The 288358-nt window shown below is 44.2% G+C and overlaps 1 protein-coding gene across 1 annotated transcript; it reads right to left on the reverse strand.

Moving 5' to 3' along the window:
• Nucleotides 1-38743: 38743 nt before the first annotated feature.
• Nucleotides 38744-197016, reverse strand: WRNIP1 (WRN helicase interacting protein 1). The gene is made up of 7 exons (XM_077269771.1): nt 196030-197016; nt 150726-150917; nt 139798-140030; nt 111475-111680; nt 51727-51882; nt 51318-51397; nt 38744-43304 (listed from the first exon to the last, which is right to left on the reverse strand). Exons 1-7 carry the CDS (start codon nt 196627-196629, stop codon nt 43044-43046), a joined length of 1728 nt encoding a protein of 575 aa, XP_077125886.1. The 5' UTR covers nt 196630-197016; the 3' UTR covers nt 38744-43043.
• Nucleotides 197017-288358: the final 91342 nt, after the last annotated feature.

Here is a 288358-nt window from a genome sequence, read left to right on the forward strand (position 1 = left end):
GTGGATTTCACCTGCGGATTCCTATTATGGAGCAGGTGTAAAACGCTGCGAAATCCGCACAAAGAATTGACATGCTGCGGAAAATACAACGCAGTGTTTCCGCACTGTATTTTCTGCACCATGGGCACAGCGGATTTGGTTTTCCATAGGTTTACGTGGTACTGTAAACGTGATGGAAAACTGCTATGAATCCGCAGTGACCAATCCGCTGCGGATCCGCAGCCAAATCTGCACCATGTGCACATAGCCTAATTCTAACCCTAATTCCAGCCCTATCCCTAAGTGCAGCCCTATCCCTAAGTGCAGCCCTATCCCTAAGTGCAGCCCTATCCCTAAGTGCATCCCTAAGTGCATCCCTAAGTGCATCCCTAAGTGCATCCCTAAGTGCATCCCTAAGTGCAACCCTATCCCTAAGTGCAACCCTATCCCTAAGTGTATCCCTAAGTGCAACCCTAAGTGCAACCCTAAGTGCATCCCTAAGTGCAACCCTAAGTGCATCCCTAAGTGCAACCCTATCCCTAAGTGCAACCCTAAGTGCAACCCTAAGTGCAACCCTAAGTGCAACCCTAAGTGCATCCCTAAGTGCAACCCTATCCCTAAGTGCAACCCTATCCCTAAGTGCATCCCTAAGTGCATCCCTAAGTGCAACCCTAAGTGCATCCCTAAGTGCAACCCTATCCCTAAGTGCAACCCTATCCCTAAGTGCAACCCTATCCCTAAGTGCAACCCTATCCCTAAGTGCATCCCTAAGTGCAACCCTAAGTGCAACCCTAAGTGCAACCCTATCCCTAAGTGCATCCCTAAGTGCATCCCTAAGTGCATCCCTAAGTGCAACCCTAAGTGCAACCCTAAGTGCAACCCTATCCCTAAGTGCATCCCTAAGTGCATCCCTAAGTGCAACCCTAAGTGCATCCCTAAGTGCAACCCTATCCCTAAGTGCATCCCTAAGTGCATCCCTAAGTGCAACCCTAAGTGCATCCCTAAGTGCATCCCTAAGTGCATCCCTAAGTGCATCCCTAAGTGCAACCCTAAGTGCAACCCTATCCCTAAGTGCAACCCTATCCCTAAGTGCAACCCTAAGTGCAACCCTAAGTGCAACCCTAAGTGCATCCCTAAGTGCAACCCTAGCCCTAAGTGCAACCCTAGCCCTAAGTGCAACCCTAAGTACAACCCTACCCCTAACCCTACCCCTACCCCTAACTCTAATGGAAAAACAAAAATAATTATATTTTCTGTATTTTATTATTGTCCCTACCTATGGGGGTGATAAAGGGGGGGAGCTATTTACTATTTTTTTTATTTTGATCGCTGTGATAGAACTTATCACAGCGACCAAAATGTGCAGGAACGAATCTGCCGGCTGGCAGATTTGGCAGATTCGGCGGGCGCACTGCGCATGCGCCCGCCATTTTCCAAGATGGCGGCGCCCATGAAGAAGACGGCCGGACACCGGGAGGGACATCGGAGCTAGGTAAGTATGGGGGGGTGGGATCGGAACACGGGGGGGGGGACCGGAGGACCTGGGGAGCGGACAGGAGGACCGGGGGAGCCGACAGGAGGGAGGAGGGGAGCGGAACGGAGATCGGGGCAAAAAGGACGACTGGGGAGGCGATCGGTGGGGTGGGGGCAGATCGGGGTCTCCAGCCATGGCAGATGCTATTGCAGCATCGGCCATGGCTGGATTGTAATATTTCACCATTTTCATAGGTGAAATATTACAAATCGCTCTGATTGGCAGTTTCACTTTCAACAGCCAATCAGAGCGATCGTAGCCACGGGGGGGGGGGGGGGGGGGGGGTGAAGCCACCCCCCCTGGGCTGAAGTACCACTCCCCCTGTCTCTGCAGATCGGGTAAAATGGGAGTTAACCCTTTCACCCGATCTGCAGGGACGCGATCATTCTGTGACACAGCATATGCGTCACAGGTCGGATTGGCACCGACTTTCATGACGCATACGCTGTGTCACAGGTCGGGAAGGGGTTAAATAAATACAAAAAATTAAATAAATTCTGTAAAAAGCAAATCAAGGCAGCAAAACTTGAGACAGAGAGACTCATTGTCAGAGAGAGTAAAAATAATCCCAAAATATTCTTTAACTACATAAATAGTAAGAAACTAAAAAATGAAAGTGTTGGCCCCCTTAAAAATAGTCTGGGTGAAATGGTGGATGAGGATGAGGAAAAAGCCAATCTGCTAAACGACTTTCAGTATTTACAAAAGAAAATCCCATGGCAGACAATATGATCAGTGATAACAAAAATTCCCCATTAAGTGTCACCTGCTTAACCCAGCAGGAAGTACGGCGGTGTCTAAAAATCACTAAAATTGACAAATCTCCGGGCCCGGATGGGTAACACCCCCGAGTACTGCAGGAGTTAAGTACAGTCACTGATAGACCATTATTTTTAATCGTTAAAGAGTCCATAATAACAGGGTCTGTACCACAGGACTGGCGTATAGCAAATGTGGTGCCAATATTCAAAAAGGGGACAAAAACTGAACTCGGTAATTATAGGCCAGTAAGCTTAACCTTTACTGTGGGTAAAATTCTGGAGGGTTTTCTAAGAGATGCTATACTGGAGTATCTGAAGAGGAATAACCTCATGACCCAGTATCAGCACGGGTTTACTAGGGACCGTTCATGTCAGACTAATTTGATCAGCTTCTACGAAGAGGTAAGTTCCGGACTGGACCAAGGGAACCCAGTGGACATAGTGTATATGGATTTTTCAAAAGCTTTTGATACTGTGCCACACAAGAGGTTGATACATAAAATGAGAATAATGGGGGTAGGGGAAAATATGTGTAAGTGGGTTGAGAGCTGGCTCAGGGATAGGAAACAAAGGGTGGTTATTAATGGAGCACACTCGGACTGGCTCACAGTTAGCATTGGAGTACCACAGGGGTCAGTATTGGGCCCTCTTCTTTTTAACATATTTATTAATGACCTTGTAGGGGGAATTCAGAGTACAATTTCAAAATTTGCAGATGACACTAAACTCTGCAGGGTAATCAATACGGGGAGGACAATTTTATATTACAGGATGATTTATGTAAACTAGAAGCTTGGGCTGATAAATGGCAAATGAGCTTTAATGGGGATAAATGTAAGGTCATGTACTTGGGTAGAAGTAATAAGATGTATAACTATGTGCTTAATTCTAAAACTTTGGGCAAAATCGTCAATGAAAAAGACCTGGGTGTATGGGTGGATGACAAACTCATATTCAGTGGCCAGTGTCAGGCAGCTGCTACAAAGGCAAATAAAATAATGGGATGCATTAAAAGAGGCATAGATGCTCATGAGGAGGACATTATTTTACCTCTATACAAGTCACTAGTTCGACCACACTTAGAATACTGGTGCACAGTTCTGGTCTTCGGTGTATAAGAAAGACATAGCTGAACTAGAGCAGGTGCAGAGAAGAGCGACCTAGGTTATTAGAGGACTGGGGGGTCTGCAATACCAAGATAGATTATTACACTTGGGGCTATTTAGTTTGGAAAAACGAAGACTAAGGGGTGATCTTATTTTAATGTATAAATATATGAGGGGACAGTACAAAGACCTTTCTGATGATCTTTTTAATCATAGACCTGAGACAGGGACAAGGGGGCATCCTCTGCGTCTGGAGGAAAGAAGGTTTAAGCATAATAACAGACGCGGATTCTTTACAGTAAGAGCAGTGAGACTATGGAACTCTCTGCCGTATGATGTTGTAATGAGTGATTCATTACTTAAATTTAAGAGGGGACTGGATACCTTTTTGGAAAAGTATAATGTTACAGGGTATATACACTAGATTCCTTGATAGGGCGTTGATCCAGGGAACTAGTCTGATTGCCGTATGTGGAGTCGGGAAGGAATTTTTTTCCCCAATGTGGAGCTTACTCTTTGCGACATGGGTTTTTTTTGCCTTCCTCTGGATTAACATGTTAGGGCATGTTAGGTTAGGCTAGAACTAGATGGACTTATAGTCTTCCTTCAACCTTAACTATGTAACTATGTAACATTTATATCTCTTTTTATGTTTTGGTGCTTTTGCACAATAAAAACTATTTTATAGAGAAAAAGTATTATTTTTGCATCGCTTTATTTTGTGAGCTATAACTTTTTTATTTTTTTTGCTGACAGAGCTGAGTGGAGGCTTGTTTTTTGTGGGACAAGATGTTTTCAGAAATACCATTTTTATTTAAATTCATCTTTTGTATCACATTTTATTCTACTTTTTATTTGGCAGTATGATAAAAAAGCATAGTTTTTTGCCACGTTTTTAATTTATTTTTTTACGGTGTTCACTGAAGGGGTTAACTAGTGAGAAAGTTTTATAGGTCCAGTTGTTCCAAACGTGACACTACCAAATATGTGTACTTTTAGAAAAAAATGTTATGCGTAAGTAAATGTATTTATTGGATTAATATTTTCCCTTTTTTTTGTTACTTTGTGACTTAAAAAAATATATTTTTACAATTTTTATTAACTTTTTTACATTGTCCCAGGATGGGACATCAACTGTATAGTGACAGATCACTGATCTAATACTCTGCAATGCTACAGCATTGCAGAGCAGCATCTGACATCCAGGGAGGAGGTGTGTCAGCTCACGCTCTGAGCATGAGCTGACAAGCCCCCACCCCTGGATGACCCCAGGGTCACCATGGAGACCATCGGCATAACACGATCGCATTGCATTGTGCCAATAGGAACACAGAGGGAGCTTCCTCCCTCTGTGATAACCCCGTGATGTTGATGTAACTATTGACAGCGGCATCACAGGGGGTTAAACGCCCACGATCGGTACATGTACCAATAGTGAGCGTCGCTGCAGGGTGCCAGTTCTCACATAGAGCCGGCACCCGCACTTGATTGTGACAGCGCTCAGCGAGCGTGAGTCTGCGCAATCACAGCGCCGTACATATATGTCGGTTTGCAGGAATGCAGCTCTCGTGGCACCACATATATACATGTCAGGAAGAGGTTAAAGAGGAGATTTTTGAAAGGCTTGAAAACAGGCCTTGGCAATTGATTTATGATTTTGTAATTAAACTTCTAGCAGTGGCCCAAGAAGGGGTAATTTTACAATCCAATTTGAGAACAATAACTTCTTCATGTTCAAAACAGTAGACTGGTTTTGTTTCCACAAAAAAAGGGTATAATGTTTGGATGACTAAAAAAACTGTCTAATGATTTTGTGATTAGCAAATCAGTGGCAGAACCCAAAGAATAGATAATTTTTCAATCCTAGTTGAGAAACAATAACTACTTCACTTCCAAAACAGTACATCTCCCCAATTAAACGGATAATTGTTGGATGTAACACTTCTTCATTTAGCAAAGTATTACGCTCTTGAAACTCCTCAAACGGGGAAACAGTTGTAGCCATCTGAAAATGCTACGGCCTATATAATTTGCACTGCCTATGTACAAACAACAGCAAGGTATGTATCTGTTCAGACAAAGGATAATTTTTGGAACATTTATACACCATAAGAAGCCTTCCATGTCTAAAACTGCTGTGTGTGGCTAAAAAGGCTACTGATTAACACCATTCGCAACATGCTAATTTATCTGGTGGGTACGCTGAGTTTTGTGTGCATATTTTTTCCATAGTTTTGCATTAGATGCGGAAAATCCCACAAAGTAAAAAATGCACATGTGCATTTAGTGGGTTTCCACAGCGGAACTGCATTAAATTGTATGTAATCTGCACATGATGATATCAAAGTTTTGTCAAAGCCAAATACCAGGAAGTATAAAAAACAAAGCATCTTTATTTAAAACACTAGACTGTGGCCCGATTCTAACGCATCGGGTATTCTAGAATATGCATGTCCCCGTAGTATATGGACAATGATGATTCCAGAATTTGCGGCAGACTGTGCCCGTCGCTGATTGGTCGAGGCAACCTTTATGACATCATCGTCGCCATGGCAACAATTATGACATCTACGTCGATACTGTGCCCGTCTCTGATTGGTCGAGGCCGCCATGGCAACCATTTATGACATGATCGTCGCCATGCTGTGCCTGGCGGCCTCAACCAATCAGAGACCAGGGATTTCCAGGACAGACAGACAGAAAGACAGACAGACAGACGGAAAAACCCTTAGACAATTATATATATAGATGATATTGCAAAAAAAGACAAAAAACGCCTTGGAAAAAATGCTAGAAAAATTCCATCTACAAAAAACACACTCAAAAACTCAATGAAAAATCACAAATAACCTAATTTACTTAATAGATGCAGAACTCGTGCAGAAAATCTGCAACATAAAAACTGACCTAAAGCTCATTGTGAGAAAATAGCCTTTAGCTTGTTTCAATTCTTTTATATATTAATACTACAAGTGAGGATAAAAACTTTGCAATATGCTTTATTAATGAAATATCCCTCAGATTTCTCTTGTCTTCATTGAAGCAGATTTGAACAGTGAATTCAGACTTGCAGTTCACTTAGGGACATGTACATCACATGAGACACTGGGAGCATATACATTACAAGAGGGTTTGGGGAATAAACATCACAAGAGTTTCCAGGGCATGTACATCACAAACATGGCTGGAAGATCAACATCACAGGAGACTCTGGGGCATATACATCAAAAGAGACACTGGGGCATATATATTACAGGAGGGTTTGGGGAATATACATCACATGAGTTGCCAGGGCATATACATCACAGAAGATGCTGGGTAATATGTATTTCAAGTGTGGCTGGGATATAAACATCACAGGAACCTAGAGTTGTATAGGGGAAGGAGTGTGTCGACTTCACTCACCTCTGGGGAGGGTAGAAAATGATCCACCAGGGATGGGTTCTCTAGCGCCACCACTTACTCCAGGTCAGTCAGAACTGCACCGAGGGCAAATAGTCGCCGGAAAGGATTCCCTTATAGGTACGAGTTATTGAGGTGCTCCCAGTGAGGGTAGATATATATCACCAGTCCAGGCTGGATATATATACCTCCCGGCTGTCACTGTCAGAGTTCCTCACTAACATAGTACGGCATGCTGCCACCAGTTCCTCGTTAGATATAAGCCCCGTCCAACAACAGGCTTATATCAGTTCAGAAACTAATTTCGGGTAGCGTATATTAACCAACTGAGCATGCGGATGTGGGGATTCGAGAATCGAGATAAAAGAGCAGCCCAAGATTAATTTTATATTTAATCGCCGAAAGGTGCACTAGAAGATACAGGTATATATATATATATATATATATATATATATATATATATATATATATATATATATATATATATACATATATATATATATACATATATATATATATATACAAGAGCAATATACAAGTATAGTCAGGAGTGTAGTACAAGGGCAGGATACAGATAGATTACAATTACCATGTTATGTAGCATGTGACCACAGGAGGTGCTAAAGAATCACAGGTCCAAATATTTGTTACATAATTATCTGGCCACGTCAGCTAACAGGCCTCCTGTCAGTAGAAGAATCTCAGTCCAAAATGAAGAGCTGCCTATTACTGTATCCCCTAGGCTGCACCAACCCCTGGGCTGAGAGCATGGTTTTCCGGCTAAACCATGGATGCCCTTAACTTTCCACCAGAAGCTCTAAATGAGACGGCAGTGCCACTGGGTTCTGCTGGATTTTATCTGTATTTAATTCCTGGTAGCTATCCTTTAAAACTCAATAACACAGTTCTAGGTGTGGCTGCAGTGAATATGCTTGTGGGGGAAAGAATGCAGATTCTGATTATGTGCACGGCTAGGTTCAGAGATATTGCATTGTTTTATTATAGGTCATTGCCTAGATTAAATATCTCAGATCCTGGTGCTGTTGAGTTGGGGATCTGCAGTGCCAATATGTCTGAGTCCAACAAAGGAAGCCAGTTGGCTGGTAATTGCACAAGAGTTCACACCCCTGTGATAGTTGCTAGACTTGGTGCTGGGGGCACAGGGCCCATGGCCCCCCATGGAGAGAGTTTCAAATGCCTATTTGCTTGAGTTAATTAAAAAAAGACATTGGTCTGCCTTGTCCAAGGAAGTGCCTTCACTGGATAATGAGGTCCCATTGTTCGATGTGTATTTGACTTCCCTTTGTTGGGCTGATTTTGGAACAAGTGTTTTGGGCCAAACTGTATCGGATAAGGAATTACATCAGATATCAAAATATCAATTTGATATCATTTTTCCATATCTCACAGGAGCATATACATCACAGGAGGGGCTGAGGCATGTGTATCACAGGAAACACTGGGTTATATATACCACAAAAGGGGTCGAGGCTGCCATCGGTTGGACTGGAGCACAGAACATTTTGACTCCACCTACAAAGTACATCGTGATGCAGGTATGTTATGACGTAATACTTTATTGCATCCACTGCAGCACTCAGCAGTGAAAGCTGCATGCACATGCTTGCAGTGTCAGGAGCAATTAAAGGGCCACTGGCTCGATCACTGAAATCCCCAGACTGAGCACTGGGGTCCCCCAGGAGCTTGCCCGGGGAACGGAGAGGACATCACAGGCCATAAACGGTCAGTGGCCCGGAGGGTCCCCACCCCTGCTTGAATAATTACCATGTATACCATCTATGAACAGAATATCTACATAAGTTAACTTTTAAAACTACTGGACCTGACATAATTATGCATCATGTTTGATTAAAGTAAAAAATAAAAGCACAATCATATATTTCCAGGCCATATTCTTTATAAAACTCCTGTAGAGTATTATGTCAACAAAATAGGTCAGGCACATATATTCAAGTGGTTGTATAGGTACACAGCCTTCTGTTCTGTATAAACATCTATGACTCAAAATTGGGAAAATAAACTTAATATAGTCAGTCTATAGAATCTTCACTAGGACACGATTATTTCAAACCATTGTCTGCTTTCAGACGTTGTCACGATTCACACCGTGACTGTCAACAGTATGTCACAATCGGGGTGACCTTTGGCCAGCCCACGGCTATTTGTGCAGGGGGCTTATCTTAGTTATCCCTCCACTGCTCCAATGTGATGAAAACACAAACAAGGCTATTAACCTCTCAATTTACAGCAGGGGCTTATTTTAGTTATCCCACTGCTCTGCAATATAACATGAACTGCAGGGATTTATGCATATCCCTCTTTACAGTTCTGCTTGAAAACTTGAAGCTCTCTGGCACCCCCCTTACCCTCAGGCCAGATTAGGTACTGCACCTAGGGAAATTAGTCACCAGATAGGCTGCCTGCTATGTACTGGCTATTGGGCACGCTGCAGCGAGGGCAATATAACTACTCCCACTCAGGCAGGAACAATAATTATCAACGCCGCGGTCGCTACAACTCCCAAAAGCGCAGGACAAGGTATGCCACCACCAGCTTCAATTAACGGGTCCGAAGCTAACCCAAAACAGTAGCATAATTCCCTTCAGAAGACTTGGGGTACATTTTAGAGCAGGAGAACGAAGCTAGTATTTTAAATATTTTACTCCATAAAGATCAGGCAGTGTTTATAAAAAGGTATATAATAAAGATGTTACAATATGAGACAAAGTATGTATGTACAGAGCAATTATAAAATAATATAGATTAAAGAAGAAAGATAAAACTCACATGTGCTCAGATCATTGCAGGAAAAACCATGCTGGTAGGCGGAGCCAAATATCCCAGTGCATCAGGAGGTCTGGACAGGAACAGCTCCTCAGGCAAGACTGAATGATGGGTGAAGTGCAGAAACTTATAACTGCAGCCTTGTGACATCACTAAAGGGTTTGAGTTACCATCGCCCTCCCCTCTCCTCAGCTGTAGTTTTTTCCAACAATTCTTATAACTCTCATATCTTCGCTCGAGAATCTGGCAGAGTCATAACACACACTCCATCCATCTTGTATTAAAATTAGCTTTCTATTGGTACCAAATTCATCCTAGTTGTTCCACATGGTTCTGGAGAAATCCGCACTTTGTACTTGTTGTGTTTAGCTGCTCGTACGTAGTGTTGGACAGATCTACCGATGGAAGTTAGCAATATATACTTATTATTTTTCTAGCCCAAATCGGTGGCCAAATATCAAAGGGTATGTGTCCACGTTTAGGAAACGCTGCGTTTTTGCCGCAGCGTTGAGCCGCAGCGTCAAAAATGCAGCGTCCAGATGTTACAGCATAGTGGAGGGGATTTAATTAAATCCCGTCTCCACTGTGCATTAAAAAACGCATGCGGAATTCCCGCAAAAATGCACATGCGGTGCGTTTTTTCAAAACGCAGCATGTTGCTACAATGAGCAAAACACGCAAGAACACCGCAGGTGACCTGCCAGTGACCTCACGTGCAGTTTTGGTCAGGATTTTATGCAGGTAAAATCCTGACCAAAGCCTGAACGTGGACACATACCCTTACTATAATAGAACAAAGAACCTCATGTCTTGAGAGGAATATCAGACCAGTTTCAGCTGGAGGGAGATTTGTGCAGCTACAAGCGCAACAAAAATTCCTGGCTTGGAGGAAGGGCAGAGCATAGAGGAATAGGTGCACACACAGCAGAAGCATAGAGAGAAGGGGGGTCGGAGCCCACAGTGGTGTGCTAGCAGAGAATGTGAAAAATCCTGCTCCACTTTATACATTATCGTGACATTGATGTATTGCCCAAAATAACACTTCACCTGACTGTCCAATCACAGCATGCTACGGTCAGGATAGGACGCGAAAGGAAAGAGGCAATGTCGTCATATAAAGGAGCAATCAGGGGGTGCGTGTTGATGGAGCTCAAACATAGGTATACTGAAAACTTTATTTGCCTATTCAAGGACTCATCCTCATCTTTATTTTTGCCTCATCCAAGAGACAGCCTATTACCAATTTTTGATTGAAGCTATGGTATTTTATGGGAGACTGTGTTTTTGTTCCTTTTGCTACTTTTGTCTCATAGTATCAAATATAGGTAATCTGCTATATTTATTTATAGGAAGTATTGCATGGTTATTAACCCCGGTCATTGATCTATTTTATTCCATCACCTCTCTTCACCTTTGACCAGTGACTAGGTTTTTTTTTTGCATATGTAGTATTAAAAAGGTAATTATGGTGATGTAATACACTATGCTTTTTTTATGCTTTCTGCAGTCTGTGGAATCTATTGAGGACAGATGAGGTTAGGCGATTGCTTCATTTCTGCACGCCTATACTAGAATGTATTTTAAAATGTTTGTAATAATGTCTTGAGGTGTTCTTCTTGTTGTTTAATAAAATTTATATGATGATCCCAACAGTTTATATATACTATTTTTTTCTTCAATTGTATTTGCCTATTTTGGTGACAAAAAAAAGTCCAATTATATGGGGAAACCCATTTAGTGTTATTGTTGCAAAGCAGTGCTGATGGGTTAGAGAAAACCGAACAACAATAACAGATGGCTTCAAATTAAGTACAATAATCCATATCAGAAGGAATGAAGGCACAGGCACTAGGTGTCAGAAAGTCTGCTGATGGAGCCAAAAGGATACTGTGCAGATAAATGAGACCACAGATGAGCATTACCAGAGACAACTCCTGTTTATAAAGTATCAAATGTACGTTTAAATTCCTTTCATTTTTTTCCCATTTTCTGTCCTAAAATGACCTATCTGCTGGGCCATAACATCCTCAGAGCTAAGGGTAACACAATAGAAGTGCTTCTTTGAAACATAAACCATTCTTCCATGTATAAGTAAGTTCCCGAGACTCTAAATTAAAACTAGATAGGAAATTTCTTCAAATGTCAGATGATGAATATTTCATCAATGCAAAAACATAATGCCAAACATCAGGTACTCAGGACTGTTATATGAATGAATGTGCTATCTGCAGGGGTGGTATTAACAGCCTTATAGTACTGTATTTTAAGATAAAAAATGCAAAAAGATGATGCTGCGCTTACGGGTGGGTTCATATAAAAAGGCAAGGAGTGTGAACAAATTAATATAATGGATAGTCACGCACTTGCCAAGTGGTTCTTGACGGCCCCCTTGTTCAGGGGATTACCTCGTCTTTTTCCTGACTCAAACACAAGTTATGGGTGCCCAAGGTCCACCCAGACCAGTGTTTCTCAACTCCAGTCCTCAAGACCTACCAACAGGTCACGTTTCCAGGATTTCCTTAGCATTGCACAGGTGATAATTTCAGCACCTGCTCAAGCATTAATTCCATCGCCTATGCAATACTAAGGAAATCCTGAAAACATGACCTGTTGTGGGGTCTTGAGGACTGGAGTTGAGAAACACTGACCTAGACGGATGCAGCTGTGAAGTATGGTACATCTGCCAATAACCACTAGGACGGACAGTGAATAAAACAGGCTATTTGTGTGCAGTGATTCCTCAAGAGTATAATGGTAGTGGTGGAAGGGGGGAATCACTAACCCACTGGTACGTAAAACATGGGAAGCACATGCGGCCAATGCCTTACCTGTGATGAGTCGGGTAGTGTGCGGTGCAGTCGCATTCGAATTGGGTGCAAGTTTGTTCAGCTCCAGCAGTTGCCGGGAGTTGAGGAGCTGCGAGGGGCCGGGAGATGATGCGCTTAGCAACCCTTCCAAGTTTGTTCCTGTTCAAGAATACTCGAACACCTTTCTCATTTTTGACACATTAGTCACCAAAGCCATTAGGAAACCATACAAAAAGAAAACAAAATTTACATAGCACAACCTAACACCACAAGAAAGAAAAGCCTTAACCCCTTAGTGACAGAGCCAATTTGGTACTTAATGACCTAGCCAATTTTTACCATTCTGACCACTGTCACTTTAAGAGGTTATAACTCTGGAACGCTTTATCGGATCCCGCTGATTCTGAGATTGTTTTTTCGTGACATATTGTACTTCAAGTTAGTGGTAACATTTCTTTGATATTACTTGCGATTATTTATGAAAAAAACGGAAATATGGCGAAAATTTTTAAACTTTTGCAATTTTCAAACTTTGTATTTTTATGCCCTTAAATCAGAGAGATATGTCACGAAAAATAGTTAATAAATAACATTTCCCACATGTCTACGTTACATCAGCACTATTTTGGAAACAAAATTCTTTTTTGTTAGGGAGTTATAAGGGTTAAAAGTTGACCAGCAATTTCTCATTTTTACAACACCATGTTTTTTTTTTAGGGACCACATCACTTTTGAAGTCATTTTGAGGGGTCTATATGATAGAAAATAACCAAGTGTGACACCATTCTAAAAACTGCACCCCTCAAGCGGCTCAAAACCACATTTAAGAAGTTTATTAACCCTTTACATACTTCACAGGAACTGAAACAATGTGGAAGAAAAAAATGAACATTTAACTTTTTTTTGCAAACATTTTACTTCAGAACCATTTTTTTTAATTTTTACAAGTGTAAAAACAGAAATTTAACCACAAATTTTGTTGTGCAATTTCTCCTGAGTATGCCGATACCCCATATGTGGAGGTAAACCACTGTTTGGGCGCACCGCAGAGCTTGGAAGAGAAGGAGTGCCGTTTGACTGTTTCAATGCAGAATTGGCTGGAATTGAGATCGGACGCCATGTCGCGTTTGGAGAGCCCCTAATGTGCCTAAACAGTGGAAAACTCCCACAAGTGACACCATTTTGGAAACTAGACCCCTTAAGGAACTTATCTAGATGTGTGGTGAGCACTTTGAAACCCCAAGTGCTTCACAGAAGTTTATAACGTAGAGCCGTGAAAATAAAAAATCGCATTTGTTTTCACAAAAATGATTTTTTCGCCCACAAATTCTTATTTTCACAAGGGTAACAGGAGAAATTGCACAACAACTTTTGTGGTCTAATTTTTCCTGAGTACGTCGATACCCCATATGTGGAGGTAAACCACTGTTTGGGCGCACCGCAGAGCTTGGAAGTGAAGGAGCACCGTTTGACTTTTTCAATGCAGAATTGGCTGGAATTGAGATCGGATGCCATGTCGCGTTTGGAGAGCCCCTGATGTGCCTAAACAGTGGAAACCCCCCACAAGTGATACCATTTTGGAAACTAGACCCCTTAAGGAACTTACAGTGGGGCAAAAAAGTATTTAGTCAGTCAGCAATAGTGCAAGTTCCACCACTTAAAAAGATGAGAGGCGTCTGTAATTTACATCATAGGTAGACCTCAACTATGGGAGACAAACTGAGAAAAAAAAATCCAGAAATTCACATTGTCTGTTTTTTTATCATTTTATTTGCATTTTATGGTGGAAAATAAGTATTTGGTCAGAAACAAACAATCAAGATTTCTGGCTCTCACAGACCTGTAACTTCTTCTTTAACCCCTTCATGACCCAGCCTATTTTGGCCTTAATGACCTTGCCGTTTTTTGCAATTCTGACCAGTGTCCCTTTATGAGGTAATAACTCAGGAACGCTTCAACGGATCCTAGCGATTCTGAGATTGTTTTTTTCGTGACATATTGGGCTTCATGTTAGTGGTAAATTTAGGTCGATAATTTCTGAGTTTATTTGTGAAAAAAACAGAAATTTGGCAAAAATTTTGAAAATTTCGCAATTTTCACATTTTTAATTTTTATTCTGTTAAACTAGAGAGTTATGTGACACAAAACAGTTAATAAATAACATTTCCCACATGTCTACTTTACATCAGCACAATTTTGGAAATAAATTTTTTTTTTTTGCTAGGAAGTTATAAGGGTTAAAATTTGACCAGTGATTTCTCATTTTTACAACAAAATTTACAAAACCATTTTTTTTAAGGGACCACCTCACATTTGAAGTCAGTTTGAGGGTTCTATATGGCTGAAAATACCCAAAATTGACACCATTCTAAAAACTGCACCCATCAAGGTGCTCAAAACCACATTCAAGAAGTTTATTAACCCTTCAGGTGTTTCACAGCAGCAGAAGCAACATGGAAGTAAAAAATGAACATTTAACTTTAGTCACAAAAATTATCTTTTAGTGAAATTTTTTTTATTTTCCCAAGGGTAAAAGGAGAAACTGGACCACTATCGTTGTTGTCCAATTTGTCCTGAGTACGCTGATACCTCATATGTGGGGGTAAACCACTGTTTGGGCGCACGGCAGGGCTCGGAAGGGAAGGAGCGCCAATTGACTTTTTCAATGAAAAATTGGCTCCAATCTTTAGCGGACACCATGTCGCGTTTGGAGAGCCCCCGTGTGCCTAAACATTGGAGCTCCCCCAGAAGTGACCCCATTTTGGAAACTAGACCCCCCAAGGAACTTATCTAGAAGCATAGTGAGCACTTTAAACCCCCAGGTGCATCACAAATTGATCCGTAAAAATGAAACAGTACTTTTTTTTCACAAAAAATTATTTTAGCCTCAGTTTTTTCATTTTCACATGGGCAACAGGATAAAATGGATCCTAAAATTTGTTGGACAATTTCTCCTGAGTACACCGATACCTCACATGTGGGGGTAAACCACTGTTTGGGCACATGGTAAGGCTCGGAAGGGAAGGAGCGCCATTTGACTTTTTGAATGAAAAATTATCTCCATCGCTAGCAGACACCATGTCACGTTTGGAGAGCCCCTGTGTGCCTAAACATTGGAGCTCCCCCACAAGTGACCCCATTTTGGAAACTAGACCCCCCAAGGAACTTATCTAGAAGCATAGTGAGCACTTTAAACTCTCAGGTGCTTCACAAATTGATCCGTAAAAATGAAAAAGTACTTTTTTTTCACACAAAATTTCTTTTAGCCTCAATTTTTTCATTTTCACATGGGCAACAGGATAAAATGGATCCTAAAATTTGTTGGGCAATTTCTCCTGAGTACGCCGATACCTCATATGTGGGGGTAAACCACTGTTTGGGTGCACGGCAAGGCTCGGAAGGGGAGGCGTGCCATTTGACTTTTTGAATGGAAAATTAGCTCCAATCGTTAGCGGACACCATGTCGCGTTTGGAGAGCCCCTGTGTGCCTAAACATTGGAGCTCCCCTACAAGTGACCCCATTTTGGAAACTAGACCCCCCAAGGAACTCATCTAGATGCATAGTGAGCACTTATAACCCCCAGGTGCTTCACAGAAGTTTATAACGCAGAGCCGTCAAAATAAAAAATAATTTTTCTTTCCTCAAAAATGATTTTTAGCCCAGAATTTTTTATTTTCCCAAGGGTAACAGGAGAAATTGGACCCCAAATGTTGTTGTCCAGTTTGTCCTGAGTACGATGATGCCCCATATGTGGGGGTAAACCACTGTTTGGGCGCACCGCAGGGCTCGGAAGGAAAGGCACGCCATTTGGCTTTTTGAATGGAAAATTAGCTCCAATCATTAGCGGACACCATGTCGCGTTTGGAGAGCCCCTGTGTGCCTAAACATTGGAGCTCCCGCACAAGTGACCCCATTTTGGAAACTAGACCTCCCAATGAACTAATCTAGATGTGTGTTGAGCACTTTGAACCCCCAAGTGCTTCACAGAAGTTTATAACGCAGAGCCATGAAAATAAAAAATAATTTTTCTGTTCTCAAAAATGATTTTTTTAGCCCACAATTTTTTATTTTCCCAAGGGTAACAGGAGAAATTGGACCCCAAAAGTTGTTGTCCAGTTTCTCCTGAGTACGCTGATACCCCATATGTGGGGGTAAACCACTGTTTTGGCACACGTCGGGGTTTGGAAGGGAAGTAGTGACGTTTTGAAATGCAGACTTTGATGGAATGCCCTGCGGGCATCAGGTTGCGTTTGCAGAGCCCCTGATGTGCCTAAACAGTAGGAACTCCCCACAAGTGACGCCATTTTGGAAACTAGACCCCCAAGGGAACTTATCTAGATGTGTGGTGAGCACTTTGAACCCCCAAGTGCTTCACAGAAGTTTATAACGCAGAGCCGTGAAAATAATAAATGTGTTTCCTTTCCTCAAAAATATTTTTTTAGCCCAGAATTTTTTATTTTTGCAAGGGTAACAGGAGAAATTTGACCCCAAAAGTTGTTGTCCAGTTTCTCCTGAGTACGCTGATACCCCATATGTGGGGGTAAACCACTGTTTGGGCACATGCCGGGGCTCAGAAGGGAAGTAGTGACGTTTTGGAATGCAGACTTTGATGGAATGGTCTGCGGGCATCATGTTACGTTTGCAGAGCCCCTGATATGCCTAAACAGTAGAAACCCCCCACAATTGACCATATTTTGGAAACTAGTTCCCCAAGGAACTTAGCTAGATGTGTGGTGAGCACGTTCAACCCCCAAGAGCTTCACAGAAGTTTACAACGCAGAGCCGTGAAAATAAAAAATCATTTTTCTTTCCTCAAAAAGATGTTTTAGCAAGCAATTTTTTTTTTCACAAGGGTAACAGGAGAAATTGGGCCCCAATATTTGTTGCCCAGTTTGTTGTGAGTGTGCTGGTACCCCATATGTGGGGGTAAACCACTGTTTGGGCGCACGTCAGGGCTCGGAAGGGAAGTAGTGACATTTGAAATGCAGACTTTGATGGAATGGTCTGCGGGCATCACGTTGCATTTGCAGAGCCCCTGATGTGCCTAAATAGTAGAAACACCCCACAAGTGACCCCATTTTGGAAACTAGACCCCCGAAGGAACTTATCTAGATGTGTGGTGAGCACTTTCAACCCCCAAGTGCTTCACAGAAGTTAATAACGCAGAGCCGTGAAAATAAAAAATAATTGTTCTTTCCTCAAAAATTATGTTTTAGCAAGTAATTTTTTATTTTTGCAAGGGTAATAGGAGAAATTGGACCCCAACAGTTGTTGCCCAGTTTGTCCTGAGTACGCTGGTACCCCAAATGTGAGGGTAAACCACTGTTTGGGCGCACGTCGGGGCTTGGAAGGGAGGGAGCACCATTTGACTTTTTGAACGCAAGATTGGCTGGAATCAATGGTGGCGCCATGTTGCGTTTGGAGACCCCTGATGTGCCTAAACAGTGGAAACCCCTCAATTCTAACTTCAACACTAACCCCAACACACCCCTAATCCTAATCCCAACTGTAGCCATAACCCTAATCACAACCCTAACCCCAACACACCCCTAACCACAACCCTAACCCCAACACACCCGTAACCCTAATTCCAACCCTAACCCTAACCCTAATCCCAACCCTAACCACAACTGTAACCCCAACACACCCCTAACCCTATCCATAACCCTAACCACAAGCCTAATCTTAACCCTATTTCCAACCCTAGCCCTAATTCCAACCCTAACCCTAAGGCTATGTGCCCACGTTGCGGATTCGTGAGATTTTTCCGCACGATTTTTGAAAAATCTGCAGGTAAAAGGCACTGCGTTTTACCTGTGGATTTACAGCAGATTTCCAGTGTTTTTTTGTGCGGATTTCACCTGCGGATTCCTATTGAGGAACAGGTGTAAAACGCTGCAGAATCCGCACAAAGAATTGACATGCTGCGGAAAATACAACGCAGCGTTTCTGCACAGAATTTTCCGCACCATGGGCACAGCGGATTTGGTTTTCCATAGGTGTACATGGTACTGTAAACCTGATGGAAAACTGCTACGAATTCGCAGCGGCCAATCCGCTGCGGATCCGCGGCCAATCTGCTGCGGATCCGCAGCCAAATCCGCACTGTGTGCACATGCCATAACCCTAACCCTAACCCTACCCCTAGTTCTAACCCTAGTTCTAACCCTAACCCTAGTGGAAAAAGAAAAAAAAAATATTTTCTTTATTTTATTATTGTCCCTACCTATGGGGGTGATAAAGGGGGGGTTTATTTATAATTTTTTTATTTTGATCGCTGTGATAGAACCTACCACAGCGATCAAAATGTACTTTGTAATGAATCTGCTGGCCGGCAGATTCGGCGGGCGCACTGCGCATGCGCCCGCCATTTTGGAAGGGAGAAGACGGACCGACTTTGGGAGGATCGGTAAATATGAGGGGGTGGCGGGGGGTGGATAGGAGCACGGGGGGGGGGGGATCAGGGGACGGGGGGAGCGGACAGGAGCATGGGGGAGCGGACAGGGGGACGGAGGGGGGTACCGGACAGAACGGAGGACTGGGGAGGAGATCGGGGGCGGTGGCAGAACATGATTTCCAGCAATGGCAGATGCTATTGCAGCATCGGCCATGGCTGGATTGCAATATTTCACCATTTTCATAGGTGAAATATTGCAAATTGCTCTGATTGGCTGTTGCACTTTCAACAGCCAATCAGAGCGATCGTAGCCACGTGGGGGCAAAGCCACCCCCCCTGGGCTGAAGTACAACTCCCCCTCTCCCTGCAGATTGGGTAAAATAGGAGTTAACCCTTTCACCCGATCTGCAGGGACGCGATCATTCCATGACGCCACATAGGCGTCATGGGTCGGATTGGCACCGACTTTCATGACGCCTACGTGGCGTCAAAGGTCGGGAAGGGGTTAAGAGTCTCCTCTTTCCTCCACTCATTACCTGTAGTAATGGCACCTGTTTAAACTTGTTATCAGTATAAAAAGACACCTGTGCACACCCTCAAACAGTCTGACTCCAAACTCCACTATGGTGAAGACCAAAGAGCTGTCAAAGGACACCAGAAACAAAATTGTAGCCCTGCACCAGGCTGGGAAGACTGAATCTGCAATAGCCAACCAGCTTGGAGTGAAGAAATCAACAGTGGGAGCAATAATTAGAAAATGGAAGACATACAAGACCACAGATAATCTCCCTCGATCTGGGGCTCCACGCAAAATCCCACCCCGTGGGGTCAGAATGATCACAAGAACGGTGAGCAAAAATCCCAGAACCACGCGGGGGGACCTAGTGAATGAACTGCAGAGAGCTGGGACCAATGTAACAAGGCCTACCATAAGTAACACACTACGCCACCATGGACTCAGATCCTGCAGTGCCAGACGTGTCCCACTGCTTAAGCCAGTACATGTCCGGGCCCGTCTGAAGTTTGCTAGAGAGCATTTGGATAATCCAGAGGAGTTTTGGGAGAATGTCCTATGGTCTGATGAAACCAAACTGGAACTGTTTGGTAGAAACACAACTTGTCGTGTTTGGAGGAAAAAGAATACTGAGTTGCATCCACCAAACACCATACCTACTGTAAAGCATGGTGGTGGAAACATCATGCTTTGGGGCTGTTTCTCTGCAAAGGGGCCAGGACGACTGATCCGGGTACATGAAAGAATGAATGGGGCCATGTATCGTGAGATTTTGAGTGCAAACCTCCTTCCATCAGCAAGGGCATTGAAGTTGAAACGTGGCTGGGTCTTTCAACATGACAATGATCCAAAGCACACCGCCAGGGCAACGAAGGAGTGGCTTCATAAGAAGCATTTCAAGGTCCTGGAGTGGCCTAGCCAGTCTCCAGATCTCAACCCTATAGAAAACCTTTGGAGGGAGTTGAAAGTCCGTGTTGCCAAGCGAAAAGCCAAAAACATCACTGCTCTAGAGGAGATCTGCATGGAGGAATGGGCCAAAATACCAACAACAGTGTGTGGCAACCTTGTGAAGACTTACAGAAAACGTTTGACCTCTGTCATTGCCAACAAAGGATATATTACAAAGTATTGAGATGAAATTTTGTTTCTGACCAAATACTTATTTTCCACCATAAAATGCAAATAAAATGATAAAAAAACAGACAATGTGAATTTCTGGATTTTTTTTTCTCAGTTTGTCTCCCATAGTTGAGGTCTACCTATGATGTAAATTACAGACGCCTCTCATCTTTTTAAGTGGTGAAACTTGCACTATTGCTGACTGACTAAATACTTTTTTACCCCACTGTATCTAGATGTGTGGTGAGCACCTTGAACCCCCAAGTGCTTCACAGAAATTTATAACGTAGAGCCGTGAAAATAAAAAAAATCGCATTTTTTCTACAAAAATGATCTTTTTGCCCCCAAGTTTTTATTTTCACAAGGGTAACAAGAGAAATTGGACGCCAATATTTGTTCTCCAATTTGTCCTGAGTATGCTGGAACCCCATATGTGGGGGTAAACCACTGTTTGGGCACACGGCAGAGCTCGGAAGAGAAGGAGCGCCATTTTGGAATTCAGACTTTGATAGAATTGTCTGTGGGTGTTATGTTGCGTTTGCAGAGCCCCTGATGTACCTAAACAGTAGAAAACCCACACAAGTGACCAAATTTTGGAAACTAGACCCCCTAAGGAACTTATCTAGATATGTGGTGAGAACTTTGAATGCTCAAGTGCTTCACAGAAGTTTATAATGCAGAGTAGTGAAAATAAAAAATTTTTTTTTCCCACAAAAAAGATTTTTAGCCCCCAAGTTTTTATTTTCACAAGGGTAACAGGAGAAATTGGACCCCAAAAGTTGTTGTCCAATTTATCCTGAGTACGCTGATGCCCCATATGTGGGGGTAAACCACTGTTTGGGCTCACGGCAGAGCTCAGAAGGGAGGGAGCACCATTTGACTTTTTTAGCGCAAAATTGGCTGTCGTGTTTGGAGACCCCCTGATGTACCTAAACAGTGGAAACCCCCCAATTCTAACTCCAACCCTAACTCCAACACACCCCTAACCCTAACCTCAACCCGATCCATAATCCTAATCACAACCCTAACGATAATCACAACCCTAACCCCAAAACAGCCCTAATCTCAACCCTAACCATAACCCTAATCAAAACCCTAAATCCAACACACCCCTAACCCTAATCTCAACCCTAACCTCAAACCTAACCCTAATCCCAATACACCCCTAACCCTAACCCTAATCCCAACCCTAATCCCAAACGTAACCCTAATCCCAACCCTAATCCCAAACGTAACCCTAATACCAACCCTAATCCAAACCCTAACCCTAATCCCAACTCTAACCCTAACTTTAGCCCCAACCCTAACTTTAGCCCCAACCCTAACATAACTTTAGCCCCAACCCTAACCCTAATTTTAGCCCCAACCCTAGCCCTAACTTTAGCCCCAACCCTAACCCTAAATTTAACCCTAACCCTAACTTTAGCCCTAACCCTAAGGCTACTTTCACACTTGCGTCGTGTGGCATCCGTCGCAATCCGTCGTTTTGGACAAAAAACGGATCCTGCAAATGTGCCCACAGGATGCCTTTTTTGCCCATAGACTTGTATTACCGACGGATGGCCACATGTCGCGTCCATCGTGCACTGGATCCGTTGTGTTTTGGTGGACAATCGTCACAAAAAAAGTTCAATGTAACCTTTTTTTTTGTACGTCGCGTCCTCCATTTCCGCGCATGCGTGGCCGTAACTCTGCCCCCTCTGTTATGATCCTTTAATGGCAGAGGATCACAAATAGACCAGCAAGTGATTTAACTTAGGACAAGCTCTAGGGAGATGGTAACTGGACTGATCGCAAACCTGAACCTATCCAACACAACTAGAGGTAGCCGGTGAACGTGCCTAAAAAATTCCTAGACGTCTCGAGCCAGCCTGAGGAACTAGCTACCCCTAAAGAGAAAGAAAGACCTCGCTTGCCTCCAGAGAAATAATCCCCAAAGATATAGAAGCCCCCAACAAATATTAACGGTGAAGTAAGAGGAAGGCACACACATAGGGATGAAATCAGATTCAGCAAAAGAGGCCCACTAGGACTAGAAAGCAGAAAATAGAGCAGGGGTCTATGCGATCAATAAAAAACCCTTACAAAATATCCATCCTGAGATTTCAAGAACCCACGCACCAACTAACGGTGTGTGGGGAGAAACTCAGTCCACTAGAGCAACCAGCAAGCGAGGAAATCACATTTTAGCAAGCTGGACAAGAAAACATGATAAGCACTGCTGATCAAAAATGAGCAAACAAAACTTAGCTTGTCTTGGATGGACTGGGAGCAAGGTAGTCAGAAGGAATCTGAGTAGCACTGATTACATTGACAGCCGGCAACAAGTGAAAGTAAAACAGAGCTATATAGGCACCTCCCAGAGGATAACGAGACAGCTGACCAGCAAGATAACAAATAAGGCCACCAGGGGGAGCCCAAAGCAAAAGTCAAACCATACCACCTGTGACCACAAGAGGGAACCTGAAAACAGAGTTCACAACAGTACCCCCCCCTTGAGGAGGGGTCACCGAACCCTCATGAACACCCCCAGGGCGATCAGGATGAGCCACATGGAAGGCACAAACCAAATCGGCCGCATGAACATCAGAGGAGACAACCCAGGAATTATCCTCCTGACCATAGCCCTTCCACTTAACCAAATACTGGAGCCTCCGTCTAGAAATACGAGAATCCAAGATCTTCTCCACCACGTATTCCAATTCTCCCTCAACCAGCACCGGGGCAGGAGGCTCAACAGGAGGAACCACAGGCACCACATACCTCCGCAACAACGAGCGATGGAACACATTATGAATAGCAAATGATGCCGGGAGGTCCAGACGAAATGACACAGGGCCAAGGACTTCCAGAATCTTATAAGGACCGATAAACCGAGGCTTGAACTTAGGAGAGGAGACCTTCATAGGAACGAAGCGAGAAGACAACCACACCAAGTCCCCAACGCGAAGTCGGGGACCCACACAGCGACGGCGGTTGGCAAAGAGCTGAGCCTTCTCTTGTGACAGCTTCAAATTGTCCACCACATGATTCCAAATCTGATACAACCTATCCACCACAACATCCACTCCAGGACAGTCAGAAGGCTCCACCTGACCCGAGGAAAAACGAGGATGAAACCCCGAATTACAAAAAAAAGGAGAAACCAAAGTAGCAGAACTAGCTCGATTAATAAGGGCAAACTCGGCCAACGGCAAAAAAGTAACCCAGTCATCCTGATCAGCAGAAACAAAACATCTTAAATAAGTCTCCAAGGTCTGATTAGTTCGCTCGGTTTGGCCATTCGTCTGAGGATGGAAGGCCGACGAAAAAGACAAATTAATGCCCATCTTAGCACAAAAGGTCCGCCAAAATCTAGTCACAAACTGGGATCCTCTGTCAGAAACAATGTTCTCAGGAATCCCGTGCAAACGAACCACATTTTGAAAAAACAGTGGACCCAACTCGGAGGAGGAAGGCAACTTAGGCAAGGGCACCAAATGGACCATCTTAGAAAAACGATCACACACCACCCAGATGACAGACATTCTCTGAGAGACAGGGAGATCTGAAATAAAATCCATGGAAATGTACGTCCAAGGCCTCTTCGGGACAGGCAAAGGTAACAGCAAACCACTGGCACGAGAACAGCAAGGCTTAGCCCGAACACAAATTCCACAAGACTGCACAAAGGAACGCACATCCCGCGACAAGGAAGGCCACCAAAAAGACCTGGCCACCAAGTCTCTGGTACCAAATATTCCAGGATGGCCCGCCAACACCGAAGAATGAACCTCGGAGATGACTCTGTTGGTCCATCTATCCGGGACAAACAGTCTCTCCGGTGGACAGCGGTCAGGTCTATCCGCCTGAAACTCCTGCAGCACTCGTCGCAAATCTGGGTAGATGGCAGACAAAATCACCCCTTCTCTAAGGATGCCAGCCGGCTCAGAATCTCCAGGGGAGTCAGGCACAAAACTCCTAGAAAGAGCATCAGCCTTCACATTCTTCGAACCAGGCAGGTACGAGACCACAAAATCAAAACGAGAGAAAAACAACGACCAACGAGCCTGTCTGGGATTCAGCCGCTTGGCCGACTTGAGATAGATCAAATTCTTGTGATCAGTCAAGACCACCACACGATGCTTAGCTCCCTCGAGCCAATGTCGCCACTCCTCAAATGCCCACTTCATAGCCAACAGCTCCCGATTACCGACATCATAATTCCGCTCGGCAGGCGAAAACTTCCTTGAAAAGAAAGCACATGGCTTCATCACAGAGCCATCAGAGCTTCTCTGCGACAAAACAGCCCCCGCTCCAATCTCGGAAGCATCAACCTCAACCTGGAAGGGAAGTGAGACATCTGGCTGACATAAGACCGGAGCCGAAGAAAACCGACGCTTCAGCTCCCGAAAGGCCTCCACAGCCGCAGAAGACCAATTAGTCACATCAGAACCTTTCTTGGTCAAATCCGTCAAAGGCTTAACAACACCAGAAAAATTAGCTATGAAGCGACGGTAAAAATTAGCAAAACCCAAGAACTTCTGAAGACTCTTAACAGATGTAGGCTGCGTCCAGTCATGAATAGTCTGAACCTTGACTGGGTCCATCTCAATAGTAGAAGGAGAAAAAATGAAACCCAAAAAAGAAATCTTCTGGACTCCAAAAAGACATTTTGAGCCCTTCACAAATAAAGCATTGGCACGCAGGACCTGAAAGACCATCCTGACCTGCCTAACATGAGACTCCCAATCATCCGGAAAAAAGAGAATATCATCCAGATACACAATCATAAACTTATCCAGATATTCACGGAAGATGTCGTGCATAAAGGACTGAAAGACTGAAGGAGCATTAGAAAGTCCAAAAGGCATCACCAAGTACTCAAAATGGCCTTCAGGCGTATTAAATGCAGTTTTCCATTCATCACCCTGTTTTATACGCACCAGGTTATACGCACCACGAAGATCTATCTTGGTGAACCAACTAGACCCCCTAATGCGAGCAAACAAATCAGTTAACAATGGCAAAGGATACTGGAATTTGACCGTGATTTTATTCAAAAGACGATAATCAATACAAGGTCTCAGGGAACCATCCTTCTTAGCCACAAAAAAGAATCCTGCACCAAGAGGGGATGAGGACGGGCGAATATGTCCCTTCTCCAAAGACTCCTTTATATAACTCCGCATGGCAGCATGCTCCGGCACTGATAAATTGAAAAGCCGTCCCTTAGGAAACTTACTACCAGGAATCAAATCTATAGCACAATCACAATCCCTATGAGGAGGTAGAGAATTGAGTTTGGGCTCCTCAAATACATCCTGGTAGTCTGAGAAAAACGTAGGGACTTCAGAAGGAGTGGACGAAGCAATTGACACCACAGGAGCGTCACCATGAATTCCCTGACAACCCCAACTTGACACAGACATTGCTTTCCAATCCAGGACTGGATTATGAGTCTGCAACCATGGTAAACCCAACACGACAACATCATGCAAATTATGCAGTACAAAAAAACGAATCACCTCCTGATGAACAGGAGTCATGCACATGGTCACCTGTGTCCAGTACTGAGGTTTATTCGTAGCCAATGGTGTAGCATCAATTCCCCTTAGTGGAATAGGGAATTATAAAGGCTCCAAATCAAAACCACAGCACCTGGCAAATGACCAATCCATAAGACTCAGGGCAGCACCTGAATCTACAAAAGCATTAACCGGGTAAGATGACAGGGAACAAATCAGGGTAACAGACAAAATGAACTTAGGCTGTAAAGTACCAATGGTGACAGATTTATCAACCTTTTTTTTACGCTTAGAGCATGCTGAGATAACATGAGCTGAGTCACCACAGTAAAAGCACAACCCATTTTGCCGTCTATAATCCTGCCGTTCACTTCTGGTCAGAATTCTATCACATTGCATAGATTCAGGTGTCTGTTCAGAAGACACCGCCAAATGGTGCACAGGTTTGCGCTCCCGCAAACGCCGATCAATCTGAATGGCCAGAGTCATTGACTCATTCAGACCTGCAGGTGTAAGGAACCCCACCATAACATTCTTAATGGCTTCAGAAAGACCTTCTCTGAAGTTTGCAGCCAGGGCACACTCATTCCACTGAGTAAGCACCGACCATTTCCGAAATTTCTGACAGTACACCTCTGCTTCATCTTGCCCCTGCGAGAGGGCCAATAACGCTTTTTCAGCCTGGTTCTCAAGATTAGGTTCCTCATAGAGCAATCCAAGGGCCAGAAAAAACGCATCCACACTGAACAATGCAGGATCCCCTGGCGCCAATGCGAAGGCCCAATCTTGAGGGTCACCACGCAAAAAAGAAATGATTATTCTAACTTGCTAAACGGAATCACCAGAGGAACAAGGTTTCAAAGAAAGAAACAATTTACAATTAATCTTAGAATTCAGGAACCTAGATCTATCTCCAGAAAACAACTCCGGAATAGGTATTCTAGGCTCAGACATAGGACTGTGAACAACAAAATCCTGAATACTTTGAACCCTAGCAGCAAGATGATCCAGACTGGAAGCCAAGCTCTGGACATCCATATCAGCAGCTGAACTCAGAGCCACACCAAGATTAAGAGGAGGAGGGAAACTAGCCACAGCAGCTAGACACACGGCAACAAAAAAAAAATAAAAATTCTCAAGGCTTCTTTTCTCCTGCTTCTGCCATGCAATTAACACTTTGTTGGCCGGCTGTACTGTTATGATCCTTTAATGGCAGAGGATCACAAATAGACCAGCAAGTGATTTAACTTAGGACAAGCTCTAGGGAGATGGTAACTGGACTGATCGCAAACCTGAACCTATCCAACACAACTAGAGGTAGCCGGTGAACGTGCCTAAAAAATTCCTAGACGTCTCGAGCCAGCCTGAGGAACTAGCTACCCCTAAAGAGAAAGAAAGACCTCGCTTGCCTCCAGTGAAATAATCCCCAAAGATATAGAAGCCCCCAACAAATATTAACGGTGAAGTAAGAGGAAGGCACACACATAGGGATGAAATCAGATTCAGCAAAAGAGGCCCACTAGGACTAGAAAGCAGAAAATAGAGCAGGGGTCTATGCGATCAATAAAAAACCCTTACAAAATATCCATCCTGAGATTTCAAGAACCCACGCACCAACTAACGGTGTGTGGGGAGAAACTCAGTCCACTAGAGCAACCAGCAAGCGAGGAAATCACATTTTAGCAAGCTGGACAAGAAAACATGATAAACACTGCTGATCAAAAATGAGCAAACAAAACTTAGCTTGTCTTGGATGGACTGGGAGCAAGGTAGTCAGAAGGAATCTGAGTAGCACTGATTACATTGACAGCCGGCAACAAGTGAAAGTAAAACAGAGCTATATAGGCACCTCCCAGAGGATAACGAGACAGCTGACCAGCAGGATAACAAATAAGGCCACCAGGGGGAGCCCAAAGCAAAAGTCAAACCATACCACCTGTGACCACAAGAGGGAGCCTGAAAACAGAGTTCACAACACCCCTCCTCCCCAGGACAAAGACTGGGCAGCGGATGCGTTGAAAAACTGCATCCGCTGCCCACGATGTGCACAATTTTCACAACGTGCGTCGGTACGTCGGGCCGACGCATTGCGACCTCCCCGTACTGACGCAAGTGTGAAAGAAGCCTAAGGCTACTTTCACACTAGCGTCGTACTCGGCCCATCGCAGTGTGTCGGGCCGACGTACCGACGGTAGCGTTGCAAGCGCCGCACAACGAGTGCAGCGGATGCTGTTTTTTCAACGCATCCGCTGCCCCATTGTGAGGTGCGGGGAGGCAGGGGCGGAGTTCCGGCCGCGCATGCGCGGTCGGAAATGGCGGACACGTCGTACAAAAAAAGTTACATGTAGCGTTTTTTGTGCCGACGGTCCGCCAAAGCACGACGCATCCGTCGCACGACGGATGCGACGTGTGGCAATCCATCGCAATGTGTCGCTAATGCAAGTCAAAGGAGAAAAAACGCATCCTGCAAGCACTTTTGCAGGATGCGTTTTTTCTCCAAAGACGCATTGGGACGGAAGCCAAAAAACACTAGTGTGAAAATAGCCTAACCCTAAATTTAGCCCCAACCCTAACCCTAATTTTAGCCCCAACTCGTCTCTCCTGCCGGCCGGCAGATGGCAGCAGATGGCGGGCGCACTGGGCATGCACCCGCCATTTTCTTTCCCGAGGAAGAAGCCAGCCGGCAAGATGAGATGCAGGAGGACCCACGGACACCGGGTGAGTATGATAGGGTCCCCGAATCCCCCTATTTCTCTGTCCTATGATGTGCGATCACATCAGAAAACAGAGAATTAGATTGCTTTTTTTTTTTTGCGGTCGCCGGTAAACAGTTAATTACCGGCGATCGCAAAACAAGGGTCGGTAAAAACCGACCCCGATCATGTTCTTTGGGGTCTCTGCTACCCCCGGCAGCCAAGACCCCAAAGATCTTCCGGGTGCTGGGCGGCGGGCGCACTGCGCATGCGCCCGCCATTTTTTCCCGGGAAAAAAAGATGGCGGCGCCCATCGGGAGTCACGAGGAGCACCGGGGGAGATAGGTGAGTATTGGGGGGCTATTGGGGGCAATCGGGGACCCTATTTCTCTGTCCTCCGATGTGCGATCACATCGGAGGACAGAGAAATTAAATGGCAAATCGCGTTTTTTTTTGTTGCGACCGCCGGTAAACGGTTAATTACCGGCGATCGCAACTCGGGGGTCGGTAAAAACCCCCCGAATCATGTTCTCTGGGGTCTCGGCTACCCTCGGCAACTGAGACCCCAGAGAAAATCCGACTCTGGGGGGCGCTTTTCACTTTTTCCACAGCGCCGTTAATTAACGGCGCTGTGGTTTAAATACCCTTAGCGGACGCCGTTAAAAGACGTATCGGCGGTCGTTAAGGGGTTAAGGGACTTACAAGTAAACAATGAGATCATTGTCTGACCAGCAGACAAAGGTGGGGGTATTGTAGTACTAAGTCGCTCCATGTATTGGGAGGAGTCTCACAGACTTCTCAGCGATAAAATCACATACAAAAAGCTAAAGAGTGATCCAACTACATAGCTCGTCAAGAAGTTAAACATCCTATGCTTCAAGGGTAAATTTATGGACATTCTAAGCAAGAAAAAATTTGATTTCTTAATGAATTGTACCTTTAGCTTAGCAGTGTTCTATCACATCCCTGTTATGGACCTGGTGGTTAGGAGCACCTGGAATGACCTGATAGACAAACTGCAAAAATAGAGCGAGCTCTGGGAAGTGGGAGCTCTGCTGACCGCAGCCCTAATCCTATTATCACAAACACTAGAATTAGCCGTGGATCGTGCCTGACTCTGCCTAGACGACTCTTCACAGCCTGAGAGGTAACTACCCCTAAAGAGAAATATAGCCTCACCTTGCCTCAGAGAAATTCCCCAAAGGGGAAGGACAGCCCCCCACATATATTAACTGTGAGTTAAGAGGAAGGCACAAACACAGGAATGAGACAGGTTTCAGCAAAGGAGGCCAGACTGACTAAATAGACAGAAGATAGATAAAGGGATCTTTGCGGTCAGCACAAAAAACTACAAAAAGCCACGCAGAGTGAGCAAAAAACCACCGCACCGACTCATGGTGCGGTAGGTGCCACTCTGTAACCCAGAGCTTCCAGCTAGCGGGACAATATCATGATAGCCAGCTGGACAGAACTTAGCAGGTACTCAAATATATTCAGCACACAAATGAACAACAAAATGAGCTTAGCAGGGACTTAGCTTCTGTTGAAGTAGACAGGTCATCAGGAGATCCAAGTGAGATCTGAACCAGTACTGATACATTGACAGCTGGCATCAAGTAACGATCTGAGCAGAGTTAAATAGAGGAACCAGCCCAGTCCTAAACGATGCAGCTGAGGAAGCCACTTCCAGACCAGCAGCTCCACTTTCAGCCACCAGAGGGAACCCATGGACAGAACCCACAGAAATACCATTCCTGACCACAGGAGGGAGTCCGAGAACAGAGTTCACAACACATCCCCAAGTTGCATAAAAATTTAACGTGCCCCCCCGGGAGACCAATCATCTCAGGTATTAACAGACTCACGGCAAATCTATTAAAGTATGTTGACATTCATCTGCAGAAATGTATGTCTCTAATACTGGCATACCTCAAAGACACAGGTCATGTCCTACAGATTTTAGAACAGGTCAACTGGAAATCCAACTACATTTTAGGCACGTTGGACATCAAATCACTATATACGGTAATTAATCAAAAGAAAGGTTGCCAAGTGGCAGGCTACTACCTCAATTTATTAGGAACCTATACAGCAACCCAGGTTGAATTTATCCAAGAATGCATCCAGTTCATCCTGCAGCATTATTTTTTGTACAAGGATCAGTTCTTCTTGCAAAAGTGGAGTACAGCTATGGGAATCCGGTTCACTCCCAGCTATGCAAACGTGCACATAGCCATGTGGGAGGAGTCATATGTACAAAAAGCCGGGCATCTGCATACAGGTTTGGCTCTATTTATCGATGACGTCTTATTCAACTGGGAAGGCACTCATAAGGATTTGATTTGTTCCTATCAGTCTTAACACAAACCATTTTGGCCTTGAGTTCACTCCTGTAATTAATGCCACAAGTATTAATTTCTTAGATCTGAACATCTATGTGGAGGAAAATCAGCTATGCACCAGGTGCCATCGGAAAGAGGTGGACTCAAACAGTTTTATCCACATAACCAGCTGCCACCTTCCTGTGTGGCTCACGAACATTCCCAATTCACAAGAATCAGACGTAACTGCACCAATATGGAGGACTACCATAAGGATTCATAAAACTTAATACAGCAGTTCCTGGACAAAGGCTATCTGAGACCCTTACTCGAACAGGCAAAACTCGATATAGAAGCCTTATCAAGGAATACGCTGGTGCATAATGTAAAATATGTATCTTCAAAACCTTTGGACATCCAGGACCAGATATGACAATTGCCCTTCATTACCCAGTTCCATGCAGGTTACAAACAATTCAAAAAGATCATGAGGAAATATTGGGCTGTCCTACAAAGGGATAAAATAGTGTGTTTACACCTGCTGGCCTTCCCAAAATTTGTATACAGAAAAGCCCAATCACTAGGCAACCTCATAGCCCCGACCACAGAATTGGCCATTAGTAATAAGACCAATTTAATCAAAACACCCATGAGATCTAATATGAGATTTGCACCTTGCGGCAGTTGCTATGGCTGTATAAACACTTCTTTCAAAAAAAATTCGGCAAACAACATTTACTAACTCCAGCGGTGCAAAAGAATTTAAGATCAATGAGAATATTTCCTGTTTCTCCACAGGGGTTATTTATTTCATTGAATGCCCTTGCAAAAAACTATATGTAGGGTGCACAAAACGTAGACTTTTGGTACGGATAAAAGAACATCTAAAGAACATAAATAAAGGGTATACAGGGCACCCGCTTTCATGGCACTTCAAAGAAAAACATAATAAATCCACTAAAGAAGTGTCATTTAAGGGCATACAAGTGGTCCGCCATAACACTAGAGGGGGAGATTTTATTAAATGTATGTCCAGGGTTGAATTTTTACCCTAGATTCATTGGCCCCAAAAGGCCTAAACCAGGAACTGGAGATGTTCGCCTTCTAAATACACCAATTAGTGGTAATGAATACCTCAATGAGTGAACATAAATACATTTATGAGTAATAAGATGGACCTTTTAAATATTGAAATATTTATATATATTTTTACCATTTGTATCCTCTTGTAAACTTATATGCAAAAGACGGGCTTCACACGAAACCGTAAGGTGGTGTGTGTGGTCTTGCACAGTTTTATGCTTTTAGAGCCTTAATATATGCCCAGTACCACAAGGTTTTAGTCGCAGTCTTTATTTACATTTTTCACTCATTAATGAGTGATGTTTTAGACACGTTGACTCATGCACTATGCGTCAGGTCTTTCAATAAGTGTGTTATAAATAAAGGAGAGTTTATATGTATGTATATATATATATATATATATATATATATATATATATATATATATATATATATATATATATATATATATATTCATTCACTAAAATGACCCTTCCCCCCCCCCACTCGGTCACTTCGTCCTATTTTGGATATTGCTTTCAGTCTCAAGCATACGTCATTAATCATTAACAACACATTATCCATTAATTGAGACATTCATCCAAACACCAGATCAATCATTTTCACTATATGAGCAGTCTTGACATTTATACCATCCTTCCTTAAAAGTAATGAGTGCATCCCAAGATTTTTACAAATAAGATATAATTCTTGCAGCAGGTTTGGAATTTAGCACCTTATGCCCATACATAAAGTTATACAAAAAGTGGTATATTAATATTACCAATACATATCATTGTGAGTGGCAAACAAATGAATCTGTGGAGGCTATAATTCTATGCAAAGCCAATATGTTGAAATATGGGTCCATATATATCTAAATGCTGGTGTAGCCGGGGTAGGTCGAGAGGTGGAGCACATGCACTTATATAGTAGGGATTCTCCGGTGGGCAATAACCCTGACAACGAAGAACAAAGTTCTTCGAAACGTGTTGGTTTGCCAGTTTGATCCCAGCGCCGCTCTGTACTCAGTGTGACGTCACATGTGGCCAGGGCCTCTTTTTTCCCTGCATTGTATCCAGAGACACCACTGGCCGAGGCTTCCCTAGCTCTACTAAGCGCATCATCTCCCAGCCCCTTAACTCCCGGCAACCACTAGAGCTGAACAAACTTGCACCCAATTCGAACGCGACCGCACCACACGCTACCCGACTCATCACAGGTAAGGCAGTGACCACATGTGCTTCCCACATTTTACATACCAGTGGGTTAGTGATTCCCCTCTGCCACCGCTACCATTATACTCTTGAGGAATCACTGCACACAAATAACCTGTTTTATTCACGGTCAGTCCTAGTGATTATTGGCAGCTATACTTCACTGCGCATCCTTAACATTTGGTTTTGGTATCAACTGCACCCATCTAGGTGGACCTTGGGTACCCATTACTTGTATTAGAGTCAAGAATAAGACAAGGTAACCCATTGAACAAGGGGGCTATCAAGAACCACTTGGCCAGTGAATGACCACCCGTTATACTGATTTGTTCACATGCCTTGCCTTTTCCTATGAACCCACCCTTAAGCACGGCATCATCTTTTTGCATTTTTTAACTTCCTAGTTGGCAGATCTGGCACCATTTCTGTCTTGATTCCAGCAGCTAAGGACTGTTTTTTGGGGGCCTGAGTGCCAGTGTGTTCAATTTAACTTTGTATTTTAAGGTACATTCTCCAAAGAGGGGATAAGTTGTTTTTTTTATTAGCATTTAAGGAAATCTGTCACCCCCAGGATGTATATGACCTACTAATATGGGCATACAGGTAATAGAAATGTTACACTAGTCCTGCCTGTATGCCTCATATTAAGGTCTTGTTGAGAAATGATATATTCTGTCTTTATGTAAATGATTTCTTTGGGTGTGCGGAAGCTGGAAGAAATCCCTGCCTCCTGTCTTCATTATAATACTACCCCTCCCATGCACATCAGTTATGGCTCCAGAATCCTGCGCCCTGCACTCCCTCAAAAATCCATACCTTTTTCTCTTCTATGGGCATTCAATTAAGGGATCTTCTGAGCAGGCGACGTCTGCTCCAGTGACCTCCGATGTGCGCGAAAAAAGGGTGCTCTCCCCTCTTCCTCCCTGCATAGTCATCGATATGTACAAATTGTTCCTAGCTATGACTATGCAGGGAGTAAGTGGGGAGAGCACCTTATCATGCAAGCCGAAAGGTTAGTGACTCGCCGGCGCTTAAGATCCCTAAATGCACTGCCCATAAAAGGGAAGAGGTATGGATTTTTGAGGGAGTGCAGGATTCCAGGGCCATAATTGACGTGCATGGCAGGGAGATAGTATTACAAGGAAGACAGGAGGCAGGGATTTCTTCCACGCACCACACGCCCCAGAGACTGGATGAAATCATTACCATTCAGAAAGAATATAACATTTCTCAAGAAGACCGTTAATATGAGTTATACAGGTAGGACTAGTTTAACATGTCTATTACCTTATGCCCAAATGAATAGGTTACATACGTCCTAGGGGTGACAGATTCCCTTTAACACTCATTATATTACTATACACTCATGCATTCGAGGGAATAAAGGGAAAATATTTAATTAGTTACATTATGAGTAGTTTACTAATATACATTAAATCATTTAGCTTTAATACAAAACAGAAAACCTTTACTTGAAATGAGTTTTCAGGTTTGATGATCCTTTTCCATATTGCAGATCTTTAATGGGTATATCAGTGACTTTGTGAAAAACTAAAAATATGCCCAAGTGCTAACAAGCAGGTAGTTTCTACCCACCTGCCTGTTGCGCCAAGCACCTTTCTTCCTTCGCAAAGAAAGGTCACAGACCGCTCCTGCAGGGGATTCAGCTGCTTATTCTGATGTCACGTCAACAGAGCGGCTATTTCTTTTCCACTCCGCTCTGTTGACAGAGGGACTTTGACGTCATTCTGATTAACAGCCGGATTCCTGCGGCCTGAGGGAGCCATCAGGGGGGATTAACAACGAAACACACATCTGGGTGGGGTGCCACACTGCCTGGGGTCCCCCAATTATCTTACTGCAGTGAGTATAGTTTATACTGGCACCGTACCATATGTCACCTATTTCTACAATCACTGTGCATTGTATATACTTTCGTTATTTAATCTACTATATACCTAAATCATATTCAATATCATTGATACACAATGCAGTATACAGTGGGGAAAATAAGTATTTGATTCACTGCCGATTTTGCAATTTTACCACCTACAAAGAACGGCGAAGTCTGTAATTTGTTTCGTAGGTACACTTCAACTGTGACAGAATCTAAAAAAAAAATCCAAAGAATCACATAGTATGATTTTTACTTAAGTAATTTGAATTTTATTGCATAAAATAAGTATTTGATACAAGAGAAAAACAGAGCTTAATGTTTAATACAGAAACCTTTGCATTTACAGAGTCAGATATTTCCTGTAGTTCTTGAGCAAGTTTGCATACACTGCAGCATGGATTTTGGCCCACTCCTCCATACAGATCTTTCAGAATTCTGAGCGGTCTCTGGACAACATTAAGTTTCAGCTTCCTCTAAAGATTTTTTATTGAGTTCAGGTCTGGAGACTGGCTAGGCCACACCAGGACCTTGAAATGCTTCTTACTGAGCCACGATTTAGTTGCCCTATGTGATTCAGGTCACTGTCATGCTGGAAGACCCAGCTTCAATGCTCTTACTGAGGGAAGGTTGTTAGCCAAAATCTGATACATCCATCCTCCCTTAAATATGGTGCAGTTGTCCTGTCCCCTTTGCAGAAAAGTATTCCCAAAGTATGTTTCCTCCACCATGCTTCACGGTTGGGATGGTGTTCTTGGGGTTGTACTCATCTTCCTCCATACACGGCAAATGGATTTGATACCAAAAAGTTCTATGTTTGTTTCATTTGACTAAATGACCTTCTCCCATTCGTTCTCTGGATCATCCAGACTGTCAATGATGAACTTCAAATGGTCCAGGATATGTGCTGTCGTGAGCAGGGGGACCTTACGATCACTGCAGGATTTTGATCCATGGTTGTGTAGTGTCTTATTAAAGGTAATCTTTGAGACTGTGGTTCCATCTTTCTTCATGTCATTGACCAGGCCCTCCCGTGTAGTTCTGGACCGAATCCTGACCTCTCTTAGAATCATCTTAACCCACGAGACGAGACCTTGCATGGAGTCCAAGACCAAGCAACAGTGACTCATCTTACGCGTCTTCCATTTTGTAATAATTACACCAACAGTTGTTGCCTATTGTACTGTAGCCCATCCCAGCCTTATATAGGTCTACAATTTGTGTGGACATGTGTCTTTTATACAGGTAATGAATGCAGAGTAGGAGGGCTTCTAAGGCTGTGTGCACACGTTCTGGATTTTTCGCATTTTTTTCGCAATAAAAACGCTTAAAAAAACCGCATACATATGCATTCCATCATTTATAATGCATTCCGCAATTTTTGTGCATATTGTTGTGAATTCCATTTCCGGGCTCCCTCCTGTGGTCATGAGTGGTACTGTGTGAGTTCTGTTCTTGGGCTCCCTCTGGTGGCCTTTAGCGATATGGCTGGTCTGTATCTGGGTTCCAGCTGCCTGGTTTTCTGCAACTCTGGCTCCTATTTAACTCCACCTGGACCTTTACTTTTTGCCAGCTGTCGTTGTATTCAGTACTGGTTTGATCTCTCTTGGACTTCCCTTGTGACCTGTCTCCTCCTGGAGAAGCTAAGTCTTGCTTGTTCATGTTTGCTCATTGTTTCCCTGAAAATGTTTCTCACTATATGATGAGTTCAGTCCAGCTTGCTTATATGTGATTTTCTTGCTTGCTGGAAGCTCTGGGGTGCAGAGTGCGCCCCTCACATCGTGAGTCGGTGTGGGGGTTCTTGTATTCTCTGCGTGGATAATTTTTGATAGCATTTTGTACTGACCGCACAGATTCCTTGCTATCTTCTGACTATTTAGTATTAGCGGGCCTCATTTGCTCAAACCTGTTTCATTTCTACGTTTGTGTTTTCCCCTTCACTCACCGTTATTATTTGTGGGGGGCTGTCTAAACTTTGGGGTTTTCTCTGAAGCAAGTGAGGCTTTGCTTCTTCTCTAGGGGTAGCTAGTTTCTCAGGCTGTGAAGAGGCATCTAGGTTTTTAGGAAACGCTCCATGGCTGCCTTTAGTGTGTGTGGATAGGATCAGGGTTGCGGTCAATAAAGTTCCCACATCCCCAGAGCTAGTCCGATATTCTGGTTTACTTATCAGGTCAGTTTGGTTATCCTTACCACCAGGATCATAACAGCATATGTTGCCTTTTTTTCCACGAAAAAAAAAAATGCAGCATGTTCATTAATTTTGCGGATTTCGCACTATAGTATTGCATCCAAGAACCTCCGGGGAAAAACGCAAAAAATCTGCAAAAAAAAAACGCACAAAAAAACGCATGCGGATTTCTTGCAGAAAATGTCCGGTTTTGTTCAGGAAATTTCTGCAAGAAATCCTGACGTGTGCACATAGCCTTAAAGAAAAAACAGGTCTGGGAGAGCAAGAATTCTTGCTGGTTGGTAGATTATCAAATACTTCATGCAATAAAATACAATTTAATTATTTAAAATTCATATGTGATTTTCTGTTTTTTGTTTAGATTCTGTATCTCACAGTTGAAGTGTACCTATGATAAAAATGTCAGACCTCTCTGTTCTTTGTAGGTGTGAAAAAAAAATCAGAAGTGTATCACATACTTGTTTCCCCCACTGTATGTTTTACTTTCACCACATTCTCACAACCCAGTATGTGTTTTACTATATCTTACCATATTTTAGTATTGTGCATAATTGTATTATCTAATTTGCCCGAATCATATGTATTGGTATCCACAACACAGTATATATGTCTTTATATCAGGTTGACATGTTGTATGACCCCTTATTTTTTATGTTGAAAATATTTTAATCCCTTCACGACATGTGCCGTACTAGTACTGGGCATATTGTGTCTCCCCCTTTGATGTGGGCTCCCACGATGAGCCCACCTCAAAGCCGGGACATGTCAGCTGTTTTGCACAGCTGATATGTGCCCGCAATAGCGGCGGATGGAATTGCGATCCACCCGCCGCTATTAACTAGTTAAATGCAGCTGTCGCACTCTGACAGTGGCATTTAAATAGCGCGTCACGTGATCGGGGGTCAGCGATGCATTGACATGACAAGACCTCTATGTTTGTTGATGCCAGGTTGCTGCGAGCGCCACCCAGTGGTCGGTGCTCATAGCACAGCAGCAATTCTACTACATAGGAGTGATCTGAGCATCGCACCTATGTAGCAGAGCCGATCAGGCTGTGCCAGCTTCTAGCCTCCCAAGGAGGCTTTAGAAGCAATGCAAAAGTAAAAAAAAAAGTTTTAAAAAATATGAATAAAATTAAAAAAATATATAAAAGTTTAAATCACCCCCCTTTCGCCCCATTCAAAATAAAACAAAAAAAAATCAAACCTGCACATATTTTTATCGCAGAGTTCAGAATCGCCCGATCTATCAATAAAAAAAAAACAAACGTTAACCTGATCGCTAAACGCCGTAGCGAGAAAAAAAATTCAAAACGCCAGAAGTACGTTTCTAACCATCACTTTATGAGGAATTAACTCTGGAACACTTCAATGTAGCTCACTGATTCTGATTCATTGATTTTTTCGTTGCAAGCTGTAAGTCACATTAGTTGGAAATTTTGGTTGATATAATTTGCGTTTATAACATTTTTTTTAATTTCACAACTTTCAACATTTTCATTTTTACACCCTTAAATCAGTCATACAACACAAAATAGTTAATAAATACCATTTCCCACATCTACTTTACATTACCATCATTTTTTTGTTAGAACGTTAAAAGTTTATCAACAATTTTCTACTTTTACAAGAAAATGTACAAAACCAGTTTATTGGGACCCTAGCATTTTTGAAGTTACTTTGAGGAGTTGTATGACAGAAAATACCCAAAAGTGACACCATCTTAAAAACTGTGCTCAAAACTACATTCAAGAAGTACCGGTATATTCCTCCTTGAGATGCATCACATGAATTAAAACAATGTGGAAAGAAAAAATGAAAATTTAACTTTTTCCAACAAAAATACTGCTTTAGCCCCAATTTTTTAATTTTCACAAGAACAAGAGAAAATGGACAATACAATTTGTTGTCAAGTTTCTCCTGAGTATAAGGATACTACCTATTGTTTGGATGCATGGCAGGGTTCAAAACAGAAGAAAGGAGCATGACTTTTTGAGTGCAAAATTAGCTGGCATTGATAGCAGGCGCCATGCTGCGTTTGCAGAGACCCTGATGTGCTTAAACAGTGGAAACCCCAAGTAACCCTATACCCGTCAAGGAATTTATATAGGGGTGTGGTGAGAACCTTAAACCCACAAGGGCTTCCCAGAATTTTCATAACATTGAGCCATGAAAATGAAAAAAATGCTTTACCTTAAAATTGTTGCTTTAGCTCCAAATTTTTCATTTTCACAAGGGTAACATGAGAAAATGGACTGTACAATTTCCTATGTAATTTCTCCTGATACACCAGATATGGTGGAAAACTACTGTTTGGGCGCACGACAGGTCTCAGAATGGAAGGAGCACTATTTGACTTTTGGAGTGCAAAATTGGCTGGAAAGATAGTGGACTCCATGTCGTGTTTGCAGAGCCTCTGATGTGCCTAAACAGTGGCAACCCCCCATAAGTGACCCCATTTTTAAAACTACACACCTCAAGATATTGTGTGCTCTCGTTTAGGCAAATGGCAGGCTTGGTAGAGCAGGAGCACTATTTGATTTTTTTGAGTGCAAAATTGGCCGGAATAGATTGCGAATGCCATGTCACATTTGGAGAGCCGCCAAGGATACAAAACAGCAGTAATCCCCATACATGACCCCACTTAGTAAACTATACTGCTCAAAGAATTCCTATACGATTTAGTGAGCATTTGAAACCCACAGGTAGTTCACAGAATTGTATACCATTGGGCTGTGAAAATGAAAAGTTCCATTTTTTTTCCACTAAAATGTTGTTTTAGCCCCAAGTTTTAAATTTTTGGGCTGAAAGGTGGTGGCCTTATCTCATATGAGACAAACCTGGTGACAGGTGCACTTTAAGGGTTTAAAATCCAACTCACTTATATTGTACCATGTTGCAAAATGTCAGAACAAAGTGAGCAAACATGCTACATTAGAACCCAGCCTTAATTCGTTTTGCCCCCTTGTTTTGTAGATTTTTTTTTTAAACTTTACAGTTTACAATAATGAAAAAAAATACAATTTTAATAGCAAAAAGAGCATTTTACAGATGTAGCAGCAACTCTTCAAAAGAGTTGGGAAGTTTCCATTTGCTGCCAACAGCTGGGCAAAAATTAATGCAGACAGACAGATTGGAGAAAATCCTAAGTAACCAAACAACTGACAGAATGCTGGGAGCACATATTCTGGGATCAGGTGCCGGTGAGATATAATTAATGAAGCCACACTTGCCATGGAATATGGCACCTCCTATGAAGATGTAGCCACAGTATGCCATGCCCATCCAACAGTATCAGAAGCCTTCAGAGAAGCAAACGTAGCTGCGTCGTTTAGAAAAGCCATTAATTTTTTAGCAGCTGAAGAAAACAGTTGTGTGCATATAGGTTTCTTATAAGGGTCAGAGGCAGGTGATTAAATATTGGTCAATGTTTCATATTCTGTCCAATGAGCGCATGTCAAATCTAAATATTTAACAATGTTTGGAAATAGAAATGTACATGACTAAGGCCCGTGTACAAAGCACTTAATATAAATGTTGGTTTATCCAGAGAACCTGATACATTATTCTGGAAGCCATGTCTAAGGTGATTGTTTGATGCAAAAGATCTGTGAATTAGTTGCCTCTATCTGTCTAATGGAGATAAAATCATATTTCAAAAGCAAAAAAAAGGCAATTACAGTAAGTAAATCAGAACACTCATAATTGTATGTTTATTAATGAATAGAAAGAACCAAAAACTAAATGACTAGTATTGTAATTGGATGAAAATTAAAATAAAAACTGTATTTACCTGTTGAATTTATGTATGTTCCAAATCAGAAATGTGTATTATCTTAATGTACTGACAAGCAGCAGATTTGCTCTAGAAGTAGCATGTAATTGGAATAGGTTTTACAGCAATCAATTCACCTACTGCAGAAATAATCCCATTGGGATATATAGAATTAAGTACCAATAGTGATGAGCTAACGTGCTCGGGTAAGGTCTTATCTGAGCGTGCTCGTGTTCTAACCGATTGTCTTCAGCGTACTAAAAAAAAACAAAAAACTTTGACTCCTACTGGCTGTTCGACAGCCGCAACACACGCAGAGACTGTTTGTTTAATAATCCCTGCATGTGTTGCGACTGTCCAACAGTCGTGAGACATGCAGGAACAGGGACTCAAACATATTTTCGAGCACACTGAAGTCACTCAGGTAGCACCCGTGCATACTCGGATCACACCTTATCTGTGCATGTTCACTCATCATTAATTACCAATTCTCACTATTTGCTTTTAATCTATAGCTCATGAACTGTCTGCAAGATTCTTTAAATATCACAAACATCTTGATGTGAAATACAATTTTCTGGCATGTATAAGGTAAAATGAGAGGATAGTTTCCATTAAACAAAATATAAAATGCAGTTTTATCATATTTTCTCATTTACTTAAATTTAAATATTTATTCTAAGTATTATTCATATAGTGAGCCTATAAACTACTTGAGGATGTGTGTACATACACAGTAAAAGCGTTTCTGGTAACATTTGACATCACTTCTGATAGAACTTTTGCGTGAATGGTGTAGTGCTATAGGGACTTGTAATACCAGGCATAGCAAATAATAAATATATAGTGCTAAGCCTGATAAACGGGGGAAACAGAGCCAGATTCCTATCTAATATTGATGGCCCATCTTAAAGATTTTCTTATCTCAAAAAAAAATCTAGTTTTATTAAAAAATAAAAAATGTATTTATATGTATGTGCTCACTTATTTTAGAATCGGACTGCTTTGAAAGTTTGTTTTATGTACCTATTTCACAATGGAAGCATGTGGCCAGCTTGTGGATGACATACCTTCTCAGTGATCATTCTGCTCCACGCATACTTCTAATAAGATTGTCAGCCCTCGTGGGCAGGGTCTTCTCTCCTCCCGTACCAGTTGTGACTTGTATTATTGAAGATTACTGTACTTGTTTTTATTATGTATACCCCTCCTCACATGTAAAGCGCCATGGAATAAATGGCGCTATAATAATAAACAATAATAATAAACATGCGCAGGCAGACACCAGAAATGTGCTGCTTCTGGGAATATAGTGTTTCTTTATTAGTTGAGAGAGGTCTACAGGCGCCATGCATATCGGAACACTTCCTGCTCACTCTCCTCGCTAAAAAGCGAGATCACTCTACTTTACTAGAAGACTGCTCACTCCACCAGTGGTATGGAAATTATTACAGTTTTCCCTGCCGCTCTGAAGTTTGTCTATCATTATAACAGTGATCTTTCCCATGAGCAGAACATTTCACTCTGATCATACCATAGAACAGAATGACTATGATGGAGAGTGAAACTGATGACTGCATGGGAAAAAAAAATCTAAAAAAGCAGTAGGTCTTACATCCTTGTGAGCTGCGTGCACATTCACTCCACGACACTGAACACTGTTGAGCAGAGAGACCACAATGCTGTGGAGTGAAGCATGTCAAGAAGTGACAGGAACTTTTTACTGATAGTTGTATTAGCATACCACTTGCATTAGCAGCACTTACTATAATCTTTTAATTACTTAAGTTTAGAATTTGGTTCTTTTTTACCTGTAATATACTAAAATAAAAAAGGAGGCTTTTTTTTATTATGTTAGGTACTATTTTAGGATAGGTAAAACATATTACATTTTACAGATTGGAAATGTAAAATAACACAAAAGGCCAATTTCACAGAACAAACAGTATGCAGAATCCTGTTTCAAACAAATGTAATTCCTTTCACTTCTGGAGGCAGATAATCTTGACAGACTGGTTCACGAAACATGGGGTTATATTTGTAGTTTTTCCCATAACCTAAATTTTTCATTAACTTTGTTGGTGCATTCCGCAGGTGCAGGGGGACTGATGGTAAAGGCCCCTTATAGTTTTTTAAGTGTTCTTTCACTTTGCTGTATGCACCATATACTGCAATTGATTTTGGGGCATGTGCCAAATACATGACACACTGAGCCAGTATTACCTGTAAATTAAACAAAAAAAGATCGAATTCATCAGCAATTAGCTCATTAGTAGGCAAATACTACACACTTTACTAACAACTACACAGCAGAGTTTTCTATTGTGAGTACAGAAGCATATTAAAAAGTAAGAAACATATTTAGAATTGAGAGTCCTTAGTGGTTGATACCTTTTAATGGCTAACTGAAAAGATGGTAACAAATTGGTTAAATTTCGATTTCTAAATATTTTTTTGGCTCACAAGGTACAAAGATATATAAAACTTTCTTGCATTAAAAAGTAAAGCTCTTTTCAGTTCTGCATATTCCTGCAATGGGCTGTAAAGCTCCAGCAGTAGATAAAGCCCAAAGGTCAGTCTCCTAAGAATCCACAGCCAGCAGGACTACCAGTCTCTAATATCCTCCCATTCATTACAAGAGAATACAGATACCCAGGCTTTGACTAAGGACCCCTCCACACGTCAGTGTTTTCACACACGCACACCCATTATAATCTATAGGGTGGTGCACCTGTCTGTTTGACCCATACGCAGACATGTGTTTTTTCCAGCAGCACGCAATAAGTCCCACACACGTAGGACAAAGTGTGACATCCGTGTGAGACACACCAGATGTTTAGGAGTTAAAGATGTGTAAATAGATAGACATAAGTTAAGGTACCGTTACACTAAACGACTTACCAACGATCACGACCAGCGATACGACCTGGCCGTGATCGTTGGTAAGTCGTTGTGTGGTCGCTAAGTTGGTTACTAAGTGCAGGGCCGCGCTTAGTAACCCGATATTTACCCTGGTTAACATTGTAAAAGTAAAAAAAAAAAACACTACATACTCACATTCCGATGTCTGTCACGTCCCCCGCCGTCAGCTTCCCGCACTGACTGTGTCAGCGCCGGCCGCAAAGCAGAGCACAACGGTGACGTCACCGCTGTGCTCTGCTTTACGGCTGGTGCTGATAGTCAGTGCAGGGAAGCTGACGGCGGGGGACGTGACAGACATCGGAATGTGAGTATGTACTGTTTTTTTATTTTTTTACTTTTACAATGGTAACCAGGGTAAATATCGGGTTACTAAGCGCGTCCCTGCGCTTAGTAACCCGATATTTACCCTGGTTACAAGTGAACACATCGCTGGATCGGCGTCACACACGCCGATCCAGCGATAACAGCGGGTGATCAGCGACCAAAAAAGGTCCTGATCATTCCCTACGACCAACGATCTCCCAGCAGGGGCCTGATCGTTGGTCGCTGTCACACATAACGAGATCGTTAAGCGGGATCGTTGCTACGTCACCAAAAGCCTGACGTTGCAACGATATCGTTAACGAAATCGTTATGTGTGAAGGTACCTTTAAGATAAACATCCGTGAAATATATAATTAGTACTGTGCATGTGTAGTTCCTGGTACTTGTATTAACCCCTTAGTGATCAGGCCAAAATTTGTTAAATCTGAATATTGACAATTTATGCGGTAATAACTCAAGAACTCTTCAACAAATCCCAGTGATTTTGAGATTGCTTTTTCGTGGCACATTATCATTTATGATAATGGTAAATTTAGGTCGATTATGTTTTATGTTTATTTATAAAAAAGTATCAGCAATTTGCCAAAAATGTAAAAAAATATGCAATTTTCAAACTTTGAAAGATTATCCCTTTAACCCAGATAGTCATACCTTAATAAATAACATTTTCCACATGCCTACTTTACATCAGAATCATTATTTTGCTAGCATTTTAGGAGGTTAAAAATGTAGCAGTAATTTTTCATTTTTTTTTCCAAGGAGATTTACAAAATTTGTTTTTAGAAGGAACCTATTCAGGTTTGAAGTGACTCTGGGGGTCCTATATTTTAGAAAACCTCCAAAAGTGATACCGTTTTAAAAACAGTACCTCAACCCCCCCCCGACATATTGAAAACTGCTGTCAAGCAGCTTATTTATCCTTCAGGTGATTTTCAGGAATTAATGCAAAGTGGAATGACAGGAATGAAGAAGTGTATTTTTACCACCTAAATGCTGGTAACCGAACAGGCCGCAATAGCTGGCAGACTCTAAGGCCTCTATCTGGCAGTGAATTGTCATCACAAACATCGGGACCACACGATCATGATCTCAGGGTGCCGATGGGGATGAAGAGAAGGCTGTCACACTCTGCTAACCATTTACATGATGTTGTCATTATTGACAGCAGCATCTAAGGGGTTAAACAGATATTTAGGGTATGTGCACACGTTGCAGATTTTTCCGCACAGAATCCGCATATCTTGGCAGAAAACGTAGGCCAAAGTGGTTGCGGATTTAATGCGGAATTGATGCGGATTTCTGGTACAACCCCTGGCAAAAATTATGGAATCACCGTCTTTGGAGGATGTTCATTCAGTTGTTTAATTTTGAAGAAAAAATGCAGATCACAGACATGGCACAAAACTACAATAATTTCAAATGGCAACTTTCCGGCTTTAAGAAACCCTAAAAGAAATCAAGAAAAAAAAATGTGGTAGTCAGTAATGGTTACTTTTTTAAACCAAGCATAGGGGAAAAATCATGGAGTCAACCACTGTTTGGGTGCACGGCAAGGCTCGGAAGAGAAGGAGCGCCATTTGACTTTTTGAATGGAAAATTAGCTCCAATCGTTAGCGGACACCATGTCGCGTTTGGAGAGCTACTGTGTGCCTAAACATTGGAGCTCCCCCACAAGTGACCCCATTTTGGAAACTACACCTCCCAAGGAACTAATCTAGATGTGCGGTGAGCACTTTGAACCCCCAAGTGCTTCACAGAAGTTTACAACGCAGAGCCGTGAAAATAAAAAATCATTTTTCTTTCCTTAAAAATGATGTTTTAGCAAGCAATTTTTTATTTTCCCAAGGGTAACGGGAGAAATTGGACCCCAAAAGTTGTTGTCCAGTTTCTCCTGAGTACGCTGATACCCCATATGTGGGGGTAAACCACTGGGCACAAGTCGGGGCTTGGAAGGGAGGTAATGACATTTTGAAATGCAGGCTTTGATGGAGTGGTCTGCGTGCGTCACATTCCATTTGCAGAGCCCCTGATGTGCCTAAACAGTAGAAACCCCCCACAAGTGACCCCATTTTGGAAACTAGACCCCTCAAGAAACGTATCTAGATATGTGGTGAGCACTTTGAACCCCCAAGTGCTTCACAGAAGTTTACAATGCAGAGCCGTGAAAATAAAAAATCATTTTTCTTTCCTCAAAAATGATGTTTTAGCAAGCAATGTTTTATTTTCGCAAGGGTAACAGGAGAAATTGGACCCCAATAATTGTTTCCCAGTTTGTCCTGAGTATGCTGGTACCCCATATGTGGGGGTAAACCACTGTTTGGGCACACGTCGGGGCTCGGAAGGGAGGGAGCACTATTTGACTTTTTGAACGCAAGATTGGCTGGAATCAATGGTGGTGCCACATTGCGTTTGGAGACCCCTGATGTGCCTAAACAGTGGAAACCCCTCAATTCTAACTCCAACACTAACCCCAACACACTCCTAACCCTAATCCCAACCCTAACCCCAACACACCCCTAACCCTAATCCCAACTCTAGCCATAACCCTAATCACAACCCAACTCCAACACACCCCTAACCACAACCCTAACCCTAATCCCAACCCTAACCCTAATCCCAACCCTAACCCCAACCCTAACCACAACTTTAACCCCAACACACCCCTAACCCTAACCATAACCCTAACCACAAGCCTATTCTTAATCCTATTTCCAACCCTAGCCCTTATTCCAACCCTAACTCTAATTCCAAGCCTAACCCTAAGGCTATGTGCCCACGTTGTGGATTCGTGTGAGATTTTTCCGCACCATTTTTGAAAAATCCGCAGGTAAAAGGCACTGCGTTTTACCTGCGGATTTCCAGTGTTTTTTATGCGGATTTCACCTGCGGATTCCTATTGAGGAACAGCTGTAAAACGCTGCGAAATCCGCACAAAGAATTGACATGCTGCGGAAAATACAGCGCAGCATTTCCGCACGGTATTTTCCGCACCATGGGCACAGCGGATTTGGTTTTCCATAGGTTTACATGGTACTGTAAACCTGATGGAACACTGCTACGAATCCGCAGCGGCCAATCCGCTGCGGATCCGCAGCCAAATCCGCACCGTGTGCACATAGCCTAATTCTAACGCTAACCCTAGTTCTAACCCTAACCCTACCCCTAACTCTACCCCTAACCCTAGTTCTAACCCTAGTGGAAAAAAAAAAATATTTTCTTTATTTTATTATTGTCCCTACCTATGGGGGTGATAAAGGGGGGGGGTCATTTACTATTTTTTTATTTTGATCACTGTGATAAGTTTATCACAGTGCTCAAAATGTACATGGAACGAATCTGCCGGCCGGCAGATTCGGCGGGCGCACTGCGCATGCGCCCGCCATTTTGGAAGATGGCGGCGCCCAGGGAGAAGACGGACCGACTTCGGGAGGCTTGGTAAGTATGAGGGGGTGGTGGATCGAAGCACAGGGGGGGTGGATTGGAGGATGGGGGGAGCGGACAGGAGCACGGGGGAGCGGACAGGGGGACGGAGGGGGGTACCGGACAGAACAGAGGACTGGGGAGGAGATCGGGGGCAGAACATGATTTCCAGCCATGGCAGATGCTATTGCAGCATCGGCCATGGCTGGTTTGCAATATTTCACCATTTTCATAGGTGAAATATTGCAAATTGCTCTGATTGGCTGTTGAAAGTGCAACAGCCAATCAGAGCGATCGTAGCCACGTTAGGGCAAAGCCACCCTCCCTGGGCTGAAGTACAACTCCCCCTCTCCCTGCAGATCGGGTGAAATAGGAGTTAACCCCTTCACCCGATCTGCAGGGACGCGATCATTCCATGACGCCACATAGGCGTCATGGGTCGGATTGGCACCGACTTTCATGACGCCTACGTGGCGTCAAAGGTCGGGAAGGGGTTAATGAGTGTCAAACAGTACTTGTCATGAATCTGGCTCTAACTTTCTCTGATTGCTGTTGCCAGATCAGCTTTGCAGGTTGGAGCCTTGTCATGGACCATTTTCTTCAACTTCCACCAAAGATTTTCAATTGGATTGAGATCCGGACTATTTGCAGGCCATGACATTGACCTTATGTGTCTTTTTTCACAGTTTTTGTTCTATGGCAGGATGCATAATCATCTTGAAAAATGATTTAATCCCCAAACATCCTTTCAATTGATGGGATAAGATAAGTGTCCAAAATATCAACATAAACTTGTGCATTTATTGAAGATGTAATGACAGCCATCTCCCCAGTGCCTTTACCTGACATGCAGCCTCATATCATCAATGACTGTGGTAATTTGCATGTTCTCTTCAGGCAGTCATCTTTATAAATCTCATTGGAACGGCACCAAACAAAAGTTCCAGCATCATCACCTTGCCCAATGCAGATTCGCGATTCATCACTGAATATGACTTTCATCCAGTCATCCACAGTCAATGATTGCTTTTCCTTAGCCCATTGTAACTTTGTTTTTTTCTGTTTAGGTGTTAATGATGGCTTTCGTTTAGCTTTTCTGTATATAAATCCCATTTCCTTTAGGCGGTTCCTTACAGTTCGGTCACAGACGTTGACTCCAGTTTCCACCCATTCGTTCCTCATTTGTTTTGCTGTGCACTTCCTGTTTTGGAGACATATTGCTTTAAGTTTCCGGTCTTGATGCTTTGGATGTCTTCCCTGGTCTACCAGTATGTTTGCCTTTAACAACCTTCCCATGTTTGTATTTGGTCCACAGTTTAGACACAGCTGACTGTGAACAACCAACGTCTTTTGCAACATTGCGTGATGATTTACCCTCTTTTAAGAGTTTGATAATTCTCTCCTTTGTTTCAATTGACATCTCTCCTGTTGGAGACATGATTCATGTCAGTCCACTTGGCGCAACAGCTCTCCAAGGTGTGGTCACTCTTTTTTAGATGCAGACTAACGAGCAGATCTAATTTGATGCAGGTGTTAGTTTTGGTTATGAAAATTTACAGGGTGATTCCATAACTTTTTCCTCTGAATTGAGTGATTCCATAATTTTTCCCCTATGCTTGGTTAAAAAAAAAGTAACCATTACTGACTACCACATTTTTTGTTCTTGATTTCTTTTAGTCTTTCTTAAAGCCAGAAAGTTGCCATTTGACATGACTTTAGTTCTGTGCCATGTCTGCGATCTGCTTTTTTTTCTACAAAATTAAACAACTGAATGAACATCCTCCAAGGCCAGTGATTCCATAATTTTTGCCAGGGGTTGTAGATTACTTGCGGATTGTCTTACGTTTTTTGATGTGCGGATTTGCCTTACTCAATGTATAGGTAATGGGTGCAGAAACGCTGCATTTCCGCACAAAGAATTGACATGCTGAGGAAAATAAACCGCTGTCTTTGTGCACGGAATTTTCCGCAGCATGTTAACAGCGGTTTTTGTTTTCCATAGGTTTACATGGTACTGTACACCGCATGGAAAACTGCTGCGGATCCGCAGGTCCAAATCCGCTGCAGATCCAAATAATATCAGCCCGCAGTGGTCTGCTTTACCTTTGCTGGTTATCAAAAACAGGAGGGAGCCAAAACATTTTTTTCATTTATTAGCTTAATACATCTACACTAAATTACTCATGCAAAGCAATACTAATATAGCTCATTGATATCTATCTACTCCACATATATTTAATCTACCAACTATTTAGCCCATATCTATAATTTATCAGTTTATCCATCTCTCTATATATTTGCACATCTTTAACACCTATACAGCTGTCATCTATTTTCTATATTCTATTACAGTATGTGTCACACTGAGGAGAACACTGACGACGTACGGATGACACACGAATGACAAACACGGACAACTCCAGTACTGGAAAAATCAGTGTGGAGGTAGTAATTTTTTTTCAAATAAACTTTTTTTTTGTGTCTGTGTCTTTTAATTTTTGATCACTGGGTTAGTAATTGGCGGGTGCGATAGAAACATCTCCATTACTAACCCCCAAGGCTTGATGCCAGCTGTTATTTTTAACAAATCACAGCTGACTTCAACCCCAACTACCATTAAACCAATTGCCAATATTAGGACCTGTGAAGAAGGCCTAATGCAGGAGATTTACAGTTCATTATGTCATGTTTATGCTGCTGAAGCTCATTATGTTAAAGTTTATAGTAAATTATTGCAGCATATGATTTTCTGGTTTTATTTCTAACTTACCATCAAGGCTATATTACGAAGGATGAACTGTGAAAACAGAGCTCAACATCCATGGATATGGCTCTTAGGACCAGGTTCTGAATATTTATTTAGAAACTTTTTATCCTTCTTCTCCGACAGGGAGCTAATGGCATGTAATACTTGGTCAAACAGGATGACTCGAAGAGGGGAATCTACTTTTTAGTTACAGTATGAAGCCATGGGCCCTAAATCTTGTAGATAGGGGTGCTCAAAGAAATGTTTAAATCTTTAATACAATCATGATAGTTACAGGTATTATCTGTTAAAGGGAAGCCCAGCATGCAACTTACATGAATGTAAGTGTGCATACAGGTATTAAATAATCCACAGTTGTACAATAACATTCATATACACTACCTACTGTACAATGGACTGCAGACGCCATGAAATGCACCTTTACTGCTGTGGTATTATTTAATCCATATTACGTCAATGTTAGATTGCAAACACGTGTGGAAAATACTTGAATTTATGCCAGAGAAAACTGTCTACAGCTCCCAGAAGAGCCATGGGCATTAATAAGCTATCAAAATGCGGATAACTACAAACCACACAATTATGTTCTAATTATACTTTAGATATTTGCACTTTTGGACAAGAATGTTAAATTATCATGTCGTATGTAGAACATCACCCATTTTTTTCGTTTAAGTTCTTAAAACTAAGTGGCTGGCCTTTCGCAGAAATTAAAAGCACATTCTGTCACTTGACATTACTCTAACACTTGTAGCCGCAGATAACAGAGAAAGCTCTTGATAAGCAAAGAGAAAGTGCCTTACATCACATTCCGGCATTCCAATAAAATGGCAGGCCTGGTAAGCCGATACTGCCTGGGGTAGAGCCAGAGGATCCGCTAGCCCTTTGGAAAAACATATAGACCACATATAAAATCTTAACATAAAAAAACAAACAAGAAATCTGTGTTTTATACAATACACATTAAAAAGGGCTTTTTATCAAATTTTTACTTAGTGAAAAGTTTTATAACTTTTCAAATACAATTTTGTGTTTTATTACATTTAATTTTAATGTTCAGTGTTTTCACTGTCATTGAATAAGAACTTTCTTGTTTATGTACAGAGGCAGACATCAGCCTAATATTGTTGAAATAAAAAAAATATCAATTCTATTATCCCAAATAACTAATACTTTGCTTCCATTGTCACACAGATGACATATAAAACATACCTATATCTTCACTTGCAAATCTAACAAGACGCCTGGCCACATAAAGTGGGTCCTCTCCACCTTCAAGCATTCGCCCAAGCCAATATAGTGAAGCATTCTGATCTGATCCACGCATAGACTTGTGTAGAGCAGAAATGCAGTTATAATGTTCTTCTCCTACAATGAGAAGAGAGAGGATGTTACTCGTAAATAGAAGTCACAGACTCAAGCAAAAGGTAGAAATGATCCACACACTTCATCCTAGAGAGTAGCTTAATGTAAACATGGAGGCTATGGAAACTCCAGTGGGCACTCTGCATTTACTATTAATATGATTACCATTGGCACAAAATGTGCAGTTCTGCACCAGAGAAATGTCCGCAGTTTAAATGCAAAAAATGTAAACTATCACATGTGAACTGCGGTTTCCCAATGGCAAAGTTATTTATCAGAGCAGATGAAAATATTAAACATTATCTAACGATCATAAGCTAAACCTGTTTTATTGCATGCCAAAATAGTAGAGTATTTTAAAAGGCCAGTGGGAAACACATTTATACATGGAAGTAGTGGTATGGCCGAATAGGTGCTTGTGCTCCAATAAAAATGGCACTAGAGTTCTAGGCCTCCTCTTCTCTGAAGTGGCTATTTGCACCTTCTTTGTAGAGATCGGATGTGCCAGTCATGAGTAATATAGGATATAAACAATATGCAAACAAGGCTAGGTGTGCACTTGGGGCGTGTCATTAAACTTGAACGGCTTCTTTCAAATGCACATCAAGCCTGATTTGCATATAGCTTCGATTCTAGATTTCACATGATTGCCACTTGGATTTCTATGAAGAAAGTATCTGATAGTTTCCCTTTAAAGTGCCAGTACAGGATCATGATGTGAATCGATTCAAAGTAATTTGATATTAAATTTGTGAATAACACATTGCAGGAGACTGCATCAGCCACAGGAAGCCCACATGACCTCAGGGTTTCTGTGGATATATATATATATATATATATATATATATATATATATATATATATATATATATATATATATATATATATATATATATATATTTTATACACATACACACTAACAGTGGCATGTAAACGTTTGTTCACCCCTGGTCCAAATTACTGTTATTATGAACATATAACATATTATGTTATGCAAGTTGAAGATGAAATGATCTCTAAAGGGGCTAAAGTTAAAGATGGCACATTTCCTTTGCATTTTAGGAAAAAGTAATATAAATATTTTATAATCTTTTACATTTTAAAAATTCGCAAAAGGAAAACGGGCCAATGCAAAAGTTTGGGCACCCTTGGAGATTTGTGTGCTCAGATAACTTTGACCAAGGTTTCAGCCCTTAATTAGCTTGTTAGGCTGTGTGCCCACGTTGCGCTTTTACCACAGCAGAAACGCTTAAAAAACACATTCCCATGCAATCCTGTGGGATTCCGCAGTTGCTGTGCCCATGCTGCAGATTTTCCCGCTGCGGAATCGCATAGCAGTAAAATCCGCAGCATGTTCACTATTTCTGCAGAATCGCGGCGATTCCGCCTCCATAGGATTGCATTCTAACGCTCACTTTACGCATGTGGCTATGCCCACCATGTGTAAAGTGAGCGATTCATGTGCGGATGGTACCCAGAGTCTGGAGAAGAGGAGACTCTCCTCCAGGCCCTGGGTACCATTTTCCTATTTAAAAAAAAAAAAAAAGAATGAAAATAAAAAAATAGGGATATACTTACCTTCTGGTAGCCCCTGGAGTCCTCCCAGCTCTCAGCGGTGCACGCGGCGGCTTCCGTTCCCATGGATGCATTGCGCGAATCACTTGAGATGACGTCGCGGTCACGCTACCGTGACATCACAAAGGTCCTTTGCGCAAAGCATCCCTGGGAACGGAACGTACCGGGAGCGCTGCTGAGCAGATCGGGGGAGGCCGAAAGGTGAGAATAACCATGTTTTTTATTTTTTTAATTATTTTTAACATTCTATCTTTTACTATTGATGCTGCATAGGCAGCATCAATAGTAAAAAGTTGGTCACACTTGTGAAGCATTATGCTTGACAAGTGTGACCAACCTGTCCATCACTTTTCCGAGGAATGCTTAAAATCTTCAAAACACACTTGTGTTTTGCGCGAAAATGCATGTGAATTCCGCACGCGCTTTACCTGCGGCAGGGAGTTATGGAAATGCTGTGGACATTTCCGCATTTCTGAAACGTGGGCACATAGCCTTAGGGTTATTACTTGTTCACCATCATTGTCAGGAAAGGCCAGGTGATGCAAATTTTCCAGCTTTATAAAAATCCTGCCTCCTTTCCTAAGCAGCTGCCTAGCATTATGAAAATGGTGGAGGCCCACAAAGCAGGAGAAGGCTATAAAAAGCATTTTCAACTTGCCCTTTCCTCAGTTGGAAATGTAATTAAAAAATAGCAGTTAACAGTGGAGGTAAAGAAACAGTCTGGAAGACCAAGCTACATTTCAGTGAGAGCTGCTTGTAGGATTGCTAGAGAGGCCAATCAGAACCCCCAGTCAACTGCAAAAGACCTTCAGAAAGACTTCGCAGACTCTGGACTTGTACATTGTTCTACTGTTCAGAGACGCCAGCAGAAATATGGCCTTCATGGAAGAGTCTTTAGAAGAAAACCTCTCCTGCATCCTCACCATAAAATGCAGCATCAGAAGTATGCAAACGAATATCTAAACAAGCCTGATGCATTTTAGAAACAAATCTTGTGGACTGATGAGGTTAAAATAGAACACTTTGGCCACAATGATCAGAGGTATGTTTGGAGAAAAAAGGGCACAAAATTTCAGGAACAGAACATCTGGCCAACCATTAACCCCTTCATGACCTTGGGATTTTCTGTTTTTCTGTGTTCGTTTTTCGCTCCCCTCCTTCCCAGAGCCGTAACTTTTTCCGTCAATATGGCCATGTGAGGGCTTATTTTTTGCGAAACAAGTTGTACTTTTGAACTACATCATTGGTTTTAGCATGTCGTGTACTAGAAAACAGGAAACAAAATTCCAAGTGTGGTGAAATTGCAAACAAAAAGTGCAATTCCACACAGGTTTTTTGTTTGGCTTTTATGCTAGGTTCACCAAATGCTAAAACTGACCTGTCATTATGATTCTCCAGGTCATTACAAGTTCATAGACACCTAACAGGTCTAGGTTATTTTTTATCTAAGTGGTGAAAAAAAATTCCAAACTTTGCTAAAAAAAAAACCAAAAACAAAAAACAACAAATTGCGCCATTTTACGATGCCCATGATCTGGGGTCGGTAGAAGGCTTATGTTTTGCGTGCCGAGCTGGCGTTTTTAATGATACCATTTTGGTACAGATATGTTCTTTTGATCGCCGGTTATTGCATTTTAATGCAATGTCGCGCCGACAAAAAAAACGTAATTCTGGTGTTTCTAATTTTTTTCTCGCTACGCCGTTTAGTGATCAGGTTAATCCTTTTTTTTTTATTGATAGATCAGGCGATTCTGAACGCGGTGATACCAAATATGTGTAGGTTTCATTTTTTTTTATTGATTTATTTTGAATGGGGCGAAAGGGGTGTGATTTAAACTTTTATTTTTTTTTATTTTTTTCACATATTTTGTAACTTTTTTTTTTTTTTTTTTAACTTTTGCCATGCTTCAATAGCCTCCATAGGAAGCGAGAAGCGGGCACAACTCGATTGCCTCTGCTACATAGCAGCGATCATTAGATTGCTGCTATGCAGCAGAAATGCAGGTGTGCTATGAGCGCCGACCACAGGGTGGCGCTCACAGCTAGCCGGGATCAGTAACCATAGAGGTCTTAAGGACCTCTATGGTTACTATGCAGAAGCATCGCTGACCCCCGATCATGTGAAGGGGGTCAGCGATACGCTCATTTCCGGCCGGATGGCCGGAAGCAATGGTTAAATGCCGCTGTCAGCGTTTGACAGCGGCATTTAACTAGTTAATAGCGGCGGGTGAATCGCGATTTCACCCGCCGCAATTGCGGGCACATGTCAGCTGTTCAAAACAGCTGACGTGTCCCGGCTTTGATGCAGGCTCACCGCCGGAGCCCGCATCAAAGCAGGGTTCTGACCTCGGGACCTCGGACGTACTAATCCATCCGAGGTCAGAAAGGGGTTAAGCATGGGGGTGGATCAATCATGCTTTGGGGTTGTGTGGCAGCCAATGACACAGGAAACATTTCACGGGTAGAGGTAAGAATGGATTCACTGAAAAAGCTGAAGTTGAAAAGAAGAAGGCTTTTACAAAAGGATATCACCCTAAACACGTCAAAATCCACAACAGACACCCTCAAAAGGCCCAAGCTGAAGGTTTTACAATGGCCCTCACAGTCCCTCTGATCGGAACATTGTAAATCTGTGGCTAGAATCCAAAATGGCAGTACATGCAAGACGACCCATGAATCTCTCAGAACTGGAAGAATTCTCCAAGGAAGAATGGATGAAAATCTCTCAAAACAAGAATTGAAAGACTCTTGTCTGGCTACAAAAAGCGTTTACAAGCTGTGATACTTGTAAAAAGGGGTGCTACTAGATACTAAAACATAGAGGGTGCCTAAACCTTTCCATAAGCCCATTTTCCTTTTTTGTAATTTTTAAAATGTAATAGATGAAAATACTGTACATATATGTTTGCCTAAAAATACAAAAGGAAATGTTCATCTTTAATAACTTTAGGCCTTTTACAGATCATTTCATCTTCAACTTGCTTAACCCCTTCCCGACCCATGACGCCTATGTGGCGTCATGGAATGATCGCATCCCTGCAGATCGGGTGAAAGGGTTAACTCCTATTTTACCTGATCTGCAGGGAGAGGGGAGTTGTACTTCAGCCTAGGGGGGGTGGCTTTGCCCCCACGTGGCTACGATCGCTCTGATTGGCTGTTGAAAGTGCAACAGCCAATCAGAGCAATTTGCAATATTTCACCTATGAAAATGGTGAAATATTGCAATCCAGCCATGGCCGATGCTGCAATAGCATCTGCCATGGCTGGAAATCATGTTCTGGCCCCCCCCACCGCCCCCGATCTCCTCCCCAGTCCTCCGTTCTGTCCGGTACCCCCCTCCGTCCCCCTGTTCGCTCCCCCGTGCTCCTGTCCGCTCCCCCCGTCCTTCGATCCCCCCCCTGTGCTCCGATCCACCCCCCCACCACCCCCTCATACTTACCGTGCCTCCCGAAGTCGGTCCGTCTTCTCCCTGGGCACCGCCATCTTCCAAGATGGCGGGCGCATGCTCAGTGCGCCCGCCGAATCTGCCGGCTGGCAGATTCGTTACAAGTACATTTTGATCGCTGTGGTAGGTTCTATCACAGCGATCAAAATAAAAAAAAATAATAAATAAACCCCCCCCTTTATCACCCCCATAGGTAGGGACAATAATAAAATAAAGAAAATATTTTTTTTTCTTTTTCCACTAGGGTTAGGGTTAGAACTAGGGTTAGAACTAGGGGTAGGGTTAGGGTTAGGGTTATGGCATGTGCACACAGTGCGGATTTGGCTGCGGATCCGCAGCGGATTGGCCGCGGATCCGCAGCGGATTGGCCGCGGATCCGCAGCGGATTGGCCGCTGCGAATTCGTAGCAGTTTTACATCAGGTTTACAGTACCATGTACACCTATGGAAAACCAAATCCGCTGTGCCCATGGTGCGGAAAATTCCGTGCAGAAACGCTGCGTTGTATTTTCCGCAGCATGTCAATTCTTTGTGCAGATTCCGCAGCGTTTTACACCTGTTCCTCAATAGGAATCCGCAGGTGAAATCCGCACAAAAAAAACACTGGAAATCTGCTGTAAATCCGCAGGTAAAACGCAGTGCCTTTTACCTGCAGATTTTTCAAAAATCGTGCGGAAAAATCTCACACGAATCCGCAACGTGGGCACATAGCCTTAGGGTTAGGGTTGGAATTAGAGTTAGGGTTGGAATTAGGGCTAGGGTTGGAAATAGGGTTAAGATTAGGCTTGTGGTTAGGGTTACGGATAGGGTTAGGGGTGTGTTGGGGTTACAGTTGTGGTTAGGGTTGGGATTAGGGTTAGGGTTGGGATTAGGATTGGAATTAGGGTTACGGGTGTGTTGGGGTTAGGGTTGTGGTTAGGGGTGTGTTGGGGTTAGGGTTGTGATTAGGGTTATGGCTACAGTTGGGATTAGGATTAGGGGTGTGTTGGGGTTAGTGTTGAAGTTAGAATTGAGGGGTTTCCACTGTTTAGGCACATCAGGGGTCTCCAAACGCAACATGGCGCCACCATTGATTCCAGCCAATCTTGCGTTCAAAAAGTCAAATGGTGCTCCCTCCCTTCCAAGCCCCGACGTGCGCCCAAACAGTGGTTTACCCCCACATTTGGGGTACCAGCGTACTCAGGACAAACTGGGCAACAACTGTTGGGGTCCAATTTCTCCTGATACCCTTGCAAAAATAAAAAATTACTTGCTAAAACATAATTTTTGAGGAAAGAACAATTATTTTTTATTTTCACGGCTCTGCGTTATTAACTTCTGTGAAGCACTTGGGGGTTGAACGTGCTCACCACACATCTAGATAAGTTCCTTGGGGGGTCTAGTTTCCAAAATGGGGTCACTTGTGGGGTGTTTCTACTGTTTAGGCACATCAGGGGCTCTGCAAATGCAATGTGACGCCCGCAGACAATTCCATCAAAGTCTGCATTTCAAATGTCACTACTTCCCTTCCGAGCCCTGTCGTGTGCCCAAACAGTGGTTTACCCCCACATATGGGGTATCAGCGTACTCACAACAAACTGGGCAACAAATATTGGGGTCCAATTTCTCCTGTTACCCTTGTGAAAATAAAAAATTGCTTGCTAAAACATCTTTTCTGAGGAAAGAAAAATGATTTTTTATTTTCACGGCTCTGCATTGTAAACGTCTGTGAAGCACTTGGGGGTTGAACTTGCTCACCACACATCTAGATAAGTTCCTTGGGGGGTCTAGTTTCCAAAATGGGGTCACTTGTGGGGGGTTTCTACTGTTTAGGCATATCAGGGGCTCTGCAAACGTAACATGATGCCCGCAGACCATTCCATCAAAGTCTGCATTTCAAAACGTCACTACTTCCCTTCCGAGCCCCGGCATGTGCCCAAACAGTGGTTTACCCCCACATATGGGGTATCAGCGTACTCAGGAGAAACTGGACAACAACTTTTGGGGTCCAATTTCTCCTGTTACCCTTGCAAAAATAAAAAATTCTGGGCTAAAAAAATATTTTTGAGGAAAGGAAACACATTTATTAATTTCACGGCTCTGCGTTATAAACTTCTGTGAAGCACTTGGGGGTTCAAAGTGCTCACCACACATCTAGATAAGTTCCCTTGGGGGTCTAGTTTCCAAAATGGAGTCACTTGTGGGGAGTTCCTACTGTTTAAGCACATCAGGGGCTCTGCAAACGCAACCTGATGCCCGCAGAGCATTCCATCAAAGTCTGCATTTTAAAACGTCACTACTTCCCTTCCAAACCCCGACGTGTGCCAAAACAGTGGTTTACCCCCACATATGGGGTATCAGCGTACTCAGGAGAAACTGGACAACAACTTTTGGGGTCCAATTTCTCCTGTTACCCTTGGGAAAATAAAAAATTGTGGGCTAAAAAATCATTTTTGAGAAAAGAAAAATTATTTTTTATTTTCATGGCTCTGCGTTATAAACTTCTGTGAAGCACTTGGGGGTTCAAAGTGCTCACCACACATCTAGATTAGTTCCTTCGGAGGTCTAGTTTCCAAAATGGGGTCACTTGTGCGGGAGCTCCAATGTTTAGGCACACTGGGGCTCTCCAAACGCGACATGGTGTCCGCTAATGATTGGAGCTAATTTTCCATTCAAAAAGCCAAATGGCGTGCCTTCCCTTCCGAGCCCTGCGGTGCGCCCAAACAGTGGTTTACCCCCACATATGGGGTATCATTGTACTCAGGACAAACTGGACAACAACATTTGGGGTCCAATTTCTCCTATTACCCTTGGGAAAATAAAAAATTCTGGGCTAAAAATCATTTTTGAGGAAAGAAAAATTATTTTTTATTTTCACGGCTCTGCGTTATAAACTTCTGTAAAGCACCTGGGGGTTATAAGTGCTCACTATGCATCTAGATAAGTTCCTTGGGGGGTCTAGTTTCCAAAATGGGGTCACTTGTAGGGGAGCTCCAATGTTTAGGCACACAGGGGCTCTCCAAACGCGACATGGTGTCCGCTAATGATTGGAGCTAATTTTCCATTCAAAAAGTCAAATGGCACGCCTCCCCTTCCGAGCCTTGCCGTGCACCCAAACAGTGGTTTACCCCCACATATGAGGTATCGGCGTACTCAGGAGAAATTGCCCAACAAATTTTAGGATCCATTTTATCCTGTTGCCCATGTGAAAATGAAAAAATTGAGGCTAAAAGAAATTTTGTGTGAAAAAAAAGTACTTTTTCATTTTTACGGATCAATTTGTGAAGCACCTGAGAGTTTAAAGTGCTCACTATGCTTCTAGATAAGTTCCTTGGGGGGTCTAGTTTCCAAAATGGGGTCACTTGTGGGGGAGCTCCAATGTTTAGGCACACAGGGGCTCTCCAAACGTGACATGGTGTCTGCTAGCGATGGAGATAATTTTTCATTGAAAAAGTCAAATGGCGCTCCTTCCCTTCCGAGCCCTGCCGTGCGCCCAAACAGTGGTTTACCCCCACATATGAGGTATCAGCGTACTCAGGACAAATTGGACAACAACGTTCGTGGTCCAGTTTCTCCTTTTACCCTTGGGAAAATAAAAAAAATTTCGCTAAAATATCATTTTTGTGACTAAAAAGTTAAATGTTCATTTTTTACTTCCATGTTGCTTCTGCTGCTGTGAAACACCTGAAGGGTTAATAAACTTCTTGAATGTGGTTTTGAGCACCTTGAGGGGTGCAGTTTTTAGAATGGTGTCACTTTGGGGTATTTTCAGCCATATAGAACCCTCAAACGGACTTCAAATGTGAGGTGGTCCCTAAAAAAAATGGTTTTGTAAATTTTGTTGTAAAAATGAGAAATCACTGGTCAAATTTTAACCCTTATAACTTCCTAGCAAAAAAAAAATTTGTTTCCAAAATTGTGCTGATGTAAAGTAGACATGTGGGAAATGTTATTTATTAACTATTTTGTGTCACATAACTCTCTAGTTTAACAGAATAAAAATTCAAAATGTGAAAATTGCAAAATTTTCAAAATTTTTGCCAAATTTCCATTTTTTTCACAAATAAACTCAGAAATTATCGACCTAAATTTACCACTAACATGAAGCCCAATATGTCACAAAAAAACAATCTCAGAATCGCTAGGATCCGTTGAAGCGTTCCTGAGTTATTACCTCATAAAGGGACACTGGTCAGAATTGCAAAAACCGGCAAGGTCATGAAGGGGTTAAAGGGAGGGTGCCGTGATTTTAGTTTTTGTATTAATAATTATTGATTATACAATCAATTATTTTTAATACAAAAGTAAATGTACCTCTTTCATACTTTTTTATTTATTCACTTTTACATTCACCACTGGAGTCCGCCATTTTCATTAGTGTGGGTGTAAGTGTCTGGGCACGACACTTGCACAGCTCACTTACGGCAGCCATGGACATAGGAGCCAACCGTCGGGCTCCGACCGCATCTCCTGCCTCTCAGCTGTGACTTGGCCACGCCCACTGAGCTGCCACATCACAGCTGTGAGAGGAGATCGCAGCCATTTTGTTTATTTCCCTCTGCCATCGCACACATAGCTCAGTGCGTGCGATGGCAGGAGCTGCCAGGGAGAAGCTGCTGCCGAGGGTCCAGGGTAAATATCTGCAGCGAGGAGCTGTGATTGCAGCCTGTACTTAGTATTACATTACAGGCTGCAATCACTGCCGACCTGTTCAGAGCAGAGCAGGGAGATCGTCACACTGCCCTGCCCTGAACATGACTCAGCACTTCCTGGGAGAGGACGGAAGGTAAGTACAGCGTTTTTATTTTCTTATGCATCTACCACTGCTACCAGCCCCTATATACCACCTAGCACTGCCTGCCTGCCTCTGTATACCACTGCCTGCCTGCCTCTGTATACCACTGCCTGCCTCTGTATACCACTGTCTGCCTGCCTCTGTATACCACTGTCTGCCTGCCTCTGTATACCACTGCTACCTGCCTGCCTGCCTCTGTATACCACTGCCTGCCTGCCTCTGTATACCACTGCCTGCCTGCCTCTGTATACCACTGCCTGCCTGCCTCTGTATACCACTGCCTGCCTCTGTATACCACTGCTACCTGCCTGCCTCTGTATACCACTGCTACCTGCCTGCCTCTGTATACCACTGCTACCTGCCTGCCTCTGTATACCACTGTCTGCCTGCCTCTGTGTACCACTGTCTGCCTGCCTCTGTATACCACTGCCTGCCTGCCTCTGTATACCACTGTCTGCCTCTGTATACCACTGCCTGCCTCTGTATACCACTGCTACCTGCCTGCCTGCCTCTGTATACCACTGCCTGCCTGCCTCTGTATACCACTGCTACCTGCCTGCCTCTGTATACCACTGTCTGCCTGCCTCTGTATACCACTGCTACCTGCCTGCCTCTGTATACCACTGCCTGCCTCTGTATACCACTGTCTGCCTGCCTCTGTATACCACTGCCTGCCTGCCTCTGTATACCACTGCCTGCCTGCCTCTGTATACCACTGCCTGCCTCTGTATACCACTGCCTGCCTGCCTCTGTATACCACTGCCTGCCTGCCTCTGTATACCACTGCCTGCCTGCCTCTGTATACCACTGCCTGCCTGCCTCTGTATACCACTACCTGCCTGCCTCTGTATACCACTGTCTGCCTGCCTCTGTATACCACTGCTACCTGCCTGCCTCTGTGTACCACTGTCTGCCTGCCTCTGTATACCACTGCCTGCCTGCCTCTGTATACCACTGCTACCTGCCTGCCTGCCTCTGTATACCACTGCCTGCCTCTGTATACCACTGTCTGCCTGCCTCTGTATACCACTGCCTGCCTCTGTATACCACTGTCTGCCTGCCTCTGTATACCACTGCCTGCCTGCCTGCCTCTGTATACCACTGCTACCTGCCTGCCTCTGTATACCACTGCCTGCCTCTGTATACCACTGTCTGCCTGCCTCTGTATACCACTGTCTGCCTGCCTCTGTATACCACTGCCTGCCTGCCTCTGTATACCACTGCCTGCCTGCCTCTGTATACCACTGCCTGCCTGCCTCTGTATACCACTGCCTGCCTGCCTCTGTATACCACTGCCTGCCTGCCTCTGTATACCACTGCCTGCCTGCCTCTGTATACCACTGCCTGCCTGCCTCTGTATACCACTGCCTGCCTGCCTCTGTATACCACTGCCTGCCTGCCTCTGTACACCACTATCTGCCTCTATATACCACTGCTACCTGCCTGTATATACACCTACCACTGCTACCTCTGTCCTGGGTAGCTAATCCTGTCCCGTGTACTGTGTCCTCAGCAGTCAGTATCACACAGGACAGGATTAGATACACGGCTCAGCAGTCGGTATCACATAGGACAGGATTAGGTACACGGCTCAGCAGTCGGTATCACACAGGACAGGATTAGATACACGGCTCAGCAGTCGGTATCACACAGGACAGGATTAGATACACGGCTCAGCAGTCGGTATCACACAGGACAGGATTAGATACACGGCTCAGTAGTCGGTATCACATAGGACAGGATTAGGTACACGGCTCAGCAGTCGGTATCACACAGGACAGGATTAGATACACGGCTCAGCAGTCGGTATCACACAGGACAGGATTAGATACACGGCTCAGTAGTCGGTATCACACAGGACAGGATTAGATACACGGCTCAGCAGTCAGTATCTAATCCTCTCCTATGCACTCCTCTCCCCCCCGCGTGTCTTTCCTCAATGTGGTTTATTATTTTTGTTGTGGGAGATGAGGGAGTCGAGGATTATGCGTTCGGTATGGTTTAAAAAAGATTAATAAAGGACTTTATTCTGGCAGAGTCTTTATTTACAATACAACTATAGGATTAGTAATGGATGGGTGCCTTATAGACGCCTCTCCATTACTAAGCCGTGGGCTTGATGTCACCGGACAATATGGAGGTGACATTAACCCCACAAATATGAACCCCACTTGCTACCGCTACAGGGTAAGTGGAAATTGCCAGGCAAAGCACCAGAAAAGGCGCATGTAAAAGGTGGCTGAGAGCTGATGTTTTTAGCCTGGGGGGGACAGTATCCATGGCCCCTTCCTAGGCTATTAATGTCAGCCCGCAGCTGTCTGCATAATATTTGATGGTTATTAATTATAAGGGGGCCCCACGTCTTTTTTTGGGGGGTGTCCCCCATTTTAATAGCCAGTAAAGGCTATAAGTATACAGTTGCGAGCGTGTGAGTGTGAGCACACCCTCCCACCCACAGACCAGTACACTGCTGTCCTGAAATACTGTGCTCCTGTCACCCTGCTCCTTCCACCATACGTCTCTCACCTCCCTAGAGCAGCACAATACCATATGGATCACGTATAATGCCGATATATATATATATATATATATATATATATATATATATATATATATATATATATATATATATCACATATACTCCCATAAAGACCACCCATTATGCCGGGATATTATAATATATATATAATATCACACATTATGCCGCCAAGTATTGTGTGATCTATGTGACGGTATTATATGTGATCTATATGGCAATATTATGTTTGATCAGTGTTGTGGAATGATGTAAAAACTATATGACGGTGGTATATGAGAACTATATTGTGGGATTATGTGTGACCTATGTGGAAGTACTAGGTAAGAATTATATGGCGGTATTATTTGTGATCTATATGGTGGTATGTGAGAACTGTATGACAGTATTGTGTGATCTATTTGATAGTATTGTGTGTGATGTATATGGTGGTATTATGTGTGATCTATATGGTGGCATTATGTGAGAACACTATGGCAGTATTATCTTCAGAAACCATTCTATGGTGGTTCTGGCTGAGCACCTGCACGTGGGTCTGGGGTAATAGAGGGGGCAGCATGACCTTCAGTTAGGTGCAGTCAGGGCTAGTGAGGCAGCTGAAGAGAGGGGTCTCATTTTTATCGTTACTATATGGCTACATTTCCTTCCCAGCGTCACCCCGTACTTCGCCTGACGTCTCACTTTCACACATCGCCAGGACAGGATGGAGAAGACAGGATCTGAGGAGGGGAATGGGGTCTGCATGCAAAGTCTGGATCAGAACAGGCCATCAATCCACAGAAATGTTTCCTGGATTTCTGTGGAGCAGACGGTCCATCCATGTGTATAAAAGACAGCGTTCTATGAACAATCCCTGTCTGCTCTGCGCACTGAACATGGTGCCCCCCCCATAGACCAGCACACTGCTCTCCTGAAATACTCTGCGCTGCTGTCACCCTGCTCCCTCCACCACATATCTCCCAGAATCCTTGCTGCCTGCCATCCTCGGTGACTGTCTACTTGTCAGTATAAGGCTGCCGTCACACATTCAGTATTTGGTCAGTATTTTACCTCAGTATTTGTAAGCCAAAACCAGGAGTGGGTGATAACTGCAGAAGTGGTGCATATGTTTCTATTATACTTTTCCTCTAATAGTTCCACTCCTGGTTTTGGCTTACAAATACTGATGTAAAATACTGACCAAATACTGCTAGTGTGACGGCAGCCTTACTCTGCAGTCACCAACAAAATGGCTGCTCACTGGGTTCCTGAATATCATCCTCTTATCCCTTAGCAAACACCTAGAAGGGAAGGAGAGGAGACATCACACACGTCAGCAGACTCCACCCATAATTACTGCAGTGCAGTAATGTGAGCTAGTTGTACACTAGGTTTTTCTGAAATTTCAGCAGCTGCACCCCCTAGTGTTTAAAAGTGAAAATTCCAAAACTTTTCAAATAATTTTTCATATTTTACTAAATTATAAACAAATGAAAATATTTTTTAAGAAAATTTAAACATTAATTCTTTACATTTTTACAATTGCTGTAAAAATTTTTTTTTTATGGCACCTTCCCTTTAACCCCTTCATGACCCAGCCTATTTTGGCCTTAATGACCTTGCCATTTTTTGCAATTCTGACCAGTGTCCCTTTATGAGGTAATGACTCAGGAACGCTTCAACGGATCCTACCGATTCTGAGATTGTTTTTTCGTGACATATTGGGCTTCATGTTAGTGGTAAATTTAGGTCAATAATTTCTGAGTTTATTTGTGAAAAAAACGGAAATTTGGCGAAAATTTTGAAAATTTCGCAATTTTCACATTTTGAATTTTTATTCTGTTAAACCAGAGAGTTATGTGACACAAAATAGTTAATAAATAACATTTCCCACATGTCTACTTTACATCAGCACAATTTTGGAAACAAATTTTTTTTTTGCTAGGAAGTTATAAGGGTTAAAATTTGACCAGTGATTTCTCATTTTTACAACAAAATTTACAAAACCATTTTTTTTAGGGACCACCTCACATTTGAAGTCAGTTTGAGGGTTCTATATGGCTGAAAATACCCAAAAGTGACACCATTCTAAAAACTGCACCCCTCAAGGTGCTCAAAACCACATTTAAGAAGTTTATTAACCCTTCAGGTGTTTCACAGCAGCAGAAGCAACAAGGAGGGGAAAAATTAACATTTAACTTTTTAGTCACAAAAATGATCTTTTCGCAACAATTTTTTTATTTTCCCAAGGGTAAAAGGAGAAACTGGACCACGAATGTTGTTGTCCAATTTGTCCTGAGTACGCTGATACCTCATATGTGGGGGTAAACCACTGTTTGGGCGCACGGCAGGGCTCGGAAGGGAAGGAGCGCCATTTGACTTTTTGAATGAAAAATTGGCTCCAATCTTTAGCGGACACCATGTCGCGTTTGGAGAGCCCCTGTGTGCCTAAACATTGGAACTCCCCCACAAGTGACCCCATTTCGGAAACTAGACCTCCCAAGGAACTAATCTAGATGTGTGGTGAGCACTTTGAACCCTCAAGTGCTTCACAGAAGTTTATAACGCAGAGCCATGAAAATAAAAAATTATTTTTCTTTCCTGAAAAATGATTTTTTAACCCACAATTTTTTATTTTCCCAAGGGTAACAGGAGAAATTGGACCCCAAAAGTTGTTGTGCAGTTTCTCCTGAGTACGCTGATACCCCATATGTGGGGGTAAACCACTGTTTTGGCACACGTCGGGGAGCGGAAGTGAAGTAGTGACGTTTTGAAATGCAGACTTTAATGGAATGCTCTGCGGGCGTCACATTGCGTTTGCAGAGCCCCTGATGTGCCTAAACAGTAGGAACTCCCCACAATTGACCCCACTTTGGAAACTAGACCCCCAAGGGAACTTATCTAGATGTGTGGTGAGCACTTTGAACCCCCAAGTGCTTCACAGAAGTTTATAACGCAGAGCCGTGAAAATAAAAAATGTGTTTTCTTTCCTCAAAAATATTTTTTTAGCCCAGAATTTTTTAATTTTCCCAAGGGTAACAGGAAAAATTTGACCCCAAAGGTTGTTGTCCAGTTTCTCCTGAGTACGCTGATACCCCATATGTGGGGGTAAACCACTGTTTGGGCACATGGCGGGGCTCGGAAGGGAAGTAGTGACGATTTGGAATGCAGACTTTGATGGAATGGTCTGCGGGAATCATATTACGTTTGCAGAGCCCCTGATGTGCCTAAACAGTAGAAACCCCCCACAAGTGACCCCATTTTGGAAACTAGACCCCCCAAGGAACTTATCTAGATGTGTGGTGAGCACGTTCAACCCCCAAGTGCTTCACAGAAGTTTACAACGCAGAGCCGTGAAAATAAAAAATAATTTTTCTTTCCTCAATAAAGATGTTTTAGCAAGCAATTGTTTATTTTCACAAGGGTAACAGGAGAAATTGGACCCCAATATTTGTTGCCCAGTTTGTTGTGAGTACGCTGATACCTCATATGTGGGGGTAAACCACTGTTTGGGCGCACGTCAGGGCTCGGAAGGGAAGTAGTGACATTTGAAATGCAGACTTTGATGGAATGGTCTGCGGGCGTCACGTTGCATTTGCAGAGCCCCTGATGTGCCTAAACAGTAGAAACACCCCACAAGTGACCCCATTTTGGAAACTAAACCCCAAAAGGATCTTATCTAGATGTGTGGTGAGCACTTTCAACCCCCAAGTGTTTCACATAAGTTTATAACGTAGAGCCGTGAAAATAAAAAATAATTGTTCTTTCCTCAAAATTATGTTTTAGCAAGTAATTTTTTATTTTTGCAAGGGTAACAGGAGAAATTGGACCCCAATAGTTGTTGCCCAGTTTGTCCTGAGTACGCTGGTATCCCATATGTGGGGGTAAACCACTGTTTGGGCGCACGTCGGGGCTTGGAAGGGAGGGCGCACCATTTGACTTTTTGAACGCAAGATTGGCTGGAATCAATGGTGGCGCCATGTTGCGTTTGGAGACCCCTGATGTGCCTAAACAGTGGAAACCCCTCAATTCTAACTTCAACACTAACCCCAACACACCCCTAACCCTAATCCCAACTGTAGCCATAACCCTAATCACAACCCTAACCCCAACAAACCCCTAACCACAACCCTAACCCCAACACACCCGTAACCCTAAATCCAACCCTAATCCTAACCCTAATCCCAACCCTACCCACAACTGTATCCCCAACACAACCCTAACCCTATCCTTAACCCTAACCACAAGCCTAATCTTAACCCTATTTCCAACCCTAGCCCTAATTCCAACCCTAAGGGTACCGTCTCACATAACGATTTACCAACGATCACGACCAGCGATACGACCTGGCCGTGATCGTTGGAAAGTCATTGTGTGGTCGCTGGGGAGCTGTCACACAGACCGCTCTCCAGCGACCAACGATGCCAAGGTCCCGGGTAACCAGGGTAAACATCGGGTTACTAAGCGCAGGGCCGCGCTTAGTAACCCGATGTTTACCGTGGTTACCAGCGTAAAAGTAAAAAAAAACAAACCGTACATACTCACATTTCGGTGTCCTTCAGGTCCCTTGCCGTCTGCTTCCCGCTCTGACTGAGTGCCGCCGTACAGTGAGAGCAGAGCGCAGCGGTGACGTCACTGCTGTGCTGTGCTCTCACTTTCCGGCCGGCAGACAGTCAGAGCCGGAAGCAGACGGCAAGGGACCTGAAGGACACCGAAATGTGAGTATGTACGTTTTTGTTTTTTTTTTACTTTTACGCTGGTAACCACGGTAAACATCGGGTTACTAAGCGCGGCCCTGCGCTTAGTAACCCGATGTTTACCCTGGTTACAAGTGAACGCATCGCTGGATAGCTGTCACACACAACGATCCAGCGATGACAGCGGGAGATCCAGCGACGAAAGAAAGTTCCAAACGATCTGCTACGACGTACGATTCTCAGCAGGGTCCCTGATCGCTGCTGCGTGTCAGACACAGCGATATCGTATGGATATCGCTGGAACGTCAGGGATCGTACCATCGTAGCGATCAAAGTGCCACTGTGAGACGGTACACTAACTCTAATTCCAACCCTAACCCTAAGGCTATGTGCCCACTTTGCGGATTCGTGTGATATTTTTCCGCACCATTTTTGAAAAATCCGCAGGTAAAAGGCACTGCGTTTTACCTACGGATTTACAGCGGATTTACAGTGTTTTTTGTGCGGATTTCACCTGCGGATTCCTATTGAGGAACAGGTGTAAAATGCTGCGGAATCCGCACAAAATTGACATGCTGCGGAAAATACACAGCGTTTCCGCACGGTATTTTCGGCACCATGGGCACAGCGGATTTGGTTTTCCATAGGTGTACATGGTACTGTAAACCTGATGGAAAACTGCTACGAATTCGCAGCGGCCAATCCGCTGCGGATCCGCGGCAATCCGCTGCGGATTCGCAGCCAAATCCGCACTGTGTGCACATGCCCTAACCCTACCCCTAACCCTACCCCTAATTCTAACCCTAATTCTAACCCTAGTTCTAACCCTAACCCTAGCAGAAAAAAAAAATATATATATTTTATTTATTTTTATTATTGTCCCTATGGGGGTGATAAAGGGGGGTAATTTACTATTTTTTTTATTTTGATCACTGTGATAGGCTATATCGCAGTGATCAAAATACATCTGAAATGAATCTGCCAGCTGGCAGATTCGGCGGGCGCAGTGCGCATGCGCCCGCCATATTGGAAGATGGCGGCGCCCACGGAGAAGCCGGACGGACACCGGGAGGCCCGGTAAGTATGTAGGGGGGTGATAGGATCACGGGGGGGGGGGGGGGACCGGAGCACAGGGAGGGGGCACCGGAGCACGGGGGGAGCGGACAGGAGGACGGAGGAGCGGACAGGACGACTTAGGGGGGCGGACCACGTAACGGATCACTGGGGGGGCGATCGGTGGGGTGGGGTGGGGGCAGATTAGGTTTTCCAGCCATTGCCGATGATATTGCAGCATCGGCCATGGCTGGATTGTAATATTTCACCGTTTTTTTGGGTGAAATATTACAAATCGCTCTGATTGGCAGTTTCACTTTCAACAGCCAATCAGAGCGATCGTAGCCACGAGGGGGTGAAGCCACCCCCCCTGGGCTGAAGCACCACTCCCCCTGTCTCTGCAGATCGGGTGAAATTGGAGTTAACCCTTTCACCCGATCTGCAGGAGCGCGATCCCTCCATGACGCATACGCTGCGTCACAGGTCGGATTGGCACTGACTTTCATGACGCAGCGTATGCGTCAAAGGTCGGGAATTCCCGACCTTTGACGCATACGCTGCGTCATGAAAGTCTGTGCCAATCCGACCTATGACGCAGCGTATGCGTCATGGAATGATCGCGTCCCTGCAGATCGGGTGAAAGGGTTAACTCCCATTTTACCCGATCTGCAGAGACAGGGGGAGTGGTGCTTCAGCCCAGGGGGGGTGGCTTCACCCCCCCGTGGCTACGATCGCTCTGATTGGCTGTTGAAAGTGAAACTGCCAATCAGAGCGATTTGTAATATTTCACCTAAAAAACTGCTGAAATATTACAATCCAGCCATGGCCGATGCTGCAATATCATCGGCCATGGCTGGAAATACTTAAGTGACCCCCCCCACACCCACCGATCGCCCCCCCAGTCCTCCGTTATGGGGTCCGGTCCCCTCCGTCCGCCTGCCGGCTCCCCCGTCCTCCTGTCCGCTCCCTCCTTGTTTGTATTCAACCCCCCTGTGGTCCGATCACCCCCCCGTGCTCCAATCCACCCCCCCACCACAGCTTCATACTTACCGATCCTCCCGGTGTCCGTACATCTCCTCGCTGGGCGCCGCCATCTTCCAATATGGCGGGCGCATGCTCAGTGCGCCCGCCGAATCTGCCAGCCGGCAGATTCCTTACAAGTACATTTTGATCGCTGTGGTAGGTTCTATCACAGCGATCAAAATAAAAAAAATAATAAATAACCCCCCTCCTTTATCACCCCCATAGGTAGGGACAATAATAAAAAAGAAAATATATATATATTTTTTTTCCGTTTTCCACTAGGGTTAGGGTTAGAACTAGGGGTAGGGTTAGGGGTAGGGTTAGGATTACGGGTAGGGTTAGGGTTAGGGTTAGGGTTATGGCATGTGCGGATTTGGCTGCGGATCCGCAGCGGATTGGCTGCGGATCCGCAGCGGATTGGCCGCGGATCCGCAGCGGATTTGGCTGCGGATCTGCAGCGGATTTGGCTGCGGATCCGCAGCGGATTGGCCGCTGCGAATTCGTTGCAGTTTTCCATCAGGTTTACAGTACCATGTACACCTATGGAAAACCAAATCCGCTGTGCCCATGGTGCGGAAAATTCCGTGCAGAAACGCTGCGTTGTATTTTCCGCAGCATGTCAGTTCTTTGTGCGGATTCCGCAGCGTTTTACACCTGTTCCTCAATAGGAATCCGCAGGTGAAATCCGCACAAAAAAACACTGGAAATCTGCTGTAAATCTGCAGGTAAAACGCAGTGCCTTTTACCTGCAGATTTTTCAAAAATCGTGCGGAAAAATCTCACACGAATCCGCAACGTGGGCACATAGCCTTAGGGTTAGGGTTGGAATTAGAGTTAGGGTTGGAAATAGGGCTAGGGTTGGAAATAGGGTTAAGATTAGGCTTGTGGTTAGGGTTACGGATAGGGTTAGGGGTGTGTTGGGGTTACAGTTGTGGTTAGGGTTGGGATTAGGGTTAGGGTTGGGATTAGGGTTAGGATTAGGGTTAGGGTTGGAATTAGGGTTACGGGTGTGTTGCGGTTAGGGTTGTGATTAGGGTTATGGCTACGGTTGGGATTAGGATTAGGGGTGTGTTGGGGTTAGTGTTGAAGTTAGAATTGAGGGGTTTCCACTGTTTAGGCACATCAGGGGTCTCCAAACGCAACATGGCGCCACCATTGATTCCAGCCAATCTTGCGTTCAAAAAGTCAAATGGTGCTCCCTCCCTTCCAAGCCCCAACGTGCGCCCAAACAGTGGTTTACCCCCACATTTGGGGTACCAGAGTACTCAGGACAAACTGGGCAACAACTGTTGGGGTCCAATTTCTCCTGCTACCCTTGCAAAAATAAAAAATTACTTGCTAAAACATAATTTTTGAGGAAAGAACAATTATTTTTTATTTTCAGGGCTCTGCGTTATAAACTTATGTGAAGCACTTGGGGGTTGAAAGTGCTCACCACACATCTAGATAAGTTCCATCGGGGGTCTAGTTTCCAAAATGGGGTCACTTGTGGGGTGTTTCTACTGTTTAGGCACATCAGGGGCTCTGCAAATGCAACGTGATGCCCGCAGACCATTCCATCAAAGTCTGCATTTCAAATGTCACCACTTCCCTTCCGAGCCCTGAAATGCGCCCAAACAGTGGTTTACCCCCACATATGGGGTACCAGCACACTCACAACAAACTGGGCAACAAATATTGGGGTCCAATTTCTCCTGTTACCCTTGTGAAAATAAAAAATTGCTTGCTAAAACATCTTTTTTGAGGAAAGAAAAATGATTTTTTATTTTCACGGCTCTGCGTTGTAAACTTCTGTGAAGCACTTGGGGGTTGAATGTGCTCACCACACATCTAGATAAGTTCCTTGGGGGGTCTAGTTTCCAAAATGGGGTCAATTGTGGGGGGTTTCTACTGTTTAGGCATATCAGGGGCTCTGCAAACGTAACATGATGCCCGCAGACCATTCCATCAAAGTCTGCATTCCAAAACGTCACTACTTCCCTTCCGAGCCCCGGCATATGCCCAAACAGTGGTTTACCCCCACATATGGGGTATCAGCGTACTCAGGAGAAACTGGACAACAACTTTTGGGGTCCAATTTCTCCTGTTACCCTTAGGAAAATAAAAAATTCTGGGCTAAAAAATCATTTTTGAGAAAAGAAAAATATTTTTTTATTTTCATGGCTCTGCGTTATAAACTTCTGTGAAGCACTTGGGGGTTCAAAGTGCTCACCACACATCTAGATTAGTTCCTTGGGAGGTCTAGTTTCCAAAATGGGGTCACTTGTGCGGGAGCTCCAATGTTTAGGCACACAGGGGCTCTCCAAACGTGACATGGTGTCCGCTAATGATTGGAGCTAATTTTCCATTCAAAAAGCCAAATGGCGTGCCTTCCCTTCCGAGCCATGCCGTGCGCCCAAACAGTGGTTTACCCCCACATATGGGGTATCATCGTACTCAGGACAAACTGGACAACAACATTTGGGGTCCAATTTCTCCTATTACCCTTGGGAAAATAAAAAATTCTGGGCTAAAAATCATTTTTGGGGAAAGAAAAATTATTTTTTATTTTCACGGCTCTGCGTTATAAACTTCTGTGAAGCACCTGGGGGTTATAAGTGCTCACTATGCATCTAGATAAGTTCCTTGGGGGGTCTAGTTTCCAAAATGGGTCACTTGTGCGGGAGCTCCAATGTTTAGGCACACAGGGGCTCTCCAAACGCGACATGGTGTCCGCTAACGATTGGAGCTAATTTTCCATTCAAAAAGTCAAATGGCACGCCTCCCCTTCCGAGCCTTGCCGTGCACCCAAACAGTGGTTTACCCCCACATATGAGGTATCGGCGTACTCAGGAGAAATTGCCCAACAAATTTTAGGATCCATTTTATCCTGTTGCCCATGTGAAAATGAAAGAATTGAGGCTAAAAGAAATTTTGTGTGAAAAAAAAGTCCTTTTTCATTTTTGCGGATCAATTTGTGAAGTACCTGGGGGTTTAAAGTGCTCACTATGCCTCTAGATAAGTTCCTTGGGGGGTCTAGTTTCCAAAATGGGGTCACTTGTGGAGGAGCTCCAATGTTTAGGCACACAGGGGCTTTCCAAACGCGACATGGTGTCCGCTAACGATGGAGATAATTTTTCATTCAAAAAGTCAAATGGCGCTCCTTCCCTTCCGAGCCTTACCATGTGCCCAAACAGTGGTTTACCCCCACATATGAGGTATCAGCGTACTCAGGACAAATTGGACAACAACGTCCATGGTCCAGTTTCTCCTTTTACCCTTGGGAAAATAAAAAAATTGTTGCGAAAAGATCATTTTTGTGACTAAAAAGTTAAATGTTCATTTTTTCCTTCCATGTTGCTTCTGCTGCTGTGAAACACCTGAAGGGTTAATAAACTTCTTGAATGTGGTTTTGAGCACCTTGAGGGGTGCAGTTTTTAGAATGGTGTCACTTTTGGGTATTTTCAGCCATATAGAACCCTCAAACTGACTTCAAATGTGAGGTGGTCCCTAAAAAAAATGGTTTTGTAAATTTTGTTGTAAAAATGAGAAATCACTGGTCAAATTTTAACCCTTATAACTTCCTAGCAAAAAAAAAATTTGTTTCCAAAATTGTGCTGATGTAAAGTAGACATGTGGGAAATGTTATTTATTAACTATTTTGTGTCACATAACTCTCTGGTTTAACAGAATAAAAATTCAAAATGTGAAAATTGCGAAATTTTCAAAATTTTCGCCAAATTTCCGTTTTTTTCACAAATAAACTCAGAAATTATCGACCTAAATTTACCACTAACATGAAGCCCAATATGTCACGAAAAAACAATCTCAGAATCGCTAGGATCCGTTGAAGCGTTCCGGAGTTATTACCTCATAAAGGGACACTGGTCAGAATTGCAAAAAACGGCAAGGTCATTAAGGCCAAAATAGGCTGGGTCATGAAGGGGTTAAAGGGAACCTGTCACCCTCAAAATCGAAGGTGACCTAAGCCCACCAGCATCAGGGGCTTATCTACAGCATTCTGTAATGCTGTAGATAAGCCCCCAATGTATCCTGAAAGATGAGAAAAAGAGGTTAGATTATACTCAACCAGGGGCGGTCCCTGTCCGGTTCTGGTCCGATGGGCGTCGCGGTCCGGGGCCTCCCATCTTCTTACGATGACGTCCTCTTCTTGTCTTCACGCTGCGGCTCCGGCGCAGGCGTACTTTGTCTGCCCTGTTGAGGGCAGAGCAAAGTACTGCAGTGCGCAGGTGCCGGGAAAGGTCAGATATCTTTCAGGATACATCGGGGGCATTACAGAATGCTGTAGATGAGCCCCTGATGCTGGTGGGTTTAGCTCACCTTCGATTTTGGGGGTGACAGGGTCCCTTAACTGTTCATAATAACAGTAATGTTGACTAGGAGTGCCTAAACGTTTATATGCAACTGTTTATTAGTCGTCTCTCAGAAATGCTGTTGTTTCTTTAATGATCCTATATGTGCTAAGCATCTCAGCCACTCATTCATCAAGATTAATGTGTCCCCTAAGAAAGGAAACTGTACCGGAGTGTCTTGTGCTCTAAGGCTACTTTCACACTTGGGTCGGTACAGGTCCGTCGCTGTGCGTCGGGCCGACATACCGACGCACGTTGTGAAACTTGTGCCCGACGTGGGCAGCAGATGCAGTTTTTGAACGCATCCGCTGCACATTCTGAAGTCTGGGGAGGAGGTGGCGGAGTTTTGGCCACGCATGCGCAGTCGAAAACGGCAGACACGACGGACAAAAAATGTTCACTTGAACATTTTTTCGAGCCGACGGCCTGCCAAAACACGACAGATCCGTTGCACGACGGATACGACGTGTGGCCATCCGTCGCTAATACAAGTTTATGGGCAAAAAACGGATCGTGCGGGCACATTTGCAGGATCCGTTTTTTGCCCAAAACGCCGGATTGCGACGAATTGCTAAAAACGCAAGTGTGAAAGTAGCCTAACTCAAATTTTTGAAATAGCTGAGATTCATCATATCACCAATGCTTTTTAAAAATGCTAAAAAATATTCCCCTTGTTAAAGTTGCCCTCCAAGCCATCTTGTTCAACAGGAGACTGGGCAACTTTAAGGGTGCGTGTCCACGGTCCGTAATGAATGCGCTTTGGACGGAGCAGAAAACCCGCTCCGCCCGAAGCGCCGCCCCCTTCTGTGCGCGCAGTGATTCCGGATGTGTTCATTGCACAGATCCAGAATCTCTGCACCCCATACATAGGACCCTGTTATTTACCTTGCGGCGACGGAGCGTCGCTGCAAGGTAAACAGACATGCTGTGTTCTAAAAAGACGCATGGCATGTCTGGAAAGGCCGCCGGATGCGTGTTCGCACGCATAATGGAGACGGGATTTAATAAAATCCCCTCCACTATGCTGTAACATCTGGACTCTGCAGATTGAACGCTGCGGCAGTATGCAGCGTTCAATCCGCATGTAATCCGGCATGTGGAAACATACCATAACAATGGAGATATTTTTTAGCCATTTTTAAAAAGCATTAGTCATACTGTTCTCAGTCCATTTATACAGAACACAAGAAACATATTTTGTCACTATACTTGTAAAGCACGCACAGTGTTGCAACACTTTACGTCTATGATGAATCTCAGCTAATGCTAAAATTTGAGTTCGAGCACATGACACTCTGGTACAGTTTCCTTTCTTAGGGGACACATTAATCTTGATGAATGAGTGCCTGAGATGCTTAGCACATATAGGATCATTAAAAAAACAGCTGCACTGCTGAGAGACAACTAATAAACAAAACACATGATACAAATACAAAAGAGTGGCTGCTTTTCAGCGTATTTGTCCTTGGAAGAATACCCACAAATATTACATGTACTTACCATGCATGCTGCTTTTAAGAACTGTTATTGTATACTGTATAAACTAAAGTACTGAGCCAAGAAACTAAAACAATAAGCATGCAAAGAAAACAATCAATTCCTCTATACATAGTGTACAAGCTTTGCATTTTGAGGTGCTGCAGCTCTTTACGTAGTCAGTTACATGGAATAAATTATGTGTAACATGCTACATACCTCCTCCTCTGTCCAAAGCAGAGGGCTTGGCAACATCTGAAAACACACAGAGCTTTAAATTGACCTAAACGTGAGGTTCATGCTTGAGGACACAAGGGTGACCTATTGACTCCAAGAACCTGCCCTTATTTTTGGGTACCGATTTTTGGTTGTGCTGATTTTTGGACAGCGGCAAAGCTCCTGACACTTGCAAGGTTGGCTTCTGACTGAACCAACTAGTAAGGAGTTTCAAGCAAGTAGGGGATTTTGAGCTGCAGGCAGGGTATGCAATCTAGGAGCAGCATCGGCTCATGCAGTAGTCCATTGGCTCCGAGGTCAATGGACAATTGGTTGATATATGACCGGGAAACGACACTTCCAACTGACAATGTGACCAGGTCTGCCCCTTGAACCCGGCTCTGACTCCTCCTGGGACTTTGGGAGCCCGTTAAGACATGATCTTAGGCCCCTCCTCTTGCCTTCTGGCCTCCTCTATCCCTCACTGATGAACTCCGGTTCCCTTGACTGCTCAGAGAGGTCTCCGCAGCCAAGTATCTTTCCATCAGGCTTACAAGCCAAGTATATTTCCGAGGTGAGCCCACCTCAAAGCCCCGACATGTCAGCTGTTATCAACAGCTGACATGTGGCCGCAAGCGGAATCGCGATCCTCCCGCGCCCATTAACTAGTTAAATGCAGCTGTCAAACTCTGACAGCGACATTTAACAAGCGTCGCCGGCCACACGGGCGGAAGCGCTCGCACCACTGTCCCCCGTCACATGATCGATGGTCATCGGTGCATTGCCATCACAAGCAGAGGTCTCCTTGAAACCTCTATGGTTGTTGATGGCAGATTGCTGAGCGCCACCCTGTGGTCGGCACTCATAGCAAGCCTGTAAGTCTGCTACATAGAGGTGATCTGTTCTTCACCTCTATGTAGCAGAGGCGATCATATAGTGCATGCTTCTAGCCTCCTATGGAGGCTATTGAAGCATGCTAAAAAAAAAAAAGTGTTCAACCCCTTTCTGACCTCGGACGGGATAGTACGTCCGAGGTCAGAAGCCCCGCTTTGATGCGGGCTCCGGTGGTGAGCCCGCATCAAAGCTGGGACATGTCAGCTGTTTTGAACAGCTGACATGTGCCCGTAATAGGCGTGGGCAGAATCGCGATCTGCCCGTGCCTATTAACTAGGTAAATGCCGCTGTCAAACGCAGACAGCGGCATTTAACTACTGCTTCCAGCCGGGCGGCCGGAAATGATCGCATCGCCGACCCCCGTCACATGATCGGAGGTCGGCGATGCTTCAGCAGTGTGACTAGAGGTCCTTGAGACCTCTATGGTTACTGATTCCCGGCAGCTGTGAGCGCCACCCTGTGGTCGGCGCTCACAGCACACCTGCATTTCTGCAACATAGCAGCGAACATCAGATCGCTGCTATGTAGCAGAACCAATCGTGTTGTGCCTGATTCTTTTTTTTAGAAAAAAATAAAAAATATATAAAAGTTTAAATCACCCCCCTTTCGCCCCAATCAAAATAAATCAATAATAAAAAAATCAAACCTATTTGGTATCGCCGCGTTCAGAATCGCCAGATCTATCAATAAAAAAAAAAGCATTAACCTGATCGCTAAACGGAGTAGCGAGAAAAAAATTTGAAACACCAGAATTATGTTTTTTTGGTCGCCGTGACATTGCATTAAAATGCAATAACGGGCGATCAAAAGAATGTATCTACACCAAAATGCTATCATTAAAAACACCAGCTCGGCACGCAAGAAATAAGCCCTCAACCGACCCTAGATCATGAAAAATGGAGACGCTATGGGTATCGGAAAATGGTGTGATTTTTTTTTTTTTTTTTTTTTAAGCAAAGTTTGGAATTTTTTTTTCACCACTTAGATAAAAAATAACCTAGTCATGTTAGTTGTCTATGAACTCGTACTGACCTGAAGAATCATAATGGCAGGTCAGTTTTAGCATTTAGTGAACCTAGCAAAAAAGCCAAACAAAAAACAAGTGTGGGATTACACTTTTTTTTGCAATTTCACTGCACTTGGAATTTTTTTTCCCGTTTTCTAGTACACGACATGCTAAAACCAATGATGTCGTTCAAAAGTACAACTTCGTCCCGCAAAAATAAGCCCTCACATGGCCAAATTGGCAGAAAAATAAAAAAGTTACGGCTCTGGGAAGGAGGGGAGCAAAAAACGAACACGGAAAAACGGAAAATCCCAAGGTCATGAAGGGGTTAAAAATATAAAAAAAACTAAAAAAAATATAAAAGTTCAAATCACCCCCCTTTCGTCCCAATCAAAATAAAACACATATTTGGTATCACCGCGTTCAGAATCGCCCGACCTATCAATAAAAAAAAAAAGGATCGCTAAATAGCATAGCCGGAAAATAATCTAAATGCCAAAATTATGTTTTTTGGTCGCCGCGACATTGCATTAAAATGCAATAACGGGCGATCAAAAAAGTATCTGCACAAAAGAGGTATAATTAAAAAAGTTAGCTCGACCTGCAAAAAATTAAGCCCTCACCCAACTCCAGATCTCGAAAAATGGAGACGCTACGGGTATCGAAAAAGCTGCGCAATTTTTTATTATTTTTAGCAAATTTTGGAAATTTTTTTTTACCACTTAGATAAAAAAGAACCTAGACATGTTTGGAGTCTATGAACTCGTAATTACCTGGAGAATCATAATGGCGGGTCAGTTTTAGCATTTAGTGAACCTAGCAAAAAAGCCAAACAAAAAACAAGTGTGGGATTGCATATGTTTTGCAATTTCATCGCACTTAGAATTTTTTTCTCGTTTTCTGTTACACGACATGGTAAAACCAATGGTATTGTTCAAAAGTACAACTCGTCCCGCAAAAAATAAGCCCTTAGATGGCCATATTGACAGAAAAATAAAAAAGTTATGGCTCTGGAAAGAAGGGGAGAGAAAAACGAAAATGAAAAAAGTGCTGGGGGTTAAGGGGTTAAAAGAGGTTCTCCACCCCAATGAATTATTTATAACCCACATTCAAAAAAGGGTAATACCTTATTAAACTGTCGGTGCTTTTGTGCCAATATTTCTCCTGCTGGTCCCAGTTCACCCAACTCAAGCAATGTTGCGCAAACACTAATGTTGTGGCTGTGACGTCAGTATTGTCAACATGCTGTCATTGTTAGAGCACAATAAAAAGGGCCAACAAGGGACCATGGTAACCGTGGCAAAGGAGCAGCAGGGGATTAATACATTTGATCTTTCCTACTGCCAGGACTAATTGAGATTGGGCAGACTGTTAGGGTATGTGCACACGTTGCGGATTTCTTGCAGAAAATTCCTGAAGAAAACCGGAAATTTTCTGCAAGAAATCCGCATTTTTTTTTTTGCGTTTTTTTTCCGTTTTTTTCGCGTTTTTTTAGCATTCTGCAAGCGTAATTAGCTTGCAGAATGCTAAAGTTTTCCCTGCGATCTGTAGCATCGCTTGGAAAACTGACTGACAGGTTGGTCACACTTGTCAAACATAGCGTTTGACAAGTGTGACCAACTTTTTACTATAGATGCTGCCTATGCAGCATCTATAGTAAAAGATAGAATGTTTAAAAATAATAAAAAAAATAAAAAAATGCTTATACTCACCCAGACATCTCACCGGCGTCCGTTCCGTATAGCTGGTCTGTGCGCACAGGACCTCCCGTGACGTCACGGTCACGTGAGCGGTCACATGACCGCTCACGACCAATCACAGGACAGTGACGTCATTCGGCGAGGTCCTTCAGCGCACACCAGGTACAGAAACCGAACGGCAGCGTGCGAGGAGGCGGCAAGACATCGAGGGTGAGTATAGGACTGTTTATTATTTTATTTCTTATTTTTTGACCACTTATATGGTGCCCAGTGCGTGGAGGAGAGTCTCCTCTCCTCCACCCTGGGTACCAACCGCATATAATCTGCTTACTTCCCGCATGGTGTGCACAGCCCCGTGCGGGAAGTAAGCAGATCAATGGACCCCTAGGTGTGCGGAATCCCTGCAATTCCGCATTTTTAATGAACATGTTGCTTTTTTTTCCGCTATGCGATTTTTTCGCGGAAAAAATCGCAACATTTGCACCAAAAATGCGGAATACCCTGTAAATAATAGGAGGCTTATGTAAGCGTTTTTTTTCGCGTTTTTATCACGTTTTTATAGCGAAAAAACGCGAAAAAAACGCTAACAATCCTGAACGTGTGCACATGGCCTTAGAAGGAGTACCAGTCTTGCATCAGACACAACATTCAATAGACCTATAGACATGACTAGGGCTGTGGAGTTTGAGTCGAGGAGTCAGTGTCTATTTTGGTGTAGTCGGAGTCTATATAAAATGGGCAGACTTCAAAAATATATAATAAATTGGGCACAGTAGTCCAATGCAGTATATGCTGTAAATTTCTTCGTAAGAATTTGGGAAAGTTATGAAATGACCTATAAATGTCTGTTCTGTTCCTGATCTAAGGATGTCGCCTTTTAGTTGAGATGAATCTGTGCTGCACTTTATGTACATGCTCAGTAGTGAGGCAGTGCTGTGGGGTCGGAGGTTTGGCTTACTGACTCCACAGCCCTGGATATGACATCATCGTCTGTGCTGTTTGTCAGAAACAGCAGTTAGGGTATGTGCACACGTCAGGATTTTGTCAGCATTTTTCATCAGGTTTTGTAGCCAAAACCAGGAGTGGAACAATTAGAGGAAAAGTATAATAGAAACATATGCACCACTTCTCTGCATTTAGCACCCACTCCTGGTTTTGGCTACAAAACCTGATGAAAAATCCTGACAAAATCCTGACGTGTGCACATACCCTAAAGCAGAACTAAATTACCCCTTAGCTCCTCACATCTCCAGCTTTGATTGCTATTAGATGAGATTTGTAAAACCAATGACACTAACCATTTCATTTTCCTATTTATTCACTTTTATAAGCTTTCCACATTAAGTATGATGGAAAACTTTAATCTAAATGTAAAACCTTAGTAGCCTATCTCTTATGGATAAGCATTGTAGCGTTAAAGATATTGAATGAAAACTATTTTTATCATACATTCCCACAGAAGAGCCCACTGGTATGTCCTCATTATCATCACAATGTGCTGGTCCTGTAGGCTGGTGGTCAAGTTTTCAACTTGTAGATTAAGGCTACTTTCACACTAGCGTTAACTGCATTACGTCTCAAAACGTCTTTTTTCCGAAAAAACGCATCCTGCAAAAGTGTTTGCAGGATGCGTTTTTTCCCCTGAGGGTATGTTTCCACGTTCAGGAAACGCTGCGTTTTTGACGCTGCGTTTTTCCGCAGCGTCAAAAACGCAGCGTCCCGATGTTACAGCATAGTGGAGGGGATTTCATGAAATCCAGACTCCACTATGCGTTAAAAAACGCATGCGTTTTTTGCCGCGAAAACGCATGCGTGGTGCGTTTTTTCGAAACGCAGCATGTTGCTACTATGAGCAAAACACGCAGGTACACCGCAGGTGACCTGCCAGTGACCTCAGGTGCAGTTTTGGTCAGGGTTTTACCTGCATAAAATCCTGACCAAGGCCTGAAGCAAAACTGAACGTGGAAACATACCCATAGACTTGTATTGGCGACGTATTGCGACGGATTGGCATACGTCGTGTACGTCGTACGACGGATGCGTCGAAATTTGGCCACACGTCGTCGGCAAAAAACGTTGATTGTAACGTTTTTTGTCTCCACCTAAAAACCGTGTCGCGACGCATCCTGCGGCATGCGTCGTTGGCTACAATGGAAGCCTATGAGCGACGGATGCGTCGGGACACGTCGTACGACGCAATGCAGCGCTGCAATACGTTTTTTTTACACTGAGCATGCTCCGAAGCTGGATTTTGTTGCCAATTGGCCAGACACCCCCAAATCTATATAAACCTGGCCTGGGCCTTCAACCCCACATATGCCAGCAAGACCCAGAGAGAAGACTGCCAGCCACAAGACCCCAGCCAGCCACGTATTTAAGTGCCACGTATTTAAGTGCCACGTATATAAGTGCCACGTATTTAAGTGCCACGTATTTAAGTGCCACGTATTTACGTGCCACGTATATAAGTGCCACATATATAAGTGCCACGTATTTACGTGCCACGGTATTTCAGTGCCACGTATAACCACGTAGTTATAGTATTTATAGTACGTGGCACTTAAATACGTGGCACTGAAATACGTGGCACTATGACTGTCAGAAAATGTTCATTAAACGGTTAGGGGTGAGGTTAGGGGTAGGGTTAGGATCCCTTTATCATCATCCGTAGTTCATTAATCGGATGTATCCAGAGTCGCCTCCGTCTCCGTTGCTGCAGAAGCATCCTCCGTTTTTCCGCTGCCGCCTCCTTCTCCCGCACTATGATATCCAGGCGATTCGTCTCAAAGATAACGTCGGTAACCAAACTAGCAATGCTCACAAGAACACCTTCCATCGCTGCCACAAAACTAAAACCCTCAAAGATGGGCTGTAAAAACAGTAACTATATAGTTTTCCATATTTTCCAGTAGCCAATCAAATTTGGGAGCCTCCCATTTTAAAAACGGATCCGTCGGAAAAACGGATGCAACGGATGGTAAAAACGGATGCAACGTATGCAACGCATCCAGTATTTTCGACGGAAACATTTAGCGGATTTGCGACGGATCCGTCGAAATGCTGTATGCGTGGCATACTTTTGTCACCGTTTTTCACTTTTTTGACGCATCCGTTTTTTCGGCAAAAAAGACGTTTTGAGACGGTTTGCAGTTAACGCTAGTGTGAAAGTAGCCTAAGACTGTAACAATAAACCCAGGCAGCTGCACACATTGTGCCAGGGCTGCGGGCGTCATGATGTCTCTTCTCTGGTAATGTTGAACTTTTCCAGAGGAAGAAAAAAGGTCCTGGACTGGCTTGCTATTGTATAAAATGAAATTCACATTACTCGGTTACTTAAAGACTCCAATCCCAAAGTTACCCAAGTAGTTCCTCTAAAAGTCAAAACAACAGAAATGAAGACATTATGCCTTTTTTTAAAATGAATAATCTAGTGACATCGGTTGTACAGTGGTTGAAACCTGTCACAATTAGCCGCAGCAGAAAGCCACTACATTACTGACTATATTTTCTCTGGTCACATTACAGCAAAGAAGCAGCTAACTGTGGCTTTACCTGAAGACAACAACTAAAACAGGGATTTATCAATGAATAAAAAAAATATTCAGGGGAAATTAACCCCTTAGTGACGGAGCCAAATTTTTTAAATCTGACCAGTGTCACTTTATGTGGTAATAACTCTGGAACGCTACAACAAATCCCAGTGATTTTGAGATTGTTTTTTCGTGACACATTAGGGTATGTGTCCACGTTCAGGATTGCATCAGGATTTGGTCAGGATTTTTCATCAGTATTTGTAAGCCAAAACCAGGAGTGGAACAATTAGAGGAAAAGTATAACAGAAACATATGCACCACTTCTGCATTTATCACCCACTCCTGGTTTTGGCTTACAAATACTGATGAAAAATCCTGACCAAATCCTGATGCAATCCTGAACGTGGACACATACCCTTATACTTTTTGATAATGGTAAATTTGTCGATATGTTTTGAGTTTATTTATAAAAAATATCAGAAATTTGAGAAAAATGTAAAAAATTTAGCAATTTTCAAACTTTGAATGATTATCCCTTTAATCCAGATGGTCATACCACAGCAAAACATTAATAAAAAAACATTTCCCACATGTCTGCTTTACATCAGCACCATTTGTAAAATATTATTTTATTTTGTTAGCATTTTAGGAGGTTTAAAAATGTAGCAGTAATTTTTCATTTTTTCAAGGAAATTTACAAAAGTTATTTTTTAGGGACCTATCCATGTTTGAAGTAACTTTAGGGGTCCCATATATTGGGAAAACCCCAAAAGTGCTACCATTTTAAAAAAAGCACCCCCTGACATATTGAAAACTGCTGTCAGGTAGTTTATTAACCCTTCAGGTGATTTTCAGGAATTAGTGCAAAGTGGCATGACAGAAATGAAACTGTGTATTTTTACCACCTAAATGCCTCTAACTTCTGAACAGATTACTAAAACAGTCAGACTTTAAGGCCTCTATTTGGTCATGAATTGCCATCGCAAACATCAGGACCACAAAATCATGATCTGAGGGCACCAATTGGGATAAAGAGGAAGTCCCCACACTCTGTTAACCATTTATGACAGTGTTCCAGCAGGACAAAGACCCAAAGCATACATCGAGATTGACAAAGAAATGGTTCAAGGAGAATGAAGTAGAGGTGCTGGATAGGCCCACACCTCTTCCCCCCCCCCCCCACAGTCCCCAGACCTCAACCCAATCAAACACTTAAAGTTGAAGAAAAATCTGTATTCACACCTAAGTGAGTTGACCAGTAAGCACCAACTTTGGGAATGTGTAGAAGGGACCTGGGACCAGACGTCAGTAGGGACAGGTTTGAATCTGATTGAAAGAATACCCAGAAGGATTCAGACAATGTTGAGAGCCAAAAGGTAGATTTACAAAATAGTAACAAAATAATACAAATTAAAATCTAGAAACTTAGGAACAATGCAGTGACATGACAAGAATCTGCATTCTTAATCATATGCTAAATAGTTGCAAGTGAAATTTATGTATGAGATAGCCAAGACCAAGATGATCTAATATATAATTGCCTAGAATACTACTTCCTGCAATTTGTGCCAACTTCCTGTCCGGAGCTAATGTCCGGAGATAATGTCCGGAGATAAGTGACATCACCAGTGTCCTACACCCAGGCAGAGCACAGTGGCCCCAGGCAGCATATGGGGCCCAAGGCAGAGCACAGGGGCCCCAGGCAGAGCACAGTGGCCCCAGGCAGAGCACAGGGGCCCCAGGCAGAGCACAGGGGCCCCAGGCAGCATATGGGGCCCCAGGCAGAGCACAGTGGCCCCAGGCAGAACATGGGGCCCCAGGCAGAGCACAGGGGCCCCAGGCAGAGCACAGGGGCCCCAGGCAGCATATGGGGCCCCAGGCAGAGCACAGTGGCCCCAGGCAGAGCACAGGGGCCCCAGGCAGCATATGGGGCCCCAGGCAGAGCACAGTGGTCCCAGGCAGAGCACAGGGGCCCCAGGCAGCATATGGGGCCCCAGGCAGAGCACAGTGGCCCCAGGCAGAGCACAGGGGCCCCAGGCAGAGCACAGTGGCCCCAGGCAGAACATGGGGCCCCAGGCAGAGCACAGTGGCCCCAGGCAGAATATGGGGCCCCAGGCAGAGCACAGTGGTCCCAGGCAGAGCACAGGGGCCCCAGGCAGCATATGGGGCCCCAGGCAGAGCACAGTGGCCCCAGGCAGAACATGGGGCCCCAGGCAGAGCACAGGGGCCCCAGGCAGAGCACAGTGGCCTCAGGCAGAACATGGGGCCCCAGGCAGAGCACAGTGGCCCCAGGCAGAGCACAGGGGCCCCAGGCAGCATATGGGGCCCCAGGCAGAGCACAGTGGCCCCAGGCAGAGCACAGGGGCCCCAGGCAGCATATGGGGCCCCAGTTAGAGCACAGTGGCCCCAGGCAGAGCACAGGGGCCCCAGGCAGAGCACAGTGGCCCCAGGCAGAACATGGGGCCCCAGGCAGAACATGTGGGGCCCCAGGCAGAGCACAGGGGCCCCAGGCAGCATATGGGGCCCCAGGCAGAGCACAGTGGCCCCAGGCAGAGCACAGGGGCCCCAGGCAGCATATGGGGCCCCAGGCAGAGCACAGTGGCCCCAGGCAGAACATGGGGCCCCAGGCAGAGCACAGGGGCCCCAGGCAGAGCACAGGGGCCCCAGGCAGAGCACAGGGGCCCCAGGCAGCATATGGGGCCCCAGGCAGAGCACAGTGGCCCCAGGCAGAGCACAGGGGCCCCAGGCAGCATATGGGGCCCCAGGCAGAGCACAGTGGCCCCAGGCAGAGCACAGGGGCCCCAGGCAGCATATGGGGCCCCAGTTAGAGCACAGTGGCCCCAGGCAGAGCACAGGGGCCCCAGGCAGCATATGGGGCCCCAGTTAGAGCACAGTGGCCCCAGGCAGAACATGTGGGGCCCCAGGCAGAGCACAGTGGCCCCAGGCAGAACATGGGGCCCCAGGCAGAGCACAGGGGCCCCAGGCAGAGCACAGGGGCCCCAGGCAGCATATGGGGCCCCAGGCAGAGTACAGGGGCCCCAGGCAGAGCACAGTGGCCCCAGGCAGAGCACAGGGGCCCCAGGCAGCATATGGGGCCCCAGGCAGAGCACAGTGGTCCCAGGCAGAGCACAGGGGCCCCAGGCAGCATATGGGGCCCCAGGCAGAGCACAGGGGCCCCAGGCAGAGCACAGGGGCCCCAGGCAGCATATGGGGCCCCAGTTAGAGCACAGTGGCCCCAGGCAGAGCACAGGGGCCCCAGGCAGCATATGGGGCCCCAGTTAGAGCACAGTGGCCCCAGGCAGAGCACAGGGGCCCCAGGCAGCATATGGGGCCCCAGTTAGAGCACAGTGGCCCCAGGCAGAGCACAGGGGCCCCAGGCAGCATATGGGGCCCCAGTTAGAGCACAGTGGCCCCAGGCAGAACATGGGGCCCCAGGCAGAGCACAGGGGCCCCAGGCAGAGCACAAGGGCCCCAGGCAGCATATGGGGCCCCAGGCAGAGCACAGGGGCCCCAGGCAGCATATGGGGCCCCAGGCAGAGCACAGTGGCCCCAGGCAGAGCACAGGGGCCCCAGGCAGCATATGGGGCCCCAGGCAGAGCACAGTGGTCCCAGGCAGAGCACAGGGGCCCCAGGCAGCATATGGGGCCCCAGGCAGAGCACAGTGGCCCCAGGCAGAACATGGGGCCCCAGGCAGAGCACAGGGGCCCCAGTCAGAGCACAGTGGCCCCAGGCAGAGCACAGGGGCCCCAGGCAGAGCACAAGGGCCCCAGGCAGCGTATGGGGCCCCAGGCAGAGCACAGTGGCCCCAGGCAGAACATGGGGCCCCATGCAGAGCACAGGGGCCTCAGGCAGCATATGGGGCCCCAGGCAGAGCACAGTGGCCCCAGGCAGAGCACAGGGGCCCCAGGCAGCATATGGGGCCCCAGTTAGAGCACAGTGGACCCAGGCAGAGCACAGGGGCCCCAGGCAGCATATGGGGCCCCAGTTAGAGCACAGTGGCCCCAGGCAGAACATGGGGCCCCAGGCAGAGCACAGGGGCCCCAGGCAGCACACGGGGCCCCAGGCAGAGCATAGGGGCCCCAGGCAGCATATGGGGCCCCAGGCAGAGCACAGGGGCCCCAGGCAGCATATGGGGCCCCAGGCAGAGCACAGTGGCCCCAGGCAGCATATGGGGCCCCAGGCAGAGCACAGTGGCCCCAGGCAGAGCACAGGGGCCCCAGGTAGCATATGGGGCCCCAGTTAGAGCACAGTGGCCCCAGGCAGAGCACAGGGGCCCCAGGCAGCATATGGGGCCCCAGTTAGAGCTCAGTGGCCCCAGGCAGAACATGTGGGGCCCCAGGCAGAGCACAGTGGCCCCAGGCAGAACACAGGGGCCCCAGGCAGAGCACAGGGGCCCCAGGCAGAGCACAGGGGCCCCAGGCAGCATATGGGGCCCCAGGCAGAGCACAGGGGCCCCAGGTAGCATATGGGGCCCCAGTTAGAGCACAGTGGCCCCAGGCAGAACATGGGGCCCCAGGCAGAACACGGGGCCCCAGGCAGAGCACAGGGGCCCCAGGCAGCATATGGGGCCCCAGACAGAGCACAGGGGCCTCAGGCAGCATATGGGGCCCCAGGCAGAGCACAGGGGCCCCAGGCAGAGCACAGGGGCCCCAGGCAGCATATGGGGCCCCAGGCAGAGCACAGTGGCCCCAGACAGAGCACAGGGGCCCCAGGCAGCATATGGGGCCCCAGTTAGAGCACAGTGGCCCCAGGCAGAGCACAGGGGTCCCAGGCAGCATATGGGCAGGGGCCCCAGGCAGCATATGGGGCCCCAGGCAGAGCACATGGGCCCCAGGCAGCATATGGGGCCCCAGGCAGAGCACAGTGGCCCCAGGCAGAGCACAGGGGCCCCAGGCAGCATATGGGGCCCCAGTTAGAGCACAGTGGCCCCAGGCAGAGCACAGGGGCCCCAGGCAGCATATGGGGCCCCAGTTAGAGCACAGTGGCCCCAGGCAGAGCACAGGGGCCCCAGGCAGCATATGGGGCCCCAGTTAGAGCACAGTGGCCCCAGGCAGAGCACAGGGGCCCCAGGCAGCACACGGGGCCCCAGGCAGAGCACAGGGGCCCCAGGCAGCATATGGGGCCCCAGGCAGAGCACAGAGGCCCCAGGCAGCATATGGGGCCCCAGGCAGAGCACAGGGGCCCCAGGCAGAGCACAGGGGCCCCAGGCAGAGCACAGGGGCCCCAGGCAGCATATGGGGCCCCAGGCAGAGCACAGGGGCCCCAGGCAGCATATGGGGCCCCAGTTAGAGCACAGTGGCCCCAGGCAGAGCACAGGGGCCCCAGGCAGCATATGGGGCCCCAGTTAGAGCACAGTGGCCCCAGGCAGAACATGTGGGGCTCCAGGCAGAGCACAGTGGCTCCAGGCAGAACATGGGGCCCCAGGCAGAGCACAGGGGCCCCAGGCAGCATATGGGGCCCCAGGCAGAGCACAGGGGCCCCAGGCAGCATATGGGGCCCCAGGCAGAGCACAGTGGTCCCAGGCAGAGCACAGGGGCCCCAGGCAGCATATGGGGCCCCAGGCAGAGCACAGTGGTCCCAGGCAGAGCACAGGGGCCCCAGGCAGCATATGGGGCCCCAGGCAGAGCACAGTGGCCCCAGGCAGAACATGGGGCCCCAGGCAGAGCACAGGGGCCCCAGGCAGCATATGGGGCCCCAGGCAGAGCACAGTGGCCCCAGGCAGAGCACAGGGGCCCCAGGCAGATATATGGATTCTAGACTCCCGATTCTTTAGAATCGGGCTGCCATCTAGTTGTCTATAAAAAATGATGGTAGTCTCAAGTTCAAAGCAGTAGTGGATGGTGAGATATGGAGCCCGAAAGTTAAAAGTTCAACTTTGTGTGAGAACTTTCCCACGCAGCGGTGTCGCAAGTGATAGCACCGGAGCTAATGAACTCCGGTGAACTCTCATGGCGGCGCAGTGATACACCTCGGGAACAATTACCTCCTGTCAATGTATTGCCAGAGGCCGTTTAGAGCTGTGACTGCTTGTTTTACATGCGAGATTGCCGTGGTACACTCGTTATTGTGGACTACGTCAGACAGGATAGTATTATATGTTGGTTTATTATTTTATGTTTGCTGCAGGAGACGAGGGCATTGGGGATTAGGCGTTCAGTAAGTATGGTTAATAGTGATGAGCGAATATACTCGTTGCTCGGGTTTTCCCAAGCACGCTCGGGTGGTCTCCGAGTATTTGTGACTGCTTGGAGATTTAGTTTTCCTTGCCGCAGCTGCATGATTCACGGCTATTAGACAGCTTGATTACATGTGGGTATTCCCTAGCAAACAGGCAACCCCCACATGTACTCAGGCTGGCTAGCAGCTGTAAATCATGCAGCTGTGTCAACATAAACTAAATCTCCGAGTACTTACAAATACCCGGAGACCACCCGAGCGTGCTCGGGAAAACCTGAGCAACGAGTATATTCGCTCATCACTAATGGTTAATTAAGATTCAATAAAGGAGTCTGTATAATTATTTCAAATAAAGGACTTTATTCTGGCTGTGTCTTTATTTACCATATAACTATAGGATTAGTAATGGATTGGTGTCTTGTAGACACCTCTCCATTACTAAAGGCATGGGCTTGATGTCACCTGACAATACAAAAGTGACATCAACCCCACAAATATGAACCCACTTGCCACCGCTACAGGGCAAGTGGGAAAAGCGAGGGCAAGTGCCAGAATTAGCACATCTATAAGATGCCCCATTTCTGGGGCGGTTGAGAGCTGATGTTTTTAGCCTGGGGGTGCCAATACCATGGCCCCTTCCCAGGGTATTAATATCAGCCCGCAGCCGTCGGCTTTCCCTCTGCTGGTATTAAAATTATGTGGGAGCCCAAAATGTTAAAATGTGATTCTTTAATTTTCAAACAACTTCCAAATGCTCCTCTGGCACTATATTGCAGATTGTTGATGAGCAACTGTTGAATAAAGATCAGCGAAAGCATTAACACGATGGTTAAAAATAATGACCACCAATGGCAAAGTAAACATTTTCCCTACTTCTGGATATGATGTCACTTATGAAAAACAGTAGGGGTCATTTTCAGTATCAGTAAAATTGTTTCCATAAAGGCATGAACATGCCGGCACACTCTTGTATTACATAGTTAAGGGAAATTGTTTAAAGGCAGATTTACAGCTACCTCTGCACAGGAAAAGCATCTGTCACCTTTGCTATGTTCTTAAAGATGTATGGGAAGCATAAGGGGGCATAATTAAGATCAGTTACCAAGAACAAGCCTTGTGTCCTTAGCAGTCCTTTGTGTTATGGGAAGGATAAGTTTAACAATCTTCACACAACTGTATTTTTGGTCCGAGTGCTGTCGGTGAAAAAAAAAGAAAACGAGAGCACTAGGATCGATGTTATTCAATGGGGCAGTGCAGATGAAAGTTTTTTTCATTGACCGATTCTGCAAGTAAAAATTAAAAAAATGCAGCATGCACTAATTTCAAAAATCAAATGAGACTCACCTATACAATCTATGGGTGAGGAGAAAAATTGAATACCATAAGGAGCCACAGTATAGTATCCGACTTTTACAAATAAATTGCAAATCTGTAGCATAATAAACTGTGAATGGTCTTGAACTGCTTAATTAAAATAAATAAATGATAGCATGAGAATGACAAGTGAGAAAAAAAGTCCCACGATTTTTTATGTTTGCATGAACCTACCCAAGGGTATATCTTGTACATATGGAATTATGGAAATAATAATGGACATAATTATACAGAAAAAAAGTAAAATCTGTTATCAGTGGGTCTTTACGTGTGCTAGATTATTAAATATTCTAACTTAGATGTCAAAGAAATTGAAAAATAAATACATGTTATGTATACATAAATTAAGGGTTTCTAATAAATTGAAAGGGAATCTGTCACCTACTTTTTCGTATATAAGCTGAGGCCACCGCCATCAGGGGCTTATCTACAGCATTCTGTAACATTAGCACCGCTCTGGGTTGTAAACTATTTAACCCCTTGAGATGGATTACAGCGTGGGACTTGACTGTATGGCAGACAGGTATGGGATATTGTTGCTTTTTTATTTTGGAATTTTTTTTTTTTTTTACAGGAGAACGAAGGCTTCGCTTGGATTGAGAGTGCAACAAAGATGTTAAACCTGTGTGTTTAATTATTTCATTAAAACACTTTATTCTTAATGTGTGTATTTGTAACCATTTCATACTATTGGATTAATAATGGATAGGTGTCTTATTGACACCTCTCCATTATTAATCAGGCTTAATGTCACCTTACAATAGCAAGGTGACATTAATCCCTCATTACCTCATATGCCAATGCTACAGGGCAGTGGGAAGAAAGAGGCTAAGTGCTGGAATAAGCACATCTTACAGATGTACCTTTTCTGGGGTGGCAGGGGGCAGATATTTTAGTCGGGGGGGGGGGGGGCAATAACCATGGTCCCTCTATAGTCTATTAATATCTGCCCTCAGTCACTGGCTTTCCCTCTCTGGAGGAAAAGTTTTTTCCGTGAATAAATCCTTTGATTTAACACCTACAGCTCCCAAATTTTACTCACACACACTACTAACATTATTAGAGAGTGACATCTAAAAATCTAGCTGTTCTGCAATGGTTTACTGTATGTAAGCCATGTTTCATATCCTGTCAGGTTCGATAATGATTTTACAGAACCCGACCATTGAATTATCGGCTATTCTGCTATCTGGCTCCGTATGAAAAAAAAAAAAAATATATATATATATATATATATATATACACACCCATATATTTGCACTCTCTTGGCATTCTCTTGATGAGCTTCAAAAGGTAGTCACCGGGAATGATCTTCCATCAATCTTGAAGGAGTTCCCAGAGATGGTTACAATTTTCATAGTCATGAAAATATAGAAAAATCTTTAAATGAGAAGGTGTGTCTAAACTTTTGGTCTGTACTATATATATATACACACACACACACACACACACAAACTGTACATATGGTTTCAAGAATATTTGAGGCCGTGTGAGGATCCGTTATATGTCCATTTCGCAAGCCGGCGAGAAAATCTCGGCATACGGATGCTAGTGTAACATCCCAGGTTCCTGGTTGTTATAGTGGCATTGCTTTCCTCACAGGGAGAGTGATGTCACGCCTGGAAGCGAGGAAGGATCCCTTTTATCAGGTAATCACAAGCATGCAACAGTTTGTGGGTGGCTCCCCTATATATATATTCTGGCTTGGAGAGAAAGTTAGGTAGTCGGTCAGAGAGACAAAGGAGAAGGGACGAGAGGGGCCGTGCAGCAGCTCCTGGCATGAGACATAAAAGATAGCAGAATAAGCTGTTGAGAGCATGTAGGGGAAGCGAAGCACAGAAAAGTGAAGAACTGGGGGGGGGGGGGGGTAGCTGCGACTGAGCTACCCCCTATTGACGGCAGATTCCGGTAGCCAGAACACCGGGGTTGTGAAGGATTCTACGTCTCACAGCAGAAACAGGCATGACAGCTGGACTACAAGTCACCTGTCCACCACTGAAACCTGAGGACACAGTAGCGCATACAGCCCGGGTCGTAATAGAGACCCTGTAAAAAGGCTCGAGCTACCTGTCATACGGGTAGTGTCCTACCAACCTTGAGGACAGAGAGAACGTGAGGACCTTGTGAGTGGCTTAAGGCAGCAAGGGACTACACCACAGTGCTAGAGGTAAGGCTTCCAACTCCATCTGGTAAGGAGACTCCCAACTCGCTTCCTAGCCGGCCGGACCACACCTGCATCCGTGATCTGGTACCCTGGACTGTGGCTGCCTGAATTACATAGTAAAAAGGTAAAGAGGCTGCAAACCCTGTGTCCTCCATTTCTTGCTAGATCATTCACCATCTCTATCTATACACCGGAAGCCCTGGGGACCCAGCTTCACCTGCTGCCACATCATCACCCCAGAGGCCCCCTTTAAGCAGCATCGGTCATCCCTGACTGAATAATACATGTGGCGTCACGAACACAAACTTTATTCAAACCCCTTTAAAGACCTTTCCCTTTAAGGCTACTTTCACACTAGCGTTAACTGCAATACGTCGCAAATGCGTCGTTTTGCCGAAAATACGCATCCAGCAAAAGTTCTTGCTGGATACGTTTTTTCGTCATAGACTAACATTAGCGACGCATTGCCAAACGTCGCGTCCGTTTTGCGACGCTTGGGCGTGTGGTAGCGGACCGTCGGGAGAAAAAAACGTTACATGTAACGTTTTTTGCTCACGACGGTCCGCTTTTTCCGACCGCGCATGCGCGGCCGGAACTCCGCCCCCACCTCCCCGCACTTCCCCGCACCTCACAATGGGGCAGCGGATGCATTGGAAAAATACATCCGCTGCCCCCGTTGTGCGGCGGAGACCACGCTAGCGTCGGGAACGTCGGCCCGACGCACTGCGACGGGTCTTTCCCGACGCTAGTGTGAAAGTAGCCTTACTTGGGCGCCGAGGGCCATGGACTGGGTCGCCGCCGCCGTGACACATCCCCTTTAAGTACTGGACCCGGTACCGAGTATTGCACGGCCCTGGTAGGCCTTCCACTTACATGCGATAAAATCGCATCCTCGCACAGCACACGGATGACATTCGGATCACTGTTCATGAAACATTTGTGCGATTCTTGTCTGTGAAAAACGGACCGATTTTTTATACGTTGTATGTGACGCCGGCCTAATAGCGTTAACGGGTTCACTCTGACAAGTTGCAGATTAGCAAATGTCAGATTACCATAATTTATCTCTATTTTCAATTTCAAATGTAAAAGTGACTTTAACAAGTAACCCATTGAATGATAAGGAAATAATTTTTTAAGTAGCCTTCCAGTATTTTTTTTAGTTCATCCTGTCACTAGTCCCCTAATATTTATAATGCAGCAAGTTTTACCTTAGGCCTCTTTCACATTTCCGTCGGTACGGGGCCGTCGCAAACCATCGGCCCGACGTACGTTGTGCAAATAGTGCACAACGTGGGCAGCGGATGCAGTCTTACGACGCTTCCGCTGCCCATTATGAATTCCGGGGAGGAGGGGGCGGAGTTCCAGCCGCGCATGCGTGGTCTGAAATAGCGGTTCCGATGGACGAAAAAACTTTACATTGAACATTTTTTCGCCACTACGGGCCGCAAAATCACGACGCATCCGTTGCATGGCGGATGCGACGTGTGGCCATACGTCGCTAATGCAAGTCTATGGAGAAAAAACGCATCCTGCGGGCAACTTTGCAGGATGCGTTTTTTCTCCAAAAGGACGCATTGCGACGTTGGCCAAACCAGCTCTTTACACCTCATTAAAATGTAGGCGATCACAGTTTAGCCTCCATGACTATAAATTTATAATGTATTTGTTTATTTTAGAGACAATAAAAGGAAAAGATAATCTTAGTATCCTCTCATGATGCAAAGATGGTGCTGTCCATTAGATGCTTTACTGATGCATCATGGGATTGAAAGCAGAGCACAGAAGATTAAAATGCTGGATGAAAGAGGAACCTGCTCCTACGAATGTAAATCAACATAATATACTATAGAACAATATGACTTTCCCAATTTAGTGTACAAGTACATAGCCAGGTGTACCCGAATTTGCTGTAGTGTCTGGCCAATTGGCATATATAAATAGGTTTTTCTATTCCTAATTTGTCATTCTATAGCCACCAAGCAATCAGTCAGCAGTTTACAAGAAAGTGGTAAATAAATATAACTTTATATAATGGAATATGCCATTTACTTACAATCAGATGTGAGTTTAACGGGGTTGTCCGGCCTTAGGCTGCTAGTCTGCAGTCACTCTATGTGACTCCAGACTTGTGAATCCTACCATCATGCGCACTGCTGGATGGGGGGGACATGTGACCACAACTATGTGATTTGCATACTTCCAGCCAAGTTCTGGCTACACTCGCTCAATACACTTACATTGAGAGAGACTCACGGGTGTCAAATGTTCAGAAATTCCAGGACAAGCCGTAAAAATAAGGCACTTTTTTTTGCCTTGTCCGTAAAAAAAAATTAAAGGTGTTCATTTTATTTTTTTGTGAGGAAACTTGCAAATTATTTTGACTGTAATTATCATCATTTTACAGTGAATACAGCAAATGTTTACACAGCAGAATTATGGGCTGTAGACATGCATGACATAATCATATTGAGTTATTGTGGTTTTCCAATGTGTCTGTCTGTAAAAAATTGTCTGTTTTTGTTTGGGATTTTATAGAATACTAAGAAGTAGACTTGAGTTAAATATACTATATTTTAATTATAACTTTCATTGTTAGCAGAAATTGCATTATCTACTATTTTTCAAGTCATATGGCTTCGATATTTTGTGCATTTTTCTTTATCCTTTTTGTAAAACTATTTTGAAAAATGTACCGTAAATAAAATTTCATAAAAAAAAAATAGATTATCCGTTCGTGATTTTTTGATAAGCGTTCTAGAAAAAAAATAAGTAAGGTTGACAAATCATATACTTAAGGTCATGCGGCTAATGCTCCTGGAACCGTAGAATCCTCACAGCATGCAAGATATGAGGACTGACACAGAGACTGCAAACTTGACTTGTAGCTTAAGGCTATGTGCACACGTTGCAGATTATTTGCGTGTTTTTAGCGTTTTTGCGCTATACCGCAAATAATCTGCATACATTAAGCATCCCATCATTTAGAATGGAATCCGCAATTTCTGTGCACATGATGTGCGTTTTTCTGCATGAAAACCACATTGCAAAAAAATAATGAACCTGTTCATTATTTTTGCGTTTTTTTCACGGATTTCCCACTGTCTAATGCATTGGGAAAATCCGCGCAAAAACCGCGTCAAAACCGCGCAAAAAACGCATGCGGATTTCATGCGGAAATCTGACAGAAATGTCCGGATTTCAACAGAAATTTTCTGCATGTATTCCTGAACGTGTGCACGTAGCCTTAGGCTGTGCGCACACAGTGCCTTTTTGCATTGTTTTTTCTGTGCGGAAATGGGCCAAACAGCTAAGGAATCCTTATGCAAGCTAATTCAATGACAATCCTGTAGTGTTGTGCACACGGTCAGTAATTTTCCTTGAGTATGTAGGCCGTGTGCACACGATGCGGATTTAGTGAGGATCTGCAACGTTTTTTTCCACGCAAAAACGCTGCAGATCCGCACTGTGATTTACAGTACAATGTAAATCAATGTAAAAAAAAAAAAGAAGCTGTGCAGATGGTGAAGAAAAATCAGTGTGGAATTGCAGCGGATTTCAAAGAAGTGCATGTCACTTCTTTTGCGCGGATCTGCAGCATTTCTGCACCCCTCCATAAAAATCCGCAGTGGCAAAAACCGCAGAAAATCCGCATCAATTCGCATAAAAAAAAGCACAAAACCGGCATAAAAACCGCGGCTGCGGATTCTGCCAGGAGATGCGGATTTTGTGCAGAAAATTCTGCACCTCTTTTCCTACGTGTGCACATAGCCTAAAAGTGCTGTTTTTCTGCAGCATGTCAGTGCTTTGTGAGTTTCTTCAGCGTTTTTCACCCATTGACTTCAACTGAGTCAAATTCGCAGCAAAAATGCAAGTATAAAAATGTTTACGGATTTGCTGAGTTTTTGTATGCATTTTACCGGCTTCCTATGGCGTTTCCCACGCTGTCATCTGTGTGACAGCTTGGGAAACACCGGCACGGTCGTTTTTATCGGCGGTAACGCCGCCGCTGGTAAGACGATCGGTCAGGGTGCTGCGGGGTCATGCTGCCAGATGTCGGCGTTGCCCCGCAGCTGTGCCTGTGACCCGCAGTAAAAAGCTTACCGAAGGTCAGCAGGCGTGGGCTACGTCTGCTGTCACTGATAACAATGACAGCAGGTGCCACTGATGGGAGACGTAGTATCATCAGCCTGTGCTCGCACGTAAAAAAAAAAAAAAGTTAAATTATTACATACACATTCAAATAAAAAAAATATATACAGTATTATACTCACCTAACACCAAATCCCCGATGATCTCGTCTCTTAGAAAAAATGTAAAATAATAAACCAACATAAACTCACTAGTGATGAGCAAAGAGCATTGTTGCTCGGGTCTCCCCGTGCATGCTCGGGTGATCTCCGAGTATTTGTTAGTGCTTGGAGATTTTTTTTTTAATCAGATAAATTTTTATTAAGGAAAATCAATGATAACAAATGACATCAAGCTGTTATTCACAGATAATCATATATTTTATGAACATAACTCCCCCCCCTTTTCCCTCCCTATCCCCCCCCTTCGAGACCCCTTTAATGCTTTCCCAAATTCCCATCCGATATTCCTTCCCCAATTCAAATACAGTTGTATAGTATGAACATCATCTATAACATTATGCATCCTCCCCACAATTCTAATTCCATTCTATCCATGGCTGCCAAATCTTTTGAAATACATCTAGTTTATTTCTCTTAGTATAGATACTTTTTTCCAATAAAATTATATGGTCCGCCTGCGTAACAAAGTCTCTTCTAGTCAGAGGCTCCTCCCTGATCCAGAACCGATCTATCAATTTCCTTGCTATGAATAACAGTCTAGCAATCGCCAGTTTAACCATAGATACCGCTGCTATTTCTTCCACATAACCTAATATACAGACCAAAGGGTCTCTGGGAATGACACACCTATATACCAATTCAATCTGATTCAATACAACTGTCCAGAAGGCAGACAATCTAGGGCAGTGCCACAGCATGTGTAACAAGTCTGCCTGTTCCTGCGAACATCGTGGACACTCGGAATCAGACCTCAAACCCATCTTGAACAGTCTATTAGGAGTTCTGTAGGCTCTATGAATCACATATAATTGAGACATCCTCCCAGGTTCGCTCATAGAGATCTTAGTCACATATTCTAAAATAGATTCCCATCTATCATCATTTAACTCTCCCAATTCAGCTTAGTGCTCGGAGATTTAGTTTTCCTCGCCTCAGCTGCATGATTGATGGTTGCTGGACAGCTTGAATACATGTGGGAATTCACTAACAAACGGGCATTCCTCACATGTATTCAGCCTGTCTAGCACCCGTAAATCACACAGGTGCGTCAACAAAAACGAAATCTCCAAGCACTAACAAATACTCGGGAGACCACCCGAGCGTGCTCGGGAAATCCCGAGCAACAAGTATACTCGCTCATCACTAATACTCACCTGTCCACCGTAGTCCATATAATCCCGCGTATCCCATGGCGTTCTCATGCGTAGAACAGTCACATCATGTGATGTGACTGCTCTATCCGGCGATACACTGACAGGAGGTAATCGCTCTTGCAGTGTATACTACTGAGCTGCCGTGAGAGAGTTCACCAGAGTTCATCAGCTGATCAGCTCCGGTGCTCTCACTTACAGCAGTAGTGTCGTAAGGGAGATCGCCGGAGCTGATCAGCTGCTGAACACCGGTGAACTTTCTCACGGCAGCTCAGTATTATACAATGCGGGAGCGATTACCTCCTATCAGTGTATCGCCGGCTGTCTTTGAGAGCAGTCATATCAGTGACTGCTCTCAAAGTCATGAGGATCGTTGTGGGACATAATGGATTATCTTCTTTGCGGACAGGTGAGGAATATTGTGGGGTTTTTTTGTTTCTGCTGCAGGAGACGTTGGCTTCTGTGGATTGGGCGATCAGGGAGTATGAAAATACATAGAGAAAAAAAGTTAAGCACCATAGAAAATTTTATTAACCCCTTTCTGCCAGCTGACGGAATAGTACGTCAGCTGGCAGATCCCCAGCTTTGAGGTGGGCTCCGGCGGTGAGCCCACCTCAAAGCCACGACTTGTCAGCGGCTTTGTACAGCTGAAATGTGCGCGCAATGAGCGTGAGCGGAATCGCGATCCGCCCGCGCCCATTAACTAGTTAAATGCCGCCGTCAAGCGCTGACAGCGGCATTTAACTAGCACTCTCGGCCACGCGGCCGGAAGTGCTCGCACCGCTGACCCCCGTCACATGATCGGGGGTCATTGGTGCATTGCCATAACAACCAGAGGTCTCCTTGAGACCGCTATGGTTGTTGATGGCCGATTGCTTTGAGCGCCACCCTGTGGTTGGCGTTCAAAGCACACCTGCATTTCTGCTACATAGAGGTGATCTGTGCTTCACCTCTATGTAGCAGAGCCGATCGTGTAGTGCATGCTTCTAGCCTCCTATGAAGGCTATTGAAGCATGTCAAAATTAATAAAAAGTGTTTAAAAATATATAAAAAATAAAAAAGTATATAAAAGTTCAAATCACCCTCCTTTCGCCCCAATCAAAATAAACCAATAAAAAACCCCAAACCTACACATATTTGGTATTCCCGTGTTCAGAATCGCCCGATCTATCAATAAAAACAAAGGATTAACCTGATCGCTAAATGGTGTAGCGAGAAAAAAAATCAGAACGCCAAAATTACGTTTTTTTGGTCGCCGCGACATTGCATTAAAATGCAATAATGGGTGATCAAAACAACGTATCTACACCAAAATGGTATCATTAAAAACACCAGCTCGGCACGCAAAAAATAAGCCCTCACCCGACCCCAGATCATGAAAAATGGAGATGCTACGGGTATCGGAAAATGGCACAATTTTTTTTTTTCAAGCAAACTTTGGAATTTTTTTTTTACCACTTAGATAAAAGAGAACCTATACATGTTTGGTGTCTATGAACTCGCAATGACGACCTGGAGAATCATAATGGCAGGTTAGTTTTAGCATTTGGTGAACCTAGCAAAAAAGCTAAACAAAAAACAAGTGTGAGATTGCACTTTTTTGCACTTGGAAATTTTTTCCTGTTTTCTGTTACACGGCATGGTAAAACCAATGGAATCGTTCAAAAGTACATCTCGTCCCGCAAAAAATAAGCCCTCACATGGCCATATTGATGGAAAAATAAAAAAGTTATGGCTCTGGGAAGGAGGGGAGCGAAAAACGAAAAAAGCTCCGGGGGTGAAGGGGTTAAATACACAATAAAAATACCATAAAGATAAAATGAAAAGGATTACAGAGGCTGCAACAACCGTAACCAGAGAAAGGGAGGCTAAAATCACATGTAATGTATCCAAATAGGGCTCAACCACACGTCCACAAGTATAACTGATATAATAGATTACTGACACAAAAAAGTGCATATAGTGCAAAAAGCTGCCATAAATAGAGTGCAAAAAAACAGCAGTAAATAATAATTGAAATCACTTACATTAGTATACAGGATATAGTGATGGTGCTCCCACCGCCCCAACGCACGTTTCGTTATGTAACTTCCTCAGGAGTGGCCTGAGGAAGGCGCCTCATTACTGTGGCTTAGTAATGAGGGTGTCGGGCTGACACCTTTTCATTACTAAGGGACCTGTCACACAGACAGCTCTCTCCAGCGACCAACGATCAGGGGAACGACTTCGGCATCGTTGAAACTGTCTTCAACGATGCCGAAGTCCCCCTGCAGCACCCGGGTAACCAGGGTAAACATCGGGTTACTAAGCGCAGGGCCGCGCTTAGTAACCCGATGTTTACCCTGGTTACCAAAAAAAAAAAAACAGTACATACTCGCCTTCTGATGTCCGTCAGGTCCCTTGCCGTCTGCTTCCTGCTCTGACTGAGTGCCGCCGTACAGTGAGAGCAGAGCGCAGCGTTGACGTCACTGCTGTGCTGTGCTCTCACTGTACGGCGGCACTCAGTCAGAGCAGAAAGCAGACGGCAAGGGACCTGACGGACACCGAAAGGTGAGTATGTACTGTTTGTTTTTTTTACATTTACGCTGGTAACCAGGGTAAACATCGGGTTACTAAGCGCGGCCCTGCGCTTAGTAACCCGATGTTTACCCTGGTTAGCAGTGAAGACATCGCTGGATCGGTGTCACACACACCGATTCAGCGATGTCAGCGGGACCTCAACGACCAAAAAAAGGTCCAGGCCATTCCGACACGACCAGCGATCTCACAGCAGGGGCCTGGTCGCTGGTACGTGTCACACATAGCGAGATCGCTACTGAGGTCGCTGTTGCATCACAAAACTTGTGACTCAGCAGCGATCTCGCTAGCGATCTCGCTATGTGAGACGGGGCCTTAAGCCTAGGGCTAGGTGTCAATGACAGCTGCTGACACTATGCCCTAATCCCATTACTCTGATGCCACTGCATCAGCATAAAAAAGGTGGTGCTGAACCAAGAAATTCAATCACAAAACTTTTTTATAAATAACAAAAACGCATGCAAAAATGTGTGTTTTTGCTGCAGCATTTTTCCTGCCAAAAGATGCAGAAAACTTGCAGAAATTTCTGCAAACAAATACTCAATATGCACACATAGCCTAAGGCTGGAAAACCTCTAAGTGTTATTTCCATATCAAAAACTGGAATGAAAAGAAGTATATATAATGAAATAACTAAGTAATAAATCATATACAGCACAATCTGCACCAACAAACAGTAATAATACACATTACCAAAGATACAGTGGGTCTACTTTATCAGCAATATTAAAAAAAAAAATCTGTCTTTGTTGCCTTTAGCAACCAGAGAGATATCAGTCCAGCTAAGGTAAAATGAAAAGTACACTGCAATTGTTTTTTGGACAACAAAAACAGGCTTGAATGTAAAAAGTTTTGATAAAGCTGACTTGCAGAAGATACAGAAATGCCAACACACCCAGTAAGGCTACGTTCACATTTGCGGCCAGCGCCGCAGCGGCGCCGCATGCGTCATGCGCCCCTATAGTTAACATGGGGGCGCATGGACATGCGGCGCACTTGCGTTTTGCGCCGCATGCGTCGCTGCGGCGCCCGCGTCGGGGCGCAGAGGACGCAGCAAGTTGCATTTTTGCTGCGTCCAAATTCAATGAAAAAAACGACGCATGCGGCGCAAAACGCAGCGTTGTGCATGCGTTTTGCTGCGTTTTTGTTTGCGTTGTGCGCTGCGGCGCCGACGCTGCGGCGCACAACGCAAATGTGAACGTAGCCTAAGTGCTGGGCGCAGACATACAGTGCTAACAGACATTCTGCACTACATGAAGATGGCTTTGGCTTCTTCTGACATGCTGTAATAAATATGAGTTTTAGTTCCAAAAGATGTGGTGCGACGAAGGAATTTTGTTGTATATTGTGATATGTTCGCACAGCAGCGAGTGTCAAAGTGCCATGTTCTTCAAATAGATCATCAACAAAAAAATCCTGTAACACAATCCATTTTGTAGTAAGACAAGTTTGACTCTTGAGATTTTGCTTTGCTTTGGGACTATGCATATCTCAGTGTTGAACTGACACCCAGCTGTGCCAGGAAGAATGGAAGATACAATGATTTTTCTGTAGGAAAATCTTGTCTTTCAATAGCATTCAACTCATGTCTATAGCATGAACTACAACAGCAATGATAAAAATCTGGATTTCAAACATTTATGTGCAATTTAGGATTGTAGATATATATATAATTAAGTTACTTAATAAAAAATATGCTTGATATAGCAATGCTAAATATGAATGGTTTTAAAGTGAATCTATCAGTAGGATCATATAGTTCATGGGAAGCCGAATAAAATTATACCTTGACTTCTACAATTTGATGTCTTTTCTAAAAAAATCTGTTTTTCTTAAATGTAAATGAGCTGTTCAGGACTATGAGCAGGACACAGTTCTCCATGAGATTCTGCCTCCAGAGCTTATTTTTAATAAAAGAGGGAGTTCCCAGTGTGAGATAAGTAACTAACACAGAAAAGGAGAACTTAAAGGGAATCTGTCACCCCCAAAAATCGTATATGAGCTAAGGCCACCGGCATCAGGGGTTATCTACAGCATGCTGTAGATAAGCCCCCGATGTATCCTGAAAGAGGAGAAAAACAGGTTATATTATACTCAATGGGCGTCGCAGTCCTGGTCCGGCGCCTCCTATCTTCATACGATGACGTCCTCTTCTTGTCTTCCTACCGCGGCTCCGGCGCAGGCGTACTTTGTCTGCCCTGTTGAGGGCAGAGTGAAGTACTGCAGTGCTCCTGCGCCGGAAAAGGTCAGAGAGGACCAGCACCTGCGCACTGCAGTACTTTGCTCTGCCCTCAACAGGGCAGACAAAGTACGCCTGCGCCGGAGGCGCGGTAGGAAGACAAGAAGAGGACGTCATCGCATGAAGATAGGAGGCGCCGGACCCGGACTGCGACGCCCATCGGACCCGGACTGCAGCGGGACCACCCCTGGGTGAGTATAATATAACCTGTTTTTCTTACCTTTCAGGATACATCGGGGGCTTATCTACAGCATTATAGAATGCTGCAGCCCCTGATGCCGGTGGCCTTAGCTCATATACGATTTTTGGGGGTGACAGATTCCCTTTAAGTTCTCCTTTTCTGTGTTAGTTACTTGTCTCACACTGGGAACTCCCTCTGGATACCGCGTAGTCCTCGTGCCTCCTTCCCTCCTGTTTGTCGGACTGACCTGCCATCTAACACTGGCCTGTACATACATATACATGTATATATATATATTCCCTATTTAAACCACTACAATTTGATACAAACTACCTAATCTCTACTGGGGTTCTGCCATTTATACCATCTCCGCTAATTTTTAGCACGCTGATGAAGGTCCATTGTAGACCGAAACGTTTGTGACTACTGTATGTATATTAAACAAACCCCTTTGCATCACATTTATTGGAGTGTGCTAGTTGTTAATATCCCTCCATGCATGTGCTGTGACAGTGACACAGCCGCAACACATGCAGCTGCAATCAGCATGAGCGCTTCATGTATCAGAGTTCCCTCTGCAGCTTATTCGGCAAGTACTATAGCTTGCCGAATAAGCAGGGAACCGAAGAAATTCACTCAACTCTAGTCAGAACCTCCCTTCAAAATTGGATTATGGCGTATTCACCGATGGGTCTATAAACTATAATAGTACCAACAGAGCAAACGTGAGCTCTGACGTGCATAATTTTCGGGTGTATACATCTGCTGGAGGTGGAGACCTAGACGTAGTAGACTGCGTCTGGCAGTCCGCCTCCAATATATGTATAGGCCCAAAAATGATGAACATCAGAAAACAAGTTTGCTCTGCCAGCACCATTAGGGTATGTGTCCACGTTCAGGATTGCATCAGGATTTGGTCAGGATTTTTCATCAGTATTTGTAAGCCAAAACCAGGAGTGGAACAATTAGAGGAAAAGTATAATAGAAACATATGCTCCACTTTTGCATTTAGCACCCACTCCTGGTTTTGGCTTACAAATACTGATGAAAAATCCTGACCAAATCCTGATGCAATCCTGAACGTGGACACATACCCTTACAGTCTATGGCTCCGTCGGCACATATGTCCAAACCCCGTTTTGCATGGAGGGGGGTCGTGCACAACAACCCATGTGTAGACAGTATTAGGAAGTGATAACTGCGGTTCCTCCTATGAACCTATCGATCCTGTGAAGGCAGGATGTTGGGACTTAGCGGGAACTATCAGGTCCTAGGAGACCCGTTTAGCACTGCTATGCTTCCAGGAATTTGAATTTGTCCTGTACACCTGGGGTTAATATACCAGAGCAAGTTAAAAAGAAAATCAAGTATTAAAAAAAAGTATTTACATGTGGAACTGCTTTCAAAAGCCTTTTAAACCATATAGTAGGCACAGTATGTGAAAGAAATAAAAAATACCGTAATTATATAAATGAATAAAAAGTGGGAAAAAACCCTACAAAAAAGTTGCTGCATATCCAAATTGCTGTTACTAGCCTTGCTCACAAAAAAAATTAATAAATAAAAAAAAATGTCCGATATATAAAAATAATTTTTATGGAAAGGGGAACAAATTGTAAAATGCATTTCAGTGCTCCTTTGTGGTTATGAAAAAAAAAAAAAAAATGTGAAAAAAGACATTTTCTTTATTTTTGGAGCAAATGTGTATATACCTCGGCTCATTGCACATGACATACGTGTTCCGAGCTCAGATCCTACAAGAGTATGCACAGCATTTCAAAGACGTCTGCCTTGACGTCAACAGACTGGAGTCATCAACCAAAGGGAATGGGCGTTTTTTTTCAAAACATGACTGTGACCCAGCCAGGATGCTGAACTGACCCCCATGGCTCAGAATAGCAGTTTTACATAGACACAATTGTACTTAGGCTTCCTTTACACTTATCATGATTTTAGCGGCCCGTTTTTGCGGACCTTTTTTGCATGCTGTATCGCCGTAATTTTCCCGTTCTGATGAAAAAATGGGAGGCAAAAATCTTGCGGATCGACGTTTTTCTGGATTAGAATAGTAGGAAAAAGTAGGGACCAAAAAAAATGGTGATCAGCAAAAACGGAATTCATGGTGCACTGAAAAAACAAGCTTCCGTTGTTTTTGCGGCCCCAGTGATTTTCAATGGGGCCCATGTCCGTAAAGCTACTTTCACACTTCTGTCTTTAGAGCTCCGTCGCAATCCGTCATTTTGGGATAAAAACGGAACCTGCAAATGTGCTTGCAGGATGCGTTTTTTTTCCATAGACTTGTATTAGCGACGGATTGCCACACATCGCATCCGTCATGCGACGGATGCGTCGTGTTTTGGCGGACCGTCGAACAAGAAAATGTTCCATGTAACGTTTTTTTTGTGCGTCACAGCCGAAACGCCGCCCCCTCCTACCCGGACTGCAGAATGGGCAGCGGATGCGTTGAAAAACTGCATCCGCTGCCCACGTCGTGCAGTTATTTCACAACGTCTGTCGGTACGTCGGCGCGACGCATTGCGACGGGCCCGTACCGACGGAAATGTGAAAGTAGCCTAAGGCCTCTTTCACACTAGCATCGTGCACTGCACGTCGCTATGCGTCGTTTTGCAGAAAAAACGCATCCTGCAAAAGTGGTTGCAGGATGCGTTTTTTTCTCCAGAGACTTTTATTAGCGACGCAGTGCGACGCATTGCCACACGTCGCAACCGTCGTGCGACGGTTGCGTCGGACCGTCGCCACCAAAAAACGTTGCATGTAATGTTTTTTGGTGGCGACTGTCCGACGCAACTGTCACACGACGGTTGCGACGTGTGGCAATGCGTCGCTAATAAAAGTTTTTTCTGCAAAACGACGCATAGCGACGTGCAGTGCACGACGCTAGTGTGAAAGAGGCCTAACAATTCCAAATTCTTTTTTAACTCTCTTCTTGACTGCATCCATCACCTGATCCAGAACGTTCAGACCACCATCCTCCAATTACTGTCCATTCCAGTCCCTGGCAATTTCAGCAAGCTTACATTTTAGTAGCTGCAAATTTCAATAAAATTTTAGTAGCTGCAAATTTCAATAATTCATTCCGCACGGATCTAAACATCATAACACTTAAAGTAGACTTACCGATATACTAAACCTACCAAGAGGCTACTTTCACACATCAAGTTTTTGCTGTCAGGCACAATCCATCGAATGTTGAAAAAAACGGATCTGTCGCAGATTGTGATAAACTGATGTGATGGATCTGAGTATCATATCCCGATAATTGGATTAAAAAAAAAATTGGAGCATGCTCAGTTAAAAAAAAAACGGAATCTGGTGCCGGGATCCATCATTTTCCGGATCCGGCGCTTCCGGCTCCCATAGGCTTCCATTCTAGCAAAAAGCCGGAAACACCGGATCCGGCGCTTCCGGCTTTTTCGCCGGAGACAAAAAACATTACTGCGTGTGATTTTTCCAGAAGCCGGAATTGAAATTTTATCCGGAAAAAAAACCCAGAAGGAACGGTAGGCCATGCGGCGCAATCCGGCGCCAATACAAGTCAATGAGAAAAAAACGGATCAGGCTTTTGATTTCACCGGTTCTGGTTTTTCAAAAAATTTGTCGGCAGGGCCGGCGTCAGCACCCGGCGTACCTGGGCAAGCGCCGGGCCCCTGTGAGGCAGGGGGGCCCGCCCGCCACTAGCGCCGACTCCCCCGCTGCATTGAACTATACCGGCGTCTGCCGGTAAAGTTCAAAGCAAATAATGGAGGAGAGAGCATCACCTGACGCTCCCTCTCCCATCATTCCCCACTCTGCCTGTGAGGCCGGCGTCACACTTGGCGTAAGACAATACGCCACGTATTATACGTCCGTACTACGGCCGTAATACGGAGAAATGTTCCCAAAATATTGATCCGTAGTCAGGGTGTGTCAGCGTATTTTGCACATGGCATCCTCCGTATGTATTCCGTATGGCATCCGTACTGCGAGATTTTCGCGCAGGCTTGCAAAACCGACATCTAATGGATTTATGTGCTCAAATGTTCGGGAAAACATATATACAGTATATATATATATACATATATATATATATATATGTCATTGAGACACATATATATATATATTCTGTATTTAGATTTCATTCAGCGCGATATCTGTGAAAAGCCGGTAATTCAATTGCCGGCTTTTCATTTCTCCTGCACAAACCCGACAGGATATGAGACATGGTTTACATACAGTAAACCATCTCATATCCCCTTTTTTTTTGCATATTCCACACTACTAATGTTAGTAGTGTGTATGTGCAAAATTTGGGCGCTGTAGCTGCTAAAATAAAGGGTTAAATGGCGGAAAAAATTGGTGTGGGCTCCCGCGCAATTTTCTCCGCCAGAATGGTAAAGCCAGTGACTGAGGGCAGATATTAATAGCCAGGAGAGGGTCCATGGTTATTGCCCCCCCGTGGCTAAAAACATCTGCCTGCAGCCACCCCAGAAAAGGCACATCTGGAAGATGTGCCTATTCTGGCACTTGGCCACTCTCTTCCCACTCCCGTGTAGGGGTGGGATATGGGGTAATGAAGGGTTAATGCCACCTTGCTATTGTAAGGTGACATTAAGCCAGATTAATAATGGAGAGGCGACAATTATGACACCTATCCATTATTAATCCAATTGTTTGAAAGGGTTAAAAAACACACACACACATGATTTAAAAGTATTTTAATGAAATAAACACAGCGGTTGTTTTAATAATTTATTGCTCTCTCAATCCATTTCCAGGCCCTCGCTTGACAAAATAATAAACGCACAAGATACATACCCTCAGCTGAACCGTCACGTCCCACGATGTAATCCATCTGAAGGGGTTAAAATAATTTACAAGCAGGAGCCCTGCTAATGCAGCTGTGCTCGTGCTTGTAATTCCCCGGTGAATGAATGAAATGTAGGTCATTGACCTACATTTCTTTCAGTCGCGGTGATGCGCCCCCTGGTGGATGTCCTCATATGACCTGGAGCGTGGGAAAAAGTTCCCAGGCTGCAGTTCATGAGAACATCCAGCAGGGGCGCATCACCGCGACTCAATGTAAGTACAGATCCAGCTTTCCTTTCAGCACCCGGGGGATTACAGGCACGAGCGAGTGGTTTATCGCAGCTCGTGCCTGTAATATTAGTTAACCTCTTCAGATGGATTACATCGTGGGAAGTGATCGGACATCAGAAGGTATGTATCTTGTGCGTTTATTATTTTGCCAAGCGAGGGCCTGGAAATGGATTGAGAGAGCAATAAATTATTACAACAACCACTGTGTTTATTTCATTAAACTACTTTGTAATCATGTGTGTGTGTGTTTTTAAACCCTTTCCTACAATTGGATTAATAATGGATAGGTGTCATAATTGACGCCTCTCCATTATTAATCTGGCTTAATGTCACCTTCCAATAGCAAGGTGGCATTAACCCTTCATTACCGCATATCCCACCCCTACAGGGAGTGGGAAGAGAGTGGCCAAGTGCCAGAATAGGCGCATCTTCCAGATGTGCCTTTTCTGGGGTGGCTGGGGGCAGATGTTTTTAGCCACGGGGGGGTCAATAACCATGGACCCTCTCCTGGCTATTAATATCTGCCCTCAGTCACTGGCTTTACCATTCTGGCGGAGAAAATTGCGCGGGAGCCCACTCCAATTTTTTCCGCCATTTAACCCTTTATTTTAGCAGCTACAGCGCTGAAATTTTGCACATACACACTACTAACATTAGCAGTGTGGAATATGCAAAAAAAAAGGGGATATGAGATGGTTTACTGTATGTAAACCATGTCTCATATCCTGTCGGGTTTGTGCAGGAGAAATGAAAAGCCGGCAATTGAATTACCGACTTTTCACTAACACCGCTGCGTATTTCTTGCAAGTCACACTGCTGGTCCGTGTGGAATACGTATTTTTCTCGCCCCCATAGACTTTCATTGGCGAATTTTTTGCGCAATACGCTGACAAACGCAGCATGCTGCGATTTTGTACGGCCGTAGAAAGCCGTATAATACTGAACCGTAATATACGGCTAATAGGAGCAGCCCTATTGAGAATAATTGTGCCGTTTATTTTGCGAGTTTTACGGACGTAATTTCTGCGCTCTTACGTCCGTAAAACTCGCTAGTGTGAGGCCGGCCTGACACTGCGGGTGTGCGATGACGTCATCGCGCACTTGCCTTGCGTCAGGCAGTGCAGCGGCAGCCGCCGAGACCGGAGCAGGGCGGGCACGTTGATTTGTGAGGAGTGTGGGGTTTTTTTTTGTTTTACTGTAACAGTGAGTACTGGACTATGGGGCCATTCTTGGGAGGAGGGGGCCTGTGCTATATACTACATGGCTGTTCTATATATTACGTAGGCTGTGTTATATAATATGTGGCTGTGCTATACACCAGGGCATTCCTCGAGGGCCTGAAACCATGCGCGTTTTCAAGATTTCCTTCTCATTGCACAAAGTGCTGGAATCATTCTGTGCAGGTGATTAAATTATCACCCGTGCAATACAAGGAAATTCTGAAAACATGACCTGTTTGCAGCCCTTGAGGAATGCAGTTTGACACCCCTGCTATACACTATATGGGCTGTTATATGCTATGTGGGCTGTGCTATATACTACGTGGCTGTGTTATATGCTACGTGGGCTGTTATATACTACATGGCTGTGTTATATGCTACGTGGGCTGTTATATACTACATGGCTGTGTTATATGCTACGTGGCTGTGTTATATACTACATGGGCTGTGTTATATACTGCATGGCTGTGTTATATGCGATCATAAATCGTGGTATGTGTTAAAGGGGGCCCACTGAGACTCTTTCGCCCGGGGCCCTCAAAAACCTGGAACCGGCCCTGTTTGTCGGTTTGGACCAGAGGGAAAAAACCTGATGTGTGAAATTAGCCTTAGAGAGGATACACTTAAACCCAGTGACAAGTTTATATGAATAGCTAAAAAGCATATTCTATCAAGCTGCAGCTGTAACACAGATCCGTCTGTTCATAAACCAGATAAGGACATGTTCAGCTCTTCATACTTGCTAAGCTGAGTGTCATATCTAAATTGCCGACGTGAACACCAGTAACAGGAGAACATGCCTAATCACAGAACCCTAATAAGAAAAGTTGTTGTGTATGCTCACCAGCTCGATCATAGAGAATATGGGAGCGCTGCAGGCCCTCCTTAATGTGCTCCTCCTTTATAATCATTCCTTGTAGTTGTGAATCTGGTCCTGCAGCAAGTTGAGATTGAACAGACAACTGCAAGCCATTCAGTCCTGTTCTGGCATCCCCGTCACAAAGATGTGCTAAAGTTGTTAACGCTTTAGCCTCTATATACATTTGACATCTAAAACAAAGAAATCACAGAAAAAGTCAGGAACTAGTATTTATAACAGAAATAAGTAGTAGAAAAAATGTTCAGTGAAAACATAAATGTACAGTTTGGGTGCTATCCTACTTGAAGCACCTCTCCGTTTTTTTTTTTATTGCACAGCTGAAGTGGTGCTCTAAAAGTAATTCCCCTGCCCCACACTCATATGCTGCCACCTTCATCGTTCTCCATCATCGCTCTCTTTGCTCTCTCTGGTGAAAAGTGACCTACTAGCAACTCCAGGGTTTCACTTGAATTGAGAGCTTGTGATGTAGCTTTCAGACTTCCAGAAGATTAGAAGCTGCTCTCACAAAATGGCGCCACTGGACCAGAGCGGTGCCAAAAAAAACGGTGAAGACGCTGGAGGGTGAGTTTTCTGACCAAGGGCAGGGGAATTACCTTTATAGCACCACTCCAGATATGAAAAAAAAACACTAGAGTGGTGCTTAATGAAATGCATGCAGTGCCTACAGGATACATTAACACATTATGACAGTGGTTCCAAACTTTCTTCCCTTGGGATCCATATTCAGGTCGGAGAAATGGACACAACCCCCAATATATGCAAAGAAACATGCAAACAATGATGAATCATTAAAGGGTTATTAGTGGTCGCTAGAGCTATTTTGCTTATTCAAGGTTTATGTGGGTCACAGGGTCAATATCTATTCTTCCTTTTAGGCTAGCGAGCAGGACCCTCACTTCTATTGGTATCTGTTGAATTACGATACTGTGCTATGCCTTTATTGTCTGTATAAGTCCCCTCTGAAATGTAAAGTGCTGCGGAATATGTTGGAGCTACATAAATTAAAATTATTTTAATTGTTAGAGTATGTTTCCACATTCCGCAAAGGCAGCACTTTGGACGCAGCAGACACCCGCTCCGTCCAAAGCGCTGCCGGCTTCTGTACGCACGGCGATTCTGCATGTGTTCATTGAACACATGCAGAATCACTGCATCCAATACATAGGACGGTGCTATTTATCTTGGGGAGACTGAGCGTCTCCGCAAGATAAATAAACATGCTGCAGTCTATAAAGACGCTCCACATGTGCGTATACACAGGTCTGCCACCTGCGTCTTTGAACGCATAAAATCCCATCCACTATACTGTAACATCTGGCTGCTGCGGATTGGATGCTGCAGCTGAACGCAGCGTCCAATCCGTAGCAAGTACTGCAAGTGGAAACATATCCTTATTAATAGCTCTGTGTACAGCCACATGTGCTTGTCCACATACCGAACGAGTGCTGGAGTTGTCTGCTATAACCAGTCTGGCTTGTATATCAGACCACACTGTGCATGCTGCGATTTTTTTTTCATAGAACATAGACTTGCATTTGACAGTACACGGACCGAAAAGAAACCTACCACAAGGCTGAATTCAGACATCTGTATATCACGATCCAAGTATGGATGGACTGAACAGTGTTTTCTGAATTGACCGCTGGTCTCCTAACCTAAGCTTAACATCCAACTGTTGAGATCAGGTCAGGAGATCAGCGGTATAATCCTCCGCTCTTGCCTTATCTCCTAAGTTAGCCTTAAGTCTGTTCTCCTCCCCCACCCAGGGAGGGGGGGGGGGGGGGCGCAACAGTGCACCGTAGTACACCAACCCGACAACAACCCGACAAACAAGGCAACACAAACAAGGGTTAACAGAAAACTCCAGGCATCCAAAATAATCACTCACATGTAACAGAGGAATGCACCGGGGTGTGAAGGTAGGGGAATAAACAAAAACAGAGAAGGATATGGAATTACCACACTTACAAACCAAGCAACAGTCACTAAACTCCTTTAACTCTCCTTCTCATATGTGCTCCTCTGCCACTGTTAGCCATGTAGTAAATAAAAGAGCCCAGATTATAAAGGGGAAGGGAGTGGCTAAGCGAGCACAGCTGTGAGCACAGGGATTTCCAACATGGCCGATTAACCCCTGTTCTGCCAGAAGAAATAAACACATTTAAAATGAAGTAGAAGTGCTTCTTCTCTGCGCCGCAGTAGGAGCAATCAGACGCTGCGGTCTTCTGGCTCCAGACTGTTGCAGTAACACCGTGACACATACTTGGACCACATTTTACGGACATCTGAATAACCCTGGTTAATGAAACATTTAAGTGTGACAAACATGCAAAAAAAATAGGAAATCAGGAAAGAGGCAAACACTTTTGTACACAACTGTACATACATATTTTTGCCTAAAATACACAGGAGATGTGTCATCTTTAACTTTAGACCTTGTAGAGATAATTTCATCTTCAACTTGCTTAACTGTTCACAACAACAGTAATTTTGACCAGGGGTGCAAAAACTTTTACATACCACTGTTCAAAGGCAAGTATATTTTTTGACCTGGAGTGCCAAGAGGATAGTCATACTGATACCCAAGAGAAAAGGTGGAGTACACATTATAGTAGCATTGGCTCACAAGTCAAACATTCCTTTCTAACATCCTAAATAAATGAAAGGATGTTTGAAAAAGATGTTGCTGTAAAGTAGACAGGTGGAAATTATTAACTTTTTAGAGTGGTATAGGGCATAAAAAAGTAAATTTCAGATATTGTCATAAATGCAAAACACTTTACCTAAATTTACCACTAACAAAAGTACAATGTGTCATGAAAAAAAATAATTTAAGATTCACTGGGATATGTCTAAGGCTGGTTTCACATTTGCGGTTGTGTCCGCAGCGTTTCTGACGCATACATCCACATGCGTCTTGATTTTCTATCTTTAACATTGTAGACGCAGATGCATGCGTTCACCCGCATTTGCTTATGCATGCGTTTTTTTGCAGTGTGCGGCGGGGCGCGGCTAACGCGCCAGGAAAGGTCAGAGAGGCCCGGCACCTGCGCACTGCAGTACTTTGCTCTGCCCTCAACAGGGCAGACAAAGTATGCCTGCGCCAGAGCGTGAATACAAGAAGAGGACGTCATCGTAAGAAGATGGGAGGCCCCGGACCGGACTGCGACACCCATCGGACCAGAACCGGACCGGGACCGCCCCTGGGTGAGTATAATCTAACCTCTTTTTCTCATCTTTCAGGATACATCGGGGGCTTATCTACAGCATTACAGAATGCTGTAAATAAGCCCCTGATGCTGGTGGGCTTAGCTCATCTTCGATTTTGGGGGTCACAGGTTCCCTTTAAATACATCATTTTATTGCCGATTTCAGTTACAGGGGAAATGCAGCCATCTAACTGCACAGCTAATATACAGTAGGTTTGCCTAGATTGAGCAGCTCTTGCAGTTTCCCAGCAATCACATGATCACTGGGAAGAAAAGAGAAAGCTGTTGCCGCTTTCTGAATTTCCTACATAGCGCTCTTTGAGCACAATTTACACAACAATTTGGAACATAGAGACAGTAATAATCTATCTCTACCTTCTCTATAGTGTGTCTGACAGCTGGCTCCCCAACTGCATGCAGCTGCTGAGTTAGCAAGGACATTCTGAAACAGCAGGATTCAAAGTAGAGATCTTATTTTTGCTGTTAACCATTTAAATGCCGCTCACTATCAGTGGCATTAAAATAGCATGGATATACCACTTAAACAACAAAAAAAAATGGAACAAAAATTCTAAGTAAGTTTGGTATCACCACAATCATACTGACCTGGAGAATAAAGCTGCCAGGTCATATTTACCATACAACGAACGCCATAAAAATAAAAGCCAAAAGGCAGAAAAGCATTTTTTCCCTACCATTTCAAGAATCTTTTTTCTGGTTTTTCAGTAGCTTACATGGTAAAATGGATAGTTTTTTTTTCAAAATTGATGTGCAGAAGACCAGCACATATATGACTATGTTGATATAAAAATAAAATAGTTATGACTCTTGGAGCAGGAAGTAAAAAAACTGAAAGTGAAAACATGAAAATGGGCTGCGGAGGCAAGGTGCTAATACATAAACAGTGTGTAGACCAATTGTTAGTTTTCACTATCAATTAAAAAAATTATTAATCCACAAATCTACAGGGCAAGATGACTATTCAGTGATAACTTGGCAGCTCAAGAAAAGCCTCTGGTTGGTTTGATAAACAGTATATAAAGTCACAAGGAATTCTGCATGTAAAGTGCTTAATCTAGCATGAGTGCTAATGCCAGGTGGCAGTCTGCTTTCATGTGCATACTATAGTACTATTGGGAAACGGACAAGTTCGGAGAGGAAACATACTTAAGCAATGCCTTTTCTTAACCACAACATAAAGAACATCTAGTGGATGGAAAGTCTCTCATGTGCGTCACAGAAGATAGAATGAAATACCAACTATAACCACAGTCTGCCTTGTTACCGACAGGAGAATCTAAAAGTAGCAGTCAACAGATTAATTAGAAAATACCAAAAAGTGTCGGCTAGAGATGGTGTATTACATGACCTGACTGCAACAACACTATAAAGCATTACAATTTAATGTTCTTATTTTCAGTCTTCATTTGTGGAAGTTTTATTACATTAAAATTATGTATAGACTAGAGCAATAGGTCATGTTCAGATGTCCGTTGCTCATACAGACTGGCTGTGGATCTCCTGACCCAAACTCAACAACGTCATTGTCATAGAAGAGGCTACTGAGTTCAGTCAGGAGAAAACACCAAAGAATAAACAGGCAAAGGTTCTTACCTGTCCAGGCCTCAAATCAAATGCACTATCATGGTGCAGCGGGCCCAAGTAAAGATGATCGCCACCTTTACTTGGGCCCGCTGCACCATGATAGTGCATTTGGTTTGAGGCCTGGACAGGTAAGCACCTTTGCCTGTTTATTCTGTGGTGTTTTCTCTAGAATAGTGGAGGTTTTTCCCTCCTGTTGTGAGTTCAGAGTCAGGACAGAAGTCAGTCTGAATGCATAAGGGAGCACCATGTCACAAGGCAAATGTGGAAATTAGCGTATTTTTCGGACTAGAAGACAAACTTTTTTCCTCCAAAATTTTGGAGGAAAATGGGGGGTGCTTCTTAATAGTTCGGATGTGCATGCTGTGGATGGGTGAGCTGCAGCGGCGGACAAGCGGGTCACAGGAGGCAGGTGTTAGCTGCTGCGGCCAACACTGTGCCCACTGTTAAAGAAAATGAATATTCACTGCTCCCCATGCCCATAATCCCCCTCCTACCTCTTTGCACTGAAGCCAGCACCAAGAGGTGGGCGAGACTATGGGCATGGGGAGCAGAGTGAATATTAATTTTCTTTAATAGCAGCACACTGTTAGCTGCAGCCACTGGGTTCCTGCAGCGGCTGGACGAGCACATGCGCCTGCTATTAAAAAGAATGAATATTCACTACTCCCCTTGCCCATGGGAATGGAGAGCAGTGAATATTCATTCTCTAATAGTGAGCACTTGATCGCCCAGCTGCTGCAGGAAGCTGGCGACTGCGGATAACAGTGTATCAGTGAGCCCGCTATTAAAAAAAATTAATAGGCATTGCTCCCCATGCCCATAGTCTTGCCCACTTCTTGGCGCCAGCTTCAGTGCAACAAGGTGGGAGGCACTATGGGTGAGAACACGTGATCGCACAACCGATACAGGAAGCTGGCAGCTGCGGTTAACAGTATGCTTGCTATTAAAGAGAAATGAATATTCACTGCTCTCCACTACCATAGACCAGGGCATGGAGAAGTGAGTACTCTGCCAACTGACCTCGGCGTCTAAGCAGAACATGACGTTACTGCAATGCCCTTCTTACAAGCTGAAATCAGCTGCTGCATCAAAACAGGATGCTGTGAGGGAGCAGAGGGAAGATAAGTAGAATGGTTTATTTTTTTGCGTGCAGCGTGATGGGGGCCATGTATATACTAGGATGGGGATCATACATATCAAGACGGGGAGAGCATGTATACCTGGCTTGGGGACATATACATACCAGGATGGGGTATATTACCCCTATAACTGTGTAAATGGCAGATCCCCCCCCCCATAACAGTGCATCATGACCACAATTTTGCTTCAATCCCATTGAGCAACGGTGGTCAATTCTCATAAACCAAATGGACAAACAAAAACACAGAAATTGTGATGAGCTTCAAGCTCTGACTAGACAAAAATGTCATCAGTCAGGATTTGGCCCAGAAGCTGATATCCAGCATGACAGGGTGAATTGCAGAAGTCTTGACAGAAAAAGGAAAACACTATAAATACTTTACATAAACTTGATGTATCTGTCATAAAATCTCATTGCACTTCAGTAAGCATAGAACCATATGACAAAGATCTAAAAACAATGAAGCAGCAAATTTTGTGAAAACCAAAATCAGTGTCATTCTCATAACTTTTGGCCACGACTGCACACACTGAAGACAACATCAGTATTAGGATGTCTGCATGTGACCAGATCCAGTCCCCTAAAAATGGCAGCTCACAAATGATGTTTTGACTCCTGAGTCACTAGCAACGATATCTAACAGGACATCATCATTTAATGCAAAATCAAGGCAGTCCCATAAAAATAGGACCAATTTCACAACAAAGAAATTGCACTCACATTGGAAAACTGACAAAGTGCAAAAGACAGTTGGATGCGAGGAGTGCTAGTTTAGTAAGCTAGCTAGAGGACTGACCACCTTTAAGAAACACAATAATTAACTTTTCAAGTTACCTGACAGAACAGTACAGTCCAAAGAATAAGAAATATAAATATATCAATTACAAGTCAAGTATATAATTAAAGTTAGCCTAAAATTTGAAAGAAAGAAAAAACAGAAACCAAAATTATGGGTGAACTGAAAGCTTGATTACCTGTTGTTACATTCCTAATTAAATACATACATTTCCAAAAGCCATGCAAACAGAAGTAAAGACTCAATTCCGCATTAGTTTTTGCAGGCATTAAAGTTGTCATTTTCTACAATACGAATCTCAGAATCACCATTCATCATGTCTGAAGGAACTCAACTGTTACGTGGCTCATGCTGCTGGAAATGGAGGGCTTGAATGACACTGAAAGCACATAAAGATTTACAGGAAAACAGACAACTCCCAGAACTAGCCCTGTATAATTTCAACAGCATGACCCATTCCTTCAGGTATCATATCTTACATTACTCTAAGCACTAAGTATCAACCCTCAACAAAAGTAGGGCTGTGGATATAGTAAGCCATAGTAAGTCCGACTCCTTATGAATAGCCAGTCATTTGTAATTTATAAGAAACTTACTATAGAAAAATGGTAATATTGTCGTATGACGATTTGTTTGTTTGATTTGGTCTTCCTCTCTGACACATTGCACAGGAGCTGTAGGGGCAGCTGACTGCCCCTGCTGATAACTATGCTGCAAGTATAAAGGAGGTATGGTACCGACAGCCAAGACACTTGCCATTTATTTTGGAAAAAAATATTCTAAGGAAATGTGTGATGCAGTAAAAGTGCTGGCCTGTCTATCTATTGGCAGATGTGCCTCCAGTACTGGGTGGGGGTGATGCGCCATGTGCCGTCGCATAGGTTGCATGCCCCTAAAATTTATTTATTTATTATAGCACCACTGATTCCATGGTGCTGTACATGAGAAGAGGTTACATACAAAATACAGATATCACTTACAGTAAATATACTAACCACGATAGACTGGTACCGAGGGAAGAGGACCCTGCCCTTACATTCTACAGGATGATGGGAAATGAGACAGTAGGTTGCGGGTTGCAGCAGTTCCAGTGGTATTTAGGTGGCAGGTCATTGAAGGCTGAAATATTTCTTGAAAAGATGGGTTTTCAGGTTCCGTCTAAAGGATCCCCAATGTGGTGGGTAATTGGACGTATTGGGGCACAGAATTACAAAGGATGGGGGATAATCGCGAAAACTCTTGGCTGCGATTGGGTGGAAAATGAATAAGTGTGGAGGAGAGAAGGATGTCTTGGGAGGACCAGAGATTAAGCGAGGGAAGATATCGGGAGATTAGTTCGGAGGAGATAGGTAGTGGATGGCTTTGTAGGTTAGGCTTCTTTCACACTTCCGTCAGTACGGGGCCGTCACGAAGTACCAACGGAAGTGTGTGAAATTTTGAGTGACGTGAGCAGCGGACGCAGTTTTTCAACGAGTCCGCTGTCCAATGTAAAGTCCCAGGGAGGAGTGGGAGATTTCCGGCTGGGCATGCGCATTAAAAAATGCAGGATAGGACGTACGAAAAAACGTTCCCTTGAACGTTTTTTCGATACGACAGCCCTCCAAATACCAACGCATCCAGTGCAAGACATATGGAACGTGTGTTCATACGTCGCGATGCGTCGGTAATACAAGTCTATGTGAAAAAAACGCATCCTGTGGACACCTTTGCACAATATAGCATATTGTGACTTGAAAATTCAAACCTGCATTTCCACAGAATTAGCTGAAATTTCTGAGCAACTAAACCTGTTCACCACCATTGTCTAAGCATGCCTGGTCAGGCTATGAGTGCCTGCATAAAAGGGTATAAAGCTAAATTATTCTTTTTCACGGTCTGACTGTCTCTAAGAAAAAAAATGCAGCAAATACTACTATTTTTATCCCAGTCTTGGATGAGACTCACATATTCAAGTGTATGGGTGTGAGTAAAAAAAAAAAAAAAAAAATGATCTGACAAAGACCATCAGACTGACAACCAATTTTTACAGATAGAGTCCTAATATAAACATAGGAAATGGCATGTGATCATGTACATGGCTTTAACCGCTTCGCGTCGCAGCCCTTTTTCATTTTTGTGTTTCCCCTTATTTCTCTCCTTCTTCCCAGAGACATTTTCCAGTCAATATGGCCTTATGAGGGCTTATTTTTTGGGGGACAAGTTGAACTTTTGAATGACACCATTGGTTTTACCCCATCTTGCACTCAAACGGGAAAATAAATCCAAGTAGCGACAGGCACAGTCCGGCCTCGAATTGGCCCCTCCCTACTCCCCTCCAGTCAGTGCCCCCTCCATACTCCTCTCAAGTCAGCGCCCACATAGCGTTAACGGACTGCGTTACACCACGGCACAACGCAGTGTAATGCAGCCCATTAACGCTGTTATAAACCCTGTAAGTGTGACCAACTTTTTACTATTGATGCTGCCTATGCAGCATCAATAGTAAAAGCATATGTTAAAAATAGTAATAAAAAAAAAATCATTATATTCTCACCTTCCGCGCAAGCCTTTCCCGCTCTTCGCGACGCTCCGATCCCAAGAATGCATTACGGTAATGACCCCAGATGACGGAGCGGTCTTGTGAGACCGCTACATCATCACGGGTTATTGCCGCAAAGCATCACTGGGACCGGAGCGTCGCGAGGATCAACGCTAAACGCCTGGGCTGGATCCGGAGGCCGCCGAAAGGTGAGTATATAACTATTTTTTATTTTAATTCTTTTTTTAACAGGGATATGGTGCCCACATTGCTATATACTAAGTGGGCTGTGTTATATACTGCGTGGGCTGTGTTATATACTGCGTGGGCTGTGTTATATACTACGTGGGCTGTGTTATATACTACGTGGGCTGTGTTATATACTACGTGGCTGTGCTATATAGTACGTGGGCTCTGTTATATTCTGCATGGACTGTGCTATATACTACGTGGCTGTGTTATATACTGCGTGGGCTGTGCTACATATTGCGTGGGCTGTGCGATTTACTACGTAGGCTGTGCTATATACTACGTGGCTGTGCTATATACTACGTGGCTGTGCTATATACTGCGTGGCTGTGCAACATACTACGTGGCTGTGCAACATACTACGTGGCTGTGCTATATACTACATACATATTCTAGAATACCCGATGCGCTAGAATCGGGCCACCAACTAGTATGTATGTGTGTGTGTGTATATACACTCACTGGCCACTTTATTAGGTACACCTGTCCAACTTCTTGTTAACACTTAATTTCTAATCAGCCAATCACATGGCGGCAACTCAGTGCATTTAGGCATGTAGACATGGTCAAGACAATCTCCTGCAGTTCAAACCGAGCATCAGTATGGGGAAGAAAGGTGATTTGAGTGCCTTTGAACGTGGCATGGTTGTTGGTGCCAGAAGGGCTGGTCTGAGTATTTCAGAAACTGCTGATCTACTGGGATTTTCACGCACAACCATCTCTAGGGTTTACAGAGAATGGTCCGAAAAAGAAAAAAAATCCAGTGAGCGGCAGTTCTGTGGGCGGAAATGCCTTGTTGATGCCAGAGGTCAGAGGAGAATGGGCAGACTGGTTCGAGCTGATAGAAAGGCAACAGTGACTCAAATCGCCACCCGTTACAACCAAGGTAGGCCTAAGAGCATCTCTGAACGCACAGTGCGTCGAACTTTGAGGCAGATGGGCTACAGCAGCAGAAGACCACACCGGGTACCACTCCTTTCAGCTAAGAACAGGAAACTGAGGCTACAATTTGTACAAGCTCATCGAAATTGGACAGTAGAAGATTGGAAAAACGTTGCTTGGTCTGATGAGTCTCGATTTCTGCTGCGACATTCGGATGGTAGGGTCAGAATTTGGCGTAAACAACATGAAAGCATGGATCCATCCTGCCTTGTATGGAGCATCTTTGGGATGTGCAGCCGACAAATCTGCGGCAACTGTGTGATGCCATCATGTCAATATGGACCAAAATCTCTGAGGAATGCTTCCAGCACGAAGAATTGAGGCAGTTCTGAAGGCAAAAGGGGGTCCAACCCGTTACTAGCATGGTGTACCTAATAAAGTGGCCGGTGAGTGTATATATATATACATATATTTTTTTTTTACTTTTCACATGTATGACTAGAAGCTGCGATAATCCGAAAGCCTCTGTGTGTAGCAGAAATGCTCACTTGCTATGAGCGCCGACCGCTGGGAGGTACATGTACGGCACATGTCGTGAATTGGTTAATGTATGAAAACGGATCACACACCTACAGCACATGAAGATCACATGGATGTAAAAAACAGACACGGATGGCACATGGATGAAAATCTTATGAAAATTATAAAAATTATATTTTCTGTTTTCTCAATGAAACTCAGTTGATTTTTCACACACTCGTCTGCAGGTACCCTATGGCTGATTTTCCAACATTTGCGGTTTGATTTCAGACAGCGATGATGACTGAAGTCAACAATCTCATATATGCCTGTGAGACTGGTACATTCGGGACAGAAGACTGATGCCCATCCAAAAATGTGAGTACATATATGGACTGTGAAACCTGGCCAAAAGAATGCAGGCTAGAAGTTTCCAGCTCTTGCAATCATTACTCTGTTCATGTTAGTGGAAAACATTTTCAGAAGAACATTTAAACCGCATAGTCTCATGCATTTTTATGAATATGTATTCCACTATTGTGACAATTATTGCAATGTCCCGCCACTGCTTAAAGGGAATCTATCACCAGGATTTACCTCCTCAAAAAAAAACTATATATGCATTTAACTCTTTTAAAAGCACAAGCCCAGCAATACCATTACTTGTCCAGTCCATTCCGGTTACCAAGAATTCGGCTTTGAACCAATATGCAAATGAGGCTAAAAATCGACTTGCATATCTGAAGCATCTGACACTCCAGCTCTAGTCCCTGCTACTGTGTGACATCAGGTAAAGGCCTCATCAAGCAAGCAGGAGAGGGCAGCACTGGGTAGGGAATAGAGCTGGAGTGACAAAGGCTTCCGATTCATAGTTCTTCAACCTCATTTTCAAATCAACACACTGATTTCTCAGATAGACTTGCCATCTAAAACGGTATTGCTGGACTTCTTTGAAAAATGTACATGCGCATATAGTTTGGGATGTCAATTTCTGCTGACAAGATTCCCAGCAGGCAGGGTTGAGAAAGAGTGGCGAAACGTAGCAGGTTCCGCTATTGGACGCATATATGAAGCTTCAATGATCATCTGGACAATACTACAGTCGATGGATTTTTGGACAGTTCTTCAAAAAATATATTATTCAACTGTAAGCACTTTACCATTTGTATGAGATGTCCTTACAAAAAACACTAAAATTGCAAAGTTACACTTCAGTCTAACTAATCAGAATATTGATTTATAGGTGTTAAATGTGTTTGCATGGACATTAGTGCAGTAAGCTCCTTTCCGTGTAGCTATATTTATTTCAAAACGTTAGGCAATAAAAATGAATTCAATAAACAGTCTGCACTATATATCCAAGTGCAACTCATTTTTCTATTTGAATGTTTTCTACAAGTAAATATTAGAAGTTGCCAGGGTTCTAGTGGAAGGAGATCTTGGCAACAGTGTGTCTTGTCTCTAAAATAACACTGCACACATCAATCTCTGAGGGCTAGCCTGTGAACTTTGCACTTTGTTCTTCTGCTACAGAACGGTTTATCTTCATGTTATCAGGAAAGATCAAATATAAGCAGGAAATACGGTTTATGATTTAGGTATTTAATTTATATTTTGTTTTATGACATATTTAAAGAGGACCTATCATTAATACGATATGACCAAATTTGCTCTTATTTTATTTCCGCTGCTACTCCAAGTATTCAACTTTTTTCAGCCTAGTACATGACACATCACTGGAATAAGGATCTTTGCCTCTACATTATGCTGCTCTCAAATTAGGTGGCATAAACCTGGTGACAGATTCCCTTTAACGACCAGGGGTATTTCAGCTTTTGAATTTCTGTTTTTTGCTCCTCTTCTTCCCAGAGTCATAACTTTTTTATTTTTCGGTCAATATGGCCACGTGAGGGCTTGTTTTTTGTGGGACAAGTTGTACTTTTGAAAAACACCATTGGTTTTACCATATCGTATACTGGAAAACAGGAAAAAAAACTGTGTGTGGTTAAATTGCAATAAAAAGTGCAATTCCACAGTTTGTTGGGGTTTTTTTTAACCATGTTCACTAAATGCAAAAAATTGATATGCCATTATGATTCTCCAGGTCATTACGAGTTCACAGAAACCAAGCATGTCTAGGTTATTTTTCATTTAAGTGATGAAAAAAAAATATCCAAAATTAGTTTGAATAAAAAAAGTGCACTCTTTCGAGACCTGTAGCGTCTCCAGTTTTCGTCATCTGCGGCTGACGTTTAGATTGATACTATTTTGGTGCAGATACAATATTTTGATTGCAGTTATAGCATTTTATTACAATGTAGCGATGACCAAAAACGTTATTCTGACATTTTGAAATTTTTTCTCATTAAGCCATTTACCGATTGGGTTAATTCTTTTTTATATATTGATAGATCGGGCAATTCTAAACGTGGCGATTCAAAATATGTGTGTATTTGATTTATTTTTACTGCTTTATTTTGAATGGGATGAAAAAGGGGGTGATTTGAACTATAATATATTTAGATTGTAATATTTTTTAATACTTTTTTTTACTTTTTGCATGCTTTAATAGTCTCCATGGGAGACTAGAAGCTGCAGTACTTTGATCGCTTCTGCTACACAGAAGAAATGCTCACTTGCTATGAGCGCCGGGGTGACACTCACAGCAATCTGGCAATGACAACTATATAGGTCTGCTGCAGACCTCTGGTTGTCATGCCCATTGTTGACCCACAATCATGTGACAGGGTCACCAAATGGTATCTATGATGTGCTTCCAGTAAGCGCAAGTTAAATGCCACTGTTAGAGATGGATAGCAGCTTTTAACTACACTGTGTGCAGAATTATTAGGCAAGTTGTATTTTTGATCACATGATACTTTTTATACATGTTGTCCTACTCCAAGCTGTTCATGCTTGAGAGCCAACTACCAATTAATTAAATCAGGTGATGTGCATCTCTGTAGTGAGGAGGGGTGTTGTCTAATGACATCAACACCCTATAGAAGGCGTGCTTAATTATTAGGCAACTTCCTTTCCTTTGGCAAAATGGGTCAGTAGAGAGATTTGACGGCCTCTGAAAAGTCCAAAATTGTGAGATGTCTTGAAGAGGGATGCAGCAGTCTTGAAATTACCACCTTTGAGGTGTGAACACCGAACAATCAAGCGTTTCATGGCAAATAGCCAACATGGTCGCAAACGTGTTGGGCAAAAAAGGCGCAAAATAACTGCCCATGAATTGAGGAAAATCAAGCGTAAAGCTGCCAAGATGCCATTTGCCACCAGTTTTGCCATATTTCAGAGCTATAGAAAACCAGCTAGAATATTGAAAGGATATATTAAATTGAATAACCAGAAAAAACGTACTATCCTTTAAAACGATATTTTATTACTATTAGCTTATCTAAAATTCCAATAAATAAAACTCAAAAGATAGCCAAATCTAAAAATAACCCACTCCAACTTCCAAAAATATTAAGGTTTGATATTTATGAGTCTTTTGGGTTGATTGAGAACATAGTTGTTGATCAATAATAAAAATAATCCTCTAAAATACAACTTGCCTAATAATTATGCACACAGTGTAGTTAGCAGATGCGGATTGATCGCGAGCCTGCATCAAACAGAAGGAGTCCGATATGGGCGTACTATTACGCCAAACGTCGGAAAGGGGTTAAAAGGGTTTCTTGATTTTAGGAAAATCCATGTCCCATGGCTGAAGTCTGGGTCCAGTGCGGAGTCTATGCCGCTGCTCCTGTTTGCAGCACTGACGTCACATCAATAGCACTGCACCAGTCAGTGAGCTCAGAGGCTCTGAGTGGCTTCTGCCATCAACCACAGCAGAGATGCTGAGCTCAGTTACTAGCAGAGGTGCTGCCTACATGACGTCAGCACTGAAAACAATAACAGACACTGGGAGCAGCGGCGGAGACGGAGTGCCGGACCCAGGGAGGGCGAGAAAAAGAAAAGAAAAAACAGCTGGGGGACAGATCCAAAACTGGAAAACCTCTTAAAACGCTCCTTTCAAGCCACATACAGCAGCTGGAAAAAGTATTGAACAGGTCACCAATTTTCCAATGTCCAATTTTTTTAGTTCCTTACTAGTGATGAGCGAATATACTCGTTACTCGAGATTTCTCGAGCATACTCGGGGTCCTCCAAGTATTTTTTAGTGCTCGGAGTTTTAGTTTTTCTTGCCGCAGCTAAATGATTTACATCTGATCGCCAGCATAAGTACATGTGGGGGTTGCCTGGTTGCTAGGGAATCCCCACATGTACTTATGCTGGCTATCAGATGTAAATCATGCAGCTGTGGCAAGAAAAACTAAAACTCCGAGCACTAAAAAATAGGACCCCCGAGCGTGCTTGAGAAATCTCGAGTAACGAGTATATTAGCTCATTACTATTCCTTACATAAATTTGCACTTTATTTTCTTTCTCTGAAACCAATTGAGAGAGTTTTCTTGGCTGTGTGCTTGGGATCATTGTCTTGCTGAAACATCCACCCTCATTAAATTTTTATCATCCTGGTAGATGGCAGATTTTTTTTTAAAGAATATCTTGATACATTTGTTCATTCATCCTTCCTTCAATCATATGCAGTTTGCCAGTGCCATATGATAAAATAACAACCCAAGACCATGATGTTCCCACCTCAAAACTACACTGTTGGTATGGCATTCTTGGGGTGACATGCATCTTTTGGCCTCCAAACATGATGTGTATTATGACATTCAAAGAGTTCAATTTTGATCTCATCTGACCAGACAGTATTCTCCACGTATTTTACAGGCTGGTCAAATGTTGTTGATCAAACTTTAAAAGCACGTAAACATTTTTGTTCAGCAATGGAGTCTTGCGTGGTGAACTTGCATACTGGCTATGGAGGTTGAGTGCATTACGAGTTTTCTTTGTAACAATTGTAGCTGCTGGTTCCAGTTCTTTCTGTAGCTCTCCACAGGTGGTCCTTGGCTGCTATCTTGCTGGGAGCATCTACTTGTGGCTTGTTTATGGTGAAATGATGTTCTTTCCACTTCCCGACCATGGCCCATCAGTGCTCACTGGAACCTTCAGTGGTTTAGTAATTCTTCTATAACCAATGCCATCAGTCTGTTTTGCAAAGGTCTTGATAGCTCACTGGTTTTAGCCATCATGATTTTTTTCTTGTGTAGCACTTTGGTAATGAGACACCTTTTTATAGGTCATCAGTTGAATCACTTGACATTATTTTTCACTAAGTGGCAGGATTGATTTCTAATTACTGATAGATTTCAGCTGGTGTCATGACTTTCCATGGCTTTTTTTTTTTTGCACCTCTCTTCATGTGTTCTACACCAGAGGTGTCAAACTGCATTCCTCGAGGGCCGCCAACAGGTCATGTTTTCAGCATTTCCTTGTATTGCACAGGAGATAATTTAATCACCTGCACAGAATGATTCCAGCACCTTCTGGAATGCTAAGGAAATCCTGAAAACATGACCTGTTGGCGGCCCTCGAGGAATGAAGTTTGACACCTCTGCTCTACACTTTATCCGTATGTCATTTCTCATTATTGCACATAGTTTATGTACATCTATGGTTTGATTTCTTTGCATGTGTGGACTAGATAGGTTGTTACAAACATTTTGTGAGAATTTCGTGTTAATAGCACATTTAGAAATGTTTACTTAGAAAACTGGTCATGTGTTCAATATTTACAGTATTTCACTCCCTGTCTTTTTATATGCTTTGAATAATAATTTTAAGTAAAAATGCAAGGTCAGACTACATAGTTTTATGTTGTGTGTTGTCACAAAATGACAGGACAGTTCTATTGAAAAAGTTTTGCAAACAGGTTTTAGTTTTTATTCTAGTAGCAATGTTAACCCCTTCCCGACATGTGACACAGCACATGCGTCATGAAAGTCGGTGCCAATCCGACCTGTGGCGCATATGCTGTGTCACAGAATGATCGCGTCCCTGCAGGCCGGGTGAAAGGGTTAACTCCAATTTCACCCGACCTACAGGGACAGGGGGAGTGGTACTTCAGCCCAGGAGGGGGTGGCTTCGCCCCCCCCCCCCCCCCCGTGGCTACGATCGCTCTGATTGGCTGTTGAAAATGAAACAGCCAATCAGAGCAATCTGTAATACTTCACCTATGAAAATTGGTGAAATATTACAATCCAGCCATGGCCGATGCTGCAATAGCATCTGCCATGGCTGGACACCCCGATCTGCCCCCCCCCCCCCCACCGCCACCGATCTCCTCCTCTCCGTCCTGTCATGTCCCATGCTCCCCTCCATCCTCCTGTCTGCTCCCCCCGTGCTCCGATCCCCCCTGCCCCCGTGCTCCGATCGCACCCCCCCATACTTACCGAGTTCCGATGTCCCTCCCGGTGTCCTCGGTCTTCTCCATGGGCGCCGGCCTCTTCTAAAATGGGGGGCGCATGCGCAGTGCGCCCGCCGAATCTACCCGGCCGGCAGATTCTTTCCAGGTACATTTTGATCGCTGTGATAGGTTCTATCACAGCGATCAAAATAAAAAAAATAGTAAATAAACCCCCCCTTTATCACCCCCATAGGTAGGGACAATAATAAAATACAGAAATTATATTTATTTTTGTTTTTCCATTAGGGTTAGGGTTGCACTTAGGGTTAGGGTTGCACTTAGGGATAGGGTTGCACTTAGGGATAGGGTTGCACTTAGGGATAGGGTTGCACTTAGGGATAGGGTTGCACTTAGGGATAGGGTTGCACTTAGGGATAGGGTTGCACTTAGGGATAGGGTTGCACTTAGGGTTAGAATTAGGGTTAGGGTTACAATTAGGGCTAGGGTTGGAATTAGGGTTAGAATTAAGCTATGTGCACATGGTGCGGATTTGGCTGCGGATCTGCAGCGGATTGGTCGCTGTGGATTCGTAGGAGTTTTCCATCACGTTTACAGTACCACGTAAACCTATGGAAAACCAAATCCGCTGTGCCCATGGTGTGAAAATACAGCGCGGAAACGCTGCATTGTATTTTCCGCAGCATGTCAATTCTTTGTGCGGATTCCGCAGCATTTTACACCTGCTCCATAATAGGAATCTGCAGGTGAAATCCACACAAAAAACACTGGAAATCCGCGGTAAATCCGAAGAAGCGCAGTGGGTTTTACCTGCAGATTTTTCAAAAACGGTGCGAAAAATCCGCACACAAATCCGCAACGTGGGCACATAGCCTTCGGGTTAGGGTTGGAAGTAGAGTTAGTGTTGGAATTAGGGTTAAGACTAGGGTTAGGGGTGTGTTGGGGTTAGGGTTGTGATTAGGGTTAGGGGTGTGTTGGGGTTAGTGTTGGGAGTTAGAATTGAGGGGTTTCCACTGTTTAGACACATCAGGGGGTCTCCAAACGCGACATGGCGCCACCATTAATTCCAACCAATCTTGCGTTGAAAAAGTGAAATGGTGCTCTCTCCCTTCCGAGTCCCGACGTGTGAACAAACAGTGGTTTACCCCCACATATGGGGTACCAGCGTACTCAGGAGAAACTGGACAACAACTTTTGGGGTCCAATTTCTCCTGTAACCCTTGGTAAAATAAAAAATTGCGGGCTAAAAAATTATTTGAGGAAAGAAAAATTGTTTTTTATTTTCACAGTATGCGTTATAAACTTTTGTGAAGCACTTGGGGGTTCAAAGTGTGCTCACCACACATCTAGATAAGTTCCTTTGGGGGTCTAGTTTCCAAAATGGGGTCACTTGTGGGCGGTTTCTACTGTTTAGGCACATCAGGGGCTCTGCAAACGCAACGTAACGCTCGCAGAGCTTTCCATCAAAGTGTGCATTTCAAAAAGTCACTACTTCCCTTCCGAACCCCGACGTGTGCCCAAACAATGCTTTACCCCCACATATGGGGTATCAGCGTACTCAGGAGAACCTGGACAACAGCTTTAGGGGTACAATTTCTCCTGTTACCCTTGGTAAAATAAAAAATTGTGGGCTAAAAAATCATTTTTGATAAAATAAAAATTATTTTTTATTTTCATGGCTCTGCGTTATAAACTTGTGTGAAGCACTTGGGGGTTCATAGTGCTCCCCACACATCTAGATTAGTTCCTTGGGAGGTCTAGTTTCCAAAATGGGGTCACTTGTGGGGGAGCTCCAATGTTTAGGCACACAGGGGCTCTCCAAATGAGACATGGTGTCCGCTAATGATTGGAGCTAATTTTCCATGCAAAAAGCCAAATGGCGTGCCTTCCCTTCCGAGCCCTGACATGCGCCCAAACAGTGGTTTACCCCTACATATGGAGTATCAGCGTACTCAGGACAAACTGGACAACAACATTTGGAGTCCAATTTCTCCTGTTACCCTTGGGAAAATAAAAACTTCCGGGCTAAAAAATCATTTTTGAGGAAAGAAAAATTATTTTTTATTTTCACGGCTCTGCGTTATAAACTTCTGTGAAGCACCTGGTGCTCACTCATCATAGTGCTCACTATGCATCTAGATAAGTTCCTTGGGCAGTCTAGTTTCCAAAATGGGGTCACTTGTGGGGGAGCTCCAATGTTTAGGCACACAGGGGCTCTCCAAACCCGACATGGTGTCCGCTAACGATTGGAGCTAATTTTCCATTCAAAAAGTCAAATGGCGCGCCTTCCCTTCCGAGCCTTGCCGTGCGCCCAAACAGTGGTTTACCCCCACATGTGAGGTATCGGCGTACTCAGGAGAAATTGCCCAACAAATTTTAGCATCCATTTTATCATGTTGCCCATGTGAAAATGAAAAAATTGAGGCTAAAATAATTTTTTTGTGAAAAAAAAGTACTTTTTTCATTTTTACGGATCAATTTGTGAAGCACCTGGGGTATTAAAGTGCTCAATATGCATCTAGATAGGTTCTTTGGGTGGTCTAGTTTCCAAAATGGGGTAACTTGTGGGGGAGCTCCAATGTTTAGGCACACAGGGGCTCTCCAAACGCGACATGGTGTCCGCTAAAGATTGGAGCCAATTTTTCATTCAAAAAGTCAAATGGCGCTCCTTCCCTTCCAAGCCCTGCCGTGCGCCCAAACAGTGGTTTACCCCACATATGAGGTATCAGCGTACTCAGGACAAATTGGACAACAATGTTCGTGGTCCAGTTTCTCCTTTTACCCTTGGGAAAATAAAAAATTGGTCCTAAAAGATCATTTTTGTGACTAAAAAGTTAAATGTTCATTTTTTCCTTCCATGTTGCTTCTCCTGCTGTGAAACACCTGAAGGGTTAATAAACTTCTTGAATGTGGTTTTGAGCACCTTGAGGGGTGCAGTTTTTAGAATGGTGTCACTTTTGGGTATTTTCAGCCATATAGACCCCTCAAACGGACTTCAAATGTGAGGTGGTCCCTAAAAAAAATGGTTTTGTAAATTTTGTTGTAAAAATGAGAAATCACTGGTCAAATTTTAACCCTTATAACTTCCTAGCAAAAAAAAAATTTTGTTTCCAAAATCGTGCTGATGTAAAGTAGACATGTGGGAAATGTTATTTATTAACTATTTTGTGTCACATAACTCTCTGGTTTAACAGAATAAAAATTAAAAATGTGAATATTGCGAAATTTTCAAAATTTTCGCCAAATTTCCGTTTTTTTCACAAATAGACGCAGAAATTATCGACCTAAATTTACCACTAACATGAAGCCCAATATGTCACGAAAAAACAATCTCAGAACCGCTAGGATCCGTTGAAGCGTTCCTGAGTTATTACCTCATAAAGGGACACTGGTCAGAATTGCAAAAAAATGGCCAGGTCATTAAGGTCAAAATAGGCTGGGTCATGAAGGGGTTAAGATTATAAAATAATCCTTATTCCTATCACTACTTAAGTATTTACACATTACATCATGGCTTTATATGCTTTCCACAATTCAAACCCTTTGCTCTCAGGTGACTACAGGATAAAAGATGCTACGATCAGGGTGCAGCACAAAATGTGACAACACCGCAATTATTCTTAAGCCAAACATATATTCTGTAGGCCCATGGACATGAGCTACTGTTCATATTATTCTGAACATTGACTCTTGTTGTAGATTGAATTGATGTTTGATGAATTGTTGTGGTTTACCCATTGAATCAGCCCCTACAGCTGATTACATTATTAATGTTTGCTAATATGTTGATTAACCATTGTATCAGTTCCTGCAGCTTGTTGTCCTGCAAATATTGAAGGAAAATCTATGCAGGTTAGGGTACCGTCACACAGTGGCATTTTTATCGCTACGACGGCACGATTCGTGACGTTCTAGCGATATCGTTACGATCTCGCAGTGTCTGACATGCTACTGCGATCAGACACCCTGCTGAGAATCGTACGTCGTAGCAGATCGTTTGAAACTTTCTTTCGTCGCTGGATCTCCCGTTGTCATCGCTGGATCGTTGTGTGTGACAGCGATCCAGCGATGCGTTCGCTTGTAACCAGGGTAAACATCGGGTTACTAAGCGCAGGGCCGCGCTTAGTAACCCGATGTTTACCCTGGTTACCAGCGTAAAAGTAAAAAAAAACAAACCGTACATACTCACCATCTGATGTCCGTCAGGTCCTTTGCCGTCTGCTTCCCGCTCTGACTGTCTGCCGGCCGGAAAGTGAGAGCAGATCACAGCGGTGACGTCACCGCTGTGCTGTGCTCTCACTGTACGGCGGCGCTCAGTCAGAGCAGGAAGCAGACGGCAAGGGACCTGACGGACATCAGATGGTGAGTATGTACGTTTTTTTTTTTTTTACTTTTACGCTGGTAACCAGGGTAAACATCGGGTTACTAAGCGCGGCCCTGCGCTTAGTAACCCGATGTTTACCCTGGTTACCAGCGAACCTCGGCATCGTTGGTCGCTGGAGAGCGGTCTGTGTGACAGCTCCCCAGCGACCACACAACGACTTACCAACGATCACGGCCAGGTCGTATCGCAGGTCGTGATCGTTGGTAAATCGTATAGTGAGACGGTACCCTTAGTTGAACACTTGAACAATTAGAGATAACCTCCCTCCACCTTCCCCAAACCTGTGGATAATGGCATGAATGAGAGGTGTGAGCTATAAAAAGGGGGATCTGCCTCTGTTTCCAGTCAGACTCTATGTGACAGTAGCTGAGGCACCATGGCTCCAATTGGAGGAATATAGATTTGACACTCTCAGGATATCAGCTTAAGGGGCCACATCATCGGCTGGAGGAATACAGATCTGCTCCATTGACCATCACTGAACCCTCAAAGATGTTTGGAGAATCCAGGTCACCGGACCACATACCTCACTGTACTCTGTCAGCTTCCTAAGCTTGACACTACCTCCTCTCTGTGGGTGCCAGCCAAACGCAGGGTGCTACTGGTTGGGGTAATAAATGCTGGATGCCCCGAAGTCGCAGTGACACTAATCCCAGCAGGCCAGAGGAAGGGTGAGACTCTGTCATTTGTATCTTATGTACTTGCTGGGACAGTACTATATGTGATTGTCTGTTGGTGGTTCAATAAAGTGCTGCCACACTAAGATACGCTCAACCCTATGTTGTAGTAGTATTCTACCCATAGGGAAGGAGTGCGGGTGTTCAGTGGGATGAGCCCTGGTCCATGTGCGTTTTTTCCAAAGACAGCCAGGGCAGCAGATGAGAGCACCCACTGAACATCATGTCTCCATACCATACTTTTTCACTACCCTCTAACCAGTGAAAAAAGGAAAACAGAAAAGATTACAAAAAAAAGCCTTACCACCCCCCATACACATTAGACTAACGTCAGCTGACCCTGCTGATATCAACAAGCTTAACCAACTGTCTAATGTGCATTGGGGTCTCCAGATTCTCACCGACAGGTGACGATGGGGGTGATATGGATTATCCAATTTTGGACTGTCAATCCTATTGTTCTCGCCAATATAATCTACTGCAAGGAGTCTAGCAGCAGTTCTCTTATAGAGAACACAGGATTGCCCGACAGAGAGCGCACTTATGTGGATGGGAGATTCAAAAGAGAAAGCTGCTGGCTGACTAACTGGCAGAACCATCAATGACTAACCGCTGTCTAAGTAGATTTATGAAGCAGCTGCCTATTGAAAAAATCATTTGATGTATCATGAATTATTAGTTACAGCAACCCTTAATTATTGCTACGGAGATATAATCCTATCAACTAACCACATTCCAATCACACGTATTATTTACTAATAATCTCTGCTTGCTTTGTGTCTCCTCCTGTGAAGATTTTTTTTCTAAGGCTATGTGCACACTTTGCGGGTTTTCCCGTGGATCCGCGGCGATTTTGATGCTGCGGGTCCGCAGCAGTTTCCATAGCGTTTACATTAACATGTAAACCCTATGGAAACCGCAAACCGCTGTGCACATGCTGCAGGAAAAACCGCGCAGAAACGCAGCGGTTTACAACCGGCAGCATGTCACTTCTTTGTGCAGAATCACTGCGATTCTGCACCCATAGAAATGCATTGATCCGCTTACTTCCCGCATGGGGCTGTGCCCACGTTGCGGGAAGTAAGCGGATAATGTGCGGGTGGTACCCGGGGTGGAGGAGAGGAGACTCTCCTCCAGGCACTGGGAACCATATTTGTGTGTAAAAAAAAGAATTAAAATAAAAAATCATGTTATACTCACCTCTCAGCGCTGCACGTGAGCGCGGCCGATCGTGCTGGACGTACTATTCCGTCCTTGGGAAGTAGGGCCCACCCCACATGGACGGAATAGTACGTCCAATGACAGAAAGGGGTTAAGTGTTCCCTTTATTTTTTTTGAGCAGTGTATATAATAAATTGAGTCCAGTAGTTCAATGCAGGATGTACTGTAAACTTTTCCAAATTCTTATGGAAAAATTATGAATGTCCTATAAATGTCTGTTCTGTTCTTGATCTAAGGATCTTGGCTTTTAGTTGAGATGAATCTGTGTTGCACTTTATGAACATGCTCCATAGTGAGACAGTGCTGTGGAGTCGAGTCATGAAGTAATGGAAATTGAGGAGTCGGAGGTTAAGCTTACTGACTTCCACAGCCCTGAGACACCTTAAGCAGGTATCAAATATCACATACGGTACTTTAATCATGAGAAAACACTCCTCATCACCTAGGGAATAACTTAAGTCAAAGGGGAATAAAACCAAGGTGTTCAAAGCTTATCTAATTTTTGAGGACAATGTACACTGCTTAAAGAAATAAAGCCCGCAGACCCCCGGACAGCCCCGCAGACCCCCGGACAGCCCCACAGACCCCGCACAGAGCCCCTCCAATCCCGCACACACAGACACAAAGACCCCACCTGCACACACAGACACACCCACAGTCACCGCCCACACACTTCCCTCCTCCCGGGCCACAGCGTTTCTCTCGCACCCACAACCGCAGCAAAACTGCAGATCTTTTTTACATCTGCGGGTTTGCTGGGGATTGGCCTGACACAATAGAAGTTAATGAGTGCAGAAACGCTGCAGTTCCGCACAAAGAATTGACATGCTACGGGAAAAAAAAGCTGCAAATCCGCACGTTTTTTTCCGCAGCATGTGCATAGCGGTTTTTGTTTTCCATAGGTTTACATGGTATTGTGCACCGCATGAAAAACAGGGCCAAATCCAATGCGGATCCGCAGCCAAATTCGCAACGTGTGCACATACTCTTAGAGTGAACAGATCCTACGTAGTTATGTATCATACACATATACTGCAGGTGTAGGCAGGCATAGGATGAATGAAAATGCAGAATGGATTTGAATAAGGGTCTCTAGGCCCAGACACACCACACAGAGTGGAATTATTTTTAGCACAGTGGAATGACAACTCCTAAGAACAGAATCTGTACTCTGGGACTAGGGATGAGTGAACCGAACCTGGAGAAGTTAACTGGGCCCAGAGACCTTTGTTGAAATCCATTCTGCATTTTCTTTGCTGCCTGTGTTGTGCTCTACTGTATTTCAATGGAGCCCATGGAAGTCAAGGACTATCACCAGGTGGCTCATTATTTCCAGGTGTACAATGATTGTTTAATAAACTGAAGTTATGGTTGTTATTAGACCTCCTTAATAAACTGTTCTTAATAAACTTGAGGGTAATTTTCAGTGTGGGCAATTTTCGCTGACATTCTTCTGTGCTGCAGAGCATCTCACCTATAATTCTATATTGTTCTCATGCCATTTGCAGCTATAACAGCTTTCTATCTTCTAGTAAGGTTTTCTTCAAGATTTAGGAGTAAGTCTGTGAGAATTTTTGCACAGCAGAAAGCGAAGAGACACCATCTGCGCTACAAACAAGGCATGTTACTTGTGCTTCAAATTGTGTGCTATGTGGCAAATAGACAACTATGTTAACAGGCTAAAATGATTGATATGCTAAGCACTGGCACATGCAAAGAGACGGAAGAAATTCAAAGGGCTGAGGAAATCCCTTCTTGTACACACAGTAATGTGATAGGTTTGCATTCAATAACATTCTGTGCTTCCGAAGTTTCCACATGCACTTGCTTCCCTTATTGAAATTGATGCTTGGAAGCGAGGAAAAACAATCAGTCAGTATTACATAGGACTTGTCATACCTGCAGAGGGACCAGGTAGACAGATTGTAGAAGATCAGGCAGAAAACTCAAAAAAAAAAAAGAAAGAAAGGAAATTGGTGGAAAATATAAGTGTTGATGAGACCATTGCATATACAAATAATTCCCTAAGATCGCATTCACATGATAGAGCTGTGAGAGTTTTTCCCATTTTGTCATATTAGTTTTGCTTTAGTATTTATTCCAACAGTGTTGGAAACTGGGAGAACGCACAGTTTGCCTTAGAATCTTATACATGAATGTATTCCTAAAAGGTTTCTTTAATAAAGTGCAATTGGCATAATAGAAAAACACATGTAAAAATTGTTATTTGTATGTTATTTTATGTTTTATAGTTACATACAGTACAATACAATATTGGATTGGCAGCATACGTTTTTCGTACAGAAAATGTAAAAAGAAAAAATATCTGCATTTCTACTACTGTTTTAAATGCAGATTTTCTTGTGAATTATGCTGAAAACTCAGCACTAATTTCATCCCTTCTTCTTAAAAAGTGTTGAAATTCACAACAAATTTCCTAAGAAATGAGCATGTTTTTCATTATATAAAATTTTGCATGCTTGCCTTTGTCTGTAAAGTCTCAATCACTTGCCTTGTACAGATATGCTGCAGATTTTCACCTAAATTCCTTAAAGGGGTTCTTGGGTCCTTTGCTGAAACTCCGCATTAACTCTGTGTTACTCTATGTGACTGTAGCCCTCTAAATCCTCACAGCCTAAACACCGCACAGGAGGTCACGTGACTGCAATTTGCATACATGCAATCACGTGCTGTCGAGACATACTCTGCCTCACTTATGTGAACGTGTGGGCATACCCTAACTCCAAACCAACAAAAAAAGGGCTCACCAGAAGATCAACTTTTAAAGTGTCCCAGCCAGAGTCCGGACCTGAATCAAATTAAAAATCTGTGGGTGACCTGAAAAGGGCACTATTCATAGGTGATGCCCTCATAATCGGACAGATTTGGAGCGCTACTGCAAGGAAAAGTGGGCTAATATTGCAATTATCGATGTGCCATGCTGATAAATTCCTACCCAAAAACACTGAATGCTGCCATAAATTCAAAGGATACTTCATCAAAGTGTTAGTTTAAGGGTTTGCATATTTGTGCAACCATATTATTTTAATTTTTTTTTCACCAGAACATTTCAGTTTATATTTCAATTGAATTGTAAAAGTATAGGCACGATTTAGGCTATGTGCACACGTTGCGGTTTTTACCGCGGAACCGCAGAGTTTCTGCAGCTGCGGGTCCGCAGCAGTTTCCATTGCGTTTACAGTTACATGTAAACCTATGGAAACCGCAATCCGCTGTGCACATGCTGTGGGAAAAACCGCGCAGAAACGCAGCGGTTTACAACCCGCAGCATGTCACTTCTTTGTGCAGAATCGCGGCGATTCTGCACACATAGGAATGCATTGATCATGTGCAGATGATACCCGGGGTGGAGGAGAGGAGACTCTCCTCCAGGCCCTGGGAACCATATTTGTGTAAAAAAAAAAAAAGAAATAAAATAAAAAATAATGATATACTCACCTCTCAGCGCTGCACGCGGCCGTCCGGTCGCAGAGTTGCTGTGTGAGCAGGGCCTGCGATGATGTCGCGGTCACATGACCGTGACGTCACGAAGGCCCTTCCCGCACAGCATCTTTGGAACCGGACCGCCACAGGCAGCGCCGAGGAGATCGGGACGTCAGAGTGTGAGTATATAACCATTTTTTAATTATTTTTAACATTACTATTGATGCTGCATATTGCTGCATATGCAGCATCAATAGTAGGAGTAAACCCGCAGCGGAAACCGCAAGACAAACCGCGATAAATTTGCAGGAATAACCGCAGCGGTTACTGCAGCGGTTTTGCCCTGCAGATTTATCAAATCCGCTGCGGGAGAACCCGCAGAGGACCCTCCCTATGTGTGCACATAGCCTTAAGGTGGAAAAAAGTTACGAAATGATTCTTCTTGGTATGATTTATTTTTACATTACAAAAACCTGGCATTTTAACAGGGATCTGTAAAGAGTGTGTGTGTATTTATATATATTTATGGAAGCCAAAAGACTATCAATAACCAGAACTGTCTTCACTATGGGTGGTTGGATCACCATCTAGGCTGTATTGAAATGCATAAATCAACCACACTTTCAATATTGATATGAAATCAAAGAGACAAGGCCATAGGTTTCCGGAATTACTTTGTAATTGACCAAAGGGTTTCATACATATAAAATAACAAACGCAGCTATTGTCACCCATCGTAAGTCCATCGCTGCCTATCTGCTATTGCTTTTTAGGCTGCTACTTCAGGGAAGACCTAATTACAGCACACGTGACCCCTGCAGCCAGTCACTGAGCATGTAGACAGAAAAAGACACTGCTCTGTGTTTGGCTAGAGTGATGATGTGCACTGTAGTCATGAGGCGACTGCAGCAGCCTGTCAACCAAGACTGCAGTAGCACCAGAAAGGAAGCAATGGGACTGCGGCTGGTGAGTATAGCAGCGTTTTATTTTCCAAGTCTACAATCCTACAGGCAGATCTACTTTAATACCAGACACACTTTTTAGTGGTGGTTAATTAAGTATCTTTTAGTAAGTTAACAAACATTCAAAAACTTTCTTGTTCATTTGATTGTGCAGGTTGCAAAACTTTGAGATGAACACATTTTTGAGGCTTATCAATTTATTTAAATAGCAGAAGGGACACTAACATGTGTACACTTTTAGTCTGCTGCAACAAGTTGCTACTCAACATTCCCCCTCCCATTCCACCTCCCCTTTTTGGCCACTTGACAAGACCTATTTTGTGTACCAATGCCTGTCTGTTGCTCTATCACTTACTCTGAGGTATCACTGCTACTTCCCTCAGGCTGTTCGTTCTCCTGCAGAACCTGGATGCCCAAGGAGTGCACAGCTCGCCTTAAGATAATCTCCATCGCTTCCACTGAGAGCTTCTCCAGAACAATAACTCTGCAGCGGCTCAACAACGCATTGTTCACCTGGAAAGAGGGATTTTCTGTCGTTGCTCCAATAAGAGTGATTGTTCCACACTCAACGTGTGGCAAAAAAGTGTCCTGGGTATGGGAGGGAAACAAAAAGAACATCTCAAATATCCTGAGTAAGTACCTACATCTCAACAATCAATCTGCACAGAATAAGTGAGGAAATTGTTGTCAATAGGGTACATATATTTGCAATTTATTTTAGTCAGTGGGATTCTATATTGTTATATATATATATATATATATATATATATATATATATATATATATATATATATATATATATATATATATATCAGTGGTGCTACAGGTTGCACCCATTCCAAGATGGATTAGAATTATGCTAAAATCTGCAGGCTTGACATTACAATCTTAAGTGGCTGAGTGACAGCTTCCATTCTTGTCTTCTAAAGTATCAGATTGTGTATCCACCAGAATACAGGCGCTTCTTTCACCCTATGATAATCTTACACTTTATTTTAGTAAATTTGATAGTGTGTCAAGATCATGCCCTCTGACTGAAGTATACTACTGCAGATGATATTATAATTATTATTGTTACTAATATAATAATATAATGTGTTTTATTTTATTAGCTTTTGTTACATATCCAAGAGGCTGCAACAATTAATATTGTAAAATGGATTTTCATATACATAGATCATTTTCTTTATTAAGATGTGTCACAGTAATATGGATCATACTCCGATCTCCTCAAAACAAAACAATTGCAATAAATATTTTAAATCATCTGTTATTAACGGCTGTAGGTTTATCACGGATTCTGGAGTACAGGTTGACCCAAGTGTAGTATATTAAACTAACCTGCTGGGTTCACATTGCGTCTTTGGCATCCGTTGGACAGACTACGTTACACCGCAGCATAACGCTGTGTAACGCAGTCCGTTAACGCCGCCATTAAGTCCTATGGCGGACGCATCGCTAGCGTACGCCCACAATGGGCGTGTGCTAGCGATGTGCCGTCGTTGAGTGACGGACCCTGGGACGCGGGCTGCAGCGTTTCCGGGTCCGTCACTGCTAGCGCAGATAGAGCATCTGCTAGCTCTATGTGCGCTAGCGCGCTGACATATCGGCACTTGCGTTAACAGCAGCCAGCGCATGTGTTGAACGGGCTGCTGTTAACGCAATGTGAACCCGGCCTAAGGTTGAAAGTTATACAGGGTTATTATCATCCATAGGATGGTTGCTATGCACAGCACATGCCATAAATGTCTGATAGATGTGGGTCTCACCTCTGGAACCCAGATCTATTTTCAGACCAGGGCCCCATCGCATTCTTTACAATATGGAGAGCTGGATGCACATGTGTGACTCTCTCCATACATTCAAAGGGGAGCTCCAAAAACTGCCAAGCCCATGGCCATCTCTCAATTCTGGACAGCGCTTCATGAGGTCAATTTTTCAAGACAAATTCAGGTGCCATCTGACCCTTGTGGCATATCCTGTGCATATGTTATAAATATGGCAAGATCAACCATTAATCTTTATTGTTATTGTTGTTTATTGTTATACTGGCATGTTAACCCCTTAAAGACCACCGATACGCCTTTTAACGGTGGCAGTTAACCCCTTTCTGACCTCGGACGGGATAGTACGTCTGAGGTCAGATACCCCGCTTTGATGCAGGGCTCCGGCGGTGAGCCCGCATCAATTTTGAACAGCTGACATGTGCCCGCAATAGCGGCGGGTGAAATCGCAATTCACCCGCCGCTATTAACTAGTTAAATGCCGCTGTCAAACGCTGACAGCGGCATTTAACCGGCGCTTACGGACGGGAATGAGCACATCGCTGACCCCCGTCACATGATCGGGGGTCAGCGATGCTTCTGTATAGTAACCATAGAGGTCCTTGAGACCTCTATGGTTACTGATCCCCGGTAGCTGTGAGCGCCACCCTGTGGTCGGCGCTCATAGCACACCTGCATTTCTGCTGCATAGCAGCGATCTGATGATCGCTGCTACGGTATGTAGCAGAGCCGATCGCGTTGTGCCAGCTTCTAGCTTCCTAAGGAGGCTACTGAAGCATGGCAAAAGTAAAAAAAAAAAAGTGTAAAAAATGTGAAAAAAAAAATACCGTATATAAAAGTTTAAATCACCCCCTTTCGCCCCATTCAAAATAAATCAATAAAAAAATAAATCAAACATACATATATTTGGTATCGCCGCGTTCAGAATCGCCCGATCTATCAATAAAAAAAAAAGCAATAACCTGATCGCTAAACAGCGTAATGAGAAAAAAATTCAAAACGCCAGAATTACGTTTTTTTGGTCACCGCGACATTGCATTAAAATGCAATAACGGGCGATGAAAAGAAGGTATCTGCACCGAAATGGTATCATTAAAAACGCCAGCTCGGCACGCAAAAAATAAGCCCTCAACCGACTCCAGATCATGAAAAATGGAGACGCTACGGGTATGGGAAATTGGCGCAATTTTCTTTTCTTTTTTAGCAAAGTTTGGAATTTTTTTTTCACCACTTAGATAAAAAATAATCTAGTCATGTTAGGTGTCTATGAACTCGTAAAGACCTGGAGAATCATGATGGCAGATCAGTTTTAGCATTTAGTGAACCTAGCAAAAAAGCCAAACAAAAAACAAGAGTGGGACAGCACTTTTTTTGCAATTTCACCCCACTTGGAATTTTTTTCCCGTTTTCTTGTACATGACATGCTAAAACCAATGATGTCGTTCAAAAGTACAACTTGTTTCGCAAAAAATAAGCCCTCACATGGCCATATTGACGGAAAAATAAAAAAGTTATGGCTCTGGGAAGGAGGGGAGCGAAAAACGAACACGGGAAAAAAGGAAAATCCCAAGGTCATGAAGGGGTTAAGGGTACTTATGCCTCAGCACCGCTTTTTAATGGCGCTGAAAAAGAAGGGTATAGCTCCCCCCAGAGTCGGAATTTCTCCGGGGTCTCGGCTACCGGGGGTAGCTGAGACCCCAGGGAACATGCTTCGGGTCATTTTTTACCAACCCCAGTGTTGCGATCGTCGTTATTAACGGAATAACGATGACTGCAAGAAAAAGAAAAAAGTCTGATTTCCCATTTAATTTCTCTCTCCTCTGATGTGATCGCACATAAGAGGAGAGAGAAATAGGGTCCTCCGATCACCCCCCAGTACCTCCGGTGTCCCTGCAACCCGCCATGAAGTCCCCCGGGCCGCCGGCGTTTTCTCCCAGGAGAAAATGGCGGGCGCATGAGCAGTGTGCTCGCTGAGATCTGATGGCCGGCACCCGGCAACAATAGGAAATTTTTCCTATTCGTTCATTTTGATCACATTTTGATCACAGTGATCAAAATATATAAAAAAAAAAAATAGTAAATCAAACCCCTCCTTATCACCCCTTTAGTTAGTTAACCCCCTTTCTGCATGGAACGGAATAGTACGACCCCGGCGGTGAGCCCGCATCAAAGCCGGGACATGTCAGCTGTTTTGAACAACAGACATGTGCCCGTAATAGGGATCCGCTGCGCCTATTAACTAGATAAATGCTGCTGTCAAACTGACAGCGGCATTTAACCCTAGAATGCATGACCATAAAAATCTACACTTTCAGGCCGGCGTCACACTCGGCGTAAGACAATACGGTCCGTATTTTACGGCCGTAATACGGAGAAATGTTCCCAAAATAGTGATCCGTAGGCAGGGTGGGTCAGCGTATTTTGCGCATGGCATCCTCCGTATGTAATCCGTATGGCATCCGTACTGCGATATTTTCTTGCAGGCTTGCAAAACCGACATCTAATGGATTTATGTGCTCAAATGTTCGGTAAAACATATATACAGTATATGTATATATATATATATATATGTCATTGAGACACATATATATATATTCTGTATTTATATTTACTTCAGCGTGATATCTGTGAAAAGCCGGTAATTCAATTGCCGGCTTTTCATTTCCCCTGCACAAACCCGACAGGATATGAGACATGGTTTACATACAGTAAACCATCTCATATCCCCATTTTTTTGCATAATCCACACTACTAATGTTAGTAGTGTGTGTATGCAAAATTTGGGTGCTGTAGCTGCTAAAATAAAGGGTTAAATGGCGGGAAAAATTGGCGTGGGCTCCCGCGCAATTTTCTCCGCCAGAGTGGTAAAGCCAGTGACTGACGGCAGATATTAATAGCCAGGAGAGGGTCCATGGTTATTGGCCCCCCCCGTGGCCACAAACATCTGCCCCCAGCCACCCCAGAAAAGGCACATCTGGAAGATGCGCCTATTCTGGCACTTGGCCACTCTCTTCCCACTCCCTGTAGTGGTGGGATATGCGGTAATGAAGGTTTAATGCCACCTTGCTATTGGAAGGTGACATTAAGCCAGTTTAATAATGGAGAGGCGTCAATTATGACACCTATCCATTATTAATCCAATTGTAGGAAAGGGTTTAAAAACACACACACACGATTACAAAGTAGTTTAATGAAATAAACACAGCGGTTGTTGTAATATTTTATTGCTCTCTCAATCCATTTGCAGACCCTCGCTTGGCAAAATAATAAACGCACTAATAGCCTAGGAAAGGGGCCATGGATATTTGCCCCCCCCCTGGCTACAAATAGAAGCCCACAGCCGCATCTTTTACATGCGCCTTTTCTGGGGCGGCTGTGGGCTTCTATTTGTAGCCAGGGGGGGGGGGGCAAATATCCATGGCCCCTTTCCTAGGCTATGAATATAAGCCCACAGCTGTCTGCGTAGCCTTTCTGGCCTAAAAATATAGGGGGACCCCTAACACTTTTTTGGGGGGGCTCTCCCTATATTTGAGAGCCAGAAAGGCTACGCAGACAGCTGTGGGATTAATATTCATGGCCTGGGAACAGCCATGGGTATTTTAACCCCTTCCCAGGCCAAAAATATTGGCCCACAGCTGTCTGCCTAGCCTTTCTGGCCTAAAAATATAGGGGGACCCTACGCAATTTTTTTTTCGGGCCCCCCTGTAGTTTAGAGCCATAAAGGCTACGCAGACATCTGTGGGCTAATATTCCTAGCCTGGGAACAGCCATGGGTATTTTAACCCCTTCCCAGGCCACAAATATTGGCCCACAGCTGTCTGCTTAACCTTTCTGGCCTAAAGATACAGGAGGACCCTATGTCATTTTTTTTTTGGGGTCCCCCTATATATTTATTTAACCTTTTAATAGGATTAATAATGGATAGGTGTCTTATTGACGCCTCTCCATTATTAACCGGGCTTAATGCCACCTTACAATAGCAAGGTGGTATTAACCCCTCATTACCCCATATCCCACCACTACTTGGGAGTGGGAAGAGAGGTGTTAAGTGCCGGAATTGGCGCATCTCATTTTGACGTTTTCACAGGGTTGGACAAGGAAATGACATCATGTGTTTTTTGTTTTTTTCCCACTGCAGTTCAAGCTTTATTTGTGTCAAAGACACAGACAATCTTCAGGGAAAAACGCATCAAAAACCGCACTAAAAACCGCATCAAAAAACGCACCAAAAACCGCACCTGCGTTTTCTGCCAAGATCTGCGGTTTTTAGTGCAGAAAAATCCGCAGGAAAATCTGCAACGTGTGCACATAGCCTAAGGGCAATATAAGCATACAGTTCCTCTTTTGTTATATTTTTACATGTTTTTTTTTATCTGCCTGAAGCGATACGTTTTCCTTCTAAGTTAGTACTCAAAACTACCTCATCTACAATATCATTTGAAAAAAAATTACAGAAAACATCTCTTGTAGTCACATGTAAACCTAGTACGGGCCTAAAAGGCCCCAGGTATGTCAATATGGGGTATTCCCAAAAAAGAGTTGTTATACTGAAATGCCTGTAACATAAAAATATATGAACAACTGGAAATTACTAACAACTATATACCTGAGGAATACCTAGAGTTTCAGAATTCTAACTAAAGTAATCTTGCAGAAAATGGAAATCAATTAACCTAGCGGGCCTGCGAGGCCCCTGGTATGCGTTCTAGGGCTAACAAGCGCTTCCGGCCATCCGGCCGGAAATGCGCGCACCGGTGACCCCCGTTACATGATTGGGGGTCATCGGCGCATCAGCATGACAACCAGAGGTCTCCTGCAGACCTCTATGGTTGTTGATGCCCGATTGCTATGAGCACCACCCTGTGGTCGGCACTCATAGCAATGCGGTAATTCTACTACATAGGAGTGATCTGAGCATCGCCTCTATGTAGCAGAGGCAATCGATTTATGGCAGCTTCTAGCCTCCCATGGAGGCTATTGAAGCATGCCATAATTTAAAAAAAAAAGTTTTTAAAAATATGAAAAAAATTAAAAAAATAAAGTTTAAATCGCCCCCCTTTCTCCCAATTCAAAATAAAAAACCAAACCTACACATATTTGGTATCGCCGTGTTCAGAATAGCCCGATCAATTAAAAAAAAAAAAAATTAACTTGATCGCTAAACGACGTAGCAAGAAAAAAAAAGTAAAAATGCCAGAATTACGGTTTTTTTGGTCGCCGCAACATTGCATTAAAATGCAATAACGGGTGATCAAAAGAACGTATCTACACAAAAATGGTATCATTAAAAACATCAGCTTGGCACGCAAAAAACAATCCCAGATCACGAAAAATGGAGATGCTACGGGTAACAGAAAATTGTGCAATTATTATTTTTTTTTTTTTTAGCAAAGTTTGGAATATTTTTTCACCACTTACATAAAAAAAAAAGAACAGACATGTTTGGTGTCTATGTACTCGCAATGACCTGGAGAATCATAATGGCAGGTCAGTTTTAGCATTTAGTTAACCTAGCAAAAAAGCCAAACAAAATACAAGTGTGGGATTGCACTTTTTTTTGCAATTTCACCACACTTGGGATTTTTTTTTCCCATTTTCTAGTACACGAAATGGTAAAACCAATGGTGTCGTTCAAAAGTACAACTTGTCCTGCAAAAAATAAGCCCTCTCATGGCCATATGGACGGAAAAAAAAAAGCTATGGCTCTGGGAAGGAGGAAAGCGAAAAAACGAAAACGCAAAACCAAAAAAAGCTCCGGTCATTAAGGGGTTACAAATAATACAATAAAAAAAGGATTTCCATTTTTCTATTAGGGTTAGGGATGGGGCTAGAGTCAGGGTTAGTGTTGTGGTTAGAACTGGGGGGTTCCACTGATTAGGTACAGCAGGGGGTCTCCAAACGCGACATGGCGCCACCATCGATTCCAGCCAATGTTGCATTCAAAAAGTAAAATGGTGCTCCCTCCATTCTGAGCCCTGACGTGCGCCAAAACAGTGGCTTTCCCCCACAAACGGGTTATAAGCATATTCAGGAGAAATTGTACAACAAATTTTCTCGTCCATTTTCTCCTCATACCCTTGTGAAAACAAAAAAAAAATGGTTTCAAAGTAAATTTGTTGTGAAAAAAGTAAAATGTTCATTTTTTCCTTCCACATTGCTTTACTCCTCGTGAAGCACCTGAAGGGTTAATAAACTTCTTGAATGTGGTTTTGTGCACCTTGAGGGGTGCAGTTATTAGAGTGGTGTCACTTTTGTGTATTTTCTGCTATATTGACCCCCCCAAAGTCACTTCAAATGTGAGGTGGTTCCTAAAAAAAATTGTTTTGTAAATTTTGTTGGAAAAATGAGAAATCGCTGGTCAACTTTTAATCTTTATAACATCTTAACAGAAAAAAATATATATGTTTCCAAAATTTTGCTGATGTAAAGTCGACATGTGGGAAATGTTATTTATTAACCATTTTGTGTGGCACCACTCTCTGATTTAAGGGTACAAAAATTAAAACGCTGAAAATTGCAAAATTTTCAACATTTTTGCCAAATTTCCTTCTTTTTTTATAAATAACAGCAAGTTATAGCGAATAAATTTTACCACTAACATGAAATACAATATGTCACGAAAAAACAGTCTCAGAATCAGCGGGATACGTTGAAGCATTTCAGAGTTATAACCTCATAAAGTGACAGTGGTCAGAATTGTAAAAATTGGCTCGGCCACCAAGTACCAAATTGGCTTTGTCACTAAGGGGTTAACTCTTCTGCACTGCTTAGTATATATTAAGTGAGATTTTTTCTTAAAGGGAACCTGACAGCTGATACATGCTATCAAATGAATGGAAATTTCTGATATTTCTGATATTCTTCCTGCAGCCGCTCGCTTCCAGTCTCCGCTAACTATACAGTGAGCACATTGTAAACACTCCCAGACACATTGATTGACAGCCTGCTCTGCAGCGTTTGTGTGCAACATACAACCTGTGAGCAGGTTTTCAGTCAAGGAGCTGAGTGAGTGTTAACAGTGCATTCACAGTCAACATAGTGATAACAGTCATAACCCTTGCACCAACCTGACGACTGAAAGCGAGGGGCTGCAGGGAGACTATAACTTAATTGTCTACCGGTAGCTGCACTTTCTGCAACACAGAGTAACAAGGTTAAAACACTATTTACTTGCTAATTATCACAATATCATTATTTAGAGCTTCCCTTCTAGAGATGTATTTCCATCCACTGTCCCCCTTAATGGGGTTGTCCACTACTAGGGCAATATAAGCCTATACTCACCTCCCGTGCCGATGCCGTTCCTGATGTGCCAGCACTTGCGCTCCAGGGGCTCCAGTGCAGTTGTTGTGACGCCGGCACCCAATCTTCGCTGGCGTCACTGTCTCTGCTTTCGGATAAATCAAACATGAAGCTGAAGTCTGGGCTGCAGCTACAGCCCTAACTTCCTCTACCTGCTCAATTTGATACGAGACGGGGATACTGACACCAGCGCTGATTGGGCGCCGGCGTCACAAAAACAGCATGGGAGCCCCGGAACGAGTGCCGACACCACAGTAACGGCGTTGGCATGGGAGGTGAGTATAAGCTTTATTATTTTATTGGGGCCAAGAAAGGGGTATGAGAAGAAGCTGTCTTAGTAGTAGACAACTTCTTTAAAATAAAACCACTTTTGCAAATAATGCTAACTGCAGTTCCTTTAAAGCTGGTTTAAAGTGAACCTGCCATAACGATTTTGCTAAGTAAACTACGGGCATTGTCATGTTGGCATTGTAACACTAATTAAAATGATACCTGGAGTGAAGAAATCAGTCTTGTGATTCTTGTACCAGTTAGGGTATGTGTCCACGTTCAGGATTGCATCAGGATTTGGTCAGGATTTTACATCAGTATTTGTAAGCCAAAACCAGGAGTGGAACAAGTAGAGGAAAAGTATAACAGAAACATATGCACCACTTCTGCATTTATCACCCACTCCTGGTTTTGGCTTACAAATACTGATGTAAAATCCTGACCAAATCCTGATGCAATCCTGAACGTGGACACATACCCTTAAAAGTATTCAGTTAATGAGATGTTCATGCTCTGGGACGGGACAGTGGGCAGAGTCTTATCTTGGTGCTCTAGGACAGAGAAACCAAGAAGAGACCTACCCACTGGCCCGCCCCAAAGCACAACTACAACTGTTGTTGCAGTTCTCAGCAGCATTATGGCCATAGCCTTAAAGGGAACCTGTCACCCCGTTTTTTGAAGATGAGCTAAAAAAAGCGTTAAATAGGGGCAGAGCTGGGCATTACATTAGTGTCTTTGTGTGCCTTTATTACCCACCTATGCTGCTGAAATACCTTTGTAAAGTCGCCGTTTTCTGCTGTCACTCACGCTGGTCAGGTCCTATGGGCGGGGTGACAGCGCTGTTTCTCCCCCAGATCATGCTCATCATTCCGTTGGTGGCGTAGTGGTGTGCACATGTCCAACAGAGAATATCCACTGCCCAGGAGATGAAAAAGAGCGCGATCTGCGCTATTCAGCCGTTTACCGGTGGGCACGGCCATCTTTCTGTGGCCGCGCGTGCGCAGATGGAGCGCTCTGCTGCCCGGGGCTTCAGGAAAATGGCCACTGCGATCTCCATCTGCGCACGCGCGGAATCCCGCAGCCATTTTTCTGAAGCCCCGGACAGCAGAGCGCTCCATCTGCGCACGCGCGGCCACAGGAAAGATGGCAGCGCCCACCGGTAAACGGCTGAATAGCGCAGATCGCGCTCTTTTTCATCTCCTGGGCAGTGGATATTCTCTGTTGGACATGCGCACACCACTACACCACCAACGGAATGATGAGCCTGATCTGGGGGAGAAACAGCGCTGTCACCACGCCCATAGGACCAGACCAGCGTGAGTGACAGCAGAAAACAGCGACTTTACAAAGGTATTTCAGCAGCATAGGTGGGTAATAAAGGCACACAAAAGACACTAATGTAACGCCCAGCTCTGCCCCTATTTAACGCTATTTTTAGCTCATCTTCAAAAAACGGGGTGACAGGTTCCCTTTAAAGGGGAATAACATATCCAGGGTATAAATCATCAACAAGAGATCGATAGGGAATGACAATCGACATCACAACCAATTGGAGTTATTGCAGGATTAACATGCTGATGGCATATCCAAAGGATTGTCCAAAAATATAAAATAGCAGGTGTTCGACACCTGACACCCCACCTGATCAACTCATATCTTCTCCAGCAGCATTTAGATATAAGCTATGTCTGGAGGGTTGGGGGGACAGTAGGTCCGTACATGGTTTAGTGGCCACTACCAGTACTCTGCAGCAGTCACTAAACAATGGTCTAAGCTGCTGCGTTTCTCCCCACTCATTGCTTATATTTGGCTGCTGTGAAGCAGATATCAGCTAGTCAATTGGGGTGATGACCTGTCCTATAGAAGAGTTATCAATATGTTAGTACCCAACAGTTCCTACAAAGGTCACATTTGCAGAGTGATTTACCTGTTGGGTCTTGTTGAAGCGATGAATTTCATCCACAAAAAGTATAGTTTTTCTCTTGAACAGTTTACGCTCATTTTGGGCTTGTTTAATGACTTCTCGAACGTCACTTGTGCCAGCACTTGTTGCAGACAGCGTTACAAAACGAGTGTTGTTTTTGTTGGTATTCTTGGCAATTATGTGGGCCAATGTTGTCTGAAAGATAAAAACATAGCGTCAACAAATAATAAAATAAAACAAGCTTTGAAAAGATCACATTTAATCAACAGAGAGGATAATCTTTCAGTTATCTCTGTGAGGTTTTTACAGGTGTCTTGGCATGTCTACTGAATTTAGAAATAACATCCCTTACATAAAGGTTAGCAACATTGTTGAAGAAGAAAAAAATAAAATTATACTTCCCGGTAATTCGGTTTCTAGGAACCTACCACGACAGCATAGGAGGTGGTCTCCATGCACTAATGGGGGACAAATGGCACAAAAAGGTTAAAAGCCCCTCCCACCTCCTACTCGCCAGTGACTTATAACAAATACCATGGCACCGGTTACCTTTAAGCTCCCCAGAATTATCCAAGGAACATAGGGAGGGAAATTAGCGCTGTCGTGGAAGGTTCCTAGAAACCGAATTACCGGTAAGTCTAATTCTTGTTTCTCTAGTCACCTTCCACAACAGCATAGGAGGAATACCAACCTATTCTGCACCTGGGGGGAAGGGGGGGTCAGCGGCCTGGAGAACTTTCCGGCTGAAGGCTAGGTTTCTGTTGCACAATAAGTCCAACCTATAGTGTTTGGTAAAGGCATGAATTGATGACAATGTAGCGGCCCTGCAAACCTGCTCGGTAGATGCGCCCGCTCTCTCAGCCCAGGAAGCTGAGGTAAATCTATTGAATGAGCTCTGACACCCTCCGGAGGTGTCATGTTCTGAGCTAGGTATGATTCTGAAATAGCTCTTCTGATCCAGCCTGCGATGGTACTCTTCGCCACCTTCCTGCCTTTATTTTGTCCCAAAGGATTAATAAATAAATTTGGGTCAATTCTCCAAGATTTAGACTGCTCCAAGTAGTATAAAACCGTTCGGCGGACATAGAGTGTATGGAATTCTCTCTCCCCTGCATTTTTTTGATTTTGGCAGAAGGAGGGAAGCACTATTTCCAGTGAGTGGTGAAAATCTGAAACTACTTTAGGTAGGAAGGATGGATCAAGTCGAAGAACTAAGCAGTCATCCTTGATTCTAAAATAAGGCTCCCTTATGGACAGAACTTGTAGTTCTCCCACCCGTCTTGATGTGGTAATGGCTACTAGAAAAGCTGCTTTAAAAGGAAAGGAGCTGAGAGGTACATGAAGACAGTGGTTCAAATGGAGTTTGTTTGAGGACCTTAAGGACGATATTTAAATCCCATGAGGGGATGACAGGCTGTTTCCTGGGACTTTTCTTAAGGGCTGAAACCATGAACCTTTTGATCCAGTGGTGGTTGGCTAAGTCGTGATCAAAGACGGAACTTAGGGCTGAGACTTGAACTTTTAAAGGTACTAGGCCTAGCTCTAGTCCCCTCTGTAAGAAGTCCAAAATTTGAGATATGTTGGGGTGAATGGGGTCTGGCGAATTAGGTATGCACCAAGATGAAAGTTTTTTCCATACTTTGTCGTATATTGCATTGTGACTGGTTTTCTGGACATCTGTAATGTGGCAATTACTTTGTCCGACAGTCCCTTGGCACGTAGTACCTGGGCTTCAGAAGCCAGGCAGCTTATCTCAGTTTCTTGGGATCTGGATGATGTATAGGTCCCCGAGAGAGGAGATCAATGTTTGGAGGTAGCTGGATTGGACCATCCACCTGGAGATTGATTACTAGGTTGAACCAGCTTTGCTTCGGCCACATTGGCGCCACCAGGATGGTTGGAACTCGATCTTCCCTGATCTTTTGAAGGGTATTTGCTAGCATTGGGATTGGAGGGAACGCATACGCTAGTCGAAAGTTCCATTGTTGAGCGAATGCATCTACCCCTTTGAAATTGTCCCTGGGATTCAGGGAGTAGTTCCTGAGCTGTGAAATTTGGTCCAAGGCGAACAGATCGATGTCTGGAAGACGCCATCTGATTATTAGCATGGCAAAGATTTCCCGATTCAGGCTCCATTCTCCTGGATGTATATCCTGTTGGCTCAGAAAATACGCCTGAAGGTTGGAGGACTCCTTCAGATGAACAGCTGTCAGGGTGAGGAGATGTCTTTCGGCCCAGCAAAATATTTTCGGCTTGATATACTCCTTAAACTGTCGAACCTTGTGCTCCCCTGATGTTTGAGGTAAGTTACCGTGGTGACGTTGTCCGAATATACTGGGACATGATGACCCGTAATCATGCTGCTTGCTGCCAGGAAGGTCTTCTCTACCGTCTTCAACTCTGACATTGGACGATCTGGTGGCCATCGACAGACTCCAGAGACCTTGAAAAGGGGTATGTAGCACTACACCCCTGCACCCACTAGCATCCGTAGTTACCGTGATTAGGGGTGACTGAGACCAGACTACCCCCCTCTGTAGATTTTGGGGGTTTAACCACCATGCCATAGACGCCTTTACTCTGCCTGGGGTCTGAACTCTTTTGTTCAGGGAGTTGGGGACCCCATTCCAGTTTTTGAGAATGTGGGCTTGTAAGGTCCTGCAGTGGGCCTGAGCCCAGGGTACCGACTGGATGCATGGAGCCCAAGACGGACATTGCTGCTCGGAGGGTAGGAGATTTCTGTTTCCTGAATTCTGAAATTTTTGTCAGCAGGTTGAAACGATGATCCTCTGGGAAGAAGGACATCCGTCTTTCTGAGTCTAGAATCACTCCTAGAAATCTTATTGATGTGGAAGGTTGGAGCAGGATATCTAGTGTTCTCCACACATGATCCCTGAGGGTTTGAATGGACGGTGCTATGATTAGTAGGTCGTCCAAGTATGGTACAATACAGATGCCCTGCCCCCAAACGTAGGTCACAGCCTCTGCCATAATCGAGAATAGCCTCGGCGCCAAGGAGATGCCGAAGGGGAACACATTGTATTGGTAGTGCTTCACCTGCTGGTTTTGTAGAACCGCAAATCTTACATATTTTCTGTGGCGAGGGTGAATGGGGATATGAAAGTAGGCATCTTTTAGGTCGATTGTTGCCATAACAAAATGGGGTCCTATTAGTGGAATTGCCGATTTTACCGATTCAATCTTGAATTTTCGGTATGTCACATGCAGATTGAGACCCTTCAGGTTTATAATAATGTGTGAATCCCCTGAAGGTTTCTTTACTATAAAGAGTTGGGAATAGTGACCCCCCCCACTCCTGTTTTGGTACTGGGGAGATTACATTCGCACTCTGTAGACTCTGAAGACCTGATATTAAAAGGTTTTGAGCACCAGGGGATGGACGGTTGGTGACTATTAAACCCTGAGGGGGGAAGGACTTTAATTCTATTAGAAGGTCCGCCATGATAATGTTGAGAACCCAATGGCAACTGGAAATCAACCGCCACTGGTGGAGGAACCTTGAGAGTCTCCCCCCCCACAGACACTGAGTCACTGTTTGTCCTGTTGCTATGGTTGGGGACAAGGATGTGCCTGCATCCCCACTTCCACCACCTCCACCTTCCCGTTTTCCCTTTACCTCTGGTTTGAGAGGTCTGAGGTAGTGAGTGACAAAAAAAAACAAAACGCTTTTTCATCGGTTTCTGCTCAGGTAGAGTCTTCTTTTTGTCTGTGGCCTTTTCTAGTATTTTGTCTAGGGCAGGTCCGAAGACCTATTCGCCTTTAAACGGGATGGAGCAAAGCTTAATCTTTGATGTGACATCCCCACTCCACATTTTAAGCCACAGGGCCCTCCTGGCAGAGTTGGACTGGACCATGGATCTGGCAGCTATGCGGACTGACTTGGCCAAGGCATCCGCCAGAAACGCCGTTGCATTTTTCAGTAGCTGAAGGGAGTCTAACAGCTGCCCTCTCGAGGTCCCTTGAGATATATGACTCTCCAGTTGATCCATCCACCGAAAAAGGGATCTAGCAACACATGTGGAGGCAATATTGGTTTTAAGGGAAGAAGTGGAGGTCTCCCAAGACTTTTTCAGGAGGCTCTCCACCTTTCTATCCATCAGATCTTTAAGTTGAGAGTCCTCAAAGGGGAGAGGTCCTCTTGGCTACTTTAGCCACCTGTACATCCACTTTAGGGATCTCCCAACTGACAGATTCTCCTTCTAGGGGGAATCTATGTTTTAGTTTCGAGGGGGTACTCAGGCATTTTGTCGGGAACTTCCACTCCTGAGAAATCATGTTTAAGATGTTCTCATGAACAGGGAATCCTATCTGCCTTTCTGCTTTCAAGCCCCCAAACATTTCGTCCTGGACCGTTTGGGGGACCTGCTCCTCCTCAAAGCCCATAGTATTATGTAATCAGCTAATCAAGTCCTCCATGTATTCTGTGGAGAAAAAAATATTTCCTAGCCTCAGAAGATCTGTGAGATGAAGACTCTTCCCATCTCCCTGAGGCCGAGCTATAAGAGTCCTCAGAATCGGAGTCAGAGGGCTCAAGATGCCTTTTCCTTTTCTTGAGGGGGTGATGGTCCCGGAGAAGGCGGAGGGGGAGGTGTCAGAGTGGCCAAGGAGGATTGAACCTCCTGTTAAACCAGGGCCCGTATCTCCTCTAGTAGTGAGGGGTGTTCAGCCCTAACCACCGTATCAGTACACTCGCAACACAATTTCTTCTCCCATCTAGACGGGAGCTTTTTGAAGCAGAGGGCACACTTAAGCACTTTTCTTTAAGGGGTTTTGTGGGCAGACTCCCTAGAAAAAAGAGAGAGAGAAGTGTCACCAATGGAAGGCTGCTGTAAAAACCCAGACTAGGACACCCCCCCCTTTTCCACAGCACTCACTGAGGCAGGGGGTAGCGATGAGCTCTGCAGACGCAGGGCCATATGCAGAAACACCTTCCATTGTAAAGTGATAACCCTTACCTGGAGGCATTTTCTGGCAGGTTTATATAGGAATAAACCCTGCCATCAGCACAGTTGATCATCCCCCTCCTCCTCCCAGGGTCCAGAGCAGGTTTCCGCTTACTTCAGCATGCTCCGCACGCCTTTTGGGGATCCAGAGGCAACGGAGAGCTGAAACCGCAAATTCATGCGTTCCAAAGTGGAACACAAGGCCCGGAAGTGATACGCGCCCTATGATGACCTCACTTCCGGGACACCGAACAGCGTGTGCAGGAGGTAGACTGGAGGGCTCACGGGAGGTCTCCGGCACAGGTCACGGCCCGCTTTACCTGCAGAAGAGGCGCACGTGGGCCAGGAAGTCCCTGAATCCACCGCAAGCGGGGAGACGGGAGCAGCATTGTGGAGGAAGGTAGAGCCACAACTGCTATTGCCCGGCTTAAATCCTGAAGGTAATACTGTAGTCGCTGGCCACACACCATACCAAATAACCTCTCCATGCCCCATAGGGGACAAGAAACTCCATTGGTGAGTAGGAGGTGGGAGGGGCTTTTAACCTCTTGTACTTCCTGTCCCCTCCTAAGCTGTCGTGGAAGGTGACTAGAGAAAACTTCAATAATATTAAGTGTGTACTGCAGTGGTCCCCAACCTTTCTGGCCTTGAGAGCCACATCCATCCCTGACAGAGGGTCGCGAGCCAAATCCAGCTCTGAGAGATGGAGGCGAGTCATAACCAGCTCTGATAAAGGGTCGCGAGCCACATCCAGCTTTGAGAGAGGGACGCGAGCCACATCCAGCACTGAGAGATGGTCGTGAGCCACATCCAGCACTGAGAGATGGTCGCGAGCCACATCCACCACTGAGAGATGGTCACGATCCACATCCAGCACTGAGAAAGGGTTGTGATTGTGAGCCATATCCAGCTTTGAGAGAGGGTTGCGAGCTACATCCAGCTCTGAGAGGGTCGCGAGTCACATCCAGCTCAGAGAGGGTCTCGAGCCACATCCAGCTGAGAGAGGGTCGCGAGCCACATCCGGCTTCCACACTCCCTCAGATTAGTGGCAACCAAAGCCCCTACTATAATGACAGCCAAAGCTTTTCCACAGAAGCAGTATACCAAGATCCAAGGGTTCCCACAATCTCCTCCTTCAGTATTCTCCCATCAAGCACTCCCACCAAACTGTCGTATCCAACTTTAGGCACCTTCTCTGACCTTTAGTATCATCCTGTCTCCAGCACACCATCTTTAAAATTATCTCCAAACCCTAAGACTAGTATATGTGCATCCAGATCTACTCTTCTGTGCCGGACTACTCACAAAATTCACCATTTTGAGATGCGCTCTTCATAGCTCTTTGCTAGACCTGGAGCTATTGCACCAAGCTAGCAGACAGCCGTGAACCACAACTCATGAGATCGTGAGCCACATGTGGCTCCTGAGCTACAGGTTGGGATCCCTGGTCTACTGTATTAAAAATGAAGCATTAGAAACTGGTCAATTTAAACCACAATAACGCATCAATATGTCAGCAAAGTCCCCATTTTATACAATCAACGTAGTGTCCCCATTCGTGACACAAAAAAAGTGCCAGAAAAGTAGATTTATAAAGGACTAGCAAAATGCTGCAATCACTAGTGCCAGCATATTGTCAGAAGAGGTCAACCATTGCTGGCACCATCATAGTGCACAAAATCATAGCGCCAGAATATTGCCTCCATTAAAAAAGCCCTTTTACGGCCCCTATTACAGTGCCCCAATAACAGCGTCAACAAAGTAATCCTACAGACAGCTAAGCAGTAACATCCCTTTGACGACCAGGTCACAAGCTCTTACATTTCTCTACTTCCCTTCTACCAAAACCGAATGTGACACGCTCTGGCTGCGTATAACCAACGAAGGGAGGAAACTCATTACATTAAAGGGTACATGAGCATGTAGTCAAATCCATGAGCATCATATTTATCAGGGAAGCTAAGCATGTTGGTACACAGCTTTGCGGGAAAAGATTCATCATAACTTGTATTTACATTTGGTGAAAATCAATTTGAAGAACCCGGTCTATTGGTCACTTCAACACTCTGTGGAAACTGGATGGAAGACATGAGAATCGCCTGACTGCTTCCATGGCTTTTCTTTTAATTGTCAGCCTTGTGCAACGCATACATAACATCACGCCATTATGGCTAGTCAAAAGAAGAGGTCATTTTCATGGCTCATGTCCAGCGGCCACAGATTACTGACATGGCCTATGGACTGGATCCTGCGAATCAATTTGCACCAACTCCACTTGTATTTTACTCATTGAAATCCCTTCTCATTCTGGGCCTAGTAGTAACGTGGGTGGTCATATTCATGGATGCACAAATATTTCTGCATGTTCATTTATACAGAGATCATGTTATTTCCTGAATAGTACCACCGACTGGACTGCTAAGCTCAGTTTTAGCGGAGCTTTCAATTAATAAGAAAAAAGTGACAATCTTTTATCCACATTTATATATTGATCATCTCAGCTCTTCTTGCTCTTATACCATGCTGGCTAGAGACTGAACAGACTATCAAAGGTTCCCCTGAAATTAGGCCCATCCCATGGTCTGCCTCAATACATCTGCTCGCACTCCTACTGGTAACTCCCTTGTCTACTCTTTTCTATTTCTGCTACATGATCAAGATACAGCACAACAGAAACTCTATAGTCAAATTCCTATTCCGGTACTGAAAGTGTCCTTGCCAATCTACTTGCCACCAGTGCATGGTTTACCAATAGATTAGAAGCCTTTGAATCTCAATCAGGGTTCACCATATGGTAGTGAGCACCATGGCAAGTATGCTGCATCGACTTACTGCATTGTGTAACCCATCAGATTTTACCCATCAATATAATGCTTTATCATGTTTACGCTTCTTACAAAATATGAAGAGATAATACTGACAATAACCTAGGTACCAATGCTACTTTGAGGGCTTTAGTGTATAAAATCTACAGTATATCAGTTGTGAAATTTAAAGTGGTCATTTAATATTACTGCTGCTGGGTTGACGGCACTTTCCTATATTTTAGCAGTCTTTCATCCAGCAAGAATCCATGAAATTGCAAGTAAAACACGAGATCCACCAGAGTTGCTTTCCAAATGAAAAGAAACTTTCTAAATAGTCTTCAATAAAAAAGGTTTCACTGCTGCTGCAGAGTGTGTGTAAATCCTTAGCTAGCTAAGAGCTTTTGGATAAAATTGCACATTACACAGAGCTCCTCACTGTTGGAGATCTACACTGGAGAGGATAGAAAGTAACTCAGGGAGGGTAGAAAGTAACTCAGTGAGGGGAGAGGAAACAGACTGGAAACAGAGGAAATTACTAAGGCTAGTTTCACACTAGCGTTTAGCTGGGCTGCGGACTTCCTCCGTGAAGCTCCGCCCACTGCCACGCCTCTTCATTCAGCTCCGCCTACGGCGTGCGCACCCTATCTGTAACATTGGGTACGCAGGCCATGCCGCTGTATGCGGATGCCGCCGCGTCTTTTGACGGTGCGGCATCTGCACGAAATTGCAACTTGTTGCGTTCGCCGCAGGTCGTCGCACCACCAAAACGACGCATGGGGTTGATATCTGGTGATTGACTCAGCCATTGCAGAATATTCCACTTTGCCTTAAAAACACCCTGGGTTGCTTCCGTAGTATGTTTTGGGTCATTGTTTATCTGTACTATGAAGCGCAGTTCAGTCAGCCTTGCTGCATTTGGCTGAATCTGAGCAGAAAGTATAGCCCTGTACACTTCAGAAGTCATCCGTCTGCTTCTGTCTTCAGTCACATCATCAATAAATACTAGTATACCAGTCCATTGGAAGCCCTGCATGTCCATACCATCACACTGCATCCACCATGTTTTAGAGGATGTAGTGTGCTTTGGATAGTGAGCCGCTAAGTCTTCTCCATACTTTCTTCTTCCCGTCATTCTGGTACAGGTTGATCTTAGTTTCATCCATCCAAAAATGCTTTTCCAGAACTGGACTGGCTTCTTCAGGTTATTTTGACAAAAGTCTAATCTGACCTTCTTTTAAGGTGGACGTCTTCTCTTTATGGTGGATTTAGATACTGTAACACCTACTTTCTGGATTTTATGAAGTGTTTTCTTTCCACTATAGAAACGATTATGTAATCATCCACCACTGTTGTCTTCCGTTGTACTCCCAGGTCTTTTTACGTTCTCAAGCTCACCAGTGCCAGTCTCATTTTTTGTTAGAATTGATTTGGCCACTGCTAACATTTCTGCTCTCTCTCTGATGGATTTCTTCTTTTTTTTTTCCAGCATTAGGATGGTCTGTTTCTCTTGCATTGAGAGCTCCTTTGACTGCTGCAAGTACTCACTTGCCGAGCTACTCCGTCTACTAGTAGTGGCTGCAGCAAGGTAATGCACATCCGCCTCCTATTCAAATCAATAAGAGGAGGATGTTTAGTACTTGCGGCAGCCACTACAAGTAGATGGAGCAGCTCAACAAGTGAGTATTTCCAGATATTTTGTAACATTTTTTTAACTGTTTGAACAAATTATATGTATCTGCTTTTACGTACTTGCCTAATAAAAGGCAAGTACATAAAAGCACATACATATAATTTGTTCAAACAGTTAAAAAAAAGTTGGCCAAATTAACTTAACATTGTCTTCAAGCACATGTTGTGTAACTAACACTAGTAGAACACGACAGACACTGCCAGATCATGCCTCAGACTAATGCAAGTTACTTCTGCTGTTGCATGCCTTCCAAACAGAAGGGGATATTATAGATGCAAAATGTTGTAAGCCTTAGAGAGGAAATACCAAACTATCAAACACAGGCTAAAACATATCCAAAACAATGTCTCAAAATAAAGCAGAACAATATATACATGGTAATTATTAACAACTAGATGGTGGCCCGATTCTAACGCATCGGGTATTCTAGAATATGTATGTATGTATATAGCAGCCACATAGTATATAGAACAGGCCACAACATATTCTAGAATACCCGATGCGTTAATACAGGCCACGCAGTATATAACAGTGGCCACGCAGTATATAACACAGCCCACATAGTATATAACACTGCCCACGTAGTATATAGCAGCCATGTAGTATATAGCACAGCCCACGTAGTATATAACACAGCCCACGTAGTATATAACACAGCCCACGTAGTATATAACACTGCCCACGTAGTATATAACACTGCCCACGTAGTATATAGCAGACATGTAGTATATAACGCAGCCCACGCAGTATATAACACAGCCCACATAGTATTTAGCAGTGTGGGCAAAATATCCCTGTTAAAAAAAAGAATTAAAATAAAAAATAGTTATATACTCACCCTCCGTTGTCCAGCGAAGCTCTGTCGATGCGCGCGCGGCTGCCGCCAGCTTCCGTTCCCAGGATGCATTGCGAAATTACCCAGATGACATAACGGTCTCGCGAGACCGCTAAGTCTTCTGGGTAATTTTGCAATGCATCTCTGGGAACGGAAGCTGGCGGCAGCCGAGCGCGCCTCGGCGGACGACGGAAGGTGAGAATAGCAGGTTTTTTGTTTTTTTTTATTATTTTTAACATTAGATCTTTTTACTATTGATGCTGCATAGGCAGCAGGAATAGTAAAAAGTTGGTCACACAGGGTTAATAGCAGTGTTAACGGAGTGTGATACCCGGGGCATAACGCGGTCCATTAACGCTGTCATTAACCCTGTGTGAGCGCTGACTGGAGAGAAGTATGGAGCGGGCACCGGACACTGACTGGACGGGAGTAGGGAGGGACTAATTCTCGGCCAGGCTGTGGCCGTCGCGGATTCGTTGCAGCAGCCAGGACAGGCAGCTGGCGAGACCAATCAGCGACGCGGGATTTCCGTGACGGAAGTTGCAGACAGACAGACAGAAGGACAGACAGAAAGACGGAAGTACCCCTTAGACAATTATATAGTAGATGATAGAAAAAAGAAAATAATCTGTTTTAAAGGGAACCCCAATAGAAACAAATGGCCAAGGTCCAATCTTTATATTCAAACGATTTATAAGAAAAAAATGTACCATCTAAGCTAACACTAGATAAGGTTCTGCATCTGTAGGTATGAAGACAAAAGAAACAAAATAATGCATAATAAACCAAAATAAATGTATATTACATATAAAGATAAAAATCGTTCAAAATACAAAAGTACATAATCCACAAAAATGTAAAAACAGTATGTAAGTAGATAACATTCAAACGCAACACCACACAGTAAAAAGGCTAGCAGACTACAAAAAATGGTTGCTGATGGGTAATGAATAGTATATATAATGACCACCTGCTTAATGCATATATAGCTCTGGAAAAAATTAAGAGACCACTGCAAAATTTTCAGTTTGTCTGATTTTTCTCTTTAGGCTGTGTGCACACGTCGCGTTTTTTTCGCTATAAAAACGCTATAAAACCGCGAAAAAAAACGCTCACATTAAGCATCCTATTTAATAGAATGCAATCCGCATTTTTTGTGCACATTCTGCGTTGTTTTCCTGAACGGAAACGCATTCCAGAAAAAAACGCAGCATGTTCATTAATTTGCGGAATCGCGGGGATTCCGCACACATAGGAATGCATTCATCTGCTTACTTCCCGCATGGGGCTATGCCCACTATGCGGGAAGTAAGCGGATCATGTGCGGTTGGTACCCAGGGTGGAGGAGAGGAGACTTTCCTCCACGGACTGGGCACCCTATAATTATAAAAAAAAAAACAAAAAAAAAACAATTAAAATATAAAATAGTTATATACTCACCTTCTGATGGCATCTATAGGAACGGAAGCCGCCGCATGCACCGCTGAGGATATCGGGGACCTTTGGAAGGTGAGAAGAACCTTTTTTTTTTAATTATTTTTAACATTATATCTTTTTACTATTGATGCTGCATAGGCAGCATCAATAGTAAAAAGTTGGTCACACTTGTCAAACACTATGTTTGACAAGTATGACCAACCTGTCAATCAGTTCAGAAATCAATATTTTGTGGAATTACCATGATTTTTAATCACAGCTTTCATGAGTCTTTCACACTGCAAAAATGTAAGTAGTTCTTCTTTGTTTGATGGCTTGAGTCTATCCATCTTTCTCTTGATTACATTCCAGAAATTTTCAATGGGGTTCAGGTCTGTAGATTGGGCTGGCCATGACAGGGAGTCGATGTGGTGGTCCTTCATCCACACCTTGATTGACCTAGTTGTCCTGCTGGAAAAAAAACAGTCCTCAGAGTTGGGGAACATTGCCTGAGCAGAAGGAATCATGTTTTTCCAGGATAACCTTGTATGCGGCTTGATTCATACGTCCTTCGCAAAGATTAACCTGCCCAATTCCAGCCTTGCTGAAGCATCCCCAGATCAACACCTGGTCATCTAATGGTTAGACGGAGACCTGTAGAGGCGTAAAAGCCACAGTGTCTTGCACCCACTGTGAAATTTGGTGGAGGATCTGTGATGATCTGGGGATGCTTCAGCAAGCAATGCATGATCTGAGGTCTGCAAGCAATGCATTTTTTTTGTTATTTTGACCAATTCTCATTTTCAGAAAATAAATACAAAATGTATTGCTTGGAACTTCGGCGACATGTCAGTAGTTTATAGAATAGACGAACAATTTACATTTTACTCAAAAATATACATATAAAGAGAAAAATCAAAATGAAAATTTTGCAGTGGTCTCTTAATTTTTGCCAGAACTGTATATGAAGGTCCAAGGCAAATGAAGAAAAATGCAAAAAAGACACAAAAAAATCCTAATAGCCTGGCAATAGGTTATAGTGCATAATAGCTCATAGATAACAACAACCTGTTCACACACCTAGAAAAAAGACCAACCAGAAAAAAAAACACAAATTCAAAAATCAACATATAGATAATTCTTACATAGAATATTCTTTCTGGCTTGCTGAAGATAGACGTCTGGTTAACTAAGATACAATGCTGTATCCTCACACTCTTTCAGCTATGTCAATCAAAAAAATAAATAAATACCATGACTCCTAAAATGTAACAATAAGTGTTTTTAAATGCTGTGTTATAAAATCGCAAAATGGGCATATCCTTAAGAAGCTGATGCAGAGATTAGTCTTCTGCATTTTTTACAACAATCCAAATTAATATAAAAACTTTTGTAGCAGATCAAAATATGAATATTTTACATTTCCAAGTTGATCTGTATAATTAAATTCATTTCACACTTAATTAAATTCTGTAGATACAACTTATTAGCAGCATGTCTGTTTGTTTTACAACCAAAAGGTGTATATCCCACCATTGGAGAAGTCAGCACACTAACTGGATGATATTTTACCTTCCTATATAATTACAACACCGCAGTAAAGCAAAGATAATATACTTATGATATGTGTACTGTGAAAAGAACAGTACATGCTCCAAAAGTACAAACATCAGCAACACTGCTTACATCTGATCATGGTTACAATACAAGTGTGAAGTCTAAAGTGACACTCTATCATCCCTGTAATGTTTTCATATGATCTCCTGTATGCCTCAAAACAGACTCTGCCACCTGTCTTTGTTTAATCTGGGTTACGTGGGACCCCTGTGTCTCTCATCATCAAGAGTCCTCCCAACCTCAAAAGCGATCTGATGAACCACAGGAATGTAAGGGTGGTTGACATGAAAGCAGCAGCTGGGGATGGGTACATTGCAGAGAAAGTGCTAACAACAAGAAATTGTGTTTATCTGCTAAATGGGAACTGACACTACTCTCTCACCATGGAAGGCTTTCTGAAGTCACTCATTTCACATATAAACAAAATACGTACGCTACTTACCTGGTAGCAGTGTTTTTTCAGGAGCCATGACAGCACAACGAGAAAGGGGATCCGCCCTTCAGGGACAGGAAACCTACAGACATAAAAGGGCGGTACCTCTCCCTCGCATCAGTTAGTTCCAGAGCATGAGAGGACCCCCTTGGTTAGTAAGACAGAAACAGCATAAACGTTGATACAATTTATTAAGTAAGTGAACATATCATTTAAAAGGGAAAAACAAAAGTGTTTGAGCTATCCGAGAAAGAATAGCGTAGGGAATATAAGGGTGCTGTCATGGCTCCTGAAAAAACACTGCTACCAGGTAAGTAGCGTATGTATTTATTCAGTCGCCATGACAGCACAACAAGAGACTTTCAGAGAAGTAAGAAAAAATTAGGGAGGGATAACAGCCTCAAGTACCCTTCTCCCAAACGTGAGGTCAGAGGAGCTACCCAGATCTAGCCTACAGTGTCTCAGAAAGGTAGATGGAGAAGACCATGTGGCCGCCTTACATATGTCTTCAATCGACACCTCGGATCTCTCCGCCCAGGATGTTGCTACAGCTCGAGTGGAGTGAGCTTTTATACCCTCTGGGATCTCCACGCCACCTGCTGTATAAGCGAGAGAAATCGCCTCCCTGATCCATCTGGCTAAAGTGTTTTTAGATACTCTAAGACCCTTTCTAACCCCCTGATAAGATATAAAAAGGGAGTTATCTTTTTTCCAGGAATCTGTAACTGAAATGTATTTAAGGAGGCATCTTCTCAAATCTAGGGAATTAAATTTACGTTCTTTAACATTAGTGGGATTGGAACAGAATGACGGCAGAACCACCTCCTGTAACCTATGAAATTTTGTAGCAACTTTAGGAAGATAAAGGGGATCAGGTTTCATAATAATTCTATCCTCTCTAAACTGCATGTATGGCGGTTGTCTAGATAACGCTTGCAGATCACTAACCCTTCTTGCGGACGAGAGAGCAACTAAAAGGGCTGTTTTAATCGACAGGATTTTGATTGGAATAATATCAATAGGTTCAAACGGGGTTTGTGTTAAAGCTGAAAGAACCAGATTTAGATCCCACGGAACTATCTTTTGCTTAATAATAGGTCTGGATCTAGTAACCGCCTTGAAGAACCTAGAAATCCAGTAATTGCTGGCCAAATTAGAATTGTATAGCGCTCCTAGAGCTGATACTTGGACTCTAAGAGTGCTAATGGCTAAGCCTAATTCTAAACCTTTTTGTAGAAATTCTAGAATTTGATTAATACAAGGTTCTTGGCCAATTTGTGCCCCTGAAACTGACAAGAACTTTTTCCAAACCCTGACATAGATGTTTGTTGTAGAGGTTTTCCTACTTTTAAGAAGTGCATTTACCAGATGCCTAGAAAACCCCTTCCCCCCCTTAGCAGCGACCTCTCAAATTCCACGCTGCTAGGTGTAAGTTGGCTACTCGTGGATGGAGTATTGGGCCCTGAGAGAGGAGATCTGGTAATTCTGGAAGAATCCATGGCTGAGTGACGGACATCTTCCTCAGCCAAGGAAACCATGATCTCCTGGGCCAGAATGGGGCTATCAAGATTACCCGGGCCCTGTCTTCCCGAATCTTCCTCAGAACTATTGGTATTACCGTATATACTCGAGTATAAGCCGAGATTTTCAGCCCAAATTTTTGGGCTGAAAGTGCCCCTCTCGGCTTATACTCGAGTCATGATCGGTGGTGGGGTCGGCGGGTGAGCACTGTCATATACTCACCTAGTCCCGGCGTTCCTGTCGCTCCCCCTGCCTGTCACACTGTCTTCGGTGCCGCAGCCTCTTCCGCTCATTAGAGAAATGAATAGGCTGCTCCACCCCCCATAGGGGCGGAGCCGCCTATTCATTTCTCTAATCAGCGGTGCCGGTGACCGCTGACAGAGGAAGAGGCTGCGGCACCGAAGACCAGCTGTCCGGGGGAAGGAGCAGGACGCCGGGAGCAGGTAAGTATGTCATATTCACTTGTCCTCGTTCCACACGCCGGGCGCCGCGCCATCTTCCCGGCGTCTCTCTCTGCACTGACTGTTCAGGCAGATGGCGCGATGACGTATAAAGTGTGCGCGCCGCCCTCTGCCTGATCAGTCAGTGCGGAGAGACGCCGGGAAAATGGCGCCGAGGAGCTGCAAGCAAGAGAGGTGAGTATGTGTTTTATTTTTTTTTATTGCAGCAGCAGCAGCAGCTATGGGGCAATAATGGACGGTGCAGAGCACTATATGGCACAGCTATGGGGCCATAATGAATGGTGCAGAGCACTATATGGCACAGCTATGGGGCAATTATGAATGGTGCAGAGCACTATATGGCACAGCTATGGGGCAATAATGGACGGTGCAGAGCACTATATGGCACAGCTATGGGGCAATGGTGCAGAGCACTATATGGCACAGCTATGGGGCAAAGGTGCAGAGCACTATATGGCACAGCTATGGGGCAACGGTGCAGAGCACTATATGGCACAGCTATGGGGCAACGGTGCAGAGCACTATATGGCACAGCTATGGGGCAACGGTGCAGAGCACTATATGGCACAGCTATGGGGCAACGGTGCAGAGCACTATGGCACAGCTATGGGGCAACGGTGCAGAGCACTATATGGCACAGCTATGGGGCAACGGTGCAGAGCACTATATGGCACAGCTATGGGGCAATGGTGCAGAGCACTATATGGCACAGCTATGGGGCAACGGTGCAGAGCACTATATGGCACAGCTATGGGGCAATGGTGCAGAGCACTATATGGCACAGCTATGGGGCAACGGTGCAGAGCACTATATGGCACAGCTATGGGGCAACGGTGCAGAGCATTATATATGTGGCACAGCTATGGGGCAACGGTGCAGAGCATTATATATATGGCACAGCTATGAGGCAACGGTGCAGAGCATTGTATATATGGCACAGCTTTATGTGGAGTATCTATGGGGCAATGGTGCAGAGCATTGTATATATGGCACAGCTTTATGTGGAGCATCTATGGGGCCATAATGAACGGTGCAGAGCATTATATGTGGCACAGCTTTATGTAGAGCATCTATGGGGCCATAATGAATGGTATGGAGTATCTATTTTTAATTTTGAAATTCACCGGTAGCTGCTGCATTTTCCACCCTAGGCTTATACTCGAGCCAATAAGTTTTCCCAGTTTTTTGTGGCAAAATTAGGGGGGTCGGCTTATACTCGGGTCGGCTTATACTCGAGTATATACGGTAAGTTTAGAGGGGGAAAAGCATATGCGAGACCGAAGCGCCATGGTATTAGGAGAGCGTCCACTGCATACGGGTTGTCTCTTGGATTTAGGGAGTAGAATTGGAGTAGTTTTTTGTTTCCTTGGCTGGCAAAGAGGTCTATTTCTGGACATCCCCATAAGTGCACAATCTGATTGAAGACGGTCGGGTTTAAAGACCAATCCCCCAGTCTGAGCTTGTTGCGGCTTAGATAGTCGGCCATGGTGTTGAGCTTTCCTTTTATATGAAGTGCCGTGAGAGAAAGTAGGTGATTCTCAGCCACCTAGAAAATACGATCCGCAACCTCCATTAATGAACTGGACCGCGTACCCCCTTGATGATTAATGTAGGCCACGGTTACCTGGTTGTCCGAGAACAGCCTGACGTGACGACCCTGTAGGGGTATAAGAAAACTGTTTAAAGCACGTTCTACCGCTAAAAGTTCTTTTAGGTTGGAAGACGAGTCTTGTTCCGATTGGGACCATAGCCCCTGGGCCCAATTATTTTCCAAGTGCGCCCCCCATCCCTTGGGGCTAGCATCAGTAGTTATTATTCTAGTAACATGGTTAGTCCAGGGAACTCCTCTACATAAGTTTGAAACGCGAGTCCATCAATTTAGTGCATGAATGGATTCAATGGACAACGAGAATTTGCTGTCAAGATGAACCCCCAGTCCGCGCGAGTTATGTAGGACATCCCACTGCAGTGTTCTGGTGTGATATTGGGCCCAAAGAACCGCCGGAATACAAGATGTAAGAGAACCTAAGAGTGACATGGCACTTCTTACAGAGACTAAAGGATTATTAATCACCCTCGTGGCAAGCTGATATATACTATCCACCTTCGAAACTGGGAGGCGACATTCCTGCCGACTAGAATCTATAACTAGACCCAGAAATTCCTGCGTTTTTAAGGGCTGTAAACGGGATTTTTTACGGTTAATAATCCATCCTAATCTGTGCAATACTGCAATCACTTTTTCTAGTTGGACTTTACAATGTGATTCTGAATGACCCACAATCAATAAGTCATCCAGATAAGGAATTATTAATATGTTCTGCTCATGCAGGTGCGCCATAACCTCTATCATGATTTTAGTAAATACACGTGGTGCGACTGCGACACCAAAGGGAAGTGCCCGATATTGAAAGTGTTCTACTGTGCCAGCAAGTGAAACCGCCACCCTAAGGAATTTTTGATGATCTACGTGTATTGGGACATGGACTACCATGGCGTCTTTAAGGTCCAAGACAACCATGAAGCAGTTTTCAAAAAGAAGCTTTATTGCCGTCTTCACAGATTCCATCTTGAAGGACGGAACTAACAAAAATCTGTTGAGGCCTTTCAAGTTGATAATGGTGCGAAAGGATCCGTCAGGTTTTTTACCAGGAACAAAGGGGAATAGAACCCCTTACCTCTTTCTTCTACGGGCACCTTGACTAGAACCTTTTTCTGCAGAAGTTCCTGAACTTTTGATTCCAAAGCCAATTGTTCTGCAGGGGAAGAACGGATGGGTGTCAGCTTGAATTTGTCCCGAGGGACCTGATGGAATTCGAATCTTAGACCTGCTTCAATGATGCTTAGAATTCAAGGACTATTAGTGATTTGTATCCAGGTAGGGTAGAAGGCCAAAAGCCTACCCCCCACCTGGTCTGCCAGTCATTGGGGCTTTTTAAAGTCTCGGGAGGAATTAAACATGTATCCTCTACCTCTTCTCCTGGTGTTGTCATATCTGGTAGTTTCTCTATTTGATTCTCTGTTAGATCTCCTGCGGTTAGACCACCCTCTATTATAGTCCCGTCTAAAGAAGGGTCTCTTTAGGAAAGGAAACCGTTTCTTATTATCTCCGGCCTTATCCAGTAGATCGTCCAGTACTGGCCCAAACAAATGAGATCCTTCGCAGGGAATGCTACACAGCTTCGACCTGGCCTGTAAGTCTCCTGGCCAGCATTTAATCCACAGCGCTCTTCGGGCTGCGTTCGATCTCATGGAACCTCTCACTTCTTGCCTAACCATCTGTCTTAGCGTAGAAGTGAGGTTAGGGGCCTCCTCCTCAATAAGGTGTTGTATGCAGGATCTACACAATGTTTTTTTATGGCCATCAGGGAGTGGTTCAGCACACTCGGCACACTGCCTATGCTTGGATTTAGTAAAGCATTTCCTCCCCTAGTAAGGAGAGAGGGAATACAAGGAGGGACAATAATCAGTAAGCGAACTTTCACGTAGATCACTTACCCAGCCCTGCAGTGAATGGTACCGTAGATGGGGGGTCCTTTCTAGCCGGGGTTTCTTTACGGCCTAAGAACTTATCTGGCTTTGACTTTTGAGCCCTTTTAGCTCCACCAGCGCGACTGCTGCCACTGGATCGACGCTGGGAGATCACCACAGGCTCCTCCGATTCCTGCTGCTGCTGCTGTTGCCGCTGCTGTGAAGTTCCATCTGGCGATTCCATCATGAAGGGGAAATGGCCAGGAACACTATGTGGCCCACATGCAGAACTTAAATAATGTCCCCAAAAGGTACCGCCCCCGGATGGGGGTCAGCAGGGTGAAGAGGTGGCGACACCGGTACCTCCAATAGGGTCCGCTCTACCCCCGGGCTCCGCCCCCGCCGCCTCTCCCGGGATCTAGCCGGCAGAGACTCCGGAGCGCCGCCATCGGCCGGAAGGACGCACCTGCGCATGCCTCGTCGCGTCATCAGGCCGCGCCGCCCAGCCGCGTCACTTCCGGTCGTGACTGCAGCTAACACAGCGAGACGCGACCGAGGATGCCAGCAGCCCCCAGACCGACGCACACGCCTCCCGGGAGAAGCGGACAGATCGCATAGGCCCAGCAGACGCGGCTACCCAGGAGGAGCCCCCATACTTACCAGGTACGCGACTCTGTAGACCACAATAGAAGCCAGCCCCCCGATATGCAAGCTGCTTCCTCCTGCCGCCACCGACACTAACAGTTCCCCTGCCGTGTGGTGCTTCCAGCCTCCTGACTAAGCCGAGGTGGGGGACCCCCGCCACCTGTATCGGCCTGTCAGGCGTGGGATTTTTTTCTAGTCTTCGACCTTCTTCTTAAGGCCTGCCTGAAGAGGTTCCGCTGTCAGGGACAGGAAACCAACTAATGCGAGGGAGAGGTATCGCCCTTTTATGTCTGTAGGTTTCCTGTCCCTGAAGGCGGATCCCCTCTCTCGTTGTGCTGTCATGGCGACTGAATAAATATTACATTTGCCAAGACAGACGAATGGATATACATAAAAATACAGTATACAATCACTTTCCTATCATGCAGATAGGATTCATCTGCAGATTTGTCAAAACTATGCTCTGGATAAATTCAGCAATGTGTGTTCACTGAATGAAAAAGTGAGATGGTATAAATGAGACTTCACACTCCATTTGGATCTATTCCCAGTTTTAATTTAGGGAAGAAAAAAATAGTGCTAAACCTGGCCTAACATATCATCAAAATGCAGTCTAAGTGTTTGGATAAGAGTTCACAAGTATCCTGTACGATAAAGAGCTATAATGTATCCTACAAAACATGATAAAATAAATTTGCATATGCTGACACATAAAAATATTTCTACTTGATTATTTTCCACTTGCGCTTCTTAGGCAAAATTTTATTCTGAATGTACAAGAATTTATGGCATGCTCACCTAAGCAGGTTACAATGTAGAACTGAACACATTCTGGTTACAGGTGATGGTGTTTTTAATTATATTGTTCATATACAGTCCATAATGTGGGTTAGATATGTTAAAATTTGTAATAAGTGAAATATTATATGGTAGCGCATGTTCCGGCTTCAGCTGCATAACATAGCTGTACTCCCGTAGAAGAATTGTTTTATGTTCTATTTTCCAATGTATAGGGTCATTCCTTATGTAGTGTTGTTGTGCGTAGATTCATATAGTTGGGCCTTTCAGATAGCTGTAAAGTCGACACATTTTCGGCCCATTTACAAATGCAAAAAAAAACAGATTAAAAAATGAAAATAATTCATAATAGGTTTCTATAAGTGCTTACATGGAACCTGACCACAGGATTGTGCTGAGTAACCTACAGACAGTGTCAGCTTGGCACCATTATACTGATTAAAATGATACCTTGGTTGATGAAATCCATCTTGTGGTTAATCTATATTTGTAGCTTTTAGCTAATGAGATTCTCGTGCTCTGGGGTGGTATGTGGAGTCTTTATATGGTACATATTCATCTGTTTGGCTTATAACAGGTCACTGATCTCTCAGTGACCTGCCCCCTGAATATACCGTATATACTCGAGTATAAGCCGACCCAAGTATAAGCCGACCCCCCTAATTTTGCACCAGCAATAACTGGGAAAACTTAAAGACTCGAGTATAAGCCTAGGGTGGGAAATGCAGCAGCTACTGGTAAATGTCAAAAGTAAAAATAGATACCAATAAAAGTAAAATTAATTGAGACATCAGTAGGTTAAGTGTTTTTGAATGTCTATATTGAATCAGGAGCCCCATATAATGCTCCATAAAGTTTATGATGGCCCCATAAGATGCTCCATATTAAAATATGCCCCATATAATCCTGCATAAAGGTTAATAATGGCCCCATAAGATGCTCCATAGACACATTTGCTCAATATAATGCTGCACAAATGTTGATTATGGTCCCATAAGATGCTCCATACAGACACTTGCCCCATATAATGCTCCACAAACGTTATGGCCCCATAAGATGCTCCATAAAGATATTTGCCCCATATAGTGCTGCACAAACGTTATGGCCCCATAAGATACTCCATACAGACATTTGCCCCATACAATGCTGCACAAACGTTAATTATGGCCCCATAAGATGATCCATAAAGATATTTGCCCCATATAGTGCTGCACAAACGTTGATTATGGCCCCATACAGACACTTGCCCCATATAGTGCTGTACAAATGTTGATTATGGCCCCATACAGACACTTGCCCCATATAGTGCTGTACAAATGTTGATTATGGCCCCATACAGACACTTGCCCCATATAGTGCTGCACAAACGCTGATTATGGCCCCATACAGACACTTGCTCCATTTGCTGTTGCTGCGATAAAAAAAAAAAAAAAAAAAAATCACATACTCCCCTCTCGTCGCTCAGGCCCCCGACACTTTCAATATTCACCTGACTTCGTTCCGGCGCCGCTCCATCTTCAGCGTCTTCTGCACTGACGTTCAGGCAGAGGGCGCGCACTAACCACGTCACTGCGCCCTCTGACCTGAGTGTCACTGCAGAAGACACTGAAGACGGAGCGGCGCCCGGAACGGGGAGCAGGTGAATATTGCACAGCGCTGCGCTCCCCCTCCCCATTATACACACCTGCTCCTGGCGTGGTGCAGTCCCTGGTTCCCCGGCGCCGCAGCTTCTTCCTGTACTGAGCGGTTACCATTACCGTTCATTACAGTAATGAATATGCGGCTCCACCCCTATGGGAGGTGGAGCAGCATATTCATTACTGTAATGAGCGGTACCATGTGACCGCTCAGTACAGGAAAAGGCTGAGGCGTTGGGGAGCGCCAGGGATCTGCAGGGACCGCGCCAGAAGCAGGTGAGTATAATTAGACAGCCCCCGCTCCCTCTCCCCTGCCGACCTCTGGGTATGACTCAAGTATAAGCCGAGAGAGGGACTTTCGGCCCAAAAAAATGGGCTGAAGATCTCGGCTTATACTCGAGTATATACGGTAATATGGTTTGAAAAAAAAAAAAAAAAAAAAATCACATTTAGCAGGCAGGCGCCGGTGCTGTAGCATGATGGCATCTATAATGTCCATTTAGTTATTTTATTTAGTGATATCAATTTCTTCACCATGCGATCCAATAGATGCTTGTTGTGAACTATACTTCTTGGCTCCCTCTTGTGGTCACTAGTGGTATGGCACTGGGATTGTCTTTCCCCAGCTTGGTACCCACCTGGTTCGTTAGGCCAGGGGTGTTGCTATTTAAACTTCCTGGATTCTCAGTCTGGTGCCTGGCATCGTTGTAATCAGTTCATTTCTGTTTGCTCCTGTCTGCTGGTCCTGGTTCTTTGCAAGATAAGCTAAGTCCTGCTTCCTTATTTTTGGTTATTTGCATTGTTCTAATTTTTTGTCCAGCTTGTACAAAATGTGATTCCTGATTTTGCTGGAAGCTCTAGGGGGCTGATATTCTCCCCCCACACCGTTAGTCGGTTCGGGGGTTCTTGAATATTCAGCGTGGATATTTTGATAGGGTTTTTTGCTGACCGTATAAGTCATCTTCCTATATTCTGCTATTAGTCAGTGGGCCTCTCTTTGCTAAATCCTAGTTCATTCTTACGTTTGTCTTTTCTTCTTACCTCACCGTTATTATTTGTTGGGGGCTTGTATCCAACTTTGGGGTCTTTTCTCTGGAGGCAAGAAAGGTCTTATTTTCCCTTATAGGGTTAGTTAGTTCTCCGGCTGGCGCGAGACGTCTAGAATCAACATAGGTACGTTCCCCGGCTACTGCTAGTTGTTGTGCTAGGATCAGGTATACGGTCAGCCTAGTTACCACTTCCCTATGAGCTGGTTTTTGTGTTTGCAGACTTTGTTGTAACCTCTGAGATCCTCTGCCATTGGGGTCATAACAGATGCTATTGCGCAGGCGGCACCATCTTGATGGAGACAATTTTTTTCTTCCTCTAGCAAAATGCCTCCGGCGCCTGCCTGTTGAATGTGATTTTTTTTTCCCAAACCATACTATATTCAGTATGTAAAATAGCGGCAGGTCACTGAGGGATCAGTGACCTGTCATAAGCCATAAGGTACATATGTAAGCACAGCAGCACATAAAGCCCTCCCACAGGCCACCCCGGAGCATGAGAATCTCATTAACTAAAAACTACAAGTATAGGTTAAACAACAAACACAAGACAGATTTCATCAATCAAGGTATCATTTTAATCAGCATAACGGCGTCAACCTGACACTGTATGTAGATTACTCAGAACATTCCTGGTGAAAGGTTCCCTTTAATTATCCACACTTTACTATTAGTAATTATATGCATTACAGACCCACAGATGGCACCGTGTGAATAAAAAAAAGTCGTGAAATGCATCCATGGTTTAAAAAGAGTGTTCATCTTTGAAGACATTTTAGTTTTTGCTTAAAGGGAACCTGTCACATGAAAAAACACTATTAACCTGCAGATAATGGGTTCATAGCGTTAATAGTGCCTCTGGCACTGAGTGACAGCCTTCTCTAAAGATGAACGTGCCATCAGTAAGGGCCAGGGTGCGGTTACAGCAGCTGCTCTCTATACACAGAGCGGTGAATGAAACCGTGCTGGCGCCGCCCCATGACTGGAAGCCGGATGCTGCTGGGAGGAATAAAGGTCATTTCGTCCAGGCAGCGGGGTTCTATGTCAGGGCATCTGGCAGGTTCACAATGCCTATAACCTGCAGATTAACTCCATACCTGCAAGTTAATAGCGTTTTTCCACGTGACAGGTTCCCTTTAAACCATCACTCCAGCGTTTTTACTTAGTGCAGCGCTGGAGTAGTTCAACTAATGCAAGGTCCCTACCCCTAATCTTATACTCACCAACCCCCATCTTCTTCTATTAGCATCAGTGCTCCAGTCGGTATCCAGCAGGTTGTGACCAGATTGCTTCAGTGTTTGCTGGCGAGGTGGAGGTCACTTTTTAATATAAGTCTATGAAAGGCAGAACTAGGCCAGCACGAGGCTTTCATAGGCTTACAGTGAGAGTTTCTGACCGTTAGCTCTGACTTCTAGTTAGTCAGCAGTTGCGGACACAATATGGCGTACTGAAAATGAAGCAGCCCCAGGAAGAGCTGAGAATATTGGGTGGCGAGTCTAATATTAGGTGCAGGGACCTTACATTATTAACACCATTCCAGCGCCAAAATAAAAAAAAAAAAGCCTGGATGTCTAAGGCTACGTTCAGATTTGCGGCTAGCGCCGCAGCGTCGGGCGCCGCAGCGGCGCCGCATGCATCATGCGCCCCTATATTTTACATGGGGGCGCATGGACATGCGGTGCACTTGCTTTTTGCGCCGCATGCGTCCCTGCGGCGCCCGCGTCGGGTCGCGGAGGACGCAGCAAGTTGCATTTTTGCTGCGTCCAAAATCAATGAAAAAAAGGACGCATGCGGCGCAAAAAGCTGCGTTGTGCATGTGTTCACATTTGCGCTGTGCGTTGCGGCGGCGACGCTGCGGCGCACACCGCAAATGTGAACGTAGCCTAAGTTGGCAAATGAGATTTAATGCTGATAAACGTAGAGTAATACACCTAGGACAGAGTAATACTGCTGCATATACAAGTGATTCTAACTAAATTAGCATCAGAAAGTTATTTTAGTTGTTCAATACAAAAAGTGAAATTCATACTAACCCCTTAACGACCGCCGATACACCTTTTAACGGCGGTAGTTAAGGGTACTTAAACCACAGCGCCGTTAATCAACGGTGCTGTTGAAAAAGTGTATAGCGCCCCCCAGGGTCGGATTTTACCCCCAGGGGTAGCCGAGACACCAGAGAACATGATTCGTGTTGGTTTTTACCAACCCCCGGGTTGCGATCGCCGGTATTAACCATTTACCGGCGACTACAAAAAAAAAAGCACGATTTGCCATTTAATTTCTCTGTCCTCCGATGTGATATCGCACATCAGAGGACAGAGAAATAGGGTCCCCGATCCCCCCCCCAGAAATAGGGTCCCCGATCCCCCCCCCCGTACCTCCCGACGCTCCTCGGCCCTGATTCCCCACCATGGGCGCCGCCATCTTCTTCCGATAAAAAAAATGTGGGCGCGTGCGCACTGCTCCCGCCTGCCGGCCGACACCATGCAGATTTTGGGGTCTCGGCTAACCGTGTAGCGCAACCGCAAAAAAAAAAGTCCCATGTGCCATTTAATGTCGCTGTCCTCTGATGTGATCCCACATCAGAGGACAGAGAAATTGGGTCCCCGATCCCCCCCCCCCAATACCTACCAGTGTCTCCCGGTGTCCCTGGGTCCTCCTGCTTCCCTTCACGGCCGCTGGCGTCTTCCTCCGGTAAGAAAATGGCGGGAGCATGCGCCCGCCGAGATCTGCCGGCCGGCACCCGTAGGAAGATTTTTTCCTATTGGTTCATTGTGGTCACTGTGATAAACACTATCACAGTGATCAAAATAAAAAAAAAAATAGTAAATAACCCCCCCTTTATCACCCCCTTAGTTAGGAAAAATTTAAGTATTTATTTCCATTTTCCAATTAGGCTTACAGTTGGGCTAAAGTGAGTTGGGCTAAAGTTAGGGTTAGGGTTGCAGCTAAAGTTAGGGTTGAGATTAGGGTTGGCATTAGGGTTAGGGGTGTATTGGGATTAGGGTTAGGTTTGAGGTTAGGGTTGAGATTAGTGTTAGGGGTGTGTTGGGCTTAGGGTTTTGATTAGGGTTATGGTTAGGGTTGGGATTAGGGGTGTGTTGGGGTTAGGGTTATGGTTAGGATTAGGGGTGCGTTCAGGTTAGGGTTGTGATTAGGATTATGGATCGGGTTGGGATTAGGGTTAGGGGAGTGTCGGGGTTAAAGTTGGAGTTAGAATTGGGGGGGGGTTCCACTGTTTAGGTACGTCATGCGGTCTCCAAACGGGACATAGCTCCACCATTGATTCCAGCGAATTTTGCGTTCAAAAAGTCAAATTGTGTTCCCTCCCTTCTGAGCTCTGCCGTGCATCCAAACAGTGGTTTACCCCCACATATGGACCATCAGCGTACTCAGGACAAATTGCACAACAACTTTCGTGGTCTAATTTCTCCCGTTACCCTTGTGAAAATAAGAATTTGGGGGCGAAAAGATAGTTTGTGTAAAAAAATAAGATTTTTTATTTTCACGGCTCTACGTTATAAACTTCTGTGAAGCACTTGAGGGTTCAAAGTGCTCACTACATATCTATACAAGTTCCTTAAGGGGTCTAGTTTCCAAAATGGCGTCACTTGTGGGGGGTTTCCACTGTTTAGGCACATCAGGGGCTCTTCAAACGCAACATGGCGTCCGATCTCAATTCTGCATTGAAAAAGTCAAACGGCACTCCTTCTCTTCCAAGCTCTGCCGTGCGCCCAAACAGTGGTTTACCCCCACATATAAGGTATCGGCGTATTCAGGAGAAATTGCACAACAAATTTTGTGGTTCATTTTCTCTTTTTACACTTGTGAAAATAAAAAAAATGGTTCTGAATTAAAATATTTGTAAAAAAGTTAAATGTTAATTTTTTCCTTCCACATTGTTTCAGTTCCTGTTAAGCACATAAACTTCTTGAATGTGGTTTTGAGCACCTTGAGGGGTATAGTTTTTAGAATGGTGTCAGTTGAGGTATTTTCTGTCATGTAGTCCCCTCAAAGTGACTTTAAATGTGAGATGGTCCCTAAAAAAAATGGTTTTGTAAATTTTGTTGTAAAAATGAGAAATCGCTGGTCAACTTTTAAGACTTATAACTTCCTAACAAAAAAAAAATTTTTGTTTCCAAAATTGTGCTGATGTAAAGTAGACATGTGGGAAATGTTATTTATTAACTATTTTGTATGACATATCTCTCTGATTTAAGGGCATAAAAATTAAAAGTTTGAAAATTGCAAAATTTTACAAATTTTCGCCATATTTCCATTTTTTCATAAATAAAAGCAAGTAATATCGAAGAAATGTTACCACTAACATGAAGTACTATATGTCACGAAAAAAACAATCTCAGAAACAGTGGGATCCGTTAAAGCGTTCCAGAATTATAACCACAAAGTGACAGTGGTCAGAACTGTAAAAATTGGCTTGGTCATTAAGTACCAAATTGGCTGTCACTAAGGGGTTAATAGTCATTACAAAGTGATTGATTGCAAGTGTTTTCTGTTAATGTTGATGATTATGGTTTACAGCCAATGAAAACCTCCAAAAGTAATTATCTCAGTAAATTAGAATAAATTAAAAACACCTGCAAAGGTTTCCTTAGCTTTAAAAAGGCCCCTTAGTCCATTTCAGTAGATTCCACAATCATAGGGAAGACTGCTGACTTGACAGATGTCCAGAAGGAAGTCATTGACACACTCCACAAGGAGGGTAAGCCACAAAAGGTCATTGCTAAAGAAGCTGGCTGTTCACAGAGTGCTGTATCCAAGCATATTAATGGAAGGTTGAGTGGAAGGAAAAAGTGTTGTAGAAAAAGGTGCACAAGCAACCGGGAGATAACCGCAGCCTTGAAAAGACTGTTAAGAAAAGGCCATTCAAAAATTCGGGGGAGATTCACAAGGAGTGGACTGCTGCTGGAGTCACTGCTTCGAGAGCCACCACTCACAGACTTATCCAGAACATGGGCTACAAGTGTCGCATTCCTTGTGTTAAGCAACTCATGACCAATAGACAATGCCAGAAGCATCTTACCTGGACCAAGGAGAAAAAGAACTGGACTGTTGCTCAGTGGTCCAAGGTGTTGTTTTCAGATGAATGTAAATTTTGCATTTCATTTGGAGATCAAAGTCCCAGCGTCTGGGGAAGAATGGAGACAGACAATCCAAGCTGCTTGAGGTCTAGTGTGAAGTTTCCACAATCAGTGATGGTTTGGGAAGCCATGTCATTTGCTGGTGTAGGTCCACTGTGTTTTATCAAGATGAAAGTAAGCGCAGCCATCTATCAGGAAATTTTAGAGCAATTCATGCTTCGCTCTGCTGAAAAGCTTTTTGGATATGGAAATTTCATTCTCCAGCAGGACTTGGCACCTGTCCACACTGCCAAAACTACCAATACCTGGGTTAAAAACAACACAGTTTCACTATGCTTGATTCGCCAGCAAACTCGCCTGACCTTAACTCCATAGAGAATCTATGGGGTATTGTCAAGAGGAAGATGAGAGACACCGGACCCAATAATGCAGACAAGCTGAAGGCTGCTATCAAAGCAACCTGTGCTTCCATAACACCTCAGCAGCGCCACAGGCTGAACGCCTCCATGCCACGCCGCATTGATACAGTAATTGATGCAAAAAGAGCCCCAACTAAGTATTAAGTGCATTTACTTTACATACATTTCAGTAGGTCAACATTTCCGATTTTAAAATCATTTTTCAAGCTGGTGTTATAAAATATTCTAATTTACTGAGAATGGCTTTTGGGTTTTCAGCTGTAAGCCATAATCATCAACATTAACAGAAAAACACTTGAAATAGATCACTCTTTGCAATGACTATAGAATATGAGTTTCCCTTTTTGTATTGAAGAACTGAAATAAATTAACTTTTTGTTGATATTCTAATTTAGTGAGAAACACTTGTACATTAAATGGGAGTATACTCGGGACTGCAGAACAGGAGAAGAACTTGGGTATTCTGGTTACAATTACCGTATATACTCGAGTATAAGCCGACCCAAGTATAAGCCGACCCCCCTAATTTTGCCACAAAAAACTGGGAAAACTTATTGACTCGAGTATAAGCCTAGGGTGGAAAATGCAGCAGCTACCGGTGAATTTCAAAATTAAAAATAGTTGCTCCATACCGTTCATTATGGCCCCATAGATGCTCCACATAAAGCTGTGCCATATATAATGCTCTGCACCGTTCATTATGGACCCATAGATGCTCCACATAAAGCTGTGCCATATATAATGCTCTGCACCGTTCAGTATGGCCCCATAGACGCTCCACATAAAGCTGCCCCATATATAATGCTCTGCACAGTTCATTATGGCCCCATAGATGCTCCATAGAAAGCTGTGCCATATATAATGCTCTGCACCTTTGATTATGGCCCCATAGATGCTCTACATAAATCTGTGCCATATATACAATGCTCTGCACCGTTATCCCATAGATACTCCACATAAATCTGTGCCATGTATACAATGCTCTGCACCGTTGCCCCATAGATACTCCACATAAATCTGTGCCATATATACAATGCTCTGCACCGTTGCCCCATAGATGCTCCACATTAATCTGTGCCATATATACTGTACAATGCTCTCCACCGTTGCCCCATAGATACTCCACATAACTCTGTGCCATATATACAATGCTCTGCACCGTTGCCCCATAGATACTCCACATAACTCTGTGCCATATATACAATGCTCTGCACCGTTGCCCCATAGATACTCCACATAAATCTGTGCCATATATACAATGCTGCTGCTGCAATAAAAAAAAAAAAACACATACTCCCCTCTCTAGCTTGCAGCTCCTCAGCGTCCCGTCCCGGCGTCTCTCTGCACTGACTGATCAGGCAGAGGGCGGCGCGCACACTATATGCGTCATCGCGCCTTCTGACATGCACAGTCAGTGAGAGACGCCGGGAAGATGGCGCGACGCCCGGCGTGTGGAACGAGGACAGGTGAATATGTAATACTTACCTGCTCCCGGCGTCCCGCTCCTTCCCCCGGACAGCTGGTCTTCGGTGCCGCAGCCTCTTCCTCTATCAGCGGTCACCGTTACCGTCATTAGAGGAATGAATAGGCGGCTACGCCCCTATGGGAGTGGAGTCCATATTCATTTCTCTAATGAGCGGTCCCACGTGACTGCTGAACAGGGGAAGAGGCTGCGGCACCGAAGACCGTGGGACGGGCAGGGGGAGCGACAGGAACGCCGGAACTAGGTGAGTATATGACAGTCCTCACCCGCCGACCCCACCACCGATCATGACTCGAGTATAAGCCGAGAGGGGCACTTTCAGCCCAAAAATTTGGGCTGAAAATCTCGGCTTATACTCGAGTATATACGGTAAGTTGAGCAGCAATACATTTTAGGGTGTATTTAAAGATAAAATCCTGTGATCCCCATTTTTACCTCAATAAATTACTTGTAAGACCACATATAGAATATGGGATCTAATTTTGGCCTCCATATTTTAAAAAGGAGATTCAGAAGTTAAGAGTCTGTTCAAAGGCAGACAACTAGATTACTACAAGGGATGCAAGGTCTCTCATATGATGAGAGGTTGGAAATAATAATAATCTTTTATTTTTATATAGCGCTAACATATTCCGCAGCACTTTACAGGCTGGAAAAGTTGAGTTTGATTTGCTTAGAAAAAAGTCTCAGTGGAGATCTCATTTACATTTATAAATATATGCATAGTCAGTAGAAAGGACGGCCACATGATTTATTCCATCCAAAGATCATACTAAGGACCAGGGGGCACACATTATAGGTGGAAGAAAGGCAATTCCGGCAGCTAAATGGGAAAGGGTTCTTTATAGTCAGAGCAGTCAGACTGTGGTATGCCCTACCGCAAGAGATAGTAATGGCAGACACTATAACATTTTTTTTTATTTCCTCAGTGCAAATAATATTGTGGGTTATAGATTATTATTAATTTATAGAATTTTGTGACAAAATGTATATTTGGAGGAGAAACGTTGAGCTTGATGAACGAGGTCTTTTTTTCAATCTATGTAAGTATGAGCGGTGCTTTAAATGAATGTATTTGGGGCTAAAAATCATTTTTGCATTTTCCCCCAAAATTTGGCACCATTTTGCTTTCACAAGCTCTTAATTTCCCTGCACACTCAACTTTGATGGTGTCTGTGGTGATAAATCAGCTTAGAAAGGCCCAGAAAGAGACAGATAAGTTACAAACTTCCTGTCAAACCACCATAGCCAAATGACTGATTGTCAGTTAACTCAATCTGTGGCCAGCAATAGACAGTGCAATATAAGGGCTATAAAAGGCAAACAATGCACACATTTTAAAGAAATCCAATTACAAAAATTATTTTAGCCCAAATTATATGCATATAAGAAAAAAAAAACTGTGGTAAAAGATGGACAGCCCCTTTAAATATAATTTCAATTGAAGTCTTAGAGTGCCCTCTGCTGGCTAAACAAAATATTCCTGTCAATAGGTCACAAATTTTGTAAAAAAAATAAAGCAAATAAGTGATGACATATCTAAACTGGACATATCACATTAATAAAAAACAACCACTTAAATACACAAAGCCAAGAACACATTCTGACACACATCTGATAATTTCAAGAATGTATAATTTCTTCTGTGCCAGTTTTCTGGAGCTACAAAATTATCAGATTGGTGCAATTTGTGTAAAAATGCTGAACTTAGCAAACTAGCAAAGTGGATGATGCTTAGCAAATATAGGCATGGTCAAACACAGTGTAAAACGTACGATAAAATAATGTGCACCAGAAATGTGAGACAAATAGTAGCTGAAATCTATACCTGCTCATAGTTACCTTAGATCTCGTTTTTGGGCGCATTTCATGTAAAAAAATGGCATAAACTTATTAAAAGGTGTGCATCAAATAAATCAGGTGCATCTTACTCCAGGGGGCTTTTGATTTGAAAGTGACATATTATATGCAAGTATATATAAATTGCAATCTTAAAGGGGTTATCCAACAGCAAAATCCAAAGGATTGATTAACCTTCCCTTTGATGCGGGATACAGCGGTGAGCCTACTAGTAGGCGCTCATAGCAAGTAAGCAATTCTGCTACATACAGGCGATCTGATCATCGCCTGTATGTAGCAGAGGCGATCGGATTATGGCAGCTTCTAGTCTCCCATAGAGACTACTGAAGCATGCAAAAACTAAAAAAAAAAAAAAAGAAAAAAAAAAAAGGGCTTTTAAAAACATAACAAAAAAAAAAAAATCAAACATACCGTATAAGCCGAGAATTTCAGCCCATTTTTTTAGGCTGAAAGTGCCCCTTTCAGCTTATACTCAAGTCATTCCCAGGGGGTCGGTGGGGGAGTGGCGGCTGTCACATCATACTCCCCTGCTCCCAACGCGATCCCTGCTTCTCCGATGCAATGGCCTCTGGGCGCCGGCAGCTCTTCATGTGTTCAACGGTCACGTGTAGGGTTGAGCGAAACGGATCGGTCAATTTCATAAGTCGCCGACTTTCGGCAAAGTCGGGTTTTGTGAAACCCGAACCGATCCCAGCGTGGGATCAGCCATGCGGTCGGCGATCTTCGCGCCAAAGTCACGTTTCGTATGACACTTTAACCGCCATTTTTTCAGCCAATGAAGGAGTGTGGGCAGCGTGATGACATAGGTCTTGTCTTGCTTTCTGCGGCGTCACAGGGGGTGGGGGTATAAACGCCACCTTACCGTTTTGATGTAGCGATTTACACAGTCCGAGGAATGTACTGATTGATACTCTGTCAGAGAGAGAGAGAGAGAGAGAGAGAGAGAGAGAGAGAGAAAAACTTGCATTGGGTTTCGTGTTTCGGTCGGCCACCCGACTTTTCACAATAATCGGCCGATTTCACACGATCCGATTTTCGAGACAGTCGGTCACAAAACCCGACTGTATCCTAGAAAAAACAAAAGTCGCTCAACCCTAGTCACGTGGTACAGTGTTGTGAATTCCGTTCTCGGGCTCCCTATTGTGGTCATTAGTGGTACTGTGTGAGTTCTGTTCTTGGGCTCCCACTGGTGGCCTTTAGCGATATGGCTGGTCTGTAGCTGGGCTCAGCTGCCTCATTTCCTGCTAGGCTGGCCCTATTTAACTCACCTGGACCTTTACTTTTTGCCTGCTGTCGTTGTATTCAGTGCTAGTTCTGATTTCTCCTGGACCTCCCTTGTGACCTGTCTCCTTCTGGAGAAGCTAAGTTTTGCTTGTTTATTTTGCTCATTATTTCCTTGAAAACGTTTCTAAGTATATGATGAGTTCAGTCCAGCTTGCTAATATGTGATTTTTCGCTTGCTGGTAGCTCTGGGGTGCAAGAGTGCGCCCCTCACATCATGAGTCGGTGTGGGGGTTCTTGTATTCTCTGCGTGGATAGTTTTTGATACTGACCGCACAGATCCCTTGCTATCTTCTTTCTATCTAGTGTTAGCGGGCCTCATTTGCTAAACCTGTTTCATTTCTACGTTTGTATTTTCCCCTTAACTCACCTTTATTATTTGTGGGGGGCTTTCTATAACTTTGGGGTTATTTCTCTGAGGCAAGTGAGGTCTTTGCTTTCTCTCTAGGGGTAGCCAGTTTTTCAGGCTGTGAAGAGGCGTCTAGGTTTTCAGGTAACGCTCCACGGCTGCCTTTAGTGTGTGTGGATAGGATCAGGGTTGCGGTCAGTATAGTTCCCACATCCCCAGAGCTTGTCCGATTATTGTGGTTTACCTTTCAGGTCAGTTTGGTGATCCTACCACCGGATCATAACAGTACAGCAGGCCAGTAAAGTGTTAATGCATCGCAGAAGAGGGATAAGAGAAGTCCTGAGGTCATTTTTTTTTCCTCTGCAGTGTGTCTAGCTTCTCTCCTCCCCTTAATCTCTGGGTGGTTCAGAATTCAGCTGCAGATATGGACATTCAGAGTCTGTCTTCTAGTGTGGATCATCTCACTGCAAGGGTACAAGGCATTCAGGATTATGTAGTTCGCAGTCCTATGTCAGAGCCTAAAATACCAATTCCTGAGCTGTTCTCTGGAGATAGATCTAGGTTTCTAAACTTTAAAAATAATTGCAAGTTGTTCCTTTCTCTGAGACCTCGTTCCTCTGGTGATTCTGTTCAGCAAGTTAAAAATATTATTTCTTTGTTGCGTGGTGACCCTCAGGATTGGGCATTCTCTCTGGCGCCAGGAGATCCGGGATTGCTAAATGTGGATGCGTTTTTTCTGGCGCTTGGATTGCTTTATGAGGAACCTAATTCAGTAGACCAGGCAGAAAAAGTTTTGCTGGCTCTCTCTCAGGGTCAGGATGAAGCAGAGGTTTATTGTCAGAAGTTTAGGAAATGGTCTGTGCTCACTCAATGGAATGAGTGCGCCCTGGCAGCGATTTTCAGAAAGGGTCTTTCTGAAGCCCTTAAGGATGTTATGGTGGGGTTCCCCACGCCTGCGGGTCTGAATGAGTCAATGTCTTTGGCCATTCAGATTGATCAGCGTTTGCGGGAGCGCAAACCTGTGCACCATCTGGCGGTATCTTCTGAACAGAAACCTGAGTCTATGCAATGTGACAGGATTCTGACCAGAATTGAACGGCAAAATCACAGACGTCAGAATGGTTTGTGCTTTTACTGTGGTGATTCTGCTCATGTTATCTCAGAGTGTTCTAAGCGTACAAAAAGGTTCGCTAAGTCTGTCACCATTGGTACTGTGCAGCCTAAATTCATTTTGTCTGTTACTTTGATTTGCTCTCTGTCATCCTACTCAGTTATGGCTTTTGTGGATTCAGGTGCTGCCCTGAATTTGATGGATTTGTCATTTGCCAGGCGCTGTGGTTTTATCTTGGAGCCTTTACAATTCCCTATTCCACTAAAGGGAATTGATGCTACACCATTGGCCAAGAATAAACCTCAGTACTGGACTCAAGTGACCATGTGCATGACTCCTGCACATCAGGAGGTGATTTGCTTTCTTGTGCTGCATAATTTGCATGATGTTGTCGTGTTGGGTCTGCCATGGCTGCAGGCTCATAATCCAGTCCTGGATTGGAAAGCAATGTCTGTGTCAAGTTGGGGTTGCCAGGGAGTTCATGGCGATGCTCCTTTGGTGTCAATTGCTTCTTCTACTCCTTCTGAAGTCCCTGAATTATTGTCGGACTACCAGGATGTATTTGATGAGCCCAAATCCAGTGCCCTACCTCCTCATAGGGATTGTGATTGTGCTATAAATTTGATTCCTAGTAGTAAGTTCCCTAAGGGACGACTTTTTAATTTATCTGTACCAGAACATGCCGCTATGCGGAGTTATATAAAGGAGTCTTTGGAGAAGGGGCATATTCGCCCGTCCTCGTCCCCTTTGGGTGCAAGGTTCTTTTTTGTGGCCAAGAAGGATGGTTCTCTGAGACCCTGTATAGATTACCGCCTTCTAAATAAAATCACGGTCAAATTTCAGTACCCTTTGCCACTGTTGTCCGATCTGTTTGCTCGGATTAGGGGGGCCAGTTGGTTCACCAAGATAGATCTTCGAGGAGCGTATAATCTTGTGCGCATAAAGCAGGGAGATGAATGGAAAACAGCATTTAATACGCCCGAAGGCCATTTTGAGTACTTGGTGATGCCTTTTGGACTTTCTAATGCCCCCTCTGTGTTTCAGTCCTTCATGCACGACATCTTCCGAGAGTATCTGGATAGATTTATGATTGTGTACCTGGATGATATTTTGGTCTTTTCTGATGATTGGGAATCACATATGAAGCAGGTCAGGATGGTATTTCAGGTCCTGCGTGCCAATGCCTTGTTTGTGAAGGGCTCTAAATGTCTCTTCGGAGTCCAGAAGGTTTCCTTTTTGGGCTTTATTTTTTCTCCTTCCACTATTGAGATGGATCCAGTCAAGGTCCAGGCTATTTATGACTGGACTCAACCTACATTAGTGAAGAGTCTTCAGAAGTTCTTGGGTTTTGCTAATTTTTACCGTCGCTTCATCACTAATTTTTCTAGTGTGGTTAAGCCTTTGACGGATTTGATCATGAAGGGTTCTGATGTGACGAATTGGTCTCCTGCGGCCGTGGAGGCCTTTCAGGAGCTGAAACGTCGGTTTTCTTCGGCTCCTGTCTTGCGCCAGCCGGATGTCTCTCTTCCCTTCCAGGTCGAGGTTGATGCTTCTGAGATTGGAGCAGGGGCTGTCTTGTCGCAGAAAAGCTCTGATGGCTTTGTGATGAGACCATGTGCTTTCTTTTCAAGAAAGTTTTCGCCTGCCGAGCGGAATTATGATGTTGGTAATCGGGAGTTGTTGGCAATGAAGTGGGCATTTGAGGAGTGGCGACATTGGCTTGAGGGAGCTAAACATCGTGTGGTGGTCTTGACTGACCACAAGAATTTGACTTATCTCGAGTCTGCTAAACGATTAAATCCTAGACAGGCTCGATGGTCGCTGTTTTTCTCCCGTTTTGATTTCGTGGTTTCTTATCTTCCGGGTTTGAAAAACGTGAAGGCTGATGCCCTTTCTAGGAGTTTTGTGCCTGACTCCCCGGGAGTTTCTGAACCGGTTGGTATCCTCAGAGAGGGGGTGATTTTGTCTGCCATCTCTCCTGATTTGCGACGGGTGCTGCAGGAATTTCAGGCCAATAGACCTGACCGTTGTCCACCGGAAAGACTGTTTGTCCCGGATAGATGGACCAGTAGAGTCATTTCTGAGGTTCATTCTTCGGTGCTGTCGGGTCATCCTGGGATTTTTGGCACCAGGGATTTGGTGGCTAGGTCCTTTTGGTGGCCTTCCTTGTCGCGGGATGTGCGTTCCTTTGTGCAGTCCTGTGGGATTTGTGCTTGGGCCAAGCCTTGCTGTTCTCGTGCCAGTGGGTTGCTTTTGCCTTTGCCTGTTCCGAAGAGGCCTTGGACGCATATTTCCATGGATTTCATTTCGGATCTTCCTGTCTCTCAGAGGATGTCTGTCATCTGGGTGGTTTGTGATCGTTTTTCTAAAATGGTCCATTTGGTGCCCCTGCCTAAGCTGCCTTCCTCCTCCGATTTGGTTCCACTGTTTTTTCAGAATGTGGTTCGTTTGCATGGTATTCCAGAGAACATTGTGTCTGACAGAGAATCCCAGTTCGTGTCCAGATTTTGGCGGTCCTTTTGTGCTAAGATGGGCATTGATTTGTCTTTTTCGTCGGCCTTCCATCCTCAGACGAATGGCCAAACCGAACGAACTAATCAGACCTTGGAAACTTATCTGAGATGTTTTGTTTCTGCTGATCAGGATTATTGGGTGACTTTTTTGCCATTGGCTGAGTTCGCCCTCAATAATCGGGCTAGTTCTGCTACTTTGGTTTCGCCTTTTTTTTGCAATTCTGGTTTTCATCCTCGTTTTTCCTCAGGTCAGGTGGAGTCTTCTGACTGTCCTGGGGTGGATTCTGTGGTGGATAGGTTGCAGCAGATTTGGAAACATGTGGTGGACAATTTGACGTTGTCACAGGAGAAGGCTCAGCGCTTTGCTAACCGCCGTCGCTGTGTGGGTCCCCAACTTCGTGTGGGGGATTTGGTATGGTTGTCTTCTCGTTACGTTCCTATGAAGGTTTCCTCTCCTAAGTTCAAGCCTCGTTTCATCGGTCCTTATAGGATTTTGGAAATCCTCAACCCTGTGTCATTTCGTTTGGACCTCCCAGCATTGTTTGCCATTCATAATGTGTTCCATAGGTCATTGTTGCGGAGATACGTGGTGCCGGTAGTCCCTTCTGTGGATCCTCCTGCTCCGGTCTTGGTCGAGGGGGAGTTGGAGTATGTGGTGGAGAAGATCTTGGATTCTCGTATTTCGAGACGGAAGCTCCAGTACTTGGTTAAGTGGAAGGGCTATGGTCAGGAGGATAATTCCTGGGTTGTCGCCTCCGATGTCCATGCTGCCGATTTGGTTCGTGCCTTTCATTCGGCTCGTCCTGATCGGCCTGGGAGCTTTGGTGAGGGTTCGGTGACCCCCTCCTTAAGGGGGGGGTACTGTTGTGAATTCCGTTCTCGGGCTCCCTCTTGTGGTCATTAGTGGTACTGTGTGAGTTCTGTTCTTGGGCTTCCTCTGGTGGCCTTTAGCGATATGGCTGGTCTGTAGCTGGGCTCAGCTGCCTCATTTCCTGCTAGGCTGGCCCTATTTAACTCACCTGGACCTTTAGGGTATGTTTCCACGGTCAGGAAACGCTGCTTGTTTGACGCTGCGCAGAGCTGCAGCGTCAAACAAGCAGCGTCCAGATGTTCCAGCATAGTGGAGGGGATTTTATGAAATCCCGTCTCCACTATGCGTGGAAACCCGCATCAGTCTTCCCTGCGACTCCGGACATGCTGCGCGTCTTTTCAGATCGCAGCATGTCCGTACACCTTGCGGGGACGCAGCGTCCCCGCAAGGCATAACACTGGGCGCTATGGGAGAGAGCGATGATCCCGGATGTGAAGAGTTAACACATGCGGCATCATCGCGTCCCAGGAAGGGGGCGGGGCTTAGCGCCGAGCGGCGATACCGCCGGCCATCCTGACCGTGGAAACATACCCTTACTTTTTGCCTGCTGTCGTTGTATTCAGTGCTAGTTTTGATTTCTCCTGGACCTCCCTTGTGACCTGTCTCCTTCTGGAGAAGCTAAGTTTTGCTTGTTTATTTTGCTCATTATTTCCTTGAAAACGTTTCTAAGTATATGATGAGTTCAGTCCAGCTTGCTATTATGTGATTTTTCGCTTGCTGGTAGCTCTGGGGTGCAAGAGTGCACCCCTCACATCGTGAGTCGGTGTGGGGGTTCTTGTATTCTCTGCGTGGATAGTTTTTGATACTGACCGCACAGATCCCTTGCCATCTTCTTTCTATCTAGTGTTAGCGGGCCTCATTTGCCAAACCTGTTTCATTTCTACGTTTGTATTTTCCCCTTAACTCACCGTTATTATTTGTGGGGGGCTTTCTATAACTTTGGGGTTATTTCTCTGAGGCAAGTGAGGTCTTTGCTTTCTCTCTAGGGGTAGCCAGTTTCTCAGGCTGTGAAGAGGCGTCTAGGTTTTCAGGTAACGCTCCACGGCTGCCTTTAGTGTGTGTGGATAGGATCAGGGTTGCGGTCAGTATAGTTCCCACATCCCCAGAGCTTGTCCGATTATTGTGGTTTACCTTTCAGGTCAGTTTGGTGATCCTACCACCGGATCATAACAGTACCGCTCATTAAAGTAATGAATATGGACGTGACTCCACTCCCATAGGAGTGGAGCACATATTAATTACTTTAATGAGCAGTACCAGAGACCGTTGAACACAGGAACAAGCTGCCAGCCCAGAACGACAGTAGCAGGGACCGTGCCGGGAAGGTGAGAATAACGGGGGAGGGTGAGCATTGTGATAGTCACCTGTCCCCATTCCATCGCCAGGCTCCGTCTTCCACGTCCTCTGGCTGTGACATTCAGGTCAGAGGGCGCAATGACGTTAGTGCGCTGTTATGATCCTAATGGCAGAGGATCTCAGGAGTACCAGCTAAGTCTGCAAACACAAAAAGCCAGCTCATAGGGAAGTGGTAACTTGACTGACCGTATACCTGATCCTAACACAAACAACTAGCAGCAGCCGGGGAACGTACCTACGTTGGTTCTAGACGTCTCGCGCCAGCCGGAGAACTAACTAACCCTTTCAGAGAAAATAAGACCTCTCTTGCCTCAAGAGAAAGGACCCCAAATTTAAAATACAAGCCCCCAACAAATAATAACGGTGAGGTAAGAAGAAATGACAAACGTAAGAATGAACTAGATTTAGCAAAGAGAGGCCCACTGACTAATAGCAGAAAATAGAAAGATAACTTATACGGTCAGCAAAAAACCCTACAAAATATCCACGCTGAATATCCAAGAACCCCCGCACCGACTAACGGTGTGGGGGGAGGATAACAGCCCCCCTTGAGCTTCCAGCAAAATCAGGAATCACATTTTAAACAAAGCTGGAACAAAATAAGGGAAATTCAAATGCACAAAAATAAGGAAGCAGGACTTAGCTTATCTTGCAAAATCAGGAGACCAGGAGACAGGAGAAAACAGACAAGGTCTGATAACAACGAATCCAGGCACAATACTGAGTATCCAGGAAGTTTATATAGGCACACCCAGACCAAACGAAGCAGGTGAGTGCCAACCTGGGGAAAGACACTCAAAGTGCCATACCGCTAATGACCACAAGAGGGAGCCAAGAACTATAGTTCACAACAGTGCGCGCCCTCTGCCTGACAGTCAGAGAGCTGGAAGAGGGAGCGACGCACGGCGGTGGAACAGGGACAGGTGAATATCGCAAGTGGCGGAGGTCTGAGCGACGATAGGTGAGCATGTCTTTTTTTTTTTCAATTGCATCAGCAGCATATAATTTATGGGGCATAATCTATGGAGCATCTTATGGGGCCATCAACCTTTGTGCAGCAGCATATGGGGCATAATCTATGGAGCATCTCATGGTGCCATCAACCTTTGTGCAGCAGCATATGGGGCATAATCTATGGAGCATTGTATGGAGCCATTAACCTTTATGGAGCATTATATGGGGCATATTATTCTATGGAGCATCTTAAGGGGCCATCATTAACCTTTTATGCAGCATTATATGGGGCATATTTTAATATGGAGAATCTTATGGGGCCCATCATAAACTGTATGGAGCATTATATGGAGCTCCTGATTCAATATGGATATTCAAAAACACAACCTACTGATGTCTCAATCAATTTTACTATTATTGGCATCTATTTTTATTTTTGAAATTTACCAGTAGCTGCTGCATTTCCCACCCTAGGCTTATACTCGAGTCAATAAGTTTTCCCAGTTTTTTGTGGTAAAATTAGGGGTCTCGGCTTATACTCGAGTATATATGGTGCACATATTTGATACCACGTTCAGAATTTGTCCGATCAATATAAATTTTTAAAAAATTTACCCGATCACTAAACGGCATAATGAGAAAAAATTCAAAACGCCAGAATTATGTTTTATTGGTTGCCGCAACGTTGCATTAAAATGCAATGACGGGCGATCAAAGAATCATATCTGCACTAAAATGGTATCACTAAAAACGTCAGCTTAGCACGCAAAATATAAGCCCTCACCCAACCCAAGATCATGAAAGATGGAGACACTACGGGTATCAGAAAATGGCGCAATTTTTTATTTTTAAACAAAGTTTGGACATTTTTTTCCCCACTTAGATAAAAAGAAAAGAACCTAGACATGTTTGGTGTCTATGAACTCGTAATGACCTGGAAAATCATAATGGCAGGTCAGTTTTAGCATTTAGTAAAAATAGTGAAAATAGTAAAAAAGCAAAACAAAAAACACTTTTTTTGCAATTTCACCGCTTTTTTATTTTTTATTTTTTTCCTGTTCTCCAGTACACGATATGTTAAAACCAATAGTGTCGTTCAAAAGTACATCTCGTCCCCCCAAAAAATGAGCCCTCACATGGGCATATTGACCGAAAAATAAAAAGTTACGGCTCTGGAAAGAAGGGGAGCAAAAAACAAAAACGCAAAAAAGAAAATACCTCTGGTCATGAAGGGGTTAAAAATAATAAACAGAGGCATACTTATCAAGCAGCAAAGTCGTGAATGCAGAGCAGGCTGCCCTCGAGGTCTGTGACCTTGACGTCATCGAAGGTCCTTCGCTCAATCCATCCTTAGGAACGGAGGTAGCCGCTTGCACCGCTGAGAGCCGGGGGACGTCGGAGGGTAAATATATCCCATATTTTTTATTTTTATTCTTTTTTTTACATGAATATGGATCCCAGGGCCTGAAGGAGAGTCTCCTCTCCTCCAGACCCTGGGAACCATCCAGGACTGCTCCCTGCACACACCGTACCCGGCGTATAAGTCAAACCCCCGACTTTTGAGATGATTTTCAGGGGTTAAAAAGTCGTCTTATACGCCAGAAAATACGGTAACTCAAAATGGTATCAATAAAAACGACAGCTCGGCGAGCAAAAAATAAGCCCTCAGCCAGCCCTACATCCTGAAAAATGGAGACCCTATGGGTCTCAGAAAATGGTGCTTTTTTATTTTTATTTTTCTTTAACAAACTTTGGATTTTTTTTTCATTACTTACATAAAAAAAGAACATATATATGTTTGGTATCTGTGAACTTGTAATGACCTGGAAAACCATAATGGCAGGTCAGTTTTAGCATTTAGTGAACATGGTGAAAAATAATTATAATTTAGGAAATGCACTTTTTTGCAATTTCACTGCACGTGGAATTCTTCTCTCGTACAATATATGGTAAAATCAATAGTGTTATTCAAAAGTACAACTCATCCCACAAAAAAACAAGCACTGACATGGCCATATTGATGGAAAAATAAAAAAGTTATGGCTCTGGGAAGAAGGGGAGCCAAAAACGAAAAATGACACGGGGGTGAAGGGGTTAAACACGGATGTGTGATGGCCTAATAGGGGGAGCTCTTCTCCCTCCTTTGAGTGAATGATGGGCTGTTGCGTATCTTCTTCATACACAGAAACCGATTCATCAAAGCTTCGACAATAGAGTTCCTGGGTAAAACCTTTGAAAAGTTGCAAAATGTATGCGTAATTGGGAATTGTGAAAGCATTTTGCGACTTTTGTTGTTTAATTATAGTCAGTTTCTTCCACCGCTTGCAAAATAGGCAGAGCTGTGATGAGACACTATGCCACAAGTCTCACTCCAGTACCTATCTGAATGGAGTAAGATTTCTGGTTTGGCAAATGAAGGATCACACCACTCAAGTCATCACTAATAATTGTAATGGACTCAAACTATGTGTCATTTGGTAATTAGCCAAAGAATGCAATATTTTGTACCTTTTTGTCTAGGAGGTAAAAAGACCAGTTCTCTTTTACTCTGCACCAGTCTACATAGGAAAGCTGACAAGTCAATTGCAAGAAGTGCCAGTTATCGTCTCTGTGGTCAGAGTATAGTCACAAAGTAATATAAAAAACCCTTCCTATATAAATTAAGTTCAATTTACTCTATTATAAACAATGTATTTGTCTTTGTCCACGCCAGCATCATGGCTTCCGTAAGTAGCAAAGGCATTTTAGACAGATCCATTGTTTAACAGATACCCGGAGGGAAAAATGCTCATCTGTGCACAAACAGACCAAAGACATAATTCATAAACTTTCTACTGAGCCAGTTTTCAGCCCGCAGAGAAGACCGAAGGTTGGCTGAGAACCTATGCTCCGATTCACTAAGGCTAGGTTCACATTGCGTTAACAGCAGCCCGTTCAACACATGCGTTAACGGGCTGCTGTTAACGCAAGTGAAGACATGACATCACGCTAGCGCAGATAGAGCTAGCAGATGCTCTATCTGCGCTAGCAGTGACAGACCCAGAAACGCTGCAGCCCGCGTCCCAGGGTCCGTCACTCAATGACGTTATCCCACGGGGTAATGTAGTCCGTCTAACGGACGCCTAAAACCCAGTATGAACCCAGCCTAAGACTGGTGTTTCCTTCTCCATTGTTAATTATGGGCATGATGAATAAAATGTTTCAAATTCATTAAAAGGCGCATTCTAGTGAAATTAGCTCATGTTATCAGTGTGGTGTGCCTCGCCAGAAATGTTACTGCAGTCAGGGTCTATAGTAACATTAGACATAATGTATGCAACCACTTTTGATGATTTTGTTAGGTGTTGCCATTCCTCTTCCTGATGTCTCCCCACCACTTCAGCCTACTTTGGAAGAACTGGCCTAAAGTGGCAAGAAAATTCCAAAAGTTGTAATTTTGTGACTTTCAGTGTTTCACATTGCATGGTGTAAACATTTTTATGAAATGGGGGCTTTAGGGTGTGTGCAGAGGATCAGTAATCACTGCGGTTTGGACGCTGAGAACTTATGCAGTGTCCATCCTGCAGCAGCCAGATGTTACAGCATAGTGGATGGGATTTCAAGACATACCATGCCCACTATGCGTCTACAGACGCCCCCAGCTCACCCGTGGAGACGGACATGTGGCGCGTCTTTCCAGACGGCAGCATGTCAATCTCTCCTGCAGAGACGTGAGCATCCGCAAGAGAAATGTATTGAATGAGGTGAATCAGCATGATTCAGACACCACATGTGGATTCACCTGCATTCAGTAGACGGCAACGATTTGGACGCAGCAGACATGTGCTACATCCAAAGCACTGCTACTTCCGAATCGTCTGCACATACCCTTAGGCTCATTTGTGCAGCAATCAGCATTGGTGGGGTTTCAGCTTAGACTCTAAATGATCAATACTTCTGACATCTATGAAATTTCAAAGTTTTCTGAACTTGCAGAGCCTTACGTTTTATACATTCACTTATTTAATAACTTCATGATTTTAAAGAAGCACTTTTACCGAAGTTCCAGTCATCATAATATATAGCAAGTGTTTTATTGTGGATATTTATTTACAATTAGTACTTTGTCACTATCACCCTTACATTTTACCATCTGCAGTTATAAGCCAGTTTTGCTATTAGATGCTTTTTGATTATCTCCCCTATTCTGTACCACTTTTAAGAAGTGAAATCATGATGTGGATTTTATATTTAAAGTTTTTTTTCTCACACCAGAATAAAGTGTAACTGCTCATTTTGCCTTTCTACCCAGTTAATTCTTCTCTGCTCTACATAGAGACAGGTAATATTGTCTCTTTATTTATTATTCCCCTCTTCACCTCCTGACCCAGTGGCTCCCTATTCCCCCTGCTTAGGAATTTTACAGTGGTGATTATGAGGGAAAATTGACCTCCTGTTTCTACATAAAGCATAGAAGGATTCAGCTAGTCAGTTTTTAATCACTTGATGTCATAGACATATTTGGGAAAAAAAAGAATTAGCTGGGGAGAAAGGGAAAATGAGCGATTGCAAGTACACAGTGCCATAAGTATGATTGCAATATATTAAGAGGATAAAAGCTTTGATGGCAGTGCTTCTTTATGATCATCACATCATGTATCCAAGTTGCAGATATGAGCGGTACCAACCTTGCCACAACCAGGCGGACCCCAGAGTATGAAAGAGGGGATGTCATTGGCTTGGAGCAGGGGTCTCAGCATGCTGTTCTCTCCCACAACCTTGTTCTGACCCATGTAGTCCTCCAGTGTGCACGGTCTCATTTTATCCGCCAGAGGTTTCCCATCTAATCTCTCGGCCAGGTTCTTTTCTCTCTGGTTGTTCCCGGATTGTATCTGATGGTTGGGAACAAGTTCTTGTTTTGGGGCTTCACAAATAGAAGCGCCATTTATATTCTGCTTTGCGTCTAACCTTTTGGCTGATGATATAGAATAAGAAGGAGCCTTGGATGGCGTCTCCTGAGATACCCGCTCCATGACCTTGGGTTTATGGAACAAGGGAAAGCTGGCAGCGCCAACACCCAGGAGCCAGCCAGGACTATGTGGGGCATCAGCCTCCTGGGAAGAAAGACGCCTTTTCTTCCCCAGAGCGCCACTTGGCTTCTGCAGGCAGGTGTCAAGATGGGTATTGATTTCTGAAGCTGGCACCTCCTGGGTACATACTGGGCATTTTACTGGGCTAGCTGCACTGCCACACGGTGATGCCCCCGGCTCCTCTGCCATATGCTCCATGCTGCACTAGTCCTATATAGTAATAAGGGAGAGTTCTGAAGGGCTCTGACAGTCATACAATGGCCAGAAAGTTGTGGGCACAGAGCGACACTACTGACAGCACATATATACACAGCTGTGAGAGCCCGTATATCCTAGGAGAGGAGGCTGCATTACATTACCGCCGTCACCCACTGTGCCAGGACAATGCCCGCGGCTGTGCCCCGTAACTACAGAACGGCGAAGACGTCAGGACAGCTGAGAGGTGACAGGATTCCCGCCATATCTGACTGCACACAGCGGCCGCCCCTGCTTCCTCTTCCTCCTCCTCACTCGGTCATGTGGCGCTGTGTAAGCAGAGCACTATGGGACATGGAGTCCTGTCTCTGCTAGCGGATCTTGGCTGCTTGCCCGTCCTCTGACAATACATCTTTCTTTTACAGCTAGCGGTTATGTGAGGTGACATGGAGGGGTTTTCTGTGAGGCAGCGAGACAACATGGAGTAGTTTTATGGTAGAACAGTGCTAATGAGACAGCATGGAGGAGTTTTATGTGGCGATGATGCCAGGGAGACTACATAGTGAAGGTTTATGTGGTGACACAGGCAGAGAGACGGAATGGAGGCGGTTTATGTGATAATAATGGCAGAGAGACAACATAGTGAAGGTTTATGTGGTGACACAGGAAGGGAGACCACATGGAGGAGGTTTATGTGATAATAATAATGGCAGGGAGACAGCATGTTGAGGTTCATGTGATGACAGGCAGGGAGACAACATGGAAGACTTTTATGTGATGGCATAGACAGCGAGACAACATGAAGGAGTTTTATGGGAAGACTGTGGCATGGAGACAACATGTTGTGGATTTTTATGTGAGATCTTGTGCTGGGAGACAAACATGGAGGAGTTCCATGGCAGGGAGACAACATGGAGGAGTTTTATGACAGGTCGTGGGCAGGGAGACAGCATGGAGGAGCTTTATGGCAGGTCTTTGGCAGGAAGACAACATGGAGGAGATTTATGGCAGGACGTGGGCAGGGAGACAACATGGAGGAGTTTTATGGCAGGGAGACAACATGGAGGAGTTTTATGGCAGGTCGTGGGCAGGGAGACAACATGGAGGAGTTTTATGACAGGCCGTGGGCAGGGAGACAGCATGGAGGAGTTTTATGACAGGCCGTGGGCAGGGAGACAACATGGAGGAGTTTTATGGCAGGTCTTTGGCAGGGAGACAACATGGAGGAGATTTATGGCAGGACGTGGGCAGGGAGACAACATGGAGGAGTTTTATGGCAGGTCTTTGGCAGGGAGACAACATGGAGGAGATTTATGGCAGGACGTGGGCAGGGAGACAACATGGAGAAGTTTTATATGATGACTTTGCACAAGAGACAATATGAAGATTTATATGAGGACACACAAAAGGAGACAACGTGGACGAGTTAAATGTGATGACACCTTAAGGGACAAACAAATAAGGCAGCACACTGCAGCGCTGAAACATGCAAACATGAAACACGAAAATTGAACTGCATTACTGCACTAGAAATATGAAAAATGAGAGCGTTTAGCGCATAAAAATGGCCAATTTTATGTGTACCTGGTAGCCACTTTACGGCATCTCTCTTATACCAGGTCCTACGCTTTCCTTTCCTCGCTGAGAATAAACGTCTCCATGTGAATGGGTACCTATGAAAACCTCTTCTTAGACTACATTCTCTCTCTCTGTGGAGGGGTATTGGACCTGTTGCAATTAAAACACCTGTGGCTAGGAGGCGGAGTGCTCGGTCAGAAGGCTAAATAATACATTTGAAAAAACTGACCGTCACATCCAAACAGACTAAGTGTGAACAGGTGCTGAACCATCCACCAGGACACCCAGGGGAGCAGACGTGTCTGCTCTCTGCTGGATGAGGACAATAAGGCGCCGTGCTAGTGGCAGCCCATTGCAGCAGCAATAGTTTTGTTTTATTTTACTTTATTTTATTTTGGAATCATTTTTGTTATGTGTGAACCTTTTCTTTCTGAACCTCAGTTTTTGGTACTCCTAAGGAATTTTTTCCCCAGTACCTTCTCCTTCTGAACTTGGATCCGCTGGAATGCTTCCCTTGGATTTATGCTGAACCCTTGGATTTATGCTGAACCCTTGGATTTCCCCTTGGTTGTTTGCTTCTGAACCTGGGATCCTCTGATTTGTTTCCCCTGGATGCTTACTGCTACCCACAGCTTTCTGGATGTATGCTTCTGATCCTTGGCTCCTCTGAAATGTTTCCCTTGGATGTTTGCTGCTACCCGCAGCTATCTGGATTTACAGTGCATTTGTGATCACCTTGCAACCTAGGACTGGTATTATATGCACCTACTGCCAGGCGGCCACTACCTGTCTGGGAATTGGTACAGCTATGTCTGGAGGCGTGCACTGTGTGCCTCCCTACACGGACAGGCTTGGTGCGACTAACATGGGCAAGGTTTTGATTGATGTCTCAAAGTCTGTTCCTAAATGCGTTGCTTACGCAAGGGGCCGACTTCTGGAGCTGCGCAGGCTAATGCCTTCTCCTGCAGTGGGTAGACCACGTGTCCCGTGTGAGGTAAGGCGACCTTTCAGAGGCTGCAGAGCGGGCAAAAAACTTAAGGCAAGGCGAAGACGGTTTAAACCTGTAGTTCCGTCCATCATCATGGGGAATGTTCAATCACTGGGAAATAAGTCGGATGAACTGCTGGCATTAATACGGACCCAGAGGGATTACAAGGAATGCAGTTTGATGTGTTTTACTGAAACATGGTTACGTGGCGAGATCCCTGACTCAAGTGTCTCAGTACCAGGATTTCACATGGTCCAGGCGGATAGAGACACTATGAAGAGCGGCAAAAAAAAGGGCGGTGGAGTTTTACTCTACATAAACAATGGATGATGCAATCGGGCATGTGACAGTAAGAGAGCGCCATTGTTGTCCTAACATTGAATTGCTTGCTGTTGGCCTCAGACCTTACTATATTCCTAGAGAATTTTCGGTTGTTATTGCAATAGTGTTGTACATACCACCAACTGCAAACCATGCAGGTGGAGTGCTGTCAGGAGTCATTGCTCGGCTCCAGTTGAAACACCCCAACTCGCTTACTGTAATCTCTGGGGATTTTAATTGGGCTAAAATTACTGCCTTACCTAAATTCTATCAATTTGTTAAATGTACAACACGTGACAAAATTATTTTGGACTTAGGGTACCGTCACACCATGCAATTTTTGTCGCTACGACGGCACGATCCGTGACGTCGCAGCGTCGTATGAGTATCGCTCCAGCGTCGTAGACTGCGGTCACACTTTGCAATCACGGCGCTGGAGCGATGCCGAGGTTCGCTGGTAACCAGGGTAAACATCGGGTTACTAAGCGCAGGGCCGCGCTTAGTAACCCGATGTTTACCGTGGTTACCAGCGTAAAAGAAAAAAAACAAACAGTTCATACTGACCATCTGATGTCCGTCAGGTCCCTTGCCGTCTGCTTCCTGCTCTGACTGAGTGCAGCCGTACAGTGAGAGCAGAGCGCAGCAGTGACGTCACCGCTGTGATCTGCTCTCACTTTCCGACAGACAGAGCGGGAAGCAGACGGCAAGGGACCTGACGGACATCAGATGGTCAGTATGTACTGTTTGTTTTTTTTTACTTTTACGCTGGTAACCAGGGTAAACATCGGGTTACTAAGCGTGGCCCTGCGCTTAGTAACCCGATGTTTACCCTGGTTACAAGCGATCGCATCGCTGGATCGCTGTCACACACAACGATCCAGCGATGACAGCGGGAGATCCAGCGACGAAAGAAAGTTTCAAACGATGTGCTACGACGTACGATTCTCAGCAGGGTGTCTGATCGCAGTAGCGTGTCAGACACTGCGAGATCGTAACGATATCGCTAGAACGTCACGAATCGTGCCGTCGTAGCGATAAAAATGCCACTGTGTGACGGTACCCTTACTCTATGCGAATGTCAAGAATGCTTATACATCGTCTACCCTGCTGCCCTTGGGGAAGTCTGATCACAATCTTATACTATTGTCACCAGTCTACCAACCTGTTGTTAGTAAACAGCCTGCTATGATTAAATCAGTTAGAATGTGGAGTCGAACAAATGAACAGGCTTTACAGGATTGCTTTCGTCTTACAGACTGGGATGTGTTGCTTGGGACAATGGACGAGTATACAAATGTTAATGAAGTGGTTGGTAGAGTGTCTGACTACATTAACTTCTGCACTGATATGTTGGTGTCGGCTAAAAAGATTAGGTGTTTTGCAAATAACAAGCCATGGATAACAAAGGAATTGAAGCATTTGCTCAACAGGAAAAGAAAAGGCATTTAAATTAGGTGACAAAGAGGAAATTAAAATGATACAGCATGAATTGAAGCATAAAATAAAGGAGGCCCAGGAAGCCTTCAGAATTAAACTGGAAAAGAAACTGTCCCACAATAATACCAGAGAGGTTTGGTCAGGAATGAAATTACTGACTGGGCTTAAGGTGAGGTCTGAACATGATGGAGGAAAACTGGACAAGGCTAATGAGATGAACGAGTATTTCAATAGGTTTAGCAGTACATGTGTACTGCCAACTGATAGTGGATGGGAATTGGGTGCAAATTCTGCAACATTGATATTGGAGGATGAGCAGACTAATTTTAGAGTATCCGAAAATGATGTCAGGAGGCAGTTTAAGGCACTTAAGATTGGTAAAGCTACAGGACCTGATGGACTCAGTCCATGTGTCCTTAAAGTGTGTGCAGACCAGCTGTGTACTGTCTTTACACTCCTATTTAATGGAAGTCTACAAACACAGAGGGTACCTGTGTTATGGAAAACTTCCTGTCTGGTGCCGGTACCCAAGACTTCTTCTCCTGCAACCCTAAATGACTATCGTCCTGTAGCCTTAACATCTCACGCTATGAAGGCCTTGGAAAGATTAGTGCTTGCTCGCTTAAGACCAAGGGTCAATGCTTTTACCGATCCCCTTCAGTTTGCTTACCGACATAGATTGGGGGTGGATGATGCTATTCTTTCTCTATTACATAGTGTACATTCATTTCTGGAGATTGACGGAACCATGGTGCGAGCGATGTTCTTCGATTTCTCGAGTGCATTTAACTCCCTGCAGCCACTTTTACTACACAAAAAGATGACTGATATGAAGGTTGAGGAGGGGATGAGAAATTGGATAACTGACTACCTATCAGATCGGCCACAGTTTGTACAGATGGGAGCAGTTGTGTCAAGCAGATTATTGAGCAGTGTAGGTGCCCCCCAGGGAACGGTGCTTGTGCCCTTTCTTTTCACACTGTATACTTCAGACTTTCAGTATAAATCTGATCTTTGCCACCTTCAAAAATTTTCGGATGACTCCGTGGTTGTGGGATGTATTAGGGGAGATCAGGGGGATGAGGAATACAGAAGGGTGGTGTCGAATTTCGTGGATTGGTGCAATTGTAACTATCTACAACTAAATGTTAAGAAAACTAAGGAGTTGGTGGCCAACTACAGCAGGATAAAGATGGAATGCTTACCGATCACTATTGCTGGTCAGGAGGTAGAGCAGGTGGAGAGTTACAAATATTTGGGGGTCCATTTGGATAGCAAACTGGACTGGAGATGCCCCTCAGAGTTTGTCTACAAGAAGGGGATGAGCAGATTGTATTTCCTAAGGAAACTGAGGTCTTTTAATGTGTGCAGCAAAATGTTAGAAATGTTCTACCAGTCTGTAGTGGCAAGTGCCATCTTTTTTGCAATCATATGCTGGGGTAGTAGTGTGCGGGCCTCTGATGCTAATAAGCTAAATAAGATTATCAAGAAGGCAAGTTCTGCTGTTGGCTGCAATCTGGACTCTTTTGAGGAGGTAGTGGAGAGAAGAACTCTGAAAAAGTGTATGGCAATTATGAACAATAATGCACATCCATTATATGAGCTATTCATGAGACAGAAGAGCACCTTCAGTAAGGCTAGGTTCACATTGCGTTAGTGGGTGATCGCTAACGGACAGCGTTGCACGGCGAAAATGTCGCAATTAACGCCGTGCAACGGGTCCATTAGCGCACCCATTGACAGCAATGTAAATTTCGCCTGCAGCGCATCACTAGCGCGTGCCTTTTTCGGCTCGCGCTAGTGATGTGCCGTTCTTCTGTGACGCGCCTCGGACGCTGCTTGCAGCGTCCGTGGCGCGCCCGAGGTCCGTTCCCCGCTCTCGCAGATCGGGGATCTGCGAGAGCGGGGACGTTAAGCCACCCCTGAACGCGGCCCCTAAATAAACATTGCGTTAGCGCAATCCGCTAGCGCTAAACAGATTGCCCTAACGCAATGTGAACCTAGCCTAACCGGCTAATACTTCTGAGGTGTAAGAAGGAAAAATATAGGAAATCTTTTGTGCCAACTGCTATGGGAATGTACAACAATAACATTAGGGTTAAATCATCAAGGTGAATGTCTACTTTATTTCTCTACATTTCAGTTCACTCGTTGTGTATGTCCTATTCTAATGTATAATGTTCTTCTGTCAACTCCACTGTCATGTCAATTCAGTAATTCATTTTATGATTTAAGTTGTGCTGCTGTGATACCATAATTTCCCACGGGATGCCTTATTTGTTTGACTAATAAGAGTTGGTGACTCTAGGTTCAGCACCTGTTCACACTTAGTCTATGTTTGGATGTGACGGTCAGTTTTTTCAAATGACACCTTAAGGAAGACAACATTTAGGAGTTTTATGCAGTGATGAGCGAATATACTCGTTACTCGAAATTTTTTGAGCACGCTCGGGTGTACTCCCGAGTATTTTTTAGTGCTCGGAGATTTAGGTTTTTTTCGCTGCAGCTGGATGATTTACAGCTACTAGCCTGCTTGATTACATGTGGGGATTCCCTAGCAACCAGGCAACCCCCACATGTACTTAGCCTGGCTAATAGCTGTAAATCATTGAGCTGAGGCGATGAAAACTAAATCTCTGAACACTAAAAAGTACTCGGAGGACACCCGAGCATGCTCAGGAAATCTCGAGTGTTACGGAGATGCGAGGTCATTGGGTGTTCTCGTCCGCTGGCCCGGCTGTCTTTAGCAAGACTGCATGGACCATGGCTCATACCACTGAACACCCGCTCTATCTCCCAGTGGGCAATACACTACACAGACAACACAGGGTTAAGGTAAAACAGGGTGGCAATACTTTATTGAACCACAGCACACAATAGCAAACAGAACATTCCCAACATGCCTGGAATTGTATGGGTACTTGGGCGCATATAAAATATCACTGCGTCTCCACGTATTTCCAGTATGACACGATGTCAGAGCTCCCAGGGTCGCTACTCCATCTATGATGAACGCACAGAGAAGGGGTAACGACAAGCATAGGGAGATGACCAAGAACTGTCCAGAGAGTCCATACAAGGTTCAAAGCCAGTTGACACGAGAGTCACCACCTGGCTTATCTGACCATCTCCATGGAACCAGGCGACCAGCGGGTCCCAACCCTGGCTTTCTCCAAACAGATCCATGGTTCAGAGATGGTCACTGGATCAGATCTGTGTCCTTCCAACCGGAGCCGAAAACCTCTAGGTTGTATCCTATAAAATCATAGATCAGTGTCCCTCATGATGGTGCCATGATGAATTGGCTGCAGTCCTTTCTCTTGTCTGTTGGGTGGTTTGCAGAATGTCTGGCTCCTAGCTCTGTGTTACTTCAGTCTCTTTATACCCAAGGCATGTAAGCTACCCTTAGAACCACCCAGGGTCTTTCAGTCCAACATCAAGAAAAGGTAAACAATGGTGATGGGATTAAGTATATTAGCATATAAGCACACATCAACAAACAAAGCTCAACACACTCAATGTACAGTCACCACTACAGACTTAGGGTACCGTCTCACAGTGGCACTTTGGTCGCTACGACGGCAGGATCCGTGACGTTCCAGCGATATTCATACGATCTCTACTGTGATCAGGGACCACCCCGCTGAGAATCGTACGTCGTAGCAGATCGTTTTAAACTTTCTTTCGTCGCTGGATCACCCGCTGTCATCGCTGGATCGGTGTGTGTGACACCGATCCAGCGATGTGTTCGCTTGTAACCAGGGTAAACATCGGGTTACTAAGGGCAGGGCCGTGCTTAGTAACCCGATGTTTACCCTCGTTACCATTGTAAATGTAAAAAAAAAAACACTACATACTTACATTCCGATGTCCGTCAGGTCCCTCGCCGTCTGCTTCCTGCACTGACTGTGAGCGCCGGCTGTAAAGTAAAAGCAGAGCACAGCGGTGACGTCACCGCTGTGCTGTGCTTTACGGCCGGCACTGACACAGTCAGTGCGGGAAGCAGACGGCGAGGGACCTGACGGACATCGGAATGTAAGTATGTAGTGTTTTTTTTTTTTTACATTTACAATGGTAACCAGGGTAAACATCGGGTTACTAAGCGCGGCCCTGCGCTTAGTAACCCGATGTTTACCCTGGTTACCCGGGGACTTCGGCATCGTTGGTCGCTGGAGAGCTGTCTGTGTGACAGCTCTCCAGCGACCACACAACGACTCACCAACGATCACGGCCAGGTTGTATCGCTGGTCGTGATCGTTGGTAAATCGTTTACACTGTATGTTAAGTCTGCAAGTCTGTCCTCTTGAACCACCAGACATAAACACTTAAATGCACAAGCCAATATACAGATGAAAATTCAGTTCTTATTGGTTTGCAAAAACGTAGCTGTCTGGGTAATTAAGATACAATTTGGTTTCTTCACATCGAGTAACGAGTAAATTCACTCATCACTAGTTTTATGTAGTGACTCAAGCTGGGAGATAAAATGGAGTTTTATATGAGGACCCTTAATGAAGGAGACAACATGCAGGAGTTTTATGTTGTGACAAGGGATGGGACACAACAGGTAGGAGTTTTATGGGGTGAGACGGAAAGGGAGACAACATGTAAGAATTTTATGTAGTGACTGGAGCTGGGAGATAACATGGAGCTTTATATGAGGACTCAGAAAAGGAGACAGCATAGAGGAGTTTTATGTGGTTACTAGTGTTGAGCACTCCGATACTGCAAATATCGGGTATCGGCCGATATTTGCTGTATCGGAATTCTGATACCGAGTTCCGATATTTTTGCGATATCGGAATCGGAAGTGTGCGGTGCGTATGGTTCCCAGGGTCTGGAGGAGAAATGTAAAAAATAAATAATAAAAATAAAAAATATTGATATACTCACCCCTCCGGCGGACCCTGGCTCTTAGCGGTGCCTCCGTTCCTAAGAATGCAGGGAGTAAGGACCTTCGATGACGTCGCGGTCACGTGAGCGGTCACATGAGCGGTCACGCGACCAATCACAAGCCGCGACGTCATCGCAGGTCCTTCACTCCCTGCATTCTTAGGAACGGAGGCAGACGCTTGGACCGGTGAGAGCCGGGGCCGTCAGAGGAGTGAGTATATCAATATTTTTTATTTTTATTCTTTATTTTATACATGAATATGGATCCCAGGGCCTGAAGGAGAGTTTCCTCCGATATTTTTTGGATATCGGCCGATCCAATCCAATACCGATACCTTTGCATATCGGAAGGTATCGCTCAACACTAGTGGTTACATAAGAAGGGAGACAACATGGAGGAGTCTCGTTTTTGGACCGCGCAGGGAGAATACATGGATGAATTGTATGTGGCCTGTCACAGACTTTACTGGTATATTTTGACATAAATTATGAGTTTAGCCACTAAGGTTTGGGCTAATTTTTTTTTTTTTTGCGCTTTTTTTTAAAGTGAATCCTCTCCTAGGCAGGAGCCTACATTGATATGGGTAAGTATGATCCTGCTGTAATTGAAACTGCCAGGAGCTAAGGGATGGAGTGCTCAGTCAGCGATTCTATGTATACAAATATCAAAAGACTGACCGTCACTTCCAAACAGAAAACAGGTGTGTATAGGTGCATAATAAAAGTAGCAATCTCTATATATAACTAACAAAGTTGCACTTTGTAAGCATTATAGCATGCAAACATGAAATACATGAAACTTGAATTGCATTAGTGCTCTAGAAAATAGGGAAAAACGTGAATACTTAGCGCATAAATTGAACAATTCATGTATACCCAGCAGCCGTGATAAGGCGATTCTCTATGCTTGGAACCTATCCTAATGTGAATGCCTACATTTGTATGGGTAGGTAGGATCCTGCTTTGATTAAAGCTGTCAAAGGCTGATGGATGGAGTGCTCGAAAATGACAATGGTAGAGGCCCACAAAGCAGGAGAAGGCTATAAGAAGATAGCAAAGCATTTTCGAATGCGCACTAATGCTTTTCGGCTTTGCTCGCAGTTGGGCAAAACATACTGCGCATGCGCAAGGAAGATTGCATTGCGCACGCATGAACTACGGAGGAAACCTACTGAAATTCAAGAAAATATTGTGCCCAGCGAGAAAGGAAGGGATGAATGAAAGAGGAGGAAACACCGCCCATCGGACTGGACACAGGGCATTTACATAGCCCGCCAAATTCAGGTGACAGAGTCCCTTTAATGATTTCGTTAGATATCAGGAGTATGTGTAAGAATATCTACACTATACAATACGTCAGCAAAGCTACCAAGTAACTTTCTAAAGAATATACTGTATAATACACGTCTGTGGAGCAAGGCAGCCACTTTCGACTCAATACCGCTATAGTGTCTGTTGCCATCACTGATTAAAATGGGGGCACAGGATGGGAGCAGCACATGGCAGGATGGGAACGTAGGATGGCAGCAGCACCTGGCAGGATGGGGACGTAGGATGGCAGCAGCACATGGCAGGATGGGGACGTAGGATGGCAGCAGCACATTACAAAATATGGGAGCAGGATGACAGCACCACATCACAAAACGGGCGCAAGAAGGCAGCAGCACATGGCAGGATGGGGACGTAGGATGGCAGCAGCACATTACAAAATATGGGAGCAGGATGACAGCACCACATCACAAAACGGGGGCGCAGGATGGGAGCAGCACATGACAGGATGGGGACGTAGGATGGCAACATAACATTACAAAATATGGGAGCAGGATGACAGCACCACATCACAAAACGGGGGCGCAGGATGGGAGCAGCACATGACAGGATGGAGGCGCAGGATCAAAGCAGCACATGACATAATGTGAGCATCACATAACAATGACAACATGCAGACGCACAAAACAGGATAAGAGCACAAGATAGGGGCTGCACATGACAGAAAATGAGCGCAGGATAAGGACAGCATATGACAGAATGGAGGTGCAAGATGGTGGCAGCACATGACAAAGTTAGGACACAGGATGGAAGCAACACATACCAGGATGGAGACCATATACCAATATAAATGCTCGCCACCCGGGCGTAGAACAGGTTCAATAGCAAGTATAATATATCGCAAAAGAACAATCTCAGACTCACTGGAAACCGCTGAAGAGTTCCCGAGTTCTTACCACATGAAGCGACCCTGGTCAGATTTCTAAAATTTGGCCTAGTCATTAAGGTCAAATTTAACTCAGTCATTAAGGAATTAAATGATGGACAGATATCAGTCAAATTAACCTTGTATAGATGCCTTAAATCTAGAGGTTTATAGAATCTAGATGGGTATTTACTAGAATGGCCGCAGAACAGACTCTTTCCTTTCTGGGCTGGTATTATGTAAGAAAGAAGAGAATGCCAAACCCTAATGTCTGAACTGGATGGACCCTGTGTCATCTTTCAGTGTAACTTTCAGTGTAACTAAATTCCATGCCTCTATAAAGATCTATCTGATAGCTTTCTGTCATTAGCAGTGAATGTGATGAAAATGTTTAATTTGTAGTTATCAACGTGACATGAAGCAAATTCATATTTAGCTTATTAAATATTTCCAGTGTTTGTATTGTTAGATGACACTTCTGAAGTATGACCACTAGACTCATTTTGTATGCACCAAAAACAAAATTATTCGGTTGGATACAAATGCTGACTATCAGCTCTTGATCGTTTATGAAATATTGCGTTAAGGGGTTAAATCAGATTACGGTATACTGTATACTCGCATATAAGCCGAGATTTTCAGCACTTTTTTTGTGCTGAAAACGCCCCCCTCGGCTTATACACAAGGCACGGTCACAGAAAGGGGGAGGGGGAGCAGCAGAAGGAGCCGATGGCTGTGACATCATACTCACCTTCTGTCGCGCATCTATGTCCCTGCATCTCCGTTGTTTTGTGCCGGCAGCTCTCCTCTTCTCAGCAGTTACGTGGTAATGAATACGTACGCGTCTCCACTCCCATAGGCGTGGAGGGCATATTCATTACCTTAATGAGCGGTATCATGTGACCGCTGAGGGGAGCTGCCGGACAACGGAGGTGCAGGACCACGCGAAGAGGGTGAGTATGATTGGGGAGGACACGGAGCCATGCATAGAAGCGGGAGGATGGGGAGGAAGCCGAGCCATGCATATAAGGGGAGGATGGGGAGGACGCCAAGCCTTACATAGAAGGAGGAGGATGCTGAGCCATGCATAGATGGAGGAGGACGCCGAGCCAAGCATAGAAGGGGGAGGACTTGGGAGGACACATAGCCATGCATACAACTAGAAGACCGGGGGTGCCCCACATAGTAGGACTGGGATGAGGGGACAATTCATACCTGGCTTATATTCGAGTCAATAAGCTTACACAGTTTTCCGTGGCAAAATTAGGTGCCTTGGCTTATACTCGAGTATATACAGTAGTTTTTAACAACTTTTTACTATTCTAGCCTTAGCATATTTCTGTTAATTTTATGACTTGTTAACAGGGCTGCCACTAGGAATTTTGGGGCCACATACTGGCCAAATTTTTGGGCCCCCTTGAGACTCTGCCCAGGCTCCACCCCAGCTCTGCCTCCACCCTTCAAACCTTCCACAGTCCCACTGCCCACTCTTGGAAAAACTCAACTACACAAGTCAGATATTAATAGTTGCCATCAAACACCAGATCACATTTATAACCAGCAGCTTTTGTTCTGGCCAAAAAAATGTTTAAACTGCCACCATGACACGGTAGACTCTTTTGGCCAGGCCCTACTCTACTCTAACCTATTAAATATAAATATATTTTTATGTATTTTTGTTTAAGGAAATAAGTCATACATTTTTTTAAATGACCACATACAAGGGACAAATACCATCACACCGTGACCAGACCACATATTACCACAACATAGTGACCAAATAATACCATATACAAGGAACAAATACCGCCACACCATGACCAGAGCACATATTACCGCCACATAGTGACTGAATACTACAATACTGATCATTAATAAAAAAAAGAAACAGCAATACTAAGCACCATTATATACAGGAGCTGTGTATTTACTGTCAGTGTACAGGTAATACATTGATCACCAGTGACATTATACACAGGACCTGTGTATATAGTATACTGTTATGATCCTTAGTGGCTGAGGATCACAGAATGAACTAGCTAAGTAACTGAACATAGAACGAGCTCTAGGGAGGTGGTAACTGGACTGACCGCAAAACCTGATCCTAACCAAACACACTGAAGGTAGCCGGTGAACGTGCCTAAATTCCTGGACGTCTCGACGCAGCCTGAGAAACTTGCTACCCCTATAGAGAAAGTAAGACCTCACTTGCCTCAGAGAAATGACCCCAAAGATATAGGAAGCCCCCAACAAATATTAACGGTGAGGTAAGGGGAAAATACAAAACGTAGAAATGAAAACAGATTCAGCAAATGAGGCCCACTAATACTAGATAGCAGAAGACAGGCAGGGAACTGTGCTGTCAGTAAAAAACCCTATACAAAATATCCACGCCGAGAATTCAAGAACCCCCACACCAACTAACGGTGTGAGGGGAGAAACTCAGCCCCCCAGAGCTACCAGCAAGCAAGGAAATCACATATTAGCAAGCTGGAGAAGGACAAGTAAATAACCAAAAAACATATTGAACACTGATGAGCAAAAAATAACCAAACAGAAAACTTAGCTTCTCTTGAAGAGACTGATAGCGAAGGAATTCAGGAGAGATCAAAATAGCACTGAATACATAGACAGCAGGCAAACACTGAAAGTCCAGGTGAGCTAAATAGGAAACCAGCTAACAGATAACGAGACAGCTGATCCTGCCTCAGACCTGCAGAATGACACAAAGAGCCACCAGAGGGAGCTCAAAGACAGCACTCACACAGTACCACTTGTGACCACAAGAGGGAGCCCAAAAACAGAGTTCACAACAGTATACAGTGTATAGTGTCAGTGTACAGAAAACACACTGACTCACCAGTGAAGTCTCTAGCTGAAGTAGTTCATCTTTGCTTGTGTTTTTCATGCAGCGCAAACTGTCATCACTTCTTCCAGCCAGTATTAGTCTCTGCATAAAATAACACATAGTTACCTAGAGCACCGCTTCCAGAGCACATTCCCCACTTTTTCCCTTTCTTCTACACTACACATCTGAATACAGACATGCACCCACCATTAATATAAAATTGGTTATTTTGCAACCCACCATTCCAAATATAAATGATAATCCACCACTATGCCCCGACTAACAATACATAGCCGCTTTCCCCATCTAATATATAAATTAAATAGCACCTGTATTCTTTCCCCAAATTCATTACCAGTCACTTCATCCTCAACACCCCCATTATGTACCTCTCGCTCTAACCCCGATTCATTATATTTACAGTTATATGAAAAAGTTTGGGCACCCCTATTAATCTTAAGCTTAATGTTTTATAAAAATTGTTTTTTTTGCAACAGCTATTTCAGTTTCATATATCTAATAACTGTTGGACACAGTAATGTTTCTGCCTTGAAATGAGGTTTATTGTACTAACAGAAAATGTGCAATCTGCATTCAAACAAAATTTAACAGGTGCATAAGTATGGGCACCCTTATCATTTTCTTGTTTAAAATACCCCTACCTACTTTTTACTGACTTACTAAAGCACTTTTTTGGGTTTTGTATCCTCATTGAGCTTTGAACTTCATAGCCAGGTGTATGCAATCATGAGAAAAGCTACTTAAAGTGGCCACTTGCAAGTTGTTCTCCTGTTTGAATCTCCTCTGACAAGTGGCATCATGGGCTCCTCAAAACAACTGTCAAATGATCTGAAAACAAAGATTATTCAACATAGTTGTTCAGGGGAAGGATACAAAAAGCTGTCTCAGAGATTTAACCTGTCAATTTTCACTGTGAGGAACATAATAAGGAAATGGAAGAACACAGGTACAGTTCTTGTTAAGGCCAGAAGTGGCAGGCCAAGAAAAACATCAGAAAGGCAGAGAAGAAGAATGGTGAGATCAGTCAAGGACAATCCTCAGACCACCTCCAGAGAGCTGCAGCATCAACTTGCTGCAGATGGTGTCACTGTGCATCGGTCAACTATACAACGCACTTTGCACAAGGAGAAGCTGTATGGGAGAGTGATGCGAAAGAAGCCGTTTCTGCAAGCACGCCACAAACAGAGTCGGCTGAGGTATGCAAAAGCACATTTGGAGAAGACAATTTCTTTTTGGAAGAAGGTCCTGTGGACTGATGAAACCAAGATTGAGTTGTTTGGTCATACAAAAAGGCGTTATGCATGGCGGCAAAAAAACAGTGCGTTGTATAGTTGACAGATGCACAGTGACACCATCTGCAGCAACTTGATGCTGCAGCTCTCTGGAGGTGGTCTGAGGATTGTCCTTGACTGATCTCACCATTCTTCTCTGCCTTTCTGATGTTTTTCTTGGCCTGCCACTTCTGGCCTTAACAAGAACTGTACCTGTGTTCTTCCATTTCCTTACTATGTTCCTCACAGTGGAAATTGACAGGTTAAATCTCTGAGACAGCTTTTTGTATCCTTCCCCTGAACAGCTATGTTGAATAATCTTTGTTTTCAGATCATTTGACAGTTGTTTTGAGGAGCTCATGATGCCACTCTTCGGAGGAGATTAAACAGGAGAACAACTTGCAAGTGGCCACTTTAAGTAGCTTTTCTCATGATTGCATACACCTGGCTATGAAGTTCAAAGCTCAATGAGGTTACAAAACCAAAAAAAGTGCTTTAGTAAGTCAGTAAAAAGTAGGTAGGAGTATTTAAAACAAGAAAATGATAAGGGTGCCCATACTTATGCACCTGTCAAATTTTGTTTGAATGCAGATTGCACATTTTCTGTTAGTACAATAAACCTCATTTCAAGGCAGAAACATTACTGTGTCCAACAGTTATTAGATATATGAAACTGAAATAGCTGTTGCAAAAAAACCTATTTTTATAAAACATTAAGCTTAAGATTAATAGGGGTGCCCAAACTTTTTCATATAACTGTACATGCCCCTTCCACCCCAATTTATTGTCATGTCTTTCTCTCCCACCCTCTATACATTATCAGTTGCTCTCCCCCACATTCAGTACATCATTTAGTCCCCTACCCTCAAAATTCATCATTATTTGCTCTCCCCACCCCGACCTTCAATTCATCATTTGCTTTCCCCACTCCCCACCTTCAATTCAATTCATCATTTGCAGTCCCCCTCACCCCACTTTAATTTGCAGTCCCCTATCCTCCCTCACTTAATCTGCAATCCCTATTCATCATTTGCAGCCCTCTATCCCCCTCTCACTTCATCATGTGCACTCACCCTTACCCCCCATTTTATCATGTGCAGTCCCCCTCACCCCCCCACTTCATCATGTGCAGTCCCCCTCCCACCACTTCATCATGTGCAGTCTCTCTCCCCCACTTCATCATGTGCAGTCCCCCTTACCCCCACTTCATTATTTGTAGTCCCACTTACCTCACCCACTTCATTATGTGCAATTCCCCTTACCCCACTTCATCATCTGCAGTCCTCCTTACACCTTCACTTCATCATTTGCAGTCCCCACTACCCTTACACTTCATCATTTGCAGTCCCCCTTACCCCCCACTTCATCATTTGCAGCCCCCCTTCTCCCCACCTCAATTTAATTCATTTTGTAAAGAAAAAAACTTTTTTGTACTTATTGCCCTGCCCTGACGATCCCCAGCAGACGCATCTCTTCTTCCAGCTTCCGGTACATGTCAGTGTGTATGCAATGACGTAATCATGTATGCGCTGTCACCAGACCGGAAGTAAAGAGAAGACCGAGGTAGCGGGAGCTGCATAGCCATCAAGGTTAGATGGCTGTGCACAACTCAGAGAACGCTCCCAGGCCACAGCGCTGACGCATGCGCTGCAGCGCATAGCACTTTAGTGCATGATGGGGCCTGGTGAACAGAAGCTCAAGAGCGGGCCCCGAACCTGCGGGCTCCTCTTTTTACTGCTGTTCACCGGGCCCCATACAGCAGTAAGGGCAGTAATGCCCTATGGCAGCCCTGCTTGTTAATAATCTGAACAGCCTCAAAAGATGATGTGCTGACTTTACACAAAAACTTCAAGTGCCACCCACCCATCAAGCTCATCCTCTAATTCTCAGAACCTTAGCCATATTTTCTAGACATGTCCATATACCTCAAACACAGTACCTTACAAACAACTTACCAAAAGCATACAGGTTGTTTGGCATATATTATGTGAATCAGTTTTCATGCAAGACATACAAATCCATCATCTACAGTCAAGCTTAGTGATTAGTGTTGAGCATTCCGATACCGCAAGTATCGGGTATCGGCCGATATTTGCTGTATCGGAATTCCGATACCGAGATCCGATACTTTTGTGGTATCGGGTATCGGTATCGAAACAACATTAATGTGTAAAATAAAGAATTAAAATAAAAAATATTGCTATACTCACCTCTCCGACGCAGCCTGGACCTCACCGAGGGAACCGGCAGCGTTGTTTGCTTAAAATGCGCGCTTTTCCTTCCTTCCGTGACGACACGGCTTCTGATTGGTCGCATGCCGCCCATGTGGCCGCGACGCGACCAATCACAGCAAGCCGTGACGTAATTTCAGGTCCTTCTAGGCATTCAGTATTTTAAAATTACGTTCCGGCTTTGTGATTGGTCGCGTCGCGGTCACATGGGCGACGCGACCAATCACAAGCCGTGACGTCACGGGAGGCAGGAGACGCGCGCATTTTAAAATGCGCGCGTGTCCAGCCTCCCGTGACGTCACGGCTTGTGATTGGTCGCGTCGCCATGTTGGCCGCGACGCAACCAATCACAAAGCCGGAACGTAATTTTAAAATCCTGAAGGACCTGAAATTACGTCACGGCTTTCTGTGATTGGTTGCGTCGCGGCCAACATGGCGACGCGACCAATCACAAGCCGTGACGTCACGGGAGGCTGGACACGCGCGCATTTTAAAATGCGCGCGTCTCCTGCCTCCCGTGACGTCACGGCTTGTGATTGGTCGCGTCGCCCATGTGACCGCGATGCGACCAATCACAAAGCCGGAACGTAATTTTAAAATACTGAATGCCTAGAAGGACCTGAAATTACGTCACGGCTTGCTGTGATTGGTCGCGTCGCGGCCACATGGGCGGCATGCGACCAATCAGAAGCCGTGATGTCACGGAAGGAAGGAAAAGCGCGCATTTTAAGCAAACAACGCTGCCGGTTCCCTCGGAGAGGTGAGTATAGCAATATTTTTTATTTTAATTCTTTATTTTACACATTAATATGGTTCCCAGGGCCTGAAGGAGAGTTTCCTCTCCTTCAGACCCTGGGAACCATCAGGGATACCGTCCGATACTTGAGTCCCATTGACTTGTATTGGTATCGGGTATCGGTATCGGATTGGATCCGATACTTTGCCGGTATCGGCCGATACTTTCCGATACCGATACTTTCAAATATCGGACGGTATCGCTCAACACTATTAGTGATACATTTGGATCTGTTCTGACAATGAAGATAGGAAACATCTGTTATTACTGATAAATATATTTTTACAACAAGGATACCATCTACTTGTAATAAATGAACGTCTGCAGAGACACAGGCTCCTGGTTTACAAACTAAGGAAGGATAACAAGGTGCACACTTGGTCAAAATTGTTGGTACATATAGCCACCTGTTTCCCCTTGTCATCTGAAGAGATGGACTGTATCCTCAGGAGGCACTGCTCCTACTATGCCTAACCTGCCTGCAGTGTAGACTATCAGCTCAGTGAAGGGCCGCAGGCATGTCTGTTGTCAATAAATGGGGTGAAGGTGACAGGACTCTTAGAATCAGGGCGTTTATTCACCCTGGTAAGGGCCACACTCCCCCATCAGTTAATTCCAGGGAAACATGGGGTGCGCTGTATCCACGGGGATGCCCTGTATCTACGGGGATGCCAAGGACTATTCTGTCACCAGAGTGTCGGTTAAAACAAACCGGGGTACTGTGTCCCATGAGGTCAGGGTGGTCGAAGGTTTTCTGCACCCCGTGATAATTGGGAGGGACTTCAGCTTTTTTGGGGATTTGTGGAGAAAGGCGGAGATACAAAGGACTCAGACAGGAGCCAGCTCAGTCCTGTTGAAACCCCATCACAGTCAGAGATGGATAAGTTCCCCTTGTGTGTCCTGGCTGGTTACAAGAATGAGATGGATACCAGTGAGCCTGAAATTCCTAATGTGGAGGTTTCTGGCGGGAATTTTGGGACTGCCCAAATGCAGGACTTGACTTTGAAAAATGTACGGGAGAACGTGACTGTGATAAATGGGATTGCCCAAGAGCCGGGGGCCAACACCACTCATACTTTGCAGTCAATGGGGAGTTGCTGTATCGGGTTACTAAACAGGCAAAGTATTAGAGCAGCTGCTAGTCCTGGGGCCCTATAGATGTAGGGTGTTTGATCTGGCCCATGCTCATGTTTTGGGGGGGCATCTAGGTGTAGATAAGACCCAAGCAGGAGTTCTTCAGAAGTTTTACTGGCCTGGGTGTCACAGGGACATTGTTAATTTCTGCCGCTCCTGCCCTACCTGTCATCTAACTGCCCCAGTATCCCACTTCCGCAGTCGCCTTGTTCCGTTACCCTTAATCGAAGTCCCGTTTGACCAGATTGCCATTCACCTGGTCTGGCCATTAGTTAAGTCAGCCAGGGGTCATCAGTACATCCTCGTGGTAATGGACTACACTACGCGGTACCTGGAAGCGGCACCGCTGAGATGGATGTGGGAAGAATGCCCGTGTAACTAGGTGGTTTCTGGCACTCCAGGACTTCACTTTCCATGTGGAACACAGGCCAGGGAGGTTGCATGAGAATGCAGATGCCCTGTCCAGAGTCCACTGTTTAGCGAGTGAAGGTGCCAAAACCCTCGGCTTTGGGCAGAGGAGGGGAATATGTGACAGTCACTGGTGAAGTGATAGAGGGGAGATACACTGTCACTGCATATGATTGCATCAGTGATGTGAAACCAGATTAGTTTCCTCCAGCACTGCTTGTTGGGACGGTATATAAAAAATTATATAATGGGCTGGTTTTAGTGGACATTCATAGAGCGGGAGGGAGAATGTTCAAGTATCTCCTCCTGAAAAACTGCCAGGACCTGTGTGATGTCAGAATTATGTGATCAGTCACATGATGAAGGAGTCAGAAGGTCAGGACTTAAATGGCTGACTGGCGGAGCTTCCGGTGTTCAGTGGTTCCTTGAGAGATAGGACTCCAGGGTATTGTGTGCCCTAACTGAACCGTGCACATTGCTGTCTGTTAGCGGTCTGATCCCGCTAGGAAAAAGGACTGTGTTTTCTTTCTTTTGTTTCTTTGTTTTGCCCGTAGGGCTGTGTTTACTTTTAAGCTCGGTTTATGCTGCTACAATAAACAAAGTACTTTCTTAAAGAGACGGCGTTCCAGAGATACCTATGTGTCCAGCTGAGTACGGCGCTCTACCACACATGCTTCCACAGAATTAAAAAAAAAAAAAACTCATGAAATAGGCCTGGACAGAAGTGATGGTACCCTTAACTTAATATTTTGTTGCACAACATTTTGACGCAATCACTGCAATCAAACGATTCCTGGAACTGTCAATGAGACTTCGGCACCTCTCGACAGGTACTTTGACCCACTCCTCAAAAGCAAACTGTTCCAGTTGTCTCCTGTTTGAAGGTTGCCTTTTCCAGACGGCATGTTTCAGTTAATAATCTTTATTTTTACATAGCGCTAACATATTACGCAGCGCTTTACAGTTTGCACACATTATCATCGCTGTCCCCGATGGGGCTCACAATCTAAATTCCCTATCAGTATGTCTTTGGAATGTGGGAGGAAACCGGAGTGCCCGGAGGAAACCCACGCAAACACAGAGAAAACTGTCATGATTCTCAATGGCGAGAGAACATAGCCCAGCATATATGAGAACTAGCTCTTGGAAGATGGAAACTATACTGACCATGAACTAAACCTGCCGCACAACTAGAAGTGGCCGGGTAGCATGCCTACGTTTTTTATCCCTAGATGCCCAGCGCCAGCCGGAGAACTACCTAATCCTAGCAGAGGAAAAGACAGTCCTGGCTCACCTCTAGAGAAATTTTCCCAAAAGGCAGACAGAGGCCCCCACATATATTGGCGGTGATTTTAGATGAAATGACAAACGTAGTATGAAAATAGTTTTAGCAAAATCGAGGTCCGCTTACTAGATAGCATGAAGACAGAAAGGGCACTTTCATGGTCAGCAGAAAACCCTATCAAAACACCATCCAGAAATTACTTTAAGACTCTAGCATTAACTCATAACACCAGAGTGGCAATTTCCGCTCACAAGAGCTTTCCAGACACAGTAACGAAACAGCAGCTGTGAACAGGAACAAAATGCAAAAACACACAAGGACAAAAGTCCAACTTAGCTAGGAGTTGTCTAGTAGCAGGAACATGCACAGAAGGCTTCTGATTACATTGTTGACCGGCATGAAACTGACAGAGGAGCAAGGTTATATAGCGACTCCCACATCCTGATAGGAGCAGGTGAACAGAGGGGATGATGCACACAAGTACAATTCCACAAGTGGCCACCGGGGGAGCCCAGAATCCAATTTCACAACAGAAAACATACAAACTCTTTGCTGATGTTGTCCAAGGTGGGATTAGAACCCAGGACCCCAGCGCTGCAAGGCTGCTGTGCTAACCACTGCTCCACCGTGCTGCCTTCAGTTCTTTCCAAAGGTGCTCAATAGTATTTAGGTCAGGGCTCATAGAAGGCCACTTCAAAATAGTCCAATGTTTTCCTCTTTGCCATTCTTGGGTGTTTTTAGCTGTGTGTTTTGGGTCATTATCCTGTTGCAAGACCCATGACCTGCAACTGAGACCAAGCTTTCTGACACTGGGCAGTACATTTCTCTCTAGAATCCCTTGATAGTCTTGAGATTTAGTTGTACCCTGCACAGATTCTAGATGCAGCGCCCCAGAGTCCTGGTCGTTGCAGTACTGTGGCTCCGCCGCTAAGGGGGGCTATGGTACGTCTGATGGCACTGAAGGAGTTCATCTGACCAGGTATCACATACACCAATACATTTCACAGTCTGGCCTCCAGGGGGAGCTAAGGGTACTATTCATTAGGCCACTCCTCACAGTCTGGTAAAACTGGGGGTTAGGCAGGAAGTTAGAGAGAACGCTGACTGGGTTGGAACCAGGCAACACCTTGTGGCAGAGGGTGTTGTAGGGGAAGATTCGGTAGGGTCTCTGTCAGGGGTGGGATCCTGACAGAGGCCTGGCAATCAGAGAGAAAGCTACGGGACCGCGCCTGCACTTGATAGCGGCGGTGCCCTAAGAAAGGACAAGAAGCGAGATTTATTGTGCTGAGTGAGAAACGAGATCAATGCAACAGGGAGAAATACCAGTAGGAGTCGTGCTGTTAGACCGAGGCAACATCCTACTGAGGTGTAAATAACCGGTGGCCGGAACGCCGAGGAAGTACAGAGCTCTAGGCATTACTTCAAACCAACGGCAGGACAGAGAGCTATAGGCTGGCTGTCTCACCTACATCACCTACGCAGACATAGGGGGCAACCTTTGGAGAGGGGCGACTCTAGGGTCCCGGAAGAGCTCCGAGCCTTCCCGTCATACGGGTGCGTCCTACGATAAGATCTGGGGGACGAGATTCAGAAGAACATCAGAATCGAGTTGTGAGGGAACACGAGGAACAGACACAACAGTTGTGGGGACTATCCCGTAAGCACAGCAGGGGAGGACCACAACACACAAGCGCTAGAAGGAAGGCACAGATTTCCACCTGCAACGGGAACTCTGGAGGTGCCATCGGACCGGCCGGACTTGCGCAGCCCGGTTAACCGTATTCCGGACTGAGGACCCAGAAGCCTTCAGTAAAGAGGTAAAGAGACTGCAACCTTGTGTCCTCGTTATTAACTGCGACCGGCACTACACCGCACCACTACCACCATCCACACCTATTATTTGGGCGCCCCTCAGCAGGGTCACGGACCGGGTCTAGCCACCGTGACAACCCCAGAGCAGAGACTCAGAGGCCCGGTACCGGGTACCCCTCGACCCTGCGGCAGTGGGGGCGCTGCAAACTTGGCGTCACGAACAGGATCTACTTAAGCCTGAAGAATCAGGTCATGTGTGCCTTGGAACTGTGATTTATTGTACTTGGACTGTGACTTATTGCAAAGACTGTGTATTGCCACTTGCCGCCAGAAGTTCCCGCCAAAACCGCCGCCATTACAGCGCTAAGGAGAGCGCAGGAGAAGAAGAAGGGCGTGGAGTGGGCGTAGACAAGCTGGAGAGCACGAAAGACAATGGCCGCCCAGTCTAAATATTTCTGCCCCTTGAGGATGTGTCCGTCAGCAGCCGAGATCCGCCTCCTGATCCTCAATGGGGGGCGGAGACAACGAAAGCGAAACCGCCCACGAAGGAGAGAGCGGGAAAAGGACCAGGAAGAAGAAGTCAGCGAGATTGAGGACGCTATGGCCAGCCGCCCGGAGCGTGGGGTCGGAGCCGAGGACTCCCCCAGCTACCCGGTGTTATGATCCTTAGTGGTTGAGGATCACAAATTACTCCAGTTAAGTAACATACATAGGACAAGCTCTAGGGAGGTGGCAAACTGGACTGACCGCAAATCTGAACCTATCCAAACACACTAGAAGTAGCCGGTGAACGTGCCTAAAAATCCTAGACGTCTCGAGCCAGCCTGAGGAACTAACTACCCCTAGAGAGAAAGAAAGACCTCTCTTGCCTCCAGAGAAATAATCCCCAAAGATATAGAAGCCCCCGACATATAATAACGGTGAGGTAAGAGGAAGGCACATACACAGGGTGAAAACAGATTCAGCAAATGAGGCCCACTAATACTAGATAGCAGAAAATAGTAAAGGGGTCTGTGCGGTCAGCAAAAAACCCTTACAAAATATCCACACTGAGATTTCAAGAACCCCCGCACCAACTAACGGTGTGGGGGGAGAAACTCAGTCCCCTAGAGCAACCAGCAAGCGAGGAAATCACATTTTAGCGAGCTGGACTAAATACATAATGAATGCTGATAATCAAAAAATGATCAAACAAAAACTTAGCTTGTCTTGGAGAGACTGGGAGCAAGGTAGTCACAAGGAATCTGAAGAGCACTGAATACATTGAGAGCAGGCAAGGAAATGAGTATCCAGGTGAGCTAAATAGGAAACCAACCAAGGATAACGAACCAGCTGATGCTGCCAACCTGCAGAAAGACAACACTACACAGTACCGCTTGTGACCACTAGAGGGAGCCCAAAAACAGAGTTCACAACAGTACCCCCCCCTTGAGGAGGGGTCACCGAACCCTCATCAAGACCCCCAGGGCGATCAGGACGAGCCGCGTGGAAGGCACGAACCAAATCGGCCGCATGAACATCAGAGGCGACAACCCAGGAATTATCCTCCTGACCATAGCCCTTCCACTTCACCAAATACTGAAGCCTCCGTCTAGAGATGCGAGAATCCGAAATCTTCTCCACCACGTACTCCATTTCGCCCTCGACCAGCACCGGAGCAGGAGGCTCAACAGAAGGAACCACAGGTACCACATACCTCCGCAACAAAGACCTATGGAACACATTATGAATGGCAAACGATGCTGGGAGATCCAAACGAAAAGACACCGGGTTAAGGATTTCCAAGATCTTATAAGGACCGATGAAGCGAGGCTTGAATTTAGGAGAAGAGACCTTCATAGGAACATACCGAGAAGACAGCCACACCAAATCCCCAACACGAAGTCGGAAACCCACACCGCGTCGGCGGTTGGCAAAGCGCTGAGCCTTCTCTTGTGACAACTTCAAATTGTCCACCACATGGTTCCAAATCTGCTGCAACCTATCCACCACAGAATCCACCCCAGGACAGTCAGAAGGCTCAACCTGACCCGAGGAAAAACGAGGATGGAAACCAGAATTGCAGAAAAAAGGCGAAACCAAAGTAGCAGAACTAGCCCGATTATTAAGGGCAAACTCGGCCAATGGCAAAAAAGTCACCCAATCATCCTGATCAGCAGAAACAAAACATCTCAAATAAGTTTCCAACGTCTGATTAGTTCGCTCGGTTTGGCCATTAGTCTGAGGATGGAAGGCCGACGAAAAAGACAAATCAATGCCCATCTTAGCACAAAAAGTCCGCCAAAACCTGGACACAAACTGGGATCCTCTATCAGACACAATATTTTCAGGAATGCCGTGCAAGCGAACCACATTCTGAAAAAATAGAGGAACCAAATCGGAGGAAGAAGGCAACTTAGGCAAGGGCACCAAATGGACCATCTTGGAAAAACGATCACACACCACCCACATGACAGACATTTTCTGAGATACCGGAAGATCCAAAATAAAATCCATGGAAATGTGCGTCCAAGGCCTTTTCGGAATAGGCAAAGGCAAAAGCAAACCGCTGGCACGAGAACAGCAAGGCTTAGCCCGAGCACAAATCCCACAAGACTGCACAAAGGAACGCACATCCCGCGACAAGGAAGGCCACCAGAAGGACCTAGCCACCAAATCTCTGGTACCAAAAATCCCAGGATGACCCGCCAACACCGAAGAATGAACCTCGGAAATAACTCTGCTGGTCCATCTATCCGGGACAAACAGTCTCTCTGGTGGACAACGGTCAGGTCTATCCGCCTGAAATTTCTGCAGCACTCGTCACAAATCTGGGGCAATGGCAGACAAAATCACTCCCTCTCTGAGAATACCAGCCGGCTCAGAAACTCCCGGAGAGTCAGGCACAAAACTCCTAGAAAGTGCATCAGCTTTCACGTTCTTAGAACCAGGCAGATATGAGACCACGAAGTTGAAACGGGAGAAAAACAACGACCAACGAGCCTGTCTAGGATTCAGGCGCTTGGCAGATTCAAGGTAAATCAGATTTTTGTGATCAGTCAAGACCACCACACGATGTTTAGCTCCCTCGAGCCAATGTCGCCACTCCTCAAATGCCCACTTCATAGCCAACAACTCCCGATTACCAACATCATAATTCCGCTCGGCAGGTGAAAACTTTCTTGAAAAGAAAGCACATGGCTTCATCACAGAGCCATCAGAGCCTCTCTGCGACAAAACAGCCCCTGCTCCAATCTCAGAAGCATCAACCTCGACCTGGAAGGGGAGAGAGACATCTGGCTGACATAAGACTGGAGCTGAAGAAAACCGGTGCTTCAGCTCCCGAAAGGCCTCCACGGCCGCAGGAGACCAATTAGTCACATCAGAACAGAACCCTTCTTGGTCAAATCCATCAAAGGTTTAAGCACGCTAGAAAAATTAGCGATGAAACGACGGTAAAAATTAGCAAAACCCAAGAACTTCTGAAGACTCTTAACAGACGTGGGCTGAGTCCAGTCATGAATAGCCTGGACCTTGACTGGGTCCATCTCCACAGTAGAAGGAGAAAAAATAAAACCCAAAAAGGAGACCTTCTGTACTCCGAAGAGGCATTTTGAGCCCTTGACAAATAAAGCATTAGCACGCAGGACCTGAAACACCATCCTGACCTGCTTCACATGGGACTCCCAATCATCAGAAAAGACCAAAATGTCATCCAGATAAACAATCATAAATTTATCCAGATATTCTCGGAAGATGTCATGCATGAAAGACTGAAACACAGAAGGAGCATTAGAGAGTCCAAAAGGCATCACCAAGTATTCAAAATGGCCTTCAGGCGTATTAAATGCTGTTTTCCATTCATCTCCCTGCTTAATGTGCACAAGGTTATACGCATCACGGAGATCTATCTTGGTGAACCAACTGGCACCCTTAATCCGAGCAAACAAATCGGACAATAGTGGTAAAGGATACTGAAATTTGACTGTGATTTTATTCAGAAGACGATAATCAATACAAGGTCTCAAAGAACCGTCCTTCTTGGCCACAAAAAAAAATCCTGCACCAAAAGGGGAAAAGGATGGGCGAATATGTCCCTTCTCCAAAGACTCCTTTATATAACTCCGCATCGCGGCATGCTCTGGTACAGACAGATTAAAAAGTCGTCCTTTAGGGAATTTACTATCAGGAATTAAATTTATAGCACAGTCACAATCCCTATGAGGGGGCAGGGCACTGGACCTGGGTTCATCAAATACATCCTGGTAGTCAGACAAAAACTCAGGGACCTCAGAAGGAGTGGAAGAAGCAATAGACACCAACGGAGCATCGCCATGAATTCCCTGACAACCCCAACTTGACACAGACATAGCTTTCCAATCTAAAACTGGATTATGAGCCTGCAGCCATGGCAGACCCAAAACGACAACATCATGCAATTTATGCAGAACAAGAAAGCGAATCACCTCCTGATGTACGGGAGTCATGCACATGGTCATTTGCGTCCAATACTGAGGCTTATTCTCAGTCAATGGCGTAGCATCAATTCCCCTCAGAGGAATAGGAAATTCCAAAGGCTCCAGGACAAAACCACAGCGCCTGGCAAACGACAGATCCATCAGATTCAGGGCAGCACCCGAATCCACAAAAGCCATAACCGGGTAGGATGACAAAGAACAAATCAAAGTAACAGACAAAATAAATTTAGGCTGCATAGTACCAATGATGACAGGTTTAGCGATTTTTCTTAAGCGTTTAGAGCATGCTGAGATAACATGAGTAGAATCACCACAGTAAAAGCACAACCCATTTTGACATCTATGACTTTGTCGCTCAATTCTGGTCAGAGTTCGGTCACATTGCATAGACTCAGGTCTCTGTTCAGAAAATACCGTCAAAGGATGAGCAGATTTGCGCTCCCGCAAACGCCGATCCACCTGAATGGCTAAAGCCATAGAATCACTCAGACTTGTAGGGGTGGGAAACCCCACCATAACATTCTTAACGGCCTCAGAAAGACCTTCTCTGAAATTTGCAGCCAGGGCACACTCATTCCATTGAGTAAGCACCGACCATTTCCGAAATTTTTGACAATACACCTCTGCTTCATCCTGACCTTGAGAGATAGCCAGCAACGCTTTTTCTGCCTGATTCTCAATATTAGGCTCCTCATAAAGCAGTCCAAGAGCCAGAAAAAATGCATCTACATTAAGCAATGCAGGATCTCCTGGCGCCAGAGAGAAAGCCCAATCTTGAGGGTCGCCACGCAACAAGGAGATAACAATTTTAACTTGCTGAGCGGAATCACCAGAGGAACGAGGTCTCAGAGATAGAAATAACTTACAATTATTCTTAAAGTTTAGAAACCTAGATCTATCACCAGAAAACAACACAGGAATGGGTATCTTTGGTTCTGACATAGGGCTATGAATAACAAAATCCTGAATACTTTGCACCCGTGCAGTCAGATGATCCACACTAGAAGTCAGAGTCTGAACATTCATGTCTGCAGCTGAGCTCAAAACCACCCAGAGTTCAAGGGGATGAAAGAAGCTAAACAGACTGCAGCAAAGGAAAAGCGGGAGGAGAAAAAAAAAATGTACTCAGGTCTTCTTTTTATCCCACTTCTGCGATGCATTAAACACTTTTTGGCCTGCTCTACTGTTATGATCCTTAGTGGTTGAGGATCACAAATTACTCCAGCTAAGTAACATACATAGGACAAGCTCTAGGGAGGTGGCAAACTGGACTGACCGCAAATCTGAACCTATCCAAACACACTAGAAGTAACCGGTGAACGTGCCTAAAAATCCTAGACGTCTCGAGCCAGCCTGAGGAACTAACTACCCCTAGAGAGAAAGAAAGACCTCTCTTGCCTCCAGAGAAATAATCCCCAAAGATATAGAAGCCCCCGACATATAATAACGGTGAGGTAAGAGGAAGGCACATACACAGGGTGAAAACAGATTCAGCAAATGAGGCCCACTAATACTAGATAGCAGAAAATAGTAAAGGGGTCTGTGCGGTCAGCAAAAAACGAAAGAAGTTCCAGCGCTCCGAAGCCAGAAAGCAAGGCCCTGCCGGAAAGCGAAATGCTGCAAACGGAGATGACAACGCCGCAGCGCAAGGCCCTGCAACCAGCGCTCCAGATCCCAGCGGAGACAGAGCAGATCGGCACCGGAGGGACCGCATCTGAAGCAGGTATGAAGAACGACCCTGCCCCGCCAGCAGAGGACCTGCTGATAGACCCCGTCGCGGCACCCCCTCTCCCTGGGACCTATAGACTCCGGCGCCTTACACCCTGGGATCGGGCCACAGGTATAGAGCACTTCTTAAAGGCCCCGATCTGGCCGATCACCTTGCCGGGCAAGGTCTATGCAGAGCTATGGCCGCCAGAGTGAGAGTAAACCTCGATACCACGAAAATGTAAATAGTTAACTGTTTGTCCTCTTGCTGCTACAACCCGATCAGGGTAACTCTTAAAGGGATCCCTTTGTTTACCCGGGATCCATTCTTCTGCTTTTTTTTTGTTTCCTGTTTTATCATTGTTGAGAGAACTGCTGGCTCATGAACAATGCATGATACAAACTCCTTGTATATAGTTTGCACCTTCTTAAAGGTGCTCTCTACTGGTTTTATATAAAAGACGGACTCTTTGCGAAGATACGGTTCTTGGAACTTGCACTGGAGTCCTTGCTGCATACGGACTTGCAGCTTGAGAAGTTGCACTACCTCATAGAGACTTGGTCCCCTCTTAAAGGAGATGTTCACATCTTGCACTTATGTACAGTGTTGCCTTAAGAAGGTTAGATGGCAATAATGTCTTGAAAGAAAAAGTAATGATGCTAATATGAAGAAGTTATATGTATGAAGAAGTTATATGTAGTCAACTAGTTGATTGTAAGAAATGTTTGATAATGTGTTAGAGAATGAGGACAGAAAGTGAACCCGTACGGGGTTAGTTAGTGAGTCCTCCTAGGAGACATACAGAGATGGCTCAGTGATCTTAAACTGAAAGAAAAATTATATGTTCTATACTGTGTATAGTAGTGGAAGGACAGTAGGCCCGGGCGGAAAGGGGCGGTCCTGTAACAGAAAGGACAGGCAGTAGGTCTGGAGCAGTTAGGACAGGCGGTCCTGCAGACTTAAAGTAGGAGAATGTAAAAATGTTCAATAACCTTATAATGTGATTACAAGAAGGTCTTTAGTGGATTCAGCAGGTACGTCCTTAAAGGCAAAATTGGATTAGTGTTCAAAATTTTGCACTTAGTAGAATACCCGGTTGGGTAAGAAAAGTTATTTATAGTAAAGTTATTTAAAAGTATTTAACCATGTTTGTAACGTTCAAGTGTCCTCACCTCCCATAAAGGGAAGCTCTGTTAAAAAGTTGACTTGTACTTGCATTTTCAAAATTGTATGTCTTTTTGCTGACATGTATTGTTGTTTTCTTCCCAGTCCAGGAGTACTGGATTTAACCGGGGGGGAGTGCAGCGCCTCAGAGTCCTGGTCATTGCAGTACTGTGGCTCCGCCGCTAAGGGGGGCTATGGTACGTCTGATGGCACTGAAGGAGTTCATCTGACCAGGTATCACATACACCAATACATTTCACAGTCTGGCCTCCAGGGGGAGCTAAGGGTACTATTCATTAGGCCACTCCTCACAGTCTGGTAAAACTGGGGGTTAGGCAGGAAGTTAGAGAGAACGCTGACTGGGTTGGAACCAGGCAACACCTTGTGGCAGAGGGTGTTGTAGGGGAAGATTCGGTAGGGTCCCTGTCAGGGGTGGGATCCTGACAGAGGCCTGGCAATCAGAGAGAAAGCTACGGGACCGCGCCTGCACTTGATAGCGGCGGTGCCCTAAGAAAGGACAAGAAGCGAGATTTATTGTGCTGAGTGAGAAACGAGATCAACGCAACAGGGAGAAATACCAGTAGGAGTCGTGCTGTTAGACCGAGGCAACATCCTACTGAGGCGTAAATAACCGGTGGCCGGAACGCCAAGGAAGTACAGAGCTCTAGGCATTACTTGAAACCAACGGCAGGACAGAGAGCTATAGGCTGGCTGACTCACCTACATCACCTACGCAGACATAGGGGGCAACCTTTGGAGAGGGGCGACTAAGCACAGCAGGGGAGGACCACAACACACAAGCGCTAGAAGGAAGGCACAGATTTCCACCTGCAACGGGAACTCTGGAGGTGCCATCGGACCGGCCGGACTTGCGCAGCCCGGTTAACCGTATTCCGGACTGAGGACCCAGAAGCCTTCAGTAAAGAGGTAAAGAGACTGCAACCTTGTGTCCTCGTTATTAACTGCGACCGGCACTACACCACACCACTACCACCATCCACACCTATTATTTGGGCGCCCCTCAGCAGGGTCACGGACCGGGTCTAGCCACCGTGACAACCCCAGAGCAGAGACTCAGAGGCCCGGTACCGGGTACCCCTCGGCCCTGCGGCAGTGGGGGCGCTGCATAGACACCCTGTGCCAGATGCAGCATAGCAGCCCCATAACATAACAGAGCCTCCTCCATGTTTCACAGTAGGGACAGTGTTCTTTTCTTAAAATGCTTCACTTTTCTGTCTGTGAACATAGAGCTGATGTGCCTTGCCAGAAAGTTCAATTTTTGTCTCATCTGTCAATAGGACATTCTCCCAGAAGCTTTGTGGTTGTCAAAATGTAGTTTTGCAAATTCCAGTCTTGCTCTTTTATGATTTTTTTTCAACAATGGTGTCCTCTAGTGATGAGCGAGGATACTCGGGTCGTCTCCAAGTATTTGTTACTGCTCGGAGATTTAGTTTTTGCTGACACAGCTGCATGATTTACAGTTACTAGCCAGCATGAGTACATGTGAGGGTTGCCTGGTTAATAGGGAATCCCCACATGTAATCAAGCTGTCTAGTAGCCGCAAATCATGCAGTTGAGGCAAGGAAATCTAAATCTCCGAGCAGTCACAAATACTTGAAGACCACCCGAGCGTGCTCTGGAAAACCCGAGTAATGAGTATACTCGCTCATCACTAGTGTCCTCCATGGATGTCTCCCATGAAGTCCACTTTGGCTCATACAATGACAGATGGTGCGATCTGACACTGATGTTCCTTGAGCTTGAAGTTCACCTTTAATCTGTTTAGAAGTTTTTCTGGGCTGTTTTGTTACCATTTGTATTATCCGTCTCTTTGATTTGTCATCAATTTTCCTCCTGCGGCCACATACAGGGATAGTCCCATGGATCTTAAATTTCTGAATAATATGTGCAACTGTAGTCATAGGAACATCAAACTGCTTGGAGATGGTCTTATAACTTTTACCTTTAACATGTTTGTCTAAAATGTTCTTTCTAATCTGCTGAGACAACTCTTTCCTTCGCTTCCTGTGGTCTATGTTGAATGTGATACACACCATGTCACCAAACAGCACAGTGAGTATCTGTAGCCCTATATACAGGCCTACTCACTGATTCCAAGATTGTAGACACCTGTGATGCTAGTTAGGCTACTTTCACACTTCCGTCTTATGGCGTACGTCGCAATGCATCGTTTTGGAGAAAAAACGCATCCTGCAAAGTTGCCTGCAGGATGCGTTTTTTCTCCAAAGACTTGCATCAGCGACGGATTGCCACACGTCGCATCCGTCGTGCGACGGATGCATCGTATTTTGGCGGACCGTCGGCACAAAAAAAGCTCCATGTAACCTTTTTTTGTGAGTCGCGCCTGCCATTTTCGACCGCGCATGCACAGCCGAAACTCCGCCCCCTCCTCCCCGGACTGCAGAATGGGCAGCGGATGCATTGTAAAACTGCATCCGCTGCCCACGTCTTGCAGTTATTTCACAGCGTCCGTCGGTACGTCGGCCCAACGGAAGTGTGAAAGTAGCCTTAGGCTACTTTCACATTAGCGTCGTGCACTGCACGTCGCAATGCGACATTGCGGCGCACCGACGCATACTGTGCAAGCGCCGCACAACGGGGCAGCGGATGCTGTTTTTCAACGCATCCGCTGCCCCATTGTGAGGTGCGGGGAGGAGGGGGCGGAGTTCCGGCCGTACATGCGCGGTCGGAAATGCTGGACACGACGCACCAAAAAACGTCACATGCAACGTTTTTTGGTGGCGACGGTCAGACGCAACACGACGCAACCGTCGCAAGTCAATGGAGAAAAAAACGCATCCTGTAAGCACTTTTGCAGGATGCGTTTTTTCTACAAAACGACGCATAGCGACGTGCAGTGCACGACGCTAGTGTGAAAGTAGCCTTAGTGGACACACCTTGATTTAACATGTCCCTTTTATCACATTATTTTCAAGGGTACCATCATTTCTGTCCAGGCCTATTTCATGAGTTTTATTTTTTTTTTAATTCTGTGGAAGCATGGTTGAAAAGCAATGTCTGACTTTCATTTGTTCATTGTCATACATCTTTTATTTATTATTACTGTAGTTAGATTCAAGTTATTTCCGTGACCATTATGGGTTTTTCTGTCATTAAATGAGGGGTGCCAACAATATTGACCACGTGTGTACATATACTGGTGATATACAAACTCCACATGATCATGCTAAGGAATATTGGGTCTGATCTTCAACCTATACCCAGATCTACCACTGCTCTAAACAAACAATAATCGAATAGTAAGATCTCATCGGACATTATTCACATAGGTGGACACCACCAAGAAATTGTAGATTAGTAGGAAATTGATGTGAATACTTTTCTGCCCAATGATGACAGAAGACAGATTAGTAGGAAAAATGTAGAAGGGAAAGGGAAAGGATGTGAATAAAAATTAACTTTTATTTCTTGAATAATGTTTTTTATTTTTTAAAAATAAATTTACCTACATCCTTGTGAGGATGTATATTGAGTAACATTCAAATGCGTAATTTTGTTATATTCACTGCTGTGACTCAATCTGGACTGCAGAGACATAGATTATAATAGGATCCCGAGCCATAGTCCCTCATAAATTATTGGTCGGTTTCATATATCCTTATATATAGGGTCTCAAATTTAATTGCTGAACTATATGTGTCTAGGAGAGTTGACGATGTACTATTAACACACTATAAGGCTATGTGCACACGTCTGGAATTGCTGCGGAAATTTCTGAGGCAATTCCGGAACTCTCTGATGCGGGAAAAACGCATGCAGAATTGGCATGCATTTTCCCGCTAAACACTAGTGTTTTACAAGCGTAATTAGCTTGCAGAATGCTAGCGTTTTCCAAGCGATCTGCAGCATCACTTGGAAAACTGATTGCCGGGTTGGTCACACTTGTCAAACATACAGTAGTGTTTGACACGTGTGACCAACATTTTACTATTGATGCTGCCTATGCAGCATCAATAGTAAGAAGATCTAATGTTAAAAATAAGTAAAAAAATAAAAAATCATGATATTTTCACCTTTCGGCGTCCCCCGTAGGCTTCCATCTCCTCACGATGCTCCCGTTCCCAATAATGCCTCACGACAATGACCCCAGATAATGTAGCATCACGCGAGACCGCTATGTCATCACAGGTCATTGCCGCGAGGCATTATTGGGAACGGGAGCATCGCGAGGAGCGGGAAGGCTGCGAGGGACGCTGGAAGGTGAGAATATCACGATTTTTTATTTTAATTATTTTTTTTAACAATTATATGGTTCCCAGGGCCTGGAGGAGAGTCTCCTCTCCTCCACTCTGGGTACAAACCGCACATGATCCGCTAACTTCCCACATGGTGGGCATAGCCACATGCGGAAAGTAAGCGGATCAATGCATTCCTATGTGTGCATGAACATGCTGCATTTTTTTCCGGAATGCGATTCTGCCACGGAAAAAAATGCAACATGTGCACAAAAATAGCGGATTGCATTCTTATAATAGGATGCGTAATGTAAATGTTTTTTTCACGGTTTTATCACGTTTTTATAGTAAAAAATCCTGAATGTGTGCACATAGCCTAATAGATTTTGATCATTATGATTGACACTGTCTATTAGGTTATATAACCAGGGCCGCCATTAGGGCATTACTGCCCTGACTGGCGTATGGGGACCGACGAACAGAGGGGGCTCGCAATGGGCCCTGTCTCTTCTGGTCATCGTGCCCCAGCGGCAGGCTTCTGCCGGTGCAGTAACTGAAACTGCGTCCAAGATGCAGGCAATAGTTAAAAGCCGCCAGCCAATCGGAGGCTGGCAGCTGACATCAGCGCGCATGTCACCGGCTAGTACATTCTTGAAATGCCTGGGGGGGAACATCTGCACTGGAGCCAGGTAAGGAGAAAGTTTTTAATATTTTTACTGAAAACAGCAAGCCCGTAGAAGAATGGAGACACGGGGGCAGGATGGGAGACACGGGGGCAGGATGGGAGACATGGGGGCAGGATGGAGATACGGGGGCAGGATGGAAATGGGCAGGATGGGAGACATGGGTAGAATGGAGACACGGGGCAGGATGGAGACACGGGGTCAAGATGGAGGCAGATGGGGCATTAATATAAGGCAGGATGGAGACAGGTGGGGAAGGAATTATGGGCAGGATGGAGACAGATGGGGCAGGATGGAGATACACGGTGCAGGATCATGGGGCAGGATTGAGACATGGGGCAAGATGGAGACACGTGCAGTATCATGGGCCAGGATGGATACAATGGAGACAGATGGGGCAGGATGGGACATCACATGGGGCAGAATGGATACTCATGAGGGCAGAATGGGAGTACATATGGCTGCAGCCACGAATGAGACACATGGGGGCCAGGATGGGGGATATTATTATCATAGGGGCTAATTAAGGGATATTATTACTGCAGTGATGGATTTATTTTATTTTTTTGAGGATACTGGAGGGAGGGGCGTTCCTGTTACTGTGCAGAGCAACACTATGTTGCCTTTTTTTTCTTCATCTAGTATAGTGTAGAAGTTGGCAAAAAATTAAGTAATGTGTTCTGCAAACAGAGCTCTAGATAACTGTTATTTCCTGCAGAGACGAGCCCTGGCTGGAAGAAGTGATGGCGGTCTGTGCTGGATGAAGATGAAAAGTGAAGATGAAGGACTTCACCTAGAGATGTCACTGGTGAGTCAGTGTGTTACCTGTACACTGACACTTTATACAGAGGTCCTGTGTACAATGTCACCTGTGATCACTGTAAAACCTGTACACAGACACTATACAGATCTGACACTCCCCTTGAGAAAGCACGTGGGCGAAACGCGCGTCGGGGCGTTTTGTGCAGTGATGTCTGTGACACATACTGGGTAAGCATTGATTTACAATCTCTACATGGATATCCCTAATGTTAAGTTTCCTTCATCCGTATATGAATATGTATATGAGACTGTGACCTTATAGGATGTGTTGTGAAGCTCATATGGAATTAGAATACACGTATATACGATACAATGCTATGTGATATATGATAATGTATCACCACTGCTGTACATGGATTTTTGACTTAGTCTTTTGAGATCCTCATATGTTACGATGTATTTTTAATATTGATGTTCAATAAATGTTATTGATTTTACATTTTGAGTGCTATAGTGGTCTATGAGTACTTTGTACTCATCTTTAGGTGGTATATTCTATTCGTCCACTATTTTTGATTTTGCAATATAATCAATGGAGAAGCAGGCATAGCAATGCTTCTAGCTGGTGGTATTTATTTATGCTGTTGGAATCTCTATTTTGATACAGATCTCCTGTGAATTAATCCCATAATCCTATTTCAGTAGGCAACAGAAGCACTTCAATTTACCAGTAATTACATTATATACCAAAAAGGTATGAAGTGACTACAGGGTACATGAATGAAATAATTCTTTATTGAGATAGCAATTAAAATTAATTTAAAAAGACAGGGAAAAGATGGAAGAAAGGACCTCCAAATAGATATCGGGAAATGGTACAGTCAATTGAAAGAACACACACTATCTGCATTTAAGGCAGTATTTTCTGAATAGATATATAAGCCTGCTAAATAGAAGGGTATTAATAAGGACTGTGAGGTCTCATTATCATCCACTTTGGTTTGTGTGGCCCTTTTCAGAAAAAGTTGAACATTAATGCAGTCACATAGCAACAGGGATAATGATAATAGGATATCTGACCAGTAACAGCCTGCTAAATGGGATAGTGACTGGTTGTATGAATCAACAAGCCCTAAAAGTTAAAGATAACCTAGAATGAAATAAATACAATCCCACTTGCTGCCATTTCCAAAAAGCCCACTAGAGGGCAATAGAATTCCAATTCAAAAAGACAATACAAACTATAAGCACTTAAAGGAATCTGGTCATGAAAATATTGCTTTACCTGAAGTTGAAATGCTGAAGTGATGTGCAGTGTGAAGGGAAGACTGTGTACCAGCGCCAGACGAGCACCGTTTCGCTGTTCAGCTTCTTCACAAAAAGGGTGTAGTGATCTCCTGTGTATGTCATTGATCACTGTATACTGATACTGTATACAAAGCTCCTGTGTATAATGTCACTGGTAATCACTGTATTACCTATACACTATGTACAGAGCTCCTGTGTATAATGTCACCGTAATCACTGTATTACCTGTACCAGGACACTGCATACTAAGTACATACCTCTTGTGTATAATGGCACTTATGGTGATATTAGTATTGTTTTTTTATTAATGAGCAGTATTGTAGTATTCAGTCACTGTGGTGTGACGGTATTTGTTCGTTGTATGTGCTGTTATTTGGTCACTATGTAGTGATAATATGTGGTTTGGTCATGGTGTGGCGGTATTTGTCCCTCGTATGTACTATTATTTGGTCACTATGTTGTGGTAATATGTGGTCTGGTCATGGTGTGGTGGTATTTGTCCCTTGTATGTGCTATTATTTGGTCACTATGTGTTGGTAATATGTGGTCCTGATATGGTGCTCTGGTATTTGTCCCCTGTATGTGATATTTTCCGGTCACTGTGGTGGCAATATGTGGTCTGGACATGGTGTGGTGGTATTTGTTCCTTGTATGTGGAATTATAGGTCACTATGTGGTGGTAATATGGTGTCTGGTCATGGTGCGGTGGTATTTGTCCCTTGTACATGATATTTTTGGTCATTTTAAAAATTGAAAAATAAATAATATACCTAAATTGTATTGCATATTTTAACAAATGTTTACTAGCTTAGAGTAGAGCTTGACCAAAACAGTCTAGCTTGTTGTGGCGGTGGCGGTGAGGATGTGGTGCAGATGTGGAGTTTTTCTATGAGTGGGTAGTGGAATTGTGGAAGGTTTGAGGGGTGGAGCCTGGGCGGAGTCTCAAGGGGGCCCCGAAAATTTTGCCAGTACGGGGCCCCGAAATTCCTAGTGGCAGCCCTGCATATAACAGTATGGTATATTATACCCACTACTTGTTCCATTTGTAGATTGCTAAGGGTATTGTGTGGCCAGATCGGGAGACAGCATGTATATACATTGCTGCTACTCCCCAATATAAACACCACCAGCACTCCAACACGCTCACCGTGTACATGTGGTCCACAAAAATATTATCGGTCAGATAGCTTAAATAGCAATGTGATTGTACTGTTAGGTGGCTAGCAGGCAGTTTTCTATTCCACATATATCGCTTTGTGTCATGCAGTTTTGTCAGAAGACAGCATATGCATGCTACTGCTGTTCTCCGATATGCTCACCACCAACACTTCAGTACACTGGCCGCATCTGAATGTGTGTGGTCAATAGGAGAGACTGTGTCTGTGTTTCCACTGCAGACGTGGTCTCCGCTAATAAGTAAATGCATCGGTATTTTAGCGGTCACCGCATGGACCAGGGAACATTCCACTCAACTCCCACTCTCAGACTATGGTGGACTTTATACTATGTGGAGGACTATGGTGTGTGAATTGTTCTGCAACCCCTGGCAAAAATTATGTAATTACTGACTGCCACATTTTTTGTTCTTGATTTCTTTTAGTGTTTCTTAAATCCAGAAAGTTGACATTTGAAATAACTTTAGTTTTGTGCCATGTCTGTGATCTGCTTTTTTTATACAAATTAAACAACTGAATGAACATCCTCCAAGGCCGGTGATTACATAATTTTTGACAGGGGTTGTATATTGAGGACTATGGAGTGCATTAAATTAAACAAGCAAAATGCTGCTTATTCACTGAGTGATTTGATTGTTTATGCCGGAACAAAAATCCTTTTTCTCAACAGCACATCCCCCAGTGAAAAGTGTATGGGGACAGACTGATCTAATAGTGATTATTCTATGCGTGTCATTCTTCCTCAGCTGGGGTAAAAAGGCTGGGAGATAAGCGTCAAACGACTTCAATATTGTTGATCAAGCTCTTTTAACGGTCTCAACTCAGGGCATGTAAATACAACTAAAATGTTTCTGTGTGATGGTGCAATATGTTAGTTTTTGGGGCCCTACTTTAAAGTTTTACTTAGGGCCCCACTTTGTCTAAAACCGACTCTGCCCCTGCTTTGAGTATTTGAGAAACAATATAAGACTTGTTGTTGCCATGTTATTGTTTGATATTTGCATCCACAACCTAGCAATAATAAATTGTTCTGGTGTATATTAAATATATATATATTTTATTTTATTTTAGACAAAGTAACGGACATTTCGAAAATCGAAAAGTTACATTAATTGCGGGAGAAAGGATGCATGCGAATCAGGACCAAGAGAACAATCATGACCTAAATGGCAGTATTTGTATGTCACTGAAACTTTTGAGAATGGATAGTAAGGACATATGTGGTACCAATAAAACAACTGAGGAAATTTCCCACTTTCAAAAAGTCCAGATGATGAGATCTGTTTTGGAAGAAAACGCCAAAGAATCTGAAGATGACACAGACAGTCATGAGGTACAATTTTGCATTTTTATATTTTTGTATTAAATGTCGTATCTGGTTATATGGGGTCCGTAAGGGTTCTATTATGTGTAAGATTTTAAAATGAAAAAAGTTCTGCCTGTTGTGTTTTTTCCTTTCTAAAAACTCGCATATATCAAAACCCCGACGAACCCCATAATTATCAATGGCACACTTCTGCTTGTGTTTGCACCATATTTTCAACAGATCCATTTTGAACATAAATTTCACTACTCTGTTCCTAAAATCGAGCAGACAAACTAAATTCCCAAATACAGGAGTGAACCCAGCTCTACCTGCCAGTTTTGCGTGTTTCTTTCCTTAAAGTATTCATATTGTTTCTTTATAAGTCTAAAGATTTGTCATGATTATTTTCATAATATATCTTAATTGAGATGATTGCTCCATACCTCTGATATAGGGCTTGAAGTTTGAGCCAATGAAACAAATACCTGGCGCGCTATGAAAGGTGCATACTGTCATGTCAAACAGCACTGTATTATAGCACATAGTGTCATTGCTAACAAGCACTAATATAATAGTCAGCTAAGTATACATTAATTGCCGAAAGTGTTGATACCCTTGAAATTGTTCCAGAAAATGAAGTATTTCTAAGATAAAATTCTTGCCATTACACATGTTTTGTTATACACATGTTTATTTCCTATGTGTGTATTTGAACAACACAAAAAACAAAGACCAAAAGGTAAGCTGGACATAATTTCACACTAAACCCCAAAAATGGGCCGGACAAAATTGTTCGCACCTTTCCAAAAATGTGGGTAAACAACTTTGTTTCAAGCATGTGATGCTTATTCAAACTCACCTGTGTCAATTAATAGGTATTAGCAATGTGAAAAACACACCTGAAACCAGATAAAAAGGGGAGACATTGGCTCAATCTTTGCATTGTGTCTTTGTGGGTGCCACATTAAGCATGGAGAACAGAAAGAGAAGAGAACTGTCTGAGGACTTAAGAACCAAAATAGTTGAAAAATATCAACAATCTGAAAATTACAAGTCCATCTCCAGAGATCTTGATGTTCCTTTGTTCATGGTGCGCAACATAATCAAGAAGTTTACAACCCATGGCACTGACCAGCAGAGAAAAATTGATGAAAGGTTGCAACTCAGGATGGTCTGGATTGTGGGGATATGTAAATCCAAGTTCCAAAGAAATTCAAGCTGTCCTGCAGGCTCTGGGTGCATCAGTGTCAGCACGAACTATCCGTCGACATTTGAATGAAATGATATGGAAGGAGACCCAAGAGGACTCCACTGCTGACACACAGACATAAAAAAGCTAGACTGCAGTTTGCCAAAATGTATGTGAGTGAGCCAAAATACTTCTGGTAAAGTGTCTTGTGGACAGATGAAAAAAAGATACAGCTGTTTGGTAAAGCACATCATTCTACTGTTTCCCGAAAACTGAATGAGACCTTCAAAGAAAAGAACACAGAACTTAAAGTCAAATGTGGTGTAGGATCAAAGATGTTTTGAGGTTGTTTTGCTGCCTCTGTCAATGAGTGCCTTGACTGCGTGCATGGCATCATGAAATCTGAAGATTACCAAAGGAGTTTGTGCTGCAATGTAGTGCCCAGTGTAAGAGAGCTGGGTTTACGTCCTAATTAATGGTTTTTCCAGCAGTACAATGACTCCGAACTTACTTCAAGAAGGACCCAGAAGTGGGTGGAAACAAAGAGCTGAAAAGTTCTAAAGTGGCCAGCAATGAGTCTGGATCTAAATCCCATTGAACACCTGCCAAGAGATCTAAAATTGCTTTTGGGACAAGGCACCCTACCCTACAAAGTGTGAGAGACCTGGAATAATTTGGAAAAGAAATTCCAATTAAGAGGTGTAAGAAGCTTGTTGATGGTTATAAGAACTGATTGATTGCAGTTATCTATTCCAAACAGTGTGCAACCAAATATTAAGTTGAATGTAAGTACACAAGGACAGGGTTCTCTCCCCTCTGTACCAGTCTGTCATCTTAAATTTGTTTACTGTAAACGAGATCTATAACTTTATATGTAACCCCTTCTCATGTACAGCACCATGGAATTAATGGTGCTATATAAATATATAATAATAATAAGTTGAGAGTACCAACAATTTTGTCCTGCCTATTTTGGGGTTTTAGTGTGAAATTATGCCCAATTTTCCTTTTTTCAGGTTTTTTTTGTGTTGTTTCAATACAGTCAAAGGAAATAAACATGTATAACTAAAAATGGGTGATTGCAATAATTTTCTTGGAGAAATACTTCATTTTCTGGATCAATTTCAAGGGTGCAAACACTTTTGACCATAATTGTATAAAATGGGTAAAAAGTAAAGTTAAGTAAATACACTGTGCAAAGGATGCATGTCTAGGGATTAGAACATCTTTAACAGAAGCCATTTGAGTGTACAAATTGTGCGCAGTCTAGGGAAATAAAAAATTCAAAGTATAAAATTTAAATTTTATTGTACACCATAAAGAGGACCCTTCACCAAATGTTACATGTTGAACTGGACACACATAATAATAGTAGGTGCAGAACAGAGTAAAATGTAGATTTTTTTTTTTCTACAACAACGTTGCAGAGATATTAGAAGTCAAAGTATTTTGGCATCTAATGAGTTAACTTTTGTTAAGGTAATGTGGGTGTTATTAGTTTTCACAAGGGGCGTGTACTTTTCCCTGTATGACGGTGACCTATTACAAGAGGGCAGATATATACTTGAGAAAGAAGAAGAATCCCGCACCTCACAAAATATCTTAGAGCTGGTTTCTCATGTATGAGATGGAAGAATGCAGATCTCCTGGAATGTCTGTTTATGATTGATCAGCATCGTACAGGGAGAAATACACACCCACTTGTACTTAAAGGGGTTGTGCCACCATCAAGGAGACATTTAATTAACCAGAAAATATGTAAATAAATGGTTTTGCTCATACGCTGCCAGGTTAATGGCCACTGGGATGGATGGATGAATCTTGCAGACCGAATAATGTCAGGGGGCCCAATTTAGAAGATGAAAGGTTGTTATTTTTTTGAACGGAGCACAATTTTTAATAACTGTGAATTGCAAAAACATTTATTTACATATTTTCTGCTTAATTAAATGTATCCTTTATGGTGACACAACCCGTTTAACAAAAGTTCACTCATTAGGTGCTAAATACTTTTATTGCTAATATTTCAGAAAAAGAGAGGTGAAATAAAAAAAATTAATACAAGTTTTATTCCGCTCTGCAGCCATTATTCAATAGTATCTAGTTCAACATGATAAATTTAATGAAAAGACCTGTTAAAAGTGGCACGCCAGTAATTTTTTAAAATTTTCTCATCTATTAGTGACAGTGTATGTTCACCTCCTGCAGTGGCGCTGTTCCAGCGATATCGGCACCGCTCTTACCAGACAGAAACATGACTTTTGTTATGTGCGGGCTGCAACCAATCAGTGGCTCTTGTCTTCAGCTCATCAATATTCTGTCAGATCGGATAGCTGTCCTGACAGGAAATTGATAGGATGAAACTAAAAAGCAGTGGCTCATTAGTTGTGACCTGCACGTGACACAAGTCACGTAAAGCTCCTTTAACAGTAGACCCAACATGGCTGGAATGGCGCCATTGCAAGAGGTGAATATACACTGTTTTTATTTTATATGGGGACCTGAACTGATTAAACTGGAGTTTTCAGTAGTGGACAACCCCTTTAACATTTTTATTTTGTTTGCAGCTTATTGCCTAGGAGACCGACCACCACTGCTGCCTAACTTGTAAGCACTGCACTGAAGCTGGTCAGGATTAGGAAGTAACATCTCACTCCAGCATTCCTAGACATATACAAACAGCTGACAGGCTCAATAAAAAAGCGCTTCTAAGCATTGTGCATACTCTGCTGCCTAGCAACATTGGTCGGTTTCCAAGGTAACAAGCTGTAAACAAAGGAAAACTATTAATCTTTTAATAATGGCTGAAGCAGGAGAGTGCAAAATTACTTGTTACAAGCACTGTCTATCAATATCCATTTTTTGAAAATAGTAATAATGTGTTAAAGGGAACCTGTCACTCAAAAAAATGCTATTAACCTAGAGATATTGTGTTAATCTGTGGGCTAATAGCGTTACTAACATGCAAGTAGCCGAATGCTGCAGGGTGAAAATGAACTTTATTGTCCCTGGCAGAATTCGGTTTCTGTCACCAGGGCGGCGCCGGCACTGGTTCAGTCACTGTTCTGTATATAGAGTGATGACTGTAACCACGCCCCCGGCCCTGACTGATCGTTGAGCCTCAATGGGAGCGTGTGTCGGTCAGGGCCGGGGGCGCGGTTACAGCCGCTGCTCTGCACACTCATAGACGTGACTGAACCAGCATCAGCATCGCCCCCCTTAACTGAAACTGAATGCTGCCGGGGGGAATAAAGTCCATTTTCTCCCAGCAGTGTTCAGCTCCTTGCAGGTGCAGGGCAGGTTTGTACACTATTGACCTGCAGATTAAGCCTATATCTGCAGGTTAATAGCGTTTTATTCTGGTGACATGTTCCCTTTAAGTCACGTACCAGGAATGTTTCACTGGAAATGGATATGTTCATGTGGATTTTATAATTTACATGGCTTTTTAAGTGGAAGCTCTCTAAGGTCCAAGTAAAAAAAACTCTGCAAGACTAACCAGAATAGAAAGAAGATGGCTCCAACATGTTAGGTAAATTCAAAGTTAAAACGACGTCCCATCATGATCTGTTCACCACTTCACCTTGATATTTATTGTCTGATTTGAAAGGTCTTGATAATGCATGCAAACTGTAAAGCGCTGCGAAATATGTTAGCGCTATATAAAAATAAAGATTATTATTATTCTTATTTCAGTTAATGCTTGTATTTTCACTGGGAGCCTTGATGTAGTGTTTTCTGGAATAATATGCGCCCAATAGAGTAAGAGGCGCTGTCTGCCACCACTAGAAATTCATGACTGGGATATATTTCTGTAGTAATTACCATTACAATTTATAAGGGGCACTTGATCTCGATATGCAGACTTTTAAAATAGATGCTAAATTTGGGTGCAAAACATTGCCCCATTCCAAGAAGCGTTATAACAGGAAAGTAGAATAAACTAATTGGTGAATTGGCCCCTATCTGTTTATAACTCAGGATGTCAGAAATGGCATAAAAACAATTTGCAGCATTATTTGTATGTTAATTAGTGTTGAGCGATACCGTCCGATACTTGAAAGTATCGGTATCGGAAAGTATCGGCCGATACCGGCAAAGTATCGGATCCAATCCGATACCGATACCCGATACCAATACAAGTCAATGGGACTCATGTATCGGACGGTATTCCTGATGGTTCCCAGGGTCTGAAGGAGAGGAAACTCTCCTTCAGGCCCTGGGAACCATATTAATGTGTAAAAGAAAGAATTAAAATAAAAAATATTGCTATACTCACCTCACCGAGGGAACCGGCACCTTACCAAGGGAAGCGGCAGCGTTCTTTGTTTAAAATTCGCGCTTTTCTTTCCTTTACAAGAAGTCCAGGCTTGTGATTGGTTGCGTGCCGCCCATGTGGCCGGGACGCAACCAATCACAGCAAGCCGTGACGTAATTTCAGGTCCTTCAGGATTTTAAAATTACGTTCCGGCGTTGTGATTGGTTGCGTCGCAGTCACATGGGAGACGCAACCAATCACAAGCCGTGACGTCACGGGAGGCTGGACACGCGCGCATTTTAAAATGGGCGCGTGTCCAGCCTCCCGTGACGTCCCGGCTTGTGATTGGTTGCGCCGCGGTCAACCAATCACAAGCCGGGAGGCTGGACACGCGCGCATTTTAAAATTTTAAAGCCTCCCAGCTTGTGATTGGTTGACCGCGGCGCAACCAATCACAAGCCGGGACGTCACGGGAGGCTGGACATGCGCCCATTTTAAAATGCGCGCGTGTCCAGCCTCCCGTGACGTCACGGCTTGTGATTGGTTGCGTCTCCCATGTGACTGCGATGCAACCAATCACAACGCCGGAACGTAATTTTAAAATCCTGAAGGACCTGAAATTACGTCACGGCTTGCTGTGATTGGTTGCGTCCCGGCCACATGGGCGGCACGCAACCAATCACAAGCCTGGACTTCTTGTAAAGGAAAGAAAAGCGCGAATTTTAAACAAAGAACGCTGCCGCTTCCCTCGGTAAGGTGCCGGTTCCCTCGGTGAGGTGAGTATAGCAATATTTTTTATTTTAATTCTTTCTTTTACACATTTTTACATTAATGTTGTTTCGATACCGATACCCGATACTACAAAAATATCGGATCTTGGTATCGGAATTCCGATACAGCAAGTATCGGCCGATACCCGATACTTGCAGTATCGGAATGCTCAACACTAATGTTAATTTGATATATTCAGTTTCAGGGTTTAAAATGAAACATAGTTGTATTACTGTATTCCACTAGATGGCGATATAGCCTAGTAGCTATTTGAGACCTGGGTTCTTTTATATCAGGACCTTATGAAGTTCTTCACTGTTTTAACTCCAATATTTTCCATCAATGCACAAATATTTTTATTAGTGCAAATGTGCCAAATTGTTATATGGTATATACTATAAAATTAAAAAGAGAGCTTCGCAGCACAATTTATAGACATGTCATAAAGTGATTATTAAAACATGTACTGTATTTTAAGTAGTCCTAATATATATTAAATAACCAAAAATGTAAGTTTTTATGAGGACCTGTTATCAAATCTAAAGTAACCAGTTTTTGCTATAATTTTATTCTGGCTGCTCCCCTGAATATTCCATTTTTGTTTAATTTTTGGGTTCTTTTTTTTCATCCGCCATACGGTTTCAGAGAGATAGGACTTCCTATTTAGTGCTAACTTTTATGTTCTTTACCAAGAGGGCGTGGCTCACAGGATTATCTGAGGGGGTGTCTTTAGGGGCAGCTCTGCATTATGACTGGTGAGCCACGCCCCCCTTGTAAAGAATAAAAATTAGCACTAAATAAGAGGAACCATATCTCTGAAACAGTGTGCGTAATTGAAAAAAAAGGTAATACTCTGCAGAACAACATGAATTAAGTAGGAGCAAAAAGTGTCCACTTTTCACCTGCTGACGTCTCTTCTTTATAACAACCATTTACCTGTGAAGCTTGACCCTTATTTAGTGTAATTACAAAAACTGTGATATAATTATACACAGTGGGGAAAAATAAATATTTTGATGCACTGAATATTTTGCAAGTTTTCCCACCTACAAAAAATGGAGAGGTCTGTAACTTTTATCGGAGGCAAACACTTCAACTGTGAGAGACAGAATCTATTAAAAAATCCAGAAAATCACATTGCATGATTTTTACATTATTAATTTGCATTTTATTGCATGAAATAACTACTGTATATACTCAAGTATAAGCTGAGATTTTCAACCCATTTTTTTAGGCTGAAAGTGCCCCTCTCGGCTTATACTCGGGTCATTGTTGGCGGGGGAGGGGGAGTGGCAGCTGTGATATACTCACCTGCTCCTGGCGCAGTCCCTGCATCTCCGATGGTCTCCGGGCGCTGACAGCTTCTTCCAGCGTTGAGCGGTCACATGGTACCGCTCATTACAGTAATGAATATGGACGTGACTCCACTCCCATAGGGGTGGAGCCGCATATTCATTACTGTAATGACCGCTCAACGCTGGAAGAAGCTATCAGCGCCCGGAGAAGACCATCAGGGAAGCTGCCAGGGACCGCGCCGGGAGCAGGTGAGTATAATGGGGAGGGTGATCAGCATTGCGCGATATTCACCTGCCCTCGTTCCACCGCCGGGCGCTGCTGTGTCTTCCAAGTCCTCTGCTGTGACGCTCAGGTCAGAGGGCGCGCACTAACCACGTCATTGTGTCCTCTGACCTGAGCGTCACAGCAGAGGACAGGGAAGACACAGCGGCGCCCGGCGGTGGAACGAGGACAGGTGAATATTGCAAGTGCTGGGGGCCTGAGCGACGAGAGGTGAGTATGCCATTTTTTTTTTTAATCGCAGCAACAGCATATGGAGCAAATATCTCTATGGAACATCTTATGGGGACATAATCAACATTTGTGCAGCATTATATGGGGAAAATATCTCTATGGAGCATCTTATGGAGCCATAATCAGCATTTGTACAACATTATATGGGGCAAATATCTCTATGGAGCATCTTATGGGGCCATACTCAGCATTTGTGCAGCATTATATGGGGCAAATATCTCTATGGAGCATCTTATGGGGCCATAATCAGCATTTGTGCAGCATTATATGGGGCAAATTGTTATGATCCTTAGTGGTTGAGGATCACAAATTACTCCAGCTAAGTAACATACATAGGACAAGCTCTAGGGAGGTGGCAAACTGGACTGACCTCAAATCTGAACCTATCCAAACACACTAGAAGTAGCCGGTGAACGTGCCTAAAAATCCTAGACGTCTCGAACCAGCCTGAGGAACTAACTACCCCTAGAGAGAAAGAAAGACCTCTCTTGCCTCCAGAGAAATAATCCCCAAAGAAATAGAAGCCCCCAACATATAATAACGGTGAGGTAAGAGGAAGGCACATACACAGGGGTGAAAACAGATTTAGCAAATGAGGCCCACTAATACTAGATAGCAGAAAATAGTAAAGGGGTCTGTGCGGTCAGTAAAAAACCCTTACAAAATATCCACACTGAGATTTCAAGAACCCCCGCACCAACTAACGGTGTGGGGGGGAGAAACTCAGTCCCCTAGAGCAACCAGCAAGCGAGGAAATCACATTTTAGCGAGCTGGACTAAAAACATAATAAATGCTGATAATCAAAAAATGATCAAACAAAAACTTAGCTTGTCTTGGAGAGACTGGGAGCAAGGTAGTCACAAGGAATCTGAAGAGCACTGAATACATTGAGAGCAGGCAAGGAACTGAGTATCCAGGTGAGCTAAATAGGAAACCAACCAAGGATAACGAACCAGCTGATGCTGCCAACCTGCAGAAAGACAACACTACACAGTACCGCTTGTGACCACTAGAGGGAGCCCAAAAACAGAGTTCACAACAGCAAATATCTCTATGGAGCATCTTATGGGGCCATATTCAACATTTGTGCAGCATTATATGGGGCAAATATCTCTATGGAGCATCTTATGGGGCCATGATCAACATTTGTGCAGCATTATATGAGGCAAATATCTCTATGGAGCATCGTATGGGGCCGTAATCAACATTTGTGCAGCATTATATGGGGCAAATATCTCTATGGAGCATCTTATGAGGCCGTAATCAGCATTTGTGCAGCACTATATGGGGTAAATATCTCTATGGAGCATCGTATGGGGCCGTAATCAACATTTGTGCAGCAATATATGGGGCAAATATCTCTATGGAGCATCTTATGGAGCCATAATCAGCATTTGTACAGCATTATATGGGGCAAATATCTCTATGGAGCATCTTATGGGGCCATAATCAACATTTGTGCAGCATTATGTGGGGCAAATATCTCTATGAAGCATCGTATGGGGCCGTAATCAACATTTGTGCAGCATTATATGGGGCAAATATCTCTATGGAGCATCTTATGGGGCCTTTATTAACCTTTATGCAGCACTGTATGGGGCAAAAGTATCTATGGAGCATCTTATGGGGCCATTATTAACCTTTGTGCAGCATTATATGGGGCATTTTTTAATATGGAGCATCTTATGGGGCCCATCATAAACTTTATGGAGCATTATATGGGGTGTATTTTGTATGGAGCATCTTATGGGGCCCATCATGAACTGTATGGAGCATTATATGGGGCTCCTGATTCAATATGGATATTCAAAAACACTTTACCTACTGATATCTCAATTAATTTTACTTTTATTGGTACCTATTTTATTTTTGAAATTTACTAGTAGCTGCTGCATTTTCCACCCTAGGCTTATACCCGAGTCATTAAGTTTTCCCAGTTTTTTGTGGGCAAAGTTAGGGGTCTCGCTTATACTCTGGTCTGCTTATACTCGAGTATACAGTTAGGTCCATATATATTTGGACAGAGACAACATTTTTCTCATTTTGGTTATAGACATTACCACAATTTAATTTTAAACAAAACAATTCAGATGCAGTTGAAGTTCAGACTTTTAGCTTTCATTTGAGGGTATCCATATTAAAATTGGATGAAGAGTTTAGGAGTTTCAGCTCCTTAACCTGTGCCACCCTGTTTTTTAAAGGGACCAAAAGTAATTGGACAATTGACTCCAAGGCTATTTCATGGACAGGTGTGGGCAATCCCTTCATTATGTCATTCTCAACTAAGCAGATAAAAGGCCTGGAGTTGATTTGAGGTGTGGTGCTTGCATTTGGAAGGTTTTCCTATGAAGTAAACATGCGGTCAAAAGTGCTCTCCATGAAGGTGAAACAAGCCATTCTTAAGCTGTGAAAACAGAGAAAAAACCCATCCGAGAAATTGCTACAATATTAGGAGTGGCAAAATGTACAGTTTGGTACATCCTGAGAAGGAAAGAAAGCACTGGTGATCTCATCAATGCAAAAAGACCTGGGCGCCCACGGAAGACAACAGTGGTGGGTGATCGCAGAATAATCTCCATGGTGAAGAGAAACCCCTTCACAACAGCCAACCAAGTGACCAACACTCTCCCGGAGGTCGGCGTATCAATATCCAAATCTATCATAAAGAGAAGACTGCATGAAAGTAAATACAGAGGGTTCACTGCACGGTGCAAGCCACTCATAAGTGTCGAGAATAAAAAGGCTAGACTGGACTTTGCTAAAAAACATCTAAAAAAGCCAGCACAGTTCAGGAAGAACATTCTTTGGACAGATGAAACCAAGATCAACCTCTACCAGAATGATGGAAAGAGAAAAGTATGGCGAAGGCTTGGTACAGCTCATGATCCAAAGCATACCATATCATCTGTAAAACACGGCGGAGGCAGTGTGATGGCTTGGGCATGCATGGCTGCCAGTGGCACTGGGTCACTAGTGTTTATTGATGATGTGACACAGGACAGAAGCAGCCAAATGAATTCTGAGGTATTCAGAGCCATACTGTGTGCTCAGATCCAGCCAAATGCAGCAAAACTGATTGGTCGTCGTTTCATACTACAGATGGACAATGACCCAAAACATGAAGGCAAAGCAACCCAGGAGTCTATTAAAGCAAAGAAGTGGAATATTCTTGAATGGCCAAGTCAGTCACCTGATCTCAACCCAATTGAGCATGCATTTCACTTGTTAAAGACTAAACTTCAGACAGAAAGGCCCACAAACAAACAGCAACTGAAAACCACTGCAGTGAAGGCCTGGCAGAGCATCAAAAAGGAGGAAACACAGCGTCTGGTGATGTCCATGAGTTCAAGACTTCAGGCAGTCATTGCCAACAAAGGGTTTTCAACCAAGTACTAGAAATGAACATTTTATTTAAAATTATTGAATCTGTCCAATTACTTTTGGTCCCTTTAAAAACAGGGTGGCACATGTTAAGGAGCTGAAACTCCTAAACCCTTCATCCAATTTTAATGTGGATACCCTCAAATGAAAGCTGAAAGTCTGAACTTCAACTGCATCTGAATTGTTTTGTTTAAAATTCATTGTGGTAATGTCTATAACCAAAATGAGAAAAATGTTGTCTCTGTCCAAATATATATGGACCTAACTGTATATGGTATTTGAAAAACATTACTTAATGTTTGGTACAGAAACCTTTGTTTGCAATTACAGAAGTCAGACATTTCCTTGTAGTTCTTGACCAAGTTTGCATCCACTGCAGCAGGGATTTTGGCCCACTCCTATATACAGATCTTCTCCAGACCTTTCAGGTTTTGTGGTTGTTTCTGGACAACATTGAGCTTCAGCTTCCTCCAAAGATTTTCTTTTGGATTCAGGTCTGTAAACTGGCTAGGTCACTCCAGGACCTTGAAATGCTTCTTATGGAGCCACTCCTTAGTTGCCCTGGCTGTGTGTTTTGGGTCATTGTCATGCTGGAAGACCCAGCCATGACCCATCTTCATTGTTCTTACTGAGGGAAAGAGGTAATTGTCCAAAATCTCATGATACATGAACCCATCCATTCTCCCTTCAATACAGTGCAGTCGTCCTGTCCCCTTTTCAGAAAAGCACCCCTAAAGTATGATGTTTCTATTACCATGCTTCACGTTTGGGATGGTGTTCATGGGGTTGTACTCATCCTTCTTTTTCCTCTAAACACGTCAAATGGAGTTCCTTCTGACCTCTTAACCCTCTCCCATGCCTCCTCTGGATCCTCCAGATGGTCATTGGCAAACTTCAAATGGACCTGGACATGTGCTGACTTGAGCAGGGGGAACTTGCGTGCCCTGCAAGATTTTAATACATTACGGCGTAGTGTGTTACTAACAGTAATGTTTGAGACTGTGGTCCTAGCTCTCTTCAGGTCATTGACCAGGTCCTGCCATGTAGTTCTGGGCTGATTCCTGGCCTTTCTCAGAATCATCCTTACCTCACGAGGTGAGATCTTGCATGGAGCCCCAGAATGAACAAGATTGACAGTCATCTTCTGTTTCATCCATTTTGTAATAATTGTGCCAACAGTTGTTGTTTCCTCTCCAAGCTGCTTGCCTATTGTCCTCTAGCCCATCCCAGCCTTCTGCAGGTCTACAATTTTGGCCCTGGTGTCCTTGAACAGTTCTTTGGTCTTGGCCATGGTGGAGTAGTTGGAGTGTGATTGATTGAGTGTGTGGACAGGTGTCTTTTATATAGGTAACGAGTTCAAATAGGTGCAATTAATACAGGTAATGAGTGCAGCGTAGGAGGGCTCCTTAAAGAAAAACTAACAGGTCTCTGAGCCAGAATTCTTGCTGGTTGGTAGGTGATCAGATACTTGTTTCATGCAATAAAATGCAATTTAATTATTTTATTTAAAAACCATACAATGTGATGTTCTGGGGGTTTTTTAGATCCTGTCTCTCACAGTTGAAGTGTACTTATGATAAAAACTACAGACCTCTCCATTCTTTGTAGGAGGGAAAACTTGCAACATCGTCAGTGTATCAAATACTTGAATACTTGTTTTCCCAATGAATGTCTATTATATTGCAATATTGATTCTAATATTCGTTTTGGTACAGACATGTTTGTTAAAACGGTTGCACACCATTGAGTAAATTGTTGGCAAGCACCACAGCTTACTGACTCCTAACTTTGTATATTATACACACCATTAGGATTTGGCTCTGCTTGTCGGTTACTGCATTTGTCGCCTGTTCTAATGTATGTAATTAGCATACCTGCAGTCATATGCCAGCTAGAATAGAATACTGAAGGAATCATCTGAGAATCTATTGGCACATTACCACAGGTTTGCAAATCGCAACATATGACAAATGCTGGAATCGGCAGAGCCAAATCCTAATGGTGTGTATATTCGATCATTATTATTTAATCTTGTATAGCAGTATAAATGGTAATATTGGACTTGTAGTAAATCTTGAATTCCTCCAGGCATGTAATATTTGTAATAGTGACCCCCATCTGGAAAATGGTGGGGGGCACCATGGGCAGGTGTTCTTTCAAATGCCAAAGGTGAATTTCAGTCCCAATCCAGCATTGGTTACTGAGCGGTAGAGAGTGCAAGTGCTTTAGAGACTGTTCGCACTGTTCTGAAAGCTGTCCCCCCGCACTTCGTCCATGCTGCAGAGGTAAAGCTGCCTCAGCTATCAGCTAGGAAGACCATTCATTTCAGATGAGTGAGTGACTAAGCTGCTAGTGTGAAATGTCTATCTCCAGGAGCGCACTGCCCCCAACAACCAGGATGTTTTGAGACAGAAGAGTGGTGCGCTCATGAAGAAATAACATGAGAAAACCTCTTTAAGATTTCCAGAATATACTATAAGTTATTAGAACAGCCCCGACACCCATGTATGAGTCCCCTTACTCCTCCCAGCAGGGACATCAGCGTGTTCACATACCCACCCGCGCTGTTTCGGTCCCCGCAGCGCCTATATGAGCTCCTAGGTGGAGTATAAGTAACATACCCTTAGCAATAACTTGAGGTTTAGCCCCTTACATGACAGTATAAAATTGTTATTTGTAATAATTTTCTTCATGAAGATTTAATTATTTGTACTGCACAGTGAAACCCTGTTTTCTCTAACCATGGTAGAGGTAGAGGATGCTGGATATAGCTAAGACATAGCAACTTCTAGTCATACAAATGTAGAAGTATTGTACCCTACAAATATACAGCACATAGCTTCCCTGTTTGCTTTCTAAGAAATGGTTTTAGAGTTTAGGACAACATTAACTGTATACTGTATGGAAGATCTCCTAGACTCCTGGCATGCAGCAACACAGGAAAGTCATCTTATTTTCTGCATGTATCAAAAAATAATGTTTGAAAGTTTGCAGCATTTCTGTAAATACAATTTTGCAACACTCAGAGTATTTTGATATGAAATGTGCCTGTAAGTATGTTTAGGATATCATGTAACATATAGACATTACAGAGGATGAAATAGTTATATTGGTGGGAGTTTTATTTTTACATTCTAATCTGTCTGGTACTGAAATGTAATTGTTATAAAAATAATAGTATAATTATTGGCACTTGGCAGTCTTTACGAATCTATATCCTAACTGAATGAAGAATATGAAAAACATTTATTGTCAACGGTTTATCTCCATAAACATTTTCCTCCCTCGGGAATGCAGCCTTGGCATCTAAGGTTTACTACTACTCCAACAAAGTATGCCCTCCAACACTGGAAGGAGAAAAGGAGAAAGCCTGTACTATTGACGGGGAACATGTGCCTAATACATTCTGCTACTGCTGATGGTGCTTGGCGTTCCTGCGTAGTCGACAAGTGCTAGAGTATCACAGTAAATATCTGTCAAGCATTGCCTCAGTCAAGCTTTCTCCTTACCCTAGCATCTGCTTCACACTCGTCATCTACTTGTCATATTATACCATTTTAGGTACATTGAATTTGTTGATCCCTGTTACTGGATACAACCTGTCGGTTACCATGCCTCCTCTTGGAGCCTAGTTTCTTTTCAGCTTAGTTAGAGAGTAGAGCCATAGAAATCCATAAAATAACAGCGCAAAAAAACTGCAACTATGGATCTGCCATATAGGAATCGATTTCTGTGGATTGCAGACAACCTGTGTGTTTTAGCATCATTACTCTGGCAACTATTGTGGAATGTTCTACATATCAAGAGAGACAAGAGGACAGCTGAGCCAGGAGATACACAGGTATCCTAAATATCCGTATAGCACAATGGTCAGAAGGAAATGTCGTCATAAAATCCATTATTTTATGTACAATAGTGCACTTATGTAAGTCGCATTATGTGGCTCATGTAAAATTAGAATATATATGAATGACCGCTGTTACCATCTTGCCAACTCTTCCAGCTTATTATACATGCATTGTCCAGTTAGTGCATGTGTAAAACGGTTGTGTAAACTTTATTTCATTTATGGTTGCAGTCTTGCAATCTTTTTTAATAAGTATAGCAAGATATGCATAGTGCATATTGATACTTTATATTTATACACTTATGTTTGTGGTACATAGTAGTGATTTATTGAGACTCATTTATGTTTTAGTATCTTAAGTGCTGTACATAATCTTCAATGTGTGTAGGGCACCTATAGACTTGTATATAATGTGTATAAACAAACATTGCCATAGAGCATGTTGCCCCGATCTTGGCTGTGGGACCAAAGTGCTGCCCAAAGTGCTGTACATAAGAAAGAAAGTTTCAGCATGTTCTGTGCTATAACAAATAGGATTCACTCTTTGCCCTCAGCAACTTAGGAGAACACTTCTCTCATAACCTGTATGTGGCATTGTGTGTGTGTATATAGAATCCCAACATGCATATATGTGTGCCTGTATATATACAGTATATACAGAACACATACTGTATACATAGTATTTAGTATTATATACAGTATGCTGTGTACGTATGTCTATATATTTATATATAGCAATATAAATTGGAACATATATTTATATACAGTGGGGGAAATAAGTATTTGATCCCTTGCTGATTTTGTAAGTTTGTCCAGTGACAAAGACATGAATTTACATGAAAGACATAATTTTAACCCCTTCAAGACACAGCCCTTTTTCGTTTTTGCGTTTTCGTTTTTTGCTCCCCTCCTTCCCAGAGCCATAACTTTTTTATTTTTCCGTCAATATGGCTATTGAACTATACCATTGGTTTTACCATGTCTTGTACTAGAAAACGGGAAAAAAAATACAAGTGTGGTGAAATTACAAAAAAAAGTGCAGTATCACACTTGTTTTTTGTTTGGCTTTTTTGCTAGGTTCACTAAATGCTAAAACTGACCTGCCATTATGATTCTCCACGTCATTACGAGTTCGTAGACACCAAACATGTCTAGGTTATATTTTATCTAAGTGGTGAAAAAAAATTCCAATCTTTGCTAAAAAAAAAAATATAAATTGCACAATTTTCCAATACAATTTTTCATGATCTGGGGTCGGGTGGGAGCTTATTTTTTGCGTGCCGAGCTGACGTTTTTAATGATACCACCTTTGTGCAGATACGTTCTTTTGATCGCCCGTTATTGCATTTTAATGCAATGTTGCAGCGACCAAAAAAACGTAATTCTGGCGTTTTTAATTTTTTGTCGTTTAGTGATCAGGTTAATTCTTTTTTTTATTGATCAGGCGATTCTGAATGCGGCGTTACCAAATATGTATAGGTTTGATTTTTTTATTGTTTTATTTTGAATGGGGCGAAAGGGGGGTGATTTAAACTTTTATATTTTTTTTAATTTTTTTCATATTTTTTTAAACATTTTTTTTTTACTTTTGCCATGCTTCAATAGCCTCCATGGGAGGCTAGAAGCTGTGCATAAAAATGAAGGTATCCAGCTCAGGAAATAAAATCAAAAGTCTTGGTAAAACTGAGGACTAAGAACACTACACGTGTTCGAAACGCGTCCAGTTTTTCAAGACATTCCTTCCCCCTGTATGCACTGGTTTGTCAAGCAGCTTACTTTTTAAATTTGTCAAAATAAAGACTTTTGATTTTATTTCCTGAGCTGGATACCTTCATTTTCATGCACAAGTACCTGGCATCAAGCAGATACGGTTCTGTTCTCGGATCAAAACTCTCAAAGGCTGTGAGAATACCTTCATAAGAGTGAGCTGAATTATTTCCTGTTTTCTGTTCAGGCTAGAAGCTGGCACAACTCGATCGGCTCTGCTACATAGGAGCGATCCTCAGAGTGGCCACAGGGTGGCGCTCACAGCATGCCGGCATCAACAACCATAGAGGTCTCAAGGAGACCTCTGGTTGTTATGCCGATGCATTGCTGACCCCCGATCACGTGACGGGGGTCAGCGATGAGCGCATTTCTGGCACGATGGCCGGAAGCGGTAGTTAAATGCCGCTGTCAGCGTTTGACAGCGGCATTAAACTAGTTAATAGCGGCGGGTGGATCGCGATTCCACCCGCCGCTATTGCGGGTACATGTCAGCTGTACAAAACAGCTGACATGTCGCGACTTTGATGTGGGCTCAGCACCGGAGCCCTGCATCAAAGGGGGAGACACAACATGCGCAGTACTAGTACGACGCATGTAGTGAAGGGGTTAAGGGTGGGCTAATTTTAACATTGAGAGATAGAATATCAAAAAATAAAATTCAGAAAATCACATTGTATAAATTTATTTGCCAGTGGTCAAACTTACAAAATCAACAAGGGATCAAATACCTATTTCCCCCACTGTGTGTGTGTGTGTGTGTGTGTATATATATATATATATATATATATATATATATATATATATATATATATATATAATTGCAATTACACATGTTTTGTTATACACATGTTTATTTCCTTTGTGTGTAGTTAGCAACTCACAAAAATGGCAAAAAGAAAGCTAATTTGCGTCCTAGGTCATGGGTCTTCCAGCAGGGCAATGATCCCAAACATACTTGAAGAAGCACCCAGAAATGGATGGAAACAATGAGCTGGAGAGTTCTGAAGTGGCCAGCAATGAGTCCAGATCTAAATCCCATTGAACACCTGTGGAGAGATCTTAAAATTGCTGTGGGGAGAAGGCACCCTTCAATATGAGAGACCTGGAGCAGTTTGCAAGAGAAAAGTGTTCCAAAATTCCAGTTGAGAGGTGTAAGAAGCTTGTTAATGGTTATAGGAAGTGATTGATTGCAGTTATTTATTCCAAATATTACCGTATATACTCGAGTATAAGCCGACCCGAGTATAAGCCGACCCCCCTAATTTTGCCACAAAAAAATGGGAAAACCTATTGACTCGAGTATAAGCCTAGGGTAGGAAATGCAGCAGCTACCGGTGAATTTCAAAAATAAAAATAGATGCTCCATACCGTTCATTATTGCCCCATAAGATGCTCCATATAAAGCTGTGCCACATATAATGCTCCATACATTTCATTATGGCCCCATAGATGCTCCATATAAAACTGTGCCATATATAATGCTCCATACATTTCATTATTGCCCCATAAGATGCTCCATATAAAGCTGTGCCATATAGAATGCTCTGCACCGTTCATTATGGCCCCATAGATGTGCCATAGAAAGCTGTGCCATATATAATGCTCTGCACCATTCATTATGGCCCCATAGATGCTCCATATAAAACTGTGCCATATAGAATGCTCTGCACCGTTCATTATAGCCCCATAGATACTCCATATAAAACTGTGCCATATAGAATGCTCTGCACCGTTCATTATGGCCCCATAGATGCTCCTATAAAGCTGTGCCATATAGAATGCTCTGCACCGTTCATTATGGCCCCATAGATGCTCCATATAAAGCTGTGCCATATAGAATGCTCTGCACCGTTCATTATGGCCCCATAGATGCTCCCTATAAAGCTGTGCCATATAGAATGCTCTGCACCGTTCATTATGGCCCCATAGATGCTCCATATAAAGCTGTACCATATAGAATGCTCTGCACCGTTCATTATTGCCCCATAGATGCTCCTTATAAAGCTGTGCCCCATATAGAATGCTCTACACCGTTCATTATGGCCCCATAGATGCTCCATATAAAGCTGTGCCATATAGAATGCTCTATACCGTTCATTATGGCCCCATAGATGTGCCATAGAAAGCTGTGCCCCATATACAATGCTCTGCACTGTTCATTATTGCCCCATAGATGTGCCATAGAAAGCTGTGCCCCATATAGAATGCTGCTGCTGCAATAAAAAAAAAAAATGACATACTCACCTCTTTTGCTGCCCGCAGCTCCTCAGCGTCCTGTCTCGGCGTCTCTCCGCACTGACTGTTCAGGCAGAGGGTGGCGCGCACACTAGTACGTCTTCGCGCCCTCTGACCTGAACAGTCAGAGCCAGAGGACGGGAAGACGGAGCGGCGCCCGGCGTGTGGAAAGCGGACAGGTGAATATGTAATACTTACCTGCTCTCAGCGTCCCTGGCTCCTCCCGGACAGCTGGTCTTCGGGTGCCGCAGCCTCTTCCTCTGTCAGCGGTCACTGCCACCGCTCATTAGAGAAATGAATATGCGGCTCCACCCCTATGGGAGTGGAGTCCATATTCATGACTTTAATGAGCGGTCCCACGTGACCGCTGAACAGGGGAAGAGCTGAGGCACCGAAGACCGTGGGACTGCAGGCACAGCGCCAGGAGCGCCGGAAGCAGGTAAGTATGCCTTAGACCTCTCTCCCCCTTACCCGCCTACCCTGCCGCCGACCATGACTCGAGTATAAGCCGAGAGGGGCACTTTCAGCCCAAAAATTTGGTCTGAAAATCTCGGCTTATACTCGAGTATATACGGTAAGTTGAAGGTGCCTACAATTTTGTCTGGACCATTTTTGGGGTTTCTCTGTTTTTTTTGTGTTGTTCCAATATACACAAAGGAAATAAACATGTGTATAACAAAACGTGTAATTGCAATAATTTTCTCGGACAAATACTTCATTTTCTAGAACAATTTCAAAGGTGCCAACGCTTTCGACCATCATTATATGCATCTTCTCATGTATCGCAATAATGAACAATATTTTCTGTAGTTCTAACCTCAGTTACAAAGAAATAACCTCTTTCTGTATAATTACTATAATTCTTGTGCTGTGCATGGAGTAGAAGTTATTAGAAATTGCAGACAAGAAAGAATTATTGTTATTAGATTTTCATTATAATGTTTATATAATTTCTCTCCCATGCATAATATAAATGACAATCATATTCTTTGGAGTTTCTGAATATAGCCCGCAGACAGCTTGTTGCAGTCACCTAATACATATCCTGTTAATGATGCCGGCAGAGTAGCGTAGGGGAATTTTAGTTTGACTGCTCTCCACTAAGGATATATTCGCACACACCAGAGTAACTGCTTAAGAAATGACCTCAAAAGCTACATTTTATTTTGTGTATTCAACAGAAGTCTGCAGCCAAATCAACTAAAAACTTCTACAGCTACCCTTTCTTTTTACTCTACAATGTTTCATAATACAATTATGTCCCCGGAAAGTAACCCAGAAGTGACACTTCACTTTTAAAGAAGCCCTCCCATTAATTTTTTTTTACTAAATCTGTGTATGTCAGTATGTAGTATAGGGTGTATGTGCTAATATACCCCCTTTACTTCTATCTTCTCTGGGATCCAGGGCGGTTCTGCTCTTCTTTATGACATCACCTCTCTTCAGACTATCTTTAGGCTATGTGCACACGTTGCAGATTTGTTGCATTTCCGCAGCATTTTTTCAGCACGGAAATGCTATAAATCCTCAATGGATTATTAAAGCAATGTTAATCAATGGCATTCCTGAATTGTTGTGCACATGTTGCAGAAATTTCCATCCTTATTTGCACTGTTTTATTTTCCGCAGCAAGTCAATTCTTTTTGCGGATCTGCAGCGTTTCTGCACCCATTGACTTCCATTGAGTCAGTCAAATCCGCAGCAAAACTGCAGGTGTAAAAAGGTTTGTGGATTTGCTGCAGAGCTGCATGCCAAAAACGCTGCAGAAAGAAAATTATGTCAGAAGGAGGAAAAGTATGTGGGCGGAGAATGTGTGTGAGCAGAGAATATGTGCGTGTCTGTCTGCGGGTGTCTGTGGCGGTGTGCGGGTATCTGCGTGTGTGTGTGCAGGTGTCTGCGTGTGTGTGCGGCTGTGTGCGGTAATGTTACCGCCGGTACTGTCGGTCACAGTGCTGCGGGATCATGCTGTCATATGTCATGGTGACCCCACAGCTGTGACTGTCACCCGTGGTAATTCTACTGCCAGTACTGTCGGTCACAGCACTGCAGGATCATGCTGGCAGATGTCAGCGTGATCCTGCAGCTGACTGTGACCCGCAGCGGTGACCTGCGTTAAAAAAGTAGGCGTGGGCCGGTGAGACTAATGCTCCCATCAGGTTATGTCTGCTGTCATTGATAACAGTGACAGCAGGTACCGCTTATGGGAGAGTAGTATCATCTGCGTAATCTGTGCTCACAGTTAAAAAAATAAATAAATAAATAAAATTACATACAAATTCACATAAAAATAAAAAAACATTATACTCACCTCACACCAAATCTCCGATGCCCCCGTCTCCTAGAAATAATGTAAACTAATAAACCAACATATATTCCCTGTCTGACATAGTCCAGGTAATCCAGATTTCCCCACGGCGATCTCACGTGTGGAACAGTCACATCAGGAGATGTGACTGCTCTACCCGGCCGTCGGTGATAAACTGACAGGAGGTAATTGCTCCTGCAGTGTATCAGCTGATCAGCTCTGGTGCTCTCACTTGCGGCACCACTGCGTGAGAAAGTTCTCACAGCGGTAGTGCCGTAAGTGAGAGCACTGGAGCTGATGAACTCTGGTGAACTCTCATGGCAGTGCAGTGATACACTTCGTGAGGGATTACCTCCTGTCAGTGTATCACCAGAGGCTGGGAAGAGCAGTCCGTTACTGTTCTACACGCAAGATCGTCGTGGGACACTCGGTAAATGGACCGGACACTATATCGGACAAGGAGTATTATATGTTGGTTTATTATTTTATTTTTGTTGCAGGAGACAAGGGAGTCGGGGATTAGGCATTTAGTAAGTATGGTAAATTAAGATTCAATAAAGGAGTGTGTGATTATTTTAAATAAAGGACTTTATTCTGGCTGTGTCTTTATTTACCATATAACTAAAGAATTAGTAATGGATAAGTGTCTTATAGATGCCTCTCCATTACTAATCCGTGGGTTTGATGTCACTGAACAATACAAAGGTGACATCAATCCTACAAATATGATCCCCACTTGCCACCGCTACAGGGCAAGTGGGAAGAGCGATGCTAAGTGCCAGAATTGGCGCATCTATAAGATGCGCCATTTCTGGGGCGGCTGAGAGCTGATGTTTTTTGCCTGGGGGAGTGCCAATATCCATGGCCCCTTCCCAGCCTATTAGTATCAGCCCACGTAGTATATTGCACAGCCACTCAGTACATTGCGCAGCCCACGCAGTACATTGTGCAGCTCATGCAGTACATTGCGCAGCCCACGCAGTGCATTGCGCAGCCCACACAGTACATTGCGCAGCCCATGCAGTACATTGCGCAGCCAACGCAGTACATTGCTCAGCCAACGCAGTACATTGCGCAGCCAACGTTGTATATTGCGCAGTCCACGTAGTATATTGCGCAGTCCACGTAGTATATTGTGCAGCCCACGTTGTATATTGCGCAGCCCACATTGTACATTGCGCAGCCCACGTTGTATATTGTGCAGCCCACGTTGTATATTGTGCAGCCCACGTATATTGCGCAGTCCACGTAGTATATTGCGCAGCCCACGTTGTATATTATGCAGCCCACATTGTATATTGCGCAGCCCACGTTGTATATTGCGCAGCCCACGTTGCATATTGCGCAGCCCACATTATATATTGCGCAGCCCACGTTGTACATTGCGCAGCCCACGTTGTATATTGCGCAGCCCACGATGTATATTGCGCAGCCCACGTATATAGCAATGTGGGCATGATATCCCTGTTAAAAAAAAAGAATTAAAATAAAAAATAGTTATATACTCACCTTCTGTTGGCGCCTGGATCCAGGAAGCTGTTACCGACGCTTGGGATCCACCGAAGCTCCGCCGAGCCGCTCGCGCTAGCCGCCATCTTCCGTTCCCAGGATGCATTGCGAAATTACCCAGATGACTTAGCGGTCTCGCGAGACCGCTAAGTCTTCTGGGTAATTTCGCAATGCATCGCCGGGAATGGAAGATGGCGGCCGGCGCGAGCGGCTCGGCAGAGTACGGAGGGTGAGTATAGCAGGTTTTTTGTTTTTTTTATTATTTTTAACATTACATTTTTTACTATTGATGCCGCATAGGCAGCATCAATAGTAAAAAGTTGGGGGCACACAGGGTTAATAGCGGTTACGGAGTGCGTTACCCGCGGCATAACGCGGTCCATTACCGCCGGCATTAACCCTGTGTGAGCGGTGACCGGAGGGGAGTATGCAGGCGCCGGGCACTGAGTGTGGGGAGTAAGGAGCGGCCATTTTCTTCCAGACTGTGCGTCGCTGATTGGTCGTGGCAATGGTCATGGGCGTTTTTGCCACGACCAAACGGCGACTTGGATTCCATGACAGACAGAGGCCGCGACCAATGAATATCCGTGACAGAAAGACAGACAGACAAATGGCAGTACCCCTTAGACAATTATATAGTAGATATACACTCACTGGCCACTTTATTAGGTACACCTGTCCAACTTCTTGTTAACACTTAATTTCTAATCAGCCAATCACATGGCGGCAACTCAGTGCATTTAGGCATGTAGACATGGTCAAGACAATCTCCTGCAGTTCAAACCGAGCATCAGTATGGGGAAGAAAGGTGATTTGAGTGCCTTTGAACGTGGCATGGTTGTTGGTGCCAGAAGGGCTGGTCTGAGTATTTCAGAAACTGCTGATCTACTGGGATTTTCACGCACAACCATCTCTAGGGTTTACAGAGAATGGTCCGAAAAAGAAAAAAAATCCAGTGAGCGGCAGTTCTGTGGGCGGAAATGCCTTGTTGATGCCAGAGGTCAGAGGAGAATGGGCAGACTGGTTCGAGCTGATAGAAAGGCAACAGTGACTCAAATCGCCACCCGTTACAACCAAGGTAGGCCTAAGAGCATCTCTGAACGCACAGTGCATCGAACTTTGAGGCAGATGGTCTACAGCAGCAGAAGACCACACCGGGTACCACTCCTTTCAGCTAAGAACAGGAAACTGAGGCTACAATTTGTACAAGCTCATCGAAATTGGACAGTAGAAGATTGGAAAAACGTTGCTTGGTCTGATGAGTCTCGATTTCTGCTGCAACATTCGGATGGTAGGGTCAGAATTTGGCGTAAACAACATGAAAGCATGGATCCATCCTGCCTTGTATGGAGCATCTTTGGGATGTGCAGCCGACAAATCTGCGGCAACTGTGTGATGCCATCATGTCAATATGGACCAAAATCTCTGAGGACTTCTTCCAGCACCTTGTTGAATCTATGCCACGAAGAATTGAGGCAGTTCTGAAGGCAAAAGGGGTCCAACCCGTTACTAGCATGGTGTACCTAATGAAGTGGCCGGTGAGTGTATATACTGTATATATATATATATATATATTGTGTTTCCCTGAAAATAAGACATCCCCTGAAAATAAGACCTAGCTGTGGTTTTGCAGAACTGCTAAATATAAGGCCTCCCCTGAAAGTAAGACCTAGCAAAGTTGTTTTTAGGTAGCTTGCCCACTAGAGCACCAGAGCATACAGCTGTGATTCTTTTTCGCCCACCACCGTTGTCCCCTACCTTCACTGTCCGTTGCAGGATATGAAGACGGCCGCCAACCCCGATGTTCCATTATGCGGCCATCACTTGTAAAGGTACAGGCAAGGCGTCAAGAGGCCGTCGCCTGCCGCCTTCTCCGTTGTCAACTGTCAGTCTGTCGTTAACCCGTCTCCTGCCGCCATACCGTACGGTAGTCTCCGCTGTCCTGTACCAGTATGCCGTGGTGAGCTCCCCCTGGTGGCCGGAAGCTGTCATAGCATACGCTGCTGTGATGAGCTCCCCATGGTGGCCGGAAGCTGTCATAGTGTACACTGCTGTGATGAGCTCCCCTTGGTGGCCTGAAGCTGCAATGCCGTCCCTGCCGTACAAGTGGTCCAGGAGCTGCTGTGGAACATCGATATCGTCTCCTGACTGTGTGGGGCCAGGTACTTTACAGCCCTTACTGGTATTTTTTGTGGCCCTGTGTGTGTGAGGCAACCAGTGGGTAACTTTGATTCTTTAGGGCAGGGATGTCCAATCTGCAGCCCTCCAGCTGTTGCAAAACTACCATACAATTCCCATCATGCCTGGACAGCCAAAGCTTTAGTTATAGCTGTCCAGGCATGATGGGAGTTGTAGTTTTGTAACAGCTGGAGGGCCGCAGGTTGGACATTCCTGCTTTAGGGGGTGTCTGCTTTTCTACTGAAGGGTCTAAAGTACAAGAAATAAACAGTGCTGGTATATTTTTACCCCTAGACATGAGCGCAAAAAGAAAGAGCTATTCTGTCGAGTACAAGAAAGGAATCGTGGAAGACTCCTGGGGCAAAAATCTTACTGATTTCTGCAAAGAGAAGATGTTGAGTATCCAAATGGTCCGAAAATGGCGAGCAGATTACGGTAACCTCAGTCAACAACGGACAACGGAAATGCTAAAAAGCGCAAGTGTGGATCAGGTCGACAACCATTATTGTCCAAGCTGGAAGACAAGATCTGTGAATGGGTTGTTGACAGGAGATCAAAGGTTTTGGTTGTGAATAGGGCTCAGATTCAAGAATTTGCCCTTGCAATGGCACTACAGTTCGAAATAGCCCCCCGAAGAATTCAAAGCATCACAACACTGGCTGGACTGTTTCCTTCAGCGAAGTGAACTGTCTTTAAGAAGATCCACAACACTGTATAGGCTGGAAGATGTTGAAATTATTAAACGTACATTTGCATTCAAGTCCTTTATTGATGACGCTGACTTCTTTTAATACAATCTTTCCAATATGATAGCTATGGATGAAACTGCAGTGTTTATGGGCCAAGCAGCTGAAATTACAATTGAACAGCGGGGTGCCTCCTCAGTGTACATACCCTCCACTGGTTATGAAAGTGCACGTGTTACCTTTATTTTGGCAATTTGTCTGGATGGCACTAAAGTCCCACCTTTAACAATTTTGAAGGGCAAGAAAGATAAGATTGAACGTGTTTCAGGCATTTTTATTCTTGAAACTGAAAAAGCCTGGGCCACACAAGCAGTTGTAAGGAAGTGGGTCGGTTTAATGCTGCGGCTTATTATGCGAGGGATCCAAAGAGGTCTGCAAGTCTGAGATGCAGTCAGCACACACTACACTAAAGACATGAATTTCTTTCTTCACGAAAGAAGAATAGATCAAATAATGATTCCTGCAGGAATGACAGCCTATCTCCAGACTCTTGATATTGCAATAAACAAGCCATTCAAGGACAATTTGCACGTTGAAATTAATGACTACATTGAAAATAGCATGGAGGGAACTCGGCGTGGAAACTTTGTGAAGCCTAAATTGCAAGAGGTTGTGACTTGGGTGAAGAATTCATGGAAGAAAATCACTGACAGTTGTGTTGCAAATGCACTACAAGCAGGCTACCTTGACAAGAACTACTCATTTAAGGACAGTGCTATTGCAAGACATGAGAGATTTGGGCCAATGATTCTGAAAGACACTGTCTTATTTTCAGGGAAACGATATATATACAGCTCTGGCAAAAACTAAGAGACCACTGCAAAATTTTCAGTATGCATGATTTTTTTCTTTATAGGTATATTTTTGAGTAAAATGCAAATTGTTATTTTATTCTATAAACTACTGACAACATGTCCCCGAAGTTCCAAGCAATACATTTTGTATTTTTTGAAAATGAGAAATGGTCAAAATAACAAAAAAATGCATTGCTTGCAGACCTCAAATAATTAAAAAAAAAACAAGTTCATAATCATTTAGAAACAACAATACTAATGTTTTAACTCAGGAAGAGTTAGTTCAGAAATCAATATTTTGTGGAATAACCATGATTTTTAATCACAGCTTTCATGCGTCTTGGCATGCTTTCCACCAGTCTTTCACACTGCTTTTGGGGGACGTTATGCCACTCCTGGTACAAAAATTTAAGTAGTTCTTCTTTGTTTGATGGCGTGTGACTATCCATCTTCCTCTTGATTACATTCCAGAGGTTTTCAATGGTGTTCCGGTCTGGAGATTTGGCTGGCCATGACAGGAATTTAATGTGGTGGTCCTTCATCTACACCTTGATTGACCTAGCTGTGAGGCATGTCACATTGTCCAGCTGGAAAAAACAGTCCTCAGAGTTGGGGAACATTGCCTGAGCAGAAGGAATCAACTGTTTTTCCAGGATAACCTTGTATGCGGCTTGATTCATACATCCTTCGCAAAGATTAACCTGCCCAATTCCCGCCTTGCTGAGGCATCCCCAAATCATCACCTGGTCATCTAATGGTTAGAGGGAGACCTGGAGAGGCATACAAGCCGCAATGTCTTGCACCCACTGTGAAATTTGGTGGAGGATCGGTGATGATCTGGGGATGCTTCAGCAAGGCTGGAATTGGGCAGGTTGTTCTTTGTGAAGGGCTTATGAATCAAGCCGCATACTGGAAAAACAGTTGATTCCTTCTGCTCAGGCAATGTTCCCCAAATCTGAGGACTGGTTTTTCCAACAGGACAATTCGCCATGCCATACAGCTAGGTCTGAAGAGTCTGAAGAGCGAGAGGAACTCAGAAGAGGAATGGAATATTGATGGTTCCCGTAAAAGGCATTAGGTGAGCATATTAACACAGACAACAAACACTACATACATATATACAAAGATTTAGTTAAAAAAAATATTCATGTGCGTGCTTTTTTAACCTACAGCTTTAAATGGGGTGTCCGGTCCAAATCGATAAGTCTGCAGTTACTTATATATCCGCTAGTTTCTGAGCTGGGACTGGAGGGTATGTATGCATTATACTTACTCCCAACCAGAGCCTGTCTAGTGGGCGTGGCCTCGCGCCATACCCTTGTATAGAGTGTAGCCGCGCCCCATCTAGTGATGCTGCCGGCCAGTTGGCGTGGCCAACTAAAGGGCGCAGCCTCACTCCGTTTGGAGCAAATCCATGCCCATTGGCCAGGAGTATGTTTAATGCATGCATACTCTCCGGTCATGGGTCAGAAATCAGTAAATCTGCACAGCACACAGTGCATGCGCTGGGAGAATTCATAAGTCTGCAGACATCAATTTGCAGAGTGACAGCATACTTATCAATTTGCAGACTGAGTTATCAATTTGGACCGGACAACCCCTTTAAACCTTTATTGCTTTATCCCAATTGGCCTGAGTGCCCTTTGGCACATAAGATAGAATAATGAAAATGCCAATGAAAGCATTATCATTAAAATAGATTAAAATGAAGAGGATATAAACACATAACCATTGACACATATAAAAAAACGCATAATTTATCCAGAAACAAAATTGTATCTGTTGAAGCTAAAATTAGAAGTAAAAATTAATCGCATAACCATTTAATTACTTTCAGTACACCATATAGTTTACAATATAAAAAATTAAAAGACATCTTTTCCAGATACCGTATTTTGCGGATTATAAGACGCACCGGATTATAAGACGCATCCCAACTTTTGAGGAGAAAAAGTAGGAAAAAAAACTTTTTTATAATAAAATGGTGCTGCTTCTTATAATCCATGTGTCTTATTGCTTACCGGGGGTGGTGGCTGCGGTGAAGCGGGGTCCCAGGGTCGCTGCTGGAGGAGGCAAGAGTGGAGTATTGAGTATTGCTGCAGTCCGCAGGCAGGGATGAGGGGGTGTTTGGATGTGCGGCACGCCACTGTGGGGACTCTACCGACATTTTGTGAAAGCCCAGAGCCAGGGCCGGCGTCAGCACCCGGCGTACCCGGGCAAGTGCCGGGGCCCTGACGAGACGGGGGGCCCACTCACGCAGTCATAGATCCATCTGGCCGTTTACCCTTTCAATTTGCGCTGGCACAAGCATCTTTTCAGTCAGTGCAGGGCCAGGCACATAGGGGTTAAGGACACAGCCAGCGTGACATTGTGGGCGGAGAGAGCACGTTCTCCTGCTCTGCTCTCCTGGCTGCCTGCAGTGCTGAACTTATCAGGCACAGGCAGATTCCAGAAGAGCTCCTACTGGCACCTGAGTGAGTGCCATGCTATCGCTGTATGTTCTGACAGTCTGGGTGACCTGGGGCGGCCATGGGCTGGGCGGCTGCAGCTGACATATATATATATATATATATATATATATATATACTACAGCAGCCGCCCAGCCCAGGCCCCCAGCACAGCCTGTATAGTTACAGTGTATATAATATATATACAGGACAGGTGCTGGGGGCCTGGGCTGGGCGGCTGTTGAAGTATATACACTGCACAGTACCACTCCCCTGTATATATACACCGCACAATACCTCTCCCCTGTATATATACACCACACAGTACCTCTCCCCTGTATATATACACCGCACAGTACCTCTCCCCTGTATATATACACCGCACAGTACCTCTCCCCTGTATATATACACTGTAAAGTACCACTCCCCTGTATATATACACCGCACAGTACCTCTCCCCTGTATATATACATCGCACAGTACCACTCCCCTGTATATATACACCGCACAGTACCTCTCCCCTGTATATATACACTGCACAGTACCTCTCCCCTGTATATATACACCGCACAGTACCTCTCCCCTGTGTATATATACACCGCACAGTACCTCTCCCCTGTATATATACACCGCACAGTACCTCTCCCCTGTATATATACACTGTAAAGTACCTCTCCCCTGTATATATACACCGCACAGTACCACTCCCCTGTATATATACACCGCACAGTACCTCTCCCCTGTATATATACACTGCACAGTACCTCTCCCCTGTATATATACACCGCACAGTACCTCTCCCCTGTGTATATATACACCGCACAGTACCTCTCCCCTGTATATATACACCGCACAGTACCTCTCCCCTGTATATATACACTGTAAAGTACCTCTCCCCTGTATATATACACCGCACAGTACCTCTCCCCTGCATATATACACCGCACAGTACCTCTCCCCTGTATATATACACCGCACAGTACCTCTCCCCTGTATATATACACTGTAAAGTACCTCTCCCCTGTATATATACACCGCACAGTACCTCTCCCCTGCATATATACACCGCACAGTACCTCTCCCCTGTATATATACACCGCACAGTACCACTCCTCCCGTCCTGTATATATATACACTGTACAGTACCTCTCCTCCTGTCCTGCATATATACACCGCACAGTACCTCTCCCCTGTATATATACACCGCACAGTATCTCTCCCCTGTATATATACACCGCACAGTACCTCTCCCCTGTATATATACACTGTAAAGTACCTCTCCCCTGTATATATACACCGCACAGTACCTCTCCCCTGCATATATACACCGCACAGTACCTCTCCCCTGTATATATACACCGCACAGTATCTCTCCCCTGTATATATACACCGCACAGTACCTCTCCCCTGTATATATACACTGTAAAGTACCACTCCCCTGTATATATACACCGCACAGTACCTCTCCCCTGTATATATACACCGCACAGTATCTCTCCCCTGTATATATACACCGCACAGTACCTCTCCCCTGTATATATACACTGTAAAGTACCACTCCCCTGTATATATACACCGCACAGTACCTCTCCCCTGTATATATACACCGCACAGTACCACTCCCCTGTATATATACACTGCACAGTACCACTCCCCTGTGTATATACACTGCACAGTACCTCTCCCCTGTATATATACACTGCACAGTACCACTCCCCTGTATATATACACCGCACAGTACCACTCCTCCCGTCCTGTATATATACACTGTACAGTACCTCTCCTCCTGTCCTGTATATATACACTGCAGAATTTACAATAGCTTTCACTAATCTGAGAAGTGAAATCTGGCATTGTACGTTACCTATATTTCTCTGCTGTATCTGGGCATCATGAATCGTGGTATGTGTTAAAGGGGGGGGGGGCACTGAGACTCTTTCGCCCGGGGCCCTCAAAAACCTGGAGCCGGCCCTGCCCAGAGCCCTCGCAGTTACATGGTTTCCTATGTGGTGGACAGAAATCTTGGCACCAAGATCTCGGAAGATGAGAATCTCAGCGCTGAGCTCATCCACTATAGCTTGCCGAATAAGAGGGAACCCGAGCAAATTCGTTCATCTCTATTTTCCACAATGTTTTTGCATTCGCTAAGACAAAAGGCACATACCGTGCCAGAAATGCATCAGAGTGTTTTTTTTCTATTACCAGCATGTGGATTTTAATTTAAAGGGCCACTGTCACCCCCTCCAGCCGTTATAAACTAAAAGAGCCACCTTGTGTAGCAGTAATGCTGCAGTCTAACAAGGTGGCTCTTTTAGTTTTTGATTTCGTTATTCCCTCAATAAAGCGTTTTAAAATTTGCCCTAACTACCTGTCTGCAGACCTGGAGGCGGTCCGAAGCCTCCTCTGTGAATCTCCCAACGGCCGTCACTCTTCTCTTCTGGGGATGTGGTCGCCGCCCCCTTCGCGCTGTTTCTTCTTAAATCCGGCGCCTGCGCTGTGCGTGCCTGCCTGTGACAGGCGCAGTCTTCATTGTCCATCATAGGTCAGATGCAGGGTACCTGACTGCGCCTGTGCGGGCAGTGCGGCCACCCTGTTGCTGAATCCCCGCCCCGCACTGTGTTATTCATTATGCACAGTGCGGGGCTGGGGTTCCTGGGCATGCGCACTGCGCTGTTCAGACGCTCCCCCGGTCCCCCGCCTTCCAGCGTTGCCGTAATATACAGGTTTCCTTGCCAGCGTTTGGAATGAAGCAGCCGCAAATAACAACGCTGGAAGGCGGGGGAGCTGGGGGAGCGTCTGAGCTGGGGGAGCATCTGAACAGCGCAGTGCGCATGCCCAGGAACCCCAGCCCCGCACTGTGCATAATGAATAACACAGTGCAGGGCGGGGATTCAGCAACAAGGTGGCCGCACTGCCCACACAGGCGCAGTCAGGCACCCTGCATCTGACCTATGACGGACAATGAAGACTGCGCCTGTCACAGGCAGGCACGCACAGCGCAGGCGCCGGATTTAAGAAGAAACAGCGTGAAGGGGGCGGCGACCACATCCCCAGAAGAGAAGAGTGACGGCCGTTGGGAGATTCACAGAGGAGGCTTCGGACCGCCTCCAGGTCTGCAGACAGGTAGTTAGGGCAAATTTTAAAACGCTTTATTGAGGGAATAACGGAATCAAAAACTGAAAGAGCCACCTTGTTAGACTGCAGCATTACTGCTACACAAGGTGGCTCTTTTAGTTTATAACGGCTGGAGGGGGTGACAGTGGCCCTTTAAATATGGATTTAAATACTTATGGAATAAAATTTGAAGATTTTATTTATTTTTTGGATGTGCCAATCAATTTAATTTTTCTGGCACATGGGATAGTTTTTGGTTTTGCTGTATAGGCCATGTTTTATATAGTTTAGAAATATGTTGTTTGACAATAGTGGCCTGTGGCAACACATCTGTATGGTCTACAGGTGCATACATTGGAGGTCTTTGGGGGTATTTTGGATGTACATATCACACGCATGCCTGAAATGCAATGAAAATTGAGCCTAATGTAACATTTTTTTTAGTTGTGAAAGAAAAACATGAAATACAGTTAATTGTAATATAGAAGTTAATTTGTCACAGAAAAAAGCGAAGAATGTAAAATTCACAAGAAAGTCTGTACAAAGTCATGTGCACATCTTAAAGCGAACCTGTCATCAGGATTTTGCTAAGTAAACTATAAGCATTGTCATGTTGATGCTGTTACACTGATTAATGATACATGGGTTGAAGAAATCCATCTTGCGGTTCTTATGTAATCAGTGTTAGAAGATTTCAGTTAATGAGATGCTTGTACTCCAGGTGGGACTGTGGGCATCTCTTTTTTTTCATGCTCTGGCCTCATTGTCATCATTCTGACTTAAATGGCAGGTCACTTGGGCAGTTAATATTGTAGTCTTTAAAAGAAAAATTGGCAAGCGCAGTATTTTAGATAGAAGGCAGGTCACTGAAGGGTCAGTAACCTGTCATTTAAGCCAAAATGATGACGATGAGGCCACAACACCAATTAAAAATAAATAAAGGATCTGGCAGTCAAAAATAAGCAGCAGTAATAAATGTATTCATGTTTCAACAATCCCAAAAATAAATGTTACGTTTCAGTCTTCTCCTAGACCTTCTTCAGACTGCCATAAAATAATAAACAGAAAATCAAAATACAATCAGTTTGATCTATACATGAAAAAACTGTACATAGAACATGATACATCAAATAAACAAAAATAGAACATGATACATCCATTGGACACAATTAGGTAAACTGGTGGCAATGCGTTAGTAAGAAAATACTCTATATCAATTTCCTTGAAATACATATCATTTAAGCTAGCCACTTCATTAATTATAGCACAATATTATCAAGTATAAGGTTATATCAATTGATAACCCATTCGCTTAGTAAAACGGAGGAAATGTATATTGGTGTTATAAATATAGAATATGAATCTGAGACCGCCTAAAGTCACAGCCCATAAATGACAGGAAGTGAAGGAAAAAAGACAATGAATGCCTACCGGATTGTAACAATGCTGTGGGACCCACCAGGGTGTATTAAATGATCATTAGCAAGTCTACCCACTAAAGTTAGAATTCCAGATTTTTGTCATGTAAAAAAATCATACCAAGAAGAATAATTTCAGAACTTTTTCCACGTTTAACCCCTTTACCCCCAAGGGTGGTTTGCACGTTAATGACCGGGCCAATTTTTGCAATTCTGACCACTATCCCTTTATGAGGTTACAACTCTGGAACGCTTCAACGGACCCTGATGATTCTGGATCGCGTTGCTCCAAGGGTCTCCTTCCTCCTCCTCCCTGCAGGCCTGAATCTAAAATGGCTGCGGGGGGCCTTCCGGGTCCTGCAGGGAGGAGGCTTTCAAGCGCCTGCTCTGAGGCGCCGGGAAGCCTCCCTGCAGTGCCTGTGTGATCGCTGATCTGTGCATTGCAAAGTGTCAGATCAGCGATCTGTCACTTTACTGTGATGTATCCCCCTGAGGCAATGTAAAAAAGTTAAAAAAATAATATTTACATGTGTAAAAAAAATATATATATATATATATATGTTGTTCCAATAAATACATTTCTTTATCTAAATTAAAAAAACAATAAAAGTACACACATTTAGTATTGCCGCGTCCGTAACGACCCGACCTATAAAACTGTCCCACTAGTCAACCCCTTCAGTGAACACTGTAAAAAAACGAGGCAAAAAGCAACGCTTTATTATCATACCGCCAAACAAACACGTGATCAAAAAGACGGATATAAATAAACATGGTACCACTGAAAACGTCATCTTGTCCCGCAAAAAACGAGCCGCCATACAGCATCATCAGCAAAAAATAAAAAAGTTATAGTCCTCAGAATAAAGCGATGCAAAAATAATTATTTTTTATATAAAATAGTTTTTATCGTATGAAAGCGCCAAAACATTCAAAAATGATATAAATGAGGTATCGCTGTAATAGTTCTGACCCCAAGAATAAAACTGCTTTATTAATTTTACCAAACGTGGAACGGTATAAGCGCCCCCCCAAAAGAAATTCATGAATTGCTGGTGTTTGTTCATTCTACCTCACAAAAATCGGAATAAAAAGCGATCAAAAAATGTCACGTGCCTGAAAATGGTACCAATAAAAACGTCAACTCATCCTACAAAAAACAAGACTCTGTGGACCAAAATATGGAAAAATTATAGCTCTCAAAATGTGGAGACGCAAAAACTATTTTTTGCAATAAAAAGCATCTTTTAGTGTGTGACGGCTGCCAATCATAAAAATCCGCTAAAAAAAAACGCTGTAAAAGTAAATCAAACCCCCCTTCATCACCCCATTAGTTAGGGAAAAATAATAAAATTTTAAAAAATGTATTTATTTCCATTTTCCCATTAGGGATAGGGTTAGGGTTGGGGCTAAAGTTAGGGTTAGGGTTGGGGCTATGGTTAAGGTTGGGGCTAAAGTTAGGGTTGGGGCTAAAGTTAGGGTTAGGTTTGCGGCTAAAGTTAGGGTTGGGGCTAAAGTTAGGGTTAGGGCTACAGTTAGGGTTGGGTTTAGGGTTGGGGCTAAAGTTAAGGTTAGGGTTGGGGCTAAAGTTAGGGTTGGGGCTAAAGTTAGGGTTAGGGTTGGGGCTAAAGTTAGGGTTGGGGCTAAAGTTAGGGTTAGGGTGGGGGCTAAAGTTAGGGTTTGGATTACATTTATGGTTGGGATTAGGGTTAGGGGTGTAGTTAGGGTTATGGTTGGGATTTGGGTTAGGGGTGTGTTTGGGTTAGGGTTTCAGTTAGAATTGGGGAGTTTCCACTGTTTAGGCACATCAGGGACTCTCCAAACACGACATGGCGTCCGATCTCAATTCTAGCCAATTCTGCGCTGAAAAAGTAAACCAGTGCTCCTTCCCTTCCGAGCTCTCCTGTGCGCCCAAACAGTGGTTTACCCCAACATATGGGGTATCAGAGCACTGAGGACAAATTGGACAACAACTTTTGGGGTCCAATTTCTCCTGTTACCCTTGGGAAAATACAAAACTGGGGGATAAAAAATAATTTTTTTGGAAAAAAAAAAGAATTTTTATTTTCACGGCTCTATGTTAAACTGTATTGAAACACTTGGAGGTTCAAAGTTCTCACAACACATCTAGATAAGTTCCTTAGGGGGTCTTCTTTCCAAAATGGTGTCACTTGTGGGGGGTTTCAATGTTTAGGCACATCAGGGGCTCTCCAAACGCGACATGGCGTCCTATCTCAATTCCAGTCAATTTTGCATTGAAAAGACAAATGGCGTTCCTTCCCTTCCGAGCTCTGCCATGCGCCCAAACAGTGGTTTTCCCCCACATATAGGGTATCAGGGTACTCAGGACAAATTTTTCAACTTTTATTGTCCAATTTCTCCTGTTACCCTTGGCAAAATAAAACAAATTGGAGCTGAAGTAAATTTTTTGTGAAAAAAAGTTAAATGTTAATTTTTTTTTTAAACATTCCAAAAATTCCCGTGAAACACCTGAAGGGTTAATAAACTTCTTGAATGTGGTTTTGAGCACCTTGAGGGGTGTAGTTTTTAGAATGGTTTCACACTTGGGTATTTTCTATCATATAGACCCCTCAAAGTGACTTCAAATGTGATGTGGCCCCCCCAAAAAAATGGTGTTGTAAAAATGAGAAAATGCTGGTCAATTTTTAACCCTTATAACTCCCTAACAAAAAAAAATTTGGTTCGAAAATTGTGCTGATGTAAAGTAGACATGTGGGAAATGTTACTTATTAAGTATTTTGTGTGATATATCTCTGTGATTTAATGGCATAAAAATTCAAATTTGGAAAATTGCGAAATTTTCAAAATTTTCGGCAAATTTCCATTTTTTTTCACAAATAAACGCAGGTAATATCAAAGGAATTTTACAACTATCATGAAGTACAATATGTCACGAGAAAACAGTGTCAGAATTATCAGGATCCGTTGAAGGGTTCCAGAGTTATAACCTCATAAAGGGACAGTGGTCAGAATTGTAAATATTGGCCCGGTCATTAACGTGCAAACCACCCTTGGGGGTAAAGGGGTTAAACGTGGAAAAAGTTATGAAATTATTCTTCTTGGTATGATTTTTTTACATGACAAAAATCTGGAATTCTAACTTTAGTGGGTAGACTTTTTATATCCACTCTAAGTGCTATTTCACTGTACTCAGATAATCACAACATGTCTTGTAGAATACTTTTACAGAGAAATAAGATGGGCAATAAATAAGCCTTCTTTCCTAGAAATTGCCAGACTTTAGTGCAGACAACATCAGCATACTATGTACACTAGTTTCATTACTATATACAGACAAATGAACTTTGAAATGATGACATGATCTGTGCATCATGGAAAACCTACATCATGGAAAAATCAGATTGTCAGTGAGGCAGCAGGTGCCCACTTGTTGGACGAACAGTCAAGTAAATGTAGAAGTGAAAATGTGATGTATGTTGTTGACCTATGCTCTTTCCTCAGGGTACCTAATAGCAGAAACAAGATGTAATGAATCCTAGTCACAGCATTAGGTAAAAGGAACATTCAGTAAACCTTTAGTCTGAAAGGGAATCTGTCACCATGTTTTTGATACCTAATCGGAGGACAGCATAAGGTAGAGATATAGACCCTAATTCCTGCAATGTATCACTTATTAAGCTACTTAGTGTAGTTTTCATAAAATCACTGTTTTATCAGATTAGTACTAGAGGACTAGTAAACCTGCTGTAATGTAGTCCTCCATATTCATGAGATGTGTATATCTCCTCCCCAACACTAATTATCAGCTTTTTACGTATGCACAGTGTAGATAGAAAGCTGGCAATCAGTGATGTGGGTGGGGTTATACAGAGCTCAGCATTCAGAGAACTGCTAGATCTGCTGCAGATTAAAGAGGATTTAAGCAAAACTGCAACAAGCAGCCTAGGAGGTGATACCTCATGGGAATCAGGGTCTCTGCCTGTCCATTATGCTCCTCTCAGATGGGGTAGCAAAAGCCTAGTGACAGAATCCCTTTAAGTATAAAAGCTAAATAAAACTTCACTTTTTAACACTTCTTATATATACAGTAGATCTATAATTCCAGTTGTTGCGATTAGGAACTAACTTCATGGACCTGTTGCATATTTGACTGATAGCATTAGTATGTATGGACCTAATTGTATTTCTGTGCTGAGGTCTATTCATGTGGAGGAGCTCAGGAGCTGAGCTCTTTCCACACATAGTAGATGTCACCTGTGATACGCAGCTGTGTTCCAGGGACTCTCTGTGATGCGAAGGTTTTATGGCTGCCCTCTTGGTACTCCAATGAAACCCAGCCAATAATTTAATCACATGCGTTTATATTAAATATACAAATGGAAAGTAAACTAAAAAGTTTAATCATTCTCCTTTTTTCACATTAAAAAATCAATGAAAATTTAAAGGGGTTTTCCCAACAACAAAGATAATTTTAACATTGATTTTAATCAATACATCTTGGAATAATAATAATTTCAACAATTGGATGTGTTTTGAAGAAAATGTTCCTGTTCTGAGATAATCTTATAAATGTGCCCCTGGTTGTGTCTGACAGTACAGCGACATGGTCTGATCACACCACATCTTCTAAGTGGGAAAGAAGCAAGAGAGTATACAGACATTACAGCAGGGGATCACAGCTAATTCTTTTTGTGAGCTAAATCATTTCCCTGCCTGTTTTTAAAATATGTTTTACCTCATAGATAGAATCATTTGTAATCCCATGCTGTCCTGCTGTATACTCTATTTTGCTTTCCCCCCTTCCCCAGCCAGGAGCTGTGATATGATCAGATCGTGCTCCTGCATTATGCAGCTAGAATAATAGCATTTCTAAGTCACAAAAACCAAGCTCTCCTATACAGATATATTTTGAAATGAATGAACAATGGTTGGAGCGGGAGCCTGCATTAAATTAAAGCGTGGGTTCTGACCTCGGACGTACTATCCCGTCCGAGGTCAGAAAGGGGTTAATGGTTTCCGCAATTTTTGTGCACATGTTGCATTTTTTTCCACAAAAAAAATGCATGCGGAAAAATGTGCAGCATGTTCTTTAATTTTGCGGATTTTAACCCCTTTACCCCCAAGGGTGGTTTGCACGTTAATGACCGGGCCAATTTTTACAATTCTGACCACTGTCCCTTTATGAGGTTATAACTCTGGAACGCTTCAACGGATACCGATGATTCTGACATTGTTTTCTCGTGATGTATTGTACTTCATGATAGGATAACATTTCTTTGATATTACCTGCATTTATTTGTGAAAAAATGGAAATTTGGTGAAAATTTTGAAAATTTTGCAATTTTCCAACTTTGAATTTTTATGCAATTAAATCACAGAGATATGTCACGCAAAATACTTAATAAGTAACATTTCCCACATGTCTACTTTACATCAGCACAATTTTGGAACCAACATTTTTTTTTGTTAGGGAGTTATAAGGGTTAAAAGTTGACCAGCAATTTCTCATTTTTACAACACGATTTTTTTTAGGGACCACATCTCATTTGAAGTCATTTTGAGGGGTCTATATGATAGAAAATAACCAAGTGTGACACCATTCTAAAAACTGCACCCCTCAAGGTGCTCAAAACCACATTCAAGAAGTTTATTAACCCTTCAGGTGTTTCACAGGAATTTTTGGAATGTTTAAATAAAAATGAACATTTAACTTTTTTTCACAAAAAATTTACTTCAGCTCCAATTTGTTTTATTTTACCATTTGTAACAGCAGAAAATGGACCCCAAAAGTTGTTGTACAATTTGTCCTGAGTACGGTGATATCCCATATGTGGGGGTAAACCACTGTTTGGGCGCACGGCAGAGCTCGGAAGCGAAGGAGCGCCATTTGACTTTTCAATGCAAAATTGACTGGAATTGAGATGGGACGCCATGTTGCGTTTGGAGAGCCCCTGATGTGCCTAAACATTGAAACCCTCCACAAGTGACACCATTTTGGAAAGTAGACCCCCTAAGGATCTTATCTAGATGTGTTGTGAGAGCTTTGAACCCCCAAGTGTTTCACCACAGTTCATAACTCAGAGCCGTGAAAATAAATTTTTTTTTTTTTCCACAAAAATTATTTTTTAGCCCCCAGTTTTGTATTTTTCCAAGGGTAACAGTTGAAATTAGACCCCAGAAGTTGTTGTCCAATTTGTCCTGAGTACGCTGATACCCCATATGTGGGGGGGAACCACCGTTTGAGCGCATGGCAGAGCTCGGAAGGGAACGAGCATCATTTGGAATGCAGACTTAGATGGATTGGTCTGCAGGCGTCACATTGCGTTTGCAGAGCCCCTAATGTACCTAAACAGTAGAAACCCCCCACAAGTGACCTCATATTGGAAACTAGACCCCCAAGGAACTTATCTAGATGTCTTGTGAGAACTTTGAACCCCCAAGTGTTTCACTACAGTTTATAACGCAGAGCCGTGAAAATAAAAAATTATTTTTTAGCCCCCAATTTTGTATTTTCCCAAGGGTAACAGGAGAAATTGGAGCCCAAAAGTTGTTGTCCAATGTGTCCTGAGTACGCTGATACCCCATATGTTGGGGTAAACCCCTGTTTGGGCACACGGGAGAGCTCGGAATGGAAGGAGCTCTGTTTTACTTTTTCAACGCAGAATTGGCTGGAGTTGAGATCGGACGCCATGTCGCGTTTGGAGAGCCCCTGATGTGCCTAAACAGTGGAAACCCCCCAATTATAACTGAAACCCTAATCCAAACACATCCCTAACCCTAATCCCAATGGTAACCCTAACCACACCCCTAACCCTGACACACCCCTAACCCTAATCCCAACCCTATTCCCAACCGTAAATGTAATCCAAACCCTAACCCTAACTTTAGCCCCAACCCTAACTTTAGCCCCATCCCTAACTGTAGCCTTAACCCTAGCCCCAACACTAGCCCTTGCCCTAGCCCTAACCCTAGCCCTAACCCTAACCCTAATGGGAAAATGGAAATAAATACATTTATTTAATTTTTTTATTTTTCGCTAACTAGGGGGGTGATCAAGGGGGTTTGAATCCTGCGCTGCTCAAAGCCTCAGACCCTCTTCCCATTGAAAAAAATAAAGCTGGATCCAAAATGGCCAACTTCAAAATGGCCACCATGGTCACCACTAGGGTTGAGCGACTTTCATTTTTTTTAAGGTCGAGTCGGGTTTTGTGAAACCCGACTTTGTCCAGAGTCGAGTCGAGTGCAGTCGGCCGATTATCGCTAAAAGTCGGGGATCGACCGAAACACGAAACCCAATGCAAGTCAATGGGGAAGCATAGTCGGCAGTGAGTGGAGGCCAGGAAAACACCTACAGTGCCCATTTTAATGCCAAAAATATCCATTCTTGTTTCTGAAGCCTGTCAATCTTAATTAACTTTATAATAGTTGTTCAATGGAACTTGGGGGTCATTTGGCAAATTTGTGGGGGGTAGGGCTGGTTCAAGGTTTTAGTGGGCCCAGGAATCGTGGACTACGTCACGGCGGTGGAGCAGGGAGAGGAAAGTATTTCAAAGTTGCAAGTGCTGTGATCCTGAGCAAGCAGGGGGCACACTTGTTCGCATTGGCACTGGCACAGGGCCCCTCAAAGTACAGCGGTGTGTTTGCACGGCGGGGGCGCCTCCCACCAGCAGCAACACTTTTGCTTACTCTGAGGGGCCCTGTGCCAGTGACATCGCCAACGAGTATGCCCCCCCCCACCTGATGAAGGAACCTGCACTTTCATCTGCACCTTCCTCTTTGTCCCTGTGTAAGGTGGTATAACATGCGGGAAGGGGAACCTTACTTTCAGCAGGGTCATATTCTGGCTGTGTAGAGTGCAAGGGGAATGTAGTGGTCTAGGTCAATGTACCAGCAGACTCATCTAGCAGTGGCTGGGCAATGGGCAGGATGAGGAGGAAACAGATATAGGGCCAAAGAATAAAGTAGGCTAAATGCAGTTCAAAATTGGTAACAGGACAGGACTAAACAGGCGGCATTGCTTTGTTCAGTGGAGTAGCAAACCCAGGAGCAGCAGACACTGTTTTAAGGGCCCAACCACACTAGTAGGCCAAATGCAGTTTAATATCTGATACTATAGGCCCAAAGCCAGAAGGTTGAAGCTCAGCTTTATTCAGTTGAGGGCAAACACAAGGGAGGGGCAAACACCGTTAGTAGGCCCTAACCACCAATTTTTAAAATAACAGGACTTAATGAGAGCCAGAAGGTTGAAGCTCAGCTTTATTCAGTTGAGGGCAAACACCAAGGAGGGGCAGACACCGTTAGTAGGCCCTAACCACCAATTTTTAAAATAACAGCACTTAATGAGAGCCAGAAGATTGATGCTCAGCTTTATTCAGTTGAGGAAAAACACCAGGCAGGGGCAGACACCGTTAGTAGGCCGTAACCAAAGTTGAAGGCCAAATGCAGTTTAATATCTGATACTATAGGCCCAAAGCCAGAAGGTTGAAGCTCAGCTTTATTCAGTTGAGAGCAAACACCAGGGAGGGGCAGACACCGTTAGTAGGCCCTAACCACCAATTTTTGATAACACAGCACTTAATGAGAGCCAGAAGGATGAAGCTCAGCTTTATTCAGTTGAGGACAAACACCAGGCAGGGGCAGACACCGTTATTAGGCCCTAACCACCAATTTTTAAAATAACAGCACTTAATGAGAGCCAGAAGGTTGAAGCTCAGCTTTATTCAGTTGAGGAAAAACACCAGGCAGGGGCAGACCCCGTTAGTAGGCCTTAACCAATGTTGAAGGCCAAATGCAGTTTAATATCTGATACTATAGGCCCAAAGCCAAAAGGTTGAAGCTCAGCTTTATTCAGTTGAGGAAAAACACCAGGGAGGGGCAGACACCGTTAGTAGGCCCTAACCACCAATTTTTGAAAACACAGCACTTAATGAGAGCCAGAAGGATGAAGCTCAGCTTTATTCAGTTGAGGAAAAATACCAGGCAGGGGCAGACACCGTTAGTAGGCCCTAACCACCAATTTTTAAAATAACAGCACTTAATGAGAGCCAGAAGGTTGAAGCTCAGCTTTATTCAGTTGAGGAAAAACACCAGGCAGGGGCAGACACCGTTATTAGGCCCTAACCACCAATTTTTAAAATAACAGCACTTAATGAGAGCCAGAAGGTTGAAGCTCAGCTTTATGCAGTTGAGGAAAAACACCAGGCAGGGGCAGACACCGTTAGTAGGCCCTAACCACCAATTTTTAAAAAAAACAGCACTTAATGAGAGCCAGAAGGTTGAAGCTCAGCTTTATTCAGTTGAGGGCAAACACCAGGGAGGGGCAGACACCGTTAGTAGGCCCTAACCACCAATTTTTAAAATAACAGCACTTAATGAGAGCCAGAAGATTGAAGCTCAGCTTTATTCAGTTGAGGAAAAACACCAGGCAGGGGCAGACACCGTTAGTAGGCCGTAACCAAAGTTGAAGGCCAAATGCAGTTTAATATCTGATACTATAGGCCCAAAGCCAGAAGGTTGAAGCTCAGCTTTATTCAGTTGAGAGCAAACACCAGGGAGGGGCAGACACCGTTAGTAGGCCCTAACCACCAATTTTTGATAACACAGCACTTAATGAGAGCCAGAAGGATGAAGCTCAGCTTTATTCAGTTGAGGACAAACACCAGGCAGGGGCAGACACCGTTATTAGGCCCTAACCACCAATTTTTAAAATAACAGCACTTAATGAGAGCCAGAAGGTTGAAGCTCAGCTTTATTCAGTTGAGGAAAAACACCAGGGAGGGGCAGACACCGTTAGTAGGCCCTAACCACCAATTTTTAAAATAACAGCACTTAATGAGAGCCAGAAGGTTGAAGCTCAGCTTTATTCAGTTGAGGAAAAACACCAGGCAGGGGCAGACACCGTTAGTAGGCCGTAACCAATGTTGAAGGCCAAATGCAGTTTAATATCTGATACTATAGGCCCAAAGCCAGAAGGTTGAAGCTCAGCTTTATTCAGTTGAGGAAAAACACCAGGGAGGGGCAGACACCGTTAGTAGGCCCTAACCACCAATTTTTGAAAACACAGCACTTAATGAGAGCCAGAAGGATGAAGCTCAGCTTTATTCAGTTGAGGAAAAACACCAGGCAGGGGCAGACACCGTTAGTAGGCCCTAACCACCAATTTTAAAAATAACAGCACTTAATGAGAGCCAGAAGGTTGAAGCTCAGCTTTATTCAGTTGAGGAAAAACACCAGGCAGGGGCAGACACCGTTATTAGGCCCTAACCACCAATTTTTAAAATAACAGCACTTAATGAGAGCCAGAAGGTTGAAGCTCAGCTTTATTCAGTTGAGGAAATACACCAGCCAGGGGCAGACACCGTTAGTAGGCCCTAACCACCAATTTTTAAAATAACAGCACTTAATGAGAGCCAGAAGGTTGAAACTCAGCTTTATTCAGTTGAGGAAAAACACCAGGCAGCGGCAGACACCGTTATTAGGCCCTAACCACCAATTTTTAAAATAACAGCACTTAATGAGAGCCAGAAGGTTGAAACTCAGCTTTATTCAGTTGAGGAAAAACACCAGGCAGCGGCAGACACCGTTATTAGGCCCTAACCACCAATTTTTAAAATAACAGCACTTAATGAGAGCCAGAAGGTTGAAGCTCAGCTTTATTCAGTTGAGGGGCAGACACCGTTAGTAGGCCCTAACCACCAATTTTTAAAATAACAGCACTTAATGAGAGCCAGAAGATTGAAGCTCAGCTTTATTCAGTTGAGGAAAAACACCAGGCAGGGGCAGACACCGTTAGTAGGCCGTAACCAAAGTTGAAGGCCAAATGCAGTTTAATATCTGGCCCAAAGCCAGAAGGTTGAAGCTCAGCTTTATTCAGTTGAGAGCAAACACCAGGGAGGGGCAGACACCGTTAGTAGGCGCTAACCACCAATTTTTGAAAACACAGCACTTAATGAGAGCCAGAAGGATGAAGCTCAGCTTTATTCAGTTGAGGGCAAACACCAGGGAGGGGCAGACACCGTTAGTAGGCCCTAACCACCAATTTTTAAAAAAACAGCACTTAATGAGAGTCAGAAGGTTGAAGCTCAGCTTTATTCAGTTGAGGGCAAACACCAGGGAGGGGCAGACACCGTTAGTAGGCCCTAACCACCAATTTTTTAAAAACAGCACTTAATGAGAGCCAGAAGGTTGAAGCTCAGCTTTATTCAGTTGAGGGCAAACATCAGGGAGGAGCAGACACCGTTAGTAGGCCCATAACCACCTATTTTTAAAAACACAGCACTTAAAGAGAGCCAGAAGGTGGAAGCTCAGCTTTGTTCAGTGGAGGACAACACCAGGCAGGGGCAGACACCGTTAGTAGGCCCTAAACACCAATTTTTTTAAAAAAATAGCTTAATCAGAGCCAGAAGGTAGAAGCTCAGCTTTATTCAGTTGAGGACAACACCAGGGAGGGGCAGACACCGTTAGTAGGCCGGAACCACCAATTTTTTAAAAAACAGCACTTAATGAGAGCCAGAAGTTAGAAGCTCAGCTTTATTCAGTTGAGGACAAACACCAGGGAGCAGCAAACAGAGGTATTAGGCCCCATCCAGCAATTAAAAAAAAAAGAAAAAAAAAAGCTTAATAAGAGCCAGAAGGTAGAAGCTCAGCTTTATTCAGTTGAGGACAACACCAGGCAGGGGCAGACACCGTTAGTAGGCCGGAACCAACAATCTTTTAAAAAACAGCACTTAATGAGAGCCAGAAGGTAGAAGCTCAGCTTTATTCAGTTGAGGACAACACCAGGCAGGGGCAGACACCGTTAGTAGGCCGGAACCAACAATCTTTTAAAAAACAGCACTTAATGAGAGCCAGAAGGTAGAAGCTCAGCTTTATTCAGTTGAGGACAACACCAGGCAGGGGCAGACACCGTTAGTAGGCCCATAACCACCTATTTTTAAAAGCACAGCACTTAAAGAGAGCAAGAAGGTGGAAGCTCAGCTTTGTTCAGTGGAGGACAACACCAGGCAGGGGCAGACACCGTTAGTAGGCCGGAACCAACAATCTTTTAAAAAACAGCACTTAATGAGAGCCATAAGGTGGAAGCTCAGATTTATTCATTTGAGGACAACTTGAATTAGGGACTGCAGACAGACTTACCAGGCTGTCCCCTGTGTGGACCATGCATCCAATACATTAACCCATTGCGCCACAAAGGACACGTAACCTTCTGTGGCCATGCCTACAGGTCCATGTGTCTGTTGTCAGGTGTACCTTTGGACTCACAGATTGACAGAATGCAAGGACAATGTGGTCTTTAACATGCTGGTGGAGGGGTGGGATGGCTTTTCTCGCAAAAGAATTGTCAACTGGGTAGCTCATAGCGTGGTACAGCGTAGTCCATCATGGCTTTATTAATATTAAATAAAATAAAAAAATAGGCTCTATGCACTGTAAAATAGGTTCCAGGGGTACACGGGCAGCAGTGGTCTGGTCAGTGGAGGCCTAGTGGAAGGAGGGACCGCAGACAGGCTTCGAAGGCCTAACATAATAAAATGGGCTGGCTGTAGGCACTTTATAATTGGTTCCAGGGGTACACGGGCAGCAGTGGTCTGGTCAGTGGAGGCCTAGTGGAAGGAGGGACCGCAGACAGGCTTCGAAGGCCTAACATAATAAAATGGGCAGGCTCTATGCACTGTAAAATAGGTTCCAGGGGTACACGGGCAGCAGTGGTCTGGTCAGTGGAGGCCTAGTGGAAGGAGGGACCGCAGACAGGCTTCGAAGGCCTAACATAATAAAATGGGCAGGCTCTATGCACTGTAAAATAGGTTCCAGGGGTACACGGGCAGCAGTGGTCTGGTCAGTGGAGGCCTAGTGGAAGGAGGGACCGCAGACAGGCTTCGAAGGCCTAACATAATAAGATGGGCTGGCTGTAGGCACTTTATAATTGGTTCCAGGGGTACACGGGCAGCAGTGGTCTGGTCAGTGGAGGCCTAGTGGAAGGAGGGACCGCAGACAGGCTTCGAAGGCCAAACATAATAAAATGGGCAGGCTCTATGCACTGTAAAATAGGTTCCAGGGGTACACGGGCAGCAGTGGTCTGGTCAGTGGAGGCCTAGTGGAAGGAGGGACCGCAGACAGGCTTCGAAGGCCTAACATAATAAAATGGGCAGGCTCTATGCACTGTAAAATAGGTTCCAGGGGTACACGGGCAGCAGTGGTCTGGTCAGTGGAGGCCTAGTGGAAGGAGGGACCGCAGACAGGCTTCGAAGGCCTAACATAATAAAATGGGCAGGCTCTATGCACTGTAAAATAGGTTCCAGGGGTACACGGGCAGCAGTGGTCTGGTCAGTGGAGGCCTAGTGGAAGGAGGGACCGCAGACAGGCTTCGAAGGCATAACATAATAAAATGGGCAGGCTCTATGCACTGTAAAATAGGTTCCAGGGGTACACGGGCAGCAGTGGTCTGGTCAGTGGAGGCCTAGTGGAAGGAGGGACCGCAGACAGGCTTCGAAGGCTTAACATAATAAAATGGGCAGGCTCTATGCACTGTAAAATAGGTTCCAGGGGTACACGGGCAGCAGTGGTCTGGTCAGTGGAGGCCTAGTGGAAGGAGGGACCGCAGAAAGGCTTCGAAGGCCTAACATAATAAAATGGGCAGGCTCTATGCACTGTAAAATAGGTTCCAGGGGTACACGGGCAGCAGTGGTCTGGTCAGTGGAGGCCTAGTGGAAGGATGGACCGCAGACAGGCTTCGAAGGCCTAACATAATAAAATGGGCAGGCTCTATGCACTGTAAAATAGGTTCCAGGGGTACACGGGCAGCAGTGGTCTGGTCAGTGGAGGCCTAGTGGAAGGAGGGACCGCAGACAGGCTTCGAAGGCCTAACATAATAAAATGGGCAGGCTCTATGCACTGTAAAATAGGTTCCAGGGGTACACGGGCAGCAGTGGTCTGGTCAGTGGAGGCCTAGTGGAAGGAGCGACCGCAGACAGGCTTCGAAGGCCTAACATAATAAAATGGGCAGGCTCTATGCACTGTAAAATAGGTTCCAGGGGTACACGGGCAGCAGTGGTCTGGTCAGTGGAGGCCTAGTGGAAGGAGAGACCGCAGACAGGCTTCGAAGGCCTAACATAATAAAATGGGCTGGCTGTAGGCACTTTATAATTGGTTCCAGGGGTACACGGGCAGCAGTGGTCTGGTCAGTGGAGGCCTAGTGGAAGGAGGGACCGCAGACAGGCTTCAAAGGCCTAACATAATAAAATGGGCAGGCTCTATGCACTGTAAAATAGGTTCCAGGGGTACACGGGCAGCAGTGGTCTGGTCAGTGGAGGCCTAGTGGAAGGAGGGACCGCAGACAGGCTTCGAAGGCCTAACATAATAAAATGGGCAAGCTCTATGCACTGTAAAATAGGTTCCAGGGGTACACGGGCAGCAGTGGTCTGGTCAGTGGAGGCCTAGTGGAAGGAGGGACCGCAGACAGGCTTCGAAGGCCTAACATAATAAAATGGGCTGGCTGTAGGCACTTTATAATTGGTTCCAGGGGTACACGGGCAGCAGTGGTCTGGTCAGTGGAGGCCTAGTGGAAGGAGGGACCGCAGACAGGCTTCGAAGGCCTAACATAATAAAATGGGCAGGCTCTATGCACTGTAAAATAGGTTCCAGGGGTACACGGGCATCAGTGGTCTGGTCAGTGGAGGCCTAGTGGAAGGAGGGACCGCAGACAGGCTTCGAAGGCCTAACATAATAAAATGGGCAAGCTCTATGCACTGTAAAATAGGTTCCAGGGGTACACGGGCAGCAGTGGTCTGGTCAGTGGAGGCCTAGTGGAAGGAGGGACCGCAGACAGGATTCGAAGGCCTAACATAATAAAATGGGCTGGCTGTAGGCACTTTATAATTGGTTCCAGGGGTACACGGGCAGCAGTGGTCTGGTCAACGGAGGCCGATTGTAATGAGTGTCTGCCAGTTAGTAGTCCAAAACAACAAATAAATGTGAATGTCTCGCATTAAAACAAAACAAAAACACTAAAGGGTGCAATCATTAGGTTCAGGGGTGGGATCCTCTGCGTTGTTTCAGACCTACTAATTTAGCACAAAGTATTTACTGTGGTAAATAGAGGACACTGCCCCTGACTATGTTAAGTACCATCATACATGTCAACACAATGGTATTGTCAGTGGCAGGTATGGAAGGATGTCAGCGCATAGACTAAACATTGGTGGAAGTGTGAGAGATAACTGTGGAAGTGGTAGAGCAATGTTTGACCTGGGGGTGGGTGAACTCTCTTGTGGCCGGCGGTATAGGCCCAGGGCCCCTCATGTTACAACAGTGTGTCTGACGTTGGGTGCGCACCACCACCGCCAGAGACACTTTATTGTACTATGAGGGACCCAGTAGCAATGCCGTCGACCAAAAGCGAGCACACCCACCTCTTCAGACAAACAGCAGTCTCACGGGTGCTTGCGCCAAGTCGCGATACCACGGCCCCGTGTGGGGAGTTTGGCCATTTAGGGAGGTGTAAACATGTCGTATGCTGGACAATCAGCTGCAGCAAATTAGACATTAGAAAAGTAATTCACAGTAGTCCACAGGCAAGAGCTTTTCATAGGAAAGCTAGGTGTCGGCCGGGCAAGGTGGGGCAAAAGATTTCGAAATCCAGTTGTGGTTAATTTTAATGAATGTTAGATCATCAACATTTTGGGTAGCCAGACGAGTCCTTTTTTCGGTTAATATTGAACCTGCAGCACTGAATACTCTTTCTGATAGGACACTAGCTGCCGGGCAAGCAAGCTCCTGCAATGCATATTCTGCCAATTCTGGCCAGGTATCTAATTTTGATGCCCAGTAATCAAATGGGAATGACGGTTGAGGGAGAACATCGATAAGGGATGAAAAATAGTTAGTAACCATACTGGACAAATGTTGTCTCCTGTCACTTTCAATTGATGCAGCAGTACCTGTCCTGTCTGCGGTCATAGCAAAATCACTCCACAACCTGTTCAGAAAACCCCTCTGTCCAACGCCACTTCTGATGTGTGCACCCCTAACACTCCTAGTCTGCTGGCCCCTGGAGCTTGTGTGAGAACGATCACGTGCGCTGTGTGCTGGGAATGCCTGAAGCAAACGGTCAACAAGAGTTAATTGTTTGGTTGCTAATATTAGTTCCAAGTTCTCATGTGGCATAATATTTTGCAATTTGCCTTTATAGCGTGGGTCAAGGAGGCAGGCCAACCAGTAATCGTCATCGTTCATCATTTTCGTAATGCGTGTGTCCCTTTTTAGGATACGTAAGGCATAATCCGCCATGTGGGCCAAAGTTCCAGTTGTCAAATCTCCGGTTGTGATTGGTTGAGGGGCAGTTTCAGGCAAATCTACGTCCCTTGTGTCCCTCAAAAAACCAGAACCCGGCCTTGCCACGCAACCAATTTCCAGTGCCCCCGGGAAAGCTTCCTCATTAAAAATATACTCATCCCCATCATCCTCCTCGTCCTCCACCTCCTCTTCGCCCGCTACCTCGTCCTGTACACTGCCCTGACCAGACAATGGCTGACTGTCATCAAGGCTTTCCTCTTCCTCTGGTGCAGACGCCTGATCCTTTATGTGCGTCAAACTTTGCATCAGCAGACACATTAGGGGGATGCTCATGCTTATTATGGCGTTGTCTGCACTAACCAGCCGTGTGCATTCCTCAAAACACTGAAGGACTTGACACATGTCTTGTATCTTCGACCACTGCACACCAGACAACTCCATGTCTGCCATCCTACTGCCTGCCCGTGTATGTGTATCCTCCACAAAAACATAACAGCCCGCCTCTGTTGTCTCTGAAGCATGTGCAGTGTTGAGTTCCACCTTGTTGCAACGTCTATGATTAGGCGATGCTGGGGAAGGTTCAAAGACCGCTGATAGGTCTGCATACGGCTGGAGTGTACAGGCGAACGTCGGATATGTGAGCAAAGTCCACGCACTTTGAGGAGCAGGTCGGAGAACCCAGGATAAGTTTTCAATAAGCACTGCACCACCAGGTTTAAGGTGTGAGCCAGGCAAGGAATGTGTTTCAGTTGGGAAAGGGAGATGGCAGCCATGAAATTCCTTCCGTTATCACTCACTACCTTGCCTGCCTCAAGATCTACTGTGCCCAGCCACGACTGCGTTTCTTGTTGCAAGAACTCGGACAGAACTTCCGCGGTGTGTCTGTTGTCGCCCAAACACTTCATAGCCAATACAGCCTGCTGACGCTTGCCAGTAGCTGGCCCATAATGGGACCACTGGTGTGCAACAGTGTCATCTGCCGATGGAGTGGTTGGCCGACTGCGGTCTGTGGAAGAGCTGTCGCTTCTGCAGGAGGACGAGGAGGAGGGGGTGCGAATGCCTACAGCCAACTGTTTCCTAGACCGTGGGCTAGGCACAACTGTCCCGAAATTGATGTCCCCTGTGGACCCTGCATCCACCACATTCACCCAGTGTGCTGTGATGGACACATAATGTCCCTGGCCATGCCTACTGGTCCATGCATCTGTAGTCAGGTGCACCTTTGTACTCACAGATTGCCTGAGTGCATGGACGATGCGCTGTTTAACATGCTGGTGCAGGGCTGGGATGGCTTTTCTGGAAAAAAATTGTCGACTGGGTAGCTCGTATCGTGGTTCAGCGTACTCCATCAGGGCTTTGAAAGCTTCGCTTTCAACTAACCGGTAGGGCATCATCTCTAACGAGATTAGTCTAGCTATGTGGGCGTTAAAACCCTGTGTACGCGGATGCGAGGATAAGTACTTCCTTTTTCTAACCAGAGTCTCATGTAGGGTGAGCTGTACTGGAGAGCTGGAGATCGTGGAACTTTCGGGTGTGCCGGTGGACATGGCAGACTGAGAGACGGTTGGAGACGGTATTGTTTCCGCCGGTGCCCTAGATGCAATATTTCCTCCTACAAAACTGGTGATTCCCTGACCCTGACTGCTTTTGGCTGGCAAAGAAACCTGCACAGATACTGCCGGTGGTGCGGAAAA

The sequence above is a fragment of the Ranitomeya variabilis genome, chromosome 6, assembly GCF_051348905.1.
Source record: "Ranitomeya variabilis isolate aRanVar5 chromosome 6, aRanVar5.hap1, whole genome shotgun sequence".
NCBI classification, from domain to species: Eukaryota; Metazoa; Chordata; class Amphibia; order Anura; family Dendrobatidae; genus Ranitomeya; species Ranitomeya variabilis.

Excerpts from the sequence above, each read along its gene's own strand:
- WRNIP1 (XM_077269771.1), bottom strand. The coding sequence starts at position 196,629 with ATGGAGCATATGGCAGAGGAGCCGGGGGCATCACCGTGTGGCAGTGCA. Across the intron at positions 51,883-111,474 it reads TATTCTCTATGATCGAGCTG|GAGAAGAACATTATAACTGC; the intron begins GTGAGCATACAC and ends TTCTCATTGTAG. Across the intron at positions 51,398-51,726 it reads ATTTGCAAGTGAAGATATAG|GGCTAGCGGATCCTCTGGCT; the intron begins GTATGTTTTATA and ends GTTTTTCCAAAG.